Source organism: Rhinoderma darwinii, chromosome 2, assembly GCF_050947455.1.
Source record: "Rhinoderma darwinii isolate aRhiDar2 chromosome 2, aRhiDar2.hap1, whole genome shotgun sequence".
NCBI lineage: Eukaryota > Metazoa > Chordata > Amphibia > Anura > Rhinodermatidae > Rhinoderma > Rhinoderma darwinii.
In genome coordinates this window covers 410,585,199-410,873,556 of record NC_134688.1, presented here as the reverse complement: position 1 = coordinate 410,873,556, position 288,358 = coordinate 410,585,199, and the positions used below count along the sequence as shown (strand labels likewise).

The 288,358-nt window shown below is 42.7% G+C and overlaps 3 protein-coding genes across 7 annotated transcripts; 1 reads left to right on the top strand and 2 right to left on the bottom strand.

Moving 5' to 3' along the window:
* The first annotated feature begins 30,084 nt into the window (after nt 1–30,084).
* YWHAE (tyrosine 3-monooxygenase/tryptophan 5-monooxygenase activation protein epsilon) lies at nt 30,085–63,308 on the top strand. The gene is made up of 6 exons (XM_075854189.1): nt 30,085–30,293; nt 53,256–53,455; nt 54,458–54,564; nt 55,438–55,644; nt 56,614–56,750; nt 62,377–63,308. Exons 1-6 carry the CDS (start codon nt 30,173–30,175, stop codon nt 62,427–62,429), a joined length of 825 nt encoding a protein of 274 aa, XP_075710304.1. The 5' UTR covers nt 30,085–30,172; the 3' UTR covers nt 62,430–63,308.
* Nucleotides 63,309–67,640: 4,332 nt separating this feature from the next.
* Nucleotides 67,641–122,042, bottom strand: LOC142741432 (uncharacterized). Its single transcript, XM_075850811.1, has 8 exons — nt 121,921–122,042; nt 99,830–99,890; nt 96,976–97,108; nt 95,819–95,902; nt 94,152–94,236; nt 88,491–88,609; nt 73,275–73,435; nt 67,641–68,278 (listed from the first exon to the last, which is right to left on the bottom strand). The coding sequence occupies exons 2-8, from the start codon at nt 99,880–99,882 to the stop codon at nt 68,131–68,133; spliced, it is 783 nt and encodes a 260-aa protein (XP_075706926.1). The 5' UTR covers nt 99,883–99,890; nt 121,921–122,042; the 3' UTR covers nt 67,641–68,130.
* Nucleotides 122,043–141,051: 19,009 nt separating this feature from the next.
* On the bottom strand, nt 141,052–282,999 carry MYO1C (myosin IC). Of its 5 annotated transcripts, none has more exons than XM_075854187.1 (32): nt 282,979–282,999; nt 224,782–224,937; nt 218,282–218,397; nt 211,524–211,722; nt 210,051–210,131; nt 207,603–207,782; nt 207,404–207,502; nt 207,175–207,288; nt 206,170–206,241; nt 205,093–205,212; nt 204,772–204,854; nt 200,733–200,838; nt 199,538–199,618; nt 199,322–199,413; nt 197,164–197,258; nt 194,343–194,389; nt 194,105–194,185; nt 192,828–192,933; nt 191,923–192,040; nt 191,729–191,842; nt 189,697–189,773; nt 189,345–189,413; nt 188,000–188,084; nt 176,983–177,142; nt 175,389–175,472; nt 172,036–172,129; nt 171,051–171,106; nt 163,829–163,964; nt 155,611–155,681; nt 154,657–154,754; nt 145,397–145,496; nt 141,052–143,433 (listed from the first exon to the last, which is right to left on the bottom strand). In XM_075854187.1, exons 2-32 carry the CDS (start codon nt 224,905–224,907, stop codon nt 143,407–143,409), a joined length of 3,087 nt encoding a protein of 1,028 aa, XP_075710302.1. In that variant the 5' UTR covers nt 224,908–224,937; nt 282,979–282,999; the 3' UTR covers nt 141,052–143,406. The 5 variants fall into 5 exon arrangements, with proteins under 5 accessions (XP_075710302.1, XP_075710303.1, XP_075710301.1 ...); XM_075854188.1 differs by lacking the exon at nt 282,979–282,999 and adding an exon at nt 282,902–282,922; XM_075854186.1 differs by lacking the exon at nt 282,979–282,999 and adding an exon at nt 272,753–272,838.
* Between the last annotated feature and the right edge of the window lie 5,359 nt (nt 283,000–288,358).

Here is a 288,358-nt window from a genome sequence, read left to right as displayed (position 1 = left end):
GGGCTCCGCCTCCAGGTGGGGCCTAATCGGCTTCCGTAAATGCAGATCAGGGGTCATTGTTAAGCCTCCTGTTGCCATAGTGGCAGTCGGCAGCCCTGCAATCGCATGACAGGGCTGCAAATTTGCTACAAACCACTAAGATGCAGTGTTCGCTTTTGATCCCTGCATCTAAGGGGTTAATGGCAGGGAGTGGAGCTAGCTCCGGTCCCTGCTGTTACAGGAGGGTGTCAGGTGTAATTCTGAGCCGGAAGCTGAGCCGGCGCCATCTTGCCATCGGTACTGGAAGCCATTTAGGCCCCGCCTCAAAACCCAAGTGGGGCATAGGAGGCTTCCGTAGCTGGCAGACTGGGAGGTCAGTGTTAGGTCTCCGGTTGCCATTGCAGCCACCGGCATGCCAGCGTTGCTGGGGTGCCGGTGGCTAAAAACCCCTCAGATGCTGCGATCTCTATTGATCGCAGCATCTGAGGGGTTAATCAGCCGGATCGGAGGCCAGCTCCGGTCCTAGCCATTACAGCATGGTGTCAGCTGTAACATACAGAATCACCCGGCGGTGATGGTGCGGGCTCAGCTCCTGAGCCCGCACTGTCACCGCAACGTAATGGTACTGTGCTATGCGGGAACCCATGCCCGACAGCGCCTTATATATATGGCAGATGTGGGGAAGGGGTTAAAGTCAATACTTTGTGGAACTACGTTTTATTGCAAATACAGACACAAGTCTCATGGGGAATGTCTCTATTAGCTTAGCACATCTAGACACTGGGATTTTTGCTCATTCTTCCAGGCAAAACTCCTCCAAGTTAGACAGGTTGTGTTGGTGTACAACTGTCCTTAAAGAGGCTCTGTCACCAGATTTTGCAACCCCTATCTCCTATTGCAGCAGATCGGCGCTGCAATGTAGATAAGAGTAACGTGTTTTTTGTTTTTTTTTAAAACGAGCATTTTTGGCCAAGTTATGACCATTTTTATATTTATGCAAATGAGGCTTTCTTAAGTACAACTGGGCGTGTTTAAAGTTATGTACAAGTGGGCGTGTATTGTGTATGTACATCTGGGCGTTTTTACTTCTTTTACTAGCTGGGCGTTGTGAATAGAAGTGTATGATGCTGACGAATCAGCATCATCCACTTCTCTTCGTTAACACCCAGCTTCTGGCAGTGCACAGACACACAGCGTGTTCTCGAGAGATCACGCTGTGACGTCACTTCCTGCCCCAGGTCCTGCATCGTGTCGGACGAGCGAGGACACATCGGCACCAGGCGACAGAGGCTACAGTTCATTCTGCAGCAGCATCGGCGTTTGCAGGTAAGTCGATGTAGCCATACACTGCACCTCTAATTCTAATATAACCATACACTGATTATAATAACACTATACACTTTGTCCCACACACACACAGTGCCCCCTGTAGACTGTGCCCCCCATAGAGCCCCCCGTAGACAGTGCTCCACAGAGCCCCCTGTAGACAGAGCCCCCTGTAGACAGAGCCCCCTGTAGACAGTGCCCCACATAGGAGCCCCCTGTAGACAGTGCCCCACATTGAGCCCCCTGTAGACAGTGCCGCACATAGAGCCCCCTGTAGGCAGTGCCCCACATACATAGTGCCCCCTATAGAACCTCCTGTGGATACTGCTCCCCATAGAGCCCCTGTAGATAGTGCCCCCTGTAGATAGTGCCCTATATAGATCCACCTGTAGTGCCCCACATACAGCCCCCTGTAGATAGTGCTCCACATATAGCCCTCACATACAGGCCCCCCTGTAGATAGTGCTCCACATATAGACCCACATACAGCCCCCCTGTAGATAATGCTCCACATATAGCCTCCCTGTAGATAATGCTCCACATATAGCCTCAACATACAGCCCCCTGTAGATAGTGCTCCACATACAGACCCCTGTAAGTAGTGCTCCACATATAGCCCCCACATACAGCCCCCATGTAGATAATGTTCAAACATATAGCCCCAACATACAGTCCCCGTCCCATAGGTAATGCTCCAAATATAGCCCTCACACTTTAACAGAAAAAAAACACTTTACATACTCACCTAAACACGTTCCTGTGCCGTCCTGTTGCATTGCCGGCCTGCTCTCTTCTGAGCACTTCTGCTGGGGCTGAACAACGCAAGCGGCGCTGAGTGCCAGGGCAAATCATTCTGCCCGGCCAATCAGCGCCTTTCAACGTTGCGTAGTTGAAAGGCTCCGATTGGCAGGCTTACTTTCCCTGTCAATTAACAATGCAAGCGGCGCGATGATGACATCTCGCCTCATGGACAGTGCGGCCCTGGGCTAGACGCCCAATAATATCTAACGCAATTATCTAGAAGGGCTTACCACTGATTAGCAAAGGGTCTAATGGTGCTTTAGAGATTTGTCCCAACTTCCTCACCCTTTGGCACCTAACACAAGAATGGCAGTAATTCGCTATATCAGTCCCCATTTTAGGCTAATAAAAGTTATGAGCTAACCAGGCTTTAGTCTTAAAGAGGCTCTGTCACCACATTATAAGTGGCCTATCTCTTACATAATGAGATCGGCGTTGTGATGTAGGTAACAACAGTGCTTTTAGAAAAACTATCTATTTTCACCAAGTTATGAGCAATTTTAGCTTTATGCTAATGAATTTCTTAATGCCCAACTAGGCGTGTTCTTACTTTTGACCAAGTGGGCGTTGTGGAGAGAAGTGTATGATGCTGACCAATCAGCGTCATGCACTTCTCTCCATTCATGTATTCAGCACATAGTGATCCTGCGTTGTTCACTATGTGCTGTCACATACACCCACATTAACATTACTGAAGTGTCTTGACAGTGAATAGACATCACTTTCAGCCAGGACGGGATGTCTATTCACAATCCCGACACTTCGGTAACGTTTGTGTGGGACTTACAGCACAGCAAGCGTAATCTCGCGGGATCACGCTGTAAATGACAGCACAACGTGATCTCGATGTGCTGTGCTATAAGTCCCACACAAACGTTACCGAAGTGTCGGGATTGTGTATTAAGTACAATTAAAATCCTATATATAGAAAGAGCACAGAGGAAAAAATTCAGAAATAGAGAATGTATGATATATTTTACCCTAAAGAGGGATATGCGAGTAGAATAAACTGGATAGCAATTAGTTGTATGATTGATATGGAGCTTGGGAAAATTGTTCATGTAAAAACAATAGTAAGAACATATATTAAATGAAATATAAGTAATCGTTATTAGTCACCGTATTTACAATATGTGCATTGTTTTGCATCTACAATATATTTGTTCGGTGTACTGCAATACAAAACACAAATATAAGTGAAATCCAAAAACATGAAAATATCACAAGATACTGAATATATACCTTATTTTGCATCTACAAGATACATGTTTAATGTGCTACTGTGGGATACATCCATAAATGAAATCCCTAAACATGGTGATAACACACAATGCTGAGAACAAATTGATATGCAGCCAGAGTTAATACAACATCGTATAACATGTGCTATAAGTAATGAATAAATTGCCACAGTGTTTGACATCTATTATTAAATTTTTACTGCACACAATTTGATGTAAAATATCCCTGTATAAATTGTGTTTAGTTTTAATTTTATATGTGTTGTAGAAACTACCATGTATAAATCAAGTTTTATTTCACATGTAGGATATTTATTTATCATGTACTATTAATATGTCATATATATTAACAGATAAACCTAATAATGGAACATAAGTTCTTTCCTAAGATTGAGACCCAGTGGAAATCTCATCTTTAGGTTATAAATCCAAAAGGCTTCTCTGTTTAGTAACCTATGTTTTAAATCACCCCCTCTTATAGAGCCTTTGATTTTTTTTCTATTGAGTATGTTTTAAACTAATTGATACATCTATTGTGGCAGGTGACAAAATGCCTGGCTATATTCGAAACATTAATGATAGCTGGATTCCTAACGTATCCTAAATGTTCAGGAATTCTGACTTTAAGTTTTCTAGTCGTGCAACCGACATATTTTAGGTTGCAACTAGAGCATTCTATAATGTATATGACATGCTCACTGTTACAGTTGATATGTGATTTTATTGGGAAATTGACTTGACCACAAGAATTATAGAACTGTTTCACCGTTTTGGTGAATGTACACACTCTACATGGATGGGAACCGCATTTATAAAAACCAAAATGTTGCAGCCACGTTGAACTAGTTTTATTTGACATAAGGAGCGAGGGGGAAAGAATGTTACCGAGGGTGGGTGCCCTGCGTGACACCACACGGCAGCCACCCTTCAGTATGGTTTCTAATTTGTCATCCTCATAGAGTAGCGGAATATATCTGTGCACCATGTCCATAATGTCATTGAATTGATTGGGAATATTTTCAGGCATCCCCACTTCTTTTAACCCCCTTCCTGCAGCCCAATCAAGCTACAGCTGTGCGATGGGCAAAGCAGTGTTGTTTCCTCCCTCCTTTTAACAGTCAGGCTTTTCCCTGAAATTAAGCCCTCAGAACACACAAGTTCGAGGCAGACTAGGGTCATCTAAGCACCGGTGTCTCTCAGCCCCAAAGTGACGGTATTGCCCAAAATAACTGACTGTAGATTGTCACTGGGTTTCCCCTCAATCCCACCCACAAACAAAACAACTGAAGAGGAAACAGATGCCTTGGTTGTGGGAGTATCTTTTTTGTCAGGGCAGGTAGTGCTGAGGTGGCCCAATTTGTTGCACGCAAAACACCTACAAGAATCAAATGCAGTCATGGTGGGGGAAAAGGAGCAGGACCAACTGAAGTGTGGTCGGCAGGAGAAAAGGTATTTGTGTTAGCTGATTCCCTTTCCAGCTGACAATAGTAGGTTTCCGCACCTTTGGTACATGGTTGGTAACATAGGCATCTGCAATCTTTATTGCCTGGGCTGCATTCTTGGGCTCCATTATAGGGTGTTGCACTTCCAATGGGCAAATGTGCAAAAACTTATCTTTAACCATCAGATCCTCCAGGTTCTCAAAGGTAGTAAGGGATAATCTGCAGATCCACTGCTGGAGGTTGGTTCGCAAACCATCAACCACATCGGAGTAGCGGTCATTAGGTCCATGTTGTAACGTCTGGAATATTTTGTGATATACTTCTGGGGTGAGGTTATATTTCCATATCAAAGCTTGTTTAATAACCATCCTTTTCTCGAGGAAGAGATGCAAACACTTCCAGGGCTTTGCGTCTTTTTTGTAAATTCTTTATTTTTAAGAACTTTAAGTTTTAACAAATGGACATAGGACAAAAAGATTATGCAAATATAGCTACAGCAGAGAAAGAATCTGTATAGGTAACCTGGGTAGATCATCGCTCAGTATAGCAGGAAATCGAGCACATATTTTGTAAGACGACATAATAGGTAGCAAGACTTTCGTGAGACCTAAATTAACCATACCCAGAAAAGCAAACAGAAACAGGACAGTGGAGTGGATAGGAGAAGAAAAGTGTAAGAAGTGAAGGGGGAGAAAAAAAAAAAAGAAGGTGGGTGAGTGTAAGAAAGAGTGCCTAGCCATTTCCGCTAGAAGAGAGCGATATGTAGCTGAACCTTGGGAAAATAATCCATGGAGTCCACATGGTTGTGTAGGTGGTATATGTATCACGTAGAAATGCAGTAAGCTCCTCCATTGTCTTTATATCATCAGCTTTGTGGACCCAGTGGGCCAAAGATGGTGGAAAGTTAGATTTCCAGAGAGCTGGAAATCTACAATCTGGCAGCAGTGACAAGATGCTTTAATATTGCTTTCTGATATGCTCTCATGGAGAGGTCTGAAAGATGTAGGGGATATAAAGCTGGGAATTTGCGTAGCAGAATAGTAAGAACCTTGCAAGTCATCTTATGTACCACCTTCCTAAAGTCAGAAAACCTACAGAAAATAAACCGCTCTGCATTTGCCTGTTTTTTTGCCAAACTCAGAAGGATCCTGCTTCTAAGGTAGCAAAGGTAAGAGAGAAGGAGAAATCAAGGTTTTGGGAAAGAGCCATTTACAAATAGAGAGTGTAGGACCTACAGTGGGGTATAAACCGAGGCCAGTCAGGGAGATCAGCATCTAGTTATGGCAACATGTTTAAGAGTAGGGGAGAGAAGAGTTGTTCTGGGGAAACCCAATGTTTCAAGCCACCATGTCTATACTAATCGAGCACTCTTTGAAGATAGGAAGTCTCCTAGTAGTTTACCTGCCCATATAAATTTTGGCAAGTCACGGGTCAATTCATGAAAGAATTTTGTGGGGACTTTTATAGGGAGAGATTGCATAACATAGAGATGGCGAGGTAAGATGTTCATTTTGTATATGGCACAGAGGCAAACCAGGTGTAAATTCCTTTAAATCACTAGCAGTGAATTTTAATTTTTCGGAATCCATTTGAAATCATCTGAGGCGCATCGAAATTAAAAAAGAATCTGCTGGGGAGCTTTGGAGAGGGATTGGAAATGAAATATTCAAGGCCTTTACGGGTCTGAAAGATGTAGAGAGAAGCCCACTGACCTTTGCTAAAGCAGTAGAAGCATGATAAAGGGCCGAAATCTAGGAGCGCATTACAGGACCAAGCCCAGAGTGTTGCCATACAGGGAAGAGCAGAGGCTAGCTAACCCAGGCAAACACCTTTTCCGCATCTGTAGATAGTAAACACATGGAAATTGTCTTGGTATCCTTAATCGTATTATCCTGACTCTCTCATGCCGGTACAAAGCCAATCTGGTCTACATGAATCAAATTTGGAAATAGTGGGGCAAGTCTTAGTGCTAAAAGTTTAGCGAAGAGCTTAAGGGCTCATTCAGACGTGCGTGATTCTTGTCCGTGTGCTGCGCGTTGAAACAACGCATAGCACACAAACCCATTGATTTCAATGGGGCCATTCACACATGCATTGTTTTTTGCGAAGCATGTGTCCGTTGCGTGAAACTCACTGCACGTCCCATACTGGTGCGTTTCCACGGACAGCACATGGACGCACATCTGTGTGCTGTCCGTGTTTCACGCATCAATTACATTGAAAAAAAAAAAAAAAGAAGTGCTTGCAAGTGGGTGAAAATTTCTAGCGACACATTCCTTTTAACTTCTAGCTAAGACCCCCATGGAGGAGCATTTGCTCTTCTTATTTGTTTGCAAACAATTTTTTTTAATTTATTTTTGTTCAAACCAAATGAAAACTTATTTGATTTACATCAAGTAAGACAATGACAGAATACAGTCAGCAACAACAAGAACTGAGAAGTACAAAGAATTTGGGAGATACAAGAAAACATGAATAAATAAGAGGTGTACAGTAAAGTACATAATAATGTATACATATCAAAGTATACACATATAAATTGCATACATAAGTAGAAACAGACAAAAAAATTATATTATGTAAGCCGGCCTAAATGTATCAAGATCCAGATCAAAGCTTTCCATAGTATTTATCGCTTCTCATGATTGAAAAACAAAGTTGGAAATAAACATCTAACAAAAAAAATTGTGTGTATTTAGGAAGATTTTATTCTGTACAATCCAAGAGTCACATATGCCATATCAAATAAATGGATTAGACATTAGTCATTGGCATCCTTAGGCTATGTTCACACGGGGTCTTTTGCCGAGTTTTTTGACGCGGAAACCGCGTCGCAAAACTCGGCAGAAACGGCCCGAGAACGCCTCCCATTGATTTCAATGGGAGGCGTCGGCGTCTTTTTCCCGCGAGCAGTAAAACTGCCTCGCGGGAAAAAGAAGCGACATGCCCTATCTTCGGGCGCTTCCACCTCCGACCTCCCATTGACTTCAATGGGAGGCAGGAGAAAGCGTGTTTTATGCCCGGGCGCTCAATGGCCGCGGGCGAAAAACGGCGCGATAATTGCTATTCACACGGAGTATTTTGGGGGAGGAATATCTGCCTCAAAATTCCGTTTGGAGCTTTGAGGCAGATATTCCTCCCCCAAAATACTCCGTGTGAACATAGCCTTAGGCTGGGTTCACACAGAGTTTTTTGCAGGAGGAAAATCTGCCTCAAAATTCAGTTTGGAATTTTGAGGCAGATTTTGCTCTGTCTGCACGCCGATTTTCATGGTGTTTTTCGCCCGAAGATAGGGCATATGTCCCTTCATTTTCCTGCGAGCCGGTTTTTCCGCTCGCGGGAAAAAAAACGCCTCCGCCTCCCATTGAAATCAATGGGAGGCATTTTCAGCCGTTTTTTGCCGCGTTTTCCAACGCGGTTTCTGCGTCAAAAAATGTGTAAAAAAACTCATCTGCTCCAAATTTTAGCACATATTTCTGGTCAGCCTCTGTGACCATAAAATGTTTTTTTTCTATGACGGGATATAGAAAAAACGGCTACTTTCCAGTCTTGAAGAGCAGTTATACGTTTAGCCATCCAGAATTTGGCAACAAATTTTCTGGCAATAAACAGAGATTCTAGAGGATTTCCATGATTAAAACATAACCCATTACAGGTCCACTATAACTTGTGGGTCATGTAATGGTTTTTACACATGAGCTATACCAGAACATTGAAGGTATTTTATCCCTATGAAACGGACACATTGTGAACAATGCAGACAACACTCCCAGATGACAGCAGTTTTAGTTTTAAGAGCTTATGTCGTTTGAGATAATATAGAGCCGTGTCGGATGGATACTGATCATACTAGAGCTTTTTCATTGGCAAGGTTCCCGTTCCCACTGTGCATAGCAATTGAAAAGAGGAGGTACATTGAAGTTGGGATACGTTTTCCAAGTTCTATTTATACGGTAGTGCTGTGAATGCAGCTTGTGTTACAGCGGTGGAGCAGCCCTACACCTGACAAGCTTCAACAACAGCAGGTCTTATAATAATAAAATAATAATAATAATAACCTTTATTTATATAGCACCAACATATTCTGAAACTCTACAATCAGAGGATTTGTAAACACAAAATGATAGATAAAGAAAACAAGAGAACAATAAACAATGAGACGAAAGGAGAGAGAACCCGGCCTGTAGGAGATTACAATCTAAGGGCCTGTTCACATCACCGTTGCCTTTCCGTTGAGGGGTACCGTCGGAGGTTTCCATTGGGTTAACCCCTCAACGGCAAGGCAACGGAAACCTAAGCTCAAGGTTTCCGTTTGTCACCGTCGTGAAAGGGTTCCGTTGTTTTGACGGAATCAATAGCGCAGTCGTGGTTTCCGTCAATGGTGAGGTAAACGGAAGTTAGGTTTCTGTTTGCCTTTCCGCAGAGGGGTTAACCTGACGGAAACGTCCGACAGAACAACTCAACGGAAAGGAACGGTGATGTGAACACAGCCTAAAGGGGGTTTTACACTGGGCGATTAACAGGCAGACAAGCGTTCACAGGACGCTCGTTGCCGATAATTGCCCTGTGTAAACAGGGCAGCAATCAGTAGATGAACGATCAAACACTCGATCATCTGCTGATCATATCATTTAAAAAAAGTTAAATATTAATATTATCGTTGTCGGCAGCACATCTCCCTTTGTAAACAGGGAGACGCGCTGCTGACATGATAATAATGTATGGGGTCGAGTGATGGGAGTAACGGCCGATTATCGGCCCTCGTAAAAGGGCCTTACATTTTCACACGTACAAAAAGTGGCTAAAAATGATGGAGCTGTTTTCAAGGGAAAACATCCTCTGATTTCAGTGCGTTCTTGAAGCTGGAAATGAAAAGCCGCTACTGCAGCAAGAGATAAAATATTCAATGTAACGCCACTGATCTCTATATAAGGCTGCGCTCACATCTGCGTCATGGCTCCGTTTCCGACGTTCTGTCGGAGCTTTCCGTCAGAACGGAGCCCTGACTGACACAAACGGAAAGCAGAGGTTTCCGTTTCCATCACCATTGATTTCAATGGTAACGGATCCGGTGCAAATGGTTTCCGTTTGTTTCCACTGTGCAGGAGTTCTGTCGTTTTGAAGGAATCAATAGCGTAGTCGACTATTGATTGATTTGCACCGGACCCGTCACCATTGTAATCAATGGTGATAGAAACGGAAACCTCCGGTTTCCTTTTGTGTCAGTCAGGCCTCGGTCCCGACTGAAAATTTCAACGGAACGTCGGAACGGAGCCCTGACACAGATGTGAACGCAGCCTAATCGTCATGTTCTGACATCAGAATGTGATGTTTATACGAATATTATTTACAGACATGTCAATGAAAACATTTCTATTAACATGTAGTATATGGATATTTTGTACGGCTTCCCGTTTGTTTTTACTTTGGTAAATAGCTACACAGTTGCATAAATAAATTTAACCTCTCAACAACACTTATCTTTCTTTTTTTCTTCCTCACATTCCAAGAGCCATATGTTTTTTATTTTTCCGTCAATGCTGCTGAATGAGGGCTTGTTATATTGCGGGAAGAGTTGTATTTTTCAATGACTCCATTTTGGGTTACATATAATTTATTGATTTAGTGTTCATTCATTATTGTTGGAAGGAAATGCAATAAAAAACAGCAATTCTGACATTGTTTTTTAAGGGGGTTTTTTCACCGCTTACCAAGCGGTAAAAATAACATGTTAACTTTATTCTGGTCGGTACGAATGCGGCGATACCAAATATGTATAATCTTTTTTACGTTTTAGTACTTTTGCACAATAAAACATCTTTTATGGAAAAAAGTCATTTTGGTGTCGCAGCATTCCGAGATCCATAAATATATTATTTTTCAATCAATGTGTCACGAAGGGTCTGTGGACCCAATGGGCCGTACCGCCTTGGCGGTAAGGCAGCTGACCAACAAGGAGCAGGTGATTGTCTATAGTTCTATAGGTACCTGTGGCAGCGCAGACAGCAGCAGGGCAGGCTCGGCTGGGACTTAGGTAGCAGGCGGACGTCAGGCGAGGTGAAGCAGGTCAGACGTGGATGTAGCGCAGCACGACTTTGGCACAGCTCCGTGCTAGACCAGGAAGGTATGGATTGCTAGGAACAGGAACTGGAAACAAGTATAGGTACAGGGACAGGAACTGGAACAGGAAACACACTAGGAGGTCATCACATAGACAAACTATAGGGAACACAACAACGCTCAGGCACGGGTACATGAGGTCCGGTGCGCGCGCCGCCCCTTTAAGAGCGGGCATGAGCGTGTGCGCCCAACCTACAGGATCCGGCAGAGGTGAGTGGACGCGAGAGCTGGCGTCTCCTGAGGAGGAGGCTGGGGCCAGCACTTGCCGACTTGTGGCTGCGGCTGTCAGGGGGAGGTTGGAGCTGACAGCCCGCAGCCACGAACATTACAATGTAGCCGTATGAGGGCTTCTTTTTTGCGGGATGAGTTGTATTTTTTTATTGATACCATTTTGGGTAAATATAGTTTATTGATTTGCTTTTAGAATAATTTTTTTTAGGGAAAGAGCAAAAAAAATAGCGATTCCGCAAATGTTTTTTGCACTTTTCTTTACACCATACAGCGTCCAGTATTACTAATAAGTTATATTTGTTCTACAGATCATTAATATGATAACTAATATGTAGGTTTTTTTTTTATTTTTTACAGTGACCTATTTTTAAAGAAATGAAATAATTTTTAATGAAAAAAGGGTTTCATTCATTTATTTTTTTGGGGGTACTTTTTCATTTTTATTAAACTTTATTCAACTCCATTTTACTGTACTTGACCTTTGTTAGGGCCCCGGCCGCCATGGTAACTCATCGGCTGCCCGCGATTACCAGCACCTTGGATGCTGCGGTCGCTACTGCCTGCGGCATATAAGGGGTTCAAGTGCCAGAATTGGAGTTCTCTTCAATTCCAGCACTTGCTGCAGGAGCCTGGCTGTGCATAGCAGCTGTGCTCCTGCCGCTGATCTTCTGGGTACAGTGGCAATACCCAGGGGTATAACCAGGGCCGGCCTTAGGTTGGATGGCGCCCTGTGCGGGACTCTCTATTGCTGCCCCCTACACAAACCAAAAATTAACCACATATATAGACACGCACATACTGGAACATATATACTGTACATACATAAAGACAGATCACACACACACACACACACACACACACACACACACACACACACACACACACACACACACAAATCGGCAGATAAATACACAGACAGGAACATATACAAATACATAAAAGGCACATGTATACAAGCACAAAGACACATTCACAAACAGACCCATATATACCCAGTACAGATCATTTAGTAGATTTCACATGCAGTCCTATGTAACACCACAGATAACACACAGGGATAACTCTCTGAGTACAGATAATGTCGTAGATTTCACGTTCAGCCCTATGTAACACCACAGATAACACACAGTAATAACTGAGTACAGATAATGTAGTAGACGTTACCTGCAGTCCTATGTAACACCAGAGATAACACAGTGATAAATCTCTGAGTGCAGATAATGTAGTGGATGTTATCTGCAGTCCTATGTAACACCACAGATAACACACAGAGATAACTCTGAGTACAGATAATGTAGTAGTGTTACCTGCAGTCCTATGTAACACCGCTTATAACACAGTGATATCTCTCTGAGTACAGATAAAGTCGTAGATGTTACCTGCAGTCCTATGTAACACCGTGATAACACAGTGATAACTATCTGACTACAGATAATGTCGTAGATGATAAGGGGCAGCAGGGTATATAGGAGGCAGCAGGTTACATAAGGGGCAGCAGGATATATAGGGAGCTTCAGGATATATATAGGGGGCAGCAGGGTATATAGGAGGCAGCAGGTTATATAGGGGGAAGCATGGTATATAGGAGGCAACATAGTATATAAGGGGCAGCAGGATATATAGGGGCAGCAGGGTATATAGGGAGCAGCAGGGTATATAAGGGGCAGCAGGGTATATAAGGGGCAGCAGGGTATATAGGAGGCAGCAGGGTATATAAGGGGTAGCAGGATTTAAAGGGGCAGAAGTGTATATAGGGGCAGCAGGGTATATAAGGGACAGCAGGGTATATAGGGGACAGCAGGGTATATAGGAGGCAGCAGGTTATATAAGGGGCAGCAGAATATAAAGGGGGAAGCAGGGTATATAGGTTGCAGCAGGGTATATAGGGGGCAGCAGGGTATATAGGAGGCAGCAGGGTATATAGGAGGCAGCACAGATATCTTTGTTTTATCTGTTCTACTTTAATATTGAGCACACACTTTTACAAAGAGACATAAACACATGCAGAGACACACTGTAACCTATACACATACAAACACAGAGACATACTGTATACACACAGAGACACATACTGTATAGACACAGAGACACATACTGTAAAGACAGACACATACTGTATACACACAGAAACTCATATTGTATACACACACACATATACACACAGAGACACACATAGATACTCACCATCTCTCCTTGCTGACAGGATCACAGGTTTCTTGCAGGATGGGCCATGGGCGGAGCTTCCTCCTCTTCTCTTGCTCCTTGGCTCTTATTTATTCCGTGTGTGTAACTAAGAGAAGAGCATAGAGTAGAGGCAGAGCCCAGTGGCGCACCCTACTTGCTTGGAGGGGCAGCGCCATGTGTGCTCGCACACCATTAAGGCCAGCCCTGGGTATAACTAGAAAACACTGGGGCCTATAGCAGACTTTTGACTGGGCCCCCCTCCCCTGGGTGCCACACACAGCCTGCCCTTGTAGATAGTGCCCCCCTGTAGATAGTGCCATACAGCCCCCTCCTGTAGACAGTGCTATACAGCCCCCCTGTAGACAGCGCTACATGCTATACAGCCACCCCCTGTAGACAGCGCTATACAGCGCCCCTGTAGACAGGGCTATACAGCCTCCCTGTAGACAGTGCTATACAGCCCGCCCGCTAGACAGTGCTATACAGTGCCCCATACACTATAATGCCCACACAGATGCCCCATACAGTATAATGCCCACACAGATGCCCTCATACAGTATAATGCCCACACAGATGCCCCATACAGTATAATGCCCACATAGATGCCCCCTTGCAGTACAATGCCCAAACAAATTCCCCCATACAGCATAATACCCCCATAGCTGCCCAACACCGTATAATGCCCCCATAGCTGCCCCCACACAGTATAAGGCCCCCATAGCTGCCACCATACAATATAATGCCCCCATACAGTATAGTACCCCCATACAGTATAATGCTCACACAGATGTCCCATACAGTATAATGCCCGCACCGATGCCCCATACAGTATAATGCCCACACAGATGCCCCATACAGTATAATGCCCACACAGATGCCCCATGCAGTATAATGCCCACACAGATGCCCCATACAGTATAATGCCCACAGATGCCCCATACAGTATAATGCTTACACAGATGCCCCCATGCTGTACAATGCCCAAACAAATTCCCCCATACAGCATACTGCCCCATGCAGCATAATACCCCAATAGCGGCCCCACACAGTATAATGCCCCCCATAGCTACCCCCACAGTATAATGCTCTCCATAGCCTCCCCCACATAGTATAATGCCCCACATAGCAGCCCCCACAGTATAATGCCCTACGCAGTATAATGCCCCATAGCCGCCCCACACAGTATAATGCCCCCAATAGCTGCCTCCAAAGTATAATGCCATCCATAGCTGTCCCTACAGTATAATGCCCCCACAGTATATTGCCCCCATACAGTATAATGCCCCCACAGTATATTGCCACCCATGCAGTATAATGCTCACCATATAGCAAAATGCTCCTATAGCTGCCACCATATCAGCCCCAATTCCCTACCCAGTATAATGCCTTATACTGCCTAATAGAAAAATAATATCATAATTACTTACCTATCCCCGTTCCCACGACTGGTGGATGATCCTTCTCCTGCGGTCTGTGCTGTAAGTGACTCGGAGCAGGGCAGGCACAATGATGTCACAATATCGCACCTGCCTCCGCCGAGCCGCTCACGGCAGAGTGAATACTGGAGCAAGGAGCTGTCAGCTCCTTGCTCCAGCATTCAGGAAGCGGGACCAGCGCGGTCAGCGCTGTGTGGCTATGGAGGCCCTGTGAACCCCCCAGTCGCAATTGTTACACCACTGTATACAGTAGCCTATGGCAGCGCAGAGAGATTGGTCCCTGCTCTGTCATAGTTGTAATGTCCGTGGCTGCCGGCTGTCAGCTCCAACCTCCCCCTGACAGCTGAAGCCACAAGTCGGCAAGCGCTGGCCCCAGCTTCCTCCTCAAGAGACGCCAGCGCTCGCGTCCACTCACCTCTGCCGGATCCCATAGGGTGCGCGCGCACGCTCGTGCCCGCTCTTAAAGGGGCAGTACGCCCAGCGGACATCATGGACGAACTTTGACCCGTGAGTACCCTGGACTATAAGAGGGGTCCAGCCCCCTAGGTCTATGCCTGAGCGTTGTTGTGTTTCCTTAGTCTGTCTATGCAAATGGTCCCCTAGTGTTTCCTACTCCCAGTGTTTCCTGTTCCTGTATCCTGATCTAGTGCCGTGCTTGCTATAGTTGTGCTGTGCTGGATACCACGCTTGTCTGCTTCCCCATGCCTGACGTCCACCTACCGCCTAGTTCCTGCCAAGCTACTGTCCGTGTTGCCAGAGGTACCCTATATCCTATAGACTCAGACCTGTGCCCTGTTGGCCAGCTGCCTTACCGCCAAGGCGGTACGGCCCAGTGGGCCCACAAACCCTTCGTGACAATAGTGTTCAATAGTGTCTGCGTCCAAAGGACGCAGGCACTATTGAATGTGGCACCGCTACCGCTGTAGCAGCCATAGCGGCTGCTAGCGGAGCCTCCGGGCATGGGGGGGCCATGACGGCTGGTGGCACGGGCCCCCTCATGCCGCGGGCCCCGTAGCAGCTGCTATGGCTGCTACAGCGGTAGTTATGCCATTGGCAATACCCACAAGATCCGAGTGATGGATATATCCGTCACGATGCATGAACTAGCAGCCGTTTGTGATGGATATATCCGTCGCTCGTTGTTAGGGTGTTAAAAGGTTTTTTCTGCTTTGGACAGTTCCTATTGTTAGAAAGGTCCCTTGACAATATGAAGATCACAAAGTGTCCCCCTGCTATAACCCCCTAGCAATCAGCTGTAATCTGTACGTAAACCTAAGTGTTGATTTTCCCTGCAGCGCCACCACAGGGGAAATTACGCACTGCACAGTGCCCATTCAAATCAATGAGTTATCTGTGTAATGTAGGACAGAGAGACGCTGTATGTAACTGATCTCCACACTAGTCAAAAGATAAGGATCTTGAACATGAGACCCCCCCCCCCCCCCGCTATTAAAGGGAACGTGTCTTCATTTAACCCACTATAGACACATTTCACAACATATCCATGTATAGCAGCAGAAGTTTTATCAAATCCTGTGCTATATGCAACTAACTTTTAAAGTGTCAGCTGGGCGTTTTTTCAGCAGGCTGGAAACAGAGGATGATGCAAAAGTTGTCAGAGATGTCAAACAAGCCTAGATGGGAGAGGTGTAGAAGCACCCAGCGGACACTTCGAGAGTAGTTTGCATATGGCACAGGAGTTGTTCAAGTTTTGCTTTATTACTGCTGCTTTACATGGATATGTTCTGAAGTGTCTGTTTATATCACATATAGCGGTTTAGGGTCATCAAAACTGAAGACAGGTTGTGAAGACAATGAAGAAACTAATGAGTACAAGGGTCTCTAAGTATATGTGCGAGGAGCTATGCAGACATCCTGACAGTTCAGCACCATTAATAAGAAACCAGCAGGCGAGTTCCCTGCTCGGGCCCCCCTAAAGTATGGCTATCCCTCTGTTTATTACACAGAGAGTCAAGCTTTATTTATAGAGGACACACAGGAACAGGGGGTGTGAGGAGAGCCCTGCCAGCTGCTCTGAGCCAATTAGCATCACTAGGAGTGTTCGAAGTTATGCTCATTGGCTGAGAGCAGCTGATAGACGGGGATTCTTCGCACTGCTCCTTGCTAATGTCCTTTTCAGTTGCATGCAGGCAATATAACAGTGTGTCAGCCATGGAAATCTCTGACCAAAGGGGTTAAAGTGTATCTATACCTTAAAAAAAACTGTTCACATGTCATATTGACATGTCAAAAGTTTTGATCGGTGGGGGACCAAGCACTGAGACCCCCACCAATCGCTAAAACGAAGTGGGAGAAGCGCTTAGGTGAGCGCTTCATTTCTGCTCTGCTTTCCTCGGAACGCCAAGCAAGCAGTGTACCGACTGATAGTGTACAGACTTTCTAATGAGCCCGTACACCACTCGCTTGGCTTTCTGAGGAAAGCCGAGCAGAAACTAAGCGGCACAGCGCTCACCTAAGCGCTTCCAACACTTCGTTTTAGCGGTCGGTGGGGGTCCCAGTGCTCAGAACCTTAACAATCAAAACTTCTGACATGTCACTATACGGCCTTATTCATGCGAGCGTTGAATACATCCGTGTGACGGCCATTGAAACAATGGCCGTCACGTGGATGCATGTTTTTTCAATGGGGACATTCACACGGCCGTTGTTTCAACGGACCGTGTGAAGTGTCCGTTTAAAAATAGAACCTGTCCTATTTTGTTCCGTTTTCACGCATCCCTCCATAGGCTCAATTAAATCTATGGGGATCCGTGAAAACGGAACCTCGCACAGGGGCACATCGGACGTGAAAAACGTCACTTCACTCGTGTGAATCTAGCCAAAATGACAAAAGTTTTTTTAAAGTATAGGTACACTTTAAGCTGGCCATACACTAGAAATTTTGGATGGCCAAAAAGACAGATTTAGACCATTTTCTGCTGACCATCGGCATCTTTTTGTGACATGAAAGAGCATAACAGATGCTGGCCAAAGGCATTTGTCATGCTGAATTTTTTCAGTTATTGGGTGCTGTAGTTGAAAAGTTCTAAATGCATGCCGGACAACAAGCAACAGATAATGGCAGAGATCGATCAGCAATTTGCCATTTTAATTGGCTTTGTCATCCAGAACGACAACCTTCACAGACCAACCATAAACAGCAAGGGTTCAGAAAATAGCCTTTTGAAATCCCCAATGTATGGCCACCAACCGTGTGCTCTGTGGAGTACCACAACCCCTTCAATTGGGAAAATGTCTGGGATCCAAGTTCACAGCCCAACTGATAACATCTTCTGACATATCATTGTGAGCTCAGATGATTTTACTCCTTTAGGCTGGATTCACACGAACGTGGCGTTTTTGCGGACGCAAAAACGCGGCGTTTTGCACGCGCAAAAATCACTTGCCAGCTCCGTGTGTCATCCGTGTATGATGCGCGGCTGCGTGATTTTCGCGCAGCCGCCATCATAGAGATGATTCTAGCCGACGTCAGTCACTGTCCAGGGTGCTGAAAGAGTTAACTGATCGGCAGTAACTCTTTCAGCACCCTCGACAGTGAATTCCGATCACCATATCTAGCAACCTGTTAAAAAAAAAAAAAGAGGTTCGTACTTACCGAGAACTTCCCGGCCGTTGCTTTGGTGACGCGTCCTTGGTGACGCGCCTCTCTTGACATCTGGCCCCACCTCCCTGGATGACGCCGCAGTCCATGTGACCGCTGCAGCCTGTGCTTGGCCTGTGATTGGCTGCAGCTGTCACTTGGACTGAATTGTCATCCCGGGAGGTCAGACTGGAGGAAGAAGCCGGGAGTTATCGGTAAGTCAGAACTTTTTTTTTTTACTCGTTCATGTATATTGGGATCGGAAGTCACTGTCCAGGGTGCTGAAACAGTTTAACTCTTTCTGCACCCTGGACAGTGACTATATCCGGACGTCGCGTACCGGAATTTTTTTTGCCGGGTTCGGCCAAAACGAGTTCGGCCGAACCCGGTGAAGTTCGGTCCAGTTGTCAGGGTTCGCTCTTCTCAAAGACACTCCGTTTGGATGTTTGTAAATAGAAAAGCACGTGGTGCTTTTCTGTTTACATTCATCCTTTTGACAGCTCTTGCGCGAATCACGCAGTTCGCACGGAAGTGCTTCCGTGCGGCATGCATGGTTTTCACGCACCCATTGACTTCAATGGGTGCGTGATGCGTGCAAAACGCCCAAAGAACGGACATGTCGTGACTTTTTTCAGCGGACTCACGCTGAGGAAAAACCACGGACATGTCTGCACGGCCCCATAGACACATATAGGTCCGTGAAACGCGTGTGCAAATCACGCGCGTTGCACGGACCTTTTTCACGTTCGTCTGAATAAAGCCTTAGGGTAGTTTTCCGCTGCAAAATCTGCACTAGGAGTCCCTGCCTCACTGCGGGAAAACTGTCCCGTACTGTAATCATGTTTTCAGTACGGGACAGTAGTTCCACGGAGAGGCGGGGACTCCTAGCGTCGTACATAACTATGATGCTAGGAGCCCGGCTCCCTGCACTGTGTTCGGTCCGGGATTTGCGGCAGAAATACGTTCCGTCCTTTACGGACGTAATGTGCTCGTGTGAATCCAGCCTTACGTGCTGATTTTGTGAGGATTAACAGCGGATTTCACCCCTTTTCACATTAAAAGGGATCAACTATGGGGGGGCGCTCGCGAGCTGCTAACCAAGATGGCCGCATGCTGAGGTAGCTCCGCGACTCCTGGGCACAACAGCTATATAAAGCAAACATTTGAGGTGAATTCACTCGCCCTTTTACCCTTCTTCTTCCTCCGGAAGATCTTCTGCCCGGATTGTTCATGGTTCGGAAGAGCGCAGTGGGGCGAAAGGACTCGAAACCGGAGTCCTCCGTCCCTGCCCCCCAGCCTGAGACTGCAACTTCGCCCGCCATGTCGGCCGTTTCTGAAGACGATATACAGGCCTCGCCTGAACTCATTGCAGGCTCCCAAGAAGACGGCTCGCAGATACCTGAACCCCAGTTCACCACCAGGGACGCCTCTTTGCTGCAGAAATTTAAACAGCTCCTGCAGCAAGAATTGCAGCTCACCGCTTCTAAGCTGTCGAGAGATCTTACCAAAGAGATACGTGAACTGGGAGCCAGGACGAACGTCTTGGAAACTAAGATGGACGACACCATTGAAGTTTTGAATGCGCACGATGCCGAATTTGATTCACTGAGAGCAGACCTGGATTCTACGATGCTACGTCTGGAGGACTTCGAGATCCGTGCACGACGGGGGAATCTCCGGATAAGAGGTCTGCCCGAGACATACGAGGACCTTAACTCCTCGATTACGGCCCTATTCCAAGAGCTGGCACCGGATCTCCCGGTGGATAGGCTGGAGATGGACCGGGTCCATAGGTCGCTAGGCCCTAAGCGACAAGATGGCAAGCCACGAGACATAGTGGTGAAACTCACTTACTATGCCACCAAAGAAACCCTGTCTCAAAAGGCTAGAGCCACATCATCCCTAAAGTTTCAGGGCCACGAGTACCAAATATTTGCGGATCTTTCTCCGATAACTATACAGAAAAGGCGAAATATGAGAAACCTACTGGCTGTTCTACAAAGTCGTCATATCAAATATCGATGGGGATATCCTTTCAAGCTCCAATTCTCTCTGGCCAACAAATATTATTCGGCCAGCTCGGCAGATGAGCTTCGGCAAATTTTGGTCACCCTACAGCTTTTACCGACAGACGCCGCCCGATCAAGTCAACTTTCTCAGGAACGTCGTGATGGGCCGCCGCTACGTCCTATTTGGAACAAGGTCCCCCCCCGCAGACCACCTGGAAGATCTGGAACCGTTTATGATATCCGAGATGACCCCGACTGATGGATGAGTACTTTTAGCATGTTTCCACCCTGTATATTGGTTCTCTCGCAGCGGGGACTGATCTATTTGCTGAGAGGCGGGCGGTTGTGGAGGCCATGTTTTGCTGTATCTGGAATAAGTTTGCTGTTTAACTAGATGCAATGTTTATTAACTTGGCACTAACCATTTTTTTTTTTCTATTAATGTGGTTGTCGTTTTGCTGTCCTGCCGGCTAGACATACTTTGCCTTGCTTTTAGGCGGCACTGTGTGTATGGCCTGCAGGAGGTCAACCGGCAAAATAATTTCATGTGATTGTTACTGTTTTAAGCAACTGCCATTTCTTAGTCCTGTATGCCAAGTAGACCCGGTCCTGCCTTATGCTGACCGGAACGAGGACATGTTTCCTGGCGGTGGTGCGGCCTGCCTGTCACCCGGTCCCGCGGCGAGCAACGTGGTGTGGCAGGCTATATTTGAGTGCCTTGATTGATGGCTATGTTTAACTTTGGTTATATGATTGAACGCGACTCGGCGTGCCTGGTCCGCCATCTTACTTGGGGCAGAATGTTCTGGAAATTAATGTTCTCTCCCCCTGGTCCATACTCCCTTGTTTGTTCTCCCCTCTCTGTCATTGCTCTCCCCTCTATGTCATGACATGGTGTTTAGGTTCACCTCAACAGATTGCCGTTACCACACCTTTGTGCCCAGGTGTTGGCGAACCCGGACTCTATCAGTAGTACCCCCTGTGCTACTGTCCACCCTTTTCGGCCGATTTTCGGACAAATTTCCCTCTTTAGATTTTCAAATGCATATTTGTCTCTACACCCCTTTTTACCTATTCTGTTTCTCCCTCCCCTCTCTTTCCAGCCCTTCTTTCCCTTTCCCCCTGCCGGTCAGAACTCATTATAAAATCATTAGATCATACATATGGCTACTTCTGCCTTGAAAATAATCTCTCATAATGTCCAAGGCTTCAATTCGCCACATAAACGATCGAAGGCATTTCATTTCTACAAAGCCTGTCATGCGGACATTGTCTGCCTCCAGGAAACCAGGTTCTCTGTCGCCTCCAAACCACAACATCTCAGTGCACACTTTCCTGTTTTCCATGGTGCTTATGCCCATGAAAAGCGACGTGGGGTAGTTATTGCCTTCAGAAAGAATCTCCCTTTTCTTTGTAACAAGGAAATTCTTGACCCTACTGGTCGATATGTGATTCTGGTCGGTACTCTATTTGATGTAGAGGTGACTCTAGTGGGATATTACAGACCAAATGAGTTTCAAACAGAGTTCTTTTCTCACTTATTTAAACAGATAGATGCCAATCGAAAGGGCTTGCTAGTGGTCATGGGCGACTCAAACCTGGTAATCAATCCATCTATAGATAAATCCCCGACCCTGACATCATCCACACCTCAAACTTCCTCGTCTATGTTTAGTGACATGCTACAGGCTCATGATCTACATGACCTGTGGAGGGAATTACATCCCAATACAAAAGATTTTACTTTTTACTCCAACCCCCACTCCTCTTTTAGTCGCATTGATCACATATTCACGTCTCAGCGTTCATTACCACTATGCTCCGCCGCAAAGATACTTAGCACACCCTGGTCTGACCACAACCCGGTTGAGGTCTCCTTCTCTTCTCTAATCCCACGGGGGCTATCCTTTAATTGGCGCCTAACGACTCCCTTTTGACATCCAAAGACTCATTTGCACAGATTGAAGTAGCGGTTAAGGAATACTTTAACTTAAATGTAGGTTCCACGTCATCGCCGATCATACTATGGGAAGCCCATAAAGCCACCCTGCGGGGGTCTCTCATTAGGTTGGGGTCTATTAAAAAAAAAAACAGAGAAAAGAAGATAACAGATTTATACCGAACATTAGCACAAAAAGAAAATGCTTGGAAACAGACGCCTTCGCTTGCTAATAAAGCGTCAGTTGAGGCTACCAGATTAGAGCTTGACCTTTTATTGACGGAACAGGCTGAACGTAAGCTACGATGGTCCAAACAGCGCTACTACTCGCAAAGCAATAAACCGGGTAAACTTTTAGCACGTCAGCTGCGAGTTCCCGCTGCGCCAAAAGAACCAATTAGATTGCGGACAGCCTCCGGCACAATAACAGCAGACCCTAATAAGATTGTTTCCCAATTTCAAACTTTCCTTTCCAAATTATACTCATCCCCCCCACCTTTTGATCCCTTGAAGGCTGAAGGCTTGTTAGCTAATTTGGTTTTTCCAGATATTACCTCCTCTAATCTCGAAGCATTAGAAGCTGAGATATCTGAGACGGAAGTTCAGGCAGCTATCAAGGAATTAAAACCTTCCAAATCTCCTGGCCCAGATGGTTTCTCCCCATTATACTACAAAAAACTTTCCCCGCTCCTAAGCCCATATTTAACCCAACTCTTTAACACTATCAGAACTGGCACAACCCTTCGGACACCAACCCTGACAGCCCATATTGCAATGATCCCCAAACCTCAAAAGGATGCTCTTCAAATTACCAATTACAGGCCAATATCCCTCCTGAACACTAACATAAAAATTTTAGCTAAAATCCTGGCGGGTAGAGTAAACCGCTTCCTTGACGGGATTATACATGGAGACCAAGCAGGCTTTGTCCCTGGAAGACAAACAAGCGACTGTACCAAGAGAGTTATATCCCTGGTTCACCTAGCACGCAAGAGAAATGTGGCGTCAATGCTTCTCTCGCTCGACATTCAAAAAGCCTTCGATACAGTATCTTGGTCTTACATGGATTTCGCATTGGGGAAGTGGGGTTGTGGTAGCCACTTTATGTCATGGGTGCACGCCCTCTACTCCAACCCTACGGCTAAAGTCTGTTACGCGGGCTACCAGTCTGCTTCTTTTCCTATTGAACGGGGCACCAGACAAGGATGCCCTCTATCCCCTATTCTATTTATCCTAGCACTTGAACCCCTAGCCATGATGATTCGCCAGAATCAGAACATTAGGGGACTGGAGTTAGGGGGAGTGCAACATAAATTGTCCCTCTTTGCAGATGATATGCTACTCATGCTCTCCCAACCCCTTATTTCCCTTCCTAACTTAATGCAAACTCTATCAGATTTCGCTGCTATTTCTGGACTTACTATAAACCCCGCAAAATCTATCGCTTTAAATGTTAATCTATCACAATAAACTCTGCACTCACTACGAAGCCATTTCCCCTTCCAGTGGGCCGGACACTCATTGAACTACCTGGGTATCCAGTTGACTCCTTCCTATGAGCAGCTGTACACCGCTAACTACCCCTCCCTTATTCGCTCAATAACATCCTTGATGACATCCTGGCAATCCACCTATTTATCTTGGATAGGCCGTATTTCTGCAGTCAAAATGACCATCCTTCCAAAGCTTCTTTATTTGTTTCAAACCCTGCCAATCAAAGTCCCAGCACACATTCTGCGCCTCATCCAGAATCGGATCTCATCTTTTATTTGGAAGGGAGCACGCCCTAGAGTATCCAGGTCCACCCTCTGTTCACCAAAGGCAGATGGGGGACTGGGGGTTCCGAATGTCTCCAAATATTACCATGCAGCTATGATAGCATCCTTAACTAAATTGCATGCTTCTGCAAATATGCCTCTATGGGTGTACCTGGATATTCCGGAGATGTCGCCAACCCCGATCCAATCAGTGCCCTGGTTACCTCCCTCTTTTCGCTCCTCTCACCTATCCCCCCCACTCATGCACATTTTATCGGTATGGGACTCAGTTAAATATTCTAGCAGATTGATCTCGCCGCATCTCCCCTCCTTTCCCTGTGGCATAATCCCTTGTTCTCCCCAGGTGCAGACAATTACCAAGCCTTTAAATGGTGGTGGTCTAGTGGTATACTCAGAGTCCATCATCTTCTAACGCCCACCCATTCCCGGATTCTCTCGTTCTGTGAGCTTCAGACCTCTCAGCAGATCCCCAACGGCGAAGTGTTCCGATATCTACAACTTAAGAATTGGATTACTTCCCTTCTCCACAACAAGACTGCTTCAGACTCTTACTCACAGTTCGAGCGAATCTGCGAAAACAACCCTAACACTAAAGGGATCATATCAGTCTTATATAAATGGCTACTTAACAACCCCACACCTGTTCCCCACACATATGTGGATAGATGGCACTGGGATCTGGGGGTGACGCTCGAACCAGCAGAATGGCATAATATCTGGAGTATAGTATCACACTGCTCCATTAACACAAATATTTTAGAATCGGCTTATAAAGTCATGATGAGGTGGTATTTGGTTCCTAGCCGACTTGCACGTGCCTTTCCCACCTACCCTGCCTCTTGCTTTCGTGGTTGCCACTCTCCCGGTGACATGCTCCATATTTGGTGGTCCTGCCCTAAGCTTATCCGATTCTGGAGTAGGGTATTTGGTCTCGCCCAAAGTTTGTTTGGCATTATTATAAGAAGAGATCCGAAGATAGGCCTTCTCCATCACAAACCCCCAGAGCTTACGAACGCACAATTTCGGTTATTCTCTTATATCCTTTTGGCTGCAAAAATAACTATAGCCCACTCTTGGAAAAAACGTACAGTAACTTTTGCAGGGGTTAAAACTAGAATGGACCAGATGTTTGTGAACGAAAAACTTACAGGAATCTTACTAGATAGGGTTGCCGGTTTTGAGTCGCTCTGGTTGCCCTGGATTAGCTACGCATACCCTCACTTACCTGCCACTATGATCACTGCTTATTAAGTCCAGTGACTTTTCTTTTCATTCTAGATTTCTGACGGGCTCCTCCCCCCTTACCAATCCCAGCTTTCCGCTATATTCTTCCCAACCCTTCTATTCCCCCCTTCTCTGTCTCTTGTTTTATAGGATGTTTCCTTTTCATATATTGATCCTGCATTTACTGTCATTACATTCACGAATGTTTGTCATTTTGTTTTTATAACAACATTATAATTCATTGAGTGAAATGGTTTATATTTAATTTTATTTTTATCTGTTTTTGATATATGTCTTTTACCTAAATGTAAAACTGTTCAATAAAATTTGTTGAAAAGAAAAGGGATCAACTATGGTGTGAACATTCACAACAGAATAAGCATGCTTTGGATTTGAAAATGATAATGATATCAGTGTGGAAAAGACTCAGCAGCAGGTGATGAGATTTGTTTAAATCTCATTCATATGGCTGGGATTGTAATCCGCTGCAGATTTTCTGCAAGGAAAATCCGCAACATTTCAATCTTATGTGCAGGGGGCCTAAAGGGTATGTATACTTTATATATCTCCTGGAGGAGGTCCATAAAGGGGGACCCACCGATCTCAAGAATTATGCGCTTCTGGCTTATCTCCTTATTGGGGTAGTCCACACGTGGCATAAATCCTGTGGCTTTTCCGCAACGTATTTAATTGCGGATAGTCCGCAGCATAATACAGTTGCAGAGAAGTGGGTGAGGATTCAAGAAATCTCATTCACATGCTCCGTACATGATATGCGGGGATTCCACACACAATTTGACATGTGGTGCGGTTTTTGAAGCCACAGCATGTCAATTGTGTTTGCGGAATCGCCGCTATTTTGTTGCGGGTTTTCCCTATTGAATTCAATGGGGATCTAAAACCTGCAACAAACAGTCATGTGTCGCAACTTAGAAAAAAAACAAAAAACTTATACTTACCTCTGATGTTTTGCAGAATGGCCTACTGGGATGACGTTTCATCCCACGTGACAGCCGTTGCAGCCAATCAAAGGCTGCAACGGTCTCCTGGGATGAAACGTAATTAAACGTAACGCTAATTGCAGATTTCCGCAGCAGACATTCCGGGTGAATAACTGCGCCACAAGGTTTTTCATCCGGAATTTCCTGTGGCCACCACGGATACACTGTGTACCTTTACGCAGCGTATCCGCCCTGTGTGAACCCAGCCTTTTGCTAACAGTTCTCATAGAAATAAATGGAACTGTAAGGCTATGTTCGCACAGAGTTTTTTTGCAGGCAGAAAATTCTGCCTCAAAATTCTGTCTGGAATTTTCAGGCAGATTTTGATCTGCCTGCAAGCCGTATGCTGCGTTTTTCGGCCGTGGCCACTGAGCGCCGCGGGCAAAAAACACAGCGAAATACGCTTTCTCTGCCTCCCATTGATGTCGATGGGAGATCAGAGACGTAAACGCCCGAAGATAGCTTCTTTTTCTCGCGATACGTTTTTTCTGCTCGTTGGAAAAAAAAACGCCTCCCATTGAAATCAATGTGAGGCATTTTTGGACGTTTTGGGCGCGTTTTCTAATGTGGTTTCCGCGTAAAAAAACATGTAAAAAAACTCTGTGTGAGCTGGCCCATAAGGCCACTTTCACACAGCAGTATTTTGGTCGGTATTCTTGAAAGTATTTGGAGGCCAAAACCAGGAGTGGAACCTACACAGAGAAAATATATAATGGAATGATTTGTACATCTTCTGTGATTTGGACCCACTCCTAGTTTTGGTGCACAAATATTGATGAAAAATACTGACCAAAATACTGAAGTATGAATGAGGCCTAATGCTCATACATATCTAAGGCAAAATTGCCAAGGCTCCCAGAAGAGCTGGCAAATCTCCTGGGCGGCACACATATTCACCTTTACCTGTTAGGGGGGATTCACACGAGCGTGTATTCGGTCCGTGCGGGCCGCGTGGTTTTCACGCGGCACGCATGGACCAATACAAGTCTATGGGGCAGTACAGACAGTCCGTGCTTTTTGCGCAGCGTTTGTCTGCTGCGCAAAAAGCGCGACAGGTTCAATAACTCTGCGTATTTCGCGCATCACGCACCCATTGAAGTCAATGGGTGCGTGAAAATCACGCGCACCACACGGAAGCACTTCCGTGGGACGAGCGTGATTCGCGCAACAGCAGTGAAAAGGATGAATGAAAACCGAAAAGCACCACGTGCTTTTCTGTTTCCGAACATCCAAACGGAGTGTCTTTGCGATGAGCGAAGCCGGACAAGCGTACCGAACTTCACCGGGTTCGGCCAAACTCGTTTTGGCCGATCCCGGCAAAAAAATTATCGGTACGCGACGTCAGGAGATAGTCACTGTCCATGGTGCTGAAAGAGTTAAACTGTTTCAGCACCATGGACAGTGACTTGCGATCCCAAAATACATTAACCTGTAAAAAAAAAACGAAGTTCTAACTTACCGATTACTCCTGTCTCCTTCCTGCAGTCCGACCTCCCGGGATGACACTTCAGTTCAAGTGACAGCTCCAGCCAATCACAGGCCAAGCACAGGCTGCAGCCAATCACAGGCTGCAGCGGTCACTTGGACTGCTGCGTCATCCAGGGAGGTGGGGCCCGATGTCAAGAGAGGCGCGTCACCAAGGACGCGTCACCAAGGACGCGTCACCAAGGCAACGGCCGGGAAGTTCTCGGTAAGTAGGAACTTTATCTTTTTTTTTTACAGGTTTTTCGCTGTTGTGTTCGGCATTCACTGTCGAGGGTGCTGAAAGATTTAGCTCTTTCAGCACCTTGGACAGTGACGGGCGTTGACAAGCCTCATCTCTATGATGCCGGCTGCGCGAAAATCACGCAGCCGCGCATCAGACACGCATGACACACGCAGCTGTCAAATGGTTTTTGCGCTCGCAAAACGCTGCGTTGTTTGCGCGCGCAAAAACGCAACGTTCGTGTGAATCTCCCCTTACTGTGCTTAACCCGCTTCTGGGCACCTCAAAACAGTGTCTGCGGCAGCGTCCGGGCAGAGGGAAGCTCAGGAATGGGGAGAAGTGAGGAGCCGAAATTCTGGTCTCAGGTCTGTAAAGGGTTTAGGCTCGGAACTGGAATCTGTAAACAAGGGGGTCTGGCCTTGTGTCTGTATAAAGAGCTGGGCTGGGGTCTTTGTCTTTATTTAGTGGGTCAGGTGTGGTCTATATTTATTTTGAGGTATGCTGATTGGGAACATATATACTATTTGTAATACAATTGCAGATGTTTGGGGGCATGTCACATATAAATAGGCAGGGCATTAGGAAAAAATGTTGCCCAGCGCTAAGCGCGCCCTTTTGGGTTCCATCTTTGGAATCTCTCTGAATCTCTAAAGTTGGCAAGTATGATCTAAGACAGAGGTGCACGTCTTGTGGCCTGGGGGCCACATACGGCCAGTGATGCTTTTCTAATGATGCAGCCCCCAGCCTTTAGGGCACAGACAGCTTGGTTTATGAGTTCTATTTTAAGCAACTTAAAGGGTTTTCCCAGAATCGTGAATTATCACCTAGCAACAAGATGATATTTTTCTGATCGCTTGGGGCCCCACCAATCATGAGAACTGGTGTTCTGAACCTCCAGATCCTCCTCACTGCACTCCCCCCCCCCACAGTGAGGAGCAAGAATGGAGCGGCGGTTGAGCATGCGCCCGCCACTCCATTCAAAGTCTATGAAAACTGCTGAAACAGTCAAGAGCTGTGCAAAGCAGAATAGAGTGGCAGCGCAAATGCTCGACCGCGGCTCCATTCAATATCCTCCTCACTGTGGTCCAGCAGTAAGGAGGAATGGGGGTCCGGGACCCCCGTTCTCATGATCATGGGGGTCCCAGCGTGACACGGCACATGACAGGTATTCTCTCTGTGGTTTTTTGGATATGATCCCTGCGTCACGCAGCAACCCCTCCGGCCATGCATAACACAGTTTAACCCACCTTTGAGACATTTATGGGATATCCCCCGATCAACTTTCCAGAGAGAAGGCCAAACTCTGGGCTGTTTCTGTATTTACCAGATAGGTGGGAGTTCCAAAAGTGGAACCTCTACCTGTCAGACATTTATGCCATATACTCTGGATATGCCATACATGTGCGTAAAGGCCCTTTTACATCGGCCGATAAAGCGAGCGCCGATCAACGAGACATCGTTGATCGGCGCTCGTTTGCTCCTGTCACACGGAGCTATAATTGGGGACAAGCGGTCGTTATTCCGATTGCTCGTCCCCTTACATTATTATCATATCGGCATCGCGTTCATCTGCTGATCGTTCCCGTTTACACTGGGCAATTATCGGCAACAAGGGTTCTATGAGCGCCCCCCCCCCCCGATAATCGTCCCGTGTAAAAAACCCTTTATTGTGTCACTTGGGAGCAGTACAATCTGCAGAAAAGGTTGCTGACCTAAGAACAGTAGTAGAGCACAATGGCCCCGACGCAGTCTGACCCTCATCAATGCTCAATCATATCAGATGATCGTTATAGTTATAGTTCTCATGGATCACAGCTTTTGTAGACAGACCATAGATCCTATGACTACAAGACGTCTCCATCATACACCTAACAGCTGCATCACCGCCTCTCCTGCCATAATCAACAAGCTCAAGGCCGTGCCCCCTTCGCTTCCTTATAAGGGCCGCCATTTTAAGACCACACCCTAGGTCTTACTGACGCAGGAAGCTTGTAAACACGCCCTCTTATGCCGCGCCTGCAGCTGTTGCTAGGGAGCCGTTACTATAGTGCTGAGCGATTGTCCGCGTGCGCAGGCGGAAGTTCCCGGATCAAGGAGCCGCCATCTTTCCCGGGCTCAGCTAGAGAGAGACAGAAGCGCTGGGAGACGGAGTGATATGCAATCGGCTTCCATCCGCCCAGAAGATAACCTCTTATCCCCGCTAGCTAAAACCATGGAAGAGCGAGAGGATCTAGTGTACCAAGCTAAGCTGGCTGAACAAGCTGAACGATATGACGGTAAGAGGAATGTGCGGCTTTTCCCATAGGTCGGCGGGCGGAGAGAATGGAGGCGAGACAAAATGGCGGCTGGGCTGGAAAAGGGAGGATAGGACAAAGGAGAAGCGCATAGAGCTCCATGTGCTGAGGTGCGGCGCTGTAAAGGCGGAGGTGCTATTAATCGGGATTAGTGAGAGGCTCAAGCTGGTGGGGGGAGGTATGCGGTGCAGAGGCGGGAGGGTGGCGGGCAGGAAGAGAGACGGCTGCAAAATGGCGACCGCCGAGTAGGGCGAGACCCTGGGGAGGCGGAGGTCTGGGTGGCGGGGTACGAGCTCCTGTCAGCTGCGGGCTACACAGTATCTTGCGGTATATTGGGTGTGGGCAGCACGACTACGTATCTGGGTTCTGTTTATGAATACAGGGCGGTGCAGACTAGACTGCCAGGGACGGGGCGTCCGCAGTGGTGCAGATCACATCGGCTCGCCATCTGCTCGACCATCACACCTAGTCGGTTGTCACGTAGCTATCACCGGCCGGCGAGTCTACTCTGAGCAGGCGTTTCATTCATTGACAAGGTCGGGCAGCTGTGGTACTGCGCCCGGACATATACACGTATTACTGCGCCAATCACCGAGGAGCGATCAGGGAGTCATTCTGTCAGCAGGACACGGGGGGGCCCCACAGCCATTAGTGGGAGTTGCCCCCTATTCGGCCTTCTCAGTGATGGAGGACGTGCTGTACCGCAGCCTCCGCCCATGACCGGGCTCATTCATTCTTGTTAGACCTGTCGGTGATGGCGCACAGGGCTCCACGCACGGACATTTCCCGTGTAGAGGGCGCGTCCTCCTTTGTTGGGTGGAGGCGCCGTGAGCAGCTCCCACCTGAGCCCACTGCAGCCGCCGGAGCCCGTGCGTGATACGTCACTGTCCATCACAGGGGTCCTATGGTGAGCCAGCAGGAAGGCTGATCAATATGTATAGTATCTATAGAACCATTGCTTCTCGGAGCGCCCCATGCTGTGCAGCACTGCAGCTCAAGAGGCAGCAAACCTGAAGACCAGCATTTTCTGTGCACTTGGATATCTGCTATTCCCCGTTATCAGTCATTTCAAAGTGGGGAGAGGCCAACTGTCGTTTTCTTCAATAGGATCCGTAACAGGAAGTCCAGAATAAACCCCTGCCCCCATGATCACTTCTCCTATCTCCAGCTCTGAGATCCAAGATGCTCCTTTATCAAACGTCAAGCAAAATAACATCACCACAATGATCCAAACAAGTAGTGATGTGAAATGTCTGAGCACATCCAGGAACATAAGTACAGTGCCCTAGGGGGGGAGGGCCATAATCACAATGAATCAGAATATATATTTCTTTATTTTGTAGTGGGGTTGTCACTCCTCTTTCCCGGGTGAGGTATGCCTCATGGATGTAACACTGCATAATTAGGCAGGTTTTACCACAACCAATACGACCCCTCCACAAAGTGTTCTCACTCTGTTTCCTGAAGAGAGGGATGTATCGAGGTTTACTATCAGGAGGCTGGGGATGCTGGGTGACAACCCTTGTGGGATTCGATGTGGTAACTTCCTGTTTTTAGAGACCAGTTGCCAGCAGCTGTGGTTAGGGTTAAGGGGGCTGTCTGTTTTTCATGCTGATGACCTATCCACAGGATAGGTCATCAGTATATGATCGATGGGGATCCGACACCCGCCGCACCGATCAGCTGCCTCCGGGCACCGATGTAATGCAGTGTTTGGTGCCGATGCCGTATTGCAGCTCTGCCACCATTCGCTTGACTGGAGCAGAGCTGCAGTTCTGCAGCTTGGCCACTATACTGTGATCGGGGCCATCTGCTCCGGCACAGACATCCTGTGCCCGGAGCAGCTGATCGGTGCGGTTGTTGAACCACCACCGATCATATACTTATGACCTATCCTGTAGACTGTTCATCAGTATGAAAAACTGTCCTGTGGCCGTACAACCCAAAAGATCTCGCTCTTTGAAAAACCCTTTTTCTTTAAAAATAATCAAAAGTCTATACTTTACTATAGGTTGTTGAGGTGTCGTCTTCTAGCAAAATGCAGACCACTATTAGAAACAAGACTTTAGGTGCCACTCGGACCACACCAGGAGTCCATTTCACTTTTTAGGCCTTGGGGTATGTTCACACAGAAAAAGCAGGAACTGAAAAATTACTGAGCTGTTTTCAAGGCAAAGTAGCCTCTGATTTCAGGGTGTTTTTGAAGCTGAAACTGATGCTTTTAAATTGAAGCTTCCGAGGCATTTTTCATAGTGGCAATGGAAAATCTGCTCCAAAAACGCCTCAAGAAGTGACATGCTTCTTTTTACGAGGCGATTTTGCATTCAGCAGCGTAAAAATACGCCTCGTGACCACCCGTGTATTTCCTTTGAAGACATTGGGAAACTGTTTGCAGGCGTATTTCAAGTGTATTTTTGGGGCATAAAAAGGTGTTTCTGCTCCCAAATCAGCCTTCTAACAGTGTGAACATACCCTAAAAGTCATGGTGACCTGATAACAACCCAAAACATTCTGTACATAAAGCAATTTTCTTGGTGCGTTGGCCACCTGGCTACTCGAATTTGTCTAATCTTTTAACTAGACTGAGCCACCTTGGCTAGTTAGATGCACCATAAAGCTGATGTGACTGCTCAATCCGCACAGACCAAGCTACATTTACATGTTGGCAGGAGCAAACGCCTGATATTAAGATGGATGTGTACACACTAGGAATCTGTTTGCATAATTGATAGAAGTAATCCATTACAGTAGGAGAATGACCCTCAAAAATTAATCCAAATCAGAAATCCGTGGTATTTGGGGGTGGTCTGTGAGTCATCAATTCTCCTGACTTCATGTCTGCCATCTTGGCGGTATAGATGTGCTGGGAACTTGGTGGCAGGTAGGGATGTCCTGCTATCTGTGACTTATTTAAAGAGACTCTGGCACCACATTATAAGTGCCCTATCTCCTATATAAGGGGATCGGCGCTATAATGTACGTGACAGTAATGCTTTTTATTTAAAAAAAACTGCTAATGAGTTTCTTAATGCCCAAGTGGGCGTGTTTTTATTTTAGACCAAGTGGGCGTTGTACAGGGGAGTGTATGACGCTGACCAATCAGCATCATGCACTCCATTCATTTAGTCAGCGCATGGGGATCCTTTTAGATCGCTATGTGCTGTCTTATACTAACACATTAACAATACTGAAGTGTTTAGACAGTGAATAGACATTCCACGGGATGTCTCTTCACAATCTCTGCACTTCGTTACTGTTTCTGTGGTAGTTACATCATAGGAAGCGTGATCTCGTTGTAACCTGTCATTTACTGCGTAATCTCGCGAGATCACGCTTCCTCTGCTGTAACTACCACAGAGTAACGAAGTGCAGAGATTGTGAATAGACATCCCGTGGAATGTCTATTCACTGTCTAAACACTTCAGTATCGTTAGTATAGTTAGTTAGTATAAGACAGCACATAAGGACCTAGCAGGATCCCTATGCGCTGAGTAAATGAATGGAGAGGAGCGCATGATGCTGATTGGTCAGCGTCATACTCCTTTGTACAACGCCCACTTGGTCTAAAGTAAAAACACGCCCAGTTGGGCATTAAGCAACTCATTAGCATAAATCTAAAATCGCTAATAAAGTGGTTAAAACAGATCGTTTTTCTAAATAAAAAGCACTGCTGTCACCTACATTATAGCGCCCATCTCCTTATGTAGGAGATAGGGCACTTATAATGTGGTGACAGAGCCTCCTTAAAGAGGCTCTGTCACCAGATTTTGCAACCCCGATCTGCTATTGCAGCAGATCGGTGCTGCAATGTAGATTACAGTAACGTTTTTATTTTTTTAAAACGAGAATTTTTGGCCAAGTTATGACCATTTTTGTATTTATGCAAATGAGGCTTGCAAAAGTCCAAGTGGGCGTGTATTATGTGCATACATCGGGGCGTTTTTACTACTTTTACTAGCTGGGCGTTCTGACGAGAAGTATCATCCACTTCTCTTCAGAACGGCCAGCTTCTGGCAGTGCAGATCTGTGAGGTCACTCACTTCCTGCCCAAGGTCCTGCATCGTGTCGGCACCAGAGGCTACAGTTGATTCTGCAGCAGCATCAGCGTTTGCAGGTAAGTAGCTACATCGACTTACCTGCAAACGCCGATGCTGCTGCAGAATCAACTGTAGCCTCTGGTGCCGATGTGTCCTCGCTCGTCCGACACGATGCAGGACCTGTGAGTGACGTCACAGAGTGATCTCTCGAACACGGCTGTGTCTGCACTGCCAGAAGCTGGGCGTTCTGAAGAGAAGTGGATGATACTTCTATACACAACGCCCAGCTAGTAAAAGTAGTAAAAACGCCCCGATGTACGCACATAATACACGCCCAGTTGGACTTTTACTGTAAACACGCCCAGTTGGACTTTAGCAAGCCTCATTTGCATAAATACAAAAATGGTCATAACTTGGCCAAAAATGCTCGTTTTTAAAAAATAAAAACTTTACTGTAATCTACATTGCAGCGCCGATCTGCTGCAATAGCAGATAGGGGTTGCAAAATCTGGTGACAGCCTCTTTAAAGAGCATTTCTGCCCTTGTAGATCCCACAAAACAGCTGATGTGACATCCCTTTATAAATCTACAATGACATAGACATTATTTTGACATTCAATAATAAGTTTCCCTTGACATCATTCTGTATGCATAACCAGAAGTGCAAATAAGCAGTAAGGCCAGGCTCACATGTATTTTTTTTTTTTTTTTTTTTTTTGCTCACTTACTCTCGCTTTTCAGGGTCTGAATCCACATGGAAAACGCCTCTTTTGGCTCCCGTTGCTTTTAATGGGATTCGGCACCATAGTTAACACAGGGCTGATTATTTTTTTTTTTTATAGTTCCCTCACAGTAATGAAATTTTCATTTGAAATTGAAAGCCAATGACGAGCTAAAAATAGTGCTAAATCTCATGTGAACATACCCTTAATACGGAGTAGGTTGGTGATGACATAGTTGGGTGGAAAAAATGTTTTAGAATTTATTTTTTATTTTTTTTTGTTCTGTTAAAGCCAGGAACCATCGTTACGTTTCTTTAAAGGTGGGGAAATCCTATATAGATCTAGCTGGAATGTTTTATTGGGGTTGGGTGTCACCTCTCTGGGTGGCTTTGTGTATGGACTCTTGTCATCTTCCAGAAAGTCATGTTTTGCTTAGGCTACCAAAACGGAGGACCCAAAGCCTTTTCCTTCTGTTTCCTTATGGTGCTTTAAAGGAGTTGTCCCAGAATCGACAAGCTGTTTTTAGACCCAGCCTACTGGAGACTCTTTAATTTGTCATGAATGACTTCCCAACTCTGCCAACGTCTGCACCTAACAATCGAAAAAAATTGTAACGCATCAGCTTAACTTTTCACCACCGATATCTGCCTTCAGTCAGCATCTATCACAAAGTGCTGTGGCGAAGGGGGTAACCTGCTTGCCAAGGTGCCCTCCCACCTATTGCTAAGTCACAGAACTAAGGCTCTGTCCACATGTTCATACGGAAGCCATGATGCTATGCTCAATCCATCATGTGCATGCTATTCTTTCTGTCAGTTGTGACCGAACTGCTGACTGATGCACCAACAGACATAGCCTAAAGCCACCATAAAACCGTTCTAAGGCTGTCCACGTGAATCTCGTCCGTGTGACGCCCTTTAAAACAACGGACCCATGTATTTCAATGGGGCCATTCACATGAATTCACTGAATAAATTGATATAAATATAATTGTGCTCCCACAATATGAGAAAATTTAGAAGGTTCACTGAAGTGACAAATGAGTAAAATATACCTTTTATTAGTAACTCGTTTTAAAAACAGGGGTAACACACCACTGTGAAATAAGCCCCACCGTGAAAATTTAAAAACGTATTAAACAAGAAACACTGAGTCATTAAACTTTTTACGGACTCTGGTGCATTTTGGGGATTGTACTACTGTTGTGCCCAGGATAAATGCTGGTTCCAGTGAAACATTGTTACAAACACTGAGATATATTTATCATAATGACTCAGTGTTTCTTGTTTAATACGTTTTTAAATTTTCACGGTGGGGCTTATTTCACAGTGGTGTGTTACCCCTGTTTTTAAAACGAGTTACTAATAAAAGTTATATTTTACTCAGTTGTCACTTCAGTGGGCCATTCACATGACCCTTGTTTCAATGGAGCGTGTGAACAGTCTGTTGAAAAATAGGACGTCCTATTTTACTGCTAGTCTGTGGGGGATCCGTGACAACGCGTCCCGCACGGGTCCACCTCGGAGGTGGAAAACACTTTATTCGTGTGAATGTAGCTTTAGTTTCGTCACTTGACGGCAAGAAGAGTTCAGCATAACGGAACCCCTTTATAAGTCAGTGGGATCAGGCACATCCATCATAGTGCAGATGTGAACAGAGCCTTAAAGGGGTTTTCCCACAAGGGACATTTATGACATATCCACAGGATGTCATAAATTTCAGATCTGGGTCCCACCTTTGGGATCCGAAATTATCTCTAGAATGAAACCCCCAAACCCCGTTCTAGCTTTGTCTATCACTGACTCCCGGCCACTTCCTGACTTTATGGTCGGGAGTTACAAAAACAGCGTAGCTCATGAGCGGAAATCAGCTGGCACAGAGGTAGAACAGGGTCTAGGGGCCCCGTTCTAGAGATAGGTGCAGGTCCCGAAGGTGGGACCCGCATTTGACATATCCGGTGGATATCTCATTAAAGAGGCTCTGTCACCAGATTTTGCAGCCCCTATCTGCTATTGCAGCAGATCGGCGCTGCAATGTAGATTACAGTAACGTTTTTATTTTTAAAAAAAACGAGCATTTTTGGCCAAGTTATGACCATTTTCGTATTTATGCAAATGAGGCTTGCAAAAGTACAACTGGGCGTGTTGAAAAGTAAAAGTACAACTGGGCGTGTATTATGTGCGTACATCGGGGCGTGTTTACTACTTTTACTAGCTGGGCGTTCTGATGAGAAGTATCATCCACTTCTCTTCAGAACGCCCAGCTTCTGACAGTGCAGATCTGTGACGTCACTCACAGGTCCTGCATCGTGTCGGCACCAGAGGCTACAGTTGATTCTGCAGCAGCATCAGCATTTGCAGGTAAGTAGCTACATCGACTTACCTGCAAACGCCGATGCTGCTGCAGAATCATCTGTAGCCTCTGGTGTCGATGTGTCCTCGCTCGTCCGACACGATGCAGGACCTGTGAGTGACGTCACAGTGTGATCTCTGGAGAACACGGCTGTGTCTGCACTGCCAGAAGCTGGGCGTTCTGAAGAGAAGTGGATGATACTTCTCATCAGAGCGCCCAGCTAGTAAAAGTAGTAAACACGCCCCGATGTACGCACATAATACACGCCCACTTGGACTTTTACTTTTCAACACGCCCAGTTGTACTTTTGCAAGCCTCATTTGCATAAATACGAAAATGGTCATAACTTGGCCAAAAATGCTTGTTTTTAAAAAATAAAAACGTTCCTGTAATCTACATTGCAGCGCCGATCTGCTGCAATAGCAGATAGGGGCTGCAAAATCTGGTGACAGAGCCTCTTTAATGTCCCCTGTGGGAAAACCCCTTTAAGACTGACTGGTTCTTTCTACTACTATTAAACTATTTTGGAAAGAGAGCTTTATGTAGTGATGGTGTTGCAAAGGTACGAAGTACAATGGAAGGCCCTAAAACAGATTTAATAGAAATGAGAAAAAAAAAAGTCGTATTGCTTTGTACAATTAAAGGTATTTATTCCTCAAACTTATAACTTTTTCTCCTCAGTGACTGGGATGTGAAAGCTAGACGTAGTGATGCTAAGTGAGTGGTCCCGGAGGGAGTTGGTCCGCCACAACTGCTCCTTTGTGGTTTCCTGTTCCTATCTCATTTCTCACAGTATGGCTGTGTTTTGTAAATCAATGGCTTAACTATTTGAATTGGCAACTTGATAGTGATATAGTGTGGTGGTTTTTGTAGTATTGTTGTTGAGCGTGGACCTGGTACCTTAATAGAAGTTTAGGTGGAGTTTCCTTAGTTTAGTAAGGAACCTCTAAATAAAGCTTTAGTAAGACAACCGGCTTTTTGCCTTTATAGAGACTGTCACCACATTATAAGTGCCCTATCTCCTACATAATGAGATTGGCGCTATAAGGCTATGTTCACACGGAGTATTTTGCAGGAGGAATATCTGCCTCAAAATTCCGTTTGGAAGTTTGAGGCAGATATTCCTCTCCCTGCACGCCGATTTTCGCGGCGTTTTTCGCCCGCGGCCATTGAGCGCAGCGGGCATAAAACAGCGAAATACGCTTTCTCTGCCTCCCATTAAAGTCAATGGGAGGTCAGAGGCGGAAGCGCCCGAAGATAGGGCATGTCGCTTTTTCCTGCGAGGCAGTTTTACTGCTCGCGGGAAAAAGACGCCGACGCCTCCCATTGAAATCAATGGGAGGCATTTTCGGGCCGTTTTTGCCGAGTTTTGCGACGCGGTTTCCGCGTCAAAAAAACTCTGCAAAATACTCTGTGTGAACCCAGCCTAATGTAGGTGACAACAGTGCTTTTTATTTAGAAACTATTTTTACCACGTTATGAGAAATTTTAGCTTTGTTAATTAGTTTCTTAATGCCCAAGTGGGCGTGTTTTTACTTTAGACCAAGTGGGCGTTGTACAGGGAGTGTATGATGCTGACCAATCAGCATCATATACTTCTCCCCATTCATTTAGTCAGCGCATAGGGATCCTGCTAGATCAGTATGTGCTGTCTTATACGAACACATTAACGATACTGAAGTGTTTATACAGTGAATAGACATTCCTTCCAGCCAGGACGGGATGTCTATTCACAATCCCTGCACTTCGCTAACGTTTCTGTGGTACTTGCAGCAGAGCAAGCGTAATCTCGCTGTAACCTGTCATTTACAGTGTGATCTCGTGAGATTATGCTTGCTCTGCTGTAAGTACCACAGAAACGTTCTCATGGGAGGGAACACAGCGCAAGCCGCCCTGACACTCTTAGCTGATTGGACAGTCAGAGCGAAGACATCACGCCCCCTTGCCATTTAGTTAGATAGAAACACCCCATTGACAGTTCAGGGGCTCATTTACATATTGGGCGCCAAATATAATGGCACCGATATGTAAATAACAGAGGAAGTTAGAAAAGTAATTTCCAAGTGAGACAGGGTTTGTGAAGCTGTATGGGCAGATGAAAGGTTCTCTAACGTGTTTATATCTGAGACTTGAGGTTCGGAATTTGGCTGTTCATATCTGTAGCGGAGCCGCTTTCCCAGATGTAGTTAATAGCCAGAAGCAATAGCGCAGCGTGCTGTGCTATTCCAGTGAAACGGCGCCCTGACAGGGCCCCAATGGAATCCGTTGAAGGGAATCCGTTTTGCCGGGCGCTGTTGTCCATCATGCAGTGGCTCCAGCAATTATCAGGTGTGTTTTTTTTTTTGTTTTTTTTTTTTCTGTTCCTCTGATGGAATAGAAGAATGGAAACCCTTGGTGCAGATGTGCACTAAGGGTGAGACTGTTCACATCTGCATTGCAAGTTCCTACCTGTGCAGATTTGGTAAGAAATGGACAGAATAGCGCAGCATGCTGTGCTATTCTGTCTGGTAAAACAAAGGACAACATACCGTAAACCACTAAAGTCAATTAAGGGCTCCGTTAGTCATTTGACAGATCCAGACCTTTCATTCTGCTCCAATGACTGAAAAAAAAAAAGAGAAGTCAGAGTGCAGATGTGAACGAAGGGTTGAATTTGCTGCGGGAAAACTCCGCAGCAAAACCGACCCAGAATCTACTGGGAATTCCTGCAGAAAATAGTTATGATTTGGTGCAGTCTCGTACAATGTGACGTTACAGCCTGTGATTGGCTGCAGCGGTCACATGGGATGAAATGTCATTCCAGGAGGCTGACTGCACATTGACCAGCCAATGGGAGCAGGGACACGGAGCTACAAGAGGATCAGGGAGGGGGAGCATGGTCCTGGACATGCTGCCGATTAAAAATATCTGCACCGCTGGTCAATTTTTTTTTTTTTTCATGGACCTTTTTCCTCAGCATGTTAATGAGATCTCAACCACTCTGCGGTTACTCAAATACGCTGCAGGTTATTTACCTGCAAATCCGCATGGAAAATTAGCAGTAATTTCGTTACCTGTGAATACAGCCTGAGGCTGCATGACCGGAAGGTCACGTTTGCAATTCACCACCTCATTTTGCTGCGTGTTGTTGGTTTGTCTCCATATATTTTGAAAGATCTCATTCACAGAATGCAAAAAAAGCACATGATAGTTTAGACATGCTATCTCTTGTCCTACAACTTTTCTATGGTTTATTATGGTAAAACCTCAGCCGTATATACTTTTTTTTTTTTTTTTTTAAAGGGTTATTCCCAACTTAAAATGTTGCTAGGCTATGCCATACTACTCGGATCAGTGGGATCTGACCTCTGGACCACACGCACGCGCTGGAAAAAAACAAACTTCTTCCTTCTGAGAATTGTTGGGGGTTCTATAGTCAGACCCCCACCGATCAGTAGGAATCGCATCGCTTTGGGTTTACACATCACAGGAGTAAATGAAAACCTTTCTTTGATGTAAATGAATGACAACCTTTCTTCTAAATTGTGGACTAGTTTAAGAATTTTTTATTTATTTTTATCCTGAATGTTTTTTCAGAAGGAAAAAATATCCTGATAAGCATGTATGTCCGTGTACTAAGCAAGAATACAGATTATTATTTTTTTTTACTCCATTAAATATGTATCATTTATCTGTCTCATCAGGATTGCTGTCAGTTTAATAAGGTTTTCACCACAATCTTGCTCCAGCCTACAAAAAGGAAAGGCCTGTTCAAAGCTGAAAATAAAGTTCTGTTTTGGGAATCTAATATTCACATTATTAGGAGATCCTCGGTAGTGTCACTGTCATGTGAGCTGCTGGCAGTCATCAGATTTTATCCAGTCATCAACCAATGTGTCTGCAGCGATGGTGTCAGTCTTAGGCTGGCCATACACATTAGATAGCTGTTGGCCGGACACTCGTTTGAGCGACTGCTTTTTCTGGTTCCCAGATACACATACATGCTTGTGTACGGAATGGGAAGATGGGAGTAAGCTGCAGCCAGCAGTGGTTTTACCCACCCTGAGAAGAAAAGGTTCTGGCATGTTGAAATCAAATTGCCCGATCCTTCTCTCCCCTGACGTCTGCTGTCAGGGGTGTGGATGCCCCATATACATTCGATGGTCTGCTGATCCTGCCGAAATCTGCATGTCCGCCAACAGTAATCTAATGTGTATGGCCACCTTTTGAGCAGTTAACTGAAAGTGCTCTCCTCGCATCCATCTTCCATGTGTCTTTTTTAGGTGGATGCCAAGTACAGTATACAGTCCCATGAACTGGAATTAAGTGTCCACCCTTGTTAAATCTAAAGCTGTCAAATTATGTGCTGATTGATTTTACAATCCATCTCGTGTCTGACAAGCTTAACACAAATATACATTCAAGCTTCTGCAGTGGTGATCTCCGCTTGCATATACTGACAAAATGTCACATGTAGAATTGATCTAAGATTGTGGGGTACTTGTGGGACTCTTGAAAACGTAAGACTTCTCAAAGTAGTTCAAGAAGTTTGAGACTTGAGGTTAGTAAGTCGGGAGCAAAAGCAGCTCTCCAATGTTGTGGCTGCTATAGGCATGGAATGTTTTAGGAGGCTGATATCACCTGCTGTTGGTAATAGGGTGGTCTTCTACATACCAACCCAAGGGCTTGTCCACACGTAACGGAATTGCTGCAGCATTTCCGGCATCTTTTACTGCAGAAAATGGTGTGGATTTTGCGCCGTTTTTCTCAATGATGGGAGATGGTGACGTCTCTGAAAAACGCAGCAATTTAGTCCAATTTCCACAGCACTAATTTACATGCTGCGGTACAGAAAAATACGCACCGCAGGACAACTTCTGGTGGAAAATTTTAGTGTGTGGATGAGATTTGTTAAACCTCACAAATTTTGCTGCTACTGTATTTTTCGTCCAATTCTGGACGGAAAATATGCAACAATTCCGCTAAGCGTGGACTAGCCCTTTAATGTATGTACATAGTCTTAAAGGGAATGTTAGAATTTTTTTTTTTCAGTTTAACAATTATTTAAGTGATTACACATTGTTTTAATCTTTTCACAAGTCAGGAAATATAAATTAGATTCTAATTTATAACATTTTCATGTGCTGGTCACTAGAGGGAGCAGTTTCCAAAATTGCAGCATGGTCAATGTGGTAAAGCAACATCCTTGATTTATGCTGCAAATTTGGGGTGGACACACTCTCTAGTGTCCTCACACAATTCCCCCCCCCCTCCCTTCTTCTGGCAAGTGCCAGGAAAAGGAAGGGTTTGAATCTTCAAACCTCCTACTCTGTGTGCCGCCATTTTCTGAGTGACTGCACAGTGTAGGCGGATTAGATACAGGGCTCAGCAGACAGTATCACACAAATATAATACACACATCACAAAGATAAATGACCTGCCGCCTCCACTGGTCTACGCTCCTATTCCTTGCGCCTGAACATATGGCCGGAAGCCGCGGCCGGACGTAGTCCTCTTACTGTCCGGCAGCGGCTTCCGGTCCACATGAAAATGGCACCGGATTTCACTCTGCGAACGAGCTTTGTTTTGGTCTATGTGGGAGCGGCGCATGCGTCGTTCCCACACAGACGGCGTACGCTTCTGAGAATGGAACGGCTCCCGTTCGCATTCTCTATGGGGTTGTAGGTGTCGTATTCCATCTCTGTATGTGTCGTTAATCGACACATAGAGATGAAAAAAAAAATGGCAGCCCTCATAGTGAAGTAAAAGTAAGAACACAATAAAAAGTAGAACATGAGAACACAAATAAATAAAATTTATGTTAATATAATATTAAAAGCAATATGATAAAAAAAAAATCATGACACCTTCCCTTTAAAGGGTGGTGAAAGTGATGTCTGAAAATGAGTCATGCGACTGTAACAATGGTGCTGGTAATTCTACACACAGAATTGTTTGGTTTTTCAGAGGGCGTTATAGGAGATGTGTCTAGTCCGTTGTTTGCATTAGTGTACTGGGCTTACTCTGATGCCAGACTATTTGACTTTTCATCATTTTCTGCTGCTGACAATCTCTACTTTGTATTGTGCCTTGCCGTTTTGAGGAGGCAGAGCACTAAACCTGCGTAGTTATGCCAGCTAGGTTGTCTCCCCGGGTAGTGTATTGTCAGTGTAAACAGGGTGCAAAAAAAGGTGTATTCTCATCTTAAACCTGTTAGAATATGACCTATCCTAGCGCTATGCCCCGACTGGTGGGTGGGTCCAACCTCTGGGGCCCCGCTGATCTGGAGAATGAAGACTGGTTTCCTCTACTCCTGGCCACCTGCTGTGCAGGGAATTGCAAACCCCGCTCCATTCGAGTGGGAGGAGTGCTGGTGTAGGTACCTGCACAGTGGGAGGAGTGCTGGTGTAGGTACCTGCACAGTGGGAGGAGTGCTGGTGTAGGTACCTGCACAGTGGGAGGAGTGCTGGTGTAGGTACCTGCACAGTGGGAGGAGTGCTGGTGTAGGTACCTGCACAGTGGGAGGAGTGCTGGTGTAGGTACCTGCACAGTGGGAGGAGTGCTGGTGTAGGTACCTGCACAGTGGGAGGAGTGCTGGTGTAGGTACCTGCACAGTGGGAGGAGTGCTGGTGTAGGTACCTGCACAGTGGGAGGAGTGCTGGTGTAGGTACCTGCACAGTGGGAGGAGTGCTGGTGTAGGTACCTGCACAGTGGGAGGAGTGCTGGTGTAGGTACCTGCACAGTGGGAGGAGTGCTGGTGTAGGTATCTGCACAGTGGGAGGAGTGCTGGTGTAGGTATCTGTACAGTGGGAGGAGTGCTGGTGTAGGTATCTGCATTGTGGTTGGACCACTGTGCAGGAGAAATCTGTGAAGGAGCTGCAGCACTTAACTAGGGCTGCGGCCTCTTCCTTCAAAAGATCCGTGGGGGTGCACTGCAGTCAGTTGGAGACCAATCGATCATTAAGTTATGGCATATCTTAAGGATATGCCTTCAACGAAGTGGGAAAATCACTAGTGCTTCAGGAAAAAAAGGTTTACTTGTTGCCTATACAAATCAATCATAATCAACAATTAATCTTTTCATTGCAGCTTGGATTATAAAATGTAAAGGGGTGTGTCTACATCTGACCACAGTTTACATTTACTGCATATATACACTGCATTGCTGAGCTATAGTATAGTCCAGAGCCATATTTATAGTTCTTAGTTATGGGTATAACGGTTTACTAGCTTGTCCTCGTACACAGCAATAAGGGTGGATTCACATGCGGCAGTTTGTTTCTTTTTGTTTTGTTTTTTTGACTGAAAACCTGTTCCATTCATCTGGATGAAACTTTCAGAAATCCATGCACATGCTGCAGAAACAAGCCCATTCAGATCAATGGAACTGATATTCACAGAAATTTCTGCAACAAAATCTGCGGTGTGAATCCACCCTTAGGCTATGTTCACACACACTGAACAAAAACGTATGAAAATACGGAGCTGTTTTCAGGTGAAAACCGCTCCTGATTTTCAGATGTTTTTTTAACAACTTGTTTTTTTGCGGCTCTTTTTGGAGCTGTTTTTCAATAATCAATGAAAAACGCCTCCAAAAACGTCCCAAGAAGTGTCCTGCACTTTTGACTAACCGTCGTTTTATGTGCCGTATTTTGACAGCGACACGTAAAATAAAAGCTTGTGGGAACAGAACACCGTAAAACCCATTGCAGGCAATGGGCAGATGTTTGTAGGCATATTAGGGGCATATTTTCAGGCGTAATTCAAGGTGTAAAACGCCCGAATTACGTCTGAAACCACTGCGTGTGAACATACCCTCAGGCTAGATTAGTGCAGGTTTGCTTCAGGTTTTGCATGCCTAAACCAGAATTGGATTCAGGAGAGCAGACCGAGGCCTTTTTATATTTTGCTTCTGTTTAGGTTCCTTTCCTGGTTTTGGCTTAAAAAATACATGCAAAATCTGCACTTTGGGAACCCAGCCTTAGGGCTGTGTATGGCGACAAGCTTGTTAATCGTACCGATAACCGAGCAGAACAATAAATGAATCCACCCGAACACCTTTGAGTTCCTATAGCATGCAGTAGGATAAAGAGATTTTCTGAGATAATGTAAAGTATGTGTCCGACTGCTCTCATATAGCTCAGAAGTAATTTTATCTTCATTGTTACCCATCTCTGCAGTTTGCAATACTTGTGGGCGAGATGTTCATGTAAAGGACTACTGTTCCCATGATTCCTCTCCACTCTGTCATTGCCTCTATTTAGAGCTGCCTGCATGTCCCTCTGTTACCAGATGTAAGGTGGTGCTATAATTACTCTGTCTACTTCTGACACTGCAGCATCTGCTGCCCAGCATGTGAAATAGGACAGGAGGGGAGCAGTGGAGATGAGTCATGTGATCTGTGACATTTCGTTCTTTAGGGAGGGAAGATTTCACACAAATAGGAGAAACACCAGGAGCCTGCTAATGTGAGACTGACTTAGGCTCCGTTCACATCTGCAGTCAGGTTTCCATCGTTCTGATTCATCGCATTTCTGAAACCGTGCCCAACCAAACCAAGACTTTCTATCATTTTGTTTGGCAAAAAGGAGTCTGCAACAGTGCACCTAACGGAGCCTCCGACACAGATGTCAACAGTTATACTGGGACATCTCCGCTGCAAAAAGGACAACCGTAAATGATCTTCCTGCGTGTGAACAATCTGCACGTTATTTTTAAACTGGATAGCCCCTTATGAATACTACACTTCATTATGCAAATCACCAGGGCAAGTTCTGTGCAGACACTAAGTATCTAGCAGAATTGTAAATGCATTTCACACGGTGCGGTTGAGAATCGCCGCAAAACTGCATATTATAGGGTTTGTCCACTACCGTGCAACAGATGACCTATCCACCGGATAGGTCATCAGTATATGATTGGTGCGAGTACGACACCCAGACCCCGCTCTGTTCAGCTGCTCCGGCTTCCTGCGGGCATCGGATGTCATTGCACAGTATGCAGTCGGAGCAGTTAATTCCCTCCAGCCTCAGTCTCTCACACTTTGTGATGCAGCTTCATGCTGATAGGACAGTGTCAGAGGCTGCGAGGTAGCTCCACCTCTGTTGACACCCACTTGTCTAATAAACAGTCATTTGCATATTTAGAAAGAAAGCACATAGCTTTTTTTAAATAAACCTTTTGGGACACAATTTTCACTAGCGTTATCAGTGAAAGCGCCTATTGGCTATGAGATGGGGCATTTCTGAACTAGTGACAGATCCTCTTTAACCCCTTAACGCACCATGACGTAACTGTACGTCATGGTGAGCAGTAAGTTCGCGCACCTTGACGTACAGTTACGGCAGTGCTTTGACAGTTAACCGCCGCGCGGCGCTACACCGCAGCGGCGGTTAACTGTGCAGGGTGTCAGCCCTGCTCTCCCCGTTGCCGATCAGCGGCCTGTCGCCGCTGATATCGGCAGTTAACCCCTTAATTGCGGCGCTCGATTTTGAACGCCACAATTAAGGTCTTTAGCGCCGATCGGCAGCCCCCATGTGAAATCACGGGGGCTGGCGATCGTACCCATGGCAACCGAACGCCAGACAATGGCTTCCGGGTTGCCATGTACAGAAGCCTATGAGGACCACCCCGAGGGTGGTCGTCGTAGGCTTCCTGTCAGTGTGACTGTCACGTCACAATGACAGTTGAAATACATTACACTACGTGTGTAGTGTAATGTATTCCAGCAGCGATCAGAGCTGCAAGTCTAAGTGTCCCCTAGTGGGACAAGTAAAAAAAGTAAAAAAAAGAATAAAAATGTTTTAAAAAAAGTGTAAAAATAAAAGTTATAAGTGATATAAACAAGAACTGCTTTTTTTCCTATAATAAGTCTTTTATTATAGGAAAAAAAATGAACACGTAAAAAAAAAAGTACACATATTTGGTATCACCGCGTTCGTAACGACCCCAACTATAAAACTAATATTATTTTTCCCGCACAGTGAACCACGCAAAAAAAAAAAACCGAAAAACAATGCCAGAATCACTATTTTTTGGTCACCATCCCTCACAAAATATGTAATAAAAAGTGATCAAAAAGTCGCATGTACGCCAAAATAGTACCCATACAAACTACAACCCGTCCCGCAAAAAACAAGCCCTTACACAGCTTTTTTGACTGAAAAATAAAAAAGTTATGGCTCTCAGAATACGGTGACACAGAAAATACATTTATTTTCTAAATAAGTTATTTTATTGCTCAAACGCTGCAAAACATAAAAAACCCTATATACATATGGTATCGCCGTAATCGTACCGACCCGCAGAATAAAGTATAATAGTCATTTATAGCCCAGGGTAAACGCCGTCAAAAATAAATAAAAATCATTGTCAGAATTGATGGCTTTTGGTCACCTGGCTTGCCGAAAAATTGAATAAAAAGTGATCAACAAAATCGCATGTACCCCAAAATGGTACCAATGAAAATTACAGATTGTCCCGCAACAAATAAGCCCTCACACGGCTCCGGTGGTGAAAAAATAAAAAAAGTTCCGGCTCCCAGATTATGGCGATGCAAAATGTACAGAGTGTTCCAAAAGTGGATAAGATCGGGCACCATTTATCAGTGCGACACTGGCCACATATCTGTGGGTTATTATTTATTTACCCCATTATTATACCCTCTTATTATACCCCTGATGTACTCTGCTCAGCCTACATGTGCCCCAACATTATAAACTGAAATACCAGCAAAACGCCAGAGCTACTACCAAGCAAAATATGCGCTCCAAAAGCCAAATGGCGTCCCTCCCTTCTGAGCCCTACAGCGTGCCCAAACAGCCGTTTATGTCCACCGATATGGCATCGTACCAAAAAATGGTACCAATAAAAACGACAGCTCGTCCCGCAAAAAATAAGCCCCCACACCGCTCTATTGACAGAAAAATAAAAAAGTAGTGGCTCTTGGAAAGCGGGGAGGAAAAACTAAAAAGCAAAACATGAATCAGTTCGTAAAGGGTTAATTACTTTCTAATGAAAAAACATTTATGACCACATGTGGGGTATAGCCGTACTCGGGAGAAATTGCTTTACAAACGTTGGGGTGCATTTTCTCGTTTATCCTTTGTGAAATTGAAAAAATTCAACATTTTAGTGGAAATAATGTTGATATTAATTTTCACGGCCTAATTCTAATAAATTCTGCAAAAGACGTGTGGGGCCTAAATGCTCACTATACCCCTAGATAGATTCCTTAAGTGGTGTAGTTTCCCAAATGGGGTTACTTTTGGGGGGCTTCCACTGTTTCGGTCTCTCAGGGGCTTTGCAAATTCGACATGACACCCAAAAACATTCCAGCTAAATTTGAGCTCAAAGCCAAATAGCGCTCCTTCCCTTCTAAGCCCCGGTGTGGGTCCAAACAGTAGTTTATTACCACATATGGGGTATTTACGTAATCAGGAGAAATTGTTTTACAAATGTTGGGGTGCTTTTTCTCCTTTATTCCCTGTAAAAATTAAAAATGGCTACCTTTTTTCAGAAAAAAAGTAGATTTTCATCTTCACATACTAATTCAAATAAATTTAGCAAAAAAACTGTGGGTTCAAAATGCTAACTATACCCATAGATAAATTCCTTGAGGGGTATAGTTTCCAAAATGGGGTCACTATTGGGGGGTTCCCACGGTTTTCTTCCCTCCAGTGCATTGCAAACGCGACACGGCACTGAAAACTATTCCAGCAAAATCAGAAATCCAAAATCCAAATGGTGCTCCTTCTCTTCTGAGGCCTGCTGTGGGTCCAAACAGCAATTTATTACCACATATGGGGTATTGCTATAATCGGAAGACATTGCTTTACATATGTTGGGGTGTTTTTTCTACTTTATTCCTTGTAAAAATTTAAAATTTCCTAATTTTTTCACAAAAAAAGTAGATTTTCACCTTCACATACTAATTCAAATAAATTTAGCAAAAAAACTGTGGGTTCAAAATGCTAACTATACCCATAGATAAATTCCTTGAGGGGTATAGTTTCCAAAATGGGGTCACTTTTGGGGTGTTTCCACTGTTTTGGCAGCACAAGGCCTCCTCACACCTGACATGGTACCTAAAATATATTCTAATAAAATAGAGGCCCAAAATCCACTAGGTGCTCCTTTGCTTCTGAGGCCTGTATTTCAGTCCATTACCGCGCTAGGGCCACATGTGGGGTATTTCTAAAAACTGCAGGATCTGGGCAATAAATATTGAGTTGCATTTCTTGGGTAAAACCTTCTGTGGTACAGAAAAAATTTATTACAAATGAATTTTTGAAGAAAAAAAATGAAATTTGTAAATTTCACCTCTACTTTGCTTTAATTCCTGTGAAACGGCTAAAATACTTTGTGAATGCTGTTTTGAATACTTTGATGGGTGCAGTTTTCAAAATGGGGTGATTTATGGTGACTTTCTAATATATAAGGCCCTCAAAGCCACTTCAGAACTGAACTGGTCCCTGAAAAAATAGCCTTTTGAAATTTTCTTGAAAATGTGAGAAATTGCTGCTAAAGTTCTAAGCCTTGTAACGTCCTAGAAAAATAAAAGAATGTTCAAAAAATGACGCAAACATAAAGTAGACATATGGGAAATATAAACTAGTATGTATTTTGTGTGGTATTACTATCTGTTTTACAAGTAAATACATTAAAATTTAGAAAAATGCTAATTTTTGCTAATTTTCTCTAAATCTTGGCATTTCTTACAAATAAATATTGAATTTAATGACAAAATTTTTTCAGTATCATAAAGTACAACATGTCACGAGAAAACAATCCCAGAATCGCTTGGCTAGGTAAAAGCATTCTGGAGTTATTACCACATAAAGTGACACATGTCAGATTTGCAAAAATGGGGCTGGTCCTGAAGGCCAAAATAGGCTTAGACACTAAGGGGTTAAAGGTGATATAAGCTTGAATGGTTGTTATGAGTAACTAGACCAAAAAATACATAAATCCATTCACTGAGCTTACCACGGACTTGTAAAATCACTAGCATGGTATATCACTGCCCCTTACAGCACTGCCTGTGTCACGTGGTGCCTTCCTAGAATAGCTCCTTAAGGAATGGTGTTTGGTAGTGGAATATTATGATTCATTGTAAAAGGCTCTGGTTGTAGCGTGAGGTAATCGCATCATCTGTTTCACAGGTTACCTAGTATGGTAATTCTATCATAGGAACCTAACTTAAGAGTGGGGGTCTGTTTCTTGATCATTTGACATTGAGAGGCAGAAATCACCATGTACTGTTCTTGGCAAGAATGCAGATTGTCGCAGGACGTCATGGTTATGGAGGGGTGAGCAGTAGACACACTCTTCCCATAGAAGTCTGTGGGGAGCAGAGAGTAGACACAGGCTGCTGGTAAGACATTTCTCACCCCAGTACTGGATTCTTGGCTACGCTGGTCATTTACTGCTGTATAATCTCCTCCATGATGCTTGTAAGGGTATATTCACACGGCTTATTTTCAGACTTTTTTTACGGGCCGTAAATGCTGAACGCCTCCAAACATCTGCCTATTGATTTCCATAGGAAAAACTTTTGTTCCAACGGGTCTGTTTTTAAAAAACGGCACAAAAAAAGTGCATGACACTACTTGAGCCATTTTTGGAGCAGTTTTTCATTGGGTCAATAGAAATGGCTGGAAATCGGAGGCTCCTTTGCCTTGAAAACAGCTCCGTTTTTTGTTTAGAGTGTGAACGTAGCCTAAGTGTGTTCTACAGAGAGTGTGTACCAGGATGTTCTATCTATCATGTCTTCTATACATATAAGTCATACGCTGTGCACTAGCTCAAAGACATCTGAGAATTAGAGATGTCTCCTGCAGAGGAGAAACTACTATTAAATGCCATCTACAAGTCACATAATGGCCAGGAATAGTTATTTCTCATGTACACACATGTAACCGCTTATTCTGAAAGTCACCTGAAAAGTTATGTATGCTTTAACCCCCTTCCCGACATTTGACGTATCCATACGCCAAAGTCGGGTAGGGGAAGTATGGAGCGGGCTCACGGAGTGAACCCGCTCCATACGATGCCGTCGTTGCAGCCGACTCTTCAGAGCAACATTCAATAGCGACCGCAGCATTTAAATCGTTAGAAAGAGGGGGGCGACCCCCTCTAAAAGCTCATCGCGCCCCCCGCAACGCAATCACGGGGATGGGGGGTGGTTGCTATGGCAGTCTTGGGGCCTGGTGGGGACTTAATAGAAGCCTGTCAGAATCACGATATACTGCAATACATTAGTAATGCAGTATATCGTGCAAGCGATCGAATGATAGCTGGTTGAAGTCCCCTAGGGGGACTAACAAAAAAAAGTAAAAATTAGTTAAATGTTTTTGTGTTTTTGTTTTTTTGTGTAAAAAAAAATAATATATATATATATATATATATATATATATATATATATATATAAATTTTTTTAAAAAAAACCTTTTCCCCCTAGAGCATAGTAAAAAAAATAAATTAAACCTAATTGGTATCGCCGCGTCCGTAAAAGTCTGAACTATTACAATATATCATTAAACCGCACGGTGAACGCTGTAAAAAAAAAAAATAGTAAACTCCAAAATCTCAATTTTATACACACACACAATTTTTTTTTATTTTTTTCTAATTTATTCTGTTTAGGTTCCGTTCTTAGCTATGGCTTAAATACATGCAAAATCTGCACTGTGTGAACAAGACCTAATAGTACAGGCATTTGCAATATAATCCTAGGTAACTACAGCACTGGTGCCTGTACTGAGGACGGCCGCCTAGGAGCAGAGCAGGACCCTCTATGGTCTAGTGTGCAGCTAGCAGTTCGAACCCTGGTTGGTCCGCACTGCAGCTTAACTTCAATGTACACTGATTTACAATGATTTAGAAAGATTATATTGCAAACTCCAGCGCTATAATAACTTTTCTTTATAGCTTGATGTACGCTATGAAGTGAAGTCTGCATGCAATGCTTTGTATTGTGCAGAGGTATAATGTTTATAAACTTGTGTAAATGCTCTCCCCTGAATGTTGGTTATTAATGTATTCATCATGTTGGAGATTACTGATCTATGATCGTATTACTATTGACTTAGAATTGGTGTAGGATGTTGGCAAATCTGTATATTTCGGCAAGCGCTGGTTACCGATTATCTGATTGTTTTCAGCTGTGATGCGTGCTGCTCATGGCTTCCAGCTTCCTTGTGCTGCGTGTAAATGATTCAATGTTTACTCTGGCAAGAATTCTAAAGCCGAGCCGTTCAGCGTTTGTACTACATATGTAGTAGCTTCATTTGTAGATAGTTTCTGAATGGGAGAAGGTGAATTCAAACCCTGTTAAGACAATCGAGAAATCTGCAGCACCGCCACATAGGTTTCACCAGCGGGAAAGGACAACTCGCCAATCATGGGTGGTGCGCGCAGCAAAGACTCCCAGGTCCAAGGGAAACAATCTATGCAAATCGAAGGAGGGAACTGCAGCACTCGAGACAATCCAATGAAGTGTATTTGATTTATTCACCAAGCATAAAAACGCTTGCAACGTTTCATCCCATAAGAGGGTCTTTAGCATGCTTGATAAAGACCCTCTTATGGGTTGAAACGTTGCAGGTGTTTTATGCTTGCACTTCATTGGATGGTCTCGAGTGCTGCAGTTCCCTTCTTCGATTTGCCGGTTATGACAATGGCGTTTATAAAATGAAGCACTCCGTCTTTCTACTGCTATAAAGAGATTTTCTGAATCTGAGATTGTATTATTAAGAATACTTGGTGTTTGCAGGCCGCATTCTCAAAGGCATATGTTGTGCTGCAGATTCTTAATGGTGGGTGTTTAATAAATGTTGTTCATCCTTTCCTAGAAATGGTTGAGTCAATGAAGAAAGTGGCCGGGATGGACGTGGAATTGACAGTAGAAGAAAGGAACTTGCTGTCTGTTGCATATAAGAATGTGATTGGAGCTCGGAGAGCGTCCTGGAGGATAATCAGCAGCATTGAACAGAAAGAAGAGAACAAAGGCGGAGAAGATAAACTTAAAATGATCAAGGATTATCGGACAACGGTGAGATATCTTTTCCAGGTGTTTGAAAACCTACTGTTCTAGGATTAGGCTCTATTGGGGGCTTTAGGGTGGAGTGGGATTTTTACAACGTTCAGTGGAGAACTGCAGTAACCATGGCAGCATAAAAGGACGCCCCCCCCCCCACCTCTATACGTCACTTATTGTGCTCTGTAGGGTAAAGGAAAGTCACCCATAGGAATTTTGTTTTCAGCAGTCATGTTTGTGCAGGATATAGAAGGGTAGAGTTGCTGTGTGCAACATTTTCTTATGTTCTAGCTGCCATAAATGAGGCCCGCTGAGGACAATCACAGAGCAATGAGACTCTAGGAGCGTTGCTTTACTGCTGTGTCATCGATGAGATTTGCCAGTGTCCTCCATGATTTATATACTTTTGGCGGTTTCACTCGGGTTTTGTTCTGATATTTCCAATGCACCTTTGCTTGTTGGTGAATATGTGAAGCAAGATGGATGGGAATTGTGTAGTAGTTTAAATGCGATGACCAGATAGCAATTTATTTTTTTCAGCTATAAATACTAAGAACATTTGGCAAATCAGTTAAATTTATCCCTCCCCCCCACCCCCAAAAAATGTGTCCGTCCCCTTCCTTCCTGCCCAAATTGCTTTGGTCTTTCTTTTAGATTATAGCAATATGAAGGTTTATCCTTTTTCTAGACTTTCTAACTAAACAACAAGACCAATTCTCCTTGGCGAACTACCTTCTTCTGAGCGTATGTCTGGCTATAGTTTTTGCTCTGGGTTCTGTCCCTGGAGGGGGTGTTCATATGAGTGACTAAACATGGAAAGAATGGGGTACTGAAAAGGGAACGGTCTTCCAGGAAATGAATTACAGATGTCTGTTCTCAGGCACACACAATACGGCATTCAGTAGCTGACCAGTAATTTAATAGAGCTACAATTAATCACCTGTTATGTAAATGCTGAGACGGTGCCCCTTGCTTGATATGACAACTGACGCTTTATGTGGTGACTTTGTATTGTAGGTTGAGACTGAACTGAAATCTATCTGTAATGACATTCTGGATGTACTGGACAAGCACCTCATTCCAGCGGCAAACAGTGGGGAGTCTAAGGTTTTTTACTATAAAATGTAAGTAATTGCAATGGCAGCAGCAAATCTGATCGCTCCTGCTTATACAGGGAGAAACTCTGAAGTGCATTAGGGAATTGCTATGTATACCCTTGAATTATCCTCTAGGGAAGAAAGGGAAATATAAAATGTTTAGGCTTCTTAATACACGACAATAAAAAGAGGCATGGACTCGCGGGACAGGGATGTAATATTACCACTTTACAAAGCATTAGTGAGGCCTCATCTAGAATATGCAGTTCAGTTCTGGGCTCCAGTTCATAGAAAGGATGCCCTGGAGTTGGAAAAAATACAAAGAGCAATAAAGCTAATAAGGGGCATGGAGAATCTAAGTTATGAGGAAAGATTAAAAGAATTAAACCTATTTAGCCTTGAGAAAAGACGACAAAGGGGGGGACATGATTAACGTATATAACTATATGAATGGCACATACAAAAAATATAGTGAAATCCTGTGCCATGTAAAACCCCCTCAAAAAACAATGGGGTCACTCCCTCTGTTGGAGAAAAAAAAGGTTCAACCTGCAGAGGCGACAAGGCTTCTTTACTGTGAGAACGGTGAATCTATGGAATAGTCACCGCAGGAGCTGTCACAGCAGGGACAGGAGATGGCTGCAAAAAAGGGTTAGATTTCCTAGAACAAAAAAGTATAAGCTCCTATGTGTAGAAATGTTTCCTTTCCCATTCCTTGGTTGAACTTGATAGACCTGTTTTTTGTTTTTTCAATCGTACTAACTATGGAACTATGCTGGGAACAGTGCAGTTCCCTACAAAGTCACAATTCACCAAGGCTGTGGGCTGACTAAGTTATTGATAAAGAGCTATATATAGATGATCTATCTCGCATTAATTTACATTTTTTCCCCTATTTAGGAAAGGAGACTACCACCGATATCTGGCAGAGTTTGCCATAGGCAATGACAGAAAGGAGGCTGCAGAAAACAGCTTGGTAGCCTATAAAGCTGCAAGCGATATTGCAATGACAGAACTTCCTCCTACACATCCCATTCGTTTAGGTCTCGCACTCAATTTCTCTGTGTTCTATTATGAAATTCTTAATTCCCCTGACCGTGCATGCAGGTATGTTTTATTCAAAGGCTTGAGTGGCTGAATTACAATGTGTAACATAAATTAGAAACACAAATTATACTATTGTCATAGTAGCTTTTTCTAGTCATGTATAATGAATTTTTATGTATAATTTAACTGTAGGAAACTATTCACACCCGTTTGTTAGCAGCCTATGTACTTTGCTGTTTGTAATGTAGTTTGGTTGAGGTTACTTTTGTGATAGTAGTCAACTCCCCCCATCATCACTATGCTAACCTAAAGGGCTATTCCCATCTCAACATGTATTGTATATGCCATAAATGTCTGATCGGTGTGGGTCCCACCTCTGGAGAACAGGGTTCTGCTGGCTGCCTCAAACAAGGATGAAATGAAGAGGCGGTCACGCATGTGTGTGGCTCTCCATTCACTTTTATGGGAGTACAGGCCAAGCACGCTAGACGTGAATGGAGAGAGCCACATATGGATAGCGGCCGTCAACCAAGGTGGGTCAGAGGACCTCTTTTCTCTAGATAGCTGTGGGCCCAGAGGTGGGTTTTTTCTTTATGAAAAAGTAGAATTATCCTAGGAATTTTAGCTGTGTATGCACTTTTATAGGTTGCTCTTAAGGCGGAGATGGACAAGTTACTGTAGACTTCAAAACTCTAGTTGCTTGTTAATAAACTGTTCCAGACCTCAATAGAAGTAGGTGCAAGTAGCAAACTGAGGCACATTGGCTCCTGGGACTTGTCCAGTAAGTGTATGTGTTCGATATACCTCCAGGTTTAGTGTCTTGTGAGGTCTATAGTATAAGGGCTGTATGGAACTCTTACTCTGTTAACATCTGCGCTAGGAAGTGTGTTTTTCTGTTCCTTATCAGCAGAAAAACGGAATTCAGAGCCTTGCATAAAAACCCTATTTAACCATCTTCCTCTTATTAGAAAATCTTTTTTTTATAAAGATAGAAGAGCTTCTTGGGTAACCATGGTCTACTTATTTAAGGTTGGCAAAAGCAGCATTCGATGATGCTATTGCAGAACTGGACACACTGAGCGAAGAAAGTTACAAGGACTCCACGCTTATCATGCAATTGTTACGTGATAATCTGACGCTATGGACTTCAGATATGCAAGGTGATGGTAAGTCGAAACTTTGAGTACCCTTTATAAGCATATTGCCAGGTTAATGTAATAGATGCCCACTCAAGTGGTAAATTTACCTTCAAAGCCCTCTAGTTCCAGTCATTTAAGTGTCCTTGTATCTCTAACTTTCTTGATGTGCCGTCCTGTATTTACAACACTTGACTGGAGAAATATCAATCGCTGTGGAGCCAGGGCTGTCAGTCTTCCCATATAGTACTGGACGGTTTGCCCATGTTAATTTGATAGTACCAGGGTTACGTAAACTAACTTGGCAGTTGGGGGAAAGGAAAAAAAAAATGTAATGGGCAATTTATTGCATACTGTGTGTTTAAATATTACATAGAAAGCATAGTCTCTACTACCTCAATCACTTGGCTGATTCCCGCCCCCATGCTTTTCATATCACTGTCACTACGTGATCCTGTTCTTCCCTTTCTCATGTAGATGCCTAAAGGAAACCCACGTGTCCCTTTCTTAAATATTCTTTGTAAGTTGCTGTCGTGATTCCTGACAAAGCAGGCTTGCGTTTTGTTTTATCATAACTGCTGCATCTGTTTTCTGTGTGACCCATCCACTAGTTTTACACTGCGTGGAGCACCGAGTAGCAGATCCAGATTGTACTAAATGTGTTGGCATGGTGTCATCCCTCATCTGGTAATTTTAGAGTTGCTTGTCTAGTATATGTTAAGGCACATGATGTCCATTAGTGCCTTTTAACTGGGAGATCTTTCCATAAACATTGCTCAGATAACCGAAGTGCGCACGTTTGTAAAAATGGGGAGCGGGTGCACAACTTTGAGACGAACTGTTGTCCTAAATCTGTGTTTAGCCGTTTCCTTTACGAGAACTGTCGGCATGGATTTGTCTTGTACCCACAGACCAGTTTCTCAATTTTGCTATCCAGATGTTGGCAGTGCTGTAGTTTTGTACATGTCCCATCATATGCTGCTTCGAGAACACAGAGAAATATATTGCTTGGAAATTTGTATCTGCATCTTTCCGCTTGGCAAAAAGTGGTTTGCTAAGAACAATGTACAGTAAAACTCCTTTTAAAGGCTATGTACACCTTAGAAAAATAGACTTTTATTAATGAAAAATATATATCCGTGTGTTTGCAACTTTCTAAATACTAAAGTTATTTTTACTTTGAGAGACAGCTGCTCTGTATACAGAGCAGTTGTATCTTGCACTGAGACCTGTATCTGTCAGGTCAGTGGCACTGGACTGGTTCAGTGACCGCAGGTCCTGCGTGTCTTTGACAGGAGGGAGCCACCTGTTACGGATGATATCTAAGTTATGCCAGACACGCAGGACCCGCTGTCACTAAACCAGTCAGTGCCACTGACCTGAGGTATATAGGTCTCCGCTAGATACAGCTGCTCTGTATACAGGATACAAAGCAGCTGTATCTCCAATTGTAGAAATTATTTTTAATAAAAAGTAGTTAGACCAAACACGGTGATTGTGTTTTTATTAAAAAATGTCTAACCCGTTTTCAAATGTGTACATAGCCTTTAATGTGGCGTTAGCAAGGTCTGTTAGGGTATGTTCACACAAGGTCATTTACGACGCTAGGAGTCCCTGCCTCGCTACCGGACAACTGTCTCGTACTGTTACCATGTTTTCAGTAGTTCAACGGAGAGGCAGGGACTCCTAGCGTCGTACATAACTATGATGCTAGGAGCCCGGCTCCCTGCAGTGTGTTCGGTCCGGGACTTGCGGCCGAAATACGTCCGTCAATTACGGACGTAATGACCTCGTGTGAACATACCCTTAAGTGCCAGATTATCAAATCGGTCACTCAGATTATTGGCTAGTCAGAAAAATGTACAAAAACTATTCATCTAGGAATGTGCAGTACTGTGCCTGATTAGGCCCTGTTCAGAGTTTTTTTTTTTTGTTTTTTTTTTGTTTTTTTTTGCAGGCAGAAAATTCTGCCTCAAAATGCAGTTTGGCATTTTGAGGCAGATTTTGATCTGCCTGCACACAGTTTGCCGTGTTTTTTCGCTCGCTCCCATTGAGCGCCACGGGCAAAACCGCTGTGTAATACGCTTTCTCTGCCTCCCATTGATGTCAATGAGAGTTCAGACGTAAACACCTGAAAATAGGGCGTTTTTTGGGGGTTTTTTTTGGGGGTTTTTTTTGTTCCGCTTGAAAAAAAAGCCATCCCATTGAATTATATGGGAGGCATTTTTGGGCGTTTTTTTTGGGTGCAGTTTCTGCGTCGGTGTGTGAACTGCCTTAAAGCGCAGAATTTTTGGATCATGGTATACTAAAATAAAGGATTTTTACATAATTAGACCTCATGTACTTGATCGTATTTGGGATCTGTATCAAATGGAACCCAAATACAGCCTATGCATACCACTGTATAGAAATAAGTTCCAAATACGGTATTTTGGAGAAAAAAACATTGCGACCTATTCCATCGAATATGGTAAACTGACTGCGTTTCCTCTTAGAAGCAATGTGTTGTTTTTTTTAGTGCATTTAGAGGAAAGCCTTTGGCTGACTATATTGCAGCCCAGTTGTGTTAATGCCAAACCGTGTGCATGAGACTTTCAAAATAGCTCCATTTCGCATGCTAAACTTGGGGTAGACAAATGCTCAAAATTTGAGCTTCACTGTAAGGTGGATCTACATAACTTATGGTGCAGTCCTGTGTGTGTATATGTACTGTGGATTGGTTTGTGTGCATTTTTTTCAAAATGGTTACGAACCCATTTGAGTGTTTTTTTTATTTTTAGGAAGCCGTTGGCTAGACCTGTGTGCATTTAGAACTACCCTTCTCCTCTTCCATTTATTAACTTTTAACATGGATTTTTTGTCTACTAACCACGGCAATAAATAGCTGCATGTTGCACACGGTTGAGTGGAGTTTATAACTGACATGGATATTTGGAATAGGATATTCTTGTTCTGTCTTGTGTAGAATAGCTGAAAATGACATAGCTAATTAAGTGTTTTATCTAGATTTCAGTTGTCAGTTAAGCATTTGCCATAATTCGAAATAGGGTGTAAGGCCCGTTTTTCTCCGTTGTGCAAGGGTTCCGTCGTTTTGACAATCTATAGCAAAGTCAACTACGCTATTGATTCCGTCAAAATGATGGAACCCTTGCACAATGGAGACAAACTGAAACCATTGGCATCGGAGCCGTCCTCATTCAAATCGATGGTGATGGAAACCTATGGTTTCCGTTTGTGTCTGTCGACGCTCCGTTCTGTGAATGAAGCTGCAGTAAGGAGAGACCATATTCACACTTCTGACTAGCACAAACAAAACCTGAATTATATCATGAAATCCCATTATACCCATATATTTTCTGAAAGACACCTAGCACACTGTGAAAAGCAAAAACCTAGCACTTAACACTCATGCAACACTTAGGCTTAATGCAAGTTGGCATATAAGCTTAACCAATTTTTTTTATGCGTCTTTTACAAAAGTTGAAGTCTGACCCAAGCAGAGCCTTTGACGCACAACACCTAGAAATAAAAGTTCAAGATCTAGTTTCTTCATGTCACATATATGCCTATTAAAATAGGAAATAAAAGGAGACACGGCGCCACATAGTGCAAAGTAAAAGCAGGATGGGGCAGAGGAGCAATCTTGTTTAAGAAAACGCTCACCTGGCCCAAGGACACAAAGGTAGTGGTGGTAATGAAGCTGCTGCTGCCAAGTCCAAATCACAACAAATGGGGTTTGTTGTCCCGAGAATATTTGTAAAAAAAATATAAAAATAGGACCATTGGCGCTGCACGAAGAGACAGAAAATTGGACGACTTAGATGACCATCATGGCAATATTTAATGGAAGGGCTACGCGTTTCGACACCGAACTGGTGTCTTCATCAGGCCAGTACTGGCCTGATGAAGACACCAGTTCGGTGTCGAAACGCGTAGCCCTTCCATTAAATATTGCCATGATGGTCATCTAAGTCGTCCAATTTTCTGTCTCTTCGTGCAGCGCCGATGGTCCTATTTTTATATTTTTTTACAAATACATATATGCCTGTCATTATGCCCGTATTTTCACATAATAATCAAATTTTAAAGACCATAAATCTCTGCCAACCGAATCGCAACACAGAGGGTGAATAGATGTAACTGCTAATCTTCTCGCCCCTTTATTTGAAAGACACCCCCTCCCCCCGGTTAATGTGACAGCACATATTTGTCATTGGTAAGAGGGGTGTTGCCAGGGACCTCTTCATGTTAAAGAGGCTCTGTCACCAGATTATAAATACTCGATCTCCTACATAATCAGGTTAGCGCTGTAATGTAGATAACAGTGGTTTTTATTTAGAAAAACGATCATTTTTGAGCAAGTTATGAGCAATTTTAGATTTATGCTAATTAGTTTCTTAATGCCCAACTGGGCGTGTTTTTACTTTACCAACTGGGTGTTGTAAAGAAGTGTATGAGGCTGACCAATCAGTGACCAATCAGCCTCACACACTTCTCATTGTTCCAGCCCAGCTTCTTTCTCTGCACAATCACACTGTAACAATGGGCTGGAACAATGAGAAGTGTATGAGGCTGATTGGTCACTGATTGGTCAGCCTCATACACTTCTTTACAACACCCAGTTGGTAAAGTAAAAACACGCCCAGTTGGGCATTAAGAAACTATTAGCATAAATCTAAAATTGCTCATAACTTGCTCAAAAATGATCGTTTTCTAAATAAAAACCACTGCTGTTATCTACATTCCAGCGACGATCAGATTATGTAGGAGATAGGGCACTTATAATCTGGTGACAGAATAGAATAGTAGAAGCCTTAAAGAGACTATCAAGCAGGCTGCCCTTCTAAGCACACAAAGTATGGACACCCAACCCAACATCACAAGGCCAGACTGGACGCTGCAGAAATAATAAAATATGAGGGGCTGGTTGATATTTTGGTCAAGAGGGTCTAAAAATCGTGATGTCAGCAGTGACTCTCAATCTCCTCCTTTTTCAGCAGATTTAAGGATATAAAGGCTTGCATAAACTTCAATGTAAACGTCTCCGTTCTTACAACTGTGACAAGGATGTGCCTGTAGCCTTTTTTTTTTTTTTTTTTTTTTTTTTAATTTTTTTTTTTTTGAGCATGCCTTTCAGTGTTTTTCATACCCTATACAGATTAGTTAGTAGTTTACAGAAGCCAATAAAGGCCTGTGCTAGGCCTTGACCCAACTTGAAGTTTAGCATAGACCTAGGTAAATAATTTTGAGACCGTAAAAAAAACCCTGTGGTGGGGTTGCCCTCACTACCAGCATCTATATGTAGGCAGCTTCCATAACACTGTTCTTCAAAGCTCAGTTGATGCAATCTCTGTGGCCGATTAGATAAAGTCTTTGCTGCTTTTTGAGCTCTCCACCTGTTCTCTAAAGCTCTCCACCCTCTGCCTCTTATCAATACATCTATGCCTAAGTACTGGGGGAAAGGGAACACCGGTGATGTGACCGGCTTGAATAGATATAGAAGTATGTTTATAATGTAGACTTGACTATGAGGTAGTGTTACCGGGAGAAAGGTGAAGCTCTGCTCAGGAGAGGCACTGGCACTCGGCATGAAGTTGTCTTCTGGTTTACATGAAATGTTTAATACCTAGTAATGATACATTTTCAATCTTTACAGGTGAAGAACAGAATAAAGAAGCACTGCAGGATGTGGAAGATGAAAATCAGTGAGACGTTAAAAGCCAAGAAGAGACCCTCTCTAACCAACTGCCCCTTCCCTCCAAATATCCCGTCTCACTCTGAGGACCATCAAAATCTGACTTTTACACTGGTTCTCAGGATTTGGGTTCCTGCCCAATTGGGTGTATCATTTTTACACAGTTTAAGAATTCTTAAAGGCAAGAGTGAATGACTGTGGATTTTGCTGCTGCCAGCCATCTTTAGGTTCTTTAAGACACTAACAGGACTGCATAGAGGCTTTTTCAGCATTAGATTGTCTCCGTGCCATCCAGCACTATAAGCTCTTAGAAACACATAGAACGAGCAAAAGACGTTACTCCTTAGGGCAGACCAGAGTCAATCGCACTGTAGAATTTGTGTGGTGGCTTTTCCTTTTTTTTTATTTCTTTTTTTCTTCTAAATGTTTGAAACTGAATTTAATTCTATTGTTTAAAATGTGGTTAGAGCTTGACGTCGCAGATTGCTTCAGAATGTCCTTGTAGTGGTTTTGCTGTAAAAGTGTCTTCAAACTGTGCAAAAATGTTGCTGAAAAACTCTGGTGCTGGTATCACGTCAACAATCCGTGTTTATTCATTCTTGCCTCCTTTTTACTTTCCCTCCTCAGAGCAGGTTAGCATTGGAGCTGGTGTTGAATAGCCTGCATGCGTGTTTAAAATTTTCGTTTTTCTATCTTCTCCCCCCTCCCCTCCTCCACCCTTCTTTCTCTTGCTCAACCTATCTTTCGTTCAGTATGTGTAACTTGAAGCTAATTTGTACTACTGGATATCTGACTGGAGCCACAGATACAGAATCTGTCATTGTTCTTACTGAAACACAGCATGGAATTAACATTAAACTTAAATAAACAAAACCTAAATTAAAAATGCCAAATATTACTGTTACTTGACCTCTTCTTGTCTGTGTGAGGATATTCTCTTGGTAGTCCAGGTAGCCTTTAAGGACCTGCTTACTATTTTGCCGTTTTACATAAGGATCCATACTCCATCAGATATACAAATTGCCATAAAGTTGGACTGGTAACCTAAATACATGAAGGAGGCAGCAATTTTGTGGACACAACCATTGTGACCTCAATGAGGCTGAAATGGTGCATTGATGTCACGAGCACTTTTGCACAAGATTGCCATCTTTATAATGGTCTGTACTCCGCTGGGTGTTGGTAGACAATACTGTTCAGAAAACTAGTCTCGTGTGTGGCTGTGATTACTTGGCTAAACATAAACTGGAGGTACATACTCTGCTTGCTATGTGGGTATTTAAATTTTCACAAGGATTTGCCAAAACCTGTAAATTTATTAAAGTTTTGATTTTTGTTGGAATGGGGTACCATAGATCAATATAGTAATTGTTTAGCTTTTAGTCTCAATGGTGTTTTTTGTTTTGTGTTTTTGTCATCCTCGTCCCTCCCCTCAAGATATAATGTTGCCCAAGTGTAATTGGCTTTATTAAAATAAAGGCATCCATATAAAGCTACCATTTTACCTCTATTTTTTTCGGAACAGATATGGCTTGGTTAATACACTCTAATGTGTAATACTGAACAGAATATTTGACACAGGTTCATTAGAAGTGTGACATTCAGGGTATGTGCACACGATGAGAGGCTTTTACGTCTGAAATGGCAGACTGTTTTCAGGAGACAACAGCTGCCTCGTTTCAGCCGTAATTCCTCCTCCTCGCATTTTGCGAGGCTTCTCTGACAGCCGTAAATCTTGAGCTGCTCTTCATTGAGTTCAATGAGAAATTACGTCTGAAAGAAGTGTCCTGCACTTCTTTTGACGAGGCTGTATTTTTACGCGTCGTCGTTTGACAGCTGTCAAACGACGACGCGTAAATGACAGGTTGTGTCGGCAAACCCATTCAAATGAATGGGCAGATGTTTGCCGACGTATTGTTGCCTTATTTTCAGGCGTAAAACGAGGCATAATACGCCTCGTTTACGTCTGAAAATAGGTCGTGTGAACCCAGCCTTACACTGCAGCTTTGTTAAAAAAAAATTCTGCAAATGGCCATTAATGATTAATTATTGAGAGAACTAATGGGGCCAGACATGAGATTTGCTGTGTGAAAGTCACACAAAGCGATGGCATGTAGCTATGATACGCCATCACTTTGCTGTTGGTGGGTGCCCGACTGCCGGGACACCTATGATCCTGAAGGGGCACTGATTTAGCGCTGGGTCCCCTTCTCAATTATTCCCTGTACAGCGGTGACTAAGCATGACTCCATTCAGATCAGGTGGCCAGGAGCACCACTGTACAGGAAAGAGTGAAGGGGATGCAGTGCTAAATCAGCGCTGCAGCACCTTTTATCTGTAGAATTGTGAGTTCCGGAAGTCATAGCCCCACCGGAGTAGTGATGCCATATCCTAGCGATATGCCATCACGTTGTGTGATGGAAATGCCCCCTAAAATCCCGTGACAATTTATTTATTTTTTCTCTAAAATTTCCCACCAACCTCCCCCTTTACTCAGGCTAACATAGCATCTCCAAGCGCAGGCCTTAACGTGCATGTTACATGTTGGCACACCTCATGCTTTTTATTGTGTGTAATACATTGGGGAGAATTCATTAACTTTCTTCAACACCAGTTTTGTGGCCTAGAAAATTGGCAAACTGCACAAAAGTCACTGCTTGTGATAATTGCAACTTTATTTGTTCTTTCCACTTCGCTACGGCCACTTTGTAAGCGGTGTAGAATGGAGCTAACTGGCCTGACAATTTATCATTTATATCCGAAACTGGCATGTATATTGGTGCAAATCTACACCAGCTTGTGGCTAGCGTACATGTCACAAGCTGGCCCACAGGTGGCCAGAGATGTGGCAAATTTAATGAGGTGTGCCTCTTAATAATTTAGCCACATTTTACTTAAGTTTTCTTTAAATTACGATGGGCGTATGAAACACCAGTCTTAACATACTGAGAAATTTATTGTGTAGGTTTGACAACACACGTACAGTTAGGGCCGGAATGATTTGGACAGTGACACAATCTTCATGATTTGGGCTCTGCTGCCACCACATTGGATTTGAAATGAAACAAGATATGCAATTGAAGTGTAGACTTTCAGGTTTAATTCAAGGGGTTGAACAAAAATATCATGTGAAACGTTCAGGAATTGCAACCCTTTTTCTACACAGCCTCCTCATTTCAGGGGCTCAAAAGTAATTGGACAAATTAACATTACCATAAATAAAATGTGTTGTTTTTTTTTGTTTTTTTTTAATACTTTGGTGATGTCCATGGGTTCCAGACTTCAGGCAGTCATTGCCTGCAAAGGATTCTCTACAAATGCTGGGTTTCCTCCTTTGTGGTGCTTTGCCAGGTCTTTACTGCAGATGTCTTCAGTTGTTGCTTGTTTGTGGGTTTTCTGCCTTTGTCTTAAGCAGGTGAAATGCAGCTCGATCGGGTTGAGATCTTGTGATTGACTTGGCCATTGCAGAATATTCCACTTCTTTGCCTTAAACTCCTGGGTTGCTTTCGCAGTATGTTTTGGGTCATTGTCCATCTGTACTCTAAAGTGACGTCCAATTAACCTTGCTGCGTTTGGTTGAATCTGAGCAGAAAGTATATCCCTGAACACTTCAGAATTCATCCGGCTGCTTCGGTCTTCAGGTACATCATCAATAAACACTAGTGACCCCGTGCATTTGGCAGCCATGCATGCCCATGCCATCACACTGCCTCCACCATGTTTTACATAGGATGTGGTGGGCTTTGGATCATGAGCCGTTCCAAGCCTTCTCCATACTTTCTTCCGCCTATCATTCTGGTACAGGTTGATCTTCGTCTCCTCTGGCCAAAGAATGCTGTTCCAGAACTGGGCTGGCTGCCAAACATGAAAAGAAAAGTCTAATCTGGCCTTTCTATTTTGAGGCTGATTAATGGTTTGCACCTTGTGGTGAACCCTCTATATTTGCGCTCATGAAGTCTTCTCTCTATGGGAGACTTAGATACTGATACACCTACTTCCAGGAGAGTGTCCTTCACTTGGGTAGATGTTGTGAAGGGGTTTGTCTTCATGGAAAGGATTGTGCGATCATCCACCACTGTTGTCTTCCGTGGACGTCCAGGCCTTTTGGAGTTCACAAGATCCCCCCCCCCCCCCTAAAGAATGTACCAAACTGTTGATTTGGCCATGCCTAACATTTGTGCTGTCTGATGGATTTCTTTTTTTCAGCCTAACGATGGTCTGTTTCACTTGCATTCAGAGCTCTTTTGACCTAATGTTGTGGGTGCACAGCAACAGCTTCCAAATGCAAATGCCACACCTGGAATCAACGCCAGACCTTTTACCTGCTTAATTGATGATGGATTAACAAGGGAATAGTCCATGCAGCCCATTAAATAGCTTGAGATAATTCTCAAATTACCTTCTTTTGGTCCCTTGAAAAAAAGACTATAAAAGAGCTGTAATTCCTAAACCCTCAAATTAGGATGTGAATACGCTTAAATTAAAGCGGAGAGTCTGCACTTTAAGCCCATATTGATGATATAACTATATTCAATGTTTTGGTAAACCGCTAAAATTCCAAAACTTAGGTCCAGAATTATTTGGACAGTGACACAACTGTAAGTCAACTTGCGTTTCTGCTGAAAGGAACCAGGTCAGACTGCCTGCGTGACATGAAAATATTGAGTTTTGCCAGGACCTTCTGGTTTTCCTCTGAACCTGTGAGACCAATGTATGATGGGAGAGGAATAAATAGATGGATTCTGCCCATCTGATCCTATAGTTTTAAATAAGCAGTCACATTCAGTATGTGAAAAGACACTGAGCCACTTTTACTAAGCGGTGTGAGTTTTAGGGTATGTTCACACGCTGAGCCAAAAACGTCTGAAAATACGGAGCTGTTTTCAAGGGAAAACAGCACCTGATTTTCAGACATTTTTTGAGCAACTCACGTTTTTCGCGCCGTTTTCGGAGCTGTTTTCAATAGAGTCTATGAGAAAACTGCTCCAAAAACGTCCCAAGAAGTGTCCTGCACTTCTTTTGACGAGGCTGTAATTTTACGCGTTGTCTTTTGACAGCTGTCAAACGACGACGCGTAAATTACAGGTTGTCGGCACAGTACGTCGGCAAACCCATTCAAATGAATGGGCAGATGTTTGCCGACGTATTGAAGCCGTATTTTCAGGCGTAAATCGAGGCATAATACGCCTCGTTTACGCCTGAAAATAGGTTGTGTGAACCCAGCCTTAGACTGTGTAAACATAGACCAGGCAGTCAGAAGATGCACCATATTGATCATGGTGCATCTAGCTAGACCTACTGGACGCGCATCTCCTTTTTATAGCACCTTTTGATTTGGCTTTTTATTTTTTACATGTCTAGAGGTGCAAATATCAATTTTAAAATAAAATGCGTCAAATTGTGGGACATTTTAACATTCTAGACAGACCTCAGTAAATCTGCTCCACGAATGCAAATGAATTCTATCAATTCAAATGAATAGGTACCATATTCGAATTCTCCCTCCACCTTTCATTGACGAACATCATTTTAGTACTTGTGTGATCAACTTTTAATACGGTCATTCTTTTCTTCAGGGGTATATTGAATATAAGGGCCCACCATTGGTGCCAGCTGGCATACATTTCTTATGTGAGCAACTCTGAAATATTCTGAAAGCAAGAATCATGTATTTCAGGTAAAAAATATCCATACAAGCAATTCATAAGTTTCCTTTTAGACTGCCAAGTCTGGGTACAGTATACTAAACAGTTTTTTCAAAGACGTGTTAATGTTACATCCTTCAAATTTCCAACTCAGTGCAAAGAAATCTGCGGTTTCCACCCATTGTTTTTCAGAGTATGTTTCAATCATATCTTCTGTGCTGTTCAAGTAAAATAAAATAAAAACTTAGTATGACAGGATAAAGGCAAAAAAAATAACAACCTGGGCCTAGAAGAATCTGGCATATGAGTATGTAATCCCTAAACCCTTTACAAAGCTACGACCTAGGCCCTGTTCCCACTGAGTTTTTTTGCAGGCAGAAAATGCAGTTTGGAATTTTGAGGCAGATTTTGATCTGCCTGCATGCTGTTTGCCGCGTTTTTCAAGGCATTTTTAGCTCACACCCATTGACCGCCGCGGGCAAAAACGCTGCGAAATACGCTTTTGCTGCCTCCCATTGATGTCAATGGTAGGTCAGAGACAAACGCCCGAAGATAGGGCATGTCGCTTTTTTCTGAGATGGGTTTTTCGCTCGCGGGGAAAAAAAAAACGCCTCTGCCTCACTTTGAAATCAATGGGAGGCATTTTCGGACGTTTTTTTTGGCGTGTTTTCTGATGTGGTTTTCATGTAAAAAAAACTGAACTGAACCTTAAAATATCTATACTTGTGGTATAAACATTGAGTAGTATGGTGTGAATAGTGAAGGTGCAGTTTTACATACAACAAATCTATTTCATTATATGTTTAATGTTTTGATGGACTCTGAACTACTATCGAGAAATACAAGCATTGTTTGAAAGACTGATCTGGGCATATATACTCTGGCCTAAAGTGTGGCCGCCACACCCATATGGTTTCTGGGTATCTCGACACCATTGGCCATTTCTGTGAAGTTCGTCTCCTCTTCCTGACCGTTCACTGCCATGTTTTTCCATTGTGTGATGGAACCTTTCCGAGCAGTCCCATTCAACTACAAGAACGTGAGGATTAACATACTGTTCCTCTGCTGTATTTCGCAGGAAGCATTTGTCTATCAGAGCAAGATGTGTCATGATGAATTCTGACTCATTAACCACAAGGAATGAATCCACTGGTGCTTTCCATGACTCTGGTCGACATCCTCGTGGTAATATCAGGCTTGTTTGTGCTTTCTTTACCATGGAAAACCCAGTCCAAAAATTTCCTGACTAACTGCTCTAGTGCCAAAGTTCCTTCAAGAAGGAGCTCCGAGATCAAAGTTGCAAGTAATCCCAATTTTTACTTCGGCACTCCGCTCTCTGGACCTACCACTTTACAGCCGAGCGTTAACAATAACAGCACTTATATATAGTTTACTGGAGTAGCTCTAGCACAGGGGTACTCAACTGGGGGACCGTGGCTTGTGGATGCTAGCTCTACAGACTCCTATACCCATCTGGATGGGAGCATTGGCATCTCTCGGCCCATTCGCACGAATGTCAATAACGTCCGTGTGCTGCGCATGGAAATCACGTGCAACACTTGGACTCATGCATGTGTGAACGACCTCATTGAAATGAATGAGTTTTCACAGCGAGAGGCTGCTGCATTAAACTCGCTGCATGTCCTATATTGGTGTGTTTTCACGCACCTAAGCACCCATTGAAGTCAATGGGTGTGTGAAAAACATGCATCGCACATGGGTTCACATCCATGTGCAGGGTGTGATTTGCACATCAATTCAATAGAAAAAATAAAAATGCTTTGCGAGTGCGTGAATACCGCAGGCCACTCGCAAAGCACACTGATGCATAACGCAACACACATGGACCAGATTCACGCATGTTTTTCATGCTCATGAATCTGATACACTCGTGTGAATGTAGGGCTACTGCAGCTTCTGAACTCTTCAGGCCGGGATGAGGGCCAGTGGCAGAATAAGGACTGTCACTCCACCTATGCTGTTGCATGTATGTGCGCTTAGCAGCCAATGCTGCTGCAGTGGAGGAGGGACATTACTGTGAGTGGAGGGAGAGTGGCACAGGCACGGTGAGAACCTGTCACTGGCAGCCAAGGGACCGCCTATCACAGTGTCAGTGACAAGTTCCTGCGCTGTACGAATTTTAAAGGTAATGTTAAAAACAAAAGAAAGCATGCGATTACTAGTGTAAGGCTATGTTCACTCGCTTAGCAAAAAACGTCTGAAAATACGGAGCTGTTTTCAAGGAAAAACCTCCTTTTCAGCCGTGTTTTAGCAACTCGCATTTTTCGCGCAGTTTTTGGAGCTGTTTTTCTATAGAGTCAATGAAAAACGACTCCAAAAATGGCTCAATAAGTGACATGCACTTCTTTTTCGCGGGCGTATTTTTCGGGGCCCAATTTTAAAAACGGGCGCGTAAAAAAACGGCCTGTCGGAACAGAACGCCATATTTCCCATTGAAATGAATGGCGGATGTTTGTAGGCGTTCTGCTTCCGATTTTCCGGCCGTTTGCGGCCCGAAAAACGGCCGAAAATAAGCCGTGTGAACATACCCTTAGGCATGTGTGGTTTCGAACTTAGTACCTCCCATGTGGCTCACATTAGTAACATGGGGTTACTAATGTGAGTTATATGGCTCACATGCGGTGGCCAATGGACGCATGATTTTGACGGATATTGATCATGGTTTCAACTGAATGCAAATGACGCTACGTGGAACTGTACCCTTAGGCCGGATTCACACGATCTTGTCCGTTTTGCGCGCGCAAAAAAATTGTTACGTTTTGCGCGCGCAAAAGGTCCATGTGTCATCAGCATATGGAGCGCGGCTGCGTGATTTTCGCGCAGCCGGCATAATGATGACACTCTGGTTTTATGTTTACAAACAGAAAAGCACGTGGTGCTTTTCTGTTTTCATTCATTGTTTTCACTACTGTAGCGCGCAGCACCCAGAAGTGCTTTGTGTGCCGAGCGCGATTTGCACGCACCCATTGACTTCAATGGGTGCTTGCAGCGCGAAACACGGCCAAATATAGGACATATCGTGGGTTTCACGCAGCGGACATACGCTGCGTGAAATTCACTGACAGTCTGAACGGCCCCATTCAGTAACATAGGTCTGTGCGACGCGCGTAAAAATCACGCACGTAGCACGGACGTATTATACGTTCGTGTGAATAAGGCCTAAGGCTGAGTACTCACGTTGTAGACCCCTGTGGCTGAGGTGCGCCCGCAATGTGGCCGAAACTGCGCCGGTTTCAAATTACAATGAAGGTACTTTTACCTTGCAGTCAAATAGCCATACGGTTATTCAGGTTATTCAACTAAACATCAGTTTACCGAGCGGCCATTAACAATGAGTGCTTTTAGCTGCAGTCAATTTGAAAACTGCGCCAATGTACATGTCAGCACAGTTTTGGATGCATTCTAGGCATACCGTAGCCCTGGTGCATCCGCAGTGTGAGTACCCAGCCTCATCGTTACCAGTCGACATCTTATCTGATGCCGTTCAACTTGGCCCTTCACCTGAGGGCAGACCCAGGTAAGTGGACCTTTAAAGTAGTTGAGTACCCCTGCTCTACCAGAACAAAAACATAGAAATGAATATCCTCTGACAGTGCCACAATAAAAATCTCCTTAGTGCTTTAGTACGACCCAGCTAAAGCATCTCTTAGCAGTGGATGAAGTTTAAAGTGTCCAGAACTACTTATTAGAACACATGCAGATGGCTGTAATATTCCCGGACGTTTAACTGCTCAAATGCTGTGGTCCGTATCTAAGGGCCCTCTTAGTCACAGAAAATAGCAACCAATTAGAGCTTAGCTTTCATTTATTTCATTGCTGTGGGAAAATGAAAGCTACACTGATTGGTTGCTATGGGCAACAAGGCCTGATTTTTTGTTAGTTTTGATAAACGAGGCTCGCTGTTTGTAGATAAAATGGGAACAAGGAGAAATTATATGCAGGAAAACACCAGTTATTCTCCATAGTGGATGTTTTCTTTTACTTGCTACTATAATTGTTAGGGTATGTGCACACACACTATTTACGTCCGTAATTGACGGACGTATTTCGGCCGCAAGTCCCGGACCGAACACAGTGCAGGGAGCCGGGCTCCTAGCATCATACTTATATACGATGCTAGGAGTCCCTGCCTCTCTGCAGGACAACTGTCCCGTACTGTAATCATGTTTTCAGTACGGGACAGTAGTTCCACGGAGAGGCAGGGACTCCTAGCATCGTACATATGTATGATGCTAGGAGCCCGGCTCCCTGCACTGAGTTCGGTCCACAACTTGCGGCCGAAATACGTCCGTCAATTACGGACGTAATTAGTGTGTGTGCACATACCCTTATAGTAAGGAGTGGATTGGAAAAATGTTTTGGTACCCCCACTAGTAGAGGAGGGGAGTTTATTAAATAAATGTCCCACAGGTACCAAATAGACGCAAATGCGAGATTGGCATACAAAGTCCCCTTGACTCTACAGGCAGTGTCCTCATGCTGTGGTTTCAATAGGTGCAGCACAATATATGATCGTAACCTTGGGGGTACTTTGATGTAGTTTATTTAAATATAGGGTACACCACTTAGAAACACTGATCAAGAGCAAGATAAGCTTTATAAGCCCCTCTGTGCTCTGGCATACGAATGAGGGTCCTCAATTCTCTAATGGATTTAGAATACCCATTTTCAAATACCCTGACAACCCCATTAATGCCACATATTGGTGTAATAAAAAGTTTCATAGAAAGCATGTTATTTAAAGCGGTTATCCGGATTATAAAAATTGATGGCCTCTCCTCAGGATAGGCTATCAATATTAGATCATTGGGGGTCTGACTATCGGCACCCCCGCCAATCAGCTGTCTGAAGGGAGCATGGCGCTCGTAAAGTGAATGGGACAGAGGAGCAATACCTTGCATGGCCGCTACAAATGTAAGAGCATGTGTAAGTAGGAACAGAAAGAAGAACCATGTAAACAGTGAAGAAGCTATGCCCCTTCAGGCAGCTGATCGGCGGGTATACCGACAGTCGGACCCCCACCGATCTAGGATTGATGGCCTATCCTGAGGATAGGCCATCACTTTTTATAACCCCTTTAAGCAATGAAGATATCAGTAGTCTAGCACTCACTACAAGATTGTGATCACCTACCATACTTCATAACCATTAAAAAGTGACAGCGCTTTAATGAAATGACTTGGAAATACTTACACAAATCTTGAATAAAACATACGTTCCGACAGTGCGCACACAGAAAAGAAAAGCCTGGTGTCAAACACTTCTTTCCCTTCTCTTGTTAAAGCCATAAGCTCTTCCATATGTCTGGAATCAATCTCATCGAAGTAGAGATCATTCAAAGCTCTTTCCATTTCCTAAACTCAAAAACAGTTATATGTGCATGAGGTGTCCGATATAATTATTCCCAAAACAAATAATAGTCTTAAAGAGGCTCTGTCACCAGATTTTGCAACCCCTATCTGCTATTGCAGAAGATCGGCGCTGCAATGTAGATTACAGTAACGTTTTTATTTTTAAAAAACGAGCATTTTTGGCCAAGTTATGACCATTTTTGTATTTATGCAAATGAGGCTTGCAAAAGTCCAAGTGGGCGTGTTTAAAGTAAAAGTCCAAGTGGGCGTGTATTATGTGCGTACATCGGGGCGTTTTTACTACTTTTACTAGCTGGGCGTTCTGACGAGAAGTAGAACGCCGATGCTGCTGCAGAATCAACTGTAGCCTCTGGTGCCGATGTGTCCTCGCTCGTCCGACACGATGCAGGACCTGTGAGTGACGACACAGCGTGATCTCTCCAGAACACGGCTGTGTCTGCACTGCCAGAAGCTGGGCGTTCTGAAGAGAAGTGGATGATACTTCTCGTCAGAACGCCCAGCTAGTAAAAGTAGTAAAAACGTCCCGATGTACGCACATAATACACGCCCAGTTGGACTTTTACTTTAAACACGCCCACTTGGACTTTTGCAAGCCTCAATTGCATAAATACAAAAATGGTCATAACTTGGCCAAAAATGCTCGTTTTTTAAAAATAAAAACGTTACTGTAATCTACATTGCAGCGCCTATCTGCTGCAATAGGAGATAGGGGCTGCAAAATCTGGTGACAGAGCCTCTTTAAATAAGTCTCAGTAGTAAAGATAACTTCATCCAAAATATGTTGTTCCGTAATCATACACCATTAATACTATTTTATTCAAAGGCGTTGTCTCATGAGGACAACTTCCTTTCTCAATAGAAGCCAGCTGTTATTGCCAGGGAAGCCACTTCTGGCCACTGCAGGGACATTACATGGTGGCCATTTAAATTAAAGGCCATCCTTGTAATGCATGAACGGGCAGGGTCTGCCAGAGAAGCTCTTTGTTCTGGCTCTTAGGCCTTATTCTCACGAACGTGTTAAACGGTCGTGGGACGGCCGTTGAAACAGCGGCCCTCCCTCAAACCTATGTAATTCAATGTGGCCGTTCACACAGCTGTTGTTTCAACGGACCGTGTGAAGGGTCTGTGGGAACATAGGACATGTTCGTTCTTTTCACGCATCACTTCATAGACTCTCCACTATGGGGGATGTGTGACATAGCGTCCCGCAGCTTATTTCATGTCTGAGATGCGCAGCGCTTGTGTGAATCAGGCCTTAGAGGAGGATCCAGAGCGGGGGCACCCCATCTTTGATGTCCATATGACTTAAAGGTAATGTACACCTTTGAAATATAAAATTTTTATTTATGTATTTAAAAAAAAAAAAAAAAATGTCTATCAGTGTGTTTGGTGCAACTTTCCAAATACTTTTTATTAAAAATTATTTTTACTTTTTGAGATACAGCTGCCTTGTATCCTGTATACAGAGCAGCTGTATCTTGCGCTGAGACCAGATTCCACCAGGTCAGCAGCACTACCACATGGTAGGCTTAGATACAGGACCCAGCAGACAGTATCACACCATGTAGAAGTTGGGGTGTGGCCCAAGAAGAACTTTTGAACCGGGGCTCTTGAGCCTTTTGCTACACCCCTGAACTACATCATTCAAGATTCAGCACAAGCGGTTGGCAGCAATTTCACACAGTTGGGGCGCACATTAAGCAAACTAAAAATAAAATGTCACTATAATTATTAGGCTATTTTTTAGGAGTATGGAAATACTGTAATACTCTAATCTGCTGCCTGAACACGGCCGGGTTTAGAAGGGAGGAAGGGGCATATTGCTTTTAAGGAAAATTCTAGCTTGAGAAATTTTCAGACGACATTTTATGTTTGCAGAGCCCGTGGCAGAATAATAGAAACCCCTAGGAAGTGACCCCATTTTGTAAACTACACCCCTCATTGTGTTCATCTAGTGGTGAAGAAGGAGAAAACTTCTGCTTCTCTCTCTGCCACTGAGGGGGGATTCACACGAACGTGATTTTCGTCCGTGCAGCCTGCGTGGTATTCACGCGGGTCGCACGGACCTATACAAGTCTAAGGGGCAGTGCAGACAGTCCGTGAGTTTTGCGCAGCGTGAGTCCGCTGCGTAAAACTCACGACATGTTCTATATTTAGGAGTTTTTCGCGCATCACGCACCCATTGAAGCCCTTCCGTGGGACGCGTGTTATTCGCGCAACAACAGTAAAAGAATGAATGTAAACAGAAAAGCACCACGTTCAAACGCAGTGTCATAAAGATGGCGGCTGCGCGAAAAGCACGCAGCCGCGCATCCATATGAACAGGACACACGGAGCTGTCACGCTGCTGCCACGCGAGCAAAACGCTTACGTTCGTCTGAATCCGCCCTAAAACTTAATAGAAGTTCCTAAGGAATAACTGACATTGGAATTATTTGGGAGAGATTTGCTGGGAACACATTTGTGTTTGACGCAGCCTGAAAAAAAAATCTGAGAAAAAGCCGTGCTTGGGCAGCACTTTACCTGCGGTGACTCACCTGAAGAAATTTGTGTATGTCCAAGAAAGCATTCAATCACTTTTCAGACGGCATTTAGGCCCCATGCACACGACCGTAAAATCGCCCGTAATCATGGGCCCATTCAGTTCTATGGCTTCATATGTGTACGGGAGGGTGTCCGTGCCGTAAAAACCTACTGAAAATAAATAGGACATGTCCTATTTTTTCATTTTACGGACCGTGCTTCTATACTTTATAGCTGTTGCTTTGTGGCTGTCTCACAAAAAGAAGCGTTTTTTCCCCTCACGGATTCTGTACTAATCTAACAGAAAAAAAATGGTGCCATGCTAAACCAGACTCCATATGTATAGAGGTATTGTCCCCTAGGAGCAGTGCTTCTGAGGGAGAATAGTTCTGTGTACTCGGAGTCTGACTGAGCCCTAACACTGTTCTCAATATATTGTTTTGTAGGGTGTATTTTCACACACTATTTCATTCATATTGCTAGTCTTTATCCTCACCTGACCTGCCTTATTTTACAACCTATTTCTCCACATATCTCCCCTCATATGCTGTTCTGTGGCAACTCAAATTTGAAATACTAAATAAAAGCAAATCAAAGGGAATCTGCAAGTAAAGTCAGTAACTTAGAGCATCTGTCTGGTAACTGAAACGAGTTCTGCCTGCCTAAAAACAGTACGTGTCCCATGTAAATTACGGCTACCCCATGTGACCACATGCACTGCACATGTGTTCCAGCTTTTATCCTTAAAGGGACACTCCAACCAAAACTAACCCTATGTGTCCTGTTTAAGGGGTATTCCCAAAATCATAAATTATCACTTATCAACAGGATAGGTGATAATTTTATGATCGCTGGGGGCCCCACCGATCGGAAGATCCTCTTCACTGCCCGATGACAGTGAGGTGGACATTGAATGGAGCAGCGGTCGAGCATGCGCCCTGCCACTCCATTCAAAGTCTATGGAAATGACGGAAACATTGTGCAGCGTTTGGCTATTTCCGTCATTCTTAAAGACATTGAATGGAGCGGCGTGTGCATGCTTGACCGCCGCCCCATTCCAGCTGCTCCTCACTACAGAGAGTGGAGTGAGGAGGATCTGGGTTACGATCAGTGGGTGTCCCAGTGGTGGGGCCTCCAGCTATCAGGTGGAGCCACCTGTGGATGGGTGATAATTTATGATTTTGGGAATACTCCTTTAAGGAATTACATGTCAGTCATACTAGAAAATGAATTGAGCAGCAGGAGAGTCTGTAGCTCACATTTACTAATGCTGTCTCACAGTTAAGACAGTGTAAACTTAGACCAGGCAGTCACAAAATGTGCCAAATTTATCACAGTGGTGCATGCTGTATTATAATTTTGGAGCATTTTGCATGACACTTTTCTTTATACACCATTGATTTGGCTTATTTTGTGCCATCATTTTGTGCCATCATTTTGTGCCAGTTTATTAGCGCATTTAAGGCCACACCCCTTTCCTGTTAAGCAACACACCATTTTCAGAGACTTTTAAAAAGTGTCTAGTGAGGTGCAAATATCAAAACTGCCCAAATTTGGCATATTTATCCAACATATTCTAGACCCAGTCACAGTAGTAAATCTGGCCCTGTATGTATTTGTGTGTGTGTACAGACAGCCTCCCCCTCCTGAGAAGCTTTAACTGCTTCTCAGCCTCATAGTTTTCAGTGAGTGCAGAGATTCTGAACAGGTACAGACAAGGCAATACCTAGGTATAGTGGGAAGAGGCATCTTTAGTAAGATAAATTAAGTTTATTATCTTTGCATACACTCTTGATTGTAACTTATGGCTCTTCTCTGTAACTACAGGACTTGTTGTGCCTGTGTTGAGAGATCACTTCACAGAATTTTCACACACATTTTATGTACAGTGGCATATGTATATAATTCTATATACAGTGGCATACCACATAGTATACGTTTTGGGGAATCCCCTTGTATTGTAAGTCGGCTTTTCAGTACAGTAAAGTGTGTGTATGTATATATATATATATATATATATATATTTTTTTTTTTTTATTATAAATCATGTATACTGGTCAAACATAAGCTAAAAGTACACTGTTTTGGCATACATTTGACAATTGAAGTCTATGGGCGCACTGGCATATACATTGGGAAGTGCTCTTGATATATATATATATATATATATGCCAATCGGACATCACAAACATGATGTAAAAAGAGTCTTAGGCCTTATTCAGACGAACGTGTAATACGTCCGTGCGATGGCCGTTGAAACAGCGGCCGTCCCACGGACCTATGTTATTCAATGTGGCCGTTCACACAGCCGTTGTTTCAACGGACCGGGTGAATGGTCCGTGAGAAAATGAGACATGTCCTATTTTTTCACGCTTCACGCATCCCTCCATAGACTCTAGTCTATGGGGGATGCGTGATATCGCGTCCCGCAGAGCACGGATGCACCTCGGACATGAAAAACTGTGGTTTTTCATGTCCGAGATGGCGCAACTCCCATTTGAATCTAGCCTTAGACTGTGTGCTCCCACTGGAAACAGGAACTCGTATGAGAGATTCGAATGTGTACAGCGCTGCAGAATGTATGGGTGAAACATAATGGGAAATAAATAAAGGAATTATGGTAAAATCAAGTGAATAAGATAACTACTACTCACCAATGAGATCAGTAACAGATGTATGTAATAAACAAAGTTAAGCAAAATTAAAGGAGACAACTATTAATCCTTCCTTATACTAATCCCCTTATTATTTGTTCATCTTCATTCTGCTTTTTAGAAAACTTCATCTCTTCTTGCTGGAATGCTTGCCTAAATTTTTTGCCATCCAGCTGTTTGTTGAATGTAATATAAATAGACGTCTGTGTTGGAGCAGAATAGTGAAATAGTGAAATCTTTGAGACCAGCTTTAAATAAACCTATCTGTATCCTTAAATATCCCAGATTTACTTTTCCTCTCATGGGAAAGTGCCCAGTAGGCCAGATCCTACTCATTCCATTCAGTTATTCTGTTTATACAACATCTTGTGAATTTAATGATCTAAAATATCAGAAAATATACAACCAAAGCCACATTTTTCATGGAAAGCATTTTAAAGCAATTCAATTTAGGTATTTTTGATTACAATGGCAGTTTTTTCTTTTTCACAGAATAGGTGAAAAAAGGTAAGAAAATACTACCCCTTTTAAATTTTTGTTCCCATGAGTCAGATACACTGCGTAAAAATCACGCAACGTGTCCAAACTGGAACCCGCAATACATTCCGTCTGAAAAATTACAGGTTTTTCGGATGGGATTTCCGCTGCGGAAAGCAGCGCTTGAAAAAAAAAACAAACGTCGATACTTACCCCCTCCCTTTTCTCTGAGCGTAGTCCGGCCTCCTACGATGACGTTGCAGGCCATGTGACGGAGCCAATGATTGGCTGCCGCAGTCAAATGGGATGAAACGTCATCCCAGGAGGCCGGACTGCAGGAAGAAGGAGGGCGTTCTGGGTAAGTATGATTTTTTTTTCCGTATTTTGCGATTTTTGCAGCGTAATTGATGCGAATACGCCACAAAAGTCGCAACACTTCGCTTTCTATTGCGGGTTATGCATCCCCATTCAATTCAATTGGGAAAACACACAATGGAAAATCAACAAAAACATAGCATAAATTGACATGCTGCTGAATTTAATTCCGCACCTTACAGTTCATGTAATTCAGTCAGGCAGGTAAAGTTCTCCTGACATTCACCAAACTTAGACTTGTCCACAGTGGAGGATTAAGAAGACCATGTGCCCTGGGTTGTTACCCAAACTTGGGCCCCTCTTCTCCACCGCCACCCGGCCGCACCGTAACTATTGCTAACACTACCTTTTTGCACAAGCATTAACAAATGGGTGTTACGATTCCCCTTTCACAGGGCTGTGTCCCTACATACTGACAGTATCACACTGTGCAGGGACACATCCTCCTGACAAGGGGAATGGTAACACCAATTTTTCTATCAGTCCTGGACTGCACAAAGACGTTATGTGGAATACAAGGATTTCCTATAATAAACATGTCAGGAAAGGGGACAGATTCTCTACAAATCCAGTGACTCACAGGTGACGATATCTCAGAGGTTAGTAGATTTTTTTTCCTCTTTTCTTCTCCATCCGGTCCAGAGCTCATGACGACAACTCCTGGACATGACCCATTTCTGCAGCCCTTAAATATAATATCTCCATGCACTGCGCCCCTGAATATAATTGTGTCACACACTGTAAAGTAAAGCACCACATACACAGTGCCCCCTGTAGATAGCGCCAACCTCCCAAGTAGGCAGCGCCACACACACTCCCTGTAGATAGCGCCACACAGCCCCCTATAGATTGCATCACACAGCCCCCTATAGATTGCATCACACAGCCCCCTATAGATTGCATCACGCAGCACTCCCCATTGTATATAGTGCCACACAGCGCTCCCCCCACTTGTATATAGTTCTACACAGTGTCGCTACAGTGCAGCCCTGGGATGACATTTTAGCCCATATGATTGGCTGCAGCGGTCACATGGGGTGAAATGTCATCCCAGGAGGCCGGCCCGGACCAAGAAACAGAATTCTGGGCAAGTATAAGATTTTAATTTTTTCTAAATTGCGTTTTTACATAACATCTGCTATTTGTTGCAAGTTTTACCTCCCATTGAATTAAATGGGGAAAACCCGAAACAAATAAGCACTGTTTACGCAAATACAATTGACATGCTGCGGAATAAAAAACTGCACCGCAGGTCAATTTCTGAGCTTTTTTTCCCCACTTATCATTTACGCAGCGTGTGGATGAGAATTGTTCACATCTAATCTACTCTGCTGCTACTGTATTAGGGCTTGTCCACACTTAACGGAATTGCTGCGTATTTTCCGCCACAGTAGTGGCAAAGTGAGTGAGATTTAACAAATCTCATCCAGACGCTGCGTTAAATTTCCGACCAGACATTTTGTCCTTCGGTGCGTATTTATCGTACTGCAGCATGTAATTTCTGCTGCGGAAAGTGGACCGAATTGCTGCGTTTTTTCAGAGGAGATCTCACCATCCCCCAACATTGAGAAAAACGCAGCAAAATACGCACCATATTCTGCAGCAAAAATGCAGGAAATTGTGCTTTTTTCTGCAGCGGAATTTCTGCTAATTTCTGCAGAAATATATATATATTATATACACACACACACGCACACACTATATATATATATATATATATATATATATATATATATATATATACACACACACACACACACACACACACACACACACACACACACACACACTATATGCATACATACATACACAAACTATATATACACACACACACACTACATATACACACACACTATATACATATATACATACACACTATATATACACACACACACTATATACATACATACACACACTATATACATACATACATACACACACACACATGTACACATCACAGACACACATGAGCATGCACATTATACACATATAAAGTACACATTGTAAACACACATGCACTCACCTTTTATGTAGGATATTTGTGAAGGGCGTTCAGCAGGTTGATGTGGTGGGAGTCTTCACACAGCGTTTCTCCTGCTCACAGCCCGACCCAGAGCCCGCAGACAGTCTCCCCTCATCCATGTCCCGACTGCTAGCAGCAGGAGGAGAGATGTGTAGAGCAGGGAAGGGGGGCTGGAAGGGGAGTTTCAGCACAGACCACGGCTACTAAGTAGGACAGAAACTCCCCTTGCCTCGTGACAGGTGCGGCCCTGGCACCAGGGCTCCCTCCGGTGCTAGCGACGCCTCGGGCATGTGGGGGTTCGGGCTAATGATGATCCGCCACTGCTCGTCCATCAAACTGCCAGATAGAGAATCATGATTCGTCACTCCCCAGAACACGTTTCCACCACTCCAACCCCTTCCCGCAAAATCACATACAGTTACGTGATGGGCACTAGTGTGTTAGCGTAACTGTGCGTGATGGTGATGGAGCTAGCTCAGAAGCTGACAGAAAGCGATCGCTGCATCTAGGTGGTTTCTATCCTGTCGGCACCCATGAGACGTAGTCTCGGGGATCCCGATGGTTGCCATGGCAACAGGAGGTCTAACAATGGCCTCCAGTTTGCCAAGTACGGAAGCCTTTTAGGCCCCGCACGGAGGCGGGGCCTAAAAGTCTTGCTATCATGGCCAAGAAAATGGCGCAGGCTCAGAAGCGGAGCCTGCACCAATAGCCGCGGGTGTCAGCTGTTTGTCACAGCTGACATCCTGCTGTAATGGCCAGGATCGGAGCTAGGCTCCGATCTGGCCGATTAACCCCTTAGATGCAGCGATCAAAAGCGATCGCTGCATCTAGGTGGTTAGATCGCACCCGATGGTTGCTAATGACAATGACAGTGGCTGTGCCGATGGTTGCTATGGCAACCCGGAGGCCTAACAATGGCCTCCTAGTACAGAAGCCAATTAGGCCCCACCGGGAGCAAAGCCTAACAGGTAGGTAGTGCAGTGTATTAGAATAGCAATCAGGGCTTCATGCCTTGAAGTTCCATAGTGGTACAAAAATAAAGTAAAAAAATGTTGTAAAAAAGTTTAAAAAAAAGTTTCACGCCCTATATCCCCATTGTTGTATGTCCTCCATTCGGAACAGCTCGGATATTAAGGGCGTTGTCATAGGTGGGACTGAATATAAGTTTTCTGCCTTTGCGGATTACCTATTTATCTCATGGACCCGCATGTATCGCTTCCCTCGTTGATGTCCGAACTGTCCCGCTTTGGAGAATGGTCAAATTTTAAGATTAATTTCTCCAAGTCTGAGGCGTTGAATGTATCCCTTCCATCCTCGACACTATCGCTCCTCAAAAATAATTTCCCCTTCTCCTGGCCTGCTAGGGGTATAATATATTTGGGTACACGTATAAGCTCTGATCTCTCCCAACTGTTCCCCAATAACTTTATCCCTTTACTAGCCAAATTTCACACAGACCTCGCCTCTTAGGATAAAAAGGAATTCTCTTGGGTTGGCCGTATTAATATTATTAAGATGTCACTTCTCCCAAGACTGCTCTACCTTCTGCAGACTATCCCTATCTCCATCCCATCCTCTTATTGGCTACATATCCAACAATGCTTTGGCTCCTTCATATGGCCAGCGCGGGTCGTCCCCGTTTGAGTAGGACGATTCTTACTCGTTCCAGGGGTGCAGGTGGGGTGGTTCTGCCGGACTGTCGCCTTTACTATTTGGCGTCAACTCATGCTCGTGTCCTAGACTTTTTCCACAATCATGACTCTAAACTCTGGGTCCGTTTAGCCCAACAGCTGTGTACTCATACCCTTTCTACTCTGCCTTGGACCCTGCCTGGGAGTAGACCGACTTCCGCCTCCTTTGTCGTTTTCCATACCCTCTTGGCACTGCGGTCCTCTGGGAGGATGGGCTCACTAGTTAATCCATTGTGTCCTTCGAGTCGCGTCTCTCCTTCCTGGGTAGGTCTTCCACCAAACCCATGTACTTCACTCAGGTTCTCTCTGATGTATCCCTGCTCCCACTGGCCACAATCTGCCCCGCTGATACACCGTGGCCACGGCACATATTTGCATACTCCCAGTTACAACATTTTTATAGTGTCACTAAGTGTCGGGCTCATCTTCACCGGTCACTTAAGGACTTCGGGCGGTTATGTGTTTCCACCCGGTCCCCTGCGCACGCCATCTCCGCACTCTATAAACTACTCCTATCCCAGAGATCCCCTCATCTCCCATCCTTCTGCAGGGCTTGGGAGACAGAATTGGATGCAACATTCTCTGGCGCTCAATGGAGACGGTGTTTCTATCATTCCCAGAAGGCCTCAATAGCCATCTGAGCCCAGGAAACTAGCTACAAAATTATTTCTAGGTGGTATCGAGTTCCTGCTGCCGTGCACAAATGGTACCCGTCTGTACCTGGCGAGTGTTGGCGGTGTGGGGCGTAATCAAATTTGCATAGTTTTTGGGAGGCGGTTCTTAAAATTATAGTGGAAGTTACTGGGGTTTCGGTCCCTAATTCCCCTGAGGCGGTCCTTTTATTCATGTTCCCTATGCCGCTACCCATTTACAAATATTGTGTAATTAGACATCTCCTCCAAGCCGCCAAATCGGTTATCCCGCGCTGTTGGATGAGTGGTTCCAGGAGGTTGCTTTGATACAGCGAATGGAACGCCTTCTGGCTCATTCCCCGGCCACTTCTATACGGTACAAGGATACCTGGTCTCACTGGCTTACGTTCCGCTCTTCTTCCACCTATCGCACTGCAGTGACCTGAGAAAATCATCCTTTCCCATGAGACTTCATCACCGTAGAGACTACAGGCTGGTGTTTTAGGGTTTGTTTGCTCTTACCACATCTCTGACAGGTGCATGGCTGCCTCTTCTCATTTTATCTAGGATGTTCAGGTGCTGGAGTCCAGGTTCGCCACGACCTCCCTTTCTTTTCCTTTGTCCGTGTCTGTTTACCATTCTATCTTTTCCTTCCCTCATTGTGTCTATTGTGAGTGGTCATTGCTTCCTGTGATTGCGCATATATGCTATTACCATTGCATTTTAGGAGGTCTGGGGGGCTGGATTGGTGTATTTTCTTTTCTTTTTGTTACAATGCTCATTTCCTTTCAGCTTCCTCAGACTGCTGTGATTGTATTTTGCGCTTGTTATGGCTTGTGATGTTCACTCTCCTGTTTGGGCTGTGCCCTTATTGTCATGTTCTTTTTATTAGGGGCACACATTTTTTCCGATTGTGTGTGTAATTGTTTGTATTAAAATAAATAAAAATTTTGAATATGAAAAAAAAAAAAGTTTCACGTTAAAAAAACAATAACCGTCTTTTTTTTTCCCATAATAAGCCTTTTGTTATAGGAAAAAAAGTGAAACATTAAAAAAAGTACACATATTTGGTATCACCACGTCCATAATGGCCTGAACTATAAAATTATCATGCTATTTTACCCGCACGGTGAACACCGTGAAAAAATAAAATAAAAAAACATTCCAGAATCGCTGTTTTTTTGGTCACTACTACTCCCAAAACAGAATAAAAACAGTGATCTAAAAGTCGCATGTTTCCCAAAATTATACTACTAAAAACTACAGACCGTCCCGTAAAAAACAAGACCTCCCACAGCTTTTTGACAGAAAAATAAAAAAATTATGGCTCTCAGAATATGGTGACACAAAAATATATTTATTTGAAAAAGTGATTTTATTGTGCAGACGCTGCAAAACATAAAAAACCTATATACATATGGTATCGTTGTAATCATATCAACCCGCAGAATAAAGTAAATATGTCATTTATAGCGCACGGTAAACACCGTAAAAAAAAGAATAAAAAACATTGTCAGAATTGCTGGTTTTTGATCACGTTGCTTGCCAAAAAATGAAATAAAAATGTATCAAAAAATCGCATGTACCCCAAAATGGTACCAATAAAAATGACAGATTGTCCCGCAATAAATAAGCACTCACACAGTTTCGGTGGAGAAAAATAAATAAAAACATTTTTGACTCAGAAAATAAAAAATTGGGAGCAAAAACTAGACATTGTTTGAAAAAGTTAAATTTTTCATTTTCACTGCCTAATTCTAATAAAATCTATGAAACACCTGTGGGGTAAAAATGCTCACTACACCCCTAGATGAATGCCCTGAGGGGTATAGTTTTCAAAATGGAGTCACTTCTCATGGGTTTCTACTGCATTTGTACCTCAGGGGCTCTGCAAATGCGACATGGTGCCCAAAAAGCAATCAAGCAAAATCTGCATGCCAAGTAGCACTCCTGCCATTCTGAGCCCTGCGGTGTGTCCAAACAGCAGTTTATGACCACATATGGGGTATTGCTGTACTCTAGAGAAATTGCTTTACAATTGTTGGGGTGCTTTTTCTCCTTTATTCCTTGTGAAAATGAAAAAATGTCAACATTTCGGTGGAAAAAATGAAGATTTTAATTTTCACTACCTAATTCCAATAAATTCATAAAAAAAACAGCAGTGTCAAAATGCTCACTATATCGCTTCCTTGAGGGGGTGTAGTTTCCCAAATGGGGTTTGCACTGTTTTGGCCCCTCAGTGACATGGCGCCGCAAACCATTCCAGTAAAAGTTGAGCTCCAAAAGTCAAATGGCGCTCCTTTTTTAAGCCCTGCCCTGTCTCCAAACAGCAGTTTATTACCACATATGGGGTACTGCTGTGCTCAGAAGAGTTTGCTTTACAAATTCTGGGGGACTTTTTCTCCTTTATCTATTGTGAAAACGAAAAAATCTGAGCTAAAAATAATTATAAATTCCAATATATTCTGCAAAAATCTTGTAGTGTCAAAAGGCTAACTATATCCCTAGAAATATTCCTTAATGCGGTGTAGTTTCCAAAATGGTGTCACTTTTGCGGGGTTTCCAGTGTTTTGGTCCCTTCAGGACGTTGCAAACATAACATGGCACTGAAAACCATTCCAGCAAAATCTGTGCTCCAAAATCCAAATGGCGCTACTTCCCTTCTGAGCCCTGCCGTGGGTCCAAACAGCAGTTTATTACCACATATGTGATATTGCTATAATCCGGAGAAATTGCTTTACAAATATCAGGGTGCTTTTTCTCCTTTATTCCTTGTAAAAATTAATAAACGTTTTTACAGTAAAAAAAAGTCGATTTTCATTTTTACAGACTAATTCCAATAAGTTTAGCAAAAAAAAACTGTGGGGTCAAAATGCTAACAATATCCCTAGATATATTTCTTGAGGGGTGTAGTTTCCAAAATGGGGTCACTTTTGGGGGCTTTCCTCTGTTTCGGCACTACAAGACCACTTCAAACCTGACATGGTGCCTAAAATATATTCTAAAAAAAAAAGGAGGCCCCAAAATCCACTTGGTGCTCCTTTGATTCTGAGGCCTGTGTTTCAGTCCATTAGTGCACTAGGGCCAAATGTGGGATATTTCGAAAAACTGCAGAATCTGGGCAATAAATATTGAGTTGCGTTTCTCTGGTAAAACCATCTGTGTTACAGAAAAAAATGTATTACAAATGAATTTTGCTAAAAAAAAAACACATTTTAAATTTCAGCTCTACTTTGCTTTAATTCCTGTGAAACGCCTAAGGGGTTAAGAAACTTTCTGAATGCTGTTTTTAATACTTTGAGGGGTGCAGTTTTTAAAATGTGGTGATTTATGGCCCTCAAAGCCTCTTCAGAACTGAACTGGTCTCTGAAAAAATAGGCTTCTGAAATTTTCTTTAAAATATGAGAAATTGCTGCTAAAGTTATAAGCCTTGTCATATCCGAGAAAAATAAAAGGACATTTAAAAAACTATGCCAACATGAAGTAGACATATGGGAAATGTTAACTAGTAACTATTTTGTGTGGTATTACGATCTGTCTTACAAGCAAAGACATTTATGCTAATGTTTGCACATTTTCTCCGAATTTTGTTGTTTTTCACAAATAAACACTGAATATCTCGACCAAATTTTACCACTAATATAAAGTACAATATGTCACAAGAAAACAATCTCAGAATCGCTTGGATACATAAAAGCATTCCAAAGTTATTACCACATAAAGTAACACGTCAGATTTGAAAAAATTGGCTGTTTCCTTAAGGCCAAAACAGGCTGTGTCCTTAAGGGGGTTAAGCTTGGTGTTGTAGTGGCTTGTACGGGGCTACTCGGCCTTTGAAACCCATGCCATGAAGCTCCTGGAGTTCACTTTTTGTGTGGATGTTAATTCTAGAGGAGGTTTGAAACTCTGCATTTATTGAGTCAGCAGAGCGTTGCTGACTCAACCCCGCTCTGTAACTTTGAGGTCTGCCACTTCGAGACGGAGTTGCTGTGGTTCCTAAAAGCTTATACCACTAACAGTAGATCGTGGAATACCTAGTGGGGAAGAAATTTTACAAACTGACTTGTTGCAACGGTGACATCCTATTACAGTTCCACGCCCTAATTCAGTAAGCTCTTTAGAATGACCCATTCTTTCACAAATGTTTGTAAAGGCGACTGCATGGCTTGGGGCTTGATTTTTTACACTTGTGGCGATGGGACCGAATGAAACACCTTAATTAAATGACTAAGAGATGTCTCCCAATACCTATGTCCATATAGTGAATTATGCAATTCCCTAATATATATGTCTAGGATAATCAGACGTGAGCCAACGTGTTCATTAATGGTTTGTCCCATGCATATTTAGATAATAAGGGAATCCCCTGCTCGGGACTTCGATCTATGAGCCAGACTTGAGAGCGCTATGTAAGAGCAGCTCTTTCTCTGGCAGGTCAGAACCATCCATGCACTTCATGGTTGGCCGTTTAGTTCAGTTGGAGGCGCTGCAGGGAAAATGTATTGGCAGACGCAGTTCGCTTAGCGAACATCTGATTACCGGGTGTCAGAGAAGCCAAAGCTGTGGCGATCACCCGGGGTTGGGTTCCCGGCCTTTATTGAAAAAGGGGGTGTCTGTGTGAGACAAACCCTTTAAACTTTACAGCAAAACAAAGATACATACCTTAATAGAGAGAAGACCATCCTTATCTTTATCAAATTTATCAAAGAATTTTTTGTAGTATATCTGCCTCCTCTTGCAGACCCAGCAGTAACTTCTGAGATATTCATGGACAGTCATATCTAGAAAAAAGGGAAAATATATAATAAAATATAGCATAATAAATGAAACACATATAAGAGGGAAGAGGGTGTTCCTGAGGGAAGGGTCAAGGGGAGATCACTCTAAGAAGGCTGCTGAAATTTGTAAATACCTGGTCAGTCAAACTCTTATCTGAAAGATGAATTGGAGGTGTAGTTAAAAGGGATTAAACCTCTCCTGTAAAGGGGTTTTTATACTGGGCGATTATCGTGCAGACAAGCGTTCATAGAACGCTCGCTGCCGATAATTGCCCTGCGTAACCAGGTCAGCGATCAGCATATGAACGAGCAAATGCTCGTAACTAGATGTCTCGTTGATTGGCGCTCGCTGCAACAGCCGATTATCGGCCGGTGTAATAGGGCCTTAAGGCTGGCTATACAATTTAGATAGCTGTCCGACGAATGATTGTTCGGCCAACAGCTATTCCTTCTGTCTCCCCCATGCACATGCACGCTTGGCCCATCAATGCGTGAATGTGTTTTCAATAGGGCTATAGGCGCTGCCAGACTCCTCTGGTAGGGGTCTTTCTCCTTTCGAACAAAAAGATTGGGCATGTTGAAATTCAACAGCCTGATTCCTTCTCTCTCCTGAAATCTGCTGTCGGAGGAGAGTCGGGACATTGCCATATACAATAAATAGTCGGCTGGTCCCGCCAATATCAGCAGGTTCGGCCGACATACTGTATTTGGCCAGCTTAAAGCGGATCTATCACTAGTTTAATAATGCCCTATCTCCTAGCTAATCTAATAGGTGCTATCACACTGCTAATGCTAGTGAATATTGTGTCCCAAAACGTTTATTAATTTAAAAGTTATGAGCCTTTTTCTAAATATGTATATGAACCTTTATTAGAGGTAACAGTAGCGATTCTCCTGAGGTGGAGCTACCTCACAGCCTCTAACATTGTCCTATCATAATGAAGCTGCTTCACACAGTGTGGGAGACTGAGGCTGGAGGGAAGGGGGATCACTTCTAACAACCATATCTCGGGCTGTGGACCATCTAGAGGAGATTCTAATCTTTCTGGAGCTGTGAAACAACCAGAGATCTCACCAGTTGAAAACATAGTCGGGAATGGAAGCTGTATACTGTATTATCACGCTGTATTGTTGGGCAGGGAAGGGAGAGAAGCTGTATACTGACTGGACAGCATCATTCAGAAAACATTACACCGCCCAGATTGAAAATAAAGAGTCACCTCCTATTTGGCTATTAGAGCTACATTAGCATATTTAGAAAAAGGCTCATAACCTTGCAAATAATAAATGTTTTTTTTAAAACAAATCACACTGCAGTTATCAGCATCATAGCACCTATTAGATTAGTTAGGAGATAGGGAATTGATAAACTAGTGACAAAGCTAAGGATTTTAGCCCATTAGCTGAGAGTAAATGATGAACTCTCGTGAGATCTAAGGAGTTTTAAGCCCAAAACGCATTTGGGGCCTCCTTGCCTGGTGGAAATAGTTAGTTACCACAGAGAGAAGCCAGGGGCAGGAAGAGTGAAATGAGCAAGGCTGATAATCAAAAGGAATCAAAAATCTTCAAAAAGTGAGCCATAACGGGGTTAACAATATGCTTACATTGTGTTGGGGGTAGCCATAGTACTGTATCTACAGTGAGAGGGTGACACTCTAAAGCCTCTATGAAGAGCCAAAATGGTGGTTCCCAATGTGCATGATAGAGAGTTAGCTGGGCCAATTGAGCTGCTTGGTAATAGTTAGCATTGTTTAAGGGTAGGGCCACACGGAGCGGCCCTGACACGGTCGCAACGCGGCTAACAACCGGTTGTTCGGAGCGGCTGTTAAACAGCCTGTTAGTGGCTGCATGTTAACGCGGGTAAACCGTCCCTTTATCTGCAAAATTGTGCGGCCATAAATTAATACACCCTTTATGGCCACGCGATTTTGCAAATGACAACAACTTACCCCCTATTCATTCTCTATGGCATCGCGGGAAAAAGCCGAACACTGCACTCGGCTATCTCCGAGACTCCCATAGTGAATGAATGGAGCGGCAGTGTGCATGCGCATGTAACCGGAATACCCCTTAACGAGGTATTTGAAAGCCGCTCCTACATAGTGCCAGCGCGGTTGTTGGCCGCGTTGCGACCATGTTAGGCCCGCTAAGTGTGGCCGTACCCTTAGACCCCTAGTCAACCTTTTGCTTTGTGATGATACAGCATGGTCCTGTTGACCTGGGGGTGCCACCCCGCCAGACAAAAGTGTTAACCACATGTTCAGCTATACAAAGGTAATAAGCCTTGACTGGAATTGGGAGCAAGTGAAAGTTTAGGGAGCAGGGCCATTTTGAAAGCATAAATTTGGCCTAACAAGGAAATATGATGTTTTCCCCAGTCCTGTAGCAATAACCAAAGTTTCCAAAGCATAGGGGGAATAGTTAGCTGAACCTCGTGGGAATCCAATTTGTCCAAAGACCAATACACTGTGTTAATTATTATGCACATTGGATTTAAGTGTCATAAACATTTAATTATTAGTTTTTCAATTAAACTCATGTATGGTATTGTGTCTTAGGGCTCTTTGGATCATTGTAATCAATCTCAGACACCTGTGATAATTTGTTTGCCAGGTGTGCCCAATCAAAGGAAAACTACTTAAGAAGGACGTTTCACATTATTAAGCAGGTCACAGGTTTCAAGCAATATGGGAAAAAAAAAGGATCTCTCTGCTGCCGAAAAGCGTGAAATAGTGCAATACCTTAGACTTGTATGAAAACATTGGATATTTCATGAAAACTTGATCATCGTACTGTGAAAAGATTTGTGGCTGATTCAGAGCACAGATGGGTTCATTCAGATAAAGGCATAATGAGGAAGGTTTCTGCCAGACAAATTAATAGGATTAGGAGAGCAGCTGCTAAAATGCCATTGCAAAGCAGCAAACAGGTATTTGAAGCCGCTGGTGCCTCTGGAGTCCCGTGAACCTCAAGGTGTAGGATCCTCCAGAGGTTTGCAAGTGTGCATAAAGCTATTATTCGGCCACGCCTAAACAATGCTCACAAGCAGAAATGGTTGCAGTGGGCTCAGAAATACATGAAGACTAATTTTCAAACCGTGTTGTTTACTGATGAGTGCCGTGCAACCCTGGATGGTCCAAATGGATGGAGTAGTGGATGGTGGGTGAATGGCCACCATGTCCCAACAAGGCTGCGACGTCAGCAAGGAGGTGGCGGAGTCATGTTTTGGACTGGAATCATGGGGAGAGAGCTGGTAGGCCCCTTTAGGGTCCCTGACGTTGTGAAAATGACCTCTGCAAAGTACGTAGAGTTTATGACTGACCACTTTCTTCCGTGGTACAAAAAGAAAAACCATGCCTTCCGTAGCAAAATTATCTTCATGCATGACAATGCACCATCTCATGCTGCAAAGAATACCTCTGTGTCATTGGCTGCTATGGGCATAAAAGGAGAGAATTTCATGGTGCGGCCCCTATGTTCGCCTGACCTCAACCCTATTGAGAACCTTTGGAGCATCCTCAAGCACAATATCTATGAGGGTGGGAGGCAGTTCACATCAAAACAGAAGCTCTGGGAGGCTATTCTGACATCCTGCAAAGATATTCAAGCAGAAACTGTCCAAATACTCACAAATTCAATGGATGCAAGAATTGTGAAGGTGATATCAAAGAAGGGGTCCTATGTTAACATGTAACTTGGCCTGCTAAGTTTTTTTTTAATTGAAAGAGCTTTTGATTTCTGTAAATATGACCTCCTGATGCTGCAAATTCAACAAATTACCATTTTAGTTCTCTTTGCAACCTTTAAAATGTTTTGATCTCTGTTGTGCATAATAATTTGAAACAGTGCATTTTGAGTTTTTTTACTTCTAAAAAAAAATCTGTTATCATTAGGAGGTTTGTTCAATAAAATTCGCATTATACTCCAACGGTTGATGGCTTGAAGATTATACTGACTGTCATTTGCATCGACTATTTAGGAAAATCAGCGAAAAATAACATTTGCATAATAATTTGGAACACGGTGTAAAAGGAGAAGAAAAGTTATATATGATTTACCAATGACTCTGAAAGAGAGATATTAATGGCCTGGACAGAGTTTTAATTAAGTTTGGTAAGGAGATGTGGGGTTCAGTGAGCATGACTAGAATATTGTCTGCAAACATACATAACTTGTCAGGGCTAACACAAAAAGAGGTGGGGAAAGGGGCATACCTGTTGTGAGCCTCTATAAATGGGAAATGAGTCAGAAAATAAATCATAATAACATAGTTGTAGCGTCCATGGCCGCAGGCTGTCCGGTTTACTTACCTCCCAACGCTCGCAGCCATGGATCTGTGAGCGCTTGTCCCCATCTCCTTCCTAGGAGACGCCAGTGCTCACTTCCGCTCTGGTCTGCTGTGTCCCGTAGGGTGCCCGCTCTTAAAGGGCCAGTGCGCGCGCACATGAAAACAATCATCATCATCATCAACTTACATGATTTCCTGGACTATAAGAAATCCTCTGCCCTTCTGATCCTTGCCTGAGCGTTGTTTGTTATATCCTAGTTTGTCTAAGCAAATGGTCTCCTAGTGTTTTCCAGTTCCAGTGTTCCCTGTTCCTGTATCCCGTGCTATCCTGGTCAAGTGCCGAGCTGTGCTGTAGTCGTGCTGTGCTGTATCTACCCCTGCCCTACTGCTACACGCTTGACGTCTACCCACTGCCTAGTCCCAGCCGAGCCTGCCTTGCTACTGTCCGAGCTGCCACAGGTACCCTATACGAACTATAGACTTTGACCTGCCCCCTGTTGGCCAGCTGCCATACCGCCAAGGCGGTACGGCCCAGTGGGTCCGCCAACCCAACGTGACAGTAGTTGAGCTGTTGGAGCACTATAGAGGGCAAGATCCATGTGAGGAAATGCGGGGGAAAACCCAATCTGCCTAACACCACAAACAAAGAGGTCGAAGAGACCTAGGCAAATGCTTTTTTATGTCAAGTGATGGAAAGTCTCCAGCATGCGATGCTTGCAAATAGAATATCCGACACAAATTGTCAGAGGTGTGCCCGTTGGGGACAAAGCTAACTTGATCCTTGAATATAAAAAAGTACCTAAACTGGTGATGAGACGAGGCGCATACATTTTTGTCAGGAATCTGAGATCAATTAGTGCATTTACTGTTTTTATGTGTTTTTGTATAACTGTGCCCAGACATAGAAGCAGACTATAGATCTGTACAAAACTGAGGGGTGCAAAACATTCTCCTATGTAATCTATAATAGGGACTGGCATAAGGTGATGACATTTAAATCAAACCAAAACACCAAGGTGGGAACTCCTATGAATCCACTCATAAGTGTGAAACCACGTTCTACTTTCTGCATTTCTACTTTTTGAACTTGTTTGAACCATTGACTAGATTTGCAGTTTTTTACTTTTATTTCTTACCAAACATCATGAATAAAGCTAGTAACATATTTCTTACCACACATCATAAATAAAACATAACATATTTTGCACAATATTTGATACAAAACTCTAAATTTCCACAATTACCACTTTAACTTACCCTCAAGCTGTTTTACATCCATTGGTATTTCAAATCGGCTGATGTGATTGGAAACACCCATCCTCACTATTCCTTGTGGGGTCACCTTTAGGGGGTTACAGGGGGTTTGTTACTTAATACCCATTGTATACAACTTCTAACAGAGCATTGCTACCAATGTCTCAAATAAACATAAAATTTACATTAAAATGGACTTTGAATTTAAGGGTTACATATAACCTATGACTGAAAGTCATAATACCACACAAGATGACATTTAGGACAGGTTCACACCTGTGTTAGTCTTTCCGTTCTGCTCCATCAGAGGAGCACATCAATGAAAATACTGGAAGCAGTGCCAACGGAAACCAATGGGTTCCATTGGGTTTCCACTGGGGTGTCCGTGGTTTTACCGGAAACAATAGCGCAGCATGCTGCGCTATTGTTTCCAGCATTTTTGGCTAGACCTGCAACGGAGGCCCCTAACACAGATGTGAACAGGCCCTTACACTATAAAATGTTGTATTACCAATCCAAGCAATGGTGTCTAGGCAAGGACTTAGGAGAAGGATCATTTGGATTTAATAGACAGTTAAGAGTTCTCTCCATCCATTTGATATATCGTGGTAAAACAAGGTAAAAGTATTAGTAGAGTTGCTTGTATTAAAGGATATGCAATTTACATAATCCGTCCCTGCTACATTGCATCATTGACTGAGCACTTTGTCAGGTTCCTGCCGTATGCTTGGTCCTGGGCAAATACTTCTACTGCATGTCTAGTAATCTGCTTAGTACAAATTGCTTTTTTCCAAGCTAAATTTTTTCTAAAAACATATTAAATATAGCAAGTAACTGTTAACAGGTCCTCTGTAATAAATACTTCACAGATGGGTGAATACAAATGGATTAGACTATACATTTTGGAAGCACTAAATGCTTTCATACAATGAGCACAGAGATTTCTTTTTAACTACATGCCCCAATAATATTTGACAATAATGGCGGACTTGCATTTATCAAGACAGTCTGTGATTGGCGCCATTTATTTGAGATCACAGATTCAGTACTATTGGGGCTTGTACTGAATGAAATGTCTGCATACATCATAGGCATCGCTTGACATTGCTTATCAATTGTCTTTACAGTCAGAGACCTGACAGGGCATGTATTCATGATTTTTAAGGAACAGTTTAGAGAAGCTAAAACTGTCAGACTTGTAATATGTGAGAGAAAAGATAAATGAAGTTAAGGGCATCTGACCTACAGTGAGATCTAAACATGTACACTCCAACACATCATGAACCCAGAACAGTAAAGATCACAATTCTTAGCATTAAAGTTTGGAAAGTTATTAGAACAAAAAAACGGAGTTCTAGAGTTGGCAGACAAAAATCTAAACCGTAGAAAATGTGTAAAATTTAGATCCATTTTAAAATTTACAATTTGCATAAGGTAATTTTGAATCTTAATGTTTGTGTCTGGATATAGTGAGGCGTAGTGGGCTAGAGAAGCGATGCGCCTACAATCTACATCGATAACTTGATCAACAAATATAAAGTGAATTTCCTGGGAGCAACTCCAGGATCTGGTCATTAGGCACATTCTTGTCTATAGAAATAAATACATTGCTTCACATTAATTAATTTTTTTACATTCAGTGGATAACTCATATTATAAAATTTACTTACGTTAGTTTCATATTCTCGGAGATCACTTATCTTATAAGACTCTGGCTGTTTTTCATATTTCTGCATTAATTCTCGTAGACTCACCTAAGAATGGATAAATGGCCCATGTAAGGATATAGACGCTAAAAGCCGTCACCCTTGAGACACATATGGTGTAACTTTTTATGTTGATTTACAAACTACATAAGTTCCAAATAAATAATTTCTACATCATGTAGACTACATGTATTGTAAGGCTCCATTCACATGAACGTGCTTTTGTGGCTGCAATTCCCCCGAAAATCCTCGGGAGAATTGCGGCCCCATTCATTCCTTTGGGGCCATGCACACGACCATGGTTTTCACGGTCTGTGCATGGCCCAGGAGTCTGGACCGCAGAAAGAACGGGCAAGCCTTATTACGACCGTGTTCTGCGGTCCAGGCTCATTGAAAATAATGGCCGCGGCCATGTGCACAACCCGCGACTTGAGGCTGACAGTCTGCTGCCGGCCGAGCCGAAAATCACGGCCGTACACATGGCTACGGTCGTGTGCATGAGGCCTAAGTAAAAAGAGACTACACATGCTGCTTGATCTGAATGTTTGGTCAAAGCAGATGAGGCTCAGTTTAATTAGATGTTGGTTACAGACTCAAATGCAATTTACTCTTATGGTTAGAAAATGACTATACAACTATATATACGGTCTAATTTATTTGGCAATCTACATCTGTGATGGACAGGGCCAGATTATAGGGAGTGCACATGAGACACATGCCCTGGGGTCTTTATTACTTTGTGTTCCTAGGGGCTTCCAACACCCAGCCTTTCTGATGATCGTTCGGTGATCCTAACCCACCGAGAAGAGGTGGAGAGTTGGTCACGCATTAATTATAAAGGAGTCACTGACTCAGCTGTCTCTCTAACTCCCATAGACTTCAGTGGAGAGGGCCACGGGCATGTGCAGCCACCTCTCCTCTATAAGACTGCGATAGGGAGTCAGGGGGGATCCAACTCCCATAGGTATTCCGCCCAAACCCTAATTTGACCCTGACAGTGGACAATTCATCAAGCTCCCGAAAACCCACACTTTATTCATACTTATGTCAGAATGGTCACTTGCAGCATTATGACAAAGGCAACAATTACTGTCAAAGGTCACCTGCTTTCTCATTATTACCTCTGGATCGTAGACTAGAGGACTGTAGCAACGCAATGGTTCGGATTCTGTGAGTTTTTTCCCATGAGCACTTTTCCTTAACCGCTTCTTTTTCTTTTTGGTTTCAGATCCTGAGTTTTGTATTTCTGATCCACTGTAAAGAATAACCTATAAGCTCAAAATTATAAATACAGGTAATCATTTTGTGTATGTAATAAATTAACTATTTAGGAGGTGGCAATCCTTTGACAATTGCTTAACAGGTTAGGGACCTAGCTTATTTTTAGCCTTCAGAAGGCAGTGATTTTTATTCATTTTTTAATCATTGCATTATAGGAGCCATATCTTTTTTATTTTTCCTTTGATGTTTGTCTCTTTTAAGGGAATGGGAAACAAAAATAGTGGTTTTTTTTTTTTCGTTTTTTTTTTATCACCTTATTCCAAGAGCCATAACTTATTCTTTTATTTTTTATTGACGTAACCGCATAGGTGCTTGTTTTTTTATGTGGGGGTGGGGGGGTCAATAGGAAAAAAACGAATAAATCCGATATCGGTTTTTGTTTTTACATCATACAGAGAGTGGTATAAATAGTGTAATAACTTCATTTTTAGAGCCTATTTCCTATTTTACTACTTTTGCCCTATACAGGCATGTTTTATGGGAAAAAATTAATTTTTGTGTTGCTGCATTCCAAGAACCAAAACTTTTTGATTTCTCCATTTGCGTAACCGAAAGGGGACTTTTTTTGTGGGACAAGTTGTAGATTTTATTATAAATACCGCATTGCTTCAGAAAGGCCCCATTGAGTAGGGCTGAAATGTTGCATGTGGTGGCGAATAAATTGATCTAATTTTCACTGAAAAGGAAGTGCTGCCTCATATTTTTTTGGAATACGGTTGCGTATCTTGGGACACTGGTCACGTGTCTGAACGAGGATTTATTTTGCACCCTCTTACTATTTGGATAACAGTGATGCTTCTTTACCAATTTTTTTATTATATATATATACACACATATATATATATATATATATACATACAATATATATAGATATATATATATACATATATATAGATATATATATATATATGTATAGCTATATATATATATATGTATAGCTATAAAGATATATATGAGAGAGAGAGAGAGAGACTATATTATCTCTATTCTACAGGTCATTATGATTGTGGCAATAATATAAGTATTTTTTTTATGGTTCATTACTTTTACGAAATAAAATGATATTTAAATGTTAAAAAGGGTTTATTTTCTAATGTTTTAATTTCTGAAAGGTTTTTTTTTTTTACACTAACTTTTTATTGTAACACTAGGGGATTTGATTTAGGGATGATCTCACTGCTGCTAAAATGCTTTTCTGTACTCAGTATACCAAAGCATTATTGCCCGTTATTGTTAGGCCTTATTCACACGAACGTGTCCGTTTTGCGCGCGCAAAAAATGCTGCGTTTTGCGCGCGCAAAAGCTCAGTGTAGCATCTGTACATGGTGCGTGGCTGCGTGATTTTCGCGCAGCCGGCATCATTAGGACACAATAGCATAATGTAGCAGGAGGTGCTTTTCTGTTTTCATTCATTGTTTTTACTACTGTTGCGCGAATCACGCGCGGCACCCGGAAGTGCTTCCGTGTGCCGAACGCGATTTGCATGCACCCATTGACTTCAATGGGTGCGTGCTGCGTGAAGCACGGGCAAGTATAAGACATGTCGTGAGTTTTACGCAGCAGACATACGCTGCGTGAAAATCACGACCTGTCAGAACGGCCCCATTGACTTACATAAGTCTGTGCGCCGCGTGTGATTTCCACGCGCGTAGCACGGATGTAATACACGTTTGTGCGAATAAGGCCTTACACTGACAGGCAATCTATTAAGCCATGCCGCTGAGGAAATAAATGTCTGGGATCAGAGTTATCGCTGATCCCGGCCGTTAGAGCGGGATGTTGGCTGTATAACAGAGCTGGCACCCATAAGTGAAGATGAGGGCAAGGGTTTGGGCACGGAATAGTACGCCGGTTCGTGGGAACGACTTGCGAACCGTGATGTACAATTACACCACAGGGCGGGAAGGAGTTAATTCTCTTAAAGGGGTTGTACAATTTGAACCATCTCTTTTTCTTAGAAACATCCACTAACGATAACAGGCTGTCCAGCTGTTAGGACCCCCAGTGATCATATGTAATCTGTGTTGGTACCCTAAAGTAAGTGTTCTGTTCACTTACAGCACTGCCACAGGAGAAGTGAAGTATTACACAGTTTACATTGAAATGAATGGGCTGTTCATGTAATTCAAGTCCTTCAGAGTGAAAGACACTCTTTGTAGCCTCTCTCTGCTATGGTTAATAAAAGAGGGTCCTGAATGTGGGGTCCTCCAATAACTCAGAATTCCGTAATAGGTAATTTTTCCAAACCAGGCAACTTAATATATATATATATATATATATTTTATACTAACAAACTGATTTTATGTATAAACTTAACTGGGTAGAGGGTATTAGGAAACCCCTAAGCATGTTGAGAGCACAATTGAGAGATTAGGGTATATTTATTGACAGCTCCAACTGTAAATACATTCCTGTGTTGAGATATCATCAAATTCTATCAACACCAGATCACCTACAACTACATATCTGAAAGATGATGCATCATGTAATTTCTACAATATGTCCCTTATTGTTATATGAAGAATAGTCTTCTTACAGTGCTCATTTTATCTCTCTTGTCAAGGCAATGATTGAACCATTAAAAGCCAAGTTACCATGGTAATAGCTTATTATATTGCACCACTATTGAAACGGATTATACATTTTAGAGTCAATGTTGAATACATTGACCATTTTTTTCAATACCCTTTATACCTTTTAGACAGAGCACTGCCAGTGAAGGTCTTAGTTTTGTTTCCAGGAGCCATTTTGTGACCTAGAACGTATGAAAGTGTACGTTAGTGTAGGTTATAGCTATCTGGATACAATCATGAGAGAATCTATACACGGATCTAAGAAGCCTATAGCGTGATGAGCATATACCATCTTCGTATTCACTTCTATATTTTCTTACCAAAACCATGATTAGATCCCTGCAGGAAGAAGGAAAACAACTTTGTACTTTCGTTTGTGAATGGTTGTCTTATTCCTTTTGCAGGGATTTTCTTACATTTAAAAAAAAAAGAAATATATACATTAGTGTACAAAAGTGTTAGGCAGTTGTGGAAAAATGCTGCAAAGTAAGAATGTTTTCAAAAAAAGAAGCGTTAATAATTTTTATTAATCAATTAACATAATGCAAAGTGAATGAACAGAAGAGAAATCTAAATCAAATCAATATTTGGTGTGACCACCCTTTACCTTCAAAATATCACCAATTCTTCTAGGTATACGTGCTCACAGTTTTTGAATAAATTCGCTAGGGAGGTTGTTCAAAACATTTTGGAGAACTAAACACAGATCTTCTGTAGATATAGGCTTCTCAAATCCTTCTGTCTCTTCATGTAATCCCAGACAGACTCGATGACCTTGAGATCAGGGCTCTGTGGGGCCCATATTATCACTTCCAGGGCTCCATGTTCTTCTTTACGTTGAAGATAGTTTTCAATGGCATTGGCTGTATGTTTGGGGTCGTGGTCCTGCTGCAGAATAAATTTGGAGCCACTCAGACTCCCTGATTGTATTGCATGATGGATAAGTATCTGCCTGTATTTGTCAGCATTGAGGACACCATTAATCCTGAACAAATCCCCAACTCTCACCATGCATCACTGTTGTCTGCAGACACTCATTATTGTACCGCTCTCCAGCTAACAAACTGCCCTCTGTTATAGCCAAATATTTCAAATTTTGACTCATCAGTCCAAAGCCGGTGCTGCCAAAAATAGCAAAAATCTGCACCCTAGTTCCTATGTTTTTGTGCATAGTCGCATCACTTGGTCTGGTTTCCACATCGAGGGTATGGATTTTTGGCCGCAATTCTTACATGAAGACCACTTCAAGCCAGACTTCTCCGTACAGTAGATGGGTGAACCTGGGTCCCACTTGTTTCTGCCAGTTCTGAGCTGATGGCACTGCAGGATATCTTCTGATTTCAAAGGGAAGTAAGCATGATGTATCCTTGATCTGCTTCACTAAGTTTCCTTGGCCGACCACTGCGTCTGCGGTCCTCAACGTTGCCCGTTTCTTTGTGCTTCTTCAAAAGAGCTTGAACAGCACATCTTGTAACCCCAGTCTACTTTGAAATCTTTTTTTTTTTTTAAAAAAAGGCTTTATTTTCAAAACAAACTTCTTTCCTTTTTCTGTACAAACAGGTACAAAAAAAGTGAAGAAAAACAAGATACAGGATACAGATAGCAGGAACGGGAACACTGGGAACTGGAAAACAATAAGGGACCATTTTCAAGGACTGACATGGGTAAACACAACAACGCTTAGGCAATGAAGGAAGGGGCAGGGCCCTTCTTATAGTCCAGGGTGAGTATGGTCTACTTACTGATTTTCTACATGTGCGCGCGCTGACACTTTAAGGCCGGACACGAGCATGCGCGCGCACCCTACGGGACACAGCAGTACAAAGCAGAAGTGAGCGCTGGCATCTCCTGAGGAGGAGATGCGGGCCAGTGCTCACTGATCCATGGCTGCGGCCGTCGGGGGGTGAGTAATCCCGATGGTCCGTGGCCATGGCCATTACAGACAACACATAAACGCTGAAATGTTGCCATCAATCAGGAAGTCCAAAATGCTATCACTCAATGCCTAATAGAAAAATAAGCAACAAACACACTACATTCATTCCAATGCTCCAATCCTCCCAACAACCCTAGCATCACCGCCAATGACCAATCTTATTTAAACCGCCGATTCTGAAGTCTTCAACCACCGGGACCAGATCCTACCAAATTTATCATGAGATTTTCTGCTCAAGTACAGTTTTTGATACATAGGCACATATTTGTTGACCAATTGTTTCCAAAGTACTAGACTCTGTCTCTCCGTGGCTTTCCAAGCCATTATCACAATCTTTCTAGCACAAAAAAGAACACCGAAAAAGGCCATACTTACAAATGGACACAGCCAGGCCAGAAATGCTGATGAAAGGGCGAGCAGGTGCTTTAAATAATAATAGCCACTCCCACTAGTCTTGAGGGGAGTGGTGTGTGGTGCATGGGATGTGTAGTAAGAAATAATAAATGAATAGTCTGTGTGCAAGTGTAATACTATAAGTGAAATATAGGGGGCAGTAATAAATGAAGTGCCTCAATAGAAATAAATGGATAATGGGGTGCAAGTGAGTGAAACATGGAGGGATAGTGTGTACGTCATGAGGCACAGCGTGTATAGCCAGGTAGAAGCCTATTTGTGACGCCTTGATAATTCATAGAGCGGGCTACCCTGCTTGCTATGCCAAACAACAACACACCATGCTCTCCCAGCATCAAAGACCCGGCTGTGTCCAAGAGAAGCGAATATACATAATAATGAAAAATACCTGGGGTATTGGTAATCATTTTGGCCAAAAGGACGCAAGCTCGCAATCCACGACAAGGATCCCCAGACTTGCGAGTCCCTAACTCCTAAACTGGAACAGAACGTTCCTGATGCACAAACAGAACCGATAAAAACACAGGGACATATACAAAAACACCGAAAAAGGCCATACTTACAAATGGACACAGCCAGGCCAGAAATGCTGATGAAAGGGCGAGCAGGTGCTTTAAATAATAATAGCCACTCCCACTAGTCTTGAGGGGAGTGGTGTGTGGTGCATGGGATGTGTAGTAAGAAATAATAAATGAATAGTCTGTGTGCAAGTGTAATACTATAAGTGAAATATAGGGGGCAGTAATAAATGAAGTGCCTCAATAGAAATAAATGGATAATGGGGTGCAAGTGAGTGAAACATGGAGGGATAGTGTGTACGTCATGAGGCACAGCGTGTATAGCCAGGTAGAAGCCTATTTGTGACGCCTTGATAATTCATAGAGCGGGCTACCCTGCTTGCTATGCCAAACAACAACACACCATGCTCTCCCAGCATCAAAGACCCGGCTGTGTCCAAGAGAAGCGAATATACATAATAATGAAAAATACCTGGGGTATTGGTAATCATTTTGGCCAAAAGGACGCAAGCTCGCAATCCACGACAAGGATCCCCAGACTTGCGAGTCCCTAACTCCTAAACTGGAACAGAACGTTCCTGATGCACAAACAGAACCGATAAAAACACAGGGACATATACAAAAACACCGAAAAAGGCACACCATGCTCTCCCAGCATCAAAGACCCGGCTGTGTCCAAGAGAAGCGAATATACATAATAATGAAAAATACCTGGGGTATTGGTAATCATTTTGGCCAAAAGGACGCAAGCTCGCAATCCACGACAAGGATCCCCAGACTTGCGAGTCCCTAACTCCTAAACTGGAACAGAACGTTCCTGATGCACAAACAGAACCGATAAAAACACAGGGACATATACAAAAACACCGAAAAAGGCCATACTTACAAATGGACACAGCCAGGCCAGAAATGCTGATGAAAGGGCGAGCAGGTGCTTTAAATAATAATAGCCACTCCCACTAGTCTTGAGGGGAGTGGTGTGTGGTGCATGGGATGTGTAGTAAGAAATAATAAATGAATAGTCTGTGTGCAAGTGTAATACTATAAGTGAAATATAGGGGGCAGTAATAAATGAAGTGCCTCAATAGAAATAAATGGATAATGGGGTGCAAGTGAGTGAAACATGGAGGGATAGTGTGTACGTCATGAGGCACAGCGTGTATAGCCAGGTAGAAGCCTATTTGTGACGCCTTGATAATTCATAGAGCGGGCTACCCTGCTTGCTATGCCAAACAACAACACACCATGCTCTCCCAGCATCAAAGACCCGGCTGTGTCCAAGAGAAGCGAATATACATAATAATGAAAAATACCTGGGGTATTGGTAATCATTTTGGCCAAAAGGACGCAAGCTCCACACACCACTCCCCTCAAGACTAGTGGGAGTGGCTATTATTATGTATATTCGCTTCTCTTGGACACAGCCGGGTCTTTGATGCTGGGAAAGCATGGTGTGTTGTTGTTTGGCATAGCAAGCAGGGTAGCCCGCTCTATGAATTATCAAGGCGTCACAAATAGGCTTCTACCTGGCTATACACGCTGTGCCTCATGACGTACACACTATCCCTCCATGTTTCACTCACTTGCACCCCATTATCCATTTATTTCTATTGAGGCACTTCATTTATTACTGCCCCCTATATTTCACTTATAGTATTACACTTGCACACAGACTATTCATTTATTATTTCTTACTACACATCCCATGCACCACACACCACTCCCCTCAAGACTAGTGGGAGTGGCTATTATTATTTAAAGCACCTGCTCGCCCTTTCATCAGCATTTCTGGCCTGGCTGTGTCCATTTGTAAGTATGGCCTTTTTCGGTGTTTTTGTATATGTCCCTGTGTTTTTATCGGTTCTGTTTGTGCATCAGGAACGTTCTGTTCCATTTTAGGAGTTAGGGACTCGCAAGTCTGGGGATCCTTGTCGTGGATTGCGAGCTTGCGTCCTTTTGGCCAAAATGATTACCAATACCCCAGGTATTTTTCATTATTATGTATATTCGCTTCTCTTGGACACAGCCGGGTCTTTGATGCTGGGAGAGCATGGTGTGTTGTTGTTTGGCATAGCAAGCAGGGTAGCCCGCTCTATGAATTATCAAGGCGTCACAAATAGGCTTCTACCTGGCTATACACGCTGTGCCTCATGACGTACACACTATCCCTCCATGTTTCACTCACTTGCACCCCATTATCCATTTATTTCTATTGAGGCACTTCATTTATTACTGCCCCCTATATTTCACTTATAGTATTACACTTGCACACAGACTATTCATTTATTATTTCTTACTACACATCCCATGCACCACACACCACTCCCCTCAAGACTAGTGGGAGTGGCTATTATTATTTAAAGCACCTGCTCGCCCTTTCATCAGCATTTCTGGCCTGGCTGTGTCCATTTGTAAGTATGGCCTTTTTCGGTGTTTTTGTATATGTCCCTGTGTTTTTATCGGTTCTGTTTGTGCATCAGGAACGTTCTGTTCCAGTTTAGGAGTTAGGGACTCGCAAGTCTGGGGATCCTTGTCGTGGATTGCGAGCTTGCGTCCTTTTGGCCAAAATGATTACCAATACCCCAGGTATTTTTCATTATTATGTATATTCGCTTCTCTTGGACACAGCCGGGTCTTTGATGCTGGGAGAGCATGGTGTGTTGTTGTTTGGCATAGCAAGCAGGGTAGCCCGCTCTATGAATTATCAAGGCGTCACAAATAGGCTTCTACCTGGCTATACACGCTGTGCCTCATGATGTACACACTATCCCTCCATGTTTCACTCACTTGCACCCCATTATCCATTTATTTCTATTGAGGCACTTCATTTATTACTGCCCCCTATATTTCACTTATAGTATTACACTTGCACACAGACTATTCATTTATTATTTCTTACTACACATCCCATGCACCACACACCACTCCCCTCAAGACTAGTGGGAGTGGCTATTATTATTTAAAGCACCTGCTCGCCCTTTCATCAGCATTTCTGGCCTGGCTGTGTCCATTTGTAAGTATGGCCTTTTTCGGTGTTTTTGTATATGTCCCTGTGTTTTTATCGGTTCTGTTTGTGCATCAGGAACGTTCTGTTCCAGTTTAGGAGTTAGGGACTCGCAAGTCTGGGGATCCTTGTCGTGGATTGCGAGCTTGCGTCCTTTTGGCCAAAATGATTACCAATACCCCAGGTATTTTTCATTATTATGTATATTCGCTTCTCTTGGACACAGCCGGGTCTTTGATGCTGGGAGAGCATGGTGTGTTGTTGTTTGGCATAGCAAGCAGGGTAGCCCGCTCTATGAATTATCAAGGCGTCACAAATAGGCTTCTACCTGGCTATACACGCTGTGCCTCATGACGTACACACTATCCCTCCATGTTTCACTCACTTGCACCCCATTATCCATTTATTTCTATTGAGGCACTTCATTTATTACTGCCCCCTATATTTCACTTATAGTATTACACTTGCACACAGACTATTCATTTATTATTTCTTACTACACATCCCATGCACCACACACCACTCCCCTCAAGACTAGTGGGAGTGGCTATTATTATTTAAAGCACCTGCTCGCCCTTTCATCAGCATTTCTGGCCTGGCTGTGTCCATTTGTAAGTATGGCCTTTTTCGGTGTTTTTGTATATGTCCCTGTGTTTTTATCGGTTCTGTTTGTGCATCAGGAACGTTCTGTTCCAGTTTAGGAGTTAGGGACTCGCAAGTCTGGGGATCCTTGTCGTGGATTGCGAGCTTGCGTCCTTTTGGCCAAAATGATTACCAATACCCCAGGTATTTTTCATTATTATGTATATTCGCTTCTCTTGGACACAGCCGGGTCTTTGATGCTGGGAGAGCATGGTGTGTTGTTGTTTGGCATAGCAAGCAGGGTAGCCCGCTCTATGAATTATCAAGGCGTCACAAATAGGCTTCTACCTGGCTATACACGCTGTGCCTCATGATGTACACACTATCCCTCCATGTTTCACTCACTTGCACCCCATTATCCATTTATTTCTATTGAGGCACTTCATTTATTACTGCCCCCTATATTTCACTTATAGTATTACACTTGCACACAGACTATTCATTTATTATTTCTTACTACACATCCCATGCACCACACACCACTCCCCTCAAGACTAGTGGGAGTGGCTATTATTATTTAAAGCACCTGCTCGCCCTTTCATCAGCATTTCTGGCCTGGCTGTGTCCATTTGTAAGTATGGCCTTTTTCGGTGTTTTTGTATATGTCCCTGTGTTTTTATCGGTTCTGTTTGTGCATCAGGAACGTTCTGTTCCAGTTTAGGAGTTAGGGACTCGCAAGTCTGGGGATCCTTGTCGTGGATTGCGAGCTTGCGTCCTTTTGGCCAAAATGATTACCAATACCCCAGGTATTTTTCATTATTATGTATATTCGCTTCTCTTGGACACAGCCGGGTCTTTGATGCTGGGAGAGCATGGTGTGTTGTTGTTTGGCATAGCAAGCAGGGTAGCCCGCTCTATGAATTATCAAGGCGTCACAAATAGGCTTCTACCTGGCTATACACGCTGTGCCTCATGACGTACACACTATCCCTCCATGTTTCACTCACTTGCACCCCATTATCCATTTATTTCTATTGAGGCACTTCATTTATTACTGCCCCCTATATTTCACTTATAGTATTACACTTGCACACAGACTATTCATTTATTATTTCTTACTACACATCCCATGCACCACACACCACTCCCCTCAAGACTAGTGGGAGTGGCTATTATTATTTAAAGCACCTGCTCGCCCTTTCATCAGCATTTCTGGCCTGGCTGTGTCCATTTGTAAGTATGGCCTTTTTCGGTGTTTTTGTATATGTCCCTGTGTTTTTATCGGTTCTGTTAGCACAAAAAAGAACAAAACGAAAGAATATTTTATCATAGTAGTTCTGTATAACTTCATTTATAATGCCCAAGAGACATAGTTGAGGGGTAAGGAGTCTTGGGAATTCAAAGTAGGTATGAAGAAATTCCACTACCTCCGACCAAAAGGGGGCAACCCTGGGACACAACCACACACAATGCAGATAGGTACCAACAGCAGACTGGCACCTAAAAATAATTATCTAAAGCCAAGGCTCCAATCTTCTAGAGTCTGACTGGTGTGTAGTAGATTCGATGTAGAAATCAGGATTGTATCAAAAAAACTTCTTGCACCAATAACCGAATCAAAAAAAGAAAATTCCACCCCACTCCACTCCTCCTCTAAGGGACATCCCCCTCCACCTTACATATGCTTTATCAAAAGGTCTCTTTCCATACGATAACAATGTGGTGTATATTCGGGCAAGGATCTTTGGAAGGTCCGGGGCACCAAGAAGGTCCTCCAGTTTAGAGAAGCTCAACTGAGGTGACATAGAGCCAAACTGGGCACACCAAGCATGACGTAATTGGAGATAGAGAAAAAAGGCTTTTTTCGAAATTCCAAATTGATCACGAAGTTCAGAAAAAGATTTAAAAAAACTGATTCTGCAGTATATAATTGACCCAGAAACTTAACAAGATTCAAAATTGTATAACCAGGGATTATTTCATAAAACAGTTTGAGGCGAAAATACGGGGGGCCGTATGGACCTTTATCAGACCGTGTACTGCCCTCCAGGCTGTAGCCACCATCTAAGGCCTCATGCACACGACCGTAAAAACTCCCGTTATTACGGGTCGTAATTACGACCCGAAATAACGGGCTCATAGACTTCTACTGGCGACGGGTGCCTTCCCATTTTTCTCACGGGAAGGTGCCCGTGCCGTTGAAAAAGATAGAACATGTCCTATTTCAGGCCGTAATAACGGCACGGACAGTCCATAGAAGTCTATGGAGCTCTCGTAATGACGGGTGGCTACATGTGTGCACCCGTCATTACGGCAGCGTTGCTAAGCGACGTCAGTAAATAGTCACTGTCCAGGGAGCTGAAAGAGTTAACTGATCGGCAGTAACTCTTTCAGCACCCTGGACAGTGACTACCGATCAGTATAAACCTGTAAAAAATAAAAATAAAAGACTTTCATACTTACCGACAACTTCCTGCTTCCTCCAGTCCGGTCTCCCGCCCGTTGCGTTGGTGACGTGTCCCTCTCGACATCCGGCCCGACGTCCTGGATGACGTTTCAGGCCATGTGACCGCTGCAGCCAATCACAGGTCAATCACAGGCTGCAGCGGTCACATGGACTGCCGCGTCATCCAGGGATGTCGGGCTGGATTTGAAGAGAGGGAAGCGTCACCAAGACAACGGCCGGGTAAGTATGAATTTCTTTAACTTTTATTACAGAAAAGGCTGTCCCTTCTCTCTATCCTGCACTGATAGAGAGAAGGGGCTGCCGATTAGTGCAGTGCTATTTTGCCGCCAAAAACGTGCCCGTAAATACGGGTGACACCGGACCCATATTTACGGGCACGGGTTCGTAAATACTGGTGCAAAACGGGTGGAATACGTGTGACACCGGACCCGTATTTACGCCAGTATTTACGGGTGGGAAAAAATACGGTCGTGTGCATGAGGCCTAAAGCGGGAGCGGCACACAACACGGGGATTTGAATCTATAAAGCAGATTCGTAAGACTTTCATAAGAGGTCATAAGGGCTCCTGCGCAGCACGTCTGGCGCAGTTTACAGATATGTATGCGAGACCATACTGCCCCCAGTGGACGCAAATTGAAACGGCCGCATGTACCCGTTTCCCGCTGGAAACGCTACTGTGGATGGAGTCCTCGGACAGACCTCCGGTTCTCTCCCCTGTGCTTTCTCAGATGTTACAGCTGTGGGACTCGCTTAGAAAGAGATTTCATATTAAATCACCCCATAATCCGCTCATGACTATCACGGGTAATTCTGCCTTTCCTCCGGGTCTGCGTAGAATGGAATTCCGGTGGTGGCTCAATAAGGGGTTTTACAGGATTAAGGACTTCTTTATAGGGGGGGACATTAGAACTTTGGATTACTTTAAGGACTCACACTCGATGCCCCCATCGGAGCATTTTAGATACATCCAGATACACCATTTCTTGTTGGACTGGAAATCCAGGCAGGGGGACATCAATACATTGACCACTTTTGAACGGCTGTGCTGGCTTTCTGGCCTACGACGTAAAATATCCACGATATATTCCGATCTGGTTACTCCGGAAGGTAAACTCCCTTACATGACTCGATGGGAACACGATTTAGGTACGGGGGTGGAATTGGAGCAGTGGCGGGAGATGGCATGTATGACCTCGAAACTATCTATCAATACATCCTTGGTGGAAGCGGGTTATAAGGTATTAATGAGATGGTATATGGTCCCCACTCGTATAGCTCGATTTAATCCATCGGTGGATATTCACTGCTTTAGGCAATGTGGCGCGGAGGGCACGCTAATGCATATTCTATGGGAGTGCCCAATGGTTGCCACCTTTTGGAACCAGGTATACCAGCTTATTAACACAGTGATCCAAGTCAAACCCCCCAAGGATGTGATTACGGCACTGCTATGCGGTCCTATTCCGGAGGTTCGGGCCCCCGCACGTAAATTTCTCCGATATGTGTTCCTGGCAGCTAAAATAACTATTGCTAGGGCCTGGCGAACACCCACGTTGTCTATGGATATGTTGATCGCTAAGATCTCATGGATAATGGTTAATGACCGCCTAACACATCTGCTGGCTGGTACATTAGACAAATTTGATGCCATTTGGGACCCATGGAGGAATCGCACACTTTCGTGAATACATAGAGATGGTTATGAAACCCTTCTACCCTACACCTTTCCTTCCCCCCCTCCCTATCCTTCTTTTGGTTGTGTGTTTCTTCTTTTTTTTTTCTTTTTCTCTCTCTTCTCTTTCTCCCATAGAGGCCACGTTAAGGTACTCTATAAAGTAATGTGATGTCAAGGATAGTTACCTATGTTAGCAATGAATACATTTATATACTATATATTTGGCAGGAGTATTGACATCATGACAGATATATAATGTGAGATTTATTGGAGGCCATGTTGGTCTAATACTTTGTTTAATTGTATTACTGAAATGCAAAAGCTGAGACTCTGCGAGTCTGTGTTATTACTACATTATTATTTTACAAAACTGTTTAATAAAAAACTATTGAAAACATAAGGGCTCCTGCCAGTGCAGTGGCTACATTACTCAGATCGACATCTATCCACCAACGTGCAACAACCAGTTGGGACGCTAGGTAATACAGATTCAGGTTTGGCGCCGCCATACACCCCCATACACTTAGGAGCCTGCACTTAGGAGCCTGCAATAGACTAAGACTGAACCTAGGAACACAACCCTGCCAAAAAAAAGGATTGTATAACACCAGCGAGCCGTCTAAAAAATTGTTAAGATAACACAATAGGACAGGCATGAAATAAGTACAAGAATTTAGGTAAGTACACCATTTTAAATAAATTGATCCTGCCATACAATGACAAAGGGAGATTTTTCCAGGTGTTCAGCTGCTTCCCAGTAGAAACAACTAAGGGGTCAGGATTGAGTACATTGTATTTTAAATTAAGGGAAACTTTAATCCCAAGGTGGGTAAATTGGGAAACTTTCCGCAAGGGTACAGGAAGACTCTGCTCGGAGCAGTATTCAGAAGAAAGGGGAAACAAAACTGACTTAGACCAATTTACAGACAGTCCTGAAAAGGCCCTAAATGTGTTGATCAATTTAAAAAGAGAAGCCAGAGAAGGACCATCATCTGCAAGATATACCAATGTGTCATCTTAATATAGGGTGAGTTTTTTGATTATGTGGCCCCTAGGAATGGAGGGAGATTGGCGTATGGCCACTACCAGGGGTTCTATTGCAAGGACGAACAACAGTGGGGAGAGTGGGCTTCCCTGATGGGTACCACGTTCCAGGGGGAAGGATTCAGAAATATCCAGATTCATTCTGACCCTAGCACTAGGTGCCTCATATAAGAGTCGAACAAGCGCCAAAAATCTAGGACCAAAATTTAAGCGGGAAAGGAGCATCCAGAGATAGCGCCATTCCACAGAATCAAAGGCTTTGTATGTGTCAAGAGAAAGAAAGAAACCAGGAGAGACACTGTGCTCTGCTTCGTCTATGTTTAAAAAAGTCTGTGTATGTTAATGTCCGTTCCCTTTCCAGGCATGAAGCCAGTTTGATCAGGGTGAACCAGGGACAAGATAATCTTCTTTAATGTGTTGGCAAGAATCTTGGTCAGTATTTTAACATCTGAGTTAATAAGTAAAATAAGACGATAGAAGTCCGGGAGAGTAGGGTCCTTCCCTGGCTTCAATAATAACACAATGAGTGCCTCCTGTATAGAGGCCGGTAAAATACCCAACTCAAAAGCACTGGAGTATACATCCTGAAGTTTTGGTATCAGAGTATCACAATTGGCCCTATACCACTCACCTCCCAATCCATCAAGACCAGGAGTTTTGTCAGAAGGCAACATCCGAATAGTGTTTTCTATTTCTTCAACTACAATTAGACTATCCAATTCACTTGCCTGTGCAGTAGACAGACGCCATAAGGCAAAAGGAGTCCAAAAATTGTTCTATCTTGCTTGGTGGACCACCATCCCTTGAGCTATACAACACAGCATTAAAGTCCCATAACACCTTATTTATATCCTTCGGGGCAGTACACCCTCTGAAGAGATAATGGATGGAATAGATACACAAGGACATTCCGACCCCGATAAATATGCCAACAGTTTACCATTGTTATCGCCAAATTCAAATAGGGATGCCTCGGTAGCCAATACTAGCCAACACTCTTTATTTAGTCTGTTCAGTATGCAACGCTCTTTGGGCCCTCGCCCATTGGGTGTCAGGTTGAGGATTCGCAATATATTCTTGCTCAGTCCTTTGGAACTCGCACGCTAGGAACTTCTCTTTTTCCCTGGAGATCCTTCTGTATTTTGCCACCCCGGCTACAAATGCCCCTCTCACTGTGGCCTTATATGCGTCCCATACAATTAGTGGATCCTGGTGTGAGGAGTTGTTTTCCCAATATATATTGTGAAAGGCCGAGATCTCTGAGGTAACCTCAGGAGAGGCAAGCCATGCCGGATGAAGCCTCCAGTCAATGGAAGCTCCGGTCAAAAATGTCAGGAGAAGAGCTGAATGATCTGAGATACCCCCTGGGAGTAAAAGTAATGGAAGTAACTACAGGCAAAAAATCCCAGGAGGCCATAGCAAGGTAAATTCTAGGGAATGTTTTATGAGTGGATGAGTAATATGAGTATAAGTTTTCCGTCTGAAATTTTCATTGCCACACATCAGTGAGATGAAGTGCCGAGGACAAGGAATTGAGATAAGCAGATGCTTGATCCCGTGCAATCTACCGAGCCATCTAGTACCGCACTGAAGTCATCCACGCATAAAACCGGGCCCACCGGAAATTCTGACAACTTCTTAGCTACCTGATCTAGCAGTGCAGGATAAAGAGGTGGGGGGGGGGGGCATACAAATTTATTATAGTGAAAACTGAACCATGTATCGAGCCGTGCAGAATAACATACCGACCAAAATGATCACAGGCCACCTGCAGCAACTCCAAACGCAAATTTTTAGCTATTAGTAGTGACACTCCACGAGAGTAGTTAGTGTAAGAAGAGTAATACTCCCTCAATATCCAGGCACGTTTGAGAGCCAATACCTTTTGGCCTGTCAGATGTGTCTCCTGCAGGCAGATAATCTGTGGAGAATATTTCTTCACAAAATTAAAAACAAGAGCTCTCTTAAATTTAGAATTAAGCCCATGGACATTCCAATTTATCACCTTAACCAAAGCCATAATGCATCTGGAATTGATACAGCAGCCTGAGACCAAGCGCGGCCACAGAACATGTGGGGAGGGAAGAAGGAGCACAACATTCAGACAATCATACAACATAAGTAGCATATAACAGTACAATACATTTTAGTAATAAACCCTTGATAAACCCTGTCAGACACTAAACTAAGTGCAGACCTTTACCCTGTAACTATAGAACCAATAGAGGACAGTGGTCCCTGACTAAACTAACAACTACCACATTATCAGATTCCCGAGATCTGATTTTTTTAACGGGATATCATTAGAAAAGATATATTGAATATTTAAAACTAGAGCAGTATCACAATATAAAATATAATTCGACACTAAGCGGAATATATCAAAAGTGACATGCAGTCTTCAGTGTTCAATAAAGCATGTAACAGCCAATACAGGATCCTGTCCAGCAGCAGATTTCTCAATCAGGAGGGAAAGCTCTACCAGGAGTACGTGGTGCAACTTCCGCCTAATCCAAGGCCTCAGCAGGGGAGAGAAAGAACCTAGATGTGGATCCATCAGTCACTCTCAATTTTGCAGGCTAAAGCATGGCATACTTGTAGCCCTTCTCCCGAAGTTTCTTATGGACCTCTGTAAATTGGACTCGCTGCCTCCGTATGTTGACCGAGAAATCCGGGTAGATGGAGACTCGTTGGGTGTTGCAAAGGATACTTCCTTTCTTCCGTCACGCCTGTAAAATAGCATCTCTATCTCTGAAGTGTAGCATTCGTGCAAGTAACAGACATGGAGGCCCTCCTGGTGGACTCATACGACCAGGGACCCTGTGGGCCTGTTCAATGGTAAAAAAAGGCAGGAAAATCCGTAATATCCAGGGTTTCCTTCAGCCACCGCTCCAGAGACTTGACCCTCCGATTTCTCATGCAGTCCAACTATGCAGATTTTATCTCGCCGAAGACGGTTCTCAAAAGTCATCTGCTCGCTCGAGCGAGGCCACCACCCCTCTTCTCAGATCCGAAATTTGGGCCGGGAATGGGGCCCATAGTATCTTCCACCTCAGAAACCCTGCGTTCTGTTTCAGTAGTACGCTAACAGATTTTCTGTATATCATGCCTCAGTATAACAAAATCCTGACGCAGTTCATAAACTTTAGTAGTAAGCTTAGATTGATATGAATTGATAGTAGTCAGCAGTTCTGCAAATTTTGAATCCATATGTGAGGAGGTGACAGACTGTTCTTGTGGGGACAATGATCTTGGTGGGCTCATGGAAACTTCAAACATCGACAGAGAGGGATCAGGAGAGGCAGGCAGACGCAGAGGTCTGGAGAACTGTTCAAGTTTCTTTGCCGCATGAGCTTTAATTTTAGACATGTTGGCACAGGAGGGACCATCATCCAGTGAGTGAAATGGGGGATCTTCCAACACAGATTCATCATCAGAGGAGGGGGGGGGGGGGTGACAGAGTTCCCAGATGGGGATTTACTCCTCCCTTTCTTTCCCCTATAACCTCCAAATGTTATAAGGCCTCGTTTACAGGGTATGCACCAAATGGTGGAGGAACTGGGAGGGGCAGGCCAGCACCTGCCCGTGCAGGGCAATAGGGAAACGTGGGTAGAGAGCAAAGTGGTGTGCACAGGATTATCCTCACCCTTGCCCAGTCAGCAGCAGCGTGTATTGTAGATGCTATTATAGGTCTAGTGGGCATCGATGTCCCGAAGGCACTGAGGGGATTCCTTCACCACATGGTCCCAGACAGATGCAGCTACAGACAGCGGCATGGGGGAGGGAAAGTCACCACCGAGCACCTACCTCCCAGCCAAAACCAAACACCCTATATAGGGTTATGTCTCCGGTCCAAAGGGCCTTCTGCCAGCACGCTCCACAAGTCCAAATCCCCACAAGTGTAGACCAGTAGAGGCAGCGCGCTGTCAGTGTCTGCACGTCCTGAGTACCTCAGCCATCCACCACGCACCAACCGGAAATACCGGGCTTCACCTAGCTCCTCGCTCCAGCTAGTTATAATTGAGGCAGCCACCAGAAAACTTCTCACTGGCGGATGCAGGAGAATGAGCAGTCACGTCCCCCCCTCAGAATTGCTCAGGTTTATAGGATGGATGTGATTTAAACAGGATAGGGGGTCAGGGGACTCGGGAGCTCCGTGAAGCATGTCTGCTCAGTCAGAAATCTGGCCACGCCCCCCACTGCTTTGACATTTTTGCCTGGGAGAGACCTTGCTGATGCAGCATAACTACCTTGTGTCTTGTGGCTGTGCTCAGTCTTGCCATGGTGGACCTGTGACATCAAACCGTCTTCCACAACCTCACTTTTGTAACAGAGATTGGCTGTTCCTCACCCAGTTTTAAGCCTCCTACACCGCTGTCTCTGTTACAATTAATGACTTTGTTTCAACCTACATATGAAAATGATGATCAGTATTAGCGGTTTGGTATAATTGGTTAATAATACACCTGACTATAATCCTGCAAAATCCATGACTTTGTGCCTAGAAGAATTGATGCTGTTTCGAAGGCAAAGGGTGGTCACACCAAATATTTATTAGATTTTTTTCTGTTCATTCAATTTGTGTTTTGTTAATTGATTAAAAAAAACTATTAACACTTCTATTTTTGAAAGCATTCTTACTTTGCAGCATTTTTCCATAATTGCCTAAAACTTTTGCACAGTAGTGTACATATCAGGGAATTCATCTCACCAACTCTCTCCATATGTCATATTAGGATGTCATAGAAGGGAATCCCTCACTCAGGAAGCGTCAAATTAAATTTGTTCTAGGATAAAGAAGAGGTATTCCCAGGAGGGGGAATAGAAGTTTTTTTTTTGTAGATCTAATAGCATTCCATGTCGCGATATATAATATTATATCCATAGTCTGTCTTGTTTGGTCACCCATCTTTCTATAAGAAATAAATCCCGTTTGGTCCCTATGAATATAATCCGGTAGAAAATGATCTTTCCACATCAATAAATGAAACAGAGCAGTATTTTAAAAAAAAATTTAATAGGCAAGCAAAAAACCTGCAGCATTTTAATAGCTCACCAGGCACAGCGGCTGTGCCTGGGATTGCAGTTCCAGTCCCATTAAAGTGAGTGGGACTCAGCTGCAATCCCAGACACAGCCGCTATGGATGTGCACGGAGCTATGCCTGGTAAACATAAAGAAAGCCGCGGTGTTCATTGCTGCGGGGGTGCTGGGAGGGGATTCGGACCCCCACTGATCCGATATTGATGACCTATCCTAAGGATAGGCCATCAATATAAAATACACGGAAAACCCCTTTAAATGATCTGCTGCTAATGTCTTGGTGCCAGATACTACAGGACACTTTCAGAGATCTTGTGGAGTCCATGCCTCGACAGGTCAGAGCTGTTTTAGTGGCACGAGGGAAACCTACACAATATTAGGCAGGTGGCTTTAACGTTATGGCTGATTGGTGTTTATGCCTGATGCTAGCCAAAAACATGTTGTGAATTGGGCCTAAGGGTCGTTTTACGCCAGACAAATTTGACCCTAAAAACGTGTGCCGATCAATGTGACATTTGATCGGTGCTCGTTTGCGTCTTTCACAAGCAGCGATGTATAGGGATGTGCAAGCGTTACTAAGATTGTTCTTCCTGATACATATCTATCATGTCGGCAGCACGTCTCCCTGTTTACACAGGGAGATGTGCTGCCGACAACGATAATATTTTATGCTGCATAGACATTACGATCAGCCAATGAACAAGTGTTTGCTCGTTCATTGGCTGATCGTTGCCCTGTTTACACAAGGCAATGATCTGGAATGAGCGTTCATATGAAAGTTCGTTTGCCCGATTATTGTCCCGTGTAAAAGGGCCTTACGTATTACAACTTTACAAAGTTACTTAACTTCTAATCTGGAAAATTGTAAGAGTTTATTCCAAAAACAGCATACACTCTAAGAAATTCCACCATTCTGTCTTCCTTCCCCATGTACAGCCTGTTCTAAACTTCCTCTCAACTTTATTTCTTTACTTTATAATCAATAGGTCAAGACGTGGTAAATGTCACTAGTTATTTTTTCCTAATACGAACAACACTTACTGTTTTCTTATGAAATGTCTCACTTTGATAATCCAATGACAGGGTAATGCCAACAGTCAGGGCATATACTGTGCAGGTGGCGCGGTTTGAATTTTCTGATCCCAGGTCTGTAGTGGTATTGGGGGAATTAATACCAACCTGCCTAAAGGGTTTGTCTAGAAAGGACAACCATCTTTCCAAATGCGTAAGGAAGCTGCCAACGCCTAAACATTTTATCTGCGGAGATGAGGCATGCAAAATGTGGCATGACATGTCATCCATTAAAATCAAACGGTGAGAATGTACTACATAGTCGCCCTGAGTGCTGCTCTTTGCAGTGGCTCTCCGCTTTGTCTAATAGGGCATATGCCATCACAATGGAATGGCTATGCGCCGCATTGTTCCTACTTAGTGTTATAGTAGATTCTGTTATCCATTTCATACATACATAAAACATTTAAACATGACTAGAAGGGCATAAAGCATTGTTTACTATGTATTGTGTATGATGGGATATATATATATATTTATTTTTTTTACATTTATTATAGAGCAGATAAGCATAGCACTGGCAATAGGTATGATGGAGAAAAAAATGTATAAAAGGTGTAAAAAAGTTATTTATATTATAAAAAAGTGACACATTTTAGGCATAGTTCCACTTCAATATCTCAATTGACATTAAAAAAATAATAATAATTTCATTTGACAGATTTTCTACTGATTTGCGTTCTTTTATTGTTTTCCCTCCAGTCATATACAGAATAGTATTTGCCCTTTAGAAACAGACACCGATTTAGAAGGAAGATGTCTGAGTCTGATATATGATCTGACAGCTCAGATTTAGATGAGGATAGAAGATTTCTAAACTGTAGATCATTTGAATCAATGTTTCTACTGAGTTGTTCCCTGCCTTGCTTGATGTATCAGCTTTGAAGGATAACATTTCATGGATGGGATTTCATGGTGGGATTCACAATAACGGAAAACATATTAAATTTATTGATTCTTCAATTTATCATCCGCCACCACTCACTTGTTTGTTGCATGACACACAGAAAGTGTTCCAGTAATGGAACGTGTGATCTATCAATAAAGGTCATCCCAGCTAGAAACAGTGAATTACTTTCTACACCAGAAAAAATGGAAGGATCTTCCACTGATCGCATAAGCAATCCAACGTTTATTCAACATTGTCGCGTTTCTCACATGACACCATACATTACTGTTGGAAACATAGCGCGTGTGCGTGTGTGCGTGTGTGTGTGTGTATGTATATATACACACATACATATAATCTATAAATAAAATAAATACTCCTTATTGTTACTCCTCTGTAATAAAGACACTTATTTTGCCCCTTTAAAGCATTATTCTCAGAAAATAACGGAAAGCAGTCAAGACTCATCCCGATTGTTTCGAAGAAGTTTGATAGAGTTAGCAACCTGATCATTAGCTGCTGCAGTGATCCTAAAAGTTCTCAGTTGCTCTGAGTTCTTGTCAGCAAACTATTGGTGATCTAGAATACTCTGTGAATGGGCCAATAGAAAAGCTGCTGTGAATTTAACCCCTACCCGCACCAGGACGTAACTGTCCATCGACAGTGTGCACCGGGAACCGGGAGGTCAGCTGTCGCCGACAGCTGACACTCCCCTCTTGCCGGCCAGCGGTCCTTTGCCGCTGATTTCGGCGAATTAACCCCTTAAATTAGGCGATCGGGTGCAATCGCCGAATTTTGGGGGTTTCTAACATATCGCCAGACCCCGGTCCGAAATCGCGGGGTTTGCCGATAGTTACTATGGCAAACGGAAGCCAAACAGTGGCTTCCGGGTCTGCCATGGACGGAAGCCCATCAGGACCAACCTTCGGCTGGTCCTGATAGGCTTCCTGTCAGAGTGACAGGAAGTCACTGTTTCATTCCCGATGGCACACTGTCGGCGACAGTGTGCATCGGGAACTTGGAGATCAGCTGTCCCCGACAGCTGACACTCCAGTGTTGCCGATCAGCGGCTCATCGCCGCTGATTTCGGCAATTAACCCGTTACATGCGGGGCTCGATTGCGATCTCCGCATGTAGCGGGTTTGTAGCGCATCAGCAGCCCCCATGCAATCGTGGGGGCTTCTGATGCTTGTGATGGGACCCGGGGGCCAGACAACGGCCCCCAGGTCTGCCTCGTAGACCAACTGTCAGAGTGACTGTGACGTCACACTGACAGTTGGAATACGTTACACTATCTAGGTAGTGTAATGTATTCTAGCAGCGATCAGAGCTGCAGGTCAAAAAAAGAAAGTGTAAAAAGTAAAAGAAGAGTTAATAAACAAAAATATAAAGTGTAAAAAGTAAAAAAAAGTTAATAAAAATGTTTTAGAAAAGTGTACAAATAAAAGGTTTTGTTTTCCTATAATAAGTCATTTATTATAGGGAACAAATGAAAACGTTAAAAAAAGTACACATATTTGGTATCACCGTGTTCGTAACGACCCAAACTATGAAACTATAATGTTAATTTTTCCGCACGGTGAACGCCGCAAACAAAATAAACGGAAAACTGTCAGCATCGCTATTTTTTGGTCACCACCCCTCCCAAGATATAGAATAAAAAGTGATCAAAAAGTCGCATTTACCCCAATATGGTACCAATAAAAACTACAACCCGTCCCGCAAAAAACAAGACCTCCCACAGCTTTTTTGACGAAAAAATAAAAAAGTTACGGCTCAGAATAGCGTCTCAGAAAATAAATTATTTTATAGAAACGTAATTTTATTGTGCAAACGCTGCAAAACGTAAAAAAACTATGCACATATGGTATCGCTGTTATCGTACCGACCGGCAGAATAAAGTAAAACGTAATTTATTGCGCACGGTGAATGCTGTAATAAATAAAGAATTTAAAGCGCCAAAATCGTTGTTTTTTGGTCACCTTAGCTCTAAAAAAGATCCTGAGGGGCCAAAATGCTCACTATACCCTAGAAAAATTCCTTGAGGGGTGTGGATTCCAAAATAGGGTCACTTTTGGGGGGTTTCCACTGTTTTGATCCCTCCAGGGCGTTGCAAACCCGACATGGCACTGAAAACCACCAATCCAGCAAAATCTGCGCTCCAAAATCCAAAAGGCCCTCGTTCCCTCCTGAGCCCTGCTGTGGGTCCAAACATCAGTTTACGACCACATATGGGGTATTGCCGTAATCGGGAGAAATTGCTTTACAAATGTTGGGCGGCTTTTTCTCCTTTATTCCTTGTAAAAATGAAAAAAATTCTATGTTTCCACAGAAAAATAGGTGATTTTCATCTTCACAGACTAATTCCACTAAATTCTGCAAAAAAACTGTGGGGTCAAAATGCTAAGTATACCACTATAAAAATGCCTTGAGGGGTGTAGTTTTCAAAATGGGGTCACTTTTTGGGGGTTTCGACTGTTTAGGTACCACAAGACCTCCTCAAACCTGACATGGTGCCAAAAATATATTCCTAAAAAAAGGAGGCCCCAAAATCCCCTAGCTGCTCCTTTGCTTCTAAGGCCGGTGCTTCAGTCCATTAGGACACTAGGGCCACATGTGGGGTATTTCTAAAATCTGCAGAATCTGGGCAATAAATATTGAGTTGCATTTCTCTGGTAAAACCTTCTGTGTTACAGATTTTTTTTTATTACAAATGAATTTTGGCAAAAAAAATGAAATTTGTAAATTTCACCTCTACTTTGCCTTAATTCCTGTGAAACGCCTAAAGGGTTAAAATACTTTCTGAATGCTGTTTTGAATACCTTGAGGGGTGCAGTTTTCAAAATGGGGTGATTTATGGGGACTTTCTAATATATAAGGCCCTCAAAGCCACTTCAGAACTGAACTGGTCCCTGAAAAAATGGCCTATTGAAAATATGAGAAATTGCTGCTAAAGTTCTAAGCTTCGTAACGTCCTAGAAAAATAAAAGTACGTGAAAAAAAAATGATGCAAACATAAAGTAGACATATGGGGGATGTTAACTAGTAACTATTTTGTGTGGTATTACTATCTGTTTTACAAGCAAATACATTTAAATTTAGAAAAATGCTAATTTTTGCTAAAATTTGAAGTTTTTCACAAATAAATATTGAATTTATCGACCAAATTTTTTCACTAATATAAAGTACAATATGTCACGAGAAAACAATCTCAGAATCGCTTGGATAGGTAAAAGCATTCCGGAGTTATTACCACATAAAGTGACACATGTCAGATTTGAAAAAATCACCTGTGTCCACAAGGCCAAAACAGGCTGCGTCCTAAAGGGGTTAAAATTATATATATATATACATACACACACATACATATATATATATATATACACACATACTGCTAGTATATAGCTGCAATTTGAAAAACATGACCATATATATGAATATGATGACTCAAACCACATTTACTGTTCAGATGAGATCTAGAGAGATTCAGCCCCGATCACTTATACTGATAGCAAATAACTAGAATGAGAACAGATGCAGATTGGTTCCTATAAGGACTATTAATCTTACCTGATTCTTTCAGCACACACAGAATTTGGCAGTTTCTGGTCCAGTAGAGAAGAGTGTAAATTGTCAGAATGTAACCAGCGCTTTCCTCGTCATTACTGTGCCATAATAACTGTAATGATGTGTTTCACCACTGGGTGGCTCACTCCAACTATAAACACAATCGTCTTAGCAACAGGGCTCGATGAATGGGGTGACGCGATCCTAGGCCGTCTGGGGTCACGTGTGACATCACTATTGTCTTCATGGCGTGATGTTCGGACAGCAGACATTACAGATTTAGTTTGCACGATGACGAGGAAAACAAGTCAGTAATACGGTCTGAGGGCGATTCCATAATATAGCAATGTACGGAAAGCTACTTCTACAGACTTAGCAGTATTATCAAAGCCACTGGTTCTGTTTTGTGGTAAAACTATATGAAAGTGGAACTGTGTGTGAGATGAATCCTGTGCAGGACCAGCTGCTGCCACAGGTAAATTGGAGGCGCTGCAGCCCACGAGCTAGCTCTGGCACTTACAAGTTGGGAATATGTGAGAGTATATAACGTGTATATTAGATTTGCCTTTATAGAAATTGGCAGAACATTTGTTTTTGTACATATGCCCTGCCCATAAAAGCTGGCCATGCCCACGTAACAACAGCCCGACTGTCCTCATGAAGGAAGTCCCAATGTGAGCCCCATTATTAGAGCCAGCCAGCGTGCCCCATGAGTGCACTTTTGTAAGCATTCCTGTATTACTTCAATGCATTTAAATGTTCTTGATGAAAATATCCTATAGTTTTGTGTATGCAAATCCTATATGTCTCCATGGTTACAGACTACAAACTGCGTAGTCTGCTCCTGCAGTTAAGCGTCTACTAACAGAGATCAGCGCTGGAGTATGCTCCTGGTCCTGTGGAGAGCAGAATGACTAACCACTCCTGCTGGACAGGCTCCCGGCTTTGTGGGCTCAGAAGCAGACACTAAAAACAGACGACAGGAACGTTATATTGGCTCCTTGTTTCTGAACAGCTAATTTAAAGTGTAGTTAAACGTTTGACAAACTTCTGACATGTCAGATTAGTTTTTGGAGATGATTTTCCATTGACACTACACTATGAAAAACGCCTCAAAAGAAGCTCCAAATTAAAAGAAGCTTCATTTTCAGCTTCACAAACGGCTGAAAATCAGGAGCTGTTTTCCCTTGAAAACAGCTCCGTATTTTCAGACATTTTTGAGTTTGCGTGTGAACATACCCAATATTCAGGCATTTTTTTAGTTTTTTTTTAAAACACTCACGTTTTTTTACGGCCGTTTTTGGAGCTGTTTTCAATAGAGTCTATGAAAAACAGTTCCAAAAACGTCCCAAGAAGTGACCTGCACTTCTTTTTCGCGGCCGTTTTTAAAAACGGCCGCATAAAAAAAGCGACCAGTCGGAACAGAATGCCGTTTTTCCCATTGCAATCAATGGGCAGATGTTTGGAGGAGTTCTGCTTCCGATTTTTCTGCCATTTTTCAGGCGTTTACGGCCCGAAAAACGGCCGAAAATAGCCCGTGTGAACATACCCGAATAGTGCTACATATATGGGAATAGGTGTAAGCTTGGAATCACACATGCATGCAGTCTTTAATGCAGTTTTTGGTTTTTAGCCATACACAGGAGCGAATACAAAAGGAGAGAAGACTTATCTGTCTTTCCTTTATACTTTTTCTTCTTTTTAGATCTATTCCTGCATTTGGCTAAAAAATAACGCCACAAAAATGGCCGGTGACCTGCTGTCCCGAGCAGCCGACGGGATATCCCGGTTCTAAATGCATCTACGTTCTCAGGACAGAGATGCAGTTGATTCCAACGGTGTAGCAGGGAGTCCTCAGCTCCACTATTCACTATGTAACGCCAGCCGTGAGCATCTTGGCGCAGGCAGGTACAATACAGTGACATCATTCTGCCTGTCTGCGCCAAGCCACACACCGCACAGACCGGAGGATTAGGATTGTATTAGGCACTATGGGGGGGCATTATACTGTGTGGGGAGAGGCACTATGTGGGCATTATACTACATGAAGAGGCACTTTGGGCCATTACACACTGTAGGGGGGCACTATTTGGCCATTATACAGTGTGTGGGGGGGGGGGGCACTGTGGGCCATAATACTGTCTTGGAGGCATCACATTGTGTGGGAAGGCACTATGAAGGGATTATATTGTGTGGGGAGCAATATAGGGGCATTATATTATGGGGGCACTATATTGCGTGTTGGAAGGCACTATGAGGGCATGATACTGGGTGGGGAAGCACTATGGGGGCATGATACTGTGTGTGTGTGTATGAGCTGGGATTGTGCAGAGTTAGGCTGGATTCACACGAGCATGTTCGGTCCGTAAAGGACGGAACGTATTTCGGTCGCAAGTCCCGGACCGAACACACTGCCGGGAGCCGGGCTCCTAGCATCATAGTTATGTACGACGCTAGGAGTCCCTGCCTCGCTGCGGGACAACTTTCCCGTACTGTAATCATGTTTTCAGTCCCTGCAGTGTGTTGGGGCCGGGACTTGCGGCCGAAATACGTTCCGTCCTTTATGGACGTAACATGCTCCTGTGAATCCAGCCTTAGAGGCGTGGTTTAACTGAAGAAACCATTGCTTCGACACGTTTCACGCGTCAAAGATGTCCCTCTTTGAAATACTTGACAGTTAGGAGGTATGATTATGTGTCTGTATATTTCCATTAATATATAGTGTAATTAAAGTGGTTCTCCGGAATCAATAAAAAAAAAAAACAACAGACAAGAATGGCATAAAAAAAAAAAGAAAAAAAAAGCATCACTTGTTAAATCCGTCGCTAATCATGCTTCGCTGCTTCCTGCCGGTCGCTGCAGACTGTCAATGGCCTCAGCGTTGGCTGCAGAGGTCAGATATGCTGATATGACGTCATTGCTGCAGCACAATAAACAGAGCTGGGCGGGGAGCAATGGCGGATCATCATTAGGGCATTTTGGGGGGCCGCCTGGGGTCCGAGGCTCACTGGGAGCCCATGGCCACCCAAAGCACAATGTTTTGTCATGTTTTTGCCGCAAATCATGGCAAACCGCAATAAAACTGCATTTTGCATGTCCTGCAAAAGGATCTTAAGGGTATGTTCACACGCTGTATTTTCAGCAGTTTTTCGGGGCGTAAAGGCCTGAAAAAAACAGAAGCTGAACGCCTCCAAACATTTGCCCATTGATTTTAATGGGAAAAGCGGCGTTTCGTTCAGTAGAGTCGTTTTTTTTACGTGGCCGTTTGAAAAAATGACGCATCAAAAAACGGCCCGTAAAAAGAAATGCATGTCACTTCTTGAGCCGTTTTTCATTTTGTCAATAAAAAAACGTCTCCAAAAAACGTTTGATGCTTTAAAAACGGATGAAAAGCAGAGGCTGTTTTCCCTTGAAAACCGCTCCATATTTTACAGCTGTTTTTACTTTAGCGTGTGAACATACCTTAAGCTATAAGGTCACATGACCGTATCTCTGCAGTTCCAACTACTGTTAAGAGACCTGCAGGTGACATGACCGCAGGTCCTAAAACAGCAAGACTCCAGAGAGAAGATTGTGAGGTGAGCTGCTAGGTAAGAATAAGGGGATAGATTTATTTAGGGGGTCTGGTCTGGGGTCTATCAATTTGAGGTGTCTGTATACTTAGGGGGTTTGTTCTGAGGTCGGTATTAGTTTATGTGTTCTGTATTTAGGGGTCTGTATTGGTTTAGGGGGTCTTTATGTAGGGATCTGTATTAAGGGTAAGTAATTAGTGTAGGGTGTCAGGTCTGGGGTCTGTATTTAGGGGTCTGGTCTAAGGTGTGTATTTATTTAGGGTGCTTGTTCGGGGGTCTGGTCTGGGGACTGCAATAGTTTAGAAGGTCTGGGGTCTGTATGTATTCTATGATATAGTCTGGGGTCTGAATTTCTGAGTAAAAGGGGTTGTCTGGGCACATTGACAGGTTATCAGTATAAAACACTGATCTGTGCCCGGACTACCCCTTTAATGTATGGTCCTGGGCCTTGGTGTCTGAATGTGTGCGTTTCTTTAGAGGCTGGAGACGGCTCCAGAAGCGAAGGGCAAAGATCAGGAGAAGTAATAACAGTCTGTGTCAGATGGAGAAGAAAACAGAACGACTCCCATCAGAGAAGATATCACTTGTGAGTCACTGGATCTATAGAGGAGCTGTCACCTCTCCTGACATGTCTGATGTAGAATACAAGGATTTCCTATAAATCTTTGTGTACCCAGGACTAACAAATCTGTTACCATTCCCCTTGTCAGGAGGATGTGTCCCTACACAGTGTGATACAGTCAGCGATGCTTGGAGACAATTAGTATGTAGGGACACAGCCCTTTGACAAGAGGAATCGTAACAACAATGCTCGCAAAGAAAGGTGGTGTTCACTATAGATGCGGTAGGGAGGGGGGGCCCCCAAAGTTTGTGGAACAGCCCAGGGCCTATGGTCTACTTAATCTGCCACTGGCAGGAAGCATTGGAGAAACTGCATAGTATTTAACAGGTAAGACTTCGTTCACATCTGCGTCAGAGCTCCGTTCAAGGGTTCCGTGGGAGCTTTCCGTCAAGGGAACCCATGAACGGAATCCTGACTGAAATAAACGAAAACAGTTTCCATCAACATTGATATCAATGCTGACGGATCCAGTGCAAATGGTTTCTGTTTGTCACCGTTCTGTAAGGGTACGGTCGTTTTGACTGAATCAATACTGTAGTAGACTGCGCTCTTCATTCCGTCAAAACAAGGAATCCTTAAACAATGGTGACAAAACGGAAACCATTGGCACCGGATTCGTCACCATTGAAATCAATAGCGATGCAAACTGAACTCTATGGTTTTCATTTGTTTCAGTCAGGGTTCCGTTCACGGGTTCCCCTGGCAGAAAGCTCAGACGGAACCCTTGAACGGAGCCATGACGCAGATGTGAACGAAGCCAAAGTAATGCTTCTTTTATCATTTTATTATTTTCTGTTTACATTGCCTTAGGGGAAAAATATTTAACTTTTTATTGGTCTAAAACTATGTATTGCACTGTATTGTGCCTTTAGCGTCCTAGTCATTAGGCCCCCCCAGGCTGCCATGACAACCATCTGCACCCCGCAATCGCAGGTGGGCAACGGGGTGACAGAGGGGGCAGCCCTCTTACAGCTAAGATTGGTTACATGTACCCCAAAATGGTACCAATAGAAACTACAGTTCGCCCCGAAAAAAAAACAGTCCCTCACACTGCTCAATCGACAGAGAAATACAGCAATTATGGGTCTCTGTATATGGTGACAAAACAATATTTTTTGTTTGTAAAAGTAGTGAAAAATAAATATATAAAAATTTGGTAATTGTATCGCCCTGCAGAAGTAAACATGTCATTTTTACTGCATGGTGAACGCCATTAAAAAAAAAATGTAAAAAAATTAGAAATCCATGTTTTTTTTCCCCATTCCACCCCATAAAGGATTTCCAGTTCCCCAGTACATTACATGGTACAATAAATGATGCCATAATAAATCTAAAAACGTTTTCCTGCAAAAAACAAAAAAAAACAAGCCCTCATTCGGCTATATTGAGTTTTGGCAGGTTGGGGTGAAAAACGAAAATTAAAAATGGCTGCGACGGCAAGGGGTTAATATGGGAGCTTCTGCAACGATCAGCTTATTGATGCTGGTTTGTCTCCCAGGACCCCTGGTGAACAGCGGATTTTACTGTGGGCAGCTGCGTCCAGCTGGACAAATGTAGTATTATATGGCAGTCATTCTTACAACAACATGTAAAGCTCGAGTCTGCCAAAGCCAGGCGCGCTGCTTGTGACACCATCGCTCAGCTCTGGTCCATAGTGAAGTCCATGTGCCATATGTGCCTGATGTGACAGCCCTGACGTGACAACCCTTTTAATGACTATAATACATATATGCTTTTCACTGTATATACTGTGTGTGATATATATATATATATACACACACACACACACACACACACACACACACACACACACACACACGCGCGCACGCACGCACGTGTGTGTAAGTAGGAGTATGTGCATATGATAACCCATAAACTACTAGGAATGATGCTATGAACCCCTAGACCACTATTATCCACCCACATAACGGATATTGTATTGTTATACCACTGGAACCACTAAATAGCTGAATTACCAGGGGTGGGCTTGGGATTGTCAGATTTGGAGCCCAAACCACTAGGTTACCAGAAAAGGACGTTGAGCGTAGGAACACAAAGGACGGATATGCTGCGTAAAAGTACACAGCGTATCCGTCCTGGAAGCCGTACTCTTCTGAGCGTAGCCCGGCCTCCTCCGATGACACTGTAGTCCATGCGATAGCTGCAGCAGTCACCTAGGATGAAACATCATCCCACGAGGCCACGCTGCACTTAAAAGGAGGATCACGTTGCTAGGACTCTAGCAGGGGGCAAGTATACATTTTTTTTTATTACTTTCAAATAAAAAATATAGCTTTTCTCTCGCTTGCAATTTTTGCAGCGGAATTGCAGCGTTGCCGATGCAAAAAAGTCGCAAGACATGCTTCTTTGCTGCAGTTTTTACCTCCCATTGAATTCAATGAGGAAAACCTGCAACAGAAGAGCAACGATTCCGCAGCATAAATTGACATGCTGCAGCTTTAAAAAAAAACAAACCAACAACAATGCACTGCAGGTCAATTTATGAATGTTTTTTTCTGCTGATTTTTTCCACTGTGTGGATGAAATTTGTTCAAATTCCATCCACTCTGCTGCTACTATAATACTGAAATACATTGTGGAAAATCCTAGTGTGCTCCTACTCTAAAACTGTGTAAATTCAGGGAAGGGGGAAAAAATACTTATTTTTTCCATTTTAATCCTTTCAAAATAGAAATTAATGTTAGTGTGAACATAGTCTTAGATAGATACTAAATTACTTATACAGATTTGCATTTGGAATCTATTTCTCACTCTGCTTTGCTGGGGTAACACTCTGGAAAGCTTCTTTCAGACTAGCGAATCTTACATCCGTATTCCATCCATTTTTTCCTGTTTGTAATCCAGAGCTAATGTTACTCAATGATACTATGCCCAGGAGAGTATAAAATATGGGTGTATTTAAAAATGCAGCATGCACTACTTTCATCTGTATTGCGGATGGAAAACACCCATTGAAGTCTCTGGTGAGTGAATAAAATACGGATGCATCAGTAATTGGTCTGTATAAGATTTGTAAGGCCTCGTGCACACTTCCGACACGGTTTTCATGGCCGTTTTTGACGGATCCGTGTGTCCGTTTTATCGGCCGTGTGCACTCCGTGTTTCCGTTTCCGTGCGCCGAGCATGGTACTGTCCAGGGTGCTAAGAGTTAATGGGCTGCACTGATCGGCGGTAACTCTTTCAGCACCCTGGACAGTACCATGCTCAGCGCTCGAAAAATAAAATTTAAATGTAATAAAAAATAAATAAAAAAAATGTCACTTACTTTCCTCCTGTCCGGCCTCGCGATGACGTTTCATCCATGTCGCCGCTGCAGCCAATCACAGGCTGTAGTGGCGGTCACGCACGTCAGGATGACGTCAGAAGGCCGGCCTCCAGGGATGACGCTTCATCCCACGTGACCGCCTCTGCAGCCGATCACAGGCTGCAGCGGCCTCTGCAGCCAATCACAGGCTGCCGCATCATTCTGGAAGGTCAGACTGGAGGAAGAAGAGGGACTCGTCACCAAGACAACGACCGGGTAAGTATGAACTGATTTTTATTTAATTTTTAATCAGCAGCCTCCTTTCTCTATCAGTGATTGATAGAGACAAGTGGCTGCCGATTAGTGTAATATTTCTGTTTTACTGCCCGCCCGGCCGTTGCTAGGCAACGGCTCCGTCACACACAGACGGCACACGGATGCCTTCCGTGTGCCTTCAGTTTTTTGGACGCCCCCATTGACTTGCATGGGCCTTACGGTCACGAAATCCCGGACCAAAGTAGGACATGCTCTACTTTGGATCGGAACGGAGCAACGGGACCGTCAAAGTGTGCATGGCCCCATTGAAATGAATGGGTCAGTGTGCTAGCCATCACAAAAACGGCTAGCACCCTGAAGGAAAAAACTGAAGTGGGCATGGGGCCTAAGACATCAGTATTGCATCAGTTTTTTAAATTAAATGTCTTATGTAATTCAATTATCTCCCTAGGAGACAGCCCATCATGCACGGATGCAAAACACGGGTTTACAAATATGCTTCTGTGGAGGCCTTAGGCTGTATTCACACTGCTTTCAGAGGCACTTTCTGGAACCTCTCTTGGCAGCCCTGGTGAATTTGGACGGATCCCATTGTAGGTCAGTGGGGCACTGGTGGTATCTATCGTACTATGAATTCGGCAGAGCGTTGTAGATTCTGTTATGAATGGAAACTACCATGCAATAAGACACCATATTCTACCCTAGAAACAATACTTCTAGAGCAGAACGCCTCTGTAATCCAACATTCGTTGGACTATGCCAATTCTTTTACACTAATCCAGAAGGGCAAGATTTGCAGCATATTGATCTTGTACATGCCACTTTCTGATCATCCCTTAATAAAAACATTACAAAAAGATGACACCAACAAGAATTTACAGGAATGGAGCAAAGTTTATTGATTCCTTTAGGCCTAAATGTACTAGTGTCTAATAATGTAATCCACCTAATCTCTTGCAGCGACCGTTGAGTCAGTTATCAAAGACTGAAAAATGACGGATTGTTTTCTGCGCATCAAGATCTTCAACTTCTCGAGATGCACGTATATCTCGTACACACTCTCCAACCCTCACTTGTAGTCCATGTGAGCCAAGACCTACATCTATTTACAGTGTCAGGTTCATAGTGTACATGAAAGAAGAAAAGAGACCCCAGCAGCTGGTAGGAATTAAGGACAATGTATTTACAAAAAGCTGTTACCAGCAGAGAAATTCCTTTAACCCCTTAATGAGCAGCCTATTTTAAACCTTAATGACCAAGCCATTTTTTAAGTTTTTCCATCGTCGCATTCCAAGAGCTATAACCTTTTTATTTTTGCGTCGACATAGCTGTATAAGGTCTTGTTTTTTGCGGGACAAGTTGTATTTTTTAATAGCACCATTTTGGGGGACATATTTATTGATTAACTTTTATTTGGGGGGAAATAGAAAAAAACCTGAAATTTCGCCACTCTTTTTCGCGTCTTAAATCTACGCCGTTTACCGTGTTATATAAATAACACAATAACTTTATTCAGCGGGTTGTTACGATTGCAACGATACCAAATTTGTATAGTTTTTGTATGTTTTACTACTTTTACACAGTAAAAATGCTTTTTTTTCAAAATTATTTGTTTTTGTGTCTCCATATTTGAAGAGCCGTAACGTTTTTATTTTTTCGCCGATGCGGTTGTATGAGGGCTTTTTATTTTGCGGGAAGACTTGTAGTTTTTATTGGTACCATTTTGGAGTAGATGTGACTTTTTGATCACTTTTTATCACATTTTTTTAAAGTCAGTATTCACAGAAAACAGCAATTTTTCCATAGTTTATTAAATTTTTTACGGCGTTCACCGTGCGGGTTAAATAATGTGATAGATAGTCGGGGTCGTTACGGACGCGGCGATACCAAATATGTGTAACTTTTTAACTTTATTTTGTTTTTTTTAATAGTAAAGCATTTTGTAAGGGGAAAAGCTGGGTTTTTCATTTTTTTTTAAATTAACTTTATTAAACTTTTTTTTCACTTTTACTAGTCCCACATTTATAATACACATTTATAATACACTGCAATACTTTTGTATTGCAGTGTATTACTGCCTGTCCGTTTAACACAGACAGGCATCTGCTAGGTCATGCCTCCGGCATGATCTAGCAGGCATTCGCTCCAGGCAAACCTGGGGGCCTTTATCAGGCCCCCGGCTGCCATTGGAGACACAGACACTCGGCGATCGTATCGCCGGGTGTCGGTGGGAGAGAGAGGGAGCTCCCTCTCTCCAAAACCACTCAGATGCGGTGCACGCTATTGTGCACCGCATCTGAGGGGTTAAACGGGTGAGATCGATACTAATATCGATCTCACCCGGCAGAGTAGGGACGTTCCCAGCCCTCAGCTGCCTCTGACAGCTGAGGGCAGGGAGATTTGACAGCTCCCTGCTCTGTTTACTTATTCCGATGCCGCTACGTAAAAAGTCTATGGCATCGGAATAAGGCCCGTTAGTGACCGACGTAAAAACACGATGGGCCAGTCACTAACAGGTTAAATCCAACTGCCAATGAACAAATAAATGACTAAATAAATAAACAAATTTGATTATGGTTCTAAGAGCAAAAAGACTGACTACACTGAATGGTTAAAATGAGTAACATCACCTCCGTTTAAGGTAGGTAAGAGCTGTGCACATTAGACCATGTATATATGTATTGCATTCAATGGTGCTCGCGGCTGCAGACCAGCGAGTCAAACAACTGACATATGAGGAGCAACGGAGGTATATATTAGATTAAAATGTGGAAGTATCAGAGCCCCCCCGACATGTTTCGCTGTGCTAGACAGCGTCCTCAGGGGTTCAGGGGCTTAATGGCAGCGCGCCGGGAAAACTGTGTCGTATTAAGCCGTGCCGAAAATCAGCTCAACCAATCAGATGTCACTACTCGGCCGAGCCCCTCATCATGCCTGATTGATACAGTGGCGGACAAATCAGAGAGCCCCGCCAGCGGCCAAAGTGCACAACGGCTCTATCCAATGAGGCGTGAGGGAAGGAGACAACTCCCTTCCTTGATGGACGTAGAGCGTCCAATCAGAGAGGAGGCACAACGGGGCCGCGATAAGTGCCCGCCCCCCGCATACAATCGCACATACCCATGCCCCCTCACCGATAGCAACGATCAGATGCACATAACAGTGCATCAGGGAAGAGACACTGAATGAATTCAATCTGACCACGTAGGGTTCAAAAAACCCCACCCCGTCCAGTAACATGTAAATGGAAGAAGCCACTCCCATCCTCCCTGACGAACGCAGAAGGCATCCAATCAGAGAGGGGGCACGACATGGTTGTGACAGATGTCCGTTCCTCTCACATGATCACATTTCCCGGCGCGCTGCCATTAAGCCCCTGAAGATGCTGTCTAGCACAGCGAAACATGTCGGGGGGGGGTTCTGATACTTCCACATTTTAATCTAATATATACCTCCGTTGCTCCTCATTTGTGTCAGTTGTTTGACTCGCTGGTCTGCAGCCGCGAGCACCATTGAATGCAATACATATATACATGCTCTAATGTGCACAGCTCTTACATACCTTAAACGGAGGTGATGTTACTCATTTTAACCATTGTGTAGTCAGCCTGTTTTGGCCTTCAGGACGAAGCAGATTTTTCAAATCGGACATGTGTCACTTTATGTGGTAATAACTCCGGAATGCTTTTGCCTATCCAAGTGATTGTGAGATTGTTTTCTCGTGACATATTGTACTTTATGTTAGGGAAAAAATTTGGTCGATAAATTCAATATTTATTTGTAAAAAACACTAAGATTTAGAGAAAATGAGCAAAAATTTGAATTTTTCTAAATTTAAATGCATCTACTTGTAAAACAGATAGTAATACCACACAAAATACTTACTATTTTATATTTCCCATATGTCTACTTTATGTTTGCATCGTTTTTTGAACATTTTTATTTTTCTAGGACGTTACAAGACTTAGAACTTTAGTAGCAATTTCTCATATTTTCAAGAAAATTTCAAAAGCCTATTTTTTCATGGACCAGTTCAGTTCTGAAGTAGCTTTGAGGGCCTTCTATATTAGAAAGTCCCCATAAATCACCCCATTTTGAAAACTGCACCCCTCAAAGTATTCAAAACAGCATTCAGAAAGTGTTTTAACCCTTTAGGCGTTTCACAGGAATTAAAGCAAAGTAGAGGTGAAATTTACAAATTTCATTTTTTTTTCCGAAAATTAATTTGTAATAAATTTTTTCTGTACCACAGAAGGTTTTACCAGAGAAACGCAACTCAATATTTATTGCCCAGATTCTGCAGTTTTTAGAAATATCCCACATGTGGTCCTAGTGCGGTAATTTACTGAAATACAGGCCTCAGAAGCAAAGGAGCACCTAGTGGATTTTGGGGCCTCCTTTTTTTAGAATCTATTTTAGGTACCATGTCAGGTTTGAATAGGTCTTGTGGTACCAAAACAGTAAAGACCCCCCAAAAGTGACCCCATTTTGGAAACTATACCCCTCAAGGAATTTATTTATGGGTATAGTTAGCATTTTGAACCCAGTTTTTTTGCTAAATTTATTTGAATTAGTATGTGAAGATGAAAATCTACTTTTTTTGTGAAAAAACGTAAAAATTTTAAATATTTACAAGGAATAAAGTAGAAAAAACACCCCAACATATGTAAAGCAATTTCTTACAATTATAGCAATACCCCATATGTGGTAATAAGCTGCTGTTTGGACCCACAGCAGGCCTCAGAAGGGAAGGAGCACCATTTGGATTTTGGATTTCTGATTTTGCTGGAATAGTTTTCAGTGCCGTGTCACGTTTGCAATGCACTGGAGGGATGAAAACCGTGGAAACCCCCCAATAGTGACCCCATTTTGGAAACTACACCCCTCAAGGAATTTTTCTATGGGTAAAGTTAGCATTTTGACCCCACAGTTGTTTTGCTGAAGTCATTGGAATTAGTCTGTAAAGGTAAAAACGACTTTTTTTTCTGTAAGAACATAGAAATTTTAAATTTTTACAAGGAATAAAGGAGAAAAAGCACGCCAACATTTGTAAAACAATTTTTCCTGATTACGTAAATACCCTATATGTGGTAATAAACTGCTGTTTGGATCCACACCGGGGCTTAGAAGGGAAGGGGCACCATTTGGCTTTTGGAGCTCAAATTTAGCTGGAATAGTTTTTGGGTGTCATGTCGAATTTGCAAAGCCCCTAAGGTAACAAAACAGTGGAAACCTCCCAAAAGTAACCCCATTTGGGAAACTACACCACTTAAGGAATCTATCTAGGGGTATAGTGAGCATTTAGGCCCCACACGTCTTTTGCAGAATTTATTAGAATTAGGCCGTGAAAATTAATATCCACATTATTTCCACTAAAATGTTGAATTTTTTCAATTTCACAAAGGATAAAGGAGAAAATGCACCCCAACATTTGTAAAGCAATTTCTCCCGAGTACGGCTATACCCCAACATGTGGTCATAAATGTTTTTTCATTAGAAAATAAATTAACCCTTTCCGGACTGATCCATGTTTTGCTTTTGCTTTTTTCCTCCCCGCTTTCCGAGAGCCACAACGTCTTTATTTTTCCGTCAATAGAGCGGTGTGGGGGCTTATTTTTTGCGGGACGAGCTGTAGTTTTTATTGGTACCATTTTTTGGTACATAAGACTTTTTGAGCACTTTTTATTACATTTTTTGGTAGAGCCAAGGTGACCAAAAAACTGCGATTTTGCCATTTAAAATTCTTTATTTTTCACGGCGTTCACCGTGCGAGTTCAATAATGGAATATTGTAATAGCTTGGACTTTTACGGACGCAGCGATACCAATTTTGTGTATTTTTTTACATTACTTTAGAGAAAATATATGAAAAGGGTTTCTTTGGACTTTAAATATTTATTTAATTTTTTCCACTAATAATAACTATTTACTTTTGTTTTTACATATTTTATTAGTCCCCCTGGGAGACTTGAACCAGCGATCGTTAGATCACTGGTAGAATACACTGCAATACTAATGTATTGCAGTATATTGTCATTTTTACATGCTCCTGTAACAGCGCGATCGCTGTTTCTGTCCATTAGTCCCGGGTATCAGCTGTAATACACAGCTGACACCCGCAGCGATGGCATGGGCTCAGTGCGTGAGACGCTCCATATATCACCCCCCACACCACGACATGTTAAGTCATGGTGCGCGAAGGGTTTAATGCGCAGCCGATGGTGGAAAGTGAAAATTACAATTTTCCACTGATGTGCCATTTTAGTGCACTATGTTGTGCCCAGTTTGTGCCACAAATACCACAAATAAAATATTAACAGGGTTCTCCCGGGTATGGCGATGCCATATCGGTGGACGTAAACGGCTGTTTGGGCATTCTGTAGGGCTCAGAAGGGAGGGACGCCATTTGGCTTTTGGAGCGCATATTTTGCTTGGTAGTAGCTCTGGCGTTTTGCTGGTATTTCAGTTTATAATGTGGGGGCAAATGTCGGCTGGGCAGAGTACATCAGGGCATAATAAGAGGGTATAATAATGGGGTAAATAAATAATAATACGCAGATATGTGGCCAGTGTTGCACTTATATTATAAATGGCGCCCGATCTTATCCGCTTTTGGAACGCTCTGCACATTTTGCATCGCTATAATCTGGGAGCTGGAAATTTTTTTATTTTTTCACCATCGGAGCCGTGTGAGGGCTTATTTGTTGCGGGACAATCTAATTTTCATTGGTACCATTTTGGGGTACATGCGATTTTGTTGATCACTTTTTATTCCATTTTTCGGCAAGCCAGGTGACCAAAAAGCATCAATTCTGACAATGATTTTTATTTATTTTTTACAGCGTTCACCCTGGGCTATAAATGACCATTATACTTTATTCTGCGGGTCGGTACGATTACGGCGATACCATATGTATATAGGTTTTTTTATGTTTTGCAGCGTTTGCGCAATAAAATAACTTATTTAGAAAATAATTTATTTTTTGTGTCACCATATTCTGAGAGCCATAACTTTTTTATTTTTCAGTCAAAAAAGCTGTGTAAGGGCTTGTTTTTTGCGGGACGGGTTGTAGTTTGTATCGGTACAATTTTGGCGTACATGCGACTTTTTGATCACTTTTTATTATATATTTTGTGAGGGGTGGTGACCAAAACATAGTGATTCTCGCTTTGTTTTTCATTTATTTTTTTTGCGGTGTTCACCGTGCGGGAAAAATAATATTATAGTTTTATAGTTGGGGTCGTTACGAACGCGGTGATACCAAATATGTGTACTTTTTTTTTACGTGTTAATTTTTTTTCCTATAATAAAAGACTTATTATAGGAAAAAAAGCAGTTCATGTTTATGTCACTTATAACTTTTATTTTTACACTTTTTTTAAAACATTTTTATTCTTTTTTTTACTTGTCCCGCTAGGGGACACTTAGACTTGCAGCTTTGATCGCTGCTGGAATACATTACACTACACACTTAGTGTAATGCATTCCAACTGTCATTGTGACGTGACAGTCACACTGACAGGAAGCGTACGACGACCACCCTCCGGGTGGTCCTCATAGGCTTCTGTACATGGCAGCCCGGAAGCCATTGTCTGGCGTCCGGTTGCCATGGGTACGACCGCCAGCACCCGTGATTTCACATGGGGGCTGCCGATCGGCGCTAAACAACTTAATTGTGGCGTTCAAATCGAACGCCACAATTAAAGGCTTAACTGCCGAAATCAGCGGTGGTGTAGCGCCGCGCGGCGGTTAACTGTCAAAGCACAGACGTAACTGCACGTCAAGGTGCGCAAACTTTCTGCACACATTGACGTGCAGTTACGTCAAGGTGCGGGAAGGGGTTAAAGGAATTTCTCTGCTGGTAACAGCTTTTTGTAAATATAGGTTCATAGTGTACAACCCCCTTTGTTGAATGGGTAATTTTATTTTAGATTTAGTCCTCCATGAGACCTGAAATGTATCACTTCACTCTACATTGGATTTAATTGTATTTTTTCTTTATGATGACCTGTATACGTTCACAACATTTATTTTATTTACCTTTTTTATTATCCATATTATTTTGAATCCCATTTTCTCAAAATGTTAAAACTCATAGGAATTAACAATTTAATTATTATTTGAGACTTTAACTATTTACTTCTACCTGCGAGTAGAACTGTTCACATATTTTCTGAAGTCTCAACTGTTTAATAAATACATATTGAAACAGGATTTAAATGCAACCGCCACAGGAGAAATAACCCCATTTTGGCCTTCTCATTCTAAATATTTTATGAGGTAAGGAGCCCTCATGATAACGGTTCTAGTAAGTAACCACTACACATTTGTTTCACGCTGTTAGGAGGTGCGTACTAATTTTGTATTGTACAGTAAAAAACAAAACAATTACAACATCATCAGAACTGCACGGTGTTAACATTGCGCTGGAAGGAGTGCGGCGTATTCGAGAGCTGCTGTATTTACATAGGGAGCCTACAGGAGCTCAAAATAACTGTCTGCATTCTTCTAATCCAGACAGCAGTTTTTACGACATTGATCAAGGGCAGCTGCGTTTTTTTGTGGCGTTTTTTTAGTGCAGCTATGCGTTACATCAATTTATAGTGAAAAATAAAATGCACTACATACAACTGCCTTTTGGTTTGTCGTGTTTTTGAGGCATTTTTGTGGTCAGTGGCATTTTTTTCCCCAAACACCACATGCTTTGGTTATGGCGCTTTTTTTCCATAGGCTTCTCTATAGGACTTCAAAAATGGCAGATCAAAAAAAAACAAAAAAACTAAAAAACGCATGTACAAAACGACAATGGGGGAAAAAAAAAAAACACCACTAAAAATGCTGTCACATTTAACAAAATGCTGGAGGTACAAGATGCATTTTTTCATGCTGTATAAAATTCCAGAAAATATCTTTGTGAAGGTGGTCTAATAGCGTTCGTATTTTCTGCATGGGTACAAATAGTCTGTTACTGCTCTACGTGGCACACACCAAGTTACTAGTAAGCGGATAATTTGTTCAATCTTTATGTAATCCCTTTCCCTTAAATGCCTCATTACAGAAGAATATTTTGGGTGACGTGATCTATAGATCTCGGCGTGATTACAGTTCCAGCTTTGCTCAAAGAAAACTTGAAGCGTAAAAAAAGAAAAATCAGTCATCTGAATGCAACTTGTAGAAATCATGCACCAGAAACAACCCCATTCAGATAAATTAAACGGATTTGCAGTTGCAGAAAACGGTTTCACCAAAATCTGCTGCGTGTGAGTCCACCCCAACTGAACCAAGAAAGAAGAATGGGCTTCATATCCGATTCAAATTTGCTTAACATACAGTCCTGTGATTGTACAGAAATTTATTTTTTCATTGGGGAACTGAGGAAACCATTGAAATGAAAATGTTACAGCATAATGCGCCATAAAACAGGCTCGAAAAAACCTAATGAGGGAGATTAACGAAGCAAAATGTGACACAACTGCGTTGCAAACTGCAACAAAAAAGTGGAGTATGTGATAGTGGAGTATTATTATAAATTGACAAAAGGGCGTAAATTATAGAGGAAAACTATGCCAGCTCCTAGATTGTGAAGATTTCACTCTGTGGCTTGGGCATAACAGGGGACACGCAATAAAAATATAAACAATGGATGTTGTGTGCTCCACCTCTGCGTCGCATATACAGTCGACACTGCTCGGCCTCAGGACCTTGTATGCGCCGCGGCCTGAAGGGTGAGCCTGAGAAGATCTGGGGGCATGTGGGGGGGGGGGGGGGGAGCAGCGAGTACATCATTTAATGTCCGGTCAGGGGAGGAGGTATGGGGCCCGGCCGTGCGATCACAATTGTTACACCACAATTATAGCAAACAGTGTGAAGAAAGACGCGACAAGTTTATTAAGAGGTGTGCGCCTCTTAATAAATCTGTCGAACCTTACTCTATAAAATCCTTCGACCTTTAAAATTATGCAAAATACTCATAGATGTTAAATAAATTCACAACACAGGAAACAAATGTCCCACGTGACGGCACTTCTGGAGCAGAGTACAGCATGTAATTTCTATTTAGGATTGGTGTACTTTCCCTCGTGTTGCAAGGGGGCATTAAGATCGAATCTCTGGACAACAAAGGTTGACTATTAGAAACACGGGGGAGAACCTGACCTGGCCCATTTTACAGGGACTAGGTCTGTACACCAAGATGCAGAGGGCAGTCTTCTGGGAAGGAATCAGTGGGCTAGACGACTCAGGACAGCCATGACAGAGGTCTGTCTCAGAGATAGGGATTATGCCCATTCCGGATCAGTAGGAACCGGCTTGGGCGTAGGCAGGAACAAAGATGGCATACTTGGCCTGAAAGAGAAGGTGGAGGGGGTCAAGAATGACCACATGAGAATAAACCTGTTAGGAACTAAATTCCCTGTACTGGAATTTAGGATTGTCTGCTTGCAGCTTTGACAGCACTGCTACAGAGAATCTTGGATTTAATGCCTAGAGCAAATAAAAATGATGTCAATAGAAACTGAGCAAGACGTTTCGCCCTTAATTTCCGACATAAAGAAGCAGTCGAGTTTCCATTCTAAAAAGAAGATGGAGCAATCTGCAACAACACAATTACTCTGCCATGTAGGAGGGTAAGGAGACGTAAGCAAGAACTGCGTAGTCATGTCAGGTACAGAGTCTAGCGATGGCACAATACATAGTTACATAGTCGACCAAAAAACACACAGGTCCATCAAGTCTACCTAGTTGATCCAGAGAAAGACAAAAATTCTCATGAAGCGAATCCAAATTGCCTCAATAGGGGAAAAATTCATCCCCAACTCCAAATATGGCAGTCAGAATAAGTCCCGCCATTAAGTATTTTATTATTCTCTCTCCCACCCCTTATTTCAACCCATAGGCCTTTCAGTGTGCCTCTGTGTGGTGAGAGGGAAATCTGGTAGGGCGCAGGCAGAAAGCTGGGTGACGTTAGGCTGTTTGGCGACAGAGAAATTCTGGTGCTCGTCACACTTTTCTTTTGCAGGGGGACAAAGGCGCGATAGGATTGACACTGTGTGCCCTGGCCATGGTGGGGTGAACAGGGAGACAGTGTCAATCCGGTTCTCTAAAATACAGGGGAAAAACAAAAAACGGCAGACTGCTGCAGAAGCAGGGAGTTGCCTCCTACCGACACAAAGCTAAAACTGATCAGCTCAGTGTCTGCAGGAGGGGTATTGCCTGTATAGGAGGAGCTAAAACTTTTAATGCTTAGTATCGCCTCCTAGTGGCAGCAGCCTATACCCATGGTCTGTGTCCCCCAATGACACGGGTGAGAAATAAATTCACAACACTTCGGAAACAATGGTATTATACAAAACATAGAAACAGCAGTTTCTGGAGGAGGATAGATGAACCGAAATGACACATTGTATATTAACTGCAGATTTATTGGTGGAAAGGCACAAATGCAATCACTGGTGTTAAAGCATTTTCTCTTACACCTATTCAGAAGAAAGACAAAATAGCATGGTGGTAACCACATGGCCCAAAGCATATCTGTCACCAGCACACCTGAGGAGGCAGCAGTTTTGAAGGCTGAATGAGAAGCAATCCTTCAATTCACCAGACAATAATGACTTCTGCATTAAGTCTCACAGATGAGGGAAATGATATCTGAACATGGTCAGGGTACCTGTACGTGTAGGGATTGCGTACGTCACACAGATTTATTGCCAACCACATATTTGCGATGGCCACACGGTGCACTACTGCTACGTGTACGGGCAACCTCAAGCTTATAAATATGGACGCCTCCATTGTATATAGGTGAGGGATATACTTTAAGTCACAGTATCTGAAATGTAAAAGGTTTCCAAGGTAAAAAGATGGCACCACCAATCTGTAGTGTGTCAACATTTGGTTAAAAAGCAGAAGAGGAGTAATGAGTTAAAACATTGTTAAAACAAAAAGAACTGAATAATTAAATGTCTCAATAGTATTCCAATGTTCAGAAGTTGTGGTTCTCGGTCAATGGACATGGCAGTGTACTGTATGAACTATGGTTCACAAACGTAACATCTCTTATCACGAGGCACACAAAATATCCAAGGAACACCAACGCTAACACAAACTGTATAAAAAGAAAATCCTGTTGGTCAAAGCATTCGTGGTGAACGACGGCTTGTAACAAAAACATACAAATGTTATGACTTGGTCTGTTCATGGGGTCATCTATCTACAGAAACCCATACACGTATAGCCCATTGATAATCTCTTAAGACCTCGAGTGCTTTTAGCACCTGCTAGTAATGACCTTTAATGAGGATATGTCAGATCCACCGACAGGTCATTAAATATCAGTTCTGCAGCATCTTTACTTAGAACTCTGCGTTGTGACATTCCTCTGTTATTCCTCCCGGAAACGTGTGAATAAATGGACAACTACGCCTTAACTGGTCAATAGGGTGTATCCTTGCACTGTCCAATCAGTGCTGACAGTGATAACCAATGATAACCCCCTTTTATCAATTTATTCATACATTTCCAGGAGGAATAAGAGGAACAGCACAACACAAAATTTGAAGAAAGGGTGCTTCAGAATGGTTAGGGGAATACAAGTATTTACTAAAACAGACATGTCAGGAGAACGGACTGGTCCTTGTTAAGAGGTCTATGCATGAAAATAGGGCAGTATACTATAGGGCATAGGCCCTCTCCTGAAAACAGCTGCCCTCATATTTCACTTATTTTCCTTAGTGTGTACATTAATTGTCTCCCGCACACAATTCCACTACTTCCTATGAAATACATAGATCCTCGTGAATGGGGAGTGACTTCTCCACTATACAGATGGACACTATGAACCGAACCATGTCGACACATAGACCACAGATAAAACAATGCAGTAATTTCAACATCTGTAAAGCCAAAAATTCAATGAATGTGAATGGCAGATATGAAAAAAAAACAACCGGTGAAAGAGAAAGGAGTGTGAGCAAATTAGGATTCTTCTTTGTATACCAAACGTTAGTTAAGGTGCCCTACACAATATATATATATTGCACATTTTAGTATTTCTTACATTTACAAAACATCAACTCTTGCAATGGACATTTCTCCTAAAAGACAGTGACTAGGATTTGTTTCGTTCACGTCCTACAAAGTCCACTCATTTACATATGGCTTTGGATTTCTCTGGATACACAACACAATGACATCGTAAGGCTCTTCCGAGAATTATTGTACAATATATCTTTTAGTAGAATAAAAGCTATAAAATCTGCTTATTATACCTCAGCATTTTTACCTGAAATTAAGATTGCATAAATAAGTTTTCCTTTTAGTGCAGACTAATATTTTGCTTTGTCTGAAACCAATCCATATCCAGGTATGTCTGCAAAGTGGTAAAGGCCTCTCAGGCATTATGGGAAGAGACTAATAATATTCTATCCTCCTCTCACACAGACATGTACAGAGGCTGGACCCCACCATCTTAGTGGAGCAATCTGCTTATGCCTACTGCAGAAAATGCTTAATGATATCGGAGGAGGGGGGGGGGGGGGGGGGGAGAGGGGCGCAACTGTGCAAAAGCAAGTTAAAAAATAAAATAAAATATTTGACTTTCACAAATATATAAAATGATTTCTTATTTTAAGCAGCGCATGTCTTTGGTAACTATAAAATATAAAAAGCAGGTACTGTTCAACAAGTGGGGAAAACGGGCGTATGAGAAACTGTCAGTTTGGTTGTAGTCCAGATTACTATCAAATTGCACTTTTTCATCATCGGGAATTCAGCCGTGGGGCAACCTTAAAAAAAACAAAAAAACAAAACTTTACATTTAGATTGAGTAACATATTGAAACAATGAACTTATTTAATAATTATTTATATTGTACCGAGCTCAATAGGCCTACAGACCTATGTAACAGATGGTTTCTTAGCAGTATTTCGTAAGGCTAATGGCTGCACAAACATGTCGCAACTCTAGTTTCCTACATCATCATGACATTGTAAAACGATTATCCATATATGATAAACATTGAGTCTACACTGCCTATAAAAAGTACTTAGCCCATTGGACTTTTGTGTTTTAGGTATAGCCAAAAATTCTACATTAAACTAAAGGCTCTATTACATCGGCCAATTCTGGCAAGCGCAACGAGTGCCGATAAAGAGAGACATAGTTGATCGGCGCTCGTTTGCTCCTGTCACAAGGAGCTACGTATGGAGATGAACGGTTGTTACTCTGATCGCTCGTCCTCATACATCATCATCATGTCGGAAGCGGGTCAGGGAGATGTGCTGCCGCCAACGATTATATTTCAGTTTTTCAAAACTATACGATCAGCTGATGCTCGTTCATCTGCTGATCGCTGACCTGTTTACACAGGGCAATTATCGGCAACAAGCGTTATATGAATGCTTGTCTGCCCGATAATTGCCCAATGTAAAAGGGACTTAAGGCTTGTTCTCTGGGACCACCACAGGAAATTAACATAATTGTTTTTCACCCATGCCAGTACAGATCTGCTTTATTTCAGGTCATTGCTTTATTCCGTTGTCTTGCAGATTGCAGAAAGTTTTCCTCATGTAGGCTTCTTCCCTAGGGTTACCCCAGGATTTTTGCTGCCTTCATCTTACTTTCTACCTATGCAAGATTTGCTGCATGTAGGAATGTTGCGGCCACCACTATGGATTACACTGCAGATGGTGTGCTTTTGGTAGCACGGCATATTTGGCTTATGCTATGAATAGCATTTGTTTTTCAAGATCCCACGGACAGCCGTTATTTGCCCAGATTGTCCCATCTCCGCCATGAAAATTAGTTACCCCTCTAGAGATGTCATCGTCCACTTTGTGGCCTCCCGCACAAGTGACCTTCCCACATGACCGCTCATTTTAGAGCATGGCCTGTTCCAGAGGCGCATATACCGTTCAGCCATTTCTTTGCTATGCTAATGGCTAACTAAACTGTACTCCATTTATTGACTTCGACATTTTCCTATATCCAACAGGCAAGTACTTTTCTAAACCTTTGTCAAAGAGTTATTTGTGGAGTACTTGGAGAGTTATTATATCTTCACGGTGCTTCTTTTTTTTTTGCAGACTCGAGAGTTTACCTTCCAGACACCGGTATAGATCTGCAACAAATTTGCTACAAAAAGGGGTGATCTTATGTTGTTGGTGATCTATAAACTTGGATGCTGTTCGAGTTGTATCTATTAGAAGAGTTCTAGTGAACACTTTTTACAATCCAGGCCCTAACTAGGAGACTGGATCTTTAAAGGGTATGCCCACCATTGAGCACAAACAGGTCCTCAAATACAGTGCCTTACAAAAATGAACCATAAAAAAAGTCCTGTTATTGCTCTGGGCAGCGTATGGAAATGAGCATTGAAGATTCCTGCAATCCGGTAAGTGTCCTGATAGATCATCTCATCATAACCATGCCTGTCTGGATTAGCAGAACATACCTATATATACTATCATGGGAGCAGGGATAAGATGTAGTCAAACGCCTCTGGCAGAACACATCTTGAGGGACACAAAAACTGGACAAGTTAAAGTGCAACCAGTTTCCCCGGATTAATAAAAATCAGAAGATTGTATGCAAGTCACCATAAACATGAGATTGCCTGCCAAAAATAGGTCTGTGGACTGCTTTAATACTAACTGGTAGGTTCAGGCTGTATTAGGAATAATATTAAAGTTGCTATCAACCATGAAAAAGAGAACGAAGTAGTCATATCAGAACGTGAAGAATCCTTACCACAGACAAGTGTCCATTTTTGGCTTTAGCGATCAGCAATTCAGAGCCTGATGTAAAGTCGATGATGCCTTCTTTACCCTGACCCACAGTAAACTTGATGCTGTGAAAAATAAAACAATATAATGAGATATCCTAGAGTTTGGCATATAAAGAATAGGTCCTCTCACACTGGTTACTTTGTATCAGACTGTACACTCTGGTGACATGGCTCAGATACAAAGAAGCCTGTGTACCACACCACCAAAATGAGATAAAAACAGTGACCGTCACAAAATACACAAGTTACTACTGATAAAAAAATTAAAAAAAAAGGACATCAATAATACATACCAGCAATTGTTAGAGAACCCCTAACAGATCTACGATATAAACCGTTCTGGAACATCTTTACTTAGAACTCTGCATTGTGCATTGTGCTGTTCCTCAGTTATTTCTCCTGGAAATGTATGAATAAATTGACAAATGGGTGTCACCATTTCCCTGATCATTGGGGTAGGTCCCCACACACCGACACTGTCCAATAAATGCTGAGTGTATCAGACGGTGTAGAGACTCATCCTGTTGAAAAGGGGAATGGTAACACCCAGTTGTCAATGTATTCATACATTTCAAGGAGGAATAACAGACAAGCAACAATGCAGAGTTCGGAGAAAATATGCTGCAAAATTGTTATTTCATAGGAAATAAAAGTATTTACTACAACAGACATGTCAGGAGAGCAGACAGGTTCCCTTTAACCCTCTCCCAAGGACATGTGCAATACAAAGTGCTTACTGCGGATATCATTTAGGGGATAAAGCTTCGATATGAAGGTCCAGAATCTTCGCTTTCAAATAGATTTCTGGTATTCGGGTGCAATTTTCAGGGGCACAGAACTCATTTGAAGTCAGGGAGCAGGATGAATAGTTCTACTTACTGGTTGTGCGTGTCTCTTAGGGTGGATTCACACACTGCAGGTTTTGTTGTAGAAATTTGTGGAACCTATCAGCCACGAAAACTGCATGTTCAATTCCAGCCTAAGAGAGGGTTAGGAGGGGGAAGCTGCCAGTAACAGCATGAAGATGCTAAGCTCACGCTACAGATCTTTTCCATGCAGATTTTGATGCGGACTTCAGCCAAGGGTTAAATCCACTGTGAAAATCTGCAACAGAATGAACATGCTGTGGATTTACAGCATAATACATCTGGATGGGGTTTTAAAAACTCATTGTGCAATTGAGGGCACATTCTTTTCGGATTTGCCTCTGAATTCGCAGCAGAAAACATCAGCCAGGTCTGAACTCACCCTGTCCAGGGGCGGACATACCGCATGTGCAGCCGGTGCAGCTGCACAAGGGCCCCGCGTGGGAAGGGGGCCCGTTCAGTGGCGTAACTACCACAGTAGCAGCCGTAGCAGCTGCTACGGGGCCCGCGGCATGGGGGGGCCCGTGTCGCCCTGACAGGCACATTACATTTTATGTACCAGGCCTGGCGGCACGGGCCCCCTCATGCCTAGTAGCATCACAACACTAGGCATGAGGGGAGGGGGAGGGAGGGGGCGGGGGCCCGGTGATAGCCGCCACACTGCACTACCAATCGGGAGGGAGGGGGCGGGTGCCCGGGCCCGGTGATAGCCGCTACACTGCACTGCCAATCTGGCATAGATCAATAGGACAGGACGGCGATGCTGGTGGTAGGAGGAGCGCTCAGGCAGGGGAGAGGACAGGGGGCGGTGCGACGTAAGACTTCGGGCGGCTGGACAGTACAGTCAGGACTGCCGGAGAACTCATAGGATGAGCGGAGGACAGACACAGGACGAGTGGAGGACGTGCAGACTGCAGAGGACAGGTAGATGAAGTTAAAAAGTTCATGTCAGAAGGGAGAAGTTTTTATGTAGAAAAATCTGCCTCATAATTCCTTCCGGAATTTTGAGGCATATTTTGACCTGCCGGTAGAACACTTCCCGCGTTTTTCATTGCGTTTTTTTGTGGCGTTTTTCGGCCATCGGGCCGTGGGCAGGGAAACGCAGCAAAAAACGCATTTTCTGCCTGCCATTGTTGTCAATGGGAAGTCAGAGACAGAAACGCCCGAAGAAAGGGCATTGCGCTTTTTTCCCGCATGCGGTTTTTACTGCTCGCAGGAAAAATTTCATGGATTTCAATGGGAGGCACTTTCTGACGTTTTTCGCGAAAAAAACCTCAGTGTGAACTCCCCCTAACACAGGGGCGTAACTACTGCTATAGCAGCCGTAGCGGCTGCTACGGGGCCGCGGCATGAGGGGGCCCGCGTCACCTGCCGGCACGGGCCCCCACCTTGGCCGGAATCTCCGCTAGCTGCCGCTATGGCTGCTACAGCGCGATGCCACGGAACACTACGGCAGAGCAGGGAGTATCTCCCCGCTCTGCCATTAAACATAAGACATGTATCCCCTATCCACAGGATAGGGGATACGTGTGTGATCGCTGGCATTGATAGGGAGAACGGGGGACCGAAAGTCCCCTGAAGTTCTCCATCACAAACCTCGGACTTCCGGAGTCTGTGTCGGCAGCTCCGTAGAAATGAATGGAGCGCCGGTCACACTTGAGCTGCGCAGACACCGGAAGTCAGAGGTGAGTGATGGAGAACTTCGGGGGACTTTCGGTCCCCCGCTCTCCCTATCAATGCCAGCGATCACACATGTATCCCCTATCCTGTGGATAGGGGATACATGTCTTTTGTCTTTTCACACTGTAGGTCGCATTTTTTTGAGTGATTGGGGGTGTATGGCGTTCCCTACAGTGGGGGGGCTGTATAGCGTTCCCTACAGGGGGGGGCTGTAAGGCGTTCCCTACAGGGGGGGCTGTATAGCGTTCCCTACAGGGGGGGCTGTATAGCGTTCCCTACAGGGGGGTCTGTATGGCGTTCCCTAAAGGGGGGTCTGTATGGCGTTCCCTACAGGGGGGGGCTGTATGACTTTCCCTACAGACCCCCCCTGTAGGGAACGCCATACAGAACCCCTGTAGATAACGCCATACAGACCACACTGTAGATAACGCCATAAAGTCCCCCCTGTAGATAACACCATACAGCCCCCTGTAGATAACGCCATACAGCCCCCCTGTAGATAGCGCCATACAGTCCCCCCTGTAGATAGCGCCATACAGTCCCCCCTGTAGATAGCGCCATACAGTCCCCCCTGTAGATAGCGCCATACAGTCCCCCCTGTAGATAGCGCCATACAGTCCCCCCTGTAGATAGCGCCATACAGTCCCCCCTGTAGATAGCGCCATACAGTCCCCCCTGTAGATAGCGCCATACAGTCCCCCCTGTAGATAGCGCCATACAGTCCCCCCTGTAGATAGCGCCATACAGTCCCCCCTGTAGATAGCGCCATACAGACCCCCCTGTAGATAGCGCCATACAGACCCCCCTGTAGATAGCGCCATACAGACCCCTCTGTAGATAGCGCCATACAGTCCCCCCTGTAGATAACGCCATACAGCCCCCTCTGTTGATAGCGCCATACAGTCCCCCCTGTAGATAACGCCATACAGCCCCCTCTGTAGATATCTTGAGATTCAGTCCTGCTTGATAGGTAACAGTGCAGTAAGCTAAGCATGATAAGATCATCTAAATTATTGCATCTCAGTTGCATGAGTGCTTTGTGTTATATTCAATGATTCAATTTAACCTAAGTCTCTAAATGTGGGCAAAGAAAATAAAAAAACTATACTCACCTCCTCCCTCGCCTCCGTTCACCCGCCGCAGCCCCCATCCTCCTGTCTCGGTCTGTGTTACAAGTGTACAAGGCTGCACTGGTGACGCGCTGCCGATGGCACGTGACCGCTGCTGCCAATAACTCCTCATTGGTGTGCTGCTGAGGACAGTAGTTCCACAGCAAATCGCTGTTGAGGGCATTGATTGGCTGCAGCGGTCATGTGCCATCGACCGCGCGTCACCACAGCAGCTTTGTAAACACAGAAAGGGATAGGGGCTGCGGAGGGGGAACGGAGGCGCCGGAGGAGGCGAGTATAGGTTTTTCATTTTCTTTGCCCACATTTAGGGACTTAGTTTAGATAAGAATTTAACCCGGAAAAAAATGTGTTACTTGTGTTCTAAACTGGTAATAAAATGTACAATATAAATCTTCCTTCATAATTTTTATTAGTAAGGTTTATTTTTATATGCATATATATGTTTAGGTAACTTTGTCGGTATTGGGGGGGGGGCGGGGGGGCCCTGGCACATTATCTGCACAGGGGCCTTTTGCAGTCTGTGTCCGCCACTGACCCTGTCATTTAGGGAGTTTTTCTTTTCCTCTAATAAAGGGGTAAGAAGATGAGCTGCTGCATATGTAAATCAGTCCCAGTGCCTAATCAGGACACTTGGGGACTTTTGATGATTTTTGTAAAGCTATATGCATGACTGACATTCACTGAATGGTCGCTTTATTAGAAACACCTTCCCCTGAAGCTTAATTAGACAAGTGCCTCCAGAGTGCAGCATAAAATCTAGTGAGAAAGTGGTCTGTGGATTGGGTTCAGTGCGAATCCACATTAGAATTAAAAAATCAAGTGATCTAAGCAACTTCGAACGATGCATGGTGATCAATGCCAGACTAGCCAGGGCCAGTATTTCAAGATCTGCCAACCTCGTGGGGGTTTTCTCCCGCAACGATGTCGAGTGTAAACCAAGAATGAGGTTATCAAGGAAACACATCCAGTGAAAGGGAATCCTGTGGACGTCGACGAAAGGGTGGAGAGTAGGATGTCAAGAATCATTCTGATGAACAGGCGGTGCACAGTCAAGCAAATTGCCGACGATTACAACGCTGGCGCTTCAACTAACGAACGCACAACTTGTCGTTCCTTAGCATGGATGGGCTATAACCGCAGACAAATTGGTCACAGTGCTATTACGGTCTAAGGGAAACAGAAAGGCAAGACTCCAGTGAGCAAAAGAGCGCAAAAAGTGGATAACTAAGCAGTGGAAAAACATCGCCTGGTGAGATGAATCCAAATTTGTGTTGTACAATGCATATGGGAGGGGCAGAATCTGGTGCAAGCAGCATGAATCTATGAATCCTTCCGGTCGGACGTCAACAGTTCAGGCTGGTGGAGATGGAGTAATGGTGTGGGGAATGTTTTCTTGGCACACCCTGGGTCCCCCAATACATTTGGATGGATGCCCTAAGAATTGTGGTGGCTAGGTTAATCCCTTCATGGCAGCTTACCCTATGGCAGGATGACACTTTAGCAAAAACTGCGAGAAGCTAACCTGTCCGCATAGGCCAATATTCCTGTAGAACGATTTCAACTCCTAGTGGAATCTATGCCACAACTAATTGCTGCGCTTCTGAAGGTTAAAGGAGTTCCAATGTGCTAGTAGATTGGGGTCTCGAATGGCCATTCAGCATAAAAGTAGCAGGTATAAACTCTGCACATCTTGAACTTTTAAAACATGCAGCGTTGTTGTGCTTCCCAGGCTCTGTTTGGGTCAGACTTTAACCCCTTTAGGACGCAGCCTGTTTTGGCCTTGTGGCACAGCCGATTTTTTCAAATCTGACGTGTCACTTTATGTGGTAATAACTCCGGAACGCTTTTACCTATCCAAGCGATTCTGAGCTTGTTTTCTCGTGACATATTGTACTTTATGTTAGTGAAAAAATTTGGTTGATAAATTCAATATTTATTTGTGAAAAACTTCAAATTTTAGCAAAAATTTAAATTTTTCTAAATTTAAATGTGTTTGCTTGTAAAACAGATAGTAATACCACACAAAATACTTACTAGTTAACATCCCCCATATGTCTACTTTATGTTTGCATAATTTTTTTTCACGTACTTTTATTTTTCTAGGACGTTACACGGCTTAGAACTTTAGCAGCAATTTCTCATATTTTCAAGAAAATGTCAATAGGCCATTTTTTCAGGGACCAGTTCAGTTCTGAAGTGGTTTTGAGGGCCTTATATATTAGACAGTCCCCATAAATCACCCCATTTTGAAAACTGCACCCCTCAAAGTATTCAAAATCACATTCAGAAAGTATTTTAACCCTTTAGGCGTTTCACAGGAATTAAGGCAAAGTAGAGGTGAAATGTACAAATTTAATTTTTTTTGCTGCAATTCATTTGTAATAAAAAAAAATAATCTGTAACACATTTTATCAGAGAAACGCAACTCAATATTTATTGCCCAGATTCTGCAGATTTTAGAAATACCCCACATGTGGCCCTAGTGTCCTAATGGACTGAAGCACCGGCCTCAGAAGCAAAAGGAGCAGCTAGGGGATTTTGGGGCCTCCTTTTTTTTAGGAATATATTTTAGGCACCATGTCAGGTTTGAGGAGGTCTTATGGTACCTAAACAGTCGAAACCACCCAAAAGTGACCCCATTTTGGAAACTACACCCCTCAAGGCATTTTTCTAGGGGCATAGTTAACATTTTGACCCCACAGTTTTTTTTGCAGAATTTAGTGGAATTAGTCTGTGAATCTGAAAATCACCTATTTTTCTGTGGAAACATAGAATTTTTTCATTTTTACAAGGAATAAAAGGAGAAAAAGCACCCCAACATTTGTAAAGCAATTTCTCCCGATTACGGCAATACTCCATATGTGGAGCGCCTTTTGGATTTTGGAGCGCAGATTTTGCTGGATTGGTTTTCAGTGCCATGTCGGGTTTGCAACGCCCCGGAGGGACCAAAACAGTGGAAACCCCCCAAAAGTGACCCCATTTTGGAAACTACAAGGAATTTTTCTAGGGGTATAGTGAGCATTTTGACCCCACAGGATTCTTTTTTAGAGCTAAGGTGACCAAAAATCAATGATTTTGGCACTTTCAATTCTTTATTTCTTACAGCCATCACCGTGCGCAATAAATTAAGTTTTACTTTATTCTGCCGGTCGGTACGATTACGGCGATACCATATGTGTATAGTTTTTTTTGTACGTTTTGCAGCGTTTGCACAATAAAATGACGTTTCTATAAAATAATTTATTTTCTGGGACACGCTATTCTGAGCCGTAACTTTATTTTTTCATCAAAAAAAGCTGTGGGAGGTCTTTTTTGCCGGACAGGTTGTAGTTTTTATTGGTACTATTTTGGGGTAAATGCAACTTTTTGATCACTTTTTATTCTATATCTTGGGAGGGGTGGTGACCAAGAAATAGCGATGCTGACATCATTTTCCGTTTATTTTGTTTGCGGCGTTCACCGTGCGGAAAAATTAACATTATAGTTTCATAGTTTGGGTCGTTACGAACACGGTGATACCAAATGTGTACTTTTTTTTTTTTAACGTTTTCATTTTTTCCCTACAATAAATGACTTATTATAGGAAAACAAAAACGTATTTTTACACTTTTATAAAACATTTTTATTAACTTTTTACACTCTTTTTTTGTTTCTTAACTTTTCTTTTACTTTTTACACTCTTTTTTTGACCTGCAGCTTTGATCACTGCTAGAATACATTACACTACCTAGGTAGTGTAACATACTTCAACTGTCAGTGTGACGTCACAGTCACTGACAGTTGGTCTACGAGGATCAGCAGAGGCTGACATACATGGCAGACTTGGGGGCCGTTGTCTGGCCCCCGGGTGCCATCACAAGCATCAGAAGCCCCCACGATTGCATGGGGGCTGCTGATGCGCTACAAACCCGCTACATGCGGAGATCGCAATCGAGCCCCGCATGTAACGGGTTAATTGCCAAAATCAGCGGCGATGAGCCACTGATCGGCAACACTGGAGTGTCAGCTGTCGGGGACAGCTGATCTCCAAGTTCCCGATGCACACTGTCGCCTACAGTGTGCCATCGGGAACGACAGTGACTTCCGGTCACTCTGACAGGAAGCCTATCAGGACCAGCCGAAGTTTGGTCTTGATGGGCTTCCGTCCATGACAGACCCGGAAGCCATAGTAACTATCGGCAAACCCCGCGATTTCGGACCGGGGTCTGCCGATATGTTAGAAACCCCCAAAATTCGGCGATTGCACTTGATCGCCGAATTTAAGGGGTTAATTCGCCAAAACCAGCGGCAAAGGACCGCTGGTCGGCAAGAGTGGAGTGTCAGCTGTCGGCGACAGCTGACCTCCCGGTTCCCGATGCACACTGTCGCCGACAGTGTGCACCGTGAAAAACTCAGTAACTGTACGTCCTTGTGCGCTAAGACACTGGCAGCAGGGACGTACAGTTGCATCCTGGTGTGCCTAGGGGTTAAGCTAAACATGTTATGAATGCAATTTTTGTTTTAGCTTTGATGTAGAACTGCATGAAGGTGCCCATGAGTGTAATCTGCTGGGTGGCATTTTCACGATCTGCGAAGCGCCTTCTTTCAGAAAATATAGGAGTGAATATGTGAGTGTTTTTTTATTTCAAAACAAAAAGCTTTTACCGCTCAGACGGCACAGGAAAATAAAAAATCCAATGTGTGCTCAATCGGAATAATGAGTCCTAGTCTTTCTGCAAGCAGATATGTCCACGATCAAGTGTCGGTGCAGACCGCTGTTCTGGTCCCTGTAGTTCCACAGAGTTACTGCTGATCTTCCAACGGCGACAATCCAGAAAGACTAGGACTCATTCCGATTGAGTACACATTGGATTTTTTATTTTCTTGTGCTGTCTGAGCGGTAAAGGCTTTTTGTTTTACTTGATCTGTTTGGGTGCTTTAGAATTTCACCCGGTTTATAATATAAAATATATATATATATATATATATATATATATTTTAATTTCTTTTACCTGCTCCGGTCTAATATTGTCCATTGTTAGTTATTGAGCCAGGGAACATTATTATTTCTGTTTTTTATTTTACAATCCAGGTTTTGTGTTTGTCAAAAGTGTGAAAATTGTCCCGGCCGCAAAGGGGTTAAAAGGAAAACCTTGATCTATCAAGGCTGTGGTTTGTAGTCTGTTGCCAAGCAGCGACCAAGTTATTATTTTATGCTGGTGCAGGCAGGCTCTCTTGATTGCTACTTGTAAACAGGAGTCTTCTATTGGTAAGCATAGGAATTGCAAGCCTTGCAGGTCAGACTAATATTATGCAGAAATCCTTTACAAATCAATAATTAAAGTTGGATCTCCGTTATAAAAACAAATAAAAAATAGTGTGCAATTTAATAATAACCAAATGACCAAACAGCCACCTTCGACATACAACTCAGCAGTTATAAAATCCTCAGACAAAAAAAGAAAAGAAAACAAAAAAAAACAAAATAAAATTCACATTCTCTAGTGGACATAAAAGACTACATACTGATGGGAATCAATCTACTGTGAACACATAGAACACACATACCTGCCCTGATTAACGTTGATATTGTTGAATTTCTCAGCGACTATGGCAACTTTTGTCAGTGTCTCGATCACGTGATCGCTCTGCAGCACCACATCTCCCTGGAGACAGAAATACTAATTATAAAACACACTTCACACAACGCTTCAACAGCCCAGCTTTACGTTTTCAAAAGGGGCATTAATAAAGAGCTTTACAGAGACCTGGTTCATTATTTCATATATGGACACAGACAAAACCATGGAAATAGACAGAAGATCTTGAGATGAAGGGGCTGCGCAGCAAATGGCTGGAGAGCTCTCCTGGGGCATCACAATCGCATGATGTTAAAACATGTTAGCTGATGGGTATTACAAACCAGTTTATATTAGATAGGACACTATTATTATATTCCTTCCCTAGAATATGAATTCTATTTTATTTTTAAATACTATAATTCTACCATTTAGGTTAGTAAATCCATTAAAACAAAATCAAATACCTCAATAATTTATGATGTTGGACACCAATAAGCTTACAGGTGCCTGGCTTGAGGAACCTACAATTTGTATGGAATTGCATTTTAAGTAATTGACTAACATTAAGCTTGCACCCAAATCATTTCCTTTATGAGCAGGAACACTTCTGGTGGCAGAGGTAAACCGCATTTAATAAGTCATTCTCCTGTCGCCATCTGCTGCAGCCATTTATAGTGCCTTTATTCTATCGATGAAAAGTACAGAGGGGCTGTCGCAATATACGGAAAATCATCGCAACAGCCTCTCTGTTCTCTCTATTTGTAGAATACAGGAGACCCCAACGTTTGATGCAGTTCTTGAAAAAGGTCTAAGAGATCATTGGTCACAATGTAATTCTCTGATGTCTCTACGTGTACAAGTGGCCACTATATAAATCACAACGCACAATAGTAAAACGGATGATACAGTATCGATGCAGAATGATGTAAGCGTCTACTACCTTCTGTTTGTTGTCTTCACATTTAACATGGAGAACAAAGAGGTTGTCACTCAGACTGCTGACAGAGATTCCTGGAATACAAACATACAGATATGAGGGTTTTCTCTTCTGACCAGTATATTAGACAAAGATCCAATCCTTATAAAACTGCTGCATGTCAATTGGAATAGAAGAAATAGTTTAGAACGCTGCCGTGTGCGGTATTCAATAAAAATACATTTACTGCATTTGAGTAGCAGAATCTTAAGCTTGTTAAAGCGGCTCTGTCACCACATTATAAGTGGCCTATATTATACAAGATGTGATCGGCGCTGTAATGTATATAACAGCAGTGTTTTTTATTTAGAAAAACGATCATTTTTGACTGCATTATGAACTATATTAGCTTTATGCTAATGAGTTTCTCAATGGACAACTGGGCGTGTTTTACTATATGACCAAGTGGGCGTTGTACAGAGGAGTGTATGACACTGACCAATCAGCGTCATACACTTCTCTCCATTCATTTACACTGCAGATCGCGATATATCTATATCGCTATTTGCAGTCACAAACGCACTATAACGCTACTCGTGTCATGACAATGAATATACATGGTGACTGCAAATAGCGATATAGCTATATCGCTATCTGCAGTGTAAATGAATGGAGAGAAGTGTATGACACGGATTGGTCGCTGATTGGTCAGTGTCATACACTCCTCTATACAACGCCCACTTAGTAATATAGTAAAACACGCCCAGTTGTCCATTGAGAAACTCATTAGCATAAAGCTAATATAGGTCATAACGCAGTCAAAAATGATCGTTTTTCTAAATAAAAAACACTGATGTGATCTACATTACAGCGCCGATCACATCATGTACAATATAGGGCACTTATAATGTGGTGACAGAACCTCTTTAAGTTAAAACTTCAGACACCATGCCAGAAACCTGATGGAACCCATTAAAGTTAAAAGGGTATTCCGGTTACAACAAGTATCCGTAGGGTAAGGGGTAACTTGCTGATCGGTGGGTGTCAGACAGCTTGGACCCCCACAGTTTACGAGAACGGGGAGCCCGAACCCAAAGTTTGAACTGAGCGGCAGGTTGCTCATGTCCACTGCCGTTCCATTCATTCTCTATGGGAGCGCCGGAGACAGCCAAGGGCAGTGTTTAGCTTTTTCCGGCGCTGCCATAGAGAATGAATGGAGCGGCAATGCGCATGAGCGACCTGCCGCTTGGTTCAAACTTGGGGTTCGGGCAACTTTGGGCTCCCCATTCTCGTAAACGGTGGGGGTCCGAGTTGACGGACACCCACTGATCAGCAAGTTACCCCTTACCCTACAGATAGGGGGTAACTTCTTGTAACCCGAATACCCTTTAATGGGTTCCGTCAGGCGCGGTTAGTGTTCGTTATGCAATGGCTCCGGCACTCAGATGGACACAGCACTGTCTAATACTGGCTGTCCATATGCAAGTCTGCGACAGTGGCGGCCATCTTGGATACTGGACCGAAATGCAGGAACGGAGCCATGAACAAACAGGAGACAGCCACCAGGCATGTTAACTAGAATATTGCAGTTTATAGTAAATTTTTTGGTTTTGACTGAAGGGTCGCTTTAACTCAGGGAGTAGCCATTGAGTTGAAACCTCAGTCATTAATTCTGAACACCCTAAACCCTGGTAGGGGAAAATATTAGCGACTTCACAGCATCTATAAAATATGACAGAACAGTCTCATGAAAACGCTTCACCTTTAAAGATGCCAAAAACAAAATGTTTCGTGATAGGAAACAATAACACACTGACTCATTATGATCACGGCTCATCTGAGAATAGATAATACAGGAGAATATATTGCCCCAGATTTGGAGACGAGACATGTTAGCACAAAAGGACAAAGCATTGCTCCTCATAATATGCCAACTAATGATCTAAATCCCGCAGACATTAGAGAGGAGAGCCAACTCCAATTAACAAAGTACTATTAACCAGATCATTAGAAACAGCATTTATGTTATTCCTCAGTCGCTAATTGGTCATCATTAGGTAAGCAACCTCAAGAGCATCGAATTTCTTCGTAATGAGAAAATGAGACTTGGTTCACAAATGTACGTTTTTTTTGTGGTTTTCGCAAGATGTGGTTTTTACTGCGACGTGGGAACATAGCCTAACACAGTAAATCCACATACTTAAAAGGGGCAATGCAGACCAGGCGCAAACGTTCCAGTTGCTGACTAAGACTCCTCCGCATGCAGTGATAAAAAAAAATAATTTGCAAATTTGAAAGCATTCTGCAAGTTTTTAAGCCCGCTTTGCATTGAACAGAAATGCAGTATGGTGAAATTCGTGGCAAAAGTCGGCATTAAAATTCACAATTTCAGATTTTGAGCTTGACTTTCATGTGGATTTACTGCAGATTGTTAAGCAAGAAATAGGGGAATGTCTGCACATGACCGTGTGGAAACCATACCTGGTAGGGGTAATACACATAGGTAAGGAAGTCTCCAATATATTTTTTTTACTTTACTGGTCTCTGTAATTACAAACAATTCCAACTGATTTTTCCAACTGAATCGGATTATGTTATTGCCACAAATGTTTAAAGGGGTATTGGGCAAAGTGGCAATTATACGAACGAACAGTCATAGAGGTCAGATTTCCATTTAAAATCTATAGACAACTTATCTCAATGCTGTTTAGCGGAGTGCATGTAGAGAAGTGCATGTAGAGAGTGCATGTAGGGGATTCTATAATCAGGAAGACAGATAGAATAATTTGTCGCCAAGACCACCTCAACCTAATGGTTTGCTGTCTCCCTGGTGCCAGGGTTCGGCATGTGGTGGAACAGGTGGACAAATTGCTGGGAGGGGCTGGTGATGATCCAGCTGTCGTGGTCCATGTCGGTACCAACGACAGAATAAATGGTAGGTGGAGGAGCCTTAAGAATAATTTTAAAGAACTAGGCTACAAGCTGAAGGGAAGGACCTCCAAAGTAGTATTCTCAGGAATACTGCCTGTGCCATGCGCATCACAGGAAAGACAGCGGGAGCTCAGGGAGTTAAATGCATGGCTTAAGTCTTGGTGTAGAGGAGAAGGATTTGGGTTCCTAGAGCACTGGGCTGACTTTTCATTGGGGTACAAACTGTATTCTGCAGATGATTTGCACCTAAATGGAAGGGGGTCCGCTGTGCTGGGGGAGAGAATTCTAGCTGGGGTGGCGGAGTATTTAAACTAGGGCTGAGGAGGAAGGTCAATGTAGAAAAAAAAAAGGGGTAGCCAGGTTAGAGAGGGGTCAGACTATATTGGTGGGGGGAGAAACAGAATGTGGGGAGAGGACTAGACAACAAGATAAGGAGATCCTTTCGTTACAAAACATCAGTGTAAATAAAAAGGCCCGATTAATGTCAAATCACATTTCTGATAATAAAAGTGAAAAACTGACAGGCAAGTTAAAGTGTATGTTCACAAATGGCAGAAGTCTAGCAAGCAAAATGGGGGAGCTGGAGGCCTTGATACTGGAAGAAAATATAGATATAGTTGGTGTTGCTGAAACATGGCTGGACTCTTCACATGACTGGGCTGTAAATCTACAGGGTTTTACACTTTTTCGGAAAGACAGGACAAATAGGAAAGGTGGTGGAGTATGTCTGTATGTGAGAAATGATATGAAGGCGAGTGTGAAAGAGACAATAGTGGGTGAATACGGTGAGGAGGTTGAAACCTTGTGGGTGGAACTAGAAAGGGAGGTAAACACTGAAAAAATTACTTTTGGTGTAATCTATAGACCCCCCAATATAACTGAGGAGATGGATGTTCAGCTATATAAACAGATGGAGTGGGCTGCACAGGCGGGTACTGTAGTGATAATGGGAGATTTTAATTTCCGGGATATTAATTGGTGTCATGGTTCAGCTTCAACTGCAAAGGGGAGACATTTCCTCAACCTGTTGCAGGAAAATTTTATGGGCCAGTTTGTGGAAGACCCGACTAGAGGTGAAGCTCTGTTGGATCTGGTCATTTCTAATAATGCGGATCTTGTTGGGAATGTCAATGTTCGTGAAAACCTCGGTAACAGTGATCATAATATAGTTACATTTTACCTATACTGTAAAAAACAAACGCAGGCTGGGAGGGCAAAAACATTTAATTTTAAGAAAGCCAATTTCCCCAGGATGAGGGCTGCAATTCAGGATATGGACTGGGAAGAACTAATGTCAAATAATGGAACAAATGATAAATGGGAGATTTTCAAATCTACTTTGAGTTATTATAGTGCAAAATTTATTCCTATAGGTAACAAGTATAAACGACAAAAATTAAACCCCACATGGCTTACACCTTCTGTGAAAGGGGCAATACATGACAAAAAAAGGGCATTTAAAAAATACAAATCCGAGGGTACAGCTGTAGCCCTTGTAAAATATAAAGAGCTTAATAAAATCTGTAAAAATGTAATAAAATTAGCAAAAATACAAAATGAAAGGCAGGTGGCCAAGGATAGTAAAACAAATCCCAAAAAATTCTTCAAGTATATAAATGCTAAAAAGCCAAGGTCTGAACATGTAGGACCCCTAGATAATGGTAATGGGGAGTTGATCACAGGGGATCAAGAGAAGGCAGAGTTACTAAATGGGTTCTTTAGCTCTGTATATACAACAGAAGAAAGAGCAGCTGATGTAGGCGGTGCCAGTGCTGTTAATATATCAGTTGATATACTGAATTGGATGAATGTAGAGATGGTCCAAGCTAAATTAAATAAAATAAATGTGCACAAGGCCCCGGGACCAGATGGGTTACACCCTAGAATTCTTAAAGAGCTTAGTTCAGTTATTTCTGTCCCCCTTTTCATAATATTCAGAGAATCTCTAGTGACTGGTATAGTGCCAAGGGACTGGCGCAGCGCAAATGTGGTGCCTATTTTCAAAAAGGGCTCTAGGTCTTCCCCAGGTAACTATAGACCAGTAAGCTTAACATCCATCGTGGGGAAAATGTTTGAGGGGCTATTGAGGGACTATATACAGGATAATGTGACAATAAATAGCATTATAAGTGACAGCCAGCACGGTTTTACTAAGGACAGAAGTTGTCAAACTAACCTAATCTGTTTTTATGAAGAGGTGAGCAGAAGTCTAGACAGAGGGGCCGCTGTGGATTTAGTGTTTTTGGACTTTGCAAAGGCATTTGACACTGTCCCCCATAGACGCCTAATGGGTAAATTAAGGACTATAGGTTTAGAAAATATAGTTTGTAATTGGATTGAGAAATGGCTCAAGGACCGTATCCAGAGAGTTGTGGTCAATGATTCCTACTCTGAATGGTCCCCAGTTATAAGTGGTGTACCCCAGGGTTCAGTGCTGGGACCACTATTATTCAACTTATTTATTAATGATATAGAGGATGGGATTAATAGCACTATTTCTATTTTTGCAGATGACACCAAGCTATGTAATATAGTTCAGTCTATGGAAGATGTTCATGAATTGCAGGCAGATTTAAACAAACTAAGTGTTTGGGCGTCCACTTGGCAGATGAAGTTTAATGTAGATAAATGTAAAGTTATGCATCTGGGTACCAACAACCTGCATGCATCATATGTCCTAGGGGGAGCTACACTGGCGGATTCACTTGTTGAGAAGGATCTGGGTGTACTTGTAAATCATAAACTCAATAACCGCATGCAATGTCAATCAGCTGCTTCAAAAGCCAGCAGGATATTGTCGTGTATTAAAAGAGGCATGGACTCGTGGGACAGGGATGTAATATTACCACTTTACAAAGCATTAGTGAGGCCTCATCTAGAATATGCAGTTCAGTTCTGGGCTCCAGTTCATAGAAAGGATGCCCTGGAGTTGGAAAAAATACAAAGAAGAGCAACGAAGCTAATTAGGGGCATGGAGAATTTAAGTTATGAGGAAAGATTGAAAGAATTAAACCTATTTAGCCTTGAAAAAAGACGACTAAGGGGGGACATGATTAACTTATATAAATATATTAATGGCACATACAAAAAATATGGTGAAATCCGGTTCCTTGTAAAACCCCCTCAAAAAACAAGGGGGCACTCCCTCCGTCTGGAGAAAAAAAGGTTCAAGCTTCAGAGGCGACAAGCCTTCTTTACTGTGAGAACTGTGAATCTATGGAATAGCCTACCGCAGGAGCTGGTCACAGCAGGGACAGTAGATGGCTTTAAAAAAGGGTTAGATAATTTCCTAGAACAAAAAAATATTAGCTCCTATGTGTAGAAATTTTTCCTTCCCTTTTCCCTTCCCTTGGTTGAACTTGATGGACATGTGTCTTTTTTCAGCCGTACTAACTATGTAACTATGTAACGATAAAAGTGTATGAAAGGAGTTTTTTGGGCATAAACAATTGATAAAATAAAAATAATAAACTTCTCAATATACTTACATTTTTTATTACACTACAGTCCCCAGCAACAGCTGTCTAGGTCCCCTGTTCCTCACTTGTGGTCTATAGGGATCACATCCCATGAGCACAGTGGTCAATCACAGCCCATCCCTAATGGATGACACATCGTCATCCTGGCAAGTACAAAAGAGCAGTGGAGGACCCGGACAGCACGGGAACAAAGCATGATCATGAGGTAAATATATTGTGAAGTTTATTATTTTAGGATTTTTGACTGGCTCACATTAACCCCTTCCCACCACTTTTCCTTTTATCATTAGATTTTTTTTCTTCCCACATTCCCAGAGTTATAACTTTTTATTTTGCTATCAAAACAGTATGATAGCTTTTTTTTTTTGTAGGACAAATGGAGTTGTAATTTGTAATGGCACTATTCAATGTACCGGAAAAGAAAAAAATAAAATAAAAATAAATACTTTGTTGGATGGAATGGAAAAAAAACCCCCAGCAATCCCTCCATTTTCTCGGGGTTTTAGTTTTTACAGCTCTCACCCAGGGGTAAAAATAAAATGTTAACTTAATTCTGCAGATCAATACGAAAATATGTGGCACCTAAACAGTTAATAAAAGTGGTGTCGTTCTGAGACCCATAACTTTTTTTTTTTTTGGAGGGGAGGGTGGGGGTTGCGGGGAATGCTGTATTTTTTTTATAAATACCATTTTGGGGTACATGTAAATTTTTGATCAGTTTTTATTCAATCTATATTACTAAACTTTTATTTAATTTTTACAGGTTATTTTTAATCCCACTAAGGGACTTGAAAATGCGATCGTCAGATGTATTGCAGTGTATTGTGCTTTTTATCGGCTTATATTAAGCCCTGTTTCAGGCAGGTCTCCAGGCTGCCATGACGATCATTGGCACCAGCGATCGTATCGCAAGGGGCCGATGGGGTGACATAGGGGGCCCTTCCTCTTAAATTATTTTGATGCCACGTTCGCTATTGACCGCGGCATCTAAGCGATTAGACAGCTGGATCAGAGTTATGTCCGATCCCAGTCGTTACTGTAAAACACAGCTGACACCCGCAGTGTATGGAGCTAGCTTAGGCCCCACGCACACATCTGTAGGTTTCATCCATCCATAGATCCGTAGTCAGTCATCCGTAAATCATCCGCATATACGGAACGGTGTCCGCAAATACGGTTCATAGTGCATCCGTATTTACGGATCCGCAAAAAAACCCCGGAGGAATCCTGGGTAATCCCCTGGCGTCCGAAAGCAACGCTTCCGGAATTACTGATGGCTACGGATGCACATCCGTAGCCGTCCGTAATTCCGAAAGCGCCCTTAGACTTTTATGGGGAAGTCCCGTGCCGTAATTATGGAAAAAAAAAAAAGGGACGTGTTCTATAATTGCTACGGCACGGACACCCAGCCGTAAAAATACGGAAAGGTGTCTGTATCCCATAGAAATGAATGGGCCCGTAATTCCGGATGAAAAATATGGTCATGTGCATGGGGCCTAACACGCGACCGTAAAAATTGTCCATAATTACGGACCCATTCACTTCTATTGTCCACGGACACCACCTCGTATATTTACGTGAAGGTGTCACTGCCGTAGAAAACCGCTGCAAAAGATAGGACATGTCCTATCTTTTGCTTTTTACGGACCGTGCTCTCCTAATTTGTATGGGACCATGGGCCGAAAATGCGGGTGGCTGTTGATCTTGAAAACGGTAAGGAATTTAAACAAAAAATAAGCTTTGCATAAAATAGGAAAATCCCTTTAGAAAAAAACAGCAATTGTATAACATAATAAGAGGCAATGTTCACAAGAAATGTATAATATTAAAACCTGTCAAATTGGCATAATCAATCCTCTGCTTTAGTTTGGCCTCTTCCACAAGGTAAGCAGCATTCTGGGCGAGCAGAAGTTGTCTCCTCCGTGGCTTGTATCCCTTTCGGTCATACTTGACTACAGGCACTGCATACTGTAAAGAAGCATATGTATACTGGTTAGTGCTATAAGCGGCAGATGCAAACCTCCATAGGGCAGGACAGGGACAAAAAGGGGGACCAGTCAGCTTTCCAGGCATGTCCGTTTTAATAAATTCTTGCATGCTTAATATAATTCTGGAGCTCCTTTTCATCAAACTCTACAATTCTACCTAATAACACGTTTATATATTTAACCTAACACATGATCATTTTAGTAGAAGGGTGATAGAGAGATTTGGGTTAAAAAGGATATTGAGACAAGAAATTAAAGATTTTTTTAAGAATACATTTATCAGTTCCTTTTTAGTTTCTGGTTACATTTTAACCAGAGCCACATCTGCATGTGTGTGTTACATGTACTTGTCCTTCTCAATGACTAAGAATATCATCAAAATGTAATTTATTTCAGGAATTCAATAAAAAAAGTGAAACTCATTATAGATTCATTACACACAGTCAGGGCCGCCATCAGGGGGGTACTGGGGGTACTGCAGTGAGGGGCCCGGGCATAAATTTAAAAAAAAGGGGCCCGCACTCTGCCGCTGGAATCAATATACTCACGGCAGTGTGGCTCTTACGATTTCATTTTGGTGAAAGGAACAGGTCCCATCACGAAGCAGGGGCACGTTCATTACATCAGAATAAAATCGTAAGGGCCCGCTGGAGAGTGAGATGTGCCCGCCCCTCCTCCTCCACAACAGCGTGACAGCGTGTGGGGTGGAGACATCACAGCAGCGGGAGTTATGAGCTCAGCCTCGGAGGATACGTCCAGCAGCAGCAGCAGCAGTCGTCTTCTTCTTCAGACACAGTGAGTACTGAGTTATGTCTGTGTCCGGCTGCTGCTGCCCGGAGCCTCCTGAAAAGATCTCCTCCTGCCCCCATAGAAAGTAAATATCTTCCCCACCTCTGTATTATGTTAACACGGCAGCATAGGATTGTATCAGCTCTACGGCTCTTATCTCCCGTCCTGTGTAACATGTGGCAATAAACCTGTCTTCTCCCTCTGTTTTCACAGGACAGGAGAAAAGAGCCGTCGTGGAGCTGATAGTGATACAATCCTATGCTGCAGTGTGAACCAATACAGACGTGGGGAAGATAATGGGGGCAGGGAGATGATAATGGGGGCAGGGAGATGATAATGGGGGCAGGGAGATGATAATGGGGGCAGGGAGATGATAATGGGGGCAGGGAGATGATAATGGGGGCAGGGAGATGATAATGGGGGCAGGGAGATGATAATGGGGGCAGGGAGATGATAATGGGGGCAGGGAGATGATAATGGGGGCAGGGAGATGATAATGGGGGCAGGGAGATGATAATGGGGGCAGGGAGATGATAATGGGGGCAGGGAGATAATGGGGGCAGGGAGATGATAATGGGGGCAGGGAGATGATAATGGGGGCAGGGAGATGATAATGGGGGCAGGGAGATGATAATGGGGGCAGGGAGATCATAATGGGGGCAGGGAGATCATAATGGGGGCAGGGAGATGATAATGGGGCAGGGAGATGATAATGGGGCAGGGAGATGATAATGGGGGCAGGGAGATGATAATGGGGGCAGGGAGATGATAATGGGGCAGGGAGATGATAATGGGGCAGGGAGATGATAATGGGGGCAGGGAGATGGCATTGGGTAGGGAGGGAAATGATGCTAGAGTGGGAAGGAGATAATAATGGAGGGCGGATGGCACTTGAGTAGGGATGCACGATGCATCAAAACTTCCATACTGTTTCGATATCGTGCACCCCCAAACGGTTCGATGCTGTTATTTCATGTATTTCGATACTAAGCTGTGCGGCCGCACAGCTCAATATTGTAATACATGAATGTATGGGAGCGGAGTTGCGGCTGTGTAATACAGTCACGGCCCTGCTCTGGAGTCCTGACATGTGCGCGCCGCCAGGATTATGTGATGCGGCCAGCACTGCACTAATGAGCGGCGGCACTGAAAACAGAACATGGCGGGCGCACTACAAAACACCCCCACATGTTCTGTCTTCAGTGCCTGAACCGCCGCTCATTAGTGCAGCGCCGCCCGCATCACCTCGTGCTGACCGCGTGCGGGTCGGGGCAATGGTTGTATTACACAGCCGCAGTCCCACTCTATAAAGGCAGAGATCAAAGAAACCTCTCATCTCCGCCGCTATTACCCTGAATGCTGCGATCAAAGCTGACTGCAGCATTCAGCGGAAAATAAGAAGGGGGGATGCCCCTTGGATCACGTCACAGGAATCCCTGTGACGCGATTGAGGGACATACCATATATGGGCAGACAGCCCAAGGTCCAATGAAGGACCCCAGGGCTGTCTTACCATATTTCCTGTTAGGGCATACTCAGGTCTGTCCTAACAACTGCCTGTGTACTATCCGTATATAGATATATGACAGTGTATTAAAGTTTAAAAAATAAAGTAAAAACATAAAGTAATGTGACATTTAAAAAAAATACACACATACACCTTTTTTACAAAACACATTAAAATAAGTCTCAATACATAAAATATACATATTCGGTAATGGCGCGGCCGTAACAACCTGCACAACAATTTTTTTGCATCATTTATGATGTGTACGCTGTAAAAAAATGAAATAAAAACTTCTTTCACTTAATAATGTGAGGCGCGAGGTGCGATGATGAATTTAACCTCCATGTGTCTCACATTAATAGTAATTAACCCCATCATGTACCTCACACATTAACCCATTATAATTGAGGAACATGATGGGGTTAATTACTATTAATGTGAGGCACATGGAGGTTAAATTTACCATCACACCTCGCGCCTCACATAAGAAATGGAAGAACTGTTTTGTTTTTTTATTACTGTTGGCAAAGTATCGCTTTGTTATCGAAATCGCAATACTACACAAAGCATCGGTACCGAAGTCCAAATTCTGGTATCGTGACATCCCTCCACTGGAGGAGGCATTATACAATGGGGGGGGGGGGTAATAATTGGGTGAAAAGTGATGATATCTGAAGGGAGGTGAGAAATTATACATGGGAAGGGGTAGAGGAAGGAGAGAGTATACCTGGGTAGGGGGAGAAAGCTTATACCGGAGGCATAGTTAGCAACAGTCCTGAATTTGCAGGGACTGTCCTGAATCTACAGCGGCAGCCCCGGCAAATTACTGTCCCAGACGTGTCTCAGCCACTGCCATATTCAATTGTATCTGCGTCCACAATTGAATACTATGGCAGAGCAGGAAAGTATCAGCTTCCTGCTCTGCCATTCACCCATCCAGGAGCGGAATCCCTGGTCAGAGAGTTGCCGACACTCTGGCCGGGGATTCCTCTCCTAGAGGTAGCCCCTGAGGTCACTGTCCATATATGGACAGTGAGGTCAGGGTCTCCTCCCGGACTGTAATCCCCTGTAGAGAGTGCCACACACTCCCCTGTAGTTAGCGCCGAACATACCCCCTGTAGATAGCGCCACACACACACTCCCCTGTAGATAGTGCCACATACTGCCCCATGTAGATAGCGCCACACAATCCCATGTAGATAGCGCCACACAATCCCATGTAGATAGCGCCACACCCACCCTGTAGATAGCGCCACACCCCCCCCTGTAGATAGCGCCACACACCCCCCTGTAGATAGCGCCACACACCCCCCTGTAGATAGCGCCACACACCCCCCTGTAGATAGCGCCACACACCCCCCTGTAGATAGCGCCACACACCCCCCTGTAGATAGTGCCACACACAGCCCCCTGTAAATAGCTCCACACACCCCCCTGTAGATAGTGCCACACACAGCCCCCTGTAAATAGCTCCACACACTGCCCCCTGTAGATAGTGCCACACACAGCCCCCTGTAAATAGCTCCACACACTGCCCCCTGTAGATAGCGCCACACACACTCCCCTGTAGATAAAAGTCTAAATGCTAAACTCTGGCCACAGGTAGGGTTCTGTTGGAAAGGTGTCTCAATTACCTAACAGGTCTGGTCTAGGATCTGAATTTTTTTCTGGTTTGGTGTCTGAATTAATTTTGTTGTGTGGTATTTACACAGATAACGTGTGTGCAGCGTGTGAAGAGAATGCAAAAGTATCATCCAGGCATGCCCGTGGCGGTGGGAGATCTTAGGGACTACATTTTGGTGAGTGACTCTCCTGTGCATAGGGCTTCAGTGCAATGATTTTTGTTTATATTGCCCTCCTACCCCCTGACAGATTCTATATATACACACACACACACACACACACACACACACACACACTTTCCCTTTTTGCCCCCCACAGAGCCGCTGTCTCTTGTCTCTTCCCTATCACTCCACAGAGCCCCTGTGAGGTTGCGTTTCCCCCTGGCTACCACTGCTACCTTCAGTTCTCCCAGCCCTGGCACTTAGTCTCTCCCCTTTGCCCTCCGACACCCACCTCCTGTCTCTGCCCTGCTCCTCCAAAGAGTTTTCTTTTTAATGTGCCCTACCTCACGCCCCTTTACATTCCACCCCCCCTCCTAATAACGAGGGGGGCGGGGGCCCAGACTCATTGGCAGTATGGGGCCCAGAAATTCCTGATGGCAGCCCTGCACACAGTGATCCATTTCCAGCATTTTTTTCTTTTAATGTTGATGAGTAAAATTTTGGGTTTTCGTTAACTATAGTGTCTCAGAAAATTAGAATATTATATAAGCCCAATTTCAAAAATGATTTTTAATACCTAAACGTTGGCCTACTGAAAAGTATGTCCAGTATATGCCCTCAATAATTGGTCGGGCTCCTTTTGCATGAATTACTGCATCAATGCGGCGTGGCATGGAGGCGATCAGCCTGGGGCACTGCTGAGGTGTTATGGAAGCCCAGGTTGCTTTAATAGCAGCCTTCAGCTCGTCTGCATTGTTGGGTCTGGTGTCTCATCTTCCTCTTGACAATACCCCATAGATTCTCTATGGGGTTTAGGTCGGGCGAGTTTGCTGGCCAATCAAGCGCAGTGATACTGTGGTTATTACACCAGGTATTGGTGCTTTTGGCAGTGTGGGCAGGTGCCAAGTCCTGCTGGAAAATGAAATCAGCATCTCCATAAAGCTTGTCAGCAGAGGGAAGCATGAAGTGCTCAAAAATCTCCTGGTAGACGCTGCGCTGACTCTGGACTTGATATAACACAGTGGACCAACACTGCTGCTCAGTGGTCCAAAGTCCTGTTTTCAGATGAAAGTAAACTTTGCATTTCATTTGGAAATCAAGGTCCCAGAGTCTGGAGGACGAGTGGAAAGGCACACAATCCAAGTTGCTTGTGGTCCAGTGTGAAGTTTCCACAGTCAGTGATGGTTTGGGGAGCCACGTCATCTGCTGGTGTTGGTCCACTGTGTTATATCAACTCCAGAGTCAACTCAGACGTCTAGCAGGAATTTCTAGAGCACTTCATGCTTCCCTCTGCTGACAAGCTTTATGGAGATGCTGATTTCATTTTCCAGCAGGACTTGGCACCTGCCCACACTGCCAAAAGTACCAATACCTGGTGTAATAACCACAGTATCAAAGTGCTTGATTGGCCAGAAAACTCGCCTGACCTAAACCCCATAGAGAATCTATAGGGTATTGTCAAGAGGAAGATGAGACGCCAGACCCAACAATGCAGACGAGCTGGAGGCCGCTATCAAAGCAACCTGGGCTTCCATAATACCTCAGCAGTGCCACAGGCTGATCGCCTCCATGCCACGTCGCATTGATAACACCTCAGCAGTGCCACAGGCTGATCGCCTCCATGCCATGCCGCATTGATGCCGTAATGCATGCAGAGTCGGAGTCCCGACCAAGTATTGAGTGCATATACTGGACATACTTTTCACTAGGCCAACGTTTAGGTATTAAAAATAATTTTTGATATTGGGCTTATATAATATTCTAAGAGTTTCACATTTTTAATTTAATTACTGAAATAAATTTACTTTTTAATGATATTCTAATTCATTGAGAAGGACCAGTATATAATAAAAGTTCTGTAATCCTGTCTAACGTGTATTAAGTGCTTTTGTTATAATACAGACATTGTAATGAGAAATCTCTAAGTACAGCTCTGTCAGGACCTTCCTACTCAATGGACAGCACGGTGGCTGAGTGGTTAGCACTGGGGTCATCTGTTACCGTCTGACCAAGGGAAACATCTGCATTGAGCTGAGTGATTTTAAAGGAACAGTGTCATCACAAATTATTTTTTTATATGTTAAAGATGTTAGTGCTTTATTAAAAACGTTTATATTCATTTGTGTGTTTGTGTTTTACTTTTTCTTATTTTTACACTTTTTCTTCCCTATGGGGGCTGCCATTTTTTGTTCCATTTCTGTCTGTGTCGATTAACGACACATACAGACATGGAATACGGCAGCCACAGTCCCATAGGGACTGCGAACGGCTCCCGTCCCATTGACTTCAGTGTACGGCGTCTGTGTGGGAACTGCGCATGCGCCGCTCCCACACAGTCCAATTCGAAATTGGCGCCGTCCGGCGCCATTTTCCTGTGGGCCGGAAGTCGCGGCCGGACAGTAATATTACTACTTCCGGTCACGGCTTCCGGATTTGAGTACTTGGACCAGCGGCAGCAAACGGAGCGGACGGGCCGGAGGGAGCCGCGGCGGCAGGAGCAGGTAAGAGATTTCAATGTATGTTCGTGTTTGTGTGTGTTTACTACTGTATGTAAACCTACTACACTGTGTGTTAGCTCAAAAAATGGCGACACACAGTGTAGGGGGTTACACCGTTCAAACCCCTCGTTTATCCCGGCACTAGCCAGGATAAAGGAGGGGGGATGCTGAGAGCTCACTAGAGCGAGGGCTTTTTACCCAATTTTGCAAAGCTGCAATTTTGGGAAGAGCTCCATCTAGAGACCAAAAATGGGTAGTATTATAAATTAGAATTAATTTATAATATTTCCTGACTCGTGAAAAAAATAAAAAAAATTTGAACAATGTTTAATCACCCACACACTAAATGTTTAATTTAAAAAAAAAACAACATGTTTTTCTGGCAACACATTCCCTTTAACAATGAGGAAGAGATAAAATAACCAGGCTTTTGCTGTAATAAAAACAAAAAAACATGACACACCAAAAACTAGAAATTTATAAAATACCGTTAATGCCTGGTTTTCTAATTGTTGAAGTATCTTAGTGTTGATCTCATCATTGCCTAGAAGTAAAAAAAAGGTTGGACTTTAGCATGTTTGAATGATTTGGGCAACAACAACAACAACAACCGGTAATTTCTCAACCTTTATTGAGCTAAAACTGAGGGTGACATTATAAAAGAAAACACATGGGGGGGGATTTTCTGCATAGGAAAGTGCAAAAAAAGTAGTCACAATTTGTGGGGAAAATTGCAACTTTTGGGCAGTTTACACCGCTGATGAGTTCTTGAAAAATGGGCAGGACTTATCAGAAAGGGGTATGGTCCCGCAGACTGATAAAGTTACGTCAGAACCTGGTGTAAATTTTAGCTGAAATCTAGCTAGTAGCTGTTGTATATTTCACCCTGAGGCGTAAGAAGGTAGAGGGGCCCATATCTTCCCCCTGATCAGACAAGCCCCATCGATAGAACAATAAGAGTTTATTAAGACTGGCGTATAAGGCCAGTCTTAATAAACCTCCCCCTTAGACTCTGTTCACTTGGCATCATGGCATCTGTTATTACAGGAGCCATGACGGATCTGTTGGGATTTATGCAGATTCCAATTACTTAAAATGTATCTGTCTGTCGAGCATACTACAAGCCATAAAGACTATGAGGTATAACAACCAATACCAAGAAAAAGTAGGGCTAAAGGGAATCAGAAAGCCCTTAACCTCCCCTGAATTCTCTTGTTGAGTGGATGCGTGCGGAAAGTCAGCAAGAATACACATTCTGTGTTAAAAAGGCTTTGCGGTGTTCAAAGTTTACACTATCCTTATTTCTTATTAAAAAAAAAATAACCTACTGACTAAATCATGAAAAGTCCCGTTAACAAGTCGGCATCTTCTGCAATGGATTTGTAACACAGAAAAAAAAAAAACATCCCGGGAGGGAGAGGCAGGAGCTGGTGTTTCACGAAGATCTTTAGCTGCACATATAAAATCACTCACCAAGTCGAGTGTTTATGAACAGTCTTGGAACGCTCTGTGGATAATTGTCTTTTTTGTCCTTGAATATTTCACTTGCAACCACTTTCTGTTCAAGCTGTGTGAATAAGAAACAAAATGTCCACATTTAAACATATATCCATATATTTAGATGGCCATTAAAAGTGGCTATTCAGGAGTAGAACATTTCTGAAAAATCTTGCATTATAGCACCCTATAATAATAAAAGGACAACTGCCTAGTTGAAGTGAAAACAATGATCATTCTTACATTTATGTTTTAGAACCCAAAAGACAAGAAAAGGCAGCAGAATCCTAAAAAGTAGCATTTGATACCAAATATCTCTACCCTTCAATGTACCACTCCTCCAATGCAGAGCTCCCATACCCACTAATTGAAAATCATATGGCATAAAGCGGTTGATATTTCATAGCCAATGCACATAAACTACTTTGATATAGTTTGTGTTAAGTGAGAACAGTCGGGTATGTCCGCTAGGCTTTAAATCCCTGTTCTGAGCAAGAGAGCAGGACGAGCATGCGCGGTCCCTCTCCGTGGACTTGAATGGGGAGTGAGGAATAGCCAAATACACTCAGGCTGCACATGCAGCGAACACCCCTAATCTTACTTTTTATTAGAGGACTTAATGAGAGGATATCAAAGTAAAAAAAAGGGGTCGTCACAGGACAACCCATTTAACACCTTCACGACTGCCGTACGGCTATATACATTCCAACTGCCGATGCCCCGTGCAGTTACCACATGTATAAACATTGACAGCATTGAACGGGGTTTAATGAGTGCAGTGCTGCTTCAGTGAGTGCAGTGCTGCTTCAGTGTGAGCAGCGCTGCACTCTGTCTCCTGGGGATTTAAGAGCCCTGGACTACAGCCCCCACTGTAGATAGCGCTACCTAAGCTCCTTCTAGGACTGGAATCCCCAGGCCAGAGATTCGCCTCCTAGAGGGAGCCCCTGACATCTCTCCATCCCCGCTGTAAATAGCACGCCCCCCTGTATATAGCAACCCCCCTGTATATAGCAACCCCCCTGTATATAGCAACCCCCCTGTATATAGCAACCCCCCTGTATATAGCAACCCCCCTGTAGATAGCACCACCTAAATTCCCACTAGGAGCGGCATCCCCGGTGTCAGATCGCTCAGTGAAAGGATTCCGCTTCTAGAGAGAGCTCCTGATCCGACTGTCCACCGTCAGTAGCTCTCTCTAGGAGCGGAATCCCCAGCCGACACTCTGACCGGGGATTCCGCTACCGGAGAAGCCCCTGGCGTCACTATCCATATATTGACAATGAGGTCAGCGGCTCTCTCTAGGAGCGGAATCCCTGGTGTCAGATCGCTCTGTGCCAGAGATTCCGCTACTGGAGAAGCCCCTGGCATCACAATCCATATATAGACACTGACATCCGGGGCTACACCTGGAGTGGAATCCCCGGTCACAGCGCTGCTGAGGCAGGGGATTCCGCTTTTAGAGTTAGCCCTTAACGTCACTGTGCATATATGGACAGAGACACCAGGGGCACCCCCTCTAGGAGCGGAATCCCCGGCCAGATGGATTCCGCTCCTACCGGGAGCTACAGTGGTGCTATTTAAAAGAAGGGGTTGCTGACACATACAGAGGGAGTGGCACGGCACTATTTACACAGGCACTGTGGCATTATATGGGCACTACCTACAGAGGACACTGACGCAATCTACATGGCACTGTGTGTGGCACTATCTACAGTGGGAACAGTGGCACTATCTACAGTGGTATTGCGTCACTATCTACATGGGCACTGTGGTGTTTTCAGGTGGCTGCGACATAAAACCCCAACGAATAAAATTCTATTTTTTTTACGTCCATGAAAAATGGATGGCAAATGTTGGTGAAAAGCAGTCAGACGGTCGGGAAATGGATTCAAATTTTGAGACACAATGATGCAATACAGCCATGAAAAACAGTCTGACTGTTGATCCGTTGTTAACTGCCATTTTTTTCACGTTGGGTGAATATACCCTTATAGCCCTCTTATCCGCTCACAGCGATCCAGGGTGAAAATAATACACACACACACACATAATATACAGGGTGGGCCATTTATATGGATACACCTAAATAAAATGGGAATGGTTGGTGATATTAACTTCCTGTTTGTGGCACATTAGTATATGGGAGGGGGGAAACTTTTCAAGCTGGGTGTTGACCATGGCGGCCATTTTGAAGTTGGCCATTTTGTATCCAACTTTAGTTTTTTCAATGGGAAGAGGGTCATGTGACATCAAACTTATCGAGAATTTCACAAGAAAAACAATGGTGTGCTTGGTTTTAACGTTACTTTATTCTTTCATGAGTTATTTACAAGTTTCTGACCACTTATAAAATGTGTTCAAAGTGCTGCCCATTGTGTTGGATTGTCAATGCAACCCTCTTCTCCCACTCTTCACACACTGATAGCAACACCGCAGAAGAAATGCTAGCACAGGCTTCCAGTATCCGTAGTTTCAGTTGCTGCACATCTCGTATCTTCACAGCATAGACAATTGCCTTCAGATGACCCCAAAGATAAAAGTCTAAGGGGGTCAGATCGGGAGACCTAGGGGGCCATTCAACTGGCCCACAACGACCAATCCACTTTCCAGGAAACTGTTCATCTAGGAATGCTCGGACCTGACACCCATAATGTGGTGGTGCACCATCTTGCTGGAAAAACTCAGGGAACGTGCCAGCTTCAGTGCATAAAGAGGGAAACACATAATCATGTAGCAATTTCAGATATCCCGTGGCCTTGGTTTCCATTGATGAAGAATGGCCCCACTATCTTTATCAGAAACTTGTAAATAACTCATGAAAGAATAAAGTAACGTTAAAACCAAGCACACCATTGTTTTTCTTGTGAAATTCTCGATAAGTTTGATGTGTCACATGACCCTCTTCCCATTGAAAAAACTAAAGTTGGATACAAAATGGCCGCCATGGTCAACACCCAGCTTGAAAAGTTCCCCCCTCCCATATACTAATGTGCCACAAACAGGAAGTTAATATCACCAACCATTCCCATTTTATTTAGGTGTATCCATATAAATGGCCCACCCTGTATATAAAAAAAATAAATTTTTTTCACATTTTTAGCGATTTGTCTGCTCATAATAAAAATTGACAACATGGAATTAAACGATGAAAGCCTCATAAGTCTTGTAAAAAGAACAAAGTAAAAATAGTTGATATTCAAAGAGGTTGCAAAGATATTCTAGTTTAAAGAAGTGCATATAAGAAATGGAAAATTTGACCTGGACACAGGGGTATCAATGACCCTTGATCATGAAAGGGTTAAATTAAACCTATTTTCATGCAGTTTTACCTGTTGTTTCCACTCAGGGCTTATTCTTCTGCAATACTTCCACACCATGTTCTTCATGCACATCTCTCTTAGGAGCTCAGAAGCCTAAAGCAAAAAGGAGAATAAAATGACTATGCAAAATTCCATCTAAGCAGCCCCCATATACAGTACAGCCACGCTTGAATCCAAAAAGCTGTACTACAATATGAACATATTCAGCAGTCTACATGTGCACAACTCCCAGATCAAATAGAGAATTAAAAAATGTTTTTTTTTTAATATACACTTGGTTTATTCTTTCCCTATAAGAAAATAACCTAAAATTGAAATGCAGAGGTGAAAAACTGACATCTGGATATATTTTTTCAGTTTTTAAAATTCCAATATGAAGGTCCCATTTGACAGAACAATCAGTGGTTCAAAAAGTAATTCCTGAGATCTGATGGACATTTCCATCGGAACAATCCTCACTGCTGGCGGGGTAGAAGAGAGTCATTGTTACCTAGCAACTTCTCTTTAAAGACTGGAATGACCACTCTCCAGCACAGAAACATTCCAATGAAATCCTACAGGATTTCTATCCTAAGATATCTTGTGAATGGTGCACGGGCTTGAAGTGAAAGACCTACGGCGCATGAAGGACCTTAATGCTCAAAGTATTAACCGACCTGAAACTTCAGTACCTGGCAACACCGGACTCTGTGGAACACAAAAAACTATAATGGCTTATTAATACCGCCTTTTTATCTCTTATCGTTGTACGGGATTACCCACGATGCCCCGGGAGCCTGAGAAATAATAGGGTTTATTTTTCCTCTCTCTTCTTTCATCTTATCAGTATTCACTTTCTCTACCGGTTATCTGTAATGCTTGAAGACTGTGTGGTCCGTCCGCTATTGTTTTAATTACCCTGTTGCTTACAGACCCTGAAAATTGCAGGGTCCTTCCCAGATATCCCTCAATGTATTAGAATCTACAGTTAGCGTTTCATAGATCGATTGATTTTATACCAACATTTATTTATTCTACAATATATTAGGCAATGAGATGATTAAAGGGGTTTTCCAGCGAATAAAAATTGTTGGCCTATCCTCAGGATAGGCCATCAACAGCAGATGGGTCGGGGTCCGACTGCTACCCCTGCTAAGCAGTGGATTTCAAGCGGCCGAAGCGTTCGTACAAGAGCAGCTTCTTCATTTCTTCTTGCTCACTGTGAATCTTTGTCATGCATTAAGCGGCGATTCACAGGTATTGCAGCCGCCTTCTCCCATCACTTTAATGGGAACAAAAGGTGCAATACCTGTGAATCGCCTCTAAATGTGTGTCGAACATTCACAGCTAGAAATAAATAAAAGAGGAAGCAGCGCTCGTGCGAGGCTCCTTTAAAACAGCTGATTGGCGGGGGTCCCGGGAGTCGAACCCTGACCCATCAGCTATTGATGGCCTATCCTGAGGATATGCCATCAATTTTTACTGGCTGGAAAACCTTTTTAATTCCCATCTACTTGACGCTTGAACATATGGTTACTATAAACACATGTTTACATGAGTTCTTCTAAAATTCAGTGACGAAAGGGTTGATCACAAAAGATCAGTTCCTTCTCCATCTGCTTACCTCTCGAAGGGATGGGGGTGGCACAGGCCAAGACTTGTCTAACACACTTTTTGGCATGTTGCGATGAAGATTCATCAGGAATGAGTAACGGATGTAATCCAGGAAGTATTCATTCTCTGGGCATCGGGGTTCATTGCGGTAAATGAAGCCTTTGATGAATCTATACAAAAAAAAAGGCAAAACTTTAAACCTTACTCTAGAGGACTCCAACTGGTCAGCCATATATTTCAATGGCTCTTATGCAATACATTTCCCCCTTAAGAGGCTATTGCAGAGGAAATTTATGGCCAGACAGAGCTTCCCTCTGGAGAGAACAGATGACTGCTGGGTTTTCTAAAGCCAGATCTGCAGAGATCAGCTAGGCCAGCTTCTATTTAAAAAGGACTTGCCTTCACAAAACAAACTCTTTCAGAAATCAAAAGGAGTGCAGCCTATTGAATTAAATGGGTTCTTCCCCACTGCTGAATAAGACATACAGCTTATGAGCCTCACAGGGATACTTCCTATGCAGGTATGTCCATACCTACGTAGGAAAAGTGCAGTGATACAGACGTGATGCTGCATTCCCTTTGCACACCTGTATATTATCCTAAGGCCACCCTATCAGCAATAATTGAGAACTAGTTATCAAACTAAACAGCTTATTCATCCAAGTTGCCATACTAGTAATGTGCTGCTCGTCTAAACATTTAGGTGAACATTACTTCCAGGCAGAGATTAAGTCCTTCCCATGATGTTATCTTGAAGCATTCCGGTACTAGGTTGGAATGATTAATTTTGGACAGCATAATATGTGGGTCACTTCCTTTCAGGAAGTTCAAGTCTCCAAAAAAATATTTTTAGCCTTTCTAAATATAAATAAAGGCCTTCCAACGGTTTCGATCACCATTGTGATTTCCGGTCTATCTCCTGTTGATTCATTCCAAAACATTGCAGCGAATGGAAATGAACACACTTTCAAAATTATTTGGAAAGAACTGACAAAAGGGAAACGCTGCGATGAAGTGAGGGACCGGTTAGACATTTTAATACAGAGCTCTGTTACGCGCACATCTAGGCCTCGATTATAACACAATATACAGAAACAATTGACATTTCTTCATGCACCCGGGAAGGAAGGGATTTATGGTATGATGGAACACTGAATCTTGGTTGTAATTTTAGGAATATCAATTATGTTGCAATATTTAGAGGGAGTCGGTTACCAGAAATTGCCCTATAAAAGCAGCAGCACAGTAAGATAGTTCAGCCTCACCTGAATAGAACGTAGTTTTTCTTTTTTCAGACGTGTAGCTCTGTTGCAGAAACAGAAGTTTATTCATAATATACAAATAAGTTGTTTGGAGCAACAAAGGAGTCACAGTTGCTCCAAACAGCTCTACCTTCTCTCCCCAGTTCGTCCCTCCCTTCCTTCTCTAATTGACAGGGCCACTGAAGTTTCACGGGTCGTATGGCCTCTGCTGTGTATGCACCGATTACTTCACACTAATCTGGGTATAATGTGACATAAATCGGCGCATACGCATTAGAGCCGAATTGACCCAAGAAAATTCAGCGCTGTACTGCGCATGCACCGATTCAGAAGCCAAGGCTTGCTCAGGAGAATACAGGGTCAGGCGTGATCACGGCTTCTACACTGACTGGCAGTGTCAATCAGAGAAGGGAAGGAGGGACGGACTGGGGAGAGAAGGTAGAGCTGTTTGGAGCAACGGTGATGCCCACGTTGCTCCAAATAGCTCATTTGCATATTACGATTTCTGCAACAGAGCCACGCACCTGAAAAAAAGAAAACACTTCTATTCAGGTTGGGCTGCGCTAGCTTACTGTGCTGCTGCTTTAATACGGCAATTTCTGGTGACAGGCGCCCTTTAACTCCTATTAAGACAAATGTATAATTGTGTGGGTTCCACCAGAAACAGCTGAGGTTTCACTGGGCTGCTGCAATATTTACCATTTACTATAATAGGGAGTGTCTGTGCAACACCATTATTCATAGCATTAGTGGACTTCCAAAAATCAGACATTTATGGCATATCCAATTAAAAGCCTTACTGTATGTACGGAGGATTGGAACGATAATTGTCCAATGTAAATGCACTAAAAAACATTTAATGTGACTACATACAAATCACCGCCATAGTTTCCTGTATTGGTGAATATAAATGTTCCTCACAGCAACTTTAACAACAACACATACGCCTATTTTGCGCGATAACCTAGCTAGGCAATGAAGACACTACCCACTAAGCCTACAGAATGATTGTAAGGTCGATCAGATATTCGGAATGATCGTACACTGGTGGTTTGAAAAATTTGTACTGTGTAAACCGTCCTTAAAGGGGTTTTCCCACGAGGGACATTTAGGACATATCCACAGGATATGTAATAAAGATCAGATAGATGCGGGTCCCACCTCTGGGACCCGCACCTATCTCTAGAACGGGCCCCAAAAACCCCGTTCTACCTCTGTGTGTCGGCTGATTTCCGACCATGAAGGTGAAAACATCGTAGCTTGATGAGCTACGCTGTTTTCATAAGCCCCATAGAACTGAATGGCAGTTACGGAAACAGCGTAGCTCGCATGCTACGCTGCTTCCGTAACTGCTATTCACTACTATGGGAGTTACGGAAACAGCGTAGCTCAGCGAGCTGAGCGGTTTTCATAACTATTGACCATAAAGTCAGGAAGTGGCCGGGAGTCAGTGATAGCAGACAAAGCTAGAACGGGGTTTCGGGGGACCCGTTCTAGAGATAGGTGCGGGTCCCAGAAGTGGGACCCAAATCTATCTGACATTTATGACATATCCTGTGGATATGCCATAAATGTCCCTTGTGGGAAAAGCCCTTGAATCTTCTAAACGCATGAAATGTTTGAATAAAATAAAGAAAAAGCCAGTAGACAGAAGTATATAGATCTCAATAGTATGTACAATTTGCATGTGGTATTTGTAATGGAGAAAAATGAATCTAGGAAATCCATTAATTTGACTAACGTTGGCATCTAAAGACAATTTTTCTAGGGATATATTTTCAGATCACTGAGAATTATCCAAAGACTAAATATATTCAGGTCATTGGTTCTTAAAGGGAAGGTGTCATGATTTTTTTTTATTTTTATATAATATTGCTTTTTAGTATGATATTAAATAAAATTTTATTTATTTGTGTTCTACTTTTTACTTTTTTCTTACTTTTACTTCTCGATGGGGGCTGCCATTTTTTTTTCATCTCTGTATGTGTCGATTAACGACACATATAGAGATGGAATACGGCACATACATCCCCATAGAGAATGCAAACGGGAGCCGTTCCATTCACTGCAGCGTACGCCGTCTGCCGCTCCCACACAGACCAAAACTAAGCTAGTTAGCAGAGCTAAATCTGGCGCCATTTTCATGTGGACCGGAAGCCGCTGCCGGACAGTAAGATGATGGCTTCCGGCCATATGTTCAAGGAAGCGAAGCCGCAAGGCATAGGAGCGGAGGTGGCAAGAGAAGGTAATTTATGTTTGTGTATGTGATGTGTGTATTATGTTAGTGTAGGTTAGTGTTATACTGTCTACTTGGCACTGTATCTAATCCTCCTACACTGTGCAGTCGCTCAGAAAATGGCGGCACACAGTGTAGGATGTTTGAAGATTCAAAACCCTCCTTCTCCTGGCACTAGCAAGAATAAGGGAGGGGGGATTGTGTGAGGACACTAGAGCGAGTGTGTCTACCCCAAATTTGCAGCATAAAGCAATGAGGTTGCTTTACCACATTGACCATGTTGCAATTTTGGGAACTACTCCGTCTAGTGACCAGCACATGGAAATGTTATAAATTCGAATCTAATTTATAATATTTCCTGACTTGTGAAAAAAATTAAAACAATGTGTAATCATTTAAATAATAATGGTTTAACAAAAAAAATAAAACATTTCTAGCGACACATTCCCTTTAACTCTTCTCTATATGTCCTAGTCAGAGCCCAGAGGTAAATCAGTTAATCTGAATCTTTTACATCATACATGTGCACACGGTAGCACTTTCTTGTCAAAGACGCACGTATATATGTCATAATCACGTATGAACAGAATAATTCAATCATTAGTATCTTATCACCATATGGAAGTAAATACAGAGGAAGTTGAAGTGGAGTAATCAGGAATTGTATTCTTTTATCTGAAGTTAAGAGTTTAATTTTGAAGGGGAGTTCAACCTTGTAAGGAGAGTCTACAACTACATGGGACAACTATTATTTTCAGGTAAAATATTTTGTGTGGTAACATACAGATGGGATAAAACAGCCCCCCAGTATTGGGGCAATTTGATTTTTTTTTTTTCATAAAATCACACATGGGTTCATAAAACCATTCATTTCACACCCAAATCTTTAAATTCCATATTTACAAAATTAAAGTGGTACGTGGCACCCAGACAAAACCAATAAATATATTCCTAATCACTGCAGCGGGCGATGTTTGATGCAGTGCAGCCAGAAATACTAAATTTACTAATCAAAACGCTCACATGACATGCGCCATTGATTTCAATGGTGACAGATCCTGTGCCAATGGTTTCTGTTTGTCTCATTTGTGCAAGGGTTCCGTCTTTTTGACGGAATCAATAGAGTAGTTGACTACGCTATTGATCCGGTCAAAACAACGGAACCCCCACACAACTGAGACAAACAGAAACCACTGACACCAGATCCGTCACCAATGAACTCAATGAACTCAGTGTCAGTCAGGGTCCCGTTCCAAAAGGAAAGCTCAGACGGAACGGAAACCTAGTGCAGATGTGAACGAAGCCATAGCAGAAAATAGCTGTGGCTTAAGATGCAAATTGTCCAAATTCTGGTCTAAAGTCAACAAAGGAAGGTTTTGGCTTGGAGGACGAAGCCTTTGTTTTTTTTTAAATCTGACATGTGTCACTTTATGTGGTAATAACTTCGGAATGCTTTTACCTGTCCAAGTGATTCTGAGAATGTTTTCTTGTGACATATTGTACTTTATATTAGTGAAAACAATGTCGATAAATTCAATATTTATTAAAAACACGAACATTGAAAAAAGCATTTCTCAAAAATTTTAATGTATCGGCTTGTAAAACAGATCATAATACCACACAAAATAGTTACGATTTCATATATCCAATATGTCTATTTTATGTTTGCATCATTTTTTGAACGTCCTTTTATTTTTCTACGACGTTACAAGGCTTAGAACTATATATTTGAAAGTCCCCATAAATCACACCATTTTGAAAACTGCAAATTTACGAAATTTATTTTTTGGGCCCAAAGTTAATTTGGAATAAAAAAAAATTCTGTAACACACAAGGTTTTACCCGAGAAATGCAACTCAATATTTATTGCCCGATTTTGCAGTTTTTAGAAATATCTCACATGTGGCCCTAGTGTCCTAATGGACCTATACACAGGCCTCAGAAGCAAAGTAGCACCTAGTGGATTTTGTGGCCTATTTTTTTTTAGCGTATATTTTAGGCACCATATCAGGTTTGAAGAGATCTTGTGGTGCCAAAAACAGTGTAAACCCACAAAAGTGACCCCATTTTCAAAACTACACCCGTCAAGGAATTTATCTAGGGGTATTGTGAGCATTTTGACCCCACAGTTTGTTTTTTTTGCTGAATTCATTGGAATCTTTTTCTCTCTGAAAAACGTAGAAATTCTTAATTTTTACAATGAATAAAGGAAAAAAAGCACCCCAAAATTTGTAAAGCAATTTCTCCTGATTACAGCAATTATTTGGCTTTTGGAGCTCAAATTTAGCGGAAATGGTTTTCAGGTGTCATGTCGCATTTGCAAAGCCCCTGAGAGACCGTAACAGTGGAAACCACACAAAAGTGACCTCATTTGGGAAACTACACCGCTCAAGGAATCTAGGGGTATAGCGAGCATTTACACCCCACAGGTCTTTTGTAGAATCTAATAGAATTAGGTCGTGAAAAATGAATATTAACATTATTTCCACTAAAATGTTGAATGTAATTTTCACAAAGGATAAAAGGAGGAAAAAGCACCTCAACATCTGTAAAGCAATTTCTCGCAAGAATGGCTATACCCTACATGTGGTCATAAATGTTTATTAGAAATTAATTATCCCTTTCCGGACTGATACATTTTTTGCTTTTCCCTCCGCGCTTTCCAAGAGCCATAAATTTTTTATTTTTTTCCGTTAATAGAGTGGTGTGAGGGCTGATTTCTTGCGGAAGGAGTTGTAGTTTCTATTGATGCCATTTAATATACTGGGAAATTGAAAATAAAATTCTTTGCAGGCTGAAATTGGGAAAAACTGCAATTCCTCCATTGTTTTTTGGGTTTCGTTTTTACGGCTTTCACTATGCAGTGAAAACGGCAACTTAAATTTTGTCCGCGACAGAAAAAAAAAAAAAAGTTGCTTTTATTCACCATGCCTCCGACAGGCATAACTTTTTTTTATTTTTGGTCGATTGGGAGGGCTTATTTTTTTGCATGATGAGCCATAGTTTCTATTGGTGTTCACAACTTTTTGAGCACTTTTTATGACATGTTTTTCGAGAGGTAAGGTAACCAAAAAAACGGAGATTTTGGCATTTTAAATTCTCTTTTTTATGGCGTTCACCGTGCGAGTTAAATAATGGTATAATGTTATAGTTCTGACTTTTACGGACGCAGCGATACCAATTTTGTGTATTTTTTTACATTACTTTAGAGAAAAAAAAATGGGAAACGTTTTTTTTTGGACCAATAACGACTTTATTTACATTTTTTTTTGACACATTTTATTAGTCCCCCTAGGGAACTTGAACCAGTGATCATTAGATCGCTGGTACAATACACTGCAATACTAATGTGTTGCAGTAGATTGTCATTTTTATAGGCTCCTGTAACAGCACGATCGCTGTTCCTGTCCGTGTCAGCTGTAATACACAGCTGACGCCAGAAGCGTATGGTGCGGGCTTAACGCGTGAGCCCGCTCCACATAAATCACTCCCCGCACCACAACATGCTATTGTGCATGAAATGGTTATGCCATTTTAGTGCACAATAGGTTGTGCCCAGTTTGTGCCACTGAAGACAAATACCTCATGAAATATTAAGTGGGTTCTCCTGGGTATGGTGATGCCATATATGTAAACGTAAACTGCTGTTTGGGCACACTATAGGGCTCAGAAGAAAGTGAGTTTCATTTGGCGTCTGGAGCGCAAATTGTGCTTGGTAGTTGTTCTGTTTGGGGTTTTGCTGGTATTTCATTTTATAATGTGGGAGGGGGGGGGTACATGTAAGCTGGGCAGAGTACATCAGGGTGCAATACGAGTATAATAATGGAGTAAATACATAATTCACAGATATGTGGCCGATGTCGCACTGATAAATGGTGCTAAATCTTATCCGCTTTTGCAACAATCTGCACATTTTGCATCGCCATATTCTGAGAGCCAGAACTTTTAATTTTTTCTCCAACAGAGCGGTGTTCGGGCTCATTTGTTGCGGGACAATATGTAGTTTTCATTGGTACCATTTTGGAGTAGATGCGATTTTTTTATCCCTTTTTATTCCATTTTTTGGCAAGCAAGGTGACCAAAAACCAGCAATTCTATCAAATGTTTTTTATTCTTTTTTACGCCATTCACCCTGGGCTATAAATTAACATTTTACTTTATTCTGCGGGTCGATGAGATTACGGCGATACCATATGTATATCGTTTTTTTTTATGTTTTGCAGCATTTGCACAATAAAATATTTTTTTTGTTATAAAATAACAAACTTTTTGTGTCACCGTATTCTGAGAGCCATAACTTTTTATTTTTTAGTAAAAAAAGCTGTGTAAAGGGCTTGTTTTTTGCGGGACAGGTTGTCGTTTTTATTGGTACTTTTTTGGGGTACATGCGACTTTTTGATTACTTTTTATTCTATATTTTGGGAGGGGAGGTGACCAAAACATTTTTTGATTCTGGCATTGTTTTTTACGTTGTTTTTTTGCGACGTTCACCGTGCAGGGAAATTAATATTATAGTTTTATAGTTTGGGTAGTTACGAACACGGGGATACCAAATAGGTCTACTTTTAACGTTAGCATTTTCTTCCTATAATAAAAAACTTATACGGGACATAAAGAACTGCTTTTTTCCTAGAACTTATTTTTACACTTTTACAAAACATGTTTATTACCTTTTTTTGTCCCACTAAGGGACTTGAAGACTTGCAGCTCTGATCACTGCTAGAATACATTACACTACAATACCTACGTAGTGTAATGTGTTCTTTTTTGTATCAAATAATTTATTAACATTTTCACATTTTACATACATGAAAAGAACATTGAACGTCAAGGTGCGCAAAGGGGTTAAAGTTAGACTGGATGTGCCAAATTTATCAATGGCACATGCTGCATGATAAATTTGGTGCATTATTAGACACTTCTGTCTAATTCTAAATTCAAGACAGTTATTAAATCTGCCACAATGTGTCTCTGTAAATGCTGACTGGGCAGGCTCGTGCTAGTGGGTCATAAGAGCCGTGCCGCGTACTCCCCCTCTCAAAGCATGCAGAGAGAAACTGCCGCTACAACCCCATCCCTCCCTATTTATTGTTTCACAGAAGTCACATTTTTGGTGACCCAAAAGGTTTCTGCCCACTACACTATAGCAGTATTTTTTATGTGTATACAGTATATAGTGGTATTATTCTGGTGTACAATATATAGGTACTATTTGTGTGCAGTTGGGAGGTATTATTTATTTGTACATTAGTAGTATTTATGTATACTGTACATGGCACTATGTGTACAGTATATAGGGGCATTATTTGTGTGTACAGTATATATAGAATATTCTTCTGTACAGTGTATAGACAGCATAAATATCCTTGTGTACAGTATATGGCCCCATTATTTATATATAGAATATATAGCCGCATTATTTATGAGTACTGTATAAATGGAGGCATCATTTTTACAGTATATAGTTTTGTGTATAGTAAACAACAGCTTTATTTTTAACAATATAAGTCTGCATTCTTTTGGTGTATATCAATTATGTACACAGTATGGAATCTTATAATTCACAACTACTTAGGCACTTTATATTACGGTCATTTGCACATCATTTGGCACAGTACGTTTAGTACTATTAGTTGCACACTGCATGACACTTTCAGTGTAGGGCACCATTATCTTCTCTCCAGCAAGTCCCCATTCTTTACCTGTTGCATTTCTTCTGCGCTGCTCATATATTTGATAACAGGTAAATCGAGCAGTGTCAGATAAGACCTGTGCCCAGTGTAAACATTACACCATCACATTTGCAACTCTGTAGTACGGATTTCTGAAATATCTCAGCAGAGAAGAAGGAAAGCAGCACTTCAGGAAGAAACGAGTAATGCTTCAGTAATGACAATGATAATTCAAAACAAAAAATGAACAAGCAATATTTTTATATAAATGGAAGGTGGGCCCGCAGAATAATTTTCTTCTGTGGGCCCAATGTACCCCCAAGGTCGACACTGCATGCGCGCTCACCTCTCTCCAGCTCTTGCACTGTCCGTAGCAGTGAAACGTCCCCTTGCCAGTTCGGCAGACAAGTACAAGACTGTGTGATCTCTCGCGAGAGATCAGTCTTGTCCTTGTCTGCCAGGAGCTGAAGAGTGAGAGCGTGCGCACACACGCTCTCCTCTCTCCAGCTCTTGCTCTGATACTGTCCATAGCTGATTGGACAGTGTCCCAGCCATGTTACAAAACCCCTTGCCGTTACACGCCCCATTGACAGTTCAGGTGGTTATTTAAATATCGGGCGCCAAATATAACGGCACCGATATCTAAATAGCGGGGGGGTTGAAAAAAAATGTAAAGTGCCCCAGGTATTTGTGCAGCCCTGCCCATTACTGCACATGTATGGGCAGGTGAAAGGTTCTCCTTAATAATACAGTTGTTGCCTAAAACAGTCCATGAGTCGGTTAGCCCTTTACTGGTAAACAGCTTTTATTTTTTTATTACTACTATTCTAAGCCAGAAAACAGCATTCATTTTGTGGTATGTTGTGATGCTTAGAAGACTAACTAGCCTCCTAGGGAGGGGAGATCACTTATCGAAGGTGCCTTTACACACTTTGATAATGCGTTCGATTCTCCTAATGTTGATTGTTGCTTACAATTGTCTTAATGTGTAAATACTCAAAAAGGCAAAAATGTTCGCAATTGCAGATTTTCATTATGCTAAAAATTTCTATGGTATGGCAGTAAAACCACCCATCTAGACCATCGTTCCCTGCCTCTGTACTATGGGACTACAATTACATCACAATATCGAGGAATCGCCACATCTATACTTACATTTTTTGAAGAATATCAGAGAATAGTCACATTGGCCAGAAATCCCTTAGGCCTCATGCACACGACCGTAGCCGTGTGCACGGCCGTGATTTTCGGGTCGGCCGGCTGCGGACTGTCAGCGGACTGTCAGCCGCAAGCCGCCCGCACATGCACATGGCCGCGGCCATTGTTTTCAATGAGCCCGGACCGCAGCTCCGGACCGTAATAAGACATGGCCGTACTTTCTGCGGTCCGGGCTCCCGGGCCGTGCACGGACCGCAAAAACTACGGTCGTGTGCACGGCCCCATAGAAAAGAATGGGGCCGCAATTCTCCCGTGGATTTTCGGGGGAATTGCGGACGCAAAAACACGGTCGTGTGCATGAGGCCTTAATGGCGTGCAATATCAAAGCATGTAAAGGCGCCATTACTTATTAACCAAGTCCATTCACAGTAAATTGTAGTCGGAAAGTATGACAGAGTTTTGGCCTTATTATATGGAGATGTTTAATTCATGCATATAGACTGTAAAGAATTCTATACTGAATCACAGATATACGTACGTGACGTGCTCAGCGCTAGCAAAGAATACCTGAAAATGGTTTTGTTTTTTTATTTAGTGCTCCTTTTCTTGCAGTTGTGTCACAATGTTCTAAACATTTAAACAAATTCTGAAGACGACAAAATCTATTTGTCGTCAAAAGACATCAACTATTGTACTCGCCTTCGAACAACATCCGCAGCCCATTTCCTTTTGGCAGCCTTTCGACGGCCCACTGTTCCACGCCACCAAGACTGGATTTGTATTGCTGTAGAATAGAGGATTTATTTTTAATATAATAAAACACACTGACAATATCCATACCTTACATAGTTGTGAATTGTACAAATTAAAAAAAGCTACAATTAAAAGAAGTCTATACTTTCAAAACACCAAAAAAACCACATATGCTGGACTACAGGTAAGGCAACCAAAAATTTTTTCTAATATATGGATGAGGTTGTAATACCCCAATGGTGAGTTGGTCAACAGGGTCTGACTTTTGGAACACCCAGCAAATATTTCTGGGGTGAGTTGCGGATACATTTCCTCTGCAAAATGTAGTATTAGGATTGTGTAATACATAGCAGCACCGAGTTCTCCAGAGCAAAAAATTCATTTGAATCTCTTCTCTGCACAGCGGAGCCCAAGATCATAAAAGTTACAAGAGAAGTGGGCACCATGTGCTTCTGGACACACATTTACACACTTTATCATGCTTGCAACACTTTAAATAGAGACACTGACCATTGTTGTCTCAGTAGTTTTGACGCATGGAGACCTGTGCTTGTCATGAGTCACATCTGCGTCGGGTACCGTTCATGGGTTCCGTCAGATGAACCCATGAACGGAAATCAAACAAACCATAGCTTTTCATTTGCATTACCATTGATTTCAATGGTAATGCGATCATTGCTAATGGTTTCCTTTGGTCTCCGTTCCATAAGCTTTCCGTTTTTTTTTCTGCGGAATCAATAATGCAGTCGACTACGCTATTGATTCCACCGTTCATGGGTTCCGCTGACGTAAAGGTCTGACAGGACCCTGACGTGAACGAGGCCTAAGTTTTGCTCACTCTTTGCATTTAGGATTTTGTAGTCTTTTATAGGAATGTTTGTAGTTTAAACAGTTCAGACATCCACTAATATTAATGTCTGCTTTCATGAATATTAGAAGGGTCTCGCTGTGGTTACAGGATAAAATTTATAATCTATAAAGTGGTTAGGTTCATGAACAACTGAAGACAGTCTGTAACCAGCAAGAGTTGTGCTTTTGCAGCACCTTCCTGACACCACACTTTCATCTATATTTATATAGCTTTCAATGTTACATGCCATTTCATGTGACAGCTGAAAAAGTAGCAAAAAAGAAAGAAATGATAGCACACTACCGACTGCACTATGTGTTGACAACGGACCCAATATCCCTGTGTCCCAGTTACAGAGGACTACATTTTAAAATGCCTGCACAAAAGTCTTGAACGTGCAACCGTGAATGTGGTGTTACAATGTACATACAAGACACTCACCGGAATGTTTCATATATTGGAATTTTTGTCGCTGATGATATCCTCTCCACCTGGCCTGGAGAAAGGTTGCTGTAATAAAAGATCCAAAGTTATCCAATACAGCAGTTGACGTACTTTCTTATGTTTTGATACACACAATTATAATTCAGGGTAACAAATGGGACACTAGTCTCACAGCACTATAAATGGATGTAACCACCTAAATAATACACGGCCTAAGTAAATACAGTGCAGGAATTACCAACTAAAAACATGCGCTTAAACGCAAGAGGTGGCACAGAACTAGAAATACAGGACAACATAGGCAAGAGAACAAAATGAATGAAAGAGTAACAAGTTAAAACCAACAAACCTATGCCCTGCTTCCTCACTTCCAAGGCATCCTCTGTAGCAAAGAGGGTTTTTGGGAAACGAATAAATATTTTGGTCCTAAAGAGAATAAATAAGTACATAAATTTAGAGTATTTTCAGACTAATACCTCCAACAGGAGATGCAACGTATCCCACTGTAAAGGTATACAGTGGCATACAATGCTAATTAGGCTCCCATTATTAAAAAAATAATAAATTATACAATGCTAAAAATGTATCTCGTTGCATACAAGCATATGCCAAAAGGACACAGGAATACGCCAGGTAGTTAGGGGCCTTTGTATACGTTCGGCATATGCACCACTAGGAACTTTCTAGGTAAACACACAGCTCCAACGTGATGCGAACAGAGCCTTACATAAACATAAGTTACGTTTTTGTTTTTTTGTTTATATATTTGTTTTATATATATATCAGACTTGCTTGATTGATAGTTTCTAATTTGTGGAGAATAGGTAAAAAAAAAAATACAAAAAAAAAAAAAAGTGCCATAAATGCATCTGAAAGACTAACACAAAAATTTACTTTAGCAGCATTGGGTAAAAGCAACGTTTTATCACTAATGTGTAAATGAAACCCAAATCTGAGGAAAGGTTCACACAACCATTGCTTTTTTTTTTTTAAAACAATTTTTTATTGACAGTTTTCACATTTTCTTATAAACATATTACACAGAGGTTGCGTCTTAAGTGAACAGCACGCAACCGCAAACAATTCAAACACATATAAACATGGCATATGGTTTGATCTACATAACAAAGGAACGAAGAAGACCTCCCCCACCCCCGAGCACGACTTAGGTCAGCAAAATGTAACTATGTCTGGATTATACTAGTAAGAAGAAACCGGTGTCTACGAGATCCCAGGACCTCCCCCCCCCTATTATCCCCTCTCAGCACTAAAGTTCCAAACCTTCTAAAGTGCCTGCCAGAAGCTGCGTATGATACCAAGCGGTTTGCCTAAAGGGCGTAACAATGTCTGCCACCTCGGCAGCTGTGCATTGCCTTTAAATAAATAACTGCCATTTAGCAAATAACTTCTTAGCTCCTGCTTCTTTCCGTTAATTTTATTTTTAAGAAGATTGCCAAAAAGGGATGCAACTATGTCAACTGTATAAGTTTTTTGACAGATGTTTTTCAATGGAGTCAAATAAAAAGGTATCCAGGCGGAAACACGTCAAACATATGCCAAAAGGAGACACTTTTGGCATGTGTGTGCCCCACAGAAGTCTATGGACAATCTACACTATATGTCCTAATACTGATATTTTTTTTTTCGTTTCAGACGTATACTACCAACCGTATAGGAAAACATGGTGCGAGTTGAGCCTGACTTGCCAATGTTTATCAAAGAACCACCAATGTTTCAATATTTTAGTGATGTTGGCTTTTGGAAATTTAGGGTCCCGAGATTTTGGCATGTGAAATCTAACGATACAGTCCTTATGTTTCAACTGCGCCTATTGCATGCCAGGAGCCTCCCTAAGGGTCCTATTACACTGGCCAATTTTGGCCATAACAACAAGCCCCGTTTAATGAGACCGGTCATTGATTGGCGCTTGTTTGCACCTTTCATAAGGAGCGATGTTCAATATTGTATGTGATCATTATTACGATCGCTCATCCCCATGCATTAGCACCAGGTCGGCAGCACGTCTACCTGTTTATACAGGAAGATGCTCTGCCGACAACAATTATATTTTCTGCTCTATAAACTATAGTCAGTCGATGAACAAGCGTTTGCTCGTTCATCGGCTGATTGTTGCCCTGTTTACGAGGGCTCATATGAACACTCATTTGCCCGATCATTTGCCCTTGAAAAAGGGCCTTAACTGTGCAATGAAGTGACTTTCTGTGCCAGTCACCCAATTTACGTGAAGGACCACAAGTAAACTGACCGCATCTTAAATCGGGTAAATTTGATAAAATTGTTGTCTTTGAACAATCACATCTTGCAAGTTACAAAGAAGGGATGAATTCTCAAAGAAAAAGCTACAGTAGTCCAGAGCTTACCTGCCCATTTTATACTCCTCTGGTTTATACCCAAGGCTCTTGACAAGAACTGACACTCCATCCATTGCTCGTCCATCCCAATTTGGCCAGGTTTCAGGGCAAAGAGATTTGTACCTGTAAAAATAAGTCCGGATGTGAAACTGTACACAGCGCTAACGGCAATATGGAGCAACGATGTATTTTATTTCCATTACCTTTTTAAGAAGATCTCATATTTTCGCCTGTATGCGAATCCTGCACGGCGTACACGCACATTCTCAATAAGCCCCAAATATTTTACCTGGTGCCTAATGAGAACCTCATCGAAACGTGCTAGAAGACAGTAGCAGAGCATAAAAACAGTTTACCATCACTATAAATCACAACACCGAATACTTTACAAACACACAGCAAACCAATTCCTGAACAAATACTTTTAGGGTATGTTCACACGCTAGCTGTCATTTACGTGTGAAAAGACAGACTGTTTTCAGGAGGAAACCGCTGCCTCGTTTCACACGTAAATGCTCCTCCTCGCATTTTGCGAGACGTCTGAGACGCTCGTAAATCTTGAGCTGTGCTTCATTGAGTTCAATGAAGAACAGCTCAAATTACGTGGCAAAGAAGTGTCCTGCACTTCTCTGCCGAGGCAGTCCATTTACGCGTCGTCGTTTGACAGCTGTCAAACGACGACGCGTAAATTACAGGTTGTCTGAACAGTACGTCGGCAAACCCATTCAAATGAATGGGCAGATGTTTGCCGACGTATTGTAGCCCTATTTTCAGACGTAAAACGAGGCATAATACGCCTCGTTTACGTCTGAAAATAGGTCGTGTGAACCCAGCCTTAACACACAGTCTTAAAAGCGGTATTCCTGGACTTGCACAGTGAATGAAGCGGAGCTGCAGTACCAGACTCAGCCACACTAATATATACTGAAACATGGATGGCCTTTCCTAAGGTTAGCCTATAAGTGTTTTAAGTCCCAGAAAACCCCTCTAACGGTATGAAACTTTTCTGAACACTTCATAACCAATGTTACATAAGCCAAATGACTTTTAGGATTTGTATTAACTCAAGGGCACCTGTAACATGAAAGGATACCAAACTAATACATACCTGGTTGTTTGGCATCATTTGGCTTTATGCAGCGCACATACGAAGGCTCCTTGGACATGAGAATTTCCATTAGCTTTGATACGCTGTTTTTAAACTGAGTTGCTGCCTAAAAATATAACAAGAATAATACTTTGTACGTTTAATGACTTCTACCAGAAAAATTGTATTATAAACTTGAAACCTCCCTTGGAGCAAAAGAACAAGAGCTCACTTGATCACGATCTTCAGTAGGAATATAGATCATTTTCCTCCTGACTTTTTGGGTTTCACAAAAAAAAAACTTCTCTACCACACCCATATGCTCTACTGTGTTGAGTGGATACCTCCTCTAAACACATAAGTAAACAGTTTGGAATAAGTATTTGAACTCAATCTCCAAAAACACCAAAGGTTGTGTCATCTCAGAATATGTGAGGTGTTCTATCCAGGCTTGCAATGTCTTTTGAAATTCAATCTAGTTTTTTTTATAGCATCATATGTGGTATTCTATGAGTAACTGCTGTGATAGATAGGGCAGATGATGTTGAGCTACTTTATGGGTCTGGTTCTTGATCTTGGGGGACTTGTCTCCAAAAACGAGTGTCTCTTTAATGTTTTTTTTCTATGTCTCTGGTTTGAAGCTGCTGTATTGATATATTAAATTATTCAGCACAAAATTTTGATTCCTCAAACAAACCAAAATGCTGTACAATCGTGGACATTCAATTTAAGGTTCTTTTAGTAAAGTAACCTGGCAGACACACACAACAATATAAAATTGGAGTCGGAGCTTTACATCCCGACACGTACTACTTATTCCATACAATGAGGGTACAATCTGATACATAATATCTGCAGGACCACAACACCCTGTCTACCAGTACATTGTGATTTAGCATCTCACAGAACAATTATGGCTTCATGTACAACTAATTTGAAGACTGAGAAAAAAAACAAACATACAAGCTGAAATATCAGTCAAACCAAGTGTTACTTTTATCATGGTGTTTTTACAAACTCGATGGCTTGTGCTTAAAATTTTTGGAGTGTTGGAGTGGGGTTAGCGATACAAAATATTTCCTACTGGTATTGATGTGGACCATTTCTGTAAACTACTAAACAAGAAAATAAAAGGTACAAAAAAATAAAAATGAAGCGCGGTCATGAAAATGTCTCCTGTTCATGTGACCATATAATCCTTTAGAGGAGTATATAAAAAGATTGTGCCAGTTGGTTAAATGACTGTTTCTGTTACTTTCTGAATTGTTACCACCTGTCACTTAGACAACATATCATACCGTCTCTGGCCTTTTCTTGTCTGTCAGCTCAGATCTGTCAAAGCACTGATGAGCAATTGGATTTCCAGAGTCGCACATAACCTGTTGCGGAAGAGAAGAACATGTATAAGTGCTCAGTAGCTACTTCCCGAGAGGCTTCGTATTGTAGAAGCACAAAACGGTTTAACCAAAAATAAAAAAAAGGATCAGACAGATCAGCCCTGTAGGTCCTCACACACAGACCCAATCATTCACTTACTTCTTTCAGATTTCTAAACAGCAGATCATTGTTTTTATCCAGAAACCCTAAAGGAAACAGAGAGAAAATTGTAAGAAGTTGCATTACACATTTATCCTTAACTATAGTCTGACCTTTTTAGTTCTAATCCTATAAAAATGTTACTTTTAAGAAGACCGTACGCATAAGATAGTGGTAGGTCACACAATCTCATTGTGCCATCAGCTGTTTAACCTGACCGCTCTATAATAATGCCAGCTTGGCAGAGCCAGTATATTTATTCAGTAGGGGAGGGGAAGACAAGCTGCTGCCAGACACTTTTTGGCTGGTCTCCCAGAACAAAAAGACAGTCCGTGAAGTTACTCTAATATGTATGGGCAGCTTACGTGTACGGTCACATGTAACAATAGTGAAGATAAATTTGGTTCCATACAGGTTGCAGAAAAATACAAGTTGCATAAAAAACAAAGCGTATCCGCCCTGGAGCCCGTAGGGAATCAATGCCGAAAAACCGCACCAAAAATTGTACATAAAACAGCAGTTGAAAAAAATAAAATAATCTTATACTTACCCCGGTCTCTAGTCATGGCGATGCATCCCTCTGTTGCCTGTGCAGCCCAGCCTGCTGGGATGACGTTTCATCGCATGTGATTGTTGCAGCCTGTAAATGGCTGCAGCATGCACATGGGATGAAACGTCATCCCAGCCAGGGAGCCGGGCTAGACTGAAGTGTAGAGAAAGGGGTAAGCTTTTTTTAATTTTTTTTGGGAGGTGTGATTTTTGAAGCAGAATCGCAGCTTTTCTGACGCAAAAATCGCAACATTTGCTATTTGTTGCGGGTTCCGCATTGAATTAATTAGGGAAAACCCATAACAGAAACGCACCAATTCCAAAGCATAAATTTACATGCTGCGGATTAAAAAAAACACAACGCATGCATTTCTGAACGTTTTTTCGGCTTATTTTTGCACCTCTTATATATGAGATGTGTTCAAGTCTCATTTGCTGCTACTGTATTACGCTACAGATTTTTCCATTGCGGAAAATTCAGTGTTTATGCTACGTGTGGAAATACCTTAAAGGTTTTGGCGGCACAGTGTTAACCAGTTGCATTTATTACAATCGCATTGACTTTAATGTAACATCTGTCTGCTGCAACTGAACAGTAAAAAGTGGAACACATGAACCCTTTGTTTTGCAAAGCCTGTAAAGTCTATTAAAATTTTACAACCCATCACAATACTAAGTACAGAGGGGGATAAATTATTTGTCAACAGAAGATAGACATGAGAAATGGAGATAGAAGTTAGGATACATACATGTTCCATTTTTCTGTTACCCAAGAAGTCAGATTTTACATAGCTGTGAATACGCAGTCACACAATGCTGGGCCTTATTTATCAAAACTTACTAACACAATAACTGGCCTTGTTGCCCATAGCAACCAATCACAGTGAAGCTTTAATTTTTGCAGAGCACTTCAGCAAATAAAACACGAGCTTTAATTGGTTGCTATGGCCAACAAGGTCAGTGTTTCTGTTCAACATTGTTGACATATGGGGCCTGTGTGTTTAACCCCTTCGGGACAAAGCCATTTTTTGATTTTATATTTTTGTTTTTCGCTCTCAAAAAGCCATAACTTTTTATTTTTCCGTTAATAGAGTGGTGTGAGGGCTTATTATTTTGCGGGAGGAGTTGTAGTTTCTTTTGGTACCATTTATAGTTCTATATAATGTACTGGGAAACTGAAAAAAAAAATAAAAAATCTTTGCAGGCTGAAGTTGCAAAAAACGGATTCCTCAATAGTTTTTGGGGTTTCGTTTTTACGGCTTTCACCATGTGGAAAAAAAACCGGACAACTTCTCTTTATTCTGTGGCTCAATAAGATTACGGTGATACCAAATTTATATAGTTTTTTAAAATATTTTACTACTTTTATTGATACTTTTATTTTATTTTTTACCAAAAAGTGTTTGTGTCGCCACATTCTGAGAGCCACAACTTTATTTTTTCACCGATTGAGCGGTGTGAGGTTATTTTTTGTGTGACGAGCTGTAGTTTTTATTGGTACCATTTTTTGTTACGTAGACCTTTTTGATCTCTATTAAAAAAAAATTTGAGAGCCAAATTGACCAAAAAACAGCAATGTTGGCGGTTTAAATTTTGTATAGCGTTCACTGTGCACATTAAATAGCGCTATATTGTAATAGTTCAGACTTTTACGGATGCAGCAATACCAATTTTGTTTACTTTTTACATAACTTTAGGGGGAAAAAGTTTTTATTTTTGAACACATACATACATACATACATACATACATATATATTTTTACACACTATTAGCTAGGGGACTTGAACCATCGATTAGCTGTCGGAGGTGACTGACCCCCTCTTTTCAACGCCTCAGATGCTGTGGTTACAATTGATCGCAGCATTTGAGGGGTTAAACAGCCAGGAACAGCACGGTTGCTGCACCCAGCTGTAATTCCCGGCTGTCCGCTGTAAAATACAGCCGACACCCGTAGCATATGGAGCACGCTCAGGACGTGAGCGCGCCCCAAACATCAGCCCCCGAACCCGGACATAATAGCACGTCTGGGTGCGCGAAGTGGGTTAAAAACAATATTTTCCACATACAGGGACACAGATTCACGTGAATTTTTCCAACGCCGTGTCGCAAAATGCAGATCTTGGAATATGAGTTGACGCTGGTTTTAGAATGTCCTAGTATCTCTCCTTCAGGTAACAAAGCTACAAAAGGGCATGATGTGTGGTTATTCTCATTCAGATCCCAAATCCAAAAGGTTTAAATTAAATCCAATAAAGAAATTAATGCAATTTACCTACTACACTGTAGTTCACTTCTCCAGCATAGTGGAGTAGACGAAACTCATCTCTTCCAAGGCACTTCCTAGTTTTCTGGTCTCCAAGTTTGTGTCTAAAAAGAAAGTGATAAAGATCAACAATTCAGAGAATCTAGTACTACGCACAATGAAAAACGTTATATTTACAATACACGAAAGGAAATTAACCACAGCTTGTAACAGACACCTCGAGAAGAAACAACATTGATGGGGTCACTTAGTTTTAAATGGAAATACAAGCCTGATTCACCATAAGAGCACCAGGATTGCACTACTCTAAAGCCATCTCTTAAAACAACGCTCAAATCAAATTTGTCTTGCGCATCAAGAAGAGCTTGAGGTTGGAGGAGGGGCAGTAGGTGGAAGGGGGCAATGTTAAGTGCTTTGCTATATAAGCAAGCAGCTTAAGCAATCTGGAGCTGACAATTCGGGAATGTAAAAGTCGGGATGTTGTACTTTGGAAACCCAACAGGTTTACAGATGGTATCATTTCTGTGACAGGCAGCCAGAGTTTACACACTGTATGTACGCTGGGTGGTTTAAAGGGGGATTCAAGTTTCAGCAAGTAAAGCTTCTTTATTGTATAATGAAAAGTCATGCAATTTTCTAAATTACTTTGTGGAATAATTCTTCCCGATTCCAAAGATCTTGCTTGTAGTCAGTGAATGGTAACCATTGAGACAACAGTATGTTAGAAAAGTCCATAATTTTAAATTATTCCACGAATAAGCCTTACATGCCGACTCTGGAATACCCTGTAAAAGTACCCATTATACACATAATCTACATATGATAAATTGACAAGGACAAAATACTAAATTTTGAAACCCAAACTATATAACAGATTTAAATATTTGACATGTAATAATATTCCATTAGCTGTACTGTGCTTATGTATAAACACTTCTCAACATTGAAATTGCAACACCACGAAGTGCAAGCCGTAAGGTTAGGAAGTAGCAGGTGTCGCTAAGATCTACAAATGATCACATTTCCCAGCACCTAGCTCCAATCTGTGGCATATGAGAGGGGCAGAAAAGTCAGATTAATAGCAAAGTTTTTTTTAGCCACAAGAAACCTCAAAAATGGTTGCGGGATGATTGTGCGATGCCTCCTGTTCATCTACGGGTCAGTTATCGCCACTTGTTGCAAACTGAGAGGGACAGAATTAACGAACAGAGACCTTGGTTTATCACTCCAGGAAAAATCGCTACGCGCCTAGGCCGAGATGTCAGCACTGTTCGGCTGGGTTCCCACAGTACAGATTTTGCATGCGTTTAAGCCAAATCCAAGAATGGAACCTAAACAGAAGAAATGTATAAAGGAAGGCCTTATAGGTCTGCTCTTCTGGATCAAATTCTGGTTTTGGCATGCAAAATCTGCAGCAAATCTGCACTGTGGGAACGTTGCATGCCCCGGAGGTTGGGAGACCAACAACGAACCGGAATGGCAGCAAGAACTGTCAGGGTGCGCAATCGTCGGATTGGAAAATCCATTCTGTACCGCAAGCGAAATTGGACATCACTTCCCAAGCCTAGGGCAGCAACCGGTGTCAACACAATCCGTCAGAAGGCGCTTGCACGACATTGGGCTACAAGCCAGATGTCCAGCTACAGGTGTTCCATTGACCACACGACACCGCTCTCAAAGGCCATCATGGTGCACCGCAAGACGGTAATGGAGACTGGAATGGAAGTCTATCCTCTTCAGCGAGGAGTCCCGCTTTTGTCTCGTATGCAATGGGCAAAGTCATGAAGAGGCCTTCACAAAAGGAACGTCCTGGTGTGGGGTGGCATAATTTACGGTAGCCGGACCCCTCTATTCTTCATTTTAGGTACACTAACAGCTCGGCGTTACACTGATCTGGTCGTGGAACCAGTGGTACGGCCATTTCTTAAACCCCAGGGTGTAGCTTGTGCTACCGTGAGCAGCCTGCGTGGCCTAAATGCGCTACCGTGGCCTGCAGCGTCTCTGGACTCGTCTCCCATCGAGCACATCTGGTACGTCATTGGTTGGCAATAGCAAAGGAAGCTGCCAGCAGCCAATCTTGATGATTTGCATTGTGTCAAACAATTAAACTGTTGATTTATCATTTTTAAGAGGGACAATAGTTTATAGATTTATGGTCTATACTCACGTAACAAAGTGTGGGTGGTTTTTTACAATATCTTCCAACTTTTCCAGGAATGTCATATCTGTGGCTTCTCCAGGACGCAAACATTCTTCATCCTACAGGGATGAAAGGAACAGAGATTATCAACTAAGTCATCAATACTGGCCCTAACAAAGCCCAAGCCCAGCACCCGGACAGCATTCGGTTTGCTAAGCAGTCAGTTAGAAAACAAAGACTTACCAAGATTGAAATGATGCCTTTGAATTTTTCTTCAACTAGATCACAGATTATTTTGTTATTAAAATACTGCACAGGCTCCCACTGTAATGTAAAAGGGAGAAGGATTTAGAATCATTCAATAAAAAAACATTCTACCCATAAGCAATATACAGTACCTACACATGGTGTCACTTGTTACAACACGTAGGCATATCACTCTAAAGTACGTTGGCAAGTAATTACCTAACAGATCCAACCAGTTGAGGAGAATTAGGACCCAAGTACAGGTTGGATTCCGTACAAGAGAATTTTTCCTTGTTGCTCTAGTCACAACTACCAAAACTTTTATAAAAAAACACACTTCTTAATTTCGCTATAAATATATGAAAATCATTTTCCATACCTTTCCTGGTGGTCAGAATTCATAGATTGTGGTAATAGGCCTAAAGCATACAACTATTCTCAACAGCGCCCTTGGCAACACTTCCTGTTCTGAGCTTTGGCAGTTTATCTTTGTCGTGGTACAAATTTCCATCCACATCAATGTACACATCCTAATGGTCACCAAATAAGCCAGTGAGTATGTGGACATTGATCTGGATGGTTATTTAATACTTCCAAAATGAAGATCTCGTTCACATCTGTGTTGGTTTCAGAGGTTTCAGTTTCCATCACCATTGATTTCAATGGTGACTGATCCGGTGTCCACGGTTACCGTTTGTCTCTATTGTGCACCGGACCCATCGTTTTGCCGGAAGCAATAGCAGATGTGAACGAGGCCTAAGGTAGTTATTTAAGTTTTTCACAGTAAAAAGTTTCCATAATGATTTTGGTAGTTCTCCTTCAATAATGTGAAGCGCGTTTAAAGCACCTCCAATGAAACAAGTGATTTAGCTGTAGATGTGTTTTATGTAATGCCCAGGTTTGCCAACCGTCTGTAAATTTCTGGACAGTCTGTAAAATCAGGAGATTTTATCCAGTGCTAGTTTTCTTTATTTTTTTTTAAGCTGGGTGCTGGTACGGGTTATTGTGACTGTAATGATGGTTTTTCAGTTCACGGTACATACTTCTGATGTGTTCATGTCGATATCTCACCAATAGACAGATTACTTTATTATTTATTGTGGCTTTTACACAGGTCGTTGGTCATATTTTTTTTAGAGAGAGACGAGAAAGAGAAAACAAATCCAGCAGATGTAAATATGGTGGTACTTACTGCAATCCCTTCAGATTCATACTCTTCCTGTTCAGACTTCAGTGTCAGCTCAATAAACAACTGCTGAAGCTTCTCGTTGCAGTAATTTATGCAAAACTGTTCAAAGCTACAAAAAAAAAAAAAACAGACATAAATAAGTTGCATTACATCATAGAAGTGAAACTAGTATTTGTTGTGGGTTTATTTTTAACTGATAAGCAAAGTCCCAGAGAGTTAAAGAGGCTCTGTCACCACATTATAAGTGCCCTATCTCCTATATATGTGATCGGCGCTGTAATATAGATTACTGCAGTTTTTTTTATTTTTTAAAACCGATCATTTTTGACGGAGTTATGACCTATTTTAGTTTTATGCTAATGACTTTCTTAGACAACTGGGCGTGTTTTACTTTTTGACCAAGTGGGCGTTGTACAGAGGAATGTATGACGCTGACCAATCAGCGTCATACACTTCTCTCCATTCATTTACACAGCACATAGTGATCTTACTAGATCACTATGTGCAGACACACACACACACGCACGCACGCACGCACGCACGCACGCACGCACGCACGTGATTTCTATTCAGAATCCTGACACTTCGGTAACGTTTGTCTGTGATTTACAGCACACCAAACGTAGTCTCGCGAGATTACGCTGTAAATGACAGCCCAGCGTGATCTCGATGTGCTGTGAATCACACACAAACGTTAGCGAAGTGTCAGGATTCTGAATAGACATCACGTCCTGGTTGGTAATCTACATTACAGCGCTGATCACATTATGTAGAAGATAGTCTTTAAAGAGGATCTGTCACTAGTTTATTAATTCCCTATTTCCTAATTAATCTAATAGGCGCTATGATGCTAATAACTGCAGTGTGATCTGTTTTCAAAAACGTTTATTATTTGCAAAGTTATGAACATTTGTCTAAATATTCTAATGTGGCTCTAATAGCCAAATAGGAGGTGACTCTTTCTTTTCACTTTGGGCAGTGTAATGTTTTCTGTATGACGTTGTCCAATCAGCATACAGCTTCTCCCCCTGCCTGATCATATTGTATACAGCTTCCATTCCCGACTGGGCGATATCTCCAGTTGTTTCACAGCTAGAACTGCGAACCTGGTGTCATGAAAGATTAGAATCTCATCTTTCATATGCCACCAGAACCACAGCCCAACATATGGCTATTTGAAGTGATCCCCCTTCCCTCCTGCTTCTGTCTCTCACACTATGTGAAGCAGCTTGATGCGGATAGGACAGCGTCAGAGGCTGTGAGGTAGCTCCACATTTGTCAAGTATAGCCTAATTTGCATATTTAGAAAAGGCTCATAACTTCTAAAATAATAATCTTTTTGGGACACAATTTTCACTAGCATCAGTGTGATAGCACCTATTAGAATAGCTAGGAGAGAGGGCACTACTAAACTAGTGACAGATGCTCCTTAAAGGGGTTACCCGGTGAGATAGAAGTGATGACCTATCCTCAGAATAGGCTATTAACATCTGAGTAGTGGGGGTCCGACTCTTGGCACCCCCGCTGGTCGGCTGCTTGAATGGGCCATAGCATACCCCTTAATTTCTTACACAGCTCCATACTGTACAACACGGTCACACTTGTAGCGGCAGAGCACAGTATTACAAGCCTTCTATTCCATTTTGTTTCACCAGACACCCCCTTTAAGACTGAATTAATGCTCCTTTAGTTCCTAGCAATTTTTATGGATAGAACTAAGCTTGTATACTTAAAGGGGATATAAATGAATCATGTTCATACCAAAGAGTTCTGAAATGCTGTTATTAGCAGTTTTAAAGAAATATGCAGTGCTTCTAGCATTAAAAACAAAAACCCAAACATACGCCTTTTTCATTTTCATGTCCCCCCTTGGTGATGCTGCTAATCTGTGCTGCTGGAGGAGAGCCTCTGGGCAGAATCAGCCCCTTCCACTCTATGGAAGCGGATAATCTAGTCCTTTCGGGCAAAAGTAGAAAGGATTTCTCCAGCTCACCTTGTAGTAGATGTATGAGTTTATGAATGGTAGTCTTGGCGCTCGGATCCTCGTGGTGGCACACGGAGAGACTTGCTATTTTGAAAAAAGGGGGGTTTGGTTGGATCCAGCGCTGGAAGTAGTTAAAAGGAAGCTTTTTCCAAGTTTTAATGATTCTTCATTAAAAGAAAGTTTTCTGAGGCATATGATAGTTATATTCCTGCAAGGATAGAATGGATGAAGAAAGTAGGGAGCCTACGCGTTTCGGACGGTGTCTCCGTCCTTATTCATGGCTTAAGATGGAGCCATGAATAAGGACGGAGACACCGTCCGAAACGCGTAGGCTCCCTACTTTCTTCATCCATTCTATCCTTGCAGGAATATAACTATCATATGCCTCAGAAAACTTTCTTTTAATGAAGAATCATTAAAACTTGGAAAAAGCTTCCTTTTAACTACTTCCAGCGCTGGATCCAATCTAGTCCTTTCTTACTTCCCCTGCAGGAGTCGTCTCCTCCACTATGCTGACTGAGCATGCGTGTCCACTAGCACAAAGTTCATTAGGTGGACATGCACATTTATATACTTTGACACCAGATGTCGCCATACTATGTAATAGGTTTGCCATAACTCTTCAGTAGTTTATTTTTTCAACAGTATGTAAATGACAAACATTGTTAATTTTTTATGATCTGTACAATGAATGATATTTAACGGTGGGACAATCTTTAACCCCACAGAGAATAGGTAATACCTAGAAAGGTCTAAATGGCTTATAATTCATACGATTGCTTCGTTGATAAATTAATAAGAGTTTCAACCTGCCATTTTTGTAGTGGAAAGTAAAAAAAAACAAGAAAAAAAACACAAAACATCTGATTGGCTTCCGACAGAAACAACACTGTATCCATAAAACAGACACTAGATTCGATGAACATCCAAATTAACTCTATCTTTACACAATTGTATTGGTAAGTGCATAAACCAAGGGCAGATACTATAAAAAATAAAAAAAAACCTTTTAAAAGAAAAGAAACTGCACTTTAAGGCTATGTTCACACGGAGTATTTTGGGGGAGGAATATCTGCCTCAAAATTCCGTTTGGAACTTTGAGGCAGATATTCCTCTCCCTGCACGCCGATTTTCGCGGCAATTATCGCGCCGTTTTTCGCCCGCGGCCATTGAGCGCCGCGGGCATAAAACAGCGAGAAATACGCTTTCTCCTGCCTCCCATTGAAGTCAATGGGAGGTCGGAGGCGGAAGCGCCCGAAGATAGGGCATGTCGCTTCTTTTTCCCGCGAGGCAGTTTTACTGCTCGCGGGAAAAAGACGCCGACGCCTCCCATTGAAATCAATGGGAGGCGTTCTCGGGCCGTTTCTGCCGAGTTTTGCGACGCGGTTTCCGCGTCAAAAAACTCGGCAAAATACCCCGTGTGAACATAGCCTAAGGCACCATGACCGTGCCCGTAACCACAGTACGTTATTACGGACACGGCCGGCGACAGCTACCCGCATTGGCGGGCCTTGCTCCCATATAAAGTATGGGAGCACGGTCCATAACAAAATAGGACATGTCCAATCTTTTGCGGAGCCTTTCCACGGCTTGGACACATTCCCGTAAATATACGGGAAGGGGTCAGTCGGCCATAAAAATGAATGGGTCCGTAGTTACGGACGAAATCTACGGTCGTGTGCATGGGGACTGAGCGTTATTTTACATTCCTAAATACCACCCCATATATGTAGCTGTAGTGCAGGGTCAGCAACCTACGGCACTCCAACTGTAACGAAGCTAAAATTCCCAGCGTGCTCGGAGAGCCTTTGGCTGAAATAAAGCCTTTGGCGGTTAGTGCATGCTGGGAGTTGTAGTTTCAGGGCAGCTGGAGTGCCGTAGGTTGCTGCCCCCGAGTAGTGTATGCAGAAATCATAAATTATTAAACTAACCAGTGTTTGACTATTTATAGCATACAAATGAATTCACTTTCATCATATGAATGCATATCAAGTACGTACTCTAAATTAAAAATGTTTGCAATGCCAAAAAGCAAGTAGAGATGAGAAGAAATATTACCTGTTATGTTGAAAGACTTCAAAACCATATATGTCCAGGAGTCCTATAACCGACGCATTCCCCAGACTGTGCATGTCTACACCCTGAAAAAGGCCCACAGTGAGTTACAGCTCCAGTGTCAGAGTAATCCTACTTATCCTGTTTACACTTCTCACTAGTGACCCCAAGCTTTTATAGGGTCACAATAAAAGCACAAAACACAAGGACAAGCTCCAGGCTTGCTTCAAATGTAAATCATTATAGTCACTACAGTAAATAAAAATGGCATTATTTGTATAATTGTGCATAGAGAAATTCTTTTTTTTTTCCCCCCAATCATACCTTATAGGCCAGCGATTTGTTAATCTTGCTGACAAGCCATGAAAAGGTGCGGCCGTAAATTGCTTTAGCCAAGGCATCCCGGGCATAAGCTGCTTGCTCCAGATTCAAAGGACTATTCAGCTAAAGGGGAGAAAAAGTAAAGCAAAAAAAATAAAAAGTTTACCTAAAAACTCAAGCAAAATCACATTGGTTTAAACAAGGATCTTGGTTGTAGTAAGGGTTTAATATCTTCACCAACAACAGTGTGTGTCCAAAGATGTGAGAATAGGACAATTCAAATGGAAAGGATTCCAGGTCTGTTGAATTTTCAGACTTGCTAACGGCATTTGATATAGCAGATTATTAAGCTGCCATAGCTTGTCTTTTATATGTGAAAGCCCTTTTACACGGGCCGATGATCGGACGAACAAGCGATCGTACGCAAGTTTAATCCCGTTCATCGGTCCGTGTAAATATGGCAGTGATCAGCCGACAAACTCGTAAATACTCGTTCCTTGGTTTATCACATCTTTTATGCCACCATAAAAAGGTGGTTTGTCGGTAGCACATCTCCCCGTGTAAACAGGAGATGTGATGCCGACAATACACAAACTATATGGGACGAACAATTGCAATAACCATCATTCGTCCCCATACTCCCAATCATTGCTCCATGTGAATGGAGCAAACGAGCGCCAATCGACATGCTGTTATTGTTGATTGGTGCTAGATCCCGTTCATAAGATCTGCCTGTATAAAACTACCCTTATACTAGTTTAGTAAAGCGGTCTATGCATTTTAAACAATGGTGACCATGCTGCAATATCGGTGTGAACCTGGCTGTAATCTATTATTTAATGCAAAACAAGACTACTTTAAAATCACTGCTTCTCAAATGGGGAGGCGGATAGTTGTTGGTGAGGCACAGCTGGGCAAGAAGTCTGGACAGAAGTGATCATATGCTGCAAGGTACTTTCTCTGGCTGCAACAATCTCCTGTTTAGCAACGTAATCTATTCTGTTCATGCTCATGTCAACGTAATGCAGGGCTCAGGAAACAAATGAAAGACAAATTGAGATTGTTAAGATGGGCTTTTACCTCTTCTCCTTTAGCAATGATCTTTTTGTGAATGAGAGATTCCCGTAGTTCAGAGCCATCCACAGACAAAAGCTGCAAAAAAAAAAAAAAAAACAAACATCAAAAACAGAGGTTTATTAAATTACAATGTATTTACTAGAATATTCCTACACAAATTAATTCATTCCCTCTGGCTTTACCACAATATCCCAATATTCATTTTGAAAGCTGCCAAAATATTGCAGAAGAGTGACAACAGGAAGCAAAAAGCCTTAGACCTGTGCAATCCTATGGATTTAGAGGGAATGTAGTTTCAGGTTATACTTTATAAAAAAAAAAACAAACATTTCCTGGGGGAGGCCATATTGGATACAGACAGGTGCAATAAATGGGAGTCAATAATGAGAGAAGTGTTACAGATTATTTGTCTCCAGGAAGTGATTGAGAACCACCCCTCCATAGAGACCAGAGAGTGGAGGTGAGATGCAGTCAAAGCCTTAAGGCCCTATGAACGCTCGTTCATCAGCGAATCTGCTCTTTTATGGAGAATTAAAAATAGTCAGCAGCAGCAAATCTCTGTGTAAACAGAGAAATTTGCTGCCAACATGATGAAAATGTATGAGGACGAGCGATTGGAGTAACGATCACTTGTCCCTATACATAAGCAATCATTGCTCCATGTGAAAGGCGCAAACGAGCGCCGATCAACGAGCTGTCTCGTTGATTGGTGCTAGTTTATGCGGCCCACATCAGGCCATGTAATAGGACCTTTATTCTTGTGAATAGTGTTCCCATCCTGCCTTATCTAGGTCTTCAGTAATACGATAGAGCGGACATTAAACCCTACTGCCTTTTCTGATTATTCATTCCCTTTACAATTATTTTCCTTTGGTTACAGCTCGATACACAATTATAAAATATTCTTACTTTCTAAGAATGACATCTGTAAATCAATCCTCTCTACGCCTTTATCCTCACAGCAAGGCATGGATTCAAGCCAAAACATGGACTAGTAAAGAGCCTTACCCTGGCAAGATATTTAATCTGGTTCTCTGTTGTAACCTGAGCATTCCCTTGTTCATCTGTGGCAAACTGCACATTTCCCAAGTGCAAGACACTGGCGACAATACTCAACAGTTCCTGGAACATGACAAAACAAAAAAAAAAAAAAAGTAAAAAAAAACATTTAAAATACAATATATTTATTGATTTTTAGAAACAGACATCTAACAATTATGATGTCCATCCCACCGACCTCCACATCATCATCATTAAAGTTGATCACCGACAAAGCTTTTCGAACAATCTTCCATTCATTTTTATCGTTGATTGAGCTAACCCTGGCACACTGACCCTGCGTGAGGAAACACAAAGTCAAAAGTTGGACTAAATACAGGAAAGCCGATATTGTCACTTGTGCAAGAAAAATGAAATGTAAAACGTAGATAACTCACCTTAACAAGGTATTGGTAGTTTTGTGCATTTTTATCTAAACCCAGCCTTCGAAGAAGATCCTCTTCTCCACCCTCAAGGAGCTGATAGAATATATGGAAATTTCTCTCTCCATGGTTCTGATGCACCACACGGGACTTTTCCAGCAGATAGTTCAGAATGTGCCCTCCAACTGGAGCTCCCTTTAAATGAAACCAATAGTATATCAGGGTACAACTATAAATAACCATGTGTAAAGCTTTAATACAGAAATATATAAAGCATTTAACAACCAATGGTCGTAGAACAGATGCTTTGCAAGTATTCCTATGAAAAAATGGATTAAAATGTTAGCAACTCTAAGGTTTGTTACAAGAACAATTTTATGTAGATTTATTACAACTATCATAATCCTTCCCATACGGAACAAACATGTGGGGGCTCCATCTTTCCACTAACCTGCTGTATGTGTAATCTTTATCCCTATGCAGCAGAGAGACACAAAGAAGATTCTGAAGCTTCTTGTAAGTGTAATATCTCACCCCAGTGCTGGATTCTCAGCTACACCGAAAATTTTTGGTGTAACCACCCTTTGCCTTCAAAACAGCACCAATTCTTCTAAGTACAGTACACAAAGTCATGGATTTTGTAGGATTATAGTCAGGTGTATGATTAACCAATTATACCAAACAGGTGATAATGATAATTTTTATATGTAGGCTGAAAAACAGTCATTAACTGTAACAGAAACAGCTGCGTTGGAGGCTTAAAACGGTGAGCAACAGCCAAACTCTGTTACAAAAGGTGAGGTTGTGGAAGACAGTTTCATGTCACAGGTCCACTATGGCAAGACTGAGCACAGCAACTAGACACAAGGTAGTTTACTGAATTAGCAAGTTTTCTCCCAAGCAACGATTTCAAAGCAGACTGGGGTTTAAAGATGTGCTGCTCAAGCTCTTTTGAAGAAGCACAAAGAAACGGGCAACGTTGAGGACCGTAGATGCAGTGGTCGGCCAAGGAAACTTAGTGCAGCAGATCAAAATCACATCAGGCTTACTACCCTTGAAATCGGATGATGTTCAGCAGTGCCATCAGCTCAGAACTGGCAGATACCAGTGGGACCCTTGTACACACATCTACTGTTCGGAAAATTCTGGCCAGAAGTGGTCTTCATGGAAGAATTGCGCCCAAAAAGCCATACCTTCAACGTGGAAACAAGGTCAAGTGACTCAAATATGCACAAAAACATAGGAACTGGGGTGCTGAAAACCGGCAGTAGGTGCTCTGGACGGACGAGTCAAAATGTGAAATAGGCTGAAACAGAAGGCAGTTTGTACGCCAAAGGGCTGGAGAGCGGTACAATGAGTGTCTGCAGACAACAGTGATGCATGGGGAAGGTTCCTTGCACGTTTGGGGCTGCATTTCAGCAAATTGAGTTAGGGATTTGGTCAGAAATAATGGTGTCCTCAATACTGAGAAATACAGGCAGATACTCATCCATCATGCAATATGATCAGGGAGACGTCAGATTGGCTCCAAATTTATTCCGCAGCAGGACAACGACCCCAAACATACAGCCAATGTCATTAAGAACTATCTTCAGCATAAAGAACAAGAATATGGCCCCCATCATTGAGTTTGTCTGGGATTAGATGGAGACAGAAGGATTTGAGGAAGCCCACATCCACAGAAGATCTGTAGTTAGTTCCTTGAAAAACGGTGTGCAAGTGCACCTAGAAGATTTGATGCTGTTTTGATGGCAAAGAGGGGTAACAACAAATATTAATTTGATTTAGATTTCTCTTCTGTTCATTCACTTTGCATTGTGTTATTTAAAAAAAAAAAATAATATTAACACTTAGTAGTCAACTACGGTATTCATCCGGTCAAAACGACGGAACCCTTGCACAACGGAGACAAAAACCATTAGCACCGGATTAGTCACCAATGAAATCAATGCTGATTGACAACGGAAACCTACGGTTTCAGTTTCTGTCAGTCAGGGCTCCGTTTCGATGGAAAGCTCCGACGGAATGGAGCCCTGACACAGATGTGAACGAAGCCTTATTCTAAAAAGTCATCTGAAATGTTAGGTACACTTTAACTCCCATTTATAAATTTTTGGTGCTGCCGAGGACATAGGGAGAAAACATTTTTCAGGTAACAGAATATTATACTTTGTTATGACTATTCTGATATGATTTTCTACCTATATATGATAGATCGATGAAAGCTTACCATGTTTTTGGCTACATCTGAACTCTAATAAGGAAACTAATTAATGTGGTAGACTGCCAGACCCCTTCAGCATCTATTTTGGGGGATGAGTCATTCATATTGGATGCACATTTTTATTTTTTTGCCAATATTCCTTCCCAACATTTCCACCAAGAAAAGAAAAATTAGGTCTTCCTCCCCATAACTAGCAACACGCAAATTAGATCCCTTGCAAACACGTATCACATGCTAACCTTATAATCAAACTGCACATCCATGTATTTTCCAAAACGGCTGGAATTGTCATTTCGTAAGGTTTTCGCATTCCCAAAAGCCTGAAAACAAAAAAAAGTATGCGCGATTGTATTAATTACTAATGGATTATGGTTTTCCTAATATTAACCTAAAGAGTTACTGAAAGCAAATCTAGTCTGATCTGGATACCATAAGGGTCAATTCACACAGTTTTTTTTACACGTTTGACGCCGAAACCGCGTCTGAAAACGCGCCAAAAAACGACCGAAAATGCCTCCACATTGAGTGGAAAAACGGCTCGCAGGAAAAAGGGACATGCCTTATCTTCGGGCGCTTACGTCTCTGACATCAAGAGGAGGCAGAGAAAGCTTATTTCGCTGCGTTTTTTTGGACCGCGGCGCACGATGGCCGCGAAAATCGGCGTGCAGGCAGAGCAAAATCTGCCTCAAAATTCTAAACGGAATTTTGAGGCAGATTTTCTGCCTGCAAGAAATTCTGTGTGAACCCAGCCTAACTGTTAGTGCTCCCATGGCACCTTGAAAACATTTAGAGATACGCCTTTCAGTAGCTCCTTAAACATATTTGCTCTTAGTCACTTAAGAGGAAGTTTGCTCAGTTTTATTTGTATAGCATCCCATTATTTGTATATTATTTGATATTTTATATTTGTATATTATCTCACTACAGATCATGTTTACAAGCAGGCAGATTATCTTTATTGCTGTAACTGTCACATACTACATTCTATTTCTGTGCCCCGTTTAGATACACCTCAGTATATGCTCCAGCGTCACGCAGCGGTCTTTAATCCTTCACTGCTGATGCTCTTTGCCACCCTTCGTTTCCATATTCCATGTCAGTTTCTGGCAAGTACTTATACTTAAAGCTTGCCAGTTATGCCAGTTTTCTTTGAATTTGCATCACTAGGGGGCACAAAAAATGACAACTTGCAGGAGGAGGTCAGGAGGATCTCCCAGCGCCATCTAAATAAAAGTGACCACAAGGTTGTAAAGAAATTTCCGCGACTTTACAAACAAGTTTTTGGAAGAAACCACCATAAAACGTAAAAAAAAGTTACTTACTCATAATACCCAATGTCATAATTCTGTTCCAGCCCACGATCGTGCAAAGGTTGCATCCCATGTAAAAAAAAATTAGGGCATTCTATGTGCATCTGCCTTGCAATGTACTCATGCCAGATACATGTACAGCATCAGAGCTCGATGGATGATGCGGTCATTATGTCACATCACAAGGACAGCAAGGCAGGACACTGTGCCACGGCAGTGACCTATGTAAACAGTGGGGGATATTGGGTAAATTACTTTAATATAGATTTCATGATGGCTTCTAGAAGTAAATAAAATGTGTCCCAGAAATCTCCTATTGTGATGAATGTGGCAGATTTAGTTCTGTAGGGTACGCTGCTTGTAAAACAATATGATGTTAGGTAAATAATAGCACAATCTCACCTCGAGTACAGGATTGGACTGCAGAAGACGGTCTTTCACAGTTTCCACTTGCTCGCTGGCAGGACAGGTCACAGCATAGTATTGAAGGATCTTCTTACTGGCTTCAGTCTTTCCTGCTCCACTCTCACCAGATATAAGAATACATTGGTCTTTTCTTTCTGTTCGCAGGGAGCGGTATGAGTTGTCTGCTATAGCATAGCTTTAAAAGAATAGAATTTTTTATTTTAGACACGTCTCTTGAGGACCATACAAATCACACTTGGAGATCTCAGGAGAATAAGCAAGTCCCTGAAACTGGGAGAGGAAGAAGTGACATCATGAAGAACATAGGTGTAGGTTTTTTCTTTTCAAAATACCGGGTCCTATGGACGCCTCCATTACAAGTGGCACTTATCTAGAATTCTTAAGAGGCTCTTGAACTAAAATAAAAACTCTGGAAAGACGACATCAAGTTGGAGAGTACCCATCAAATCAGACTGGAACCCATGTGCCCCCAAAACCACACGAGTTAAAAAACAAACATATATTTACAACGGTATTACTGTTGCAGTGCTAGAGAGAGTCAGACATCTTGCTCCATTAGCAGAGATACTAGTGGCATGTATAAATGCACAAATGCCAGCACTTGCAGTAAATACGGACATACTAAGGCTCATTGCAAGATGAGTATTACGTGCCGTTTTGCCACGCGTATTGGTGTGCGTCAAATCCGCAGCATAATACAGTACCAGCAAAGTAAATGAGATTTCAGGAAATCTCATGTACACGCTGCGTTGTTTTTTCTTCGGCATGTAAATTGACCTAATGTGCGTATTTTGAAAGCCGCAGCATGTCAATTTATCTTGCGTTTCCGCTTGCAAATTGTATCTGCTTAGTTCTATGGAAAAAAAACACCAAAACCCACAGCATGAAAATGCACCAAAACGAAAAAGTCGCACCGCAAAACCGCATTGAAAGACGCGCGATTATGTGTATTTTTTACTTGCACATTTCCGGTGTTCTCCTGCAGCAAAATACGCAACGTGTGCATGTAGCCCAAGTTCATCTAAAAAGTCCCTAATGCTAAATGCACACGTTGCAGAAAATCTGCATCAAAACCGCAGGTATATGCAGGTAGTTCCCCACGTAAAATCCACACCAAATCGTTTTTTGATGTGGAAATGTGCATTTTTATGCTGCAGATTTTGGTGCGTTTTTTTTTTAAAACTAGTCAGATACGATTTGCAAGCGCAAAACGCAAGATAGATTGACATGTTGTGGATTTTAAAATACTCACCGTGGGTCAATTTGTCTCGCAAAAAACACCCAACGCGTACATGAGATTTCTTGAGATCTCATTTACTTTGCGGGTACTGTATTACGCTGCGGATTTGCCCCGGATACGCGCGGCAAATTAAACCGTAATACGCATCGAGTGCATTTGGCCTAAGGCAGAAAAGCTACCAAACATACGTCCTTTGAGTAGAAGGAATTTACTTCATGTGTCACTACAAGGGCTTGTGTAGTATTGTCAGATGCATGTAGGCCGGAATTGTGAGGGCATGGTCAGTGTTTGTGAGAAGAGTTAATGTATGAACAATTTTCATACTTTTAAAAACGAATTAGTAGTAAAAGTATGCGAGTACCAGAATACTCCTTACGCAAAAAATTAAGTAACTAAACTTTTTTTAAAAACTCAGAACACAGACTTCCACCGATTTCTAAAATGAAGTGGCAAAAGCGCTCGGGTGAGTGATGTGCCGCTTTGTTTCTGAACAGCTTTCCTCGGAAAACCCTGCAAGTGGTGTACAGGTTCATAGACTAGCTTTCCAAGCCGATCATAGAGGCATATTGCTTACTCAAGAGGTTCTTCCATTTAATTTTCGCAATTGGTGGGCGTCTCAGTGCTTGGACCCCCAACTGATAAAACTTCTGACATGTCACTATTACATGTCAAAAGTTTTTAAAAAGTTCAGTTACCCTTTCAACTCCTATTGACGTCGGTAATTGTCCTGCACATTAAAAAGCTGGGGCAGTTTGTAGCGGTTACTATATGAGAATATATGTGATTCTGACACTATATTCTACAGACTTTCAGTAATGCAATAATGCTGCATGCCAGAAGACAATGCTCTGCTTTGCACTGGGTTACACGGAGACAATAATCCTTTAGAATCATAAACCCCCACAATGAATAAGTAAAGTATGCATTTGTCTTATAGGCCTTACTGTGAGCAAAGTAAATATGTCGTGTGGAACGCATTCAACTAGTCAGTCTGATGTCAAACCATGACAATTGCAGACCATCCTAGTACAGATCACATGACTATTTCAATAAGTTTGATCTACTAACATTCCACAAATATAGGCAGACAACGACCGACCCAAAGAATGGTCTATATTTTTCTTATTTAAAATTGTAGCTAAACGTTTGACATGTCATAGTGACATGTCAGAAGTTTGGATTGGTGGGGGTCCGAGCACGGAGACCCCCACCAATCGATAGAACGAAGCAGCTGAAGCGCTCGTGTGAGCGCTCAGCCGCTTCGTGTCTGTTTGGCTTTTTCCGGAAATAAATGTATCGGTGTACGGACTCAATAGAAAGTCTATGAGCCCGTACTCCGATACATCGGCTTTCCGGAAAAAACTGAACAGACACGAAGTGGCTGAGCGCTGACACAAGCGCTTCTTTCTAGAGATTGGTGGGGGTCTCCGTGCTCGGACCCCCACCAATCCAAACTTCTGATGTGTCACTATGACATGTCAGAAGTTTGCCAAACGTTTACCTACACTTTAAGTAACAAGGTATGAACAAGCGTTTGTAATGGAGATATTAAAGGACACAGCCGCCAAGATAATCTGTCACCTGACTCTCTAACAGGTCATCTTATATGTGCCTTTAGATAAAAGGGTGCACCCAAAGATTGCCTTGCAACGTATGCCCTCTCAGAAAGTCACCATCCCGGTCTTCCGAACTCTAACTTATCATGTAAGTAAATGATCAAAAGTTTCTGTAGTTACAGCACCGTAAACATGTACTAAATTATCTGGAGTGGTATTTTGCAATATTGCATTTCCTAAACTGATATCCATTTCCAGTTAAAAAAATAGTGTTCTCACAAAGTATTTATCTCATAGTCACATAATGTTTGCTGAGAAGATAAACTATTAAAACCCCAAAACGGTCTGTTGGGAACTGTGGGAGAAAGTTCTGTGTTATATATAAATACACAAATTCTTTGGTGTTTTTGTCCAGTGTAACCTAGCGACAAACGAAATAGCAGAGAAACACTGGTCAGAAATAACACATGAAGACATTGTGGTATGAAAATAATAGGCCAGCTCAGAAAGGAAATAGGAAAAAAAAAAACTGTAGATTTTCAGGAGGAAAAATTCCACCAACACTAACCGTTCTGGAATTTTTCCTTTAAACAATTTGTTTTGACCAAAAACTTTGGAAGCTAAATCTCTCCTTCCCCCCATCATGTGTTGCACTGTACTTTATAATGTACAGAACTATAACACTATATTATATAAACCACAAAATGCAGATGTCACAAAAAAAAAAAAACAGATGTGAAAGGAAAATTCCACTCTTACACTGACATCATGGTAACCTGTTCAATCTCCATAAAATGTTGAGTAACTGCAAATACGTTTATTTGTTCCAACTTGGAGTTTACATGATGTTTTGTTTACTGGTCATATCCAAAGCTAGATTACAATTCTGCTAGTTTCTTTTTCCCAGAGTGCAGTGCATTGTGGGAGCTCAAATGACCATTCCACAGTTAAAAATAGGCTGCTACATCACTTCTGCATGTAGTATAAAGGATTTATAAAACGCTGTCTGTTTTCAAGGGCAACCAAGAAAATTTTGAAAACGGCTTTGGAAATATATGGAGAAAAAGACACTCAAAATATATGCAGTTACTCAATATCTTACGTAGATTGTCATGATTTTCATACTGTAACTCCAAATTCCTTTCAATATTTATTTGCAACCTTCTCAAACTTATGTATATTCATTTTTTTATCGAAGCCGTAAGGAACTGTTCAAGTAAATATGCACTTTTTTTTCTTTTTTTTTTAAAAAGGTTTTCTTTATTAACGTCTCATAGTACAAATGTACAAAATTGCAAACAAAACAAACAGAGCATACTGACCAACCAAACTAGTTGGCAATAACAATCATCGCAAAAAATAACAATGCAAAAGCCAGCATGTAAACAAAACGGATCACATGTGTACAGTCGTTTTTTGCAAGGAAAACAGGATCAACAGGTGACCATTATTATTGCCCGGAACAGACATCCATTCACACATGCGAATTAGACAGCAGTGTCCGATATCTCCATCCAACTAGCCCATATCTTCTCAAATTTGTCGGGGCACCTTCTGCTAATGTATAATTTCTGATACAAGGGTATATATTATTTACCAATTGCAACCAATGCTCTAGACTAGGACACACCGTGGCTTTCCATGCCATAATCAATCTTCGTCGCACAGAACAAAACAAAAAAATATTTTGTCACAATAGCCTTGTACCATCTCATTCATAATGCCCAAGAGGCACACCTGAGGAGAGAGAACCCGGGGAAACTCAAATTTATCATGAAGAAACTCTACAACCCTTGACCAGAATAGTGAAATCCTAGGACAGGACCATACACAGTGAAGGTATGTGCCAACATCCGACTGACACCTAAAACAACTATCCGACCCAGAGGCCCCAATTCTCTGAAGTCTAACCGGAGTATAGTAAATTCTGTGTAGGATCCTCGATTGTATTAAAAAGTCCCGAGCACTAATAACTGAATCAAAGAATGAGAGCGCTACCTCCCTCCACCACTCCTCCGACAAATCAGGGATATCTCTCTTCCACCCCAGCAAAGGGTCGTTTTACAGATAACAACAAGGCATAGGTCTGAGTAAGAGTCTTAGGAAAGTCCGGGGTGCCAAGCAAGTCCTCCAATCTGGAAAACCCCAAAGCTGGTGTAACAGATCCAAACTGGGCCAAGCAGGCATGTCTCAATTGGAGAGAATGATAAAAAGCCCAGGTAGATATACACTTTAAAGAGTAACTGTCATTTCATAAAACTTTTGACGTGTCATGACATATTTGGAAGTTTTGATCAGTGGGGCAGAAGCGCTGGGCTGAGCACAGTGCCCCTTAGCTGTAATGGTATAACTTCAGCTCCTTTCGTCTCTTCTCAGAAAGACGGAGTCCGCTAAAGCGAGATCATAGACTATGAGCCCGTCTTCAGCTTACCCCACCTAATGAGGAGAATGGAGGTGAGCTGAAGTTATTCTATTATAGCCGCAGGGGCACTGCGCTTAGCTGAACGCCTCTGCCCCTTTGTTTCAGCGATCGCTGGGAGTCTCAGCACCCGGACCCCCACCAATCAAAACTTTTGACAAGTCACTATGACGTGTCAAAATTTTATGAAGTGACAGTTACTCCTTAAAATGTCAAACAGTAGGGTTTCACAGCACCAGTTACTCTTTAAAAGCGTTGTGGCTTTTACTCTGGCACACCCAGCCCGTCCATGTATTACATGGTTGGCCATTCATATAAATTGCTGGTATGTAATACTACATCAGGGGTCTGAAACATGCGGGCCGCATGCAGCCCCTAAGGATGCCAACTTTGGCCTGCGGGGCACAGTAGCTCCCTCAGGAGAGGAGAGAGCAGACGAAGGAGGAATGCGCCAGCGCTCCTTCATGACACCATGAAGGAGCGTAGTCCGTTGGTGGTAGGTGAGCAATGGCCGCACAAACCCCTGTAGATAGTGCAACCCCCCCATGTAGATATTGCCCCCCACACCTCCCTGTAGATAGGGCTACATTCCCCTGGGCCATACCTCCGAACCATCCAGCGGGACAGTCCCGGATTCTGGGCAGCCGGGGCTATGTCCCACTGTAAACTGTATCTGCGTCATCAGGATGCAGATACAGTTGAACCCAATGCTGAAGCAAGGAACTGTCAGCTCCCTGCTTCAGCATTAGCTCAGAGCGGAGGAGCAAAGGGAGCTCTTCCACTCGCCGAGGACTCCCCAGACACACCACTACTTTAAGCTCTGTGCCCGAGGAATGGACAGTGATATCAGGGGTTCCCCCTAGGAGTGGAATCCCTGGCCTATGCTGTGGCTTCCACTTCTAGAGGGAATCCCAATGGTGCTATCTTCAAAGGGGTGTGGCACTATCTACAAAGGGCACTATCTACCCAAGAAGGGGCTGCCCAATCTTGATATTCTTGTGTCTGCCAAACCCAGCCAACTGATCCACCAGACTGCATTTAGTGAAAAACTGGAAAACTGGATTATTAAATTAAGTATGTGGAGTAAACTTGAAAATCTCCGTTAAGTTTAAACCTAGCGGTATTATTGTAATTTAGTATGGTTATAGCAGTTCAAATAACTAATTACAGTAATTTTGTATTGTATCAAATTTGAAAGTAATGCGGCCCGTCAACGTCACATTTTTTTCTATGTGCGGCCCATTTATCCGGCCAAGTTTGAGACCTTTGTACTATATGGTCTGTACGAACTGCCGGTGATTACAGCTGATCACCAGGGTATCCAGGAGCCAGACCCACGAGTGGTCATCCGATCACTGGGACGGCTATCTTTAATGAAAGTGTTGACTTTTTTTTTTTTTTAAAGTTCAGGTAAACCTCTATGGATAATGGCGTATCACAGATATCCCTTTCAAATTGGCTGTTTAAGTAAAAAGCCGAAGGGAAAAAAAAATAATAATTTAAGTGTCAATTTACTTACATGTGAGGAGATACTTCATAGAAACTAACCCCACGATATCGTTCCATGTGCTGCTTACTATAAATCTCCAGCTCTTTGTAAGGGTTAACCGACACCAGCACAGATCCAATATAAGTCTGAGGAGGAAATAATAAACATTAACTTTCTAAAATACAGATTTATTGAGGTACTCCTATCTTAAATATGTAAATGTATGATATATTCTGGTTGCAGCTCTGGGACACACACCTATCTCCAGAACAGAGGTCACCTTGCTTGGTTGTTTCAGTAACTCCCATAAAATAGAAAGTACTTGTTCTTCTTGCGGAGACTCAGCGGCTGTAGTAAGTCTTATCGGCAATGCCCTCTGGGAAAAGTATGCAAATCCGCTCTTCTCCAGAAGGAAGAAAACTGTCTCTAGTGACAACTATAGTTAGCTACCCTGTAAGTCAGTGTTACCCAACCAGTGGCTCTTGTCCCCGCCCCCCACTGCATGTGGCTTGCCTCCTATTGGCAGCTCTAGAAATTATTGTGCAGTTGCGGCAACAGGTATGTCATAGCATTGCAAGAATGTGGTACTAGGGTCAAAACCATATCACTCGCAGTTAACACTAGGGTAAAATTCATATTAGGCCATATATTAAATCGTATGCTTCCCTTTCACCATTTAGTGCAGCTTAATGCCATCTGTCTTATATTAAAGTGGCTTGCAACCCGCAAAAGGTTGGGGACCACTGCTGTAAGTCAATGTCTGACACATTAAAGAGCCTTGAAACATTACCGGGCATATCAGCCAAACCAGACACACCCATCTATAGACAGCACCCTTCTGGAATCTTTGCTCCTTGTCAGTACAGAATAGAAAACTTTGGCTCTTGGAAGGTATTGAATTTCCTTGTTGAGATCCAGCTGGTGTAGGGACTCTTACAGGCACATAGTTGCTAATAGTCCCGAATTTGCCAGGACTGTCCTGGCAAATTACTGTCCCGGAAACTGCCATAATCAATTGTATGTATCCTCAGGACACGAATACAATTGAATACTATGGCAGAGTGGGGAACTATCCGCACCTTACTCTGTCATTCACTGCTCTTGGAGTGGAATCCCGGGCCAATACGTTGCCGATGCTCTGGCTGGGGATTCCGCTTATAGAGGGAGCCCCTGACATCACTGGCCATACATGGATAGTGAAGTCAGGGTCTCCTTCGGGAGCGGAATCCCCAGCCAGAGCATTTACTTGGCGCCATCTACAAGGGGCACTCAGCGTGGCGCCATCTACAAGGGGCACTCAGCGTGGCGCAATCTATGCAGGTTTTTACACTACCAGTAGCGGTTAGCACATATCGCCTAGCCTTGGTGATAAAGTGAGACGTCACCTGACTGTATACAACCAGATAACCACAGACATATTGGCCACCACATAGTTGTCAGCCATTTATTTGTTCATTTATTTGTATGCAAAAATTTCTAAAAAGAAAGCCACACACCCATAAGCCACACCCCCATAAGACACACCCACGAAAGAAGCCACACCCTAAGTGTCCCTGGCTTTTTTTTCAAAATATTGGTAACCATGCAGGCAATGATAATATGCAAATTAGCACTCTATCAGAAAGGAAAGAAACGGTCTTTCTACTGCCAGCTATCGGTAGGTACCCTGTCAATGTGGTCTGTCAATAGAACAAGTCATAGCAAGTGTGCATTCAGGCGATGTGTTTGGGGTGCGGTTAGAACTGCATCAAAAACGCATCTAAAAACCTGCATTCGTTTATACCGACATTTGATGCAATCAAGTAAAATCACTGTCCAAAAGGACTGCTTTGAGCAGTTTGAAAATCTCTTCAAAATTGCTCCAGTTAAACTATTTGCTAGCGGTTTTCTTTTTTTAGTCACAACATTCAGGAATTTCACAGCTACACACTTGTCTGGAGTGATTTTGAAGAGATTTTCAGGCTATTAAAAAAAAAAAAAAAAAAAAAAAAAAAAAGTGCTTTCGAATGTGGGAGACACCATAGCAGCTTGTCTCCCCCCTTCTGAAGCTGAAGTCAGGAAAAACTGACAAATAGAGTCTGCAAAGTGGAAAACTGCTGAAGAATGCATCATGTAGGTAACATTGAGGTCATTAATACCATGCCCCATGCACACGAACGTAAAAACACCCGTAATTACGGCACGTTTTTACGGGCCCATGGACTTCTATTGGCCACTGGTACCACCCCGTATGCTTACAGGAAGGTGCTCGTGCCGTTGAAATATATATTACATGTCCTATTTCAGGCCGTAATTACGGTACGGGCAGGCCCATAGAAGTCTATGGGGCTCCCGTAATTACGGGTGACTACGTGTGTGCACCCGTAATTACGGGAGCTTTGCTAGGCAACGTCAGGGGATAGTCACTGTCCAGGCGGCTGAAAGCGTTAAACAAAAATCGGCAGTAACTCTTTCAGCACCCTGGACAGAAACTACCGATCACAATATAGATCAACCAGTAAAAAAACCAAAAACAAGACGTTCATACTTACCCAGAACTCCCTGCTTCTTCCTCCAGTCCGGCCTCCTGGGATGACGTTTCAGCCCATGTCACCGCTGCAGCCAATCACAGGCTGCAGCGGTCACATGGACTGCCGCGTCATCCAGGGAGGTCAGGTTGGATGTCGAAAGAGCGACGCGTCACCAAGACAACGGCCGGGTAAGTATGAATTTCTTTTACTTTTACCGCAGAAAGGGCTGTCCCTTCTCTCTATCCTGCACTGATAGAGAGAAGAGGCTGCCGATTAGTGCAGTGCAGTTTTGAAAACGTGCCCGTAAATACGGGTGGAATACTGGTGACACTGGACCCGTATTTACAGGCAGGGGTCCGTAAAGACTGGTGCAATACGTGTGACCAAGGACCCGTATTTACGCCAATATTTACGGGAGGAAAAAATACATTTGTGTGCATGAGGCCTAGTGCACAGCACACAGACATGATTTAAAACACGGGTACAATGTGGCCATCTGAATGAAGCATTATAAACTCATGGTACTATTAAACCCGCTGCATTTGACCTTCACGGAAACCCCAAATGGAACCCCGAACAGGAGTGTGAACATGGACGCAGCCAATCAGGAACAGTGGTTTTGGGTTTGTTTTTTACGAAACAGATAATAAAAAAAATTAAGAAAATGTGCCTTGCTGGATTCAATAATGGTGCTGTGCTTATTGAGTATACTGTACATACAATATGATAGTGTCAGTCAGTACAAACAGGGCAGTAGAGATTGATTAACTATTGTTATGAATCTATGAAATACACCTGTCTCTTAAGCAACCTGCTAAAAAATGCAGCAGTTTTCTGCAAGAGGTTGGAAATGGGAAAAAAAAAATAGTTAGGCCTCATTTATCAAAACAGTGTAAAATTAAAACTGGCCTCATTGCCCATAGAAACCAAACAAAACTCAGCTTTATTTTTTCAAGAGCAGATTTCTGGAATGAAAGCAGAGCTTCAATTGGTTTCGAAGGGCAACAAGGCCACCAGTGCGACCGCAATTGTTACAGCCAGCCAAAAGATGTGACACATTTATGAAGAGGCGTTCACTTCTTAATCAATGTGTTGCATCTTACTTCAGCAAACCGCATGAAAGTAGTAATGAAGAACACAGGACCCCTACTCTACTTATTGGTGGGTAGTCTTAAAGGAGGGATATTTATGGATTACAATATGTGTACTGCGGATTGAAAAATAAAAAATAGAGACGGTTTTAATCAAATAAAACCAGACAAAAAAGTTAGGGGGAAAAAAAAAATATCACCAAGACAAACCAGCGGCTAAATAGTAAGTCATATGTACACAGTGACAGATTCCAGTAAGAGCAGCAGCCCCATTTAGACATGTGACTGCATCCACCCTTTGGCAATATAATGGGTGGTGCCGGGGGAGGGGGGGGGCAGATCTGAGTAGTTATTTTTTCCTTATAATTACATGTCACATTTTAATCGGTGATTACTACACAGTCTAATTAAGGAAAGTCTCTGGTTCAAAGATTTTATTATGGAATTACAGATTGAAGTCCCCTAATATAAAAGATCATTACTGGAATTTCTACATTTACGAGCAGGAAACTCATCAGCAGGACTGCGTTTGCCCTGCACACTAGTTTACAGCAGTCTGTACATTCTCAACGAACTCCAGACACCGGCTGTTGTGATCTACTGATGGGTTTCACGTCATCCTGCGTCTGTAGTTGGGCAGTTTCCATCAGTACCATAGACTTTGAATAGAGCAGCAGGGTGCATGCTCGGCCTCCGCACTATTCAACTCCTTCTTGCAAGACGCCTTGCGGCTGAGGGGGGGCGACGACACCGAACCCATTCTATCGATCGGTAGGGTTCTTGTCGGTCATACACGTGTGATCACAGATCAGCTGTGATCACAGATCTAGTGGATGGATAACTTGTTCTAACTGCAATACCCCATTTAACATTTTCATTCATATATAGGCTTTTTTTTTTTTTCGGAATCCCCCGTATTGAAAAGCTTAGTTGACTAAGCTTTTCAATACAGTTAAAAAAAAAAAAAAATTGTGCTGTATTAGATCGTCCAAAGTTATACCATAAGGACACTCTGGCCCATGGATACGTACAGCATATTAGTCGGAAGGTTCTTGGCGAATGCGCTAAACATGCTCCACTAATGTGGTGTGAAAATAGATTGTCTCACCCTAACTATCCTTGAAACAGTAATAACTTTAAAGCACATCAACCTTAAAGTTGTACTATAACTATAAACTCCCAGAGTAACCACATTCTTGTTTAAATCGAAAATGGTGTGAAAAGTCATACACATGTGCAGAAGTCAGAATTGATCATTAGCACAAGCTAAATGGTTGAGGCCGTTCATTAAACAGTGCTTACTTGAGCATATGTGCCAAATTCCCTACCGTTCTCCTATATGTGGTACAGTAACACAGTGTATGTGGGACTTTTACAAAAGTTTGATTAAACTTTTTTTGCAACTGCTTGTTCTCCTTTTCAGCTGAGTCTGCATCCTGCTTGCCCTACTCCTCCCAAGCGACTTGCTGGCAGTGGACTAATGGAAAACAAAGTGTACAGATGTCCTCCCAAACAGTGTTTCATTTCACCAACTAATAAAATATTGAAATATAGAACAGCAGCACAAAAAAAAAAAAACAAAAAAAAAAACAGCATCACAAAATGGGGCAAAACTTCAGCCATGAGTATTGGCTTTCAGATACGTGGCGCGTGCCAATTGCTAGAGTAGATAACCGGTTACAAGAGACAACACATGGGGTGAATGATTGTCAACACATCTTTACCCATTTTTCCTTTTTATACAAATATATCTCCAGCTACCCATCCCATGAGAATATTTATCCTACAGTGATGACTCTTGGCCTGCTCTACTTCAAGGCACAAACAATTAGTTTTCCAGACAACTAAATAAACTTTAAACAGACTGAGACAGTGATACCAGTGTACAGTAATACATCTAGTATTTTTTATATAATCTACAATTAAATCTAGTTATAGGACCACTGAACATGGCCATATTAAAGGGAACCTGTATGTGCCCACATACCTTTCATTTGGTTTGTATTACCTTATTTTTCCAGATAAGCGACTTGATTTCCATATGCAAATGACTCTGCAAGTGCCACTCGGGTGTCCGTTTCCCCGCGGACTTGAGAAGGCTAAAATGGCGAGAACAGGAGCACTTGCGGGGAAACGGACGCCCAAGTGGCACTTGCAGAGTCCTTGGCATAAGGCAATAAAAAGCTATTTGTCTAGACAAACGAGGTAATGCAATCTAAACAAAAGGTGTGTAGGAACATAGTTTTACAAGACCTGCAAAATGCTGGGAACATTTTGGCAGGCAAATAGGAGCTGACCGGTTACTTTTAAGGCTCCGTACAACTTCTGAGGTGTACAAAGCCGTAATAAGGCACCCATAGACTACTGTTCCACCAAATATGTTTTGATTTCATACAAAATTCAGCGATGAAAACGGTGACATGCTCTATCAGATGCTGTATTACAGAGCTATTCCTTCTAGGGGATAATAACCCAATAATGCACCTGCACATAGGGTGCCCACGGCTCCATGGTGATATTGTAGCAGTGTTATTTCATCCTTCATGCTGTGTCTTTGACAAACACATCAGCAGGCAATGCTTGGGATGATGGGCAGATAAAAGTTGGATTTTACTGGTGGCTGGCCGAGGCTTATGGTTGGGAATCAAGTCATATGCTGCTGATGGGAGGAGAGGTATCAGTCAAATTACACCACCGTTTTTTAACCAGTCCAACTTTATGAGCCAAGAGTCATGACTTGAGGTTAATTTTGATTTGACGTCACAAGTGACATCATGTGAAGTGAAGCCTGTGTATTTGAGGATAGCTACACCCTTCTCTAAAGGCCACATTCATTAATGAAGTATCTGCCAGTCTGAAGACATGAATTTCTTTAGTTATATGATGGTCTACCAAATTGGCACATTCCAAACTTTAGGTTATAACTTACATAAATGAGATTCTCCTTGAATCGTTTCCTCAGGTTTTCTATGAAGGCTGCTTCACTGGTATAGTTCTCCAACAGGACAAAGTCCTGGACACCAACCCGATCACGGGCTGTTAAGGCACTCTCCATGGTTATCCGGATCCCGTCAATAGCCGGAGCCTAAAGACAGGAGGTAAAATGTTAATTGACAATAAAAAAAAAGAAGCTTTCAGAATTTACTCTATTGATAGTTCATTTTTATGGAGATTGCAAATGCAACAAAGCAGAGTTTCTTGTAATTTACCACAACACACTAATAACACTACATGCTATCTGTGGTTTTACACGGGACACTTGAGGGTGGTTCAGCTATACAGGCTGCCCCGTAGGAATGCGATGCATACAAGGCTGTGTCTCGTTCATGAACCCTGTACATACAGTGCAATCTAGGAGGCCAAGCATGCTTCCCCTGGAGCAGCAGTCCCTGAGATTAGTCCTTAGGGACTGAATGTTAAAGTCTACTTTAGTATGGGCTTAGACATTTTTTTTCTCTATTTACTAATGTAAAGATACCGGTATCCCAGTAAAATAGAAAATCTAGTTACTTGACACATAAGCAAGTAATTATGCTAGTTACTAACGGCTCAGTGATTTCAGGAGGCGCACTATGGACTAAAATCCTCCAAATGAACATACATGAGCCACACACAGAAGGTGCAGCATTTAACTCCTCCGCTAAACTCATTATGAAAAGACGGAAATGTCAGCAGTGTGGAATGTAGATGAGCTCAGAGGTCCGTGAGATCACTACACTGCTGCACTAGTAATGTACCGCAGTTGGGTCTCTCTTACCCAGTCATTTACCGTTTTGCTGGGCTACAGGTCAGAATATTTAAAAAGGGATCCTGATGTGCTTAGTTATGGCTAATAGAACCATAGAACCATGGAAGGGGACCACCATATATTCTATTAGACTATTTTCCAGCTCCCTCTTGACATAGCATACCAATAGGGAATTTAGATTGTGAGCCCCAATGGGGACAGTAAAAAAAGAGGACCTCTGTACAGCGCTGCCTAATATGTTGGCGCTATATAAGTAACTGAAATAATAATAATAGTTGTTCTGTAAGAGTAGTTGAAAGGAATACTTAAGGCCTCATTCACATCTGCGTTGGGGTCCCGTTCTGACATTCCGTTGGAGCTTTCCGTCAGAACGGGACCCTGGACACAAACTGACACAGACGGAAACCAGAGGTAGTCGACTAAGCTATTGCTTCTAGAAAAGCTACGGGTTTGGTGTACAACAGAGACAAACTAAAACCATGGGCACCGGATCAGTCACATTTTGAAATCAATGGTGATGGAAACGGAACCTCTGGTTTCCGTCTGTGTCTGGTCAGGGTCCCGTTCTGACAGAAAGCTCAGATGGAATGTCAGGAAGGGACAACACAGATGTGAACGAGGCCTTAATAGGTTGTGTCATGAAAGACTCTCAGGACCCTACTCTATGAACCAAAACGGAGTGCTGCTCTGGCAGACTCGCACCATCCTTGTAACACTACATTTATACAGAATGTCTGGCCAGACCAAAAAGAAAATAACTAGCCATCAGATAGATGTTCTTTATCTGTGAGCTGTAAAACCTATGCGATCCATGCACTTGATGTTACATTATGGTTTCTACATTGTAGCAGTTAGTGATTGTTGTTTGTATGATCCAAATTTGTCCATATAAGCAAATATGTGCCAGCCCTACCCTTTATGTCACTTTCCTCTCCCTACACAAGAGGCAGTTAACAATTGTACAAAGTCATGCTTTACGATCCACCCAGGGAAGGCAGGATGGTTGTTGTAAATAACTTTTTAGTTATTAAAAATAACTATCTATAATAACTAAATCGCAATGTATTACAATGGTCTCAAAACATCACCTGGCACAACTGTGTGCAAAAATCTGTGTGGGGGCACATGGAGTACCGGCCGCTCCGTACTACAGAGCGGAAGGCACCCCAGGTGCTGCCGTAACATGGTGTTAAGCAGTGAGTTTAAGAGAGAACAACTCCATAACGCGGCATTTGATGGAGTATGCCATTATATAATTTTTCTATTAGATTCATACATAGTATTAGAGAAGGCCTCTGTATCAATTTGAGCGCATACTGAGATACAGTATTGTAGGACCCGATAACATGCAAGTGCCATATTAAGCATACAAATCTCATGAACATTGCAAGTACATGACACTGCTGTCTGAGCCACTGTCATACTATAGAATTTCTGTATGTAGCCCGAGCCGTAAGCAGAGTATTTTATTACTGACAGAGCTTAATGAAATATGGTTATATATTACCAGGAACCAGGCAAAGCAAGTAACACTGCTAGATAGAGAATTATCTCAGGGCGCTGAAAGCATTGTTCATTTTTGCCAACATGTTAATACAGTATATCATCAGCCTGTGTATAAGTAAACAGTATAAAAAAAAGAAAAAGAAAAAAGAACTTAAAAAAATAAGGGTGTGGTGATATATTACTGTAACATACATACTGCAGGACATGACACAATCTCAACCTTCAAGTCACAAGAACTGGCACAAAATACATTTGGAGGCAATTGCAAAAAAATAAAAAAGCTAAAAATAGAAGTTAAACTTTCTCATCTCGCAGCTTTCTACAGATGTTCTAGTTATGTGTTCATTCTTTCACATCTTAAAGACCTCATATAACCCACTGCTTATAAAGCTGGCTATAGAGTTACAGGGGTTGACTGGTTTAGAAAACCAAAATTTGAAATACCCTATTGGGCATTCTGAAATAATAGAGGGGGGTACCTCATTCAGGACTACCATACATCAGCCAGAATGAAGACCAGCTATAAAGTAGAACCTCCCATTCTGTGCAACCCGTGCATTACACAGATGGCCCTTTACAGTCAGTAGGTTGTGTAATGCTTAATTTATCCTTTGGTAGCGCTGCAGAGAACTTGAACACTTGCTGCCAGGTTACCTCAGAGATTAGAGCCGATTGCTGTTCCAGCAGCAAAATACTGATCATTTTTTTTGTGTTCCTTCTAACAAAAAGGGATTTTCCTAAGCCTTAAAGAGGCTCTGTCACCAGATTTTGCAACCCCTATCTGCTATTGCAGCAGATAGGCGCTGCAATGTAGATTACAGTAACGTTTTTATTTTTAAAAAACGAGCATTTTTGGCCAAGTTATGACCATTTTTGTAGTTATGCAAATGCGGCTTGCAAAAGTCCAAGTGGGTGTGTTTAAAAGTAAAAGTCCAAGTGGGCGTGTATTATGTGCGTACATCGGGGCGTTTTTAATACTTTTACTAGCTGGGCGTTCTGATGAGAAGTATCATCCACTTCTCTTCAGAACGCCCAGCTTCTGGCAGTGCAGATCTGTGACGTCACTCACAGGTCCTGCATCGTGTCGGCCACATCGGCACCAGAGGCTACAGTTGATTCTGCAGCAGCATCAGCGTTTGCAGGTAAGTAGCTACATCGATTTACCTGCAAACGCCGATGCTGCTGCAGAATCATCTGTAGCCTCTGGTGCCGATGTGTCCTCGCTCGTCTGACACGATGCAGGACCTGTGAGTGACGTCACAGCGTGATCTCTCGAGAACACGCTGTCTGCACTGCCAGAAGCTGGGCGTTCTGAAGAGAAGTGGATGATACTTCTTATCAGAGCGCCCAGCTAGTAAAAGTATTAAAAACGCCCCGATGTACGCACCTAATACACGCCCAGTTGGACTTTTACTTTTAAACACACCCACTTGGACTTTTGCAAGCCTCATTTGCATAACTACAAAAATGGTCATAACTTGGCCAAAAATGCTCGTTTTTTAAAAATAAAAACGTTACTGTAATCTACATTGCAGCGCCGATCTGCTGCAATAGCAGATAGGGGTTGCAAAATCTGGTGACAGAGCCTCTTTAACTGTTAACAATCTCAACAATTTGACAATCGTTAATGATAATATTTTTGTCTACTGTACTAAAAGCTATCAGTTCCGATTGGATCACTTATCATTCATCAAAATATTTTTGGGTAACTAGAGGTAAAACGTTACCATTGAGTAAACTTCCCGAAGGTATAATATAGGTTTTGTACCAAAAAATGTATGAACATGTAAGCCGAATAAAATAACCAATCTGAATGTAAAAAATAAAAAATGTTGAAATATATCCCAAGACACAAGGTATAGGCATGGAATGATATTCTATGTTACCCAAGAGAGAAAAGAAAATATATTTTCATGACCCCAGATAATTACACCAATCAGGATAGTCATCAATGTTACTGTACATTATATAGACAGAAAAAGCAACAAGACAGACAACAGGATGACAGCTTCTATCCAATTTTATCTAAATTCTTACATTTAATAGTGATTACACTACACTATCTAAATAACATTCTGAATTAAGGAATTTTAAATAAAGCATCTAGAGATCGGTTATCAGGTCTGCTGATCTAAGGCTAGGTTCACACTTTTCAGAATGGTTTTTTTGTCTACACCTGCCCCGTGGCTTCCATTTATAAGGAAAGCCACAACCCAGTGCCAGAACTGTCGTACGATGGATAGCACTGGCATCCAACAGACCCCATTGACTTTTCCATTGTTTTGATGGAAATAGCAGTACATGAAAAAAAAACAAAAAAAAACACAACAACCGATCACAACGGATCTGTGGATGATTCTATTCATTTCTATGGAATGCCAACATGCATTAGTCTTCATCCATTCTATCAGGATAGAATTTTTTTGCCAAAAATTTACAGGATTAGTGTAAGGTCTTGAGGTATTTTTTTCTATGATTGAGGTCAATGGTTGACAGACTGAAAAACTGATGCAAACTAATCTGTTTAGTTCAGTTGCAGAGCAAATATTTCTGAAAATCTTCCCAGTATACCTCTTGTTCCACAGTGACGATCACCTCGATCAATGTCCCAGATGAAGAACCGGCCATGTCCTCCTCATTCTCAGATGCAGGCGAGGAGGAGGACTTCTCTTCATGCTCAGACAAGTGATAGCCTTTCGGAATTAAGGAAGCTCGTTTTTCCTGCACCAATGCCCAAAACCCTTTTGCATCCATTCTGTACAGTACCCTTTCCTTTGAAGCCTTATGTCATCTATTACAATGTTAGCAAAGCAACACTTTGAATAGGTGGATACATTTTCTCAGGAGACCATTTCAGCCGAGAAGTGCAATTTTATTCTTCATCCCTAAGGACTCTAGGCTCTTTCATCAGACACTTGAAACACTGCCCTATGTCATCTAGTTTTTATATTATGTACATTTCCGAAACACTAACCTAAATGCAGATTTATCAAATTTGTCTTATAAGAGGTGACAACCCATATTGGATTTTTCAGAGGCAAAACTACTTTGAGACCTCAAAAAAAGTAAAAAAACTAAAATTGAGAAAACACTGAGAGAATTGGTGGAAAGCATGTGATATTACACTTTCTTGTAACCGGATGGCTCTTGCTATGAAAACAGAAAGATCATTACAGGCAGGCATTTTAAGGCCAAGAATCATCCATTGTACATAAAGGCTGGCAATATAAAACTGCTACAAGTTAGTACAAAATGTATGTGAATAGAGGAGTCATACAATGAGACTCTTGAGTTACAAAATAACAGATTTTCTTTCTAGTTCCACAATTGTGTCCCTATTCAGACAGACAGTCACCCAGGAAGCAAAGCTATCAAGTCGCAAACTGGCTCTGGCATGGAGATTCAGGGGGGGGGGGGGGGGGGGAATCACTAACAGGCACAAATCGTCAAACGATTAAAAATATAAATTTAAAAAAAAAAAATTAAAAAAAATGCACGAAAATTCTAATTAAGCAACAAATAAGATTTCACTTTGATTAGTCCAAGTCACTAAGAACGAGATGTGAAGGCATTTTTACATGAGCATATTTTGTCCTTATATTCCATTCTGCAATTTTTTGGGGATGTTGTTTTGCCATAAATGATCATGGAAAATAGAATAAGGAAAGCAGTAGAAGAGATTTCAAACAGTGCAGTAGAACTAGTCTTGTCTTTACACCTGTTGAGGTATACAAGGCACAAAGTTGTACCCATTGTTGCTCACCACCACTTTTAGGCCCCATGCACACGACCGTATTTTTGTCCAACCATAAATACGGGTCATTGGTCACACGTATTCGACCCGTATTGCACCAGTATTTACGGACCCGTGCCCGTAAATACGGGTCCGGTGTCACCCGTATTCCACCCGTACTTACGGGCACGTTTTCGCTGCAAAATGACACTGCAGTAATCGGCAGCCCTTCTCTCTATCAGTGCAGGATAGAGAGAAGGGACAGCCCTTTCCGTAATAAAAGTAAAAGAAATTCATACTTACCCGGCCGTTGTCTTGGTGAAGCGTCCCCCTCTTGACATCCAGTCCGACCTCCCTGGATGACGCGCAGTCCATGTGACCGCTGCAGCCAGTGATTGGCTGCAGCGGTCACCTGGGCTGTAACGTCATCCCAGGGGGCCGGACTGGAAGAAGAAGCAGGGAGTTCTGGGTAAGTATGAACGTCGTGTTTTTTTTTTTTTTACTGGTTGATCTATATTGTGATCGGTAGTTTCTGTCCAGGGTGCTGAAAGAGTTACTGCCGATTGTTTAACGCTTTCAGCCGCCTGGACAGTGACTATCCCCTGACGTTGCCTAGCAAAGCTTCCGTAATTACGGGTGCACACATGTAGTCACCCGTAATTACGGGAGCCCCATAGACTTCTATGGGCCTGCCCGTACCGTAATTACGGCCTGAAATAGGACATGTAATATATATTTCAACGGCACGAGCACCTTCCCGTAAGCATACGGGGTGGTACCAGTGGCCAATAGAAGTCCATGGGCCCGTATAAACGTGCCGTAATTACGGGTGTTTTTACGTTCGTGTGCATGGGGCATGGTATTAATGACCTCAATGTTACCTACATGATGCATTCTTCAGCAGTTTTCCACTTTGCAGACTATTTGTCAGTTTTTCCTGACTTCAGCTTCAGAAGGGGGGAGACAAGCTGCTATGGTGTCTCCCACATTCGAAAGCACTTTTTTTTTTTTTTTTTTTTTAATAGCCTGAAAATCTCTTCAAAATCACTCCAGACAAGTGTGTAGCTGTGAAATTCCTGAATGTTGTGACTAAAAAAAGAAAAACGCTAGCAAATAGTTTAACTGGAGCAATTTTGAAGAGATTTTCAAACTGCTCAAAGCAGTACTTTTGGACAGTGATTTTACTTGATTGCATCAAATGTCGGTATAAACGAATGCAGGTTTTTAGATGCGTTTTTGATGCAGTTCTAACCGCACTCCAAACACATCGCCTGAATGCACACTTGCTATGACTTGTTCTATTGACAGACCACATTGACAGGGTACCTACCGATAGCTGGCAGTAGAAAGACCGTTTCTTTCCTTTCTGATCGAGTGCTAATTTGCATATTATCATTGCCTGCATGGTTGCCAATATTTTGAAAAAAAGCCAGGGACACTTAGGGTGTGGCTTCTTTCGTGTGTGTGGCTTTCTTTTTAGAAATTTTTGCATACAAATAAACGAACAAAAATTTCTGCAATAGTTTGGCTGACAACTATATGGTGGCCAATATGTCTGTGGTTATCTGGTTGTATACAGTCAGGTGACGTCTCACTTTATCACCAAGGCTAGGCGATACGTGCTAACCGCTACTGGTAGTGTAAAAACCTGCATAGATGGCGCCACGCTGAGTGCCCCTTGTAGATGGCGCCACGCTGAGTGCCCCTTGTAGATGGCGCCACGTAAATGCTCTGGCTGGGGATTCCGCTCCCGAAGGAGACCCTGACTTCACTATCCATGTATGGCCAGTGATGTCAGGGGCTCCCTCTATAAGCGGAATCCCCAGCCAGAGCATCGGCAACGTATTGGCCCGGGATTCCACTCCAAGAGCAGTGAATGACAGAGTAAGGTGCGGATAGTTCCCCACTCTGCCATAGTATTCAATTGTATTCGTGTCCTGAGGATACATACAATAGATTTTTTTACAGCTTTATCTATATTGTGATCAGTAGCCACTGTCCCTTGTGCTGAAAGAGTTACTGCCGATTGTTTAACTCTTTCACCACCCTGGACGGTGACTATACACGGATGTCGCCTAGCAACGCTCCCGTAATTACGGGTGCACACACACGTAATCACCCGTAATTACGGGAGCCCCATAGACTTCTATGGGCCTGCCCGTGCCGTAATTTCGGCCTGAAATAGGACGTTCTATAATTTTCAACGGCACGGGCACCTTTCCCGTAAGCATACGGGGAGGTACCCGTGGCCAATAGAAGTCTATGGGCCCGTAATTACGGGCGTTTTTATGTTCGTGTGCATGAGGCCTACAGTGTAGAAAAGTGGCAGCCAATACTAGTAAATCAGTAGCACAATGCCATGCCCCTTTTTCCGAAAAATGTATTTTGTGACAGAAGAGAGTCAGATAGCCTACATGTCGAAAGAAGTTTTTATGGAATTACGGCAGAGGTAAATTCACAGATTTTACTTCTAGAATTTTTAGGCTCTCTTCACATTTGCGTTGGAGGCTACCTCAGAAATTCCATAAAAAATGGACAGCAAGAATATCGCTACATGGTACTCATGACATCAAAACGATGGACCCCAAGTCACTAACTGCTCGGCAATGAGGCAGATGTGAACAGAGCCCAGTGTCAATGCAGAAAATGAAATGTAACCATCAAGTATACAAATGCCACAAGGCGTTTTAAGAGCATGTTCCCCCTGTACTGACCATTTAATAGCCATACCAGGAAACTACATAAGATCTTCAGGACTCTTGAGCCCTTCGATTTTGGTATAACAAACATCAGAGCATGCTCACCACAAACTGCATTATACGATCTTCGTAGTAAGACTAGAGACCGATCGGCAGTTTGGTGCTTTAATTTATGGCACGGTCATCCACAGCGGCAACCTTCCCTGACCAAATTTGTACAACAAGTCGTTTAGAAAAAAAATCCATCTAATGTGTGTAGTGTATGGCCGGCTTTACACTAGGTCATAATGCGAATGGCACAGTAGCCAAATTCCACATAGCCAAACTATCAAGCAGCAGTCACAGCTTTCCAATTAACGGCAATGTATTTCAATTATTTACTGTAAATTGAACAAATACCAATATATTACTCATCACTGCCTGTAATATACGTGGCAAAACAAAGTAAGACAACTAACTTGAAAATACATAAACATATCTAGAACACAAAATATCAAACACTGGCATTTAGAGAGTTCTAGCTACTGTGATCCACACAAAGAAACAAACATTTGTGCAAAAAGAACGATTATATCAGAAGACCACCGGAAAACGGATACAAAATAAAAGAATGCGATGATGAGATGAGAAAGCTGATCACTACTTTATGGGATCCAAAAAAGCCCGTGAGGCACAGAGCCTAAAACTATGGGAACAATTCCAGCAAACTGTGGAAAATGAATTAAAAGGGAAAAGCACTAATGAGAACACAGAAGAAAGAAAGCGGTTACATGAAGAACACAAAATCTTGTGATTAATCGGAGACAAAAATTGTCACAAGTCATGGATACATGCAGTCCGAGCCAAACTATCAGTCCTGGCTCCACATTTCCCATCTGAGAAGGAGCCCCCAACCCCACCCAAAACAAACTAAATGTGCACAACCCCTGACCCCGAAATTATTCTAGCCAATAACATTTTATGGTCTGATCATAAAAGGCAAATCTTTCCACATCTATGATGGACAACAGATTTCTGGATGGAAGGTTTTCCTACAGAACCATTTTTTTTCAGTCAAATTGCAATGAAACAGCCAATTGTAATCACTAAAGATTAGTCTGAATCAACTACTTCACCCTGCATGTTGGAACTCATGTCCTCTCTTACTACATTATACAAAAGTACAAGACATAACACGAACGTTTTAGAAATGACCAGCCCAACCACGGCAATCTGCATAATTCCCCATAAACCATCTCACCGCTGCTCGGTACTTCATTGCCACTGTCAGAGGACGTGGATCTCCAGTGAAAGTCAGTGCTACTGCAGCCAGCAGTCCTTTTCCGGGTGACCACCTTAATCAAGTCCTGAAAGGTATCATCAGTAGACAGAAAATCCAGCCTTAATGATCCATGCAGAAGGTTAATGTATTGCTGAAGCTTCACGAGTTAATGCATTTTCAGAGTACGGACAGCCTGGCTCCATATACAGTGCAGACCTGCCAGCAGCTTATATGAATAGAGACTCAGAAGTCACAAGGAGCATTACAGTCCGGAGAGGAAAAAAAAATAGAATCAAGAATCTGCTTTCAGACCGAGTTCAGGCGTCACTGGCAGAGAAAGACAGGAATGAAAAGGAGGAATTAAAAAAAAAAAAAAAAAAAAGAAGAAGAAGGGCTGGGAATCTTGGGCTGTAGCCCAAACCTAATAAACAGCACACAAGACAGGGGAATGGGAGCATATGATTGGTGGGACTCACACTCCCAGTCCATGCATGCTGCTGCACATTTCTCATTGCTGTAAATTGTCTGAGCTGACCCATATCCGAGAAGAATCCTACAGGTGAAGAAGTCAGGTAAATATTCTACATACCGGATAACCTTCCCCATTGTTAGTTACTGGGGAAAAAACAGAGCAGTTCTGATAATGCCTGGATCCGATCATTAGGACCCTTTATTAATAATTTCCACATGTACAGTCCAAGCAGTAATCTCATCTTGTAAATCCAGCATAATGTTATGTTCACATAGTGCAGTTTTTAGAGGCTTCTCTTTTGGTTCCAAAGTTGGGACTCTATCAAAGTATGACGGTACATGCCCAATACAGTGACCAATAGTGTTTCCTCTTCATAAAATATCATTCACTTCAATGCAGCATCTGGCTGCTTTCACACATATAGTCTAAGGCAGGATTTAACTTCAGCATTTGATTTTTAGGGCATGTGCACACACAAACTCAAAAACGTCTGAAAATACAGGAGCGGTTTTCAAGGGAAAACAGCTCCTGATTTTCAGCCGTTTTTTTAATCAAACTCGTGTTTTTCGCTGCTTTTTTTACGGCTGTTTTTCTATAGAGTCTATGAAAAACTGCTCCAAAAACGGCTGAAGGGACATGCACTTTTTAAAAACGGGCGCGTAAAAAAACCGCCCGTCGGAACAGAACGCCGTTTTTCCAAATGAAATCAATGGGCAGATGATTAGAGGCGTTCTGCCTCAGATTTTTCGCCTGTTTATGGCCCGAAAAACTGCCGAAAATAGGCCGTGTGAACATGCTCTTAGGTGCCATTTTTACTTTATTTTTGTGGATTTTTTTATTTTTTGCCCCAAAACACTGCAGCCAGATGTTAGTTTGAAGTCTAGAGTAAAATAAGAAAAAAGTCTACATACACAGCGTTTTGGTTTGTGGCATGTTTTTTGTTCTTTCTAAAACGCAGCATGGTTTAGGTGTGGTGTTTTGTTTTTTATTTATTGCATTTTTTTCCTCCGGTTTCTGTATAGAACTTCAAAGACACCAAAATAACTGCCTGTACAAAATGACACTAAAAACGCTGCAAAAAATACATTTAGGCCTTATTTACACAAACGTGTGAGTCTTGTGCGCGTAAAAAATGCTGCGCTTTGCGCGCGTTGCAGTTCTGTGTGTCATCAGTGTTTGGTGCGTGTCTGCGTTATTTTTGCGTGTATGGCATCCTTATGTCAAGTGGTTTTGATTTATGCAAAAAGAAATGGAGGGGGTTTTCATTTTCTCATCATTTTTTGCGCAACGGTTGCGTGAATCACGCACAGCACACTGATGTGCGTCCGTGGGATGTCCATGATTTTCACGCACCCATTGACTTCAATGGGTGCGTGATGCGCAAAAAACACTCAAGTATAGGACATGTAGTGAGTTTCACGCAGCGGACACACGCTGCGTGAAAACCACGGAATGTCTGAATGGCCCCATTGACTAACATAGGTCCGTGCAACATGCGTGATTTTCACGCGCGTATCACGGACGTGAAATACGCTCGTGTAAATAAGGCCTAACAAATGTCATTAAAAACGCACTTTTCTTTTTATCAACTTAAAAAGCATGTAAAGAACAAGGGGAAAAGAAGGATCGGGCCTGTCGAATTTCTATATAACCATTGTTTCCCCCGGAAGAGGAATGCTGCTAGTTGTCTGGCAGTCGCTTATGTCCGTCACTCTCGAGAAAACATACACATCCAGCCAATCCAAGCATCCATGTTTATGGTGGCAGTTGGGAGAGATCATTGTTGGCCAGCGCTAATTTTAGTTGGTAGCAAATTGGGCAGTAGCCTAGGGCCAGTTTTTTCTCAGGGGCTACAGTCAGCTGGAGGGGGCCCTATTCTGCTTGCTGCCAAGGGTCCCTTTTCAATTAGATTGGGAGGAGCATCTCCAACTCCGAACGTGCAGTATATTAGGCTGGGTTTCACACGCTTTTTGTTGCGTTTTTATCATTTTGGTATTTGTTGAACTCCCATTGAAAGATATGGAAGTTTATCAACCATAACGATAATCAAAAATTGCAGGTTAAAAATGCAACAAAAATGGACAGTGTGAACCCAGCCTATGTGGATTGCTGTTCAAGCAATCAAATAAGGTCTTGCTTACAAGCATTGCTCCAATAAGGCTTAAAATGTATCAATAACTGCGCTATTGATTCAGTAAAAAAAAAAAAAACAGAAACTTTACGGTACGGAGACAAACGGAAACCATTACCCTTGACATCAATGGTAATGCAAACAGAAGCTACGGTTTCCATTTGCCTTTCTCTTGATGGGTTCCTCCGACGGAAAGTTCTGACGGAACCCATCAACAGAAACCGAACGTGGATGTGAACACAGCCTAAACCTGTATGTTTTGACATAACCTTATAAATGACTGGGTAATTTTATTTGCCACTATAAACTTTTTCACTGACAAGTCTATGCATTTATATCTACTTTTTCTTGATTTGTGTTTTCAGAATTAAAAAAAACCTCCTAGTCATGTGATGATTATAGGAGTGTCTAGCTGACAAAGGAAAGAGCTCGGAGATCCCGTCACCTTCCAACATTTTGTCTTGATCAATTATTCATAGTGGCTCAACATTGACGGATACCTTTTTACTGCCTATAGTAACTACACAATGGGTGCCATTTTGAATACAGTAACGCTGGACAAGCAACATAGAGATATACAAACTGCCGATGCCCCCTGCAGCTAGGACATATATGGCAGATCACACCGGATGAGGTCACCTGACGCATGCATAGAGTGTTGCTAGGCAAATTCTTGCGGCTAGGTTACTATAGAAATCATAATTCCATGTGACTGCCTAGTCCGTTGTCCAGTGATAGAAAACACACTGAATGGCTTGTGTACGGAATAAATAAGCATGGTTTCACATGCACAGCTTCCCTTTGCTTGTAATGAAACCGAATATAGGAAGGTTTACAGCTCACTGCTGTGTGTGGAATCACAAGATATGACATTTAGGTCAATCGCATTCAGTGATCACCTGTGCAGGTTCCCAGAGCAAAATCCGCACTTAATTCAGCCTACGTGATTTTAAAAGACAAGTGGATTTTGTGGTGGTTTTTTGTTTTGTTTTTTGCTGTAGAGCTTACGGTTGCGGATTATACTGTGGATTTGTGTTGTGGAATTTCAAATAGTGTTGACGTTTATGACGAAGTTCCGTATTCAAAATCCACAAGATCTATAGAGAACATGGAAAAAAATTGCACTTGGAAAGTTACTCTATGTATACGATAGTTACTATATTGTATAGGTGGTTTTTTCCCCCCATAGGATTTTAATGTTCTACATTTTCAACGTTGCTAGTTGGGATCTTAGGAGAGCCACTAATAGTGTGCTTTGTAGCCCACGCAGGATAATGGATGTATAATGTACAGACTCTCACCCAAGATACAACTGCAACGCCCAGGGTAGCACAAGAATACTAAAGTTAGAGCCCAACAGCCACAAAAATCAATCAGCACTTGTATAATAAATCTAAAAAATATAAACAAATCAGATGCGGGGTAATAGTAAACCAGCAAATGACCAATTACTGCTGATGTCAGGCATTGTGCTCATGAATATTACTACAGGCTGGGAGTAGAAGCTCCGCTGTACGAGTCACTGGAGATGCAGTTACTTCTGACTATGCGTCAGCTCGGCACGGCACCACTGCCTTTTATGGGGAAAATATTTTGCACTGGAAAAAGTGAGAGCAGATGGAGCTGTGGCCATAGCAGAGAGAAGGGAGTGAGTGGAAAGATCTGCATCAGAATGGGCTATCGTCGGTACAGCGAGACAGATCGGAATATAGATAGGATACTATGGCTAAAAGTACGTGGACACCGGTCCTATAGTGTGAAGTGCTCAGTGACTTTACACAAGACACCATCTTTGAATGCCACCCTTGCCACAAGTTCATCTGCCGGTTAACTAAGGATATGTCCGCAGCATATTACAGTAGCAGCAGAGGGGATAAGATTTTAACAAATTTCATTCACATGCTGTGTAAAAACTCAGCCGGAGAAACGTTCATAAATTAACCTGCACAAGTGGTTTTTTTAATTTGCAGCATGTCAATTTATGCTTTGGAATAGTTTCTTTTCTTTTGTGGGTTTTCCCCATTGAATTCAATGGGGAGGTAAAACCTGCAACAAACGACATATGTCGCAATTTTTGAAGCGGAAAAGCTGCAATTCGGTCACAAAAAACGCAACTCCGAGAAAAAACAAAAACAAAAAACTTATACTTACCCGTTCTCTATACTTCTCCGTCCAGTCTAGCCTCCTGGGGTGACGTTTCATCTTATGTGACTGCGGCTACCAATCATAGGCTGCAGCGTCATCCCAGAAAGTTGGACTGCAGAGGGACGCATCGCGATGACTATGGCCCGTTGTTTTCTGCAATGTCCGTTCTGACACAATTTGGTGCGGTTTTTCGGGCCCGAATTCCCTGCGGGTTCCGGGGCGGATGCGCGGTGTACTTTTATACAGCATATCTGTCCTGTGTGAACTTGGCCTTTGTGCTAATATAGTGAAGTGGAAGCGTCTAGGGGTAAAAACAGCTCAGCCATAATATTATTAGGCCTCCTTTTCACATAGCATGTTTCTGGCAAATTAAACTGAATAAAAAAAAAAAAAAAAAAAATGCTTATAAAAACACCAACTTGCCATTTTTAATTTAGTGTCATTTTTTTTACATGCTTTTTTTCTGGTGTTTTTGAAGTAGTATAGTGATGCCTATGGGTAAAAACTAGAGCATGCAGTGTTCGGAAAAAAAAATGCCACCGACCCACAAAATTGCCTTAAGAACACCACAAACTAAAAACGCAGTTGTATGTTGTGTATTTTATATTTCACTATAGACTTTAAAGAGGCTCTGTCACCAGATTTTGCAGCCCCTATCTGCTAGTGCAGCAGATAGGCGCTGCAATGTAGATTACAGTAACGTTTTTATTTTTTAAAAACGAGCATTTTTGGCCAAGTTATGACCATTTTCGTATTTATGCAAATGAGGCTCGCAAAAGTACAACTGGGCGTGTTGAAAAGTAAAAGTCCAAGTGGGCGTGTATTATGTGCGTACATCGGGGCGTGTTTACTACTTTTAATAGCTGGGCGTTGTGTATAGAAGTGTCATCCACTTCTCTTCAGAACGCCCAGCTTCTGGCAGTGCAGCACTGTGACGTCACTCACAGGTCCTGCATCGTGTCGGCACCAGAGGCTACAGATGATTCTGCAGCAGCATCGGCGTTTGCAGGTAAGTCGATGTAGCTACTTACCTGCAAATGCTGATGCTGCTGCAGAATCAAGTGTAGCCTCTGGTGCCGACACGATGCAGGACCTGTGAGTGACGTCACAGTGCTGCACTGCCAGAAGCTGGGCGTTGTGAAGAGAAGTGGATGACACTTCTATACACAACGCCCAGCTAGTAAAAGTAGTAAACACGCCCCGATGTACGCACATAATACACGCCCACTTGTACTTTTACTTTTCAACACGCCCAGTTGTACTTTTGCAAGCCTCATTTGCATAAATACGAAAATGGTCATAACTTGGCCAAAAATGCTCGTTTTTTAAAAATAAAAACGTTACTGTAATCTACATTGCAGCGCCGATCTGCTGCAATAGCAGATAGGGGCTGCAAAATCTGGTGACAGAGCCTCTTTAATGCAACATCTGGCTACACTTAAAATTGCATCAAGAAACGCTGTTAATATTCCATAAAAAAAAAGTGTCACGAAAAATGCTGGTGAATCCAGCCTAAGCCATGCAAACTTAGAGCAGGGCCACAAAGTGTTAAAGCGTGGGGAGTGTAAAAACCTATCATCCTTTATTGCATCACTTACTGCAGAGGTCTAACCTGCCTCCGGAAGTGACATCACAGAACGGTGTGTCTGGAGCTTTATGAAATGGGTTTCCATGGTAGAGCAGCTGCGCACAGGCCTCAGATCACCATGCACAATGCCAAGTGTTGGCTGGAGGGGTGTAAAGCCGGTGCCACTAGACTTGAGGCCTCATTTACACGAGCGTAATATACGCGCGTGCGACGCGCGTGCTTTTCACGCGTGTCGTACGCACCCATATTACTCTATGGGGCAGTTTAGACGATGCGTGAATTTTGCGCAGCGTGAGTGCGTTGCGTAAAACTCACGACATGTTCTATAATCTTGCGTTTTTCGCGCATCACGCACCCATTGAAGTCAATGGGTGCGTGAAAACCACGCATGCCGCACGGAAGCACTTCCGTGCGAACTGCGTGATTCGCGCAAGAGCTGTCAAAAGGATGAATGTAAACAGAAAAGCACCACGTGCTTTTCTGTTTACAAACATCCAAACGGAGTGTCAAAATAGAGATGAGCGCACCGAACTTCACCGGGTTCGGCCGAACTCGTTTTGACCGAACCCGGCAAAAAATGTTCGGGTACGCTACGGCAGGAGACAGTCACTGTCCACGGTGCTGAAAGAGTTAAACTGGTTCAGCACCATGGACAGTGACTTCCGATCACAATATACATATACGTGTAAAAAAAACAAGAGGTTCTGACTTACCGAGAACTCCCGGCTTCTTCCTCCAGTCCGACCTCCCGGGATGACAATTCAGTCCAAGTGACAGCTGCAGCCAATCACAGGCCAAGCACAGCCTGCAGCCAATCACAGGCTGCAGCGGTCTCATGGACTGCCGCATCATCCTGGGAGGTGGGGCCGGATGACAAGAGAGGGACCCGTCACCAAGGCAACGGCCAGGAGACCGGACTGGAGGAAGCAGGAAGTTCATGGTAAGTATGAACGTCTTTTTTTGATTCACAGGTTGGTGTATATTGTGATTGGAACTCACTGTCGAGGGTGCTGAAAGAGTTACTGCCGATCAGTTAGCTCTTTCAGCACCTTGGACAGTGACGGGCGTAGACTAGCCTCATCTCTATGATGGCGGCTGCGCGAAAATCACGCAGCCGCGCATCATACACGGATGACACACGGAGCTGTCAAATGCCTTTTGCGCGCGCAAAACGCAGCGTTTTTTGCGCGCGCAAAACGCACACGCTCGTGTAAATCAGGCCTGAGAGCGATGAATTACACATCGCTATCTTGCAGTCTGTCGGAGGAATCGGAGTTTGGTGAATACTATTTACCGGAATACACAGTGCCTACTGTAAAATTTGGTGGTAGGGGAGGGATAAGGGTCTGGGGTTGTTTTTCAGCGTTTGTGCTAGGCTACTTATTTCCAGTGAAGAATAATGTTAATGCTACAGCACAAAGACATTTTACCCAATTTTATGCTTCCAACTTTGTAGTGAAAGTTTGGAGAAGGTCCTTTCCTGTTCCAGCATGACTGTCCCCCTGTGATCAAAACAAGGTCCACAAAGACATGGTATGAGGAGTGTGATGTGGAGTGGATACAAAGAGCCCTGACCTCAAACATATTTGGGATGAATTGGACCATAGATTGTGAGCCAGGCCTTTTCGGCCAACATCAGTGCCTTACCTTTTGGCTGAATAGGCACAGATTCCCACATACACACTCCAAGATCTTGTGAGAAGTCTTTTCCGGAAGAGTGTGAGCTGTTATAGCAGCAAAGAAATTCCAACTCAATATTAATGTCCATGGATTTGGAATGTGATGTCCAGCAAGCTCATATAGATGTGATGGTAAGGTGTCCACATACTTTTGGCCAGATAGTGTATATCTAAATACATAAGATATATGGAACTGAAAAATCCTCACCAAAGAAGACAATGTAGCTGGAAATTTGCTGCCTGCAACTAACTTTTTGGGTTGCATTTTATTGACATCTATAGAAATTCTGCCACCAAGCTGTTTTCTTGTGCAAGCTCATTAACGTTATATACTTATTGTTGAAATTCAGTCACCAAGCATGGATTTTGACTGATATTGCAGACAAGGGACAGTTTATTTATTTAGGTCTCAGACATAAAGAAGACAGAATATGTACATAGATCCTTACTGAAAAATTAGGGACTGAATAACATCTAGGACTTGGTCACAAATTCATTTATAGAGTTACTGAAGTTTCGTAAGACTTTTGGTATGTCTCCGCATTAGCCTGAAAACAGGCTCAATAGAACGTCCACAAGCCAGTCTTCAGCCGGGAGCTTATGCCCCTACATATCAGTGATGGTGGGGGTCTCTGCACCCAGATCCCAACCGATCAAAACTTCTGATAAGTCTCTAAACTTTCTCAAAACTTTTGACATGTCATAGTTACGCGTCAAATGGTTTCCATGGAATACCAGATTCTCTGCAGTGGCCACTCTAGTGAAGATGTGCAGCTGCCCCCTAAGGTTCCCTAAAATTTGATCACTGGGGGTTTCAGCAGATCCCGATTTAGAAAAGGGGCTGTCCAGATGGCACAACCCCTTTAAGCTTACACCGGGTACTTTCCCTTCTTAGTTAGGTCCCGCCGCCGCCACCTCTGCTTCCCGCGTCGCCATCATTAACATCCTACTGCTGCAATACAAATCTGTCCAGGGAGGAATGGGGGGCTTGGGTTTGTCAGGGTCGGGACAAGGGAAATACTCCTGCCTATGGTGCCATTAAAAGCTCAAGGGCACAATTCAAGCAAAAGAAAACCATGGTCTCTAACTTTTGGTAACATAGCCAGGCATGGGGCCTTACCCTTAGTCTTTGGGAAAGTGCATGATAGCTCGGCTCAAGTAAGACTTGCTGCGATAGGATTGAAGGAGTTGAGAGCCACCACTTCGTAGCTCATCTGTATGGTGGGCGGCCAGCCGGCCATACATTTAATAATGTGTGATGAGAGTGGTGGTCTCTTCAGTGTTTGGGGTCTGGAGTCTGAACGGTTTGTGTGTACTGCTTATGATTCAAGTACATTAGGGTGAGAAGGGCCTTTAAAGAGGCGTGGCCTGTAGAAAGGGATGCGGCTTATGTTCTCATATTTTGCTCCAAACTCCCTAAAGGCCTTTTAAAAATATTGCCAAGTATGATTGTTTTTCTCACGGGTGGATATGTGTCCTTCCACCACTGTGTATGGAGGGGGGGGGGGATACATGAAATGGCCATTTATTATATCATTTATAACTCCATTGGGGACACTCAGTTGGAACTTCTTGTCGCTAGGGGGTACTTGGCTTGGAAAGGTTGCTCTAAAGCAGGAAGATGTGCCTGACAGCACTGTGCATTAGTTAATGGGAGGGAGTCTCAATAGGGGAACCACCATCACGCACGAATAGTACATCTTACAAGGGGTTGTATAGACTAGACAACACCATTAAAAGCTCCATTTACACGAGCAGATATTTATATTAGCAATGTTTAAAAAAAATTCTGTAAGTGATCGAATAGTGATTCCAGACAAGTATTTACACGTTATAGTCTCACCATTCGTTAAAAATAGATCATATTGTCACCTATATAACAATGCCAAAACTTTGCTATCAAACGAGTCATGTTTACATATCAATGTCAGATCGACCAACACTTTTTTTTTTGTTTGCATAAAACTATTTGTACGATCAACAAGCATTTTAATGTTAGACGTTTGCTAAGGCCCCATGCACACGACCGATAAATCGCCCGTAATTACGGTCCTTTTTATTTCTATGGCCGAATGACACCTTCCGGTATATTTACATGTCCTATTTTTTTATTTTACGGAACGTGCTCCCATACGTTAGAACGGGTTGTAATTATGGGCATGGTTGTGTGTATGGGGCCTAAACCTTTGCACATTAAAGAGGCTCTGTCACCAGATTTTGCAACCCCTATCTGCTATTGCAGCAGATCGGCGCTGCAATGTAGATAAGAGTAACGTTTTTATTTTTTTTTAAAACGAGCATTTTTGGCCAAGTTATGACCATTTTTGTATTTATGCAAATGAGGCTTGCTAAAGTCCAACTGGGCGTGTATTATGTGCGTACATCGGGGCGTGTTTACTACTTTTACTAGCTGGGCGTTCTGATGAGAAGTATCATCCACTTCTCCTCAGAACGCCCAGCTTCTGGCAGTGCAGACACAGCCGTGTTCTCGAGAGATCACGCTGTGACGTCACTCACAGGTCCTGCATCGTGTCGGACCAGCGAGGACACATCGGCACCAGAGGCTACAGTTGATTCTGCAGCAGCATCAGCGTTTGCAGGTAAGTCGATGTAGCTACTTACCTGCAAACGCTGATGCTGCTGCAGAATCAACTGTAGCCTCTGGTGCCGATGTGGCCGACACGATGCAGGACCTGGGGCAGGAAGTGAGTGACGTCACAGCGTGATCTCTCGAGAACACGCTGTGTCTGCACTGCCAGAAGCTGGGTGTTAACGAACAGAAGTGGATGATGCTGATTCGTCAGCATCATACACTCCCATTCCTAACGCCCAGCTAGTAAAATAAGTAAAAACGCCCCGATGTACACACATAATACACGCCCAGTTGTACTTTTACTGTAAACACGCCCACTTGGACTTTTGCAAGCCGCACTTGCATAAATACAAAAATGGTCATAACTTGGCCAAAAATGCTCGTTTTTTTTAAAAATAAAAACGTTACTGTACATTGCGCCGGGGTTGCAAAATCTGGTGACAGAGCCTCTTTAAGCTATTGTAGTGCACGCTTAGCATTGAATTTTACACAATCAGATAATTGGTCAATGAGCTTTTATACTTTGTCAAAATTGCAACACCCTAGATCAGGGATTGCAGTCGTGCAGATTGGATTATTCCTGACTTTATACCTGAGCTAGCCAGAAGTAGTTGCTAAGAAGATACCGAACAGAAACTTTTCAGGTGCCTGCGAAACCTATTGAGGTAGGATATAGGTTTCACTGGCATCAAAAAGGTTAAATAGATGCCCTTATGGTGAATGCAGCTCAATTCCTGCCCCAATGCTAGAGGAAACAGGATTTCCTCCCTCCTCTATGAACACAATTCCAGGGGATGGTATCTAATCATGGGAAATTACTATATAAGGCTAGGTCAGGCAAAAACGGTTTGTAATCTGGTTCTGAACGAATATACAAGACATTAAACAATTACTAATTCTATGTAATAAGAAATACTGCGCCCAAATACAGAAAGTAAAATAGTATAAGTCACTAAGTAGCTCCATACACATAAAAGCAGTGAGTTACATTGTCCTGATGGATTACAGGCTATTCTATAAATGTCAGAGCAAAGTTCAGAACATGAGTTCACTATCAAATCAGATATTTCTTACTTCCACTGATGGTTATGGATTCCATCACGGAATATACACAATACGAAACATGCAACAACATTACTGAATATAATAAGGATGTTGAATATAAAAATGTCAACACTTGCGTTATTTGAACTTACAGCTTCTTCATAGTGCAGTGCACCCAATTTTCTATATACATAGAAGAACAGTACATACTCCGACTACCAGGTCTGCAATAAAGTTGCCATAAGGAGACAACATATAGATGGTAGGCAGATGCTGGATAAACACTCCACTTGTTTGACTTCGTATTCCTCTGCTAAGTCATATGTGATTAAAATGGTATTCCATCATAAGACGCTCTTTACTTGCATTTGGATTCTGCACAGTTTGGTCCTGTTTACACTACGTTTTGAGCCTTCTGTCGAAGGTATAAGTCAGAAGGACTCCGGACGTTGAACTCTAAAGGAGGGCTGCAATGTATAGACATACAGTGGGATAAGTTGCCCATACAGCCCCCTGCCCCAAATAACCTGCTCAGCAGAACTTCCCAGCCGTGTCCACATTCCAAGCAGCAAGAGGTGGTCGTCAGAGGGGTGAGGCTTATGGAAGTGCTGCCAGCTGACAAGAAAGAGCAAGCATGGTATCTGTGTGCTGTAGGATTTACAAGGCCAGGAGATAGGGGGGGGGGGGGAACACCCAGCACACTGGAGCTGCCTGGGGAAGCACCAGTGTCAGAGGGTGCCCCTCTCCCCAATCTCCTAGCAAGTGATCCTGCTCATAGATACAATGCTTGCTCCTCCTTGTCTGCTGGCAACACTTCCACTAGCCTCACCCGACATCTGCAGCAGATAATCTAACAGTTCTAACTTGTTAACCCCCCCCCCCCCTCAGGATAGCACCTCTGAGAGCCACCTGCTGAAACTTTCCCCAAAGATAAAAAGCAGCCAGTGCCCCCCCGGACAGAGCATCAGGATTTAGACAGGGAAGTCTGCCCTGGGAACTTCGGCTCGTTTATGGGTCCCGATGCTGACCAGCCGTCAATAAAAAAAAAAAAAAAAAAAAAAAAAAGAGTAGACGGCCTCTGTTCTCTATCATTGTCGGGCTCCTGTGAAATGATAGTGCAGGAAAGCCCTGAGAGCAGGACATTGCCAGTTTTTTAGCAGCAAAGTGTGGGCAGTCTTGAGCAGCAGTGTGCGGGGCAGGTGGAGCAGGGATGCTCGGAACGTGTAGTCTTTGTACTGCTGCAGATTCTACCTTGTCTTGGCTCTGGCTGGTTTTTGGCCGAGACGCTACAGAAGATGCCCTGTACAAGCTGAGGTGAAGACTCTACAGCAGGCACTGCCCTCAAAGCTCAGCACAAGGACCTCTGTCTAAGGAAGTTCCAGTGATAACATCCATACATGAATAGGGACATCACAGGAGCTTCCCGAAGTAACTGTTTAATGAAGACCAGTGGTGGATGACATACAGTGGCATTCATCACTCATACTCCCTTTTGTTAAAAAAAAAAAAAAAAAAAAAGAGTTGTGTTTCATGTATACCAGCCAAGACGGAGGCCAAAAGGACACTTGTTTGGTCTCTACCTGGCAATGCACACGTTTAGCGTGTACGTTGGGAGCTTTCCCAACATTCAGGCTAAACATAGGGCCAAAACCTGATGTGATGTGAAAAGGGCCTTACTGAGTACGCAGTTTATTTTTTTAGTTTTAATAAGCCTTATTACAGGAACTGAAACAATAAGCATCCAAGTATAAGTGGAATTATCATCAATATTTAAGCAAAAGACAAAAAATACAATTGCAGAAACATAACACAACACAAAGGAGGTGCCACATTAAAACTTCAAGCCTTGGTGGGTTTTTTAACTCTGTTCACAGGCCCTACAAAGAAGGTGCAGCCCCCCCCCCCCAAACACTCCCCCATGTCCTGCTCTGGGCAACAGTCTAACCCAGAAATTCAAACTTCATAACCTGCACCAACTCATGGTGAAAAATCCACAAATCTTCAAACTTACACCCATACACACACTCATGACTCCTAAGACACACACGACACGTGCTGCATAACATGGTCAGAGCTGCGGACTGGCTGTGAGGGAACAAGTGATACGCAATGCAAGTCCACAATCAGGAAATGCTTTCTTTTTAGCCCCCTTATTAGGGATTTGAGAGGGGGGCCTTTAGTGTATATAGTTGTGCTCACTAATATAACTATTGGATTATTATATTGATTACCTCAAGGGAATTTGCACCATAGAGGTAAACCAGATGGCTGCTTGGTTAGTCTCAACCCATGCAACTATTTTGCAAACATTCAAGAGGTAAAAAAAGGAAAAAGTTGGTTATATAACCTGATGGATAATACAATTATTGTGATCCTTCAACTATTCCATAGTAACATCAGGCTTCTGCTATCTATTTTGCCCAACAATGTTTAAGCGAACAGGAAAACTTGCATTGTACTTCCTTTGAGAGCGATCAGCTAAACTCTATGTTTGGCATGTACTTACTGCTTTCCTGGCTGGCCGGGGCAACTGGAATTTATAGAGACCTCAGCTGCAAAAACAAAACCTTACTTCAAGAACGAGGCTCTCTCCCTTCTAGGTATGGGGGGAGCCCTGGGGGTTTCACATTATTCTTTCATCCCCACAGAATATGGAAACTATTTGTACTTCCCACAAAATATATTCTTAACAATAGAATTGGCCAAAGCCAGGCTTCAAAGAAGGAAAAAAAGGTCATTAAGTAACACTGTATACACAAGTTCTCTTAGAAACAAAATGAACACTTTCCACGAGAATGTAATATACACAATCTCACCAATACACCACTGTTTTAGATTAGAGATCCAGTGTGTCCCAGGAAAAAAAAGATGGTCATTTGGGAAAGCAGACGACAACCTGTGTTGGCACAGGCTTTGACAATAAGGCCCCTGCACATGGGATTGAAACGCAGCGTATTATAGTAGAAGCAAAGCGGATAAGATATGAACAAATCTCATCCATACACAGCGTATAAAAATACGCAGAAATGGACCTGCGGTGCGGAGTCTCAATCGGTCATGCATGTCAATTTACATTGCGTAAACACTGCTGAATTTCTGCGGGGGAAATTTCACAGCATTTCCGTTCCGTGTGCAGGAAGCCTAAGGTTGGGTTCACACGCGGCAGATTTTGTTACAGCAATTTATGCGAGTGAAAATCAGTACCCTTTCATCTGAATGGGAATGTTCCTGAAGAAAGCACATGGTTTTCTGATTGTTCCATTCATCTAAATGGAACAGATTAGGAGTCAAAACCAGGAGTGGATCTAACAGAGAGACAAAAAAAAAATATAAGTCCTTACTTTATAATTCCGATTGCATTTAAAACTACTCCTGGCTTTGGCATATGCAATTCCAGCCTATAGGTATATTCACACGGAGCAGTTGAGGTGGAAAAAAAACCCAAAACACAACACATGAAAAACTGCGTGCATTTTTACGCTCAAGTGCTTCGATAAAAAAACTCATCCAACCGCAGTAATAACCGCATGCGGCTTTTAAGAAACTTTTCGATGTGGTTTTATACGCGCATCAACACCTACTTGTTACCCTTGCAAGGAATAGCCACAACTCTAGACTTTACCATTTCTTTTAAAACCATCTTTCGGGCATTAAATTTACTTGTAGGTTTTTTATTATGAGATGAAGGTGCCCTATTAAAAGGTTATGTAAACCTTTGAACACATTTTTTCTAATAAAAAAATGTATCATATTTTAAGCAACTTTGTAATTTGTTTTCATTAAAAAAAAATATATATATATTTGTTTGACTTTTTGAGCTTTTATGTTTCCTGGATACATAGAAGATGTATTTTGTGCACAAACCTGGAACAGTCAGTTCTGCAGGACTTACGGCTTCAGTGACAGCGTGCCCAACACAGAATCCACCCGTTAAGCGATCATATCGAAGGCCTCGTGCACACGACCGTAAGGGTTTTTACTGCCCACAAATACGTATCCGACGGCTACGCATCTATAGCCATCCGCAAATGCGGAAGCATCCACAGACCGTAAATATACGGATAGGTGTCGGTGGCCCATGAATGGGTTCGCAATTTCATGAAAACTATGGTTGTGTGCATGGGGCCCTTAGCGGACTTCGATGTGATCGATAACAGGTGGATCCTGAGTGGACCTGCCGTCACTGAAGCCATCACTCCTGCAGACCTGACTGATTTGGGTTTTAGAGCAAGATACAGCTTCTATGTATACAGGATAGATAGAAGCGGTATCTAAAAAAAAGTTGCAAAAAATGTACAATGTTGCTTCAAATAGGATTTATTTTTTTAAATAAAACAAAGTATGTTCAAAAGGTTTACATAGCCTTTAAGCATTCTGAGGAACATTTGTATATTATGTCATAGCCACGACTCTACCTGAAGCAGACAGTGTCACCGATCATTTACTGCTGCGCTTGTACCCTTTTTGGGGATATTTTACAAATAGCGCAATACCCAACTGGAGTCTCACATAGGTAAAATCAATCATGAAAAGTATACAATTGTAAAATGATCCATTCACAAAAGCTAGAAAGATTATATATGGGTCAATCACCCACACAATGCAGATCCATGCTGCCATTCATTTACACTGCAAATAGCGATATAGCTATATCGCTATGTGCAGCCACATAAACACACTATAACGCTACTCATGTGTCATGACAATGAATATACATTACCTCCAGCCAGGACATCATGTGTATTCATTCTCCTGACCACTTCTGTAGCGTCTCTGTGAGGCGCTGTGAATGACAGCTCACAGCGTAATCTCGCGAGACTACGCCTGCTATGCTGTAACTCACAGAGACGCTACTGAAGTGGTCAGGAGAATGAATACACATGACGTCCTGGCTGGAGGTAATGTATATTCATTGTCAGGACATTGCAGTAACGTTATAGTGTGTTTATGGGACTGCAAATAGCAATATAGCTATATCGCTATTTGCAGTGTAAATGAATGGAGAGAAATGTATGACGCTGATCGGTCAGCGTCATACACTCCTCTGTACAACGCCCACTTTGTCATATAGTAAAACACGCCCAGTTGTCCATTGAGAAACTCATTAGCATAAAGCTAATATAGGTCATAACTCCGTCAAAAATGATTGTTTTTCTAAATAAAAAACACTGCTGTAATCTACATTACAGCGCCGATCACATTATGTACAAGATAGTCCACTTATAATGTGGTGACAGAGCCTCTTTAAGACATTCGTTCTGGTGATCCTGGGGGTCCCAGTGGCGGGTTAGCCAGCTTTGTTCTTTTGTGCACCTATGCTCCGCCTGGACGCCGCGGCTAGCGGGGCGGTGGTCGGAGAACCCCCTTCAGGAGATCGATATGGGTCCCAGAGGTCAGACCCACATCCATCAGTCATTAACGGCATATCCTGTGGATATGTCAAATGTTTGTGGCGACAACTTCTTTAAACCAAATGATTATGATTAACAATTTTGTACAAATTGTAATAAATTAAAAACACTTAACAATCAAACAATATCAGCAATGAAGATCTTGAAAATTCTCCTACACTCCTTTAGGTTTCCTCCGACACTTCAATAATACTGGTAGGTAAATTGAGTTCATAGGAATATGGCTCTGGTATATGCGTGTGAGATTGTGACCTCCACTGGGGACGTAAAGAATCCTAATGTGAGTACTACACTGCAGAATAAAAAGGCACACATTTCTGGGAGCTCAAAAGGGACTATAAACAATGACATCAGACTGACAAGTTATTTTGTGCACAACTAGATGAAATTATATAAATGGAGCACACAGGTCAATAAGACGCTGTTCTCTTCTGCCTAAACACATCAAGCAAGGCTGACAACGAATTAATTTCAGCAAAACAACAGACTCCAGAACAATGAACAGATAGAAGACCAATAAGCGGACCCTTGTGTATAAAAAGGCAAGTTGGTACAACTCACAATCCGCAGCAGCAGAAGTCAGCCTGCTGCATTCCACATGCAGTTGTTATGTAGGCAGTCCATAGAGACTCTCTAATGACTTGTTATGTTCATGCCGCAAACTCTGAACCTTTCATAGACAGGAGGGAAGGGTCTACTGATACCAGAGCAGTTCTTATACTAGCAAGATCGGGGGTTAACCAATACTGCAAACTCTATGGACATTTCAGCATGTAAAGCGTCATGTGTCCCATGACATAATATTTGTGGCATTATAGATGAAGATTCTTCTGCTGGAGAGAATGACATATACAAAAATATTAGTCAGAAGTTAAGAGTTTTCATTGTTTGTAACAATACCTGCTTGCTTGCCTTAGGGCTCATGCACACAACCCTATTATGGCCCCGTACATTACCCTGAGTTGTGTGGAGCCATAATACGAGGGTGCCATAGAGGTGTATAGCACCCTAATTTAACAATACTGCTACGGGTCAGCGGAAACCTCTCCCATCTAGGCTTGGCTGACATATCTGATACCTCTCGTGTTACACACTGTTCGCTGCAAAGAGATGTCAATCAAGCTGAGATGGGAGCAGGTTTGCCCCAAGATCACTGGACACTTGCCAATGAAGAAATGTTTAGCGGACACTTGAGAGCAATTGGCAGGAGTTGAAAATTATTATTTTTTTAAAAACTTTTTTTTTTACAAAAGGCAAACTTTATTACTGCTGCTATACATGGATGTGCTCTGAAGTGTCTTTGGCCTGTATATATCAGATGTAGCAGTTTAGGGTCGTCAAAATGGATGAGAGGTTCCCTTTAAGGCCAATTGACAGGTCACGTGAACCAGCAACAAAATTTAGGCCCACCGGTAACCGGACCTTTAGGATGGTTTACCTCGTGTACTGCAATATAATCTGCACATTGCCACACTATGGGAATTATCCAGATGGCCTAGCCATATAAAGGCTCAGGTGTCTGAATGTTTGCTCATTGTGTTAGCTATATGAGGACTAAGGCTATTTTGGTTTTTGTATAAATATCATTACGTTTACATGATGCAGCCGTTTTCTTATTAAACAGAGTAATTTCACCAAAAACCGTTTAGCAATTTACTTACTTGCTAAATGCAATGCATGAGCTCAGTCACATAACAAGTAGGACACATGTACTAAGGAAAATGTCAAACTAGAGCTCTATTTATGCAGAACGGATTTACAGCACCATTGTTATACTGCAGCTATAACCAGTGACCCCTAAGGGAAGAGGTCACTGAATGGAAACCAGGTATTGTGATAGACTTGTGTACACTAAAGCATTTGGAGATGCCTCAACTACTCCTAATCTATGGCATCCTAAAACATTGACAGTGGGCTGGAAAATAATCTGCCACATATCCCCCCCCCCCCCTGTCTTTTTGTAGTCCAGCAGGGTCAAGATCGGTCACATGGCATACCTCCAATGACACTTTGATGGGCCAGGCGCAACAGAACTATTATTTCAACTTTCAATAGGGGCATCATAGATTTGCTTTCATCCAATATACACTCATGGTTACAGCTTCCCTAAAGACAGGAAGTATGGCCGTCTGAAGGAGAATAAAACTGCGTGTGCACGGAGCCTGCAGGGAGGCACTATGAGACCCGAAAGTCCAATCCTATAAAGCCGCCCGATGGTGCGCCTTCATACCGTACCATATTTGGAGACAATGCTTCTAGGGATGAATACATCCATATAGTTATTCAGAACACAAGTGAAGAAACGACTGTATACCTTTGTATAAAATCAGTACTAGTACGGAAGTACATTATGGCCCAATAGCCTGCTATGGGTGCCCTGCCTACGGTTCCATACATTTCAGAGGTTGTAGAGAGCCGTAATACAGCCAGGTGCGTGAGCCCCAAAAGTGACAAAGCCATTGGAGTCTATTAACACAATTGGTCCACATACAGGCTAAGGGCTTATTCAGACGAACGGCATATACGTCCGTGCAACGCGTGTGATTTTCACGCGCGTCGCACGGACCTATATTAGACTATGGGGCAGTGCAGACAGTTGAATGGCCGCTGCGAAAAAGTCACGACATGTCCGTTCTTTGGGCGTATTTCGCGCATCACGCACTCATTGAAGTCAATGGGTGCGTGAAAATCACGCGCACCACATGGAAGCACTTCCGTGGGACGAGTGTGATTCGCGCAACAGCTGTCAAACTATGAATGTAAACAGAAAAGCACCACGTGCTTTTCAGTTTACAAACATCCAAACGAAGTGTCATAATGATGGCGGCTGCGCGAAAATCACGCAGCTGCGCATCATACGGGGCTGACACATGGAGCTGTTAAGTGCCTTTTGCGCACGCAAACCACCGCATTTTTTGCGTGCGCAAAACGCACACGCTCGTGTGAACCCGGCCTTACAGGCATGCGTGCATGCCTAAACACCTCCATAGAGCAGCTGTCCCAAAGATCAAAGCTTGTGGACCCCTCAACATACAATGTAAATAACATTTCAGAACAAAGTCTGTGCATTTATAGGAGCACAACATGTAGGAACCAGTATTTAATTTATTTGAGTTCTGCATATAAAGTACTTACCATATAATGGAGCAGGACATAACACTATACATACAATGTGTGTGTGTTAACAGTAAGAGGATTTTAATTATTCAGAGGCCGTCTTATTGTAGTTAAAAGAAATGCTTAGGGAAAGCCAAATTAATTATTAAATTGACACTTGGGATATGTATAATGACTTAAAGTAATAGGCTTTGTTAAAAGGATGTTCAGCCAGGAGTAATAGGACATCCCTAACCTCTGCAGAATGCAAATAAACACAACACGTAAAACACAAAGTCAACTTAACCCCTTCCTGCGAATGGATGTACCATTACGGGGTATGGCAGTGCAACAGGAATAATATATCCAGTGGATGGCATGGTAACTCAGATTTTGCCCATTTCACCCCTGGCTGCAGAGAGAGGAAACTCCTTCCATCACCCCATTGGCGCTTAGCAAAGGGAGCAGATGTGTTGTCATGGCAGCCAGGGACCTAATTAAGGCTCCGAGGCCTGCCACGACTATTTGCCTGTTGGACGTAATGGATCGCCTGTCAGTTAATTACCGACAGACAATAATACAATTTCTATACATATATGGTATCGCCGCAATTGTAATGACCCATATAATAAAGTGAGCGTTAGTTATACGTTAAAAACCAGGATTTGCTGTTTTCAATACCCACCCCCAAAAAAAAATATTAACAGTAAATCAATAATTGTTATGTACCACAAAATGGTAGAATTGAAAGAATATAACTTACCCCCACAAAAAAAAAAAATAAGCCCTCATACCGGTACAGCAACAGAAAAATAAAAAAGTTAGGTCTCTTGGAATGCACGATTAAAAAACTCCTGCGGTCATGAATGCCAAAATAGGCTCGGTCCTAAAGCGGTAGTCCCAGAATAGCCAATCACCTAACCACACCTATTTTTATGCTCCGTAAAGTAAGGCTGCATTCACAATGGCATCATGGTTTCCATCTTTAATGGATTCATGACCGTTCCATTTTAAAACCGGCCCCATTGGATTATAGTGAATTTATCAGGTTTCTGTTCAGGGAACTGAGCAGTGGCATAACTCCCAAAAACGGACTATGCAAAAAGATTTCCTGATCTCCCAGTATTTACTGATCCTGCCCTTGGCTCTAAACATAAGGCTCCTGCATGGTGCAGTTAATATCGCATCATGTGGAAACCATATAATTAGTGCCAGAAATATACCCTACACCGTGGTATTTCCAGTCTGTGGGGGTTTTATTTTTTTGCCAAAAACAGGAACAAATCTTATCAGAGAAAAGTAAAAAAGCTTTTACTTTGGGGAATGTTTCCCAACTTGAATGGAATCTCACTCCCGTATTGGCAAGAAATACACCGTTCCAAACAGTCTTAAAATATGCCAGCCTAATGCCTCGTATGACCCAAGAACAGGCAAGAGCTATTGAACAATCTCCCTGGCAGAAAATGTTTTCTGCAGTGGCGATGGGACAAAGACCCTTAAGAGGCTCTGTCACCACATTATAAGTGGCCTATATTGTACATGATGTGATCGGCGCTGTAATGTAGATTACAGCAGTGTTTTTTTATTTAGAAAAACTATAATTTTTGACGGAGTTATGACCTATATTAGCTTTATGCTAATGATTTTCTTAATGGACAACTGGGCGTGTTTTACTTTTTGACCAAGTTGGCGTTGTGGAGAGAAGTGTATGACGCTAACCAATCAGCGTCATACGCTTCTCTCCATTCATTTACACAGCCCATAGTGACCTTGCTAGATCACTATACACACACACACACACACACACACACACACACACGTTACTGAAGTGTCCTGACAGTGAATAGACATCACTACCAGCCAGGACGTGATGTCATTATCATTTTACTAAATTTAAAAAAAAAAAAACACTGCTGTAATCTACATTACAGCGCGGATCACATTATGTACAAGCTAGGGCACTCATAATGTGGCGACAGAGCCTCTAAGTTTAGTAAGCCCATCTGCAAAACTACAGAGATTTGCAAATAGGGTGCATTGGCTTTTATGAGTGGGTGCAATCCACTGCAGCTTCAAAACAGATGGAAGTTATAACACCCGTCCTTAGTAATGTTTTCTATGCAAACGCCTATATCTACCAGGTCCCATGTATACTATGCACATGCTGTGGTGTATGTGAAAACAGATTCATAGTGCCAAGTGTTTCAACTAAGGCACCTCCTGAGAAGAAAAAAAAAGTAAGAAGGAGCACATGCCACAAATATTTTTTTAGCCATTCTATTTTTATTTTTTTTTAGAGATAAGCAATTGTAGTTTTACTGTATATTCATACAGCGAGACGTTATATTTTTTTTAAACAAGTCTGTTCTAGCGCCACGGAGGAAATGGATACCAGATCCCAAAAAAAAAAAAAAAAAAAATCTGTTCGGCTGTGCCCTTTTTCAAACAAACATCTGAAATTCCACATTCCACTAACATGGGGAAGGGCAGAGAGGAGTTGAGGGTTACTTAATAACTTATCATTTTATGGTTAGGAAACTTCCACTCCCTGAGTATTTGTGATGAAATGCCAACAAAAAAATGCTTTAGTAATGATACATCTGTTCACAGGGTACTATCCTAAAATACCATGCGGGTGCTAATAGTAGTCGTCACAATGCAGAGAGGGCCCTTGGCATTGCAAGAATTATTGACAGCTCACAGAAAAAATGCCTGGGTGTGAGATGACTAAATGCAAATTCCAGCTGGGGTAACGCCAGAAAGAAAGAGGAACTAATAATGGGACCATAACCCCACTTCATGTTTTTTTATCACCAGCGTGAAGAGTCAGTCACCACATTACATACATAGTTACATAGTTGTACGGTTGAAAAAAGACACATGTCCATCAAGTTCAACCAAGGGATGGGAAAGGGGAAGTAAAACATTTCTACACATAGGAGCTTATATTTTTTTGTTCTAGGAAATTATCTAAGCCTTTTTTAAAGCCATCTACTGTCCCTGCTGTGACGGCTCCTGCGGTGACTATTCCATAAAGTCACATAATCTGTACTTCCATAGATAGCAAAACTATAAGTAGAACTCAGGACAGAAACCATGTGTGCATGGAGCAGTTTACCTGACTTTCTACTGAATTCCTATGAGAGCAGTTTCTGCACACACATATACTATATATATATATTGGTCTCAGTTAAAATGCATACGGCAAACGTACGACATGATCTGAGAAGGTGTGCCCTCTAAATGGCGGTTTGCCAAAGACTTTGTGGCCCTAAGCTTTTGGGAACATCCGTAGCCAAGTACTTACAACACATTTAGTGCTCACCTCATGAACTTGGTGACAGCACTGACGTACATTCACCTCTGACTTGTGCCTTTGTGACCTGCCGGGCAGGAGCAAAGGCAAGACTCCGTATACAGACACCAAGTCATGTATTCAGGAAGGAAAGCTTGTAAAAATACATTTGTCTGCTTTTTAAAGTATAGATAAAATTATACATCACACTCTTATCAAAGTTATACCGTATGATGAATAATGCATCTGGGTATACTTTACATTATGTTCAGCAGCGGCATATATAACGTGCATTGGACACAGTATTCATCTACACTGACCTCACTGATCTGATAGTGTTTGGGCTTTTTGGATTAGAACATGTAATAGTCCTTTAATTTATATGATTTAATTATTTTTATCCAATTGTTTTATTTATATATTAATATAGTGCAGTGGCTCTAAGCTAGGGCTGGGCGATTATGACCTAAATCAAAATCCTGATTAATTGAACATGTAACCCAGATTACAATTAAAAAAAAGATTTTAAGGCCACATCCTTTTTTGCATGCCATATAGACCCCCTGACCCTACTGTATAGAATATATCCCCCGACACTGCCCCTCACGCAGTATAACGCCACCATATAGAACAGAGTGCCTAATAATAAAATACATACTCACCTAACCCTATTCCAACGACAAGTGGAGGAAATCCCTCTGCTCCTCCGGTCTGTTTGGCTCAGTGCATATTTTCAGATTCCGCTGGACTTCTGGAATTGACCGGCGTTGCAGGAATCCTATTGGTCCACGGTGTTCTCAATGCCCACCCCATTTACTTCTTGTTTAGTCTCAATGTCCATGCGCCACAGCAAGCGGATAGTGCCCGCTTCAATGGTGTACACCGAGATAATGGCGGGCCGGTATATACAGGAACGATGGGGGCCCTTGTATAAAAACCCCCATCATACCGGTATATACCATAGGGGTGGGCTTTGAGGCTAAACAAGAAATAAATAGGGTGAGCATTGAGGACTCCGCGGTCCAATAAGCTGCCTGAAACGCCGGTATATGGCAGAAGTGCAGCGTACTCAGAATACATGCGCGCTGAGCCACTCATGGCTCAACACAGACAGGCGGGAGTCAGTGACGTCATCGTGCCTGTCTGCGCTGAGCCGCGAGCGGCCAGCGTTATACAGTGAGTAGTAGAGCAGGGAATGGACGTTCCCCTGCTCTACTATAGGATTCAACTGTATCTGCGTTATGAGGACAGTTGAAACCGGAATAAAAAAAAAAAATGCGACCTCTATTATCTATGCTGAATTTCGGTTTTGTTTTTTATAATTAATTGCCCGGTCCTATGTTAAACCCTTACGGTGTACAGTGTGAAAGAGGTCTCCCTCCACACATGACAGTACTAGTGCAGTTTTTTTCCACAGAAAAGCCCGCAATAATACGATCATGTGTGAAAGACAAACAGATTGTGTAGCAAAGCTCTGCCTCTTCCTCCAGTGATGAGAAGAGCCAGGTGAAGAAAATGGCTCCTTGCTCGGAGATCCATTCTGGCCCGCAGAGGATGGACTGAGGACAGCTCCCGTTGTGGATGTATGCAAGTATGTGTGCCGCTTTATAACTTTGTTGCATCTTATTCCAACTTGTTTCTTATTAAATAAATCTTCCCCTCTCTCTCGTCTTCTATTAGTACCTCCTCCTCTGCTGCTTCGTTCATTCCCAGTTCTACAAATAACGTGCTTTAAAAAAAGCAAGTGCAGCTTACAGGGCTGGTTGTTGGACGCCCCCATGTATATGTGTCTGAATAGTCGTAGGATGCCAACTTTGGCAAACTGATTTGTTGTAAACATTTGCCCTGCTAGTCAATTGTAAGTTCTGTTGGTGCAAGCATCGAAGTAAAAGAGCATCAAAGCAGTAAGACCACAAAACAGCAGTGCCTACAAATAGTATGTCCCACATAGTGACAATCTGCAGAACATTGTTCTTCCAAGAGTCCATATAAAAATGGTTTGCACAGAATCCCTACAATAAAAATCACTGCACTTCTTTGGCTTGAACTGGAACAGCAATTGCAATCCAGAGCAGATCACCCATCCTATCGAACGCTCTTGTGCCTAAATAGAATTTAATCCCTTAGAAATGTTCTAGAATTTAGTGGAAAGACTACTAAATACACACGCAACAAAATCCATATTATTGCCCATGGTTTTAGGATGGGATGTTCAACAAGCTCATATGGATGGATTGATTGGATGTCAATATACTTTTGGCCCTGTAGTAAGTACATATTATTTTATTACAACAGTCTTCCTTCCGATTCAATAGGCTAGTTTTCAAAGAAACACAACATCAGAGTACACCAAGCCTGTAAATAATTGTAATACCATAAAGTCTTCTGAAAGCAGTTAACTAAATACGAGTCACAGCTGTCACCGTATCCAAAGGAAAGACGGCCCAAGTCTCAATAAAGAGGATCTTACATACTGCAGAAAGGAAGACACAACAACCAAAAGCAATTTGGAAACATGAGTCACAAATTAAAAAAAATATCCATGTTTCATGTGAGAAAACACCCCCACCCACAATTTTTTAACAATATTTTCCAGCCTCCATATAACAAAACCACGTTCAGGTCTTGAAAAGGAAGCAGTACAGTAGGTTCTCCAATGTACAGAGTACACTGTAAAAAACGTCAGCTTAGGCAAAAAGCATTCAAACATATGCACAACAGCCTTACCCGCGGCCAAACTCACACTGGTGGCTATTCTACTTTGCATGTATAGCAACCTGACACAGCAAATAATGGCTTGCCCACAATTATTAGATATTAACGTGGGTCAGACTAGGAATAATGGTTATTTGGGACAACAAGTGTCTCCTGGGACCCCAAGATATGTGGTGTTCTGCAGAAAGGAGTGTGTATATGACATTTCTTAGATCCCACATGGATTTCTTGCCCACATACTGCACGTGACATACATCCTAACCTGTACATTTTAATCAGATGAAACCTACATTTCGACAGACGACTGTGAAAAAAAATATGGTAATATACGGACCATTATCTCCTGGTGCGCAGGTGACACACATTAAAAGGATGCCAAAAGGAAAAGGAAGCAGCACTCCAGCAAAGATTTCAAGAATCCACATTTATTCTCCCCGATTCTTGAAATCTTTGCTGGAGTGCTGCTTCCTTTTCGCATCTACATTGTGGGCATCCATCAGTCGGATTCCTGGAAGCTGGCACCCATTTTGACCCTGGAGGTTTAGTTCTGCGGTGCTGCACACATTTCTACTTTTTTGACATATTAAAAGTAGTCAGTACATAAGGTGATAACAGGCGAATCATCTGTCACACTGCACCAAAACTAATAAGACCTATCGCAGAACCCCAGGATTTCTCTTCTAAACAGGACTAATAAAAAGGCTGTGTTCACATCAGCGTTTGGTTTCTGTTGATGGGTTCCTTCAGAGCTTTCCGTCGGAGGAACCCATCAACGGAAAGGCAAACCAAGCTTGACTTCAATGGTAATGCTTCCGTTGCCTTTGTTCCATAAGGTTTCCGTTGTTTTGGCGGAATCAATAGTGCAGTCGACTGGAACGGAAGCCATTTGCAGCGGAAGCATTACTATTGAAATCAATGGTAATGCAAACGGAAGCTATGGTTTCCATTTGCCTTTCCGTTGATGGGTTCCTCAGATGTAAAGATCTAATAGAACCCATCAACGGAAACCAAACCCTGATGTGAACCGGCCCTAAGCCAGCCTGTGGGAATTCATAGGGCAACATGAAGTGTACTTGTATGGTTGGAACCATAGCAAAAAAATCCTAGTGTTTCATGAATAATGTAACACGAAGGAACAGGGAAAACAGCTCCATCACATGCAGCACACAGGGTTCAGCCCAAGGCAGCTGCCGCCTTAGCAACACGAAGAAATTCCATGCAATCGTTGCACTTACCTTCAGCATGATGCCTGGATACCTGCAGCTGAATGGACCAGACAAAGGTTAAGTAACAACTCAGAGAAATTATTTCCTCCCAGACCATCCTTTATAGATATACCCTTTAAGGTATGTTCACACGGCAGCATCCGTTACGGCTGAACTTACGGGGATGTTTCAGCCTGAAAACATCCCCATAATTTCAGCCGTAACGGCATGTGTAGGCGCTTGAACGCCGCGTCAATTACGGACGTAATTGGCGCTGCTATTCATTGGAGTCAATGAATAGCGGCTCCAATTACGGCCAAAGAAGTGACAGGTCACTTCTTTGATGCGGGCGTCTATTTACACGCCGTCATTTGACAGCGGCGCGTAAATTACCCCTCGTGTGAACAGACAAACGTCTGCCCATTGCTTTCAATGGGCAGATGTTTGTCAGCGCTATTGAGGCGCTATTTTCGGACGTAATTCGGGGCAAAAACGCCAGAATTACGTCCGTAAATAGGCCGTGTGAACATACCCTTAATTATACTGAGGATTTCTTTAAGGGTGAATTCACTTGCGACAGATTTGTTGCAGAAATTTCTGCGACCCGAAAACTCTATTCCATATATCTAAGGCCTCATGCATGGCCGTGATTTTCGTGTGCATGAGGCCTAAGGCCCTGTTCACATCACATTTTTCATCTACGTTTAGCACATACACCGGTCAAGCTCCCAGTGTACACACTACATGTCTATAAGCTTCTATTGCTAGATGGAGGCCAAAAGAGTGTCCTCAGCCTCCATCTGGTTGGTTTATTCCAGTGATCATTCTCCACCCCTTCAGCATCCCTGGTACAGGCTGGCGACATCACTCCCAGAACCTCGCTCCTGATTGGATGCGGTGAAGGTTGCCAGAAGTGATGCCTTCGCTCAGAGGCTGTGGGGAAATGATGGGACAGGATGAGGAACCGGCAGATTGGCGAGTATATATGTCGGACCGTGGAAGAATAATATGGTGTATTGTTTCATCCTATAGGCGACATATCCCACTGTATGCCTATACATTGGGATATGTTGCAGTCTTCCGTCAGAGGAATAGGATGGAAGGCTATAACGTGATGTGAACAGAGCCTAAATAGAGTGGTTTCTGTAGTATGTGCATGGATTTCTGCCGGCACCATTTAGAGGATGGGACAGTCGCAGACATTTTTTTTAAACAAATCTGTCTCATGTGAATATACAGTAAATAGTGTGAATAGCGAGCTAGTCTATGTTGCATCATGTAGGTTTATCATTAACTGGAAAGATTGTAGTTCCTGCCTCAGTCTGCCCTCACTGCAGATCACTTGATGTTTTTGGCTTTATAAAAACCACACTGGTTTTCACTTCCTAACCAAACGCCACTATAAAACGTTGTCTATTAACGCTAATGGACAGTAAATATCTCTGCGCTGGTTTGTACAGGCGCATATTTCACACACCAATAATTCATTAATCACAATGACAAATGTGACACAGGCGTGGTCCACAGAGGAAACGCCTCTTTCCTGAGATAGTTGCCCCGATAATGAGGATAATGGGGGGCGGCTGCCAGCTGGTCCAAATTTTAACTCGCACATGTACCGTTACACAGCACCCACTAAAGTCAATGGGCAACCATGTAATTCATGTTTGTACCAAAGACCTCCAGCGTGGAAGATTCTCTTGGCAGAAGTTTTCTTCTCTGACAAAGAGATGGGTCCAGATGTCCATAATCCTTAATAAGTCACATCAACATGGATTGTCCTGAGTGCACCCCTTCAAGCTTTCCATAGACAGATATTTATTGGCAGATTCCATACATTTTCCACCAGCATCATATTTATAGCGGCAACTGAAGGAAAGGAGTGAATGCCAATCAGTACTATTGTAGAATGAATCTTTGCATGACAACACAGAGCTAGATGCTATTCAGACTCTGTAGAGAAGGGGGGGGGGGCGACGACGGGTATTCAATTATCTGTGTAGAAGGCCAAGTGGGAGATTTATTAAGTGTTTCATATGCCAGTCCTAAACTGAAGTTTGTCAATCCAATGCCCCAAATTTTTTAAAGATGCAGATCACTGGCAGTCCTAAACACTTTTTGCGCTATTTTCTATCTTTAAAAATTATAAATCAGTTGGAAGCTTGTTGACCCTGCCACCTCCTGGTTAATTTGGAACACTTCTCTTCCTAGTAACGAGAGGAGAGAAAATACAACACTCCAAAATGTGCAAAAAAAACAAACTGGCGCCAATCTCTCCCTCCCCCTATGAGTAGCGCGTTACATAATAAGTCAGTGCGCCAAACTATCATTTTACTGGTGGCAAACACTTAGCACCACCTAAAGTTTCAAATAAGCCCCTGCACCCGTGTAAGATTAATATTTCATCCAGATGGTACCAGGGCACACCCAATAACTTAACACACAGTCCATAAACATAGGCAAGGCACAAGTGAATGTCACCAGTTCATGAACTCATAACGTGCGTAAAAGTGTAAAAAAAAAAAAAAAGCTTCCGTTTGTCCAAGAAGTAAAGGCTCCTCTACAGTGGTAGCTTATGTGCCTAGATATCTGCCTTGGGGGGGGTGGGGGGGGCTAACTTTTTGGGTGGTTTACGATGGATATCTATAAAAGCAGCTACAGAAATGAGATTGGCTTCTGGTGTAGACTAAAATCTGCAGTAATTCATCCATATCTGTTGATCATTAGAATACAAGTCATACAAACCAAAACAACACATTTGTTTTAGTTTTGCTCAGGCAGAGTCCGAATCTGTACGATTTTATTGCAACCACCAACCTGGCTGCACCCAATCAAGTGTGTGTTACCCAGGGCAGAGTATCAGTGCGGGCAGAGTGTCGATTTCAGCTCCATTATCAGCTCATTGTGCACAGAGAAACATTCTTTCCTCAAGTGTCAGATGAACAGATGAACCCTTGGTATGCAGCAAGCGCAGACTATTCCCCTATATAACAAACACCTCTCTCCTCCACCTCATTTATTTAAGTAACTGCTCAAATGGTATTCTAGGAACTCGTTTTTAGCGTGAAGAAGCGCAGACCCCACATCTTGGTGACCTAATCACGTGTTTTTGCTATAAGGGTTGATAAAATAACCACATAATATACATTACATACTCTCCTACCATATTCATGCAAAGCAACAGACAATAGTATTACTTTAGATAGTAATTGCGCTCCTTTGCCCTAAATGTCAAATATTACCGAGTAATACAAATCTCCTGCTAAGAGAAAATAAAAGAGCACTTAGAGGTACTGCCAAATATTCCAGCTGCTGACCTCTAGTACCCACATAAATGCCCTTTAACCTACTTTGAGCAGCAAAAATAATATTCTAACCCGTGGTAGAAATGACCCCACAGCAAAGCCATTATTATTACTGGTCTGGATCCAACACTATTCTGTCCACTCAGAACATAAGACCTTTAGGCCAAATGCACACGATGCGTATTCCGTGGGGATTTGCCAAACGCATTTTCCTGCGGAAAATCCGCAACATAATAGAGTACCAACAAAGTAAACGATACTCCAAGTAATCTCATCTACACATTGCAGATTTTTTTATGTACGTAAATTGACATGCGGTGTGTATTTTAAAACCTGCAGCATGTCAATTTATTTCCGCTTGCGAATTCTATGAAAAAGTTAAAAAAAAAAAAAGAAAAAAAAGCAACAAAACCAGCTATATAAAACCGCACCTATTTCCGCAAATGTAAAAACCGCACCTAAATTAGTTGCAGATTTTACCTGCGGTTTTGATGCAGATTTTCTGCACCGAATTCCGCAACGTGTGAATAAAGCCTTAAGCTGTAAATGTATTGAGGTAAAAATGGCAAGAGTCTATAAAAAGTTATGAAAAATTGGCATTCGCTCTTTATGAAAGAGTAAGGCCTCATGCACACGACCGTAGTGTTTTTCTGGTCCGCAAATTCCAGGACCGTGTTCCGTGAAATGTCCTCCGCAGTTCATCCGTATGTAATCCGCAGTTCATCCGTATGTAATCCGCAAAATGCGGATTAAAAAAAAAAAAAGCCTAGGTAAAACAGGACGACGACAGAACTCATTCCCGGTCGTCGCCTAGCAACACTTCCGCAAATCCGCAAACTGCGGTTGACACACGGAGGTGTACCCGCATTTTCCACGGGCCCATTGACTTCTATGGGCATGTCCGCATCGAATTTGCGGGCCGTAATAAGACATGTCCCGAGTTTCTGCGGCACGGATTTGCGGACATGCGGAGACCCGTGAAAACACGGATAGTGTGTATGGGCCCATAGAAATGAATGGGTCCGCAATTCTCCCGTCGATTTGTGGGGGAATTGCGGACGCAAAAACACGTTCGTGTGCATGAGGCCTAAGAATTGTAGACAGTGCAAGCTTGGTCTGTAAAAGCTGTAATAAGACAAAAACCCTCCATCCATCCTGGCCCCTTGTTGGATACAAGAACACAAACCCATATTTATTCTAAAGCAGGTCAGTGTTCAGGATTTTCTTATTCTAGCACAGATAGGCTTATGGTCAGTGCATTCGGAGCGGCCACAAGTGTTATCTATATGGGATATCCTCAAATCATAACCTGATGGGGGCGCACTTGAGCACTCGAGTTGAGAACCACTGTTCTTGCTTTTACAATGCAAATAGTTAAATACGCTGCCAGATCTGCAAAAAGTTACCGTGAAATATTTAAAGTATGGTAGATATGTAGCAATAAAATCCATTTACTATAACCACTAGTAATCACAGAGTGTCAAAGTAAAAGATACAAGTCACACAGGAATGCAGCCAGCAAGGTATTTGAGACACTACTTGTACAGCGTCCAGAAAAGCGTTCACTCCGATACAGCTCAGAACTAAATCGCTACATAGATGGAAAACCGAAAGATCAGAGATCAAGAATTGTACCACCGTGCTGCTGTGTGTGTGTGTGTGTGTGTGTGTGTGTGTGTGTGTGTGTGTGTGTGCCGCCAAGTCAACCCTATTTCTCTTCCTCAGACACACAACACGACTAGTTTCATGAGAAGATTAGAAGAGGCACCAGAAGAATTTGTTTACAACCATGTCCAATAGGGAGATATTAATAATTATCCAAATATGTAAGTGTTCTACAAGACACGTTATGCAGGACACCCTGTACATGATGGACTTTCCACATGCTTCATGTACTTTTTTTCAGGAACTGCATACATCGTTTGCTGCTGATAATGACTCAGGTAGGAAGGATCTAGGTGGAGTAGCCAAATTTCCTGGAATAAAGCCCAGATCAATGAGAAAGATTACAGAGAGTGAAAGTTTAAGAGACAGCATGGCTTTCATTACAAATGCAGCTATGTGGAGTCACTGCCATAACTTGTTAAACTGGTACAGCCTATAGGGTGGGGGGGGGGGGGTAGGGTCAATTAATATATACGGATGTACAAACCAAACAGAAAGCTCCATTATCAGAAATTCACTACTATAATGTTATTGGAGGAATTTCAGATATAAAGCCGCAGGTATTTGGGGATTCCAAATAAAGGAGCTGTCCGCGGAATACAGAATGATGTTTACACCTAGATTTTCTACCTTTGTCACAGACTGTAATGATCTTCATAGGACAAGCGCCAGCAGGATGGCATCAGACTGGCATCTACAGGGCAACTGAAATTCCCCACAACCATTCAAATGAATAACGGATCATTCTGAATTGTAAGACTATATTGGAGAACTCTTGGTTGTCTGAAAGCAGACTGACCAATTAAAATAAATATTATATGTGTGTATATATATATATATATGAAAAAAAAAAACATAACTTCACTGGCAAAAATACCCACATTATGCAAAAACAGTATCCAGTACATAGAATAACCTCTCATGTGTCCATGCTGCTACAACTAGTGAGGTCTACCACGGAGTCATGCCAATAAGGGTATGTTCACACGCTCAAGTAAAAATGGCTGAACATGATTTTTCTAGAAATTTTTGGAGCGTTTTTTCCATTGACCGTATGAAAAACAGCACCAAAAACTGCTCAGGAAGGGACATGCTCCTTTTTACACGCCTCTTTTTAAAACCATAGTGTAAAAAAAAACAAAAAAAAAAACACCCCGTCTGAACGAAACAGTTTTTCCCATTGAATTCAATGGGCAGATGCTTGTAGGCGTTTAGCTCCCATTTTTTCAGGCATATTTCGAGACATTTACGCCCTGAAATTCGCCTGAAAACACAGAGTGTTAACATACCCTTAATATCCCGGGGAAAACTGAAATCAGATGGACGGGTGAGATTTTATCGATTGATTCTCCAATATACAAGCGACAGAAGGATGGCAAGCAACCACACCACCGTTTCGAATCCCCTCAATGGTGACTAGGGCAAATCAATTACAGATGCAGTTGGTTATCCAGTTGTTACTGAATTATGTCTCGCAAAATATTCAGCCGTTTGATGTACGGCACCAGATGAAGTTCCTGCTGTACATTAAGGAACCTAGCAAGAAATCATATAGATCATTATGAAATCTAAAACAAAGCAGAAAGGAGACAGAGCAGTTATGTTTCTCTAGTGTATAGAACACTTATAGCTGGCAGGGCATGCTGGGAGGTGCAGTTTTACAAATGGAGAGCAACAGGACGCAGACCACTGTCCTAAACACTGCTATAGCAACAGTGCCCACTATATAGGGGCCAGTTAGACAAAACTAGTAGACATGGAGGATTGGGATCATCGTGTGCACATCGCCTAGGAACTCATATAGTCTGAGCCTTTGCTGTAAAAGTGTCTAAAGAACACAAGGATTTTGCTTAATCTTCACTGTAATTTAATATAACAAATGACACAGACTATTAAATCGAGAATAGCAGAACAACAATGTCATCAAGAACGTCCCTACCACAATTATAACCATGATTAGTCTATACTTAATGGCTAATGATCACATCGCATGACAAGCACAAGGTTTCAAGAATATCAGAACATTTAAATGCATAAAATTAGAAAGAGATTGGGATAGTAAAGCAGCACAGAAAGATTCTGCTTAACGTGGTTGTCCCAACTAAATAACCCCATATGGACGTCATAAAGAAATGTGGTGGGGGGGCTACTATTGGCAAGAGCAGAGAAGCTTCCACTCTGTAATACATGGTACCAATGAGTCTGCCAGTCACCTATTCATTCAAGTGGGTTCTGTGTAACACTGGCCACCGGCAGTTGGGGGACCACTAGAACAGGGTTCCAGACAGATGTGGCCGTGGAAGTCAATAGGAGATATAAACACAACTGATAGAACAAGGAATGAGCACCCAATTTTTTGGGATTCTGTTCGTCCCAGTGGTAGAAACCCCAAAGTGTATCTGGTTAAATATATGAAATAATAATAATGCTGGTCCCCTCTTTCCATTTGCAGATATAGCATCACTAAACCCCCGTGGGCCATTCTACACACAGTTAATCAACAGCAGGAATGGAGACAGAGTGCACACTGTCTCCTATGTCCCACTTTCAGTACAGGAGCCATAAAGTGATCATTCCAATTGGGAGCAGCACTCTCACAAGGGCTGGACAAATCCCAAGAGCCAGGTAACCAATGTGTCTAGAAATCTGCTGTTTGTGATGGACTTTTGGGTTGTTTTCTATTGAGATCTATGGAAGTTCACATTTCCGGGCTACTAATAAAGTCACACTAGCTCCAGTCTACAGCAATTTGTCCTCTCCTGCTGAACATGTGCATTTTAGGCTTCGTTAACATATCTGCGTCAGGGCTCAATTCTGACTTTCCATCGGAGCTTTCCGTCAGAACGGAGCCCTGACTGACAAACAGAAACCATAGGTTTTAGTTTCCATCACCATTGATTTCAATGGTGACGGATCCGATGCCAATGGTTTCCGTTTGTGTCAGTTGTGCAAGGGGTAGTCGACTACTATTATTGATTCTGTCAAAACGACGGAACCCTTACACAACGGAGACAAACGGAAACCATTGGCACCGGATCAGTCAACGGTGATGGAAACGGAAGCTTATGGCTTCCGTTTGTGTCAGGCCTCCGTTCTCACAGAAAGCGCCGACGGAACGGAGCCCTGACGCAGATATGAATGAAGCCTTATATTGCTTGTTTTTTTATTATTGCTGCAACACATACAAAAGGAAGAGTCTATTATTTAATATGTACCAGCGTTGTACACAGAGGTGCACAAGTACCAATGTATTACTTGGTAAAATTGTCACTGATAGGGAGTGAAGAAGTTTGCAGATGACGTATGCCAGATTTATTTGTAACGACACCTACGTTTTTCACACTTTGTTTTTATTGCATGTTTAGCATGCTTTTCTTGTTTTGGTAGATAATCTCCCCATGTCTCTCACAGAGGCGGTCTCTTTGCCATATCTAACACGGCCTTTCCCTCCTTTCCCCACCATGACTACGGGTACGCCTCCTTGAAATATCCTTCTGGCTGTTCACCTAGCCATTAATTTGGTTGGGTTTTTGACTCCACTTTATTTGGTATCTGATTATATATATATATATATATATATATATATATATATATATTTTTTTTTTTCTTTGGGTGCTATGTTCCCTGAGCTTTTGTGCTTATAGGTTATCTCATTGAGAGTAACTCAACAAAAACGCACAGTGTGAACCCCAGCCTAACAGTGTGTGGAGGGCAGGGCAACACAATATTAGCTATGTAACTAACATTGTAGTAACTGCAAAGGAAAGTAAACTAAACAGTTGCTGCAATGCCCACATATCTATACCCATCTTCGTTATTTGCAACCATTACTGGCACGTGGGCTTTTATACCAGTTTCCAGCTACCATGCCACACTGCAAAGCCTACTAACAAGCATGACCACATGCACATAGATTGCCCCTCTACATGACAACAGCCGGGGACAAGCACAGCTGCTAGACTATTTGTGGAAGTCAAAATAACAGCGGAGGCCCACACAGGCCTGACTGCATACCACTGCCATGCCCTGTGCCAGTGTAGGAAGCGGACAAAATGCTAACAAAGAAGCATGCCAGGCCGTCTATTGAATAACACATACAAGCAGATGAAACAACAACAGGCTGCTACACCCTGCAGCGAAAATGTCACAATTTTACCCTGTCCCTACACTTATACCTAATTTTCCCATTGACAGTCACACGGTATACGTGAAAGGGACTGCAGATGTAAACCAAACACATTCTGGATTGTGTTTGCTGAACGCACCTTACTTCTGTTAATAAGCAACTAGTGGGATATTCCTAAATTCCATGCTGGTCTGCATTTATTCTAAAAACATCACTTTTTCTCAAGCCTTTCCTGTCAGCCGGCCGCACATGTGGCACATCACTTTCTCTAGGTAGGGCAGTATTTGCAGATGGTGCTGACCTAGGCACTTAGGGTGGCATGTATTAATGCCGTCACAGAGGCGCCAAGATAAACTAGTTGCTGCATTGGAACGCCACATGACACAAAATACAGCGCACCTTAAGAAACTTTCCATGTTTTACTTGACTAGAATTTATTTTTCATTGTGAAGAGGAGTAAGACTGATAAATTCACCATATTACGAGGAGCTATAAAACCACACCCTATGCCAACGCCATCAGAGGTCGCCATGAAGTGGCACGTGGGCTTATACAGTTTGAGCAAAAGGTTTACTAAGAACCTCATGTTCATACATTTTTTTAATTTTGCGGAGCGGTAATAGATCAAGTGGATATGCGGTCCAGGTTTTCTGCTCTCCCGTGTGGAGCTATAAAACCACACCCTGTGCTAGCGCCATCATAGAAAACTGCCTGAGGTATTAGGATATGTTCACATGGTGCAAATTTTTACAATGAAAATTCACAGTAAAAAAAAAATACCATCCATTCAGGTTAACTGAAGGTTTCCAAATCTCATTCATAAGATGCAGAACAAAAATCCACTCAGAACTTCGGACGCACTGCAGAAAACCAAATCCGCAGCATGCCCTATATCACTATTTGGCGGTTTTCAAAAATCGAAACATCGTCACAACTTACATACGAGGATTGACTTTCCAAATTTTTAGAGGTTTTCTTTTAACACTGACTCATAGGGAGTCCCAGTACAATAATGCACATTACAAGCAATAACTTTTAATTGGTGTTATGAAGTATAAACAGATCCTAAAGTAGAAACTGCGGCCACAGAATATATACCCCACATTATCCATGATAATACTGTCAGAGGAAAGTCTGCCCACATGTACACACAGCTCCAAAGTGACACAGTCATTGCTTGTATACATACTCCAGAGCAAAAGTACGTGCTGAGCGGGCATGCTGGGACTTGCAGTTCATCAAGTCACACATTATCTAAGAGAACCATACACTACAAAGAGCCTGTAAGTATATATGTAGCAGAGCGGCACACAGCACACACAGCTCTGCTGGACCAGACTGCCTCTCACAGGTTTCCCATCTCCCCCTCACAGCGGTGCTCCATTCAGCCAGTCTTTCACAAGCTCGCCCGCTACATACGTGTGACTGCTCACCATAGCACCCGGCGCCCGGCCGCTGTGCCCCCAGTTCCCTGGCATCTCACCTGAGTACAGGTCACTATGAGGCTCCACCAGGAGACCACAACTCTTTCTCTGGGACAGTCCCGGCCTCTCAATCATTGAGCATGCGCAGCTCGGGTGAGTTTCCAAATAGATGGGCGTGGCCTTTGAGAGAACCGCCCATCTTGACCCCGGGTATAGCGGTGTAGCGCAGGGAGGGACTGTGTACATGTGAAGCGTATAATACACCCCCTACAGCGCCCCACACATTGTATACGTGTGTAACATATAATACACCCACAGCAGCGCCCCACACATTGTATACATGTATAACATATAATACAGCGTCCGACACACTGTATACATGTGTAACATATAATACACCCCCTACAGCGCCCCACACATTGTATAGATATATAACATATAATACACCCCCTACAGCGCCCCACACATTGTATACATGTATAACATATAATACACCCCCTACAGCGCCCCACACATTGTATACATGTATAACATATAATACATCCCCTACAGCGCCCCACACATTGTATAGATATATAACATATAATACAGCGTCCCACACATTGTATAGATATATAACATATAATACAGCGTCCGACACACTGTATACATGTGTAACATATAATACACCCCCTACAGCGCCCCACACATTGTATACATGTATAACATATAATACACCCCCTACAGCGTCCCACACATTGTATACATGTATAACATATAATACACCCCCTACAGCGTCCCACACATTGTATACATGTATAACATATAATACACCCCCTACAGCGCCCCACACATTGTATACATGTATAACATATAATACACCCCCTACAGCGTCCCACACATTGTATACATGTATAACATATAATACACCCCCTACAGCGTCCCACACATTGTATACATGTATAACATATAATACACCCCCTACAGCGCCCCACACATTGTATACATGTATAACATATAATACACCCCCTACAGCGCCCCACACATTGTATACATGTATAACATATAATACACCCCCTACAGCGTCCCACACATTGTATACATGTATAACATATAATACACCCCCTACAGCGTACCACACATTGTATAGATATATAACATATAATACAGCGTCCCACACATTGTATAGATATATAACATATAATACAGCGTCCGACACACTGTATACATGTGTAACATATAATACACCCCCTACAGCGCCCCACACATTGTATACATGTATAACATATAATACATCCCCTACAAGGTCCCACACATTGTATACATGTATAACATATAATACACACCCTACAGCGTCCCACACATTGTATACATGTATAACATATAATACACCCCCTACAGCGCCCCACACATTGTATACATGTATAACATATAATACACACCCTACAGCGTCCCACACATTGTATACATGTATAACATATAATACACCCCCTACAGCGTCCCACACATTGTATACATGTATAACATATAATACACCCCCTACAGCGCCCCACACATTGTATACATGTATAACATATAATACATCCCCTAAAACGTCCCGCACTGTATACTTGTATAAAATATAATACACCCCCTACAGCGCCCCACACACTGTATACATGTATAACATATAATACACCCCCTACAGCGCCCCACACACTGTATACATGTATAACATATAATACACCCCCTACAGCGCCCCACACACTGTATACATGTATAACATATAATACACCCCCTACAGCACCCCACACACTGTATACACGTATAACATATAATACACCCCATACAGCGCCCCACACATTGTATACATGTATAACATATAATACATCCCCTACAACATCCCACACTGTATACTTGTATAACATATAATACACCCCCTACAGCGCCCCACACTGTATACATGTATAACATATAATACAGCGTCCCACACACTGTATACATGTATAACATATAATCCCCCCCTACAGCGCCCCACACACTGTATACATGTCTAACATATAATACACCCCCTACAGCGCCCCACACATTGTATACACGTATAACATATAATACACCCCATACAGCGCCCCACACATTGTATACATGTATAACATATAATACACCCCCTACAGCGCCCCACACATTGTATAGATATATAACATATAATACATCCCCTACAGCGCCCCACACTGTATACATGTATAACATATAATACAGCGTCCCACACACTGTATACATGTATAACATATAATCCCCCCCCTACAGCGCCCCACACACTGTATACATGTATAACATATAATACACCCCCTACAGCGCCCCACACACTGTATACATGTATAACATATAATACACCCCCTACAGCGCCCCACACTGTATACATGTATAACATATAATACAGCGTCCCACACACTGTATACATGTATAACATATAATCCCCCCCTACAGCGCCCCACACACTGTATACATGTCTAACATATAATACACCCCCTACAGCGCCCCACACATTGTATAGATATATAACATATAATACATCCCCTACAGCGCCCCACACTGTATACATATATAACATATAATACAGCGTCCCACACACTGTATACATGTATAACATATAATCCCCCCCCTACAGCGCCCCACACACTGTATACATGTATAACATATAATACACCCCCTACAGCGCCCCACACACTGTATACATGTATAACATATAATACACCCCCTACAGCGCCCCACACTGTATACATGTATAACATATAATACAGCGTCCCACACACTGTATACATGTATAACATATAATCCCCCCCCTACAGCGCCCGACACACTGTATACATGTGTAACATATAATACACCCCCTACAGCGCCCCACACATTGTATAGATATATAACATATAATACATCCCCTACAGCGCCCCACACATTGTATAGATATATAACATATAATACAGCGTCCCACACACTGTATACATGTATAACATATAATCCCCCCCTACAGCGCCCCACACACTGTATACATGTATAACATATAATACACCCCCTACAGCGCCCCACACATTGTATACATGTATAACATATAATACATCCCCTACAACGTCCCACACTGTATACTTGTATAACATATAATACACCCCCTACAGCGCCCCACACACTGTATACATGTATAACATATAATACACCCCCTACAGCGCCCCACACATTGTATACATGTATAACATATAATACACCCTACAGCGTCCCACACACTGTATACATGTGTAACATATAATACACCCCCTACAGCGCCCCACACATTGTATACATGTATAACATATAATACATCCCCTACAGCGCCCCACACTGTATACATGTATAACATATAATACAGCGTCCCACACACTGTATACATGTATAACATATAATCCCCCCCCCTACAGCGCCCCACACACTGTATACATGTATAACATATAATACACCCCCTACAGCGCCCCACACATTGTATACATGTATAACATATAATACACCCTACAGCGTCCCACACACTGTATACATGTGTAACATATAATACACCCCCTACAGCGCCCCACACACTGTATACATGTATAACATATAATACATCCCCTACAGCGCCCCACACATTGTATACATGTATAACATATAATACACCCCCTACAGCGCCCCACACATTGTATACATGTATAACATATAATACATCCCCTACAAGGTCCCACACTGTATACTTGTATAACATATAATACACCCACAGCAGCGCCCCACACACTGTATACATGTGTAACATATAATACACACCGTACAGCGTCCCACACATTGTATACATGTATAACATATAATACATCCCACAGCAGCGCCCCACACACTGTATACATGTGTAACATATAATACACCCCCTACAGCGCCCCACACATTGTATACATGTATAACATATAATACATCCCCTACAAGGTCCCACACTGTATACTTGTATAACATATAATACACCCCCTACAGCGCCCCACACACTGTATACATGTATAACATATAATCCCCCCCTACAGCGCCCCACACACTGTATACATGTCTAACATATAATACACCCCCTACAGCGCCCCACACATTGTATACACGTATAACATATAATACACCCCATACAGCGCCCCACACATTGTATACATGTATAACATATAATACACCCCCTACAGCGCCCCACACATTGTATAGATATATAACATATAATACATCCCCTACAGCGCCCCACACTGTATACATGTATAACATATAATACAGCGTCCCACACACTGTATACATGTATAACATATAATCCCCCCCCTACAGCGCCCCACACACTGTATACATGTATAACATATAATACACCCCCTACAGCGCCCCACACACTGTATACATGTATAACATATAATACACCCCCTACAGCGCCCCACACTGTATACATGTATAACATATAATACAGCGTCCCACACACTGTATACATGTATAACATATAATCCCCCCCTACAGCGCCCCACACACTGTATACATGTCTAACATATAATACACCCCCTACAGCGCCCCACACATTGTATAGATATATAACATATAATACATCCCCTACAGCGCCCCACACTGTATACATATATAACATATAATACAGCGTCCCACACACTGTATACATGTATAACATATAATCCCCCCCCTACAGCGCCCCACACACTGTATACATGTATAACATATAATACACCCCCTACAGCGCCCCACACACTGTATACATGTATAACATATAATACACCCCCTACAGCGCCCCACACTGTATACATGTATAACATATAATACAGCGTCCCACACACTGTATACATGTATAACATATAATCCCCCCCCTACAGCGCCCGACACACTGTATACATGTGTAACATATAATACACCCCCTACAGCGCCCCACACATTGTATAGATATATAACATATAATACATCCCCTACAGCGCCCCACACATTGTATAGATATATAACATATAATACAGCGTCCCACACACTGTATACATGTATAACATATAATCCCCCCCTACAGCGCCCCACACACTGTATACATGTATAACATATAATACACCCCCTACAGCGCCCCACACATTGTATACATGTATAACATATAATACATCCCCTACAACGTCCCACACTGTATACTTGTATAACATATAATACACCCCCTACAGCGCCCCACACACTGTATACATGTATAACATATAATACACCCCCTACAGCGCCCCACACATTGTATACATGTATAACATATAATACACCCTACAGCGTCCCACACACTGTATACATGTGTAACATATAATACACCCCCTACAGCGCCCCACACATTGTATACATGTATAACATATAATACATCCCCTACAGCGCCCCACACTGTATACATGTATAACATATAATACAGCGTCCCACACACTGTATACATGTATAACATATAATCCCCCCCCCTACAGCGCCCCACACACTGTATACATGTATAACATATAATACACCCCCTACAGCGCCCCACACATTGTATACATGTATAACATATAATACACCCTACAGCGTCCCACACACTGTATACATGTGTAACATATAATACACCCCCTACAGCGCCCCACACACTGTATACATGTATAACATATAATACATCCCCTACAGCGCCCCACACATTGTATACATGTATAACATATAATACACCCCCTACAGCGCCCCACACATTGTATACATGTATAACATATAATACATCCCCTACAAGGTCCCACACTGTATACTTGTATAACATATAATACACCCACAGCAGCGCCCCACACACTGTATACATGTGTAACATATAATACACACCGTACAGCGTCCCACACATTGTATACATGTATAACATATAATACATCCCACAGCAGCGCCCCACACACTGTATACATGTGTAACATATAATACACCCCCTACAGCGCCCCACACATTGTATACATGTATAACATATAATACATCCCCTACAAGGTCCCACACTGTATACTTGTATAACATATAATACACCCCCTACAGCGCCCCACACACTGTATACATGTATAACATATAATACATCCCCTACAGCGCCCCACACATTGTATACATGTATAACATATAATACACCCCATACAGCGCTCCACACATTGTATACATGTGAAACGTATAATACACCCCCTACAGCGTCCCCCACATTGTATACATGTATAACATATAATACACCCCCTACAGCGTCCCACACATTGTATACATGTATAATACAGGGTGGGCCATTTATATGGATACACCTAAATAAAATGGGAATGGTTGGTGATATTAACTTCCTGTTTGTGTCACATTAGTATATGGGAGGGGGGAAACTTTTCAAGCTGGGTGTTGACCATGGCGGCCATTTTGAAGTCGGCCATTTTGTATCCAACTTTAGTTTTTTCAATGGGAAGAGGGTCATGTGACACATCAAACTTATCGAGAATTTCACAAGAAAAACAATGGTGTGCTTGGTTTTACGTTACTTTATTCTTTCATGAGTTATTTACAAGTTTCTGACCACTTATAAAATGTGTTCAAAGTGCTGCCCATTGTGTTGGATTGTCAATGCAACCCTCTTCTGCAGCAGCGATCCGAAGAAGGCCATCTTGCAGCGGCGTTCTCACTGGTGTCGATTCCGGCACGGGAGTGGACCAGTCCAGTCACCTGACCTGTCACCTGACCTGTCATCTGACCTCACCGGTCAGGTTACTGGACTGGTCCACTCCTGGGCCGGCATCGACACCAGTGGGAACGCCGCTGCAAGACTCCTGCCTTCTTCTGACGGTGAGTTACGTCAAAGCAGAGCGGAGAGTGGCAGCAGTAGGGCCGGCTACCTCTACCTCTCTCCGCTCTGGCGGCAATGTGGCACAAAGTATAAGGGGGCCTATTCTGGAGCTATATACAGGGGGGCTGTGTCTGGAGCTATCTACAGGGGGGCTGTGTGTGGAGCTATCTACAAGGGGGCTGTATCTGGCACTATCTACAGGGGGGCTGTGTGTGGAGCTATCTACAAGGGGCTGTGTGTGGAGCTATCTACAGGGGGGCTGTGTGTGGAGCTATCTACAGGGGGGCTGTGTGTGGAGCTATCTACAGGGGGGCTGTGTGTGGAGCTATCTACAGGGGGGCTGTGTGTGGAGCTATCTACAGGGGGGCTGTGTGTGGAGCTATCTACAGGGGGGCTGTGTGTGGAGCTATCTACAGGGGGGCTGTGTGTGGAGCTATCTACAGGGGGCTGTGTGTGGAGCTATCTACAGGGGACTGTGTGGGGTATTATCTACAGGGGGACAGTGTGTGGAGCTATCTACAGGGGGATTGTGTGGGGTATTATCTACAGGGGGCTGTGTGTGGAGCTAGCTATAGCGGGTTGTGTGTGGAGCTATCTACAGGGGGCTGTGTGTGGAGCTATCTACAGGGGGGCTGTGTGTGGAGCTATCTACAGGGGGCTGTGTGTGGAGCTATGTACAGGGGGGCTGTGTGTGGAGCTATCTACAGGGGGGCTGTGTGTGGAGCTATCTACAGGGGGGCTGTGTGTGGAGCTATCTACAGGGGGCTGTGTGTGGAGCTATCTACAGGGGACTGTGTGGGGTATTATCTACAGGGGGACAGTGTGTGGAGCTATCTACAGGGGGATTGTGTGGGGTATTATCTACAGGGGGCTGTGTGTGGAGCTAGCTATAGCGGGTTGTGTGTGGAGCTATCTACAGGGGGCTGTGTGTGGAGCTATCTACAGGGGGGCTGTGTGTGGAGCTATCTACAGGGGGCTGTGTGTGGAGCTATGTACAGGGGGGCTGTGTGTGGAGCTATCTACAGGGGGCTGTGTGTGGAGCTATGTACAGAGGGCTTTGTGTGGAGCTATGTACAGGGGGGCTGTGTGTGGAGCTATCTACTGGGGGGGCTGTGTGTGGAGCTATCTACTGGGGGGCTGTGTGTGGAGCTATCTACAGGGGGGCTGTGTGTGGAGCTATCTACTGGGGGGCTGTGTGTGGAGCTATCTACAGGGGGGCTGTGTGTGGAGCTATCTACTGGGGGGCTGTGTGTGGAGCTATCTCCAGGGGGCTGTGTGTGGGGCTATCTACAGGGGGGCTGTGTCGAGCTATCTACTGGGGGGGCTGTGTGTGGAGCTATCTACAGAGGGGCTGTATGTGGAGCTATCTACAGGGGGCTGTGTGTGGAGCTATGTACAGGGGGGCTGTGTGTGGAGCTATCTACAGGGGGCTGTGTGTGGAGCTATGTACAGAGGGCTGTGTGTGGAGCTATGTACAGGGGGGCTGTGTGTGGAGCTATCTACTGGGGGGGCTGTGTGTGGAGCTATCTACTGGGGGGCTGTGTGTGGAGCTATCTACAGGGGGGCTGTGTGTGGAGCTATCTACTGGGGGGCTGTGTGTGGAGCTATCTACAGGGGGGCTGTGTGTGGAGCTATCTACTGGGGGGCTGTGTGTGGAGCTATCTCCAGGGGGCTGTGTGTGGGGCTATCTACAGGGGGGCTGTGTCGAGCTATCTACTGGGGGGGCTGTGTGTGGAGCTATCTACAGAGGGGCTGTATGTGGAGCTATCTACAGGGGGCTGTGTCTGGCGCTATGTACAGGGGGGCTGTATCTGGCACTATGTACAGGGGGCTGTTTGTGGTGCTATCTACAGGGGGGCTGTGTGTGGAGCTATCTACCGGGAGGCTGTGTGTGGCGCTATCTACAGGGGGGCTGTGTGTGGCGCTATCTACAGGGGGCTGTGTGTGGAGCTATGTACAGGGGGGCTGTATTTGGCGTTATGTACAGGGGGCTGTGTGTGGCGCTATCTACAGGGCGCTGTGTGTGGCGCTATGTACAGGGGGCTGTATCTGGCGCTATGTACAGGGGGGCTGTGTCTGGAGCTATCTACAGGGGGGGCTGTGTGTGGAGCTATCTACAGGGGGGCTGTGTCTGGAGCTATGTACAGGGGGGCTGTGTGTGGCACTATGTACAGGGGGGCTGTGTGTGGAGCTATGTACAGGGGGGCTGTATCTGGAGCTATCTACAGGGGGGCTGTGTGTGGCACTATGTACATGGGGGCTGTATCTGGAGCTATCTACAGGGGGGCTCTGGTGGATGATTTTTCCATTGACCGGTAGCAGAGTTACACAACTGGAGAAAAAAAATCCCTGTTATGTAACTCTGCTACCTGTCAATTGAAAAGTTATCCATCACAGGGTCTCCCACTTGACTTTCATTGTTCTCAGCCTTTTGGTTTGTCCTGCAGTTGCTGCCGTGATGAGCAAATGTTATACCCAAGATAGGAAAGTAACACAAAGACGATATAACCGGACCATAATATCTGTAATATCCAGACAGTCCAGAGATCCGCAGTGAGAATGTGCGTGCGTTATTTGCAGAAGTTTCTGGCCGTGATTTGATGTGTTGATGCGGGATATTGGGCGTGGTTAGGGGCGTGGCTTAAAATGTCCCTCTTTTCCGAATTCAAAAGTTGCGAGGTATGAGCCATGCTTCAGCCTCATAGAGACTGGTAATGACCATCTTCCTGAGTTGTATGAAGCTGTAATATGGCACCCATAGACTTCTGTGGCTCTCTATTGTACCTCCATATGCCTCTGATTTCATACCAAGATTTTTTTTCTGTCAGATTCCGTATGAATTTAACAAAATAAAAATGGTGGCATGCTCCATGTCACGTGTGTCTAGAAAATAATAACAACATAATATGGAGCATCATTTTTACCCTGTACATGCTCCTGCCAGGGCCCCCCATAGCAATCGCTTGGGGGACACATGGTATCACAGCCCCACATAATTTTTATGATTTAAAGGTTGGTGGTTTCTGGTTTGGTTTCTTCCTCCCCACCCCTCTTTTATTATTACAGTTGGTATTTACTTGCATGGGTCAGGTTCAGGTCAGCTGTACAGGAATGTACGAGCAGGTTCTGGAATTTTCCACCTTGCGCTCGTGAAGCCCGCGCTTTTTACTGATTGGATAACGAGCAGCAACGGCGGGAAGATTTCCTGTTTAAATTCTGGTGTCCGGCAGTGTTCCGGGCCGTTTGAAGAAGACTCAAGACAAGCCATGGGGGACCTTATGCAACAGCTATTACAGAGAGCGGAGTCAGTGGGAGGTGAGGAATGGCTAAGAAAATGCCTTAATGTAGCAGAGCTGCCACCGGAACAAGGAGGAAGACTACCACAGGATGTAACGGAGCGGAGTGAGGCGGTACTTACAGAGGAGGAGCCGGGCCTTACAGAGACTGACAGGAGGCCGACCAAGAGGACAAGGAGGAGCCGGGTAATTTACTCACCGCCTCCTCATGGCAGCAGGAGCAGAAGCAGTGGTCGTTCAGTCGGCCAAAGGGCAGAGTTTTGCCTGTCAGCAGAGGGGAGACAGCGTCAGAGGTCGGTGTCGTCAGAACGACGTGGGACAGTGACGAGGCAGAGTCTCCAGGGTCCTGCAGAGTCAAAAGGGCGGGAAAGCGCCTCACAGCAGCAGCGCAGTACAGCTTCCTCAGGACGAGCTGCACAGCCTAGAGAGGGATTTCGTCAGGACCAGCAGGGCTTAGCTCCACCTGCCGGTTCAAGGTCGGGAGAAAATCAGCCTGCAATGGACCCAGCGAGTGGTGAGATGAATGCTAACCAAAATGTCTATCTTTTTAATTTTATGAAGGTTTTATCAGATTTTATTACTAAAGCTGCAGCTCCTAGTACAGCAGCTGGAGTATGGAGTGAACAGAACAGCTCAAATGATAAAGTGACAGAGAGTAATGGTAATATTTCTGTCATTTTGCCACAGGTTGCTGAGTCTGTTAGTGTTGTTCCTTTATTAGACAGAGGTGCAGGCGTTGTAGAGACTTGTGTTAAGGAGGCAATTTCGTGTGAAGTGTCACCTTTAGGTTTTCATTTGTTGAAGAATATTAAGGAGCGCATTTGGCGTAATGAATTTATTGAAGTCTTATCACTATTGCCCTCAGCTAAGGAACATATTGTTCGTAGTGATAAGAAAGATGAAAAGTACGAGGATGATAGGAAGCGTAGTATGCCAAGATCTTTTAATAATTGGTTACAGGCGTTTTGTATTTATTCTGCAGTTTTAGGTGAGAAATATCCGGATAAGTGTTGTGGTTTATTTCAACATATTGACATTATTCTTGAGGCTTATCGCAATTTTGGCGGTATGGCATGGTATAACTATGACGAAATGTTTAGACAGAAGTTGCCAGTTTACCCGTCCATTAATTGGGGGGTTAAAGATGTGGGTCTTTGGCTCAATCTAATGTTACCACAAAGAGCTGCGACGGTTAAACAGCAAAATGCTGCTCAAGGTAACCTTAGGAAAGGGGTATGTTTCGCTTTTAATGAAACAACTTGCAAATGGTTTAGTAGTTGTAGGTATAAACACGAGTGTTCCTTTTGTGGGGGCGCTCACCCCATGTGTAGATGTTTCAAGAAAGCGAGTCAGTCAGCGCAGCAACAGCCAAGTACCAAGGAGTTGTTATCAAAAAGCATGGACGCCAGTGATGCTAATAAGAATGCGCCCATGGCTCGAGCGTTACCCAGACAGGGAGAAAGCTGAGCTCATTTTTAAGGGTTTCAATGAAGGTTTTGAAATTCCAATGTTTATTGGTCATGGCTGCTGCTGGGTTGAAAATTTGAAATCAGTAGATATGCATAAAGCTATTGTTAGGGAAAAGTTGTGTAAAGAATTAGAGTCAGGCAGGATCGCTGGCCCATTTAGTACTCCTCCATTTAGTAATTTCAGGTTATCACCTTTAGGTTTAGTTCCTAAAAAGGAGGCTGGGTCTTTTAGACTAATTCATCACCTTTCTTACCCGGAGAAGACGTCTTTAAATGACGAGATAGATAAAGGAAGAGCGTCAGTTGCATACGCTTCATTTGATCAGGCAGTGGCTTTGTTAAGACAGTTTGGCCACAAAGCTCTATTAGCCAAGGCTGACATAAAATCAGCTTTTAGATTACTACCAGTTAAGCCTAGTGGCTTTAACTCTTTAGGTTTTCAGTTTGATAATGCATTTTATTTTGACAAATGCCTCCCGATGGGATTCTCAGTATCCTGTCATTATTTTGAAGCTTTTTCTACTTTTTTGCATTGGGTAGTTCAGGAACAGATGCCTAATGGAGGTATATTACATTATTTGGATGATTTCTTGTTTGTTGGTTACGCTGATTCGTTTTCATGTTTAGAGTTATTAGATAAATTTATTGAAGTTGCTAGTTATTTTGGAGTTCCACTTGCTAAAGAAAAAACGGTTTTGCCCTGTTATTGTTTAGAGTTTTTAGGTATTGTTATAGATTCGGTTAATATGGAATTTAGATTACCAGTAGATAAGTTGTTAAAAATCAGAGTTTTGTTGGTTGAGCTGTTAGCAAAAAAGAAAACTATGCTACAGGAACTACAATCTTTACTTGATTTATTAAATTTTGCTACCAGAGTTATTCCAATGGGTCGCGTTTTTTCTAAGAGACTTTATTTTGCTACGCGGGGTTTGAAGTCGCCTAGGGCTCATATCAGATTATCGAGATACTTGCAAGACGATCTGGGAATTTGGCTTGAATTTTTGAGCAAATTCAATGGTCACAGTTGCTGGCAGCAAGATTTTGAAGATTCAGAGTCGCTTTGTTTATTCTCGGATGCAGCAGGTAGTAGTGGCTATGGAGCATACTGGTGTGGTAGATGGTCGGCAGAGACTTGGCCGGATTCTTGGATATTGAATAAAGTTAACAAGAATATAGTGTTACTCGAACTTTTTCCTGTGCTAGTTGCTATTGTAATTTGGGGTTTTGAATTTAAAGATAGAAGAATTCGTTTGTTTACAGACATCAAAGGAGTTGTATTTGCTATAAATACTTTGTCATCAAAATGTGATCTTACCACTAAGCTGTTAAGACATTTGCTACTGTGTTGTCTATCTTTTAATATATGGTTGAAAGCGAGTTATATTGAAGGAAGAAGTAATAATTTAGCAAATTCTCTGTCTCGTTGTCAGTGGCAGAAGTTTCGAGAGCTGGCTCCGGAGGCAGAGGAAGAAGGGATCCCATGTCCAATTCATTTGTGGGACTTGATCTGGGATTGATTTCTTCTAATATTAGAAATTCATTAGCACCTAGAACATGGGCTGAGTATTTAGCTGCATGGAATGATTGGCTTTCCTTTTGTGCAAATTTAGAGGTCGATTATTTACATGATGATGTTGGTCTATTTTTATTATTTATCTGTGATTTAATTCAGAATGAATTTTCTGCGTCTTACATTTCAAAAATCCTGGCAGGAATCTCATTTTTTAGGAAATTATTGGGTTCACAACCAATCAATTATTTTCCAGTCAGGCAATTACTGAAGGGTTATCGGAGGAATTTTTCTTGCTCAGATGGTAGGAGACTTATTTCTGTTGATCTGTTGAGTAAATTGTGGTCTGCTTTGGAGCAGATTTGTTTTGACAGTTTTGAAGTTTGTTTATTTCGCACAGCGTTTGTAGTCGCCTTCTTTGCAGCATTAAGAATAGGTGAATTAGTATCGATTAATAAAAAAGTTAGTTCTGGTTTAGATTGTAAGGCTGGGTTCACACGACCATGTTACGTCCGTAATGTACGGAACGTATTTCGGCCGGAAGACCCGGACCGAACACACGGCAGGGGGTCGGGCTCCTATCATCATAGTTATGTATGATGCTAGGAGTCCCTGCCTCTGCGTGGAACTACTGTCCCGTACTGTAATCATGATTACAGTACGGGACAGTTGTCCTGCAGCGAGGCAGGGACTCCTAGCATCGTACATCACTATGATGATAGGAGCCCGGCCCCCTGCACTGTGTTCGGCCCGGGTCTTCCGGCCGAAATACGTTCCGTACATTACGGACGTAACATGGTCGTGTGAACCCAGCCTAAAGATGTTCAGTTGGGAAGTTCGTTTGCATCTATTTTCTTGAGAAAATCAAAAACGAATCAGTCTGGTCGTGGTTTCTGGATTCGTCTAAATAAGTTTGAAGGCTCTGAAATTTGTCCGGTACTAAATATTCAGGAATGGTTTAAAATTAGACCTGCAGTTACAGGCCCCTTTTTTGTTACACCAGGATATGTCTCCATTAACTAGGTTCCAATTTACTTCAATTTTTAAGAAATGTTTAGTTTCATTAGACTTGGGTGATTTTAAATTTTCATCCCATTCTTTTAGAATTGGGGCTGCTACAGAAGCAGCCAGATTAGGTTTGGATGAATCAATAATTAAGCGTATAGGTAGATGGGAATCAAACAGATTTAGACTATATATTAGACCTGACTTGTTGATTATGAATTAATTATTATTTCCTTTAGGTAAAAAATTAGTGGTCTGGATAGTTGGCCAGTCTTATCTATTGGGCTCAGAAGAGAGCAAGCAAGCGGAGTTATTAATAGAAATTATCTTTTGATCCGAATGTTTTTAATATTTTTTGGTTTTAGCTGTAATACAATGTATGTTTCCCAGTTCTGTTTTAATTTTTTCGGAAATTGTTCCTCGATTATTATGGACAGGTAAGGTATGTTCATATTTAGAGAAAATAAGAAAGAGAGTCAATCGAGCAATGGAGAAGTATTTACCCTCTTTAGGGGGTTTTTCATACAGACATATTGATCTGGAGGGTTTTACATCAGGCCTTTATAGGTCAGATGATATTCATCTTTCTGAAGTGGGGATTGATATTTTTAATTTAGGTCTGCAAAATGTTATTGAAAAATGGCTGCGATGTTTGGGGGGGGGGCCATGTATCGATGATTCATGGCTTGTGGGGTTTAGTCTCCCAGCTAATGCTGGGGGGACTTGGTTAAATAATTTGATGATGATTGATTAATGAATTTTCAATAATTTTATGGTTATGTTGGATTGAATTATTTATTCTTGGGTAACCCTTAATAAACATCGCGGCCTATATTTCCAATTATAAAGTTGTGGTTGTCATTTATTTGTATGTTTATATGTTGGGGTTTGTGTTACCATGCCAGGGCCCCCCATAGCAATCGCTTGGGGGACACATGGTATCACAGCCCCACATAATTTTTATGATTTAAAGGTTGGTGGTTTCTGGTTTGGTTTCTTCCTCCCCACCCCTCTTTTATTATTACAGTTGGTATTTACCTGCATGGGTCAGGTTCAGGTCAGCTGTACAGGAATGTACGAGCAGGTTCTGGAATTTTCCACCTTGCGCTCGTGAAGCCCGCGCTTTTTACTGATTGGATAACGAGCAGCAACGGCAGGAAGATTTCCTGTTTAAATTCTGGTGTCCGGCAGTGTTCCGGGCCGTTTGAAGAAGATTCAAGACAAGCCCCGCCCAGCCCTCCCCTTTTTTAAAAGGGCTTCCCTGTCGCGATGTTTACTAGTGGGGTTTAGTCTCCCAGCTAATGCTGGGGGGACTTGGTTCAATAATTTGATGATGATTGATTAATGAATTTTCAATAATTTTATGGTTATGTTGGATTGAATTATTTATTCTTGGGTAACCCTTAATAAACATCGCGGCCTATATTTCCAATTATAAAGTTGTGGTTGTCATTTATTTGTATGTTTATATGTTGGGGTTTGTGTTACCATGCACAAGGCCCTGTTGTGCACGAGCCCTAATATTAATCATGTATTAACGGTGCCTCTGTTGATGTTCAGACACTTCAAAATCACCTGTTCATTTTGGCACTGTA

Coding starts and splice junctions, on each gene's coding strand:
- YWHAE (XM_075854189.1), top strand. CDS start 30,173: ATGCAATCGGCTTCCATCCGCCCAGAAGATAACCTCTTATCCCCGCTA. Junction 53,456..54,457: donor TCAAGGATTATCGGACAACG/GTGAGATATCTT, acceptor TTTGTATTGTAG/GTTGAGACTGAACTGAAATC. Junction 55,645..56,613: donor TCCCCTGACCGTGCATGCAG/GTATGTTTTATT, acceptor TACTTATTTAAG/GTTGGCAAAAGCAGCATTCG.
- LOC142741432 (XM_075850811.1), bottom strand. CDS start 99,882: ATGGCTCCTGGAAACAAAACTAAGACCTTCACTGGCAGTGCTCTGTCT. Junction 94,237..95,818: donor TCCGAGAATATGAAACTAAC/GTAAGTAAATTT, acceptor AACCCCCTAAAG/GTGACCCCACAAGGAATAGT. Junction 73,436..88,490: donor ATGGTCTTCTCTCTATTAAG/GTATGTATCTTT, acceptor TTTTGAGTTTAG/GAAATGGAAAGAGCTTTGAA.
- MYO1C (XM_075854183.1), bottom strand. CDS start 272,747: ATGCCAGGGAACTGGGGGCACAGCGGCCGGGCGCCGGGTGCTATG. Junction 172,130..175,388: donor GCCCTGAGTGGAAACAACAG/GTAAAACTGCAT, acceptor TTATTCACACAG/CTTGAACAGAAAGTGGTTGC. Junction 171,107..172,035: donor GTTCATAAACACTCGACTTG/GTGAGTGATTTT, acceptor TTTTACTTCTAG/GCAATGATGAGATCAACACT.